General features: G+C 44.9%; 6 protein-coding genes and 3 long non-coding RNA genes across 24 annotated transcripts; 1 reads left to right on the top strand and 8 right to left on the bottom strand.

Annotated features, from left to right (window-relative positions):
- Nucleotides 1-72,320: 72,320 nt before the first annotated feature.
- LOC131502962 (uncharacterized) lies at nucleotides 72,321-192,804 on the bottom strand. The gene is made up of 6 exons (XR_009257287.1): nucleotides 192,219-192,804; nucleotides 190,799-190,984; nucleotides 176,342-176,532; nucleotides 161,446-161,572; nucleotides 105,239-105,314; nucleotides 72,321-72,831 (listed from the first exon to the last, which is right to left on the bottom strand). It is a non-coding gene; the product is annotated as an uncharacterized LOC131502962 (long non-coding RNA).
- A 1,345-nt stretch (nucleotides 192,805-194,149) lies between these two features.
- Nucleotides 194,150-198,936, top strand: EOLA2 (endothelium and lymphocyte associated ASCH domain 2). 15 transcript variants are annotated; one of them, XM_058712336.1, is made up of 4 exons: nucleotides 194,150-194,280; nucleotides 196,689-196,836; nucleotides 196,955-197,237; nucleotides 198,032-198,936. In XM_058712336.1, the coding sequence occupies exons 3-4, from the start codon at nucleotides 196,985-196,987 to the stop codon at nucleotides 198,346-198,348; spliced, it is 570 nt and encodes a 189-aa protein (XP_058568319.1). In that variant the 5' UTR covers nucleotides 194,150-194,280; nucleotides 196,689-196,836; nucleotides 196,955-196,984; the 3' UTR covers nucleotides 198,349-198,936. The 15 variants fall into 15 exon arrangements, with proteins under 15 accessions (XP_058568319.1, XP_058568318.1, XP_058568320.1 ...); XM_058712337.1 differs by having other exon boundaries at nucleotides 194,153-194,284; XM_058712341.1 differs by having other exon boundaries at nucleotides 194,156-194,288.
- Nucleotides 198,937-199,531: 595 nt separating this feature from the next.
- On the bottom strand, nucleotides 199,532-201,496 carry HSFX4 (heat shock transcription factor family, X-linked member 4). The gene is made up of 2 exons (XM_058712331.1): nucleotides 200,905-201,496; nucleotides 199,532-200,236 (listed from the first exon to the last, which is right to left on the bottom strand). The coding sequence occupies exons 1-2, from the start codon at nucleotides 201,400-201,402 to the stop codon at nucleotides 199,646-199,648; spliced, it is 1,089 nt and encodes a 362-aa protein (XP_058568314.1). The 5' UTR covers nucleotides 201,403-201,496; the 3' UTR covers nucleotides 199,532-199,645.
- An 8,985-nt stretch (nucleotides 201,497-210,481) lies between these two features.
- Nucleotides 210,482-212,097, bottom strand: LOC131501886 (melanoma-associated antigen 9-like). The gene has a single exon (XM_058712330.1). The coding sequence runs from the start codon at nucleotides 211,958-211,960 to the stop codon at nucleotides 211,676-211,678; it is 285 nt and encodes a 94-aa protein (XP_058568313.1). The 5' UTR covers nucleotides 211,961-212,097; the 3' UTR covers nucleotides 210,482-211,675.
- Nucleotides 212,098-213,539: 1,442 nt separating this feature from the next.
- Nucleotides 213,540-215,345, bottom strand: LOC131501884 (melanoma-associated antigen 9-like). The gene is given in 3 exon segments (XM_058712329.1): nucleotides 213,540-214,089; nucleotides 214,091-214,966; nucleotides 215,003-215,345. Coding segments are annotated over 3 exon segments (1,107 nt in total). The 5' UTR covers nucleotides 215,177-215,345; the 3' UTR covers nucleotides 213,540-214,032.
- A 23-nt stretch (nucleotides 215,346-215,368) lies between these two features.
- On the bottom strand, nucleotides 215,369-216,589 carry LOC131501883 (uncharacterized). Its single transcript, XR_009256917.1, has 3 exons — nucleotides 216,333-216,589; nucleotides 215,633-215,735; nucleotides 215,369-215,476 (listed from the first exon to the last, which is right to left on the bottom strand). It is a non-coding gene; the product is annotated as an uncharacterized LOC131501883 (long non-coding RNA).
- Nucleotides 216,590-233,390: 16,801 nt separating this feature from the next.
- On the bottom strand, nucleotides 233,391-234,673 carry LOC131502405 (uncharacterized). The gene is made up of 3 exons (XR_009257040.1): nucleotides 234,629-234,673; nucleotides 233,658-233,760; nucleotides 233,391-233,501 (listed from the first exon to the last, which is right to left on the bottom strand). It is a non-coding gene; the product is annotated as an uncharacterized LOC131502405 (long non-coding RNA).
- Nucleotides 234,674-248,232: 13,559 nt separating this feature from the next.
- LOC131502164 (heat shock transcription factor, X-linked-like) lies at nucleotides 248,233-253,102 on the bottom strand. The gene is given in 6 exon segments (XM_058712745.1): nucleotides 248,233-248,388; nucleotides 248,480-248,821; nucleotides 249,732-249,836; nucleotides 249,901-250,024; nucleotides 250,026-250,396; nucleotides 253,067-253,102. Coding segments are annotated over 6 exon segments (1,134 nt in total).
- Nucleotides 251,906-288,156, bottom strand: TMEM185A (transmembrane protein 185A). 2 transcript variants are annotated; one of them, XM_058712403.1, is made up of 8 exons: nucleotides 287,992-288,130; nucleotides 286,563-286,653; nucleotides 266,048-266,224; nucleotides 263,629-263,836; nucleotides 258,814-258,897; nucleotides 255,470-255,646; nucleotides 254,791-254,914; nucleotides 251,906-253,576 (listed from the first exon to the last, which is right to left on the bottom strand). In XM_058712403.1, exons 3-8 carry the CDS (start codon nucleotides 266,104-266,106, stop codon nucleotides 253,332-253,334), a joined length of 897 nt encoding a protein of 298 aa, XP_058568386.1. In that variant the 5' UTR covers nucleotides 266,107-266,224; nucleotides 286,563-286,653; nucleotides 287,992-288,130; the 3' UTR covers nucleotides 251,906-253,331. The 2 variants fall into 2 exon arrangements, with proteins under 2 accessions (XP_058568386.1, XP_058568384.1); XM_058712401.1 differs by lacking the exon at nucleotides 286,563-286,653 and having other exon boundaries at nucleotides 287,992-288,156.
- Nucleotides 288,157-288,358: the final 202 nt, after the last annotated feature.

Genomic DNA, 288,358 nt, shown 5'->3' with positions numbered 1-288,358 from the left:
TTCATCACAAACAGAAACTCTGTACTCAGCCTTTTAAAAATTAAAATTAGTTTACATGTAGGGGCGCCTGGGTGGCTGTCGGTTCAGCGTCCGACTTCAGTTCAGGTCATGATCTCACAGTTCATGGGTTTGAGCCCCGTGTTGGCCTCTGAGCTGACAGCTCAGAATCTGGAGCCTGCTTCAGACTGTGTCTCCCTCTCTCTTTCTCTCTCTCAAAAATAAATAAATAAACATTTAAAAAATTAAAATTAGTTTACATTCAAATGGTAATACGTGGCTAGTAGACACCACATTGGACAAATTAAGTCTAGAAGCCAATGACCGCCAAATTGACACCCCAGCCCAACACCCTGAGTCAGAAACCTGTGAATCATCTAAGATATCTCCCATTTACTTTTCTTCCACAGTCAATTATTTCTGAGCTCTGCCAATTCTGCTTCCTTAAAGTATTTTATCTGGGTTCCATCTTCTCCCTCTTGGTTGCCATTCCTCAGGGCTGGCTCCCTCCTCCAAACTGTCTGACCATGACTCTCCACCTCCCAGCCCTTCACTACCACACCCCTGTCCCACCCGGCTTCCTGAGTCCTGCTGCCAGGCTCCCAGACCCTGCCTCCAGCATTAGAGGTTCATTAGAGCTGCAAGGCCTCACTATTCAGAGGATGCTGAGATCCACCCCACCCCCAGCGTGCAGAGCCCAGAGGGATGCTGTCGGTGAAGACCAAGACCTTGGCAAGCTTGAGAATATCAGGCTTCTGGGATAGCCTCCCAGGCTAACCAAGAGGTGATGGGAGAAAGCTTCCTACTTGGGGACCCCCATAGACTGGGACTCAAAGCCTGGCACCGCTGCTGAATAGTTGCCTCAGTTTCTCATCTGTAGGACAGGGATAATTATCTTTCATCCTTCACTGTGCTGTGAGGATGAAGCCAAGCAATGCACGGGAAGAGGTGTGCCATGTTGTAGGAGCAGAGGTTATTGGTCCCAGCTCACAGGAGACATGTGTGGATTCAAAATGCTGTGGAAGCATCTTGGAGATTATTCCAAGAGAATATAGACTTCCAACTGGGGTTCAGAAAGAGACAAATGCCCTCCAGTAAAAGGGGCTAGGTGAGGTCACATACAACTCCGTTTCCAGAAATGCCTTGCCAAGCCCCAGGTGTTCCCTGGGGGATGTCAGCTTGGCTAAATGGGCAAGCCCGTCCTTCCAAGCAGGGAGGTTTCTGTTTATGGCACTTTGTCACTGTCTATCCTGGGGAGTTTAAAGTGGAAATGTGTGCCTGCTGACTGCATGCTGCCTGCTGGGCCCTAGGTGGTGGCTACTGAGGGACTTCTTTCTCTCAGAGCCTGGCTGGTGGTCATAAAGTCATTAAGAAGGAGTGAAGCTTTTACTTAGAAAGTAATAAAGAAATTTTGCACTTAAGAAACTGAGTCATCAGCATTAAATGTCTAGCTGAACCTTCTGGTAGCAGAGACAGCTTTTTTTCTGTAGGTTCATTCTGCAGGCAGTCAGCAAAAGAGCATCACTTCTGCCATGTTTTGTGAAAATGGAGCTCTTCTCACAACCAGCTCCCCAGGGGACTGCCTTTCCCTTCAGTGATCTCTGCACAAGACACACAATAGGATCCCAGAGAGTGGTACCAGGCCCCCCATACTGGAGCTAGGTGGACCAGGCTACAAGGACCTCTGTTTTGAAGACCCTGTTTTCAAACCTGGGCTAAAGTGAGTAGTGTTCAAAAGCCATGCCTTTGGCTCAGGCTCCTGTTTTGTTCTTACCCCCCAGGATCACAGCTGAGACTCTCCCTTAGAGAAGGCCTGGGGCCTGACAAAGTATTTCTGGATGTGGAGTTTTATGTAGCCTCATTTGGCCATTTTCATGGGGGACACACAGCCCAGGGGACAGGGGAGAGATGACTAATAAGCAAGTCCTAAATATGGACTCCCAGATTGGATTGGCTGTGAGGCATTAGACATCACTTGTCCTCCCTTATTTTATGGCTGAAGAAACTGAGGCTCTGAGGACAGAAGCAAATTGCTGAGTGTCCCTGCACACTATAGCAGCCACAGCATTTACCATGCTGAACAGGGCTCCTTTCCTTGAGAGCTGGAGAGGGCCATTCTCCAAGCCAGTGCCTAATTCCCACACGAAAACCCACTCTCCATATAACTTCATAATCTATAGAGTTTTAGCCTCTCCATCCCATGAGTGCAGTGAGCTTGGGCCCTGTGGGAACGGGGCACATGCACACACACACAGACACACACGGATGCATGTGTATGCATGCATGCACAAGGACCCTGTGCACACAATTTTAAGCAGAATGCCTAACTCTGAACAGAATGCTGGATCTTTCCAAACACCTGCCCATTCCTCCTGCGTGGGTTATTGGTCCACACGGCTGCCCTGTGACTCAGGTATTTGGATGCAGCATTCTCACTCTCCTTCTAAATGGAGGAGGAAGCCATTCTAAAAAGTGTTTGCTACACGGTCATGAAAAGAGGATGCTCCATTGTCAATAGTAACTCCAAGGCCTGGGCCTCAGGACTTCAGGCCTGGCAACTGGACCGTTAATTACTTGACCTGTGAAAAGATCCTCCTAGATAAGCGCATGCCCTTTGGAAACATGACTCTAGTGATAGATCACCAGAGGTTTAGAAACCATCAAACCTCACCATCCCTCCACCCCTATTCTACCAATGGACCTACTAAGGCTGAATCAATTCAGTTGGACACACGTTTTCTGACTATCCAGGCTGATTGATAGCCTGAACTGAGTGCTCCTTCTCCAACAGAAACATGAAGGCTTCACTGTACTGGGCCCTTGGTGCCTTCCTGAGTAGTCAAGTAACGGCCTCTACTGGGAGTTTTCTGCTTCCTTCTAATTGCATGTACACCCAAGATGAGCACTCCAAGCATGTGGGACTTGTTTCCAGGGTCAAGTTGTTCTATTTGGTCTGCCCCTCCTGACCACACATCCATGAAACTTTCACATCCATGAAACTGAGGGGAGCCAGCTCTCCAGATTGTGCGCTCATTTCAAAGACCATCCGGGGCCCCACCTCACACTTGGGAAAGCAGACACTTGGCAAAGTTAAGACTGGGGGTGCCACACCCAAAGGCCTCAACAAACATCAGGCTGTTGGGCAAATTAGGGAGACTATGCCTAGCAGGCAGAGGCCAGATTGTACCTCTCAGTCCCTTCAGCCTGGCAGGAATAGGAAAGTATTGGTGACTGTGTTTGCCCTCATTCTAAATGCAGGTCGAGTCATGTTGTGGGGTCTGGTGATCTGTTTGCCTCAAAGTGTTGGAAAAGATGGCTCTTGAGCCAGGGCTGGCAATTTCTTCTTCCTTAATTGTCAGTTCTACTATAGTCAGTGGATTCTAATCACATATGTACATCTAGGAAAATCAAGGGATATGGCGGAGAGAGGAAACAAGAGAAAGAAACTCATCATTCCCTTAGATGGTGGTCAGGGCAGAGCATGCAACTGACCTCACGGTATGACTGAAGAAGCTCCCACTCACTTGCCCAGCCACACGCCTGTCCCAAGCCCCTGAGGCCTCCTCTGGATTGGCCCCCTCCCTGTTTGCCTCACTGCTTAGCTCAGAAAATGTGTGCATGTTTGGCAGGTGGGGAGGGGCAGAGGGCAGGCACGGAATCTGCCTTCAGACAGCCAAAGGCCTTTTATGTGCAGGAAGAGGGAGTAGGTTTCCCCTGAGTGATTTGGGGGCCCCTTGCTGGTTGATGGACGCTGGAGTCAGAAAGGCCTGTTTCTAATCACACATTCAGAGAGGAGAATTTCTCATAATGGGAGGAGGGTTCAAGGAAAGACTGGACCACCATGTGTCAAGGAATGCTGGTTCAGAGCCAGGAGGCTAAAGGCATTATGCTCCAGGGCCACTTTCCCTAGGATGCTGGGATTGCTCAGCTACCAGGGCTAGAGCCCGCCCTGTGGCCAACTGCCATTTTTTGGCTCTACAGCCCCTAGTATGAGGCTGGGCTTCCATGTATCTCTACAGGTTGTCCTGTGGCCTCTCAGAGCTCTCTGTGTGGGTGACAGCTCTACCTGATCCAGTCCAGGGATGGGGGTGGTAGGCTCTAGTCCAGGCCCCTAGGCAAGGTGGTCTGAGCCTACCTTGTGACATGTAATAAGAACTGGGACAGGCTCCAAAGGACTCCACAAGCCTGGGGCAGCCTGGGGGTTCCCAGCCATGGTGCAAGCTCTGGACACCACAGCCTTACAGATGTCAGTCTTGTCTGGAGGCATTTGCTAAATTATGGGGGTGGGAGCCCTTGGTATTCCACTCTCTCCAGTGTCCTGCCTCTCCAGCTGTGGCTCCTGTTGCTCTCCCCACCAGGGGTATTGACTGCATGGCGGAAATCCACTTTCTTGCTTGCTTTCTCACCTTCTTTTCAGTTAACATGTTTTGGCTTCAGTCCTTTCTTCACAAGGAGCTTCTGTCATCGGCAGCCGCAAAACACATCGCTTCTTCTCTTGCCAGCCTGTGCTACCGGGGGTTGTACCTGTGCCTCAATAGCCAGCTGGAACCACGTATGAGATGCCCTGTTTTCTCTGACATGTTCCTCCTCAGCCTTGAGTTCATGTATAGCTTGGGTAGGCTGGATAATGCACCCTCCCCCAGATGTCCTCATCCTAATCCCCAGAACCCATAGATGTTACCTTATGTGGCAAATGTAAATCTACAGATATGATTAAGTTAAGGGTCTTAAAAGATAGAGGTGATTGTCTATCTTCCACCTGGCAAGAGGTGGAAGGTTTTGCAGATGAAGGAAGGGGCCACAAGCCAATAAGTGCAATGGTCTCCAGAAGCTGGAAAGAGCAAGGAAGTGATGCTCGATAAGGCCTCCAACAGGGGCATATTCCCACCCACACCTTGACTTTAGCCCAGTGCAGCTGATTTTGGACCTCTGACTCCTAAAACGGTAAGATAATAAATGTGTGCTGTCTTCAGCCACTAAATGTGTGGTAATTTGTTACAGTAGCACTGTACAGTGCTAACTGATACACTGGCTAATGGTGTTTAAACACCACACACACAGCAGCGGTCACTGTTTAAAACGAGGTGCTATAGTGCACAGAGTAGGCAGGCAACCCCGAGTCTGACCCCCAGCAACTCCACTTCCTGGGAGTGGAGCCTTGGGTAATGCCACTTCACTTCTCTGAGCCTCAGTTTACTCATCTGAAAATGGCAAAATAAAATCACAAGCCGGAGGTCTGCAGCCTAGTTAATTGTCTTGTACCAGTATTGATCACCTGCTTTTGATAACCACACCAAGGTTATGTAAGATGTGAACATTAGGGTACCTTCTCTACAGTAATGTCTAATTTGAATATATTTATTTCTTTGAATTAATTTTAAATTATTTTTTAAAATCTCCTCCTTACTCTTAGGGATATTGCCACGAGCATAGGTGAGTTGTTGGCATGCTGGAGGTGCTCAATGGACAAACAGCACCAGTTGCCACTAGTGCCTGCCATAGCCATTGAGATGGTACACTACCTTCAGAAATGTTCCTGACAAAGCCCCAAAAATGCACTTTCATCATGGGTGATCTCATCAGAAACACTGAATGTGTGGGGAGGAAACCATACAGTAGTATTCAAGATCCTTGCCAGGTTTGGGTGCTCATGGGGTATCTTCTTCTGGGGAGCCATACTGGAGTGGTCTGCATTCATCAGCCTCTCAGGCATCTTGAGACTTGCTGGCACAGCCCCTGGATATCAGGGGCTCCCAGGGTTTCAGAGTTCAGAAAGCACAGGCCTAAGGCAGTCCTCCTGCCATGTTCGTTCAGTGCTGTCATTTATGCCCTCCTAGAGATACTGCAGAATGTGAGGGGGGCTCCCGGAGGAGGGCCCTATCACCACACCAAGTCAAAGCTCCAGACACACTAACCTTGCTCTTCCCTACCCTCCCAGTCATAGTTGGCCCTCACTGAACCCTACCCAGCCACCCTCCTAGGTCACCTGCCTCAAGCTGAGTGAGCCAGCCTTCCTTGGGGCCCCCGTCTCACTCTGCCCCTCCTCAGCATGGTAGACCAGAGATGGTGTGCTCCTCAAGGACAGAACCCAAACCTTGGCTCCTCAGCTCCTGAGCCAGGGACTAAGGGAGTGCTGAGCCCCGACCACTGAAGGAGCCCTCTCCAGGGCTATCTTTCGTTGGTTGCATTAATAGTGAGGTTTTGGGAGTGAAATGAGACAGATTTCTAGGCATGGCATGACTAATGCAGGGGCTTTTTATTGCTGATTGCAAAAAATAGCCCAAATGTGTGGAGGCCCCCTAGGGATGGATGAAATCATGCTGGCCTCTATGGAGTCTCCTGAGTTTTGGGGAGAAGTCACATTGTTATTAGCTATTTTGACTATGCAGAGGAAAGAGTCCTTGGTGAATGGTGAGCCTGCATCTTGCCCCCTTCCCAGGTCCCAGAGGTTGCAGGCTCCACTAGCAAAGAATGAGCACCCAGTCACATGCTATCTGCCCCAGTCCTGGGGCCTCTGAGAGCAGTAGGGTGGCTTCTGCTTCCTAGGAGCCATTGCCATGGCCATCCTGATACTGATGGGGCTCCCCATCCATCTACTCTCTCAGGGAAGAAAGGAAGATGCTCTCCTTGGGGGCCCTGTGAGCAGCCTGGTGCTCAGGGACCCTCCCAGAACGCATCTCCTAGCCACCATGCCCACCACCTCAAAGACCATCTCAGAGAGCCCTGCCAAATGCCAGCTCCAGCTCCACCGCACAATTGATAGGTGCACCATGGGGGTCTCTGCTCTAAAAGAAACTTGGTGGTGATAGGGGGCATGAGGCTATTTTCCTCCTTCAAGAAAGGGCTTAAAATGCACATGCTTTGCCACTTCCAATAGACTTGGCCCAGTTAAACATATTTTCCCAGAGAAATCAATCCCCGGCAGCCATCCCCCAAGATGAAAGGGAGGCACCAGACTAAACAATCTTTGTAGGAAAGACAGGAAGTGAGTTTGCTGCCCCAGAGCTGCTGGCAGCATGCATACACAGAGGGACCAGGGAGCGTGTCCCTGAGGTGAAGCTCCGGCTCCCAGCGCGGCCAAAGCATGGCTCTGGTGCTAGATAACACTATCCCACCTTTCCGTGTGTCCACCCTGCTCACCTCCCACCTTTCTGGGCTGCCTTGTGTCACCAAGGATGAAGCAGAGGACAACCTCTAGGACAAAACACTTGCACTGTGACTCTCCCCATCTGTGCATTGTAACTACCATTGCTGTTTGGATGGGACTTCACGTGGGGGTGAAGATTACCGACTCAGAGCGACGGACCTAACTTCTAGACTCAGCCCCTCACCAGCAGGCTGGGTGACCCCGAGCGGCCATACTGCCTCTTCTGGACTCCTCTTCCTCTGTCGAGCAGAGATGCAGCCCCTGGTGAGGCCACCTCGCAGGCGCCCCCAGAAGAGCTATTGCCCAGGGCCCTGCTATGTCCTCACTGGCCAGTATTCTGGCACTGCAGGCCTGCAAGGGCCCTCAGAGATCAGCTACTCCAACAGTCCCATTTTACAAAGAAGGAAACTGAGGCCCAGAGAAGGAAGGGATTGGCCTGAGGTGTCTCCAGCAAGGAAACTACTTCCTTTCATTTCTCTCTTTTTTAAGTTACATGTTTTATTTGAAGTGGAGTCATATGCAGTTCTAAGAAATAATACAGAGATATATGCATACCTTTTACCCTCAGGAAGACACACCTCATTTTTGCAAGTGAGTCTGAGATGGGGGAGGGGTGTGGATGCATGCTAGTATAGGGCAGGAGGGACCTGGGAAAATAGAAAAGGCTATTGTTCATTCAAAGCCAGATCTGATGTGTTTTATCTCAAGCTGAAACTACAAAAAGAATCTTCCTTCTTTCTCTTTGAAGCATCCAAGACTATTGGGAAAGGGAGTTTTGAGTAGCCTGTTTTGCCCATTTACCCAGTTGGTTCCTCCCAGACCTTCTCCCATCTCCCATGCACCCCCCTCCCAGCTCCTGTCCCCACTTCCCTCCATTGTGAAGAATGGGAGGGCCCCCACATGAAAGCTACTGCAGAGCTCTGCATCCATTCTGCATTGGGGACCTCCCAGCAGCCCCCAAATGGGCAGCTGTTCACCCCTCAGAACCAGAGAGGTCCACTTGGCTGAAAACCACCAGTTTTCCACAGAAACATCACTTCTCTCCTGTACCCCCTCCCTCCCAAGTCCCCACAGACACCAATGATTTCTACTGCCTGTCATTTATTAAAAAGACCCGCGCTTGCCTGTCGGGCCTCGTTGGTCAAATCTGATCTTTATTTTCTCTCAAATTCCTATGTGCCAGCAAGTGACTGGAGTTCATCTTGACAGACAACAGCATTTAAGAATTATTTTTGGCTAAAACAAACAAACAAACAACTGTGTCCTCTTTTCCTTCGGATGGACAGGGGGAGTTAGCCTCTTGACTACATTTCAATCTGGTTTTCAGAGCTATGGGCAGTTTGCTTCACCCAACTTTTGTATAATCACTGTCAGTATCTAGCTCCCAAAAAAGCCCCAGCTAGCTCACCTAATTTTGTGAAGTGCTCCTCAGGTAAAGCTTTTTCCTTCCCAGTTCCAGTGAGAGCTGAAAGTATGCTCCAGGGCAAAACAAGATAAGTAAGGCAACTGGACCACTCGAGTGGGTGAGTATGGGGTGCTGTTAGTCACACATACATACAGCACCTGAGAGAGAAGAGTAACCCGTGCAGAGGTGGAAGGTACAGGCCTGTCTTGTGTGGGATAGGTGGGGAAGAGGCAGAGAAGTATTTAGAGGAGAACCCCAGCCATATTCATTCCTCTTGGCCTAAACAGTCTAGGACAGTGCTGTCCAATGGAACTTTGTGTAGTGATGGAAATGTTCTAGATCTGTGTGGTCTAAAACGGTAGGTACTAGCCATATGTGGCTAAGGAACACTTGAAATAGGGCTGGTGCAACGGAGGAACTGGATGTTTAGTTATATTTACTTTTAATTTAAGGCAAAATAGCCACATGTAGCTAGTGGTTAACAGAGCAGAAGAGTGCAGGTCTGAAGTCCATGCAAACCCAGAGCAAACCCCTTGACATCTTCCCACCCTTCCCCTACTCCATGCTGCCCCATCCACTACAGTGGGCACTTCCTTTCTAAAATGCTGCTAGGTTGCTTTTTCTTGTCAAGGATTTGGTCAAACCCTAAACACAGCTTCCTTTTCATAGACTGAGTGAAAGGTGCAGCCCAGCTTGGCTAAGTATCTCTTTCTAGGCACTAGGAGCTCACGGAGCATGGTGCACCCTCAGAACTTATAGTGGGCACGAGGCCCAGCCCCATGGTTGGGGGGTGTGGCCTCATTCTCAGATTCAGTCTGACCCTTAGCTACAATCCCTGTGACTTCTCTCAGTGTGGCTGGGGAAGCCTTGTTCATGGCCTAGGGAAGGGGTAGAGTGTACAGAGTTGAGGGGAGTGGGAAGAAGGAGAGAGGCTTTAGGCCCAGCCCTAGGTCCTGAGGAGGAGGCTGAGGATGCCAATTGCCTTGGGCCAAGCTGAATGGAGATATCAGACAACAGGGTCACCAAGAAGTTCCCTGGATCTCTGAAATTGCAGGAGCTCCTGCTGTGGCCTTATCTACAGGATTTATTGAGTGCTTACATATAACACACAGAAGGGGTGAAATGGCTACCCACAGGAGCATTGTGTCTGCAGCCCAGACCACTGGTATCAAAGCAGACACTTCTGTCCTCACTCAGGAAGGGAAGGGAGGTTGACCAAGGCAGGGCCTGCCTGTTTCCATCCCATGGCTTCCCACACCCCATGCCAGCCAAGGTGGACCCCTAACTCCTACCAGGTTGCCTAACTCTAGCCTAGACCATGCAAACCTGGACTAGGTGCTGGAGGAATGCATGAGGGAGAGAGACCAGAAACGGTGGCATCCAAGGACCCTGACCTAGCACAGTGGGCAGGAGGATAGGTTTGGAGGTGGGCAGTGGTTCAGAGGAAGGGTTGGAGGTAGACCAGAAGGAAGAGGAATCAGATCTAAGTACAAATCCCAGGTTGGCCATGTACTAGTAGTGGGTGTGCAGTAAACCTTTCTGTGCCTCAGTTTCCTCATCTGTAAAACAGAAGTATAATAACTGTGCTTATGTAGTAGGGCTGACATGGGGAACTAGCTAAGTGAAAAGTTATATATAAAGCACCTACTCCATGCCTAGATATACCAGGGTCGCACTACAAAGTAGAGTTTCATATAACCATAAAAGAAGGGCAGGCTACCTCAGATCTGGGAAGAGAAGGGCAATCCGTACCAGGGCAGGACAGAGAGAAGTAGGGGCTGCTACTAGGGAGTCTCAAGTAGGCCAGAGGGAATAGATTAGGCCATGAGAGAAGAGGCTGGGCACACAGGCTGCACACAGACCACAGAGGCCTTTGAAGGTCACATCTGCTTTGGACTGAGCCCCTAGGGTGCGGGGGCCATGGAAAGCTTTGAGCAGGGAGCAACATGGTCTGAGCTGTGCTGGAGCAGTACAGACAGTGGAAAATCAGGAAGAGGTTTGAATGGCTCATTCTGCCAGGCCACTTGGGGAGAAGCCCCGGGAATCCATAGCCCTGCAAACCCCCCCAGGGAAGAAAAGCCAAGTGGAGCCCGCTTTTGTGGCTGTGTGGTCAGCCAAGGAGGACGCTGGCACAGCCAAGCAGCCATTGGCAGAAAAGTGGCACCAGTGCGCTGTTAGCCCCCACTGCCCGTACCTCCTGAACACTGAAGCAAAGGGCACTGTGGCTTCCAGTTCTACTGCAGGCTTTCTCTTTTGAAATTCAGGGCCTAGCAAAGTCTTTCCAAGCACCCCAAGCCAAGGGGACCACAGGCGTCTGGCTCCCGCACTTGAGTTGGGTCACTACTCTGGAGGTAAACTGAGTACGCTCTATAGTCCTATCTCCTGTGGGGACAAGATTATGAGAACACCCCATGGGAGGAGATAACTGCAGGGCCACATTTCTTGGGAAGCACAAGGATAGGTGGAGGCAGAGGTGGGGATCGCAAGAGACCAGGCCCTGGCACTGAGAAGACATACAGATGGACTGCAGCAGGAGCCCCATGACAGGCAGTCGGGCGGGCTACAAGCAAGCTCAAGAATTGGGTCCCAGGCTTGGGGTCTGCCTCCCTTCCTGCCCCATCTCCCCCTAGAGTCGCTCTGCTTAGCACACAAACTTTTGCCTACTGTGTTTCAACTGCCCAAGTGGCAGGCTGCTAGGCTGCCTCAGGGCCTCATGACTGGGAGCCCCACCTGACAACATGCCGAGTCCTGTGTGCAAGTGACTTAGGATGCTTTGAGGGTCTGGATAAGTGTGCAGGGAAAAGCCTGTGGGAGGGGCTGAAAAGGTCTCGGGTTATGTGGCAGGAAATGCTGGGGGCCAGGAAGCCTGGCAGTGCTGGAGGCTCTAGAAGATACTGAGGATGAAATCAAAGGGACTTTAACCTTATCCCTTCCCTAAAAAGGCCAAGGTTTAGAAATTAGCACTCCTCCCAGTCACTCCCATTGGGCAGCTAAAGACAGGCGCTTCTGGGTAACTGTCTTCCAATGCATACCCTCTCAGTGTACAGGGGCTTTGCAGGGAAGCCTGCAGGAGCTGGTATCCTCAATAGGCTTCGCATGGTGCTGAGATGGCATAAGCTCTTATTCTCTGGTAGCAACACATGCTTTTATGGTCTGGGAGAGCCAAGACTTTTGATAGGTCGCTGGGGAATGGGCCTCACACACATCTAGAATGTTTGGGTTGGTGCCAAGCTATTTTGTGATTTTTGTTTCAAAATAAAATCATGCAGCCAAAAATACAGTGTGCCAACTTCTAACATGAGTATCACTTTACCCTGGTAACTAATATGGTCACTTAAGAAGTACAATAAATAACACATTTGTGTACCTGTTTTTTGCATATTCCATAAGACACACACACAGACTGAGAGCTTGTCAGAGAGGGAGAAGACCTAAGGGACTTTAGGGCCAACCTCTACACTTTGGGGAGGGGGAAGCTGAGTCCTAGAATAAATGAAAATACAGGTACTTCCTCTGAATTTGGATTGTACCTTATCATTGACAAAACCTTCATACCATCTCTTGAACTTTCATTTGTGCTGTGAAAGGCAGGATATGCAGTGGATAAGAGCAAGCAATCAGGAGCCAGACCCCATGACTTAGAAACTTACTCATTGTGTGAGCTGGGGCAAGTTCTTAATCTCCCTGAGCCTCAGTTCCCTCTTCTGCAAAATGGGGACAATAACAGAACCTATCTCTTCAGGTGGTTGTGAGCATTCAATGAAATAATACATATAATGTGTTTAGGACAGTATCTGGCACACAATATGGACTAAAACAGTGTTGATTATTATTCATTTGATCTTATTAGTACCCACAAGAGCCTCTTGAAGTGGGAAGAAAAAGATCACGAGCCCATTTGACAGGTCAGAAAATTGAAGCTTGTGGAGATACAGTGGTTTGCTTGATTTTATACAGCTTGTTAGAGGTAGAGCAGGAAATCAACCCCAGATCTTTACACTATGTCTAGGGCCCTTTCTGCCAGACTGGCCATATCCTATGAAGACACCGCCTGCTTGCTCACCACCTCATTTATAAATAAAGTCAAGGAAACACCTCTCTTTTTTCAGCCCATTCGCAGTAAGAAAAACACCATTAATATTCATATTTCTCTAAGGATCTGAGGTGGCTTCCAATGCAAACATAGATTAAAGACAGTGGTGGAACTTTTAAGTGACAAGCAGAAACGTGCAGAGAAGGGAGAGGTCATTTAACTGAGCCCTGGGCAAGACCACTGGCACCAAAATATGCTTGGCTCTGAGCTTCCTGGCAGCAAGAGCACAGGAACAATGGGGCCAGATTCTGACCAGCACTGTCAGTAGGAAAGTTTCTGGATCAAGAAGTGACCAGGGATGGCAGGGGTGGCAAGATAGTGTTATGTCATTCTGAAGTCTGACACATGGCTGGGCTGCACAGGCAGAGGAAAGGGAAGCGCGTACATGCCCAAAGTTTCCACCATGGTCATGCAGACCCAGGCCTGCCCTGGGGACCTCAGAGGCAGCTGGCTCACACCAGCTGTCCCCAGCAGGAATATTTTTAAGGTAGCCATGTGAAAGGCCAGGCCCAGCAGGGCTGCAGAGGTCAAGGAGCTAGAAAGTGCTCCTTCAGGAGATGGTCAGGCCAGAGTAGCCCAGAGAAGGGGGCGCTTGGCATCAGCAGGGAACAGAATGGAGTTTGTTCAGAGAATGGCGGGAGCTCTGTCCTGGTCTGAGCAGGCAGGTGTGCAGGGCTACAAGTCTCAGCAGTTCTCTGCCCCACCACACGCCTCTTTCCTCAGCCACCTGGCCCCTGGATGACCATTTTGCTTATGTCATCACTGGGGATGAGAAGACACTGAAGAGATGGGGGAGTAGAGGGACGCCAACGGCTTGGAAGGCAGGGGCTTGGGTGCCCTTTAAAAGTGGTGCTTCATCAAAACACACAAATGCTGTTCTGGGTTGAATCATTTCCCTCCCCAAACTCAGATGATGAAGTTCTGAACTTTAGTACCTCAGAGTGTGGAAATAGGGTTGTTGCAGGTATAATTAGCTAAGTTAAGATGTGGTCATACTGGAGTAAAGTGGGCCCCTAATCCAATATGACTGGTGTCCTTATAAGAAGTGGAGAAAGACACACACAGTGAGAATGTCATGTGAAAATGAAGGTTGAGATGGGGGTGAAGTCAAGGAGCACCAAAGATTGCAGGTAAACCACCAGAAGCTAGAGGAGAAGTAGGAAACAGAATCTCCTCATAGCCCTCAGAGGAAACCAAACCTGCTGACCCCTTGATCTGACTCTGGCCACTGGAACTGGGAGACAGTACATTTCTGTTGTTGAAGACTTCTAGTTCATGGTACTTTATTATGACAGCCCTAAACCCTCTTGCACTGTTGGTGGGAATGCAAACCGGTGCAGCCACTCTGCAAAACAGTGTGGAGGTTCCATAGAAAATTAAAAATAGAACTACCCTATGACCCAGCAATAGCACTACTAGGAATTTATCCAAAGGATACAGGAATGCTGATTCATAGGGGCACATGTACCCCAATGTTTACAGCAGCACTTTCAACAATAGCCAAATTATGGAAAGAGCCTAAATGTCCATCAACAGATGAATGGATAAAGAAGATGTGGTTTATATATACAATGGAATACTACTTGGCAATGAGAAAGAATGGAATCTGGCCATTTGTAGCAACATGGATAGAACTTGAGGGTATTATGCTGAATGAAAAAGTCAGGCAGAGAAAGACAGATACCATATGTTTTCACTCATATGTGGATCCTGAGAAACTTAACAGAAGACCATAGGGGAAGGGAAGGGGAAAAAAGATAGTTAGAAACAGAGAGGGAGGGAGGCAAACCATAAGAGACTCTTAAATACAGAGAACAATCTGAGGTTTGATGGCGGGGGGTGTGGGGAGAGGGGAAAATGGGTGATGGGCATTGAGGAGGGCACTTGGGATGAGCACTGGGTGTTGTATACAAGTGATGAACCATGGGAATCTACCCCAAAAACCAAGAGCTCACTTTACACACTGTATGTTAGCCAATTCGACAATAAATTATATTTTAAAAATATTATGGAAGCCCTAGAAAACTAATACACATGTGCGCGCGTGCGTGCACACACACACACACACACACACACACACACACACACACACCACCCCCTCCCTACAGGTACAAATTCCCTTTTCCAGGCCTGAAACACAGAAGAGACACATTCCTGAAGAAGCAGGGCACAACAGGGGTTGAGCATGTGCAAAATATTAGCTGGGTTGAAATCAACTTTCTGTTTTAAAAAAAATCAACTTTCCATTTATATTTTTCGTTGATGCAGATGCATAATAAAAACAACCTTCTACCTTTCTATAATGCGCTATAGACTCAAAGGCATGTTCACATTCGTAATACTGCTTAAGCCCCTGTCAACGCAGGGTGGTGGGTACTATTGAGTCTTGAGTTTGCAGGTGAAGAAAGGACAACCCAGAAAGGTGGGAAGTTATGTGACTAGGAAGTGAGGGCAGAGTACAGTCTCCTCTCTGCCAGCTCAGCATGTGAGTATTCCCGTGCTCTAATGTAGGGGTAGGGTGGGAGATGGTAAGGCACATTGTTTAAGAAAAATCCACTTGACTTCTCAGCACTTCTCCTTTAGAGTCCTCCAAGCCAGCATGATGGCATTCTGCCTACTTCAGTTTGGATTATTTTTGCCACCTTGGAAGATTATGACTGCATCTTCCTTTCCACTTGTTCCAATTGTCTTCCTAACTTCATCCTGGGACAATCCTCTCTCCCATGGGGGCAGCACTTGACAGGAATCAAAGCCCTTTCATGTTCTTTTTCTCGTTTTCAACCCTCTGAGCTTTAAGGAGGCAGGCAGGGCACGTGCTGTTTCTCCTTACCCTTGTGGCAAAGAAAGTGGGGGAGGAGTTTCCCATCATTACTGAAGTAATTGGTGCTCAAATTCCCGTCTTCAGATTCAGTGTTATTTTATAACAATGAATTTTTATTATTAAGCACCTACTATGAGCCAGGCACTGCCCTACGTGCTTGGTGGACACTCTCATTGAACCCTTCCATCTTCCAGATGAGGAGATAAGACTGAGATACAGAGACAACTTGTCCAAAGTCAGAAGGTGAGTACATGGTGAAGCCAGGATGCAACTGTAGGTCTGGATACTCTGTAGCCTGGCTGGACACAATCACCCAATGCTATTCCTTCTGGGTCACCTCCAGAGATGAGGACTTGAACAAGTGGCCAGGCTGACAACTTGTTCCCAGCCCTGCAATAGATACTTGTAAGAAATGGCGCTAAATGTCCATTACCAGCCGGTAGGCCAGTAATCCATGCAGGAAGTCCCCTGGCTCAGGGCCCGCCTCCTGAGGGCTATTTAGAGATAGTCTCAGTCCCTCCCTGTAACTCCTGAAACCTGAGGGCCAGCTCTCTTATGGCCTGGTAAATGACAAATACCCAGGAATGCTCCAGTGACATCTTCCCTCTTGCCCACAGCTGGCCTGGGGCCCAGCTGGTGACAGGAACCCTCACAAGTGAGTCACCCTTAGAACTCTTCTGGGATTGACATGAAAGGATCCTTACAAGCAGCAGTCATTCTGGCCTGGGATACCTCCCTCTGCTGAGAGGGCCTAATGGAGCTGGTAACTAGGGTTGGTGGGAGTGGGCGGAGGTGGTACTCGGGAGCCCTACCTGCTGAAGTTGGTGGCACAGCTCACCACTTGTGATGTAAGAGCTTAAATAAAGCCTTAAAGAATAGTCCAGGGGGAGAGAAAAATCTTCCTAGAGAAAAAGAAACCATTTTCTCTAAGAATTGTAAGCTCTAGAGATTTGCAAGGGAACAGCACAGATGCTAAACTAACATGCTGAGACAGAAGGCAGGTGCCAGGCTAAATAAAGAAATGTGAGTACATACACAGAGAACACCCTCCTTTATTTCCACAGGGAGGCACAAATGTATATTAATGAGGATTTTGAATGCCAAGAAATCAAATAATGACATAAACATCACAGTAAACACCAAAGCTTCAGAGTTGGCTGCAATCACTTACTATGGAAAGGGCAGAGGACTTCGACTGTCCCCTGCTCTGCACCCCTCCAAAGTTTCAAAACAGACAATTGTTCTGCTTGTAGAATTAGAACTTGATGCTCTATAAGTAAGAGAAACTCTTGGCTTTGACCCGTGACACTGGGGAGAAGCCCTAGAAAAGCATTCCATGTGCTAAAGGCACAAAAGCAAAGATGTGGGCTGGGATTCATGTTCTGGGCAAGGAGTTCTGTATTAAGTGTTGAGGCAAGTTGGCTTCCTAATCCGGGGGGTGGGGGGCGGGAAGCACATATCTTCTGATGTAGTAGGAAATGTGGTGGAGAAAGGGAACCTAGAAAGGCCAGTGTATACACATGATCCACACACACAAGAGAAAGGATCCTTAGTGCATGACCTCGAAGAGCGTGGGAGTGAGTGGCCAGATTGGCACAGATAGGCCAACTGCATCAATGCCACACAATTCTGATTTGGGCCTGTGGTGGATATCTATTTGTTTCTGGCTGCCCTGCATCTTAACTCCCCTTCCTGGGTTTTAGGAAGCTGAAAGCACCAGTTACTTGGCTAGCTTCCTTCTGAAGCTGGGGCACAGTATATCAATTAGATTTTGAGTCAGTGTTAATGAAGACAAGCAGAGCCAGCAGAGACTCTGCCACAGCATCCCATTTCCTGGAGCAAATATACCTGTGGTGCCAGAGGCCATCAATGATGATGTTAGTGGACAAATTACAAGGTCTACAACTCAGTGGTGCCAATAGAGATGTTTTCACTGGGCTCATTCTGGACCATGATTTTGTGTGTGGATTTGGCCCTATGGCCAACAAGCCTGATTCTCTAACCTTCCCAGCAATTCTGTGAGCTACCCAATATCCTTCTTTCCTATAAATTCCTTTATCTACAGGCCCTAACTGTTGCATTTATCTTTCTGATTCTGTGTTCTTTCAGATCTTGGCCCCATAATCCTCATTATATTATTAGACTTTTAATATTTAAAATTTTTTTCAACGTTTTTTATTTATTTTTGGGACAGAGAGAGACAGAGCATGAACGGGGGACGGGCAGAGAGAGGGGGAGACACAGAATCGGAAACAGGCTCCAGGCTCCGAGCCATCAGCCCAGAGCCTGACGCGGGGCTCGAACTCACGGACCGCGAGATCGTGACCTGGCTGAAGTCGGACGCTTAACCGACTGCGCCACACAGGCGCCCCATTAGACTTTTAATATTTTAGAAGAACTATTCTTTAATGTTTTAAAGTAGCAGTTTTATTTCTCTTTAGTGGGAAGGATAATCCTCCATTATCAAAAGTGGAAGTCTCAACTTTTTTACTCTGATTTCCCCGTCATGGATGGGTAGCCATGAGCCAGGGATTCACCTAGCCTCTACTACAGTTCTTATCAATTTCTTTTTAATTGTCCATTTATCATTGTAATGGGAACTTTTGGGGTAAATGAACAGGGTCTAATTTATTAATTTATCTCTACATCCTCAACACTTATCACAGTGCCTGGCTCACAACAAATACTTAGGAAATACTATTAGAATGAGTGGAATACTTACGCTGTGGTTCTTAGAAGAGAGGAGCCTTGTGTTGGAGCCCAAAGGATGATTGGGTTTTAGAGAGAATAAGGAAGAATATATTCCAGGTTCTCAACAAGGGCTTGTAGGTCCTCTGTTATTCAGAGTTTTTAGTTGTAAGCAACAGAAACTAGCTCTAGATGATTTTCTGACGAAAGAATTAGGTAACTGGAAAATAGGTTAGAATAAAATAGAATATGCACAGAGAAACAATTGAACAGAAAGGGACACAGAGGACAGAATGAGAGGTCCTAACCTATGTGTAATTGGCATCCAAGGAGGACACTGAAAAGGAAAGAGAAAATGGGAACATAGGAAATATTTGAAGAGCTAGTGGTTAAGGACATTCTAAAACTGATAAAACTGCAGATTCAAGAGGCCTACAAACCTCAACAAGGACGAATTCAGAGAAAACCACACTAAGGTACATGACAGTAAGACTGCTGAAATAAAAGAGAAAAAGAAAATATCACCACATCCAGAATTAAAATTACATGAAGTTTTGGGTTTACTTTGAAATGATATAATAATACTGGAATAAGTTGGTGGGGTTAGATGAAAAAATATAGGGAACTTCCACTTCCAGAAGTAATGGAATAACTGGTACCAGAGTAGCACTCCCATAGTAAACAACCATAAAACTGGACAAAAGATATGAAACAATTGCCTTCAGGCATTAGAAACTAGACATTAGACTTTAGGCAACAGGTAGCACAAGACTTCAGTCCCTGAGAGCAAGGGAAGAGATCCACAATTGCTCTGGTTCTCTGTGTGGGGAAAATTTCCTAACTGCAGGCAAGAAAGCTGGAATCCAAATGGAGAATGGTGGTCATACTGAGGTTGGGAGGCAGAGATCAGAGTTGGGGGAAGATAAAATGGCTGTGATCTGTGGGATAGGGTACTGGACAGGAGACAGCTACAAGTTGGAGGAAGCACAAAAAGTCCATTTATTGGTGTGCTAGAGTTGTCATAATAAATTTACTATCACAAATTAGGTGGCTTAAAAAATATTGTTTCCTAGTTATGGAGGCTAGAAGTCCAAAGTTGAGGTGTTGGCAGGTTTTTTCTGAGGGCAGTAAGGGAAGGATCTGTTCTAGCCCTCTCTCCTTGGTTTGTGGATGGCTCTCTTCTTATATATCTTCAAGTCACCTTCCATCTACAGGCATCTCTGTGTCCCAATTTCCTCTTCATGTAAGGATACCTGTCATATTGGATTAGTGCCCACCTTAATGACCTCACTTTAATTTGATTACTTCCATAAAGACCCTATCTCCAAATAAGGTCACACTCTGAGGTACTGAGGGTTGGGACTTTAACCTATGAATTTGGAGGAAACACAATTCAATGGGTAAGAGTCCATGTGGGGTCCCCTGAAAGTCTCTGGCTAAGCATGGGCTATAAATAGGGTAAGGTACCATCTGTAATGTCAAGTATATAATAAAAAATTACTAAACACACAAGGAACCTTGCAATTGTGAAACAAGCAGTCAGTTGAAATCATTCCTGAGACGGTCAAGATGTTAGATTAGCAAAGACTTTAAAGCAACTATGAGGGGTGCCTGGGTGGCTCAGTTGGTTAAGCATCTGACTTCAGCTCAGGTCATGATCTCATGGTTTATGACTTCAAGCCCCACACCAGGCTCCATGTGGACAGTGCGAAGCCTGCTTGGGATTTGCTCTTTCTCCCTCTCTCTCTGCCCCTCACCCACTCACACACTCTCTCTCTGAAAGTAAATAAACTTTATAAAAAAATAAAGCAACTATGAAAAAAATATTCTAAGAATAAAAGGCAAATATGGTAATGATGAGCAAACAGACAGATAATCTAAGCAGAGAAATGGAAACTGTCTAGATAATCAAATGAAACTCTAGGATTTAAAAGGATAAAAACTGAAATGAATAATTCACTGCATGTGCTTAATAGTAGTTTGAAGAAAGCAGAAGACAGATCCAGTAACTTTGAAGACAAATTAACAGAATTTATCCAATACGAAGAATAGAGAAAACAAATTCGAAAAAAATGGACAGAACCTCAGGGACCTGTGGGACATCAAATACAATAATATGCTTGCAATTGTAGTCTCAGACAGAGAAGAGAGTAAGAATTGGAAGAAATAATATGTTAAGAAATAATGGCCACAATTCTCCTAAAGTTTGAGGAAAATTATGACTTATAGAATCATGGGACTCAGTGAACCTCAAGCAGAATAAATACAAAGAAAATCATGATGAACTACATTATAGTCAAACCATTAAAAACCAAAGATAAGAGAAAATCTCAAAAGAAGTCAGAAGGAAAAATATACATAATATACATGGGAACCATGATACAAATAGTGCTGGAGCAATTGAATATCCATAACCACCCCCTCCAATTTCCACATGGATCCCTCATGTTGCCCTTTTACAGCTACTTCACTTCCTTCTTTCCCCCACTGTTTATTAACCCTTGTAATCACCAATATGTTCTCCATTTCTATAATTTTGTTATTTCTAGAATGTTATACACATTGAATCATACCCATTTTAAAAGGCCAATCATAAATGAGATTAGCAGTTTCACTTGGGATAATTTATTCTTGTTGCATGCATTGATAATTCTTGCCATTTATTACTAAACAGTATTTCATGGTATGGATGTATCACAGTTTGTTTAACCATTCACTTGTTGAAGGACATCTGGATCATTTCCAATTTGGGGCTATTATGAATAAAGCTGCTGTAACATTCATATACAGGTTTTATATGGACATACATCTTTATTTCTCTGGGATACATGCCAAGAGGGCAATTGCTAGGTTGTATGGAAGTTGTATGTTCAGTTTTTTAGGAAACTGCCAAACTATTTTTCCAGAATGTTTGCACCATTTTATGTTCCCACCAACAATGTATGAGTGATTCAGTTTCTCTGTATCCTCCCAGCATTGATGTTGTCCTCATTTTTTTATTTTAGCTATTTGGACAGGTTTATAGCAATATCTTGGCTTTTAATTTGTGTTTCCTTGATGGCTAATGATACTGAACATCCATTTTGATTCACCTGTACTATCTGAGTGTATCTTTTTGTATAGCTTTTTCAGTGGTTGCTCTAGGTGTAATTATATATTAATGCAATTTAATTTAAATATGCAAATTATATCTACATATATATAAAATTTATCAGAGTCTGCAGGTGTCAATATTTAACAGTTTGACTGAAGCGTAGAAACCTTACTTCCCTCTACAACCCTTTACCCTCTCCTATTTACAATGTCTTGAATATTTCTTCCACATACATTTAGAACCCTATCAGACTGTTATAATTGTTGCTTTAACTATCAAATAATTTAACTATCAAATAATTTAGAAAACTCAAGAAAAGGAAAATATATATCCATACTTTTGCTCTTTCCATTGTTCTTTCTTTCTTGGTGATGTCTAGGATTCCTTCTTTTATCATTTCCTTTCTGTTTGGAAAACTTCCTTTAGCCACTCACTTAGGATAAGTCTGTTGGTGAAAAAAATCTCTTCAGTTTTCCTTCATTTGAGAATGTCTTGATATTCCCCTTCATTCCTCAAAGGTAATTTTGCTAGACATGGGATTTGGGGTTGGCTGTTGAGCAACCTCCTTCGACCTCTATGGCTTCTTGTGAGAAATCTGCTGTCATTCAAATCGTCTTTTCCTTATAGTTAACGTGTCATTTCTCTCTTGCTGCTTTCAAGGTGTTTTCTTTGTCTACAAAGAAGTTTAATTATGATATGTCTTGGCATGGATTTCTTTGGGTTTATACTGTTTGGGTTTTGTGTAGCTTCTTGGTAGGTTTATGCCTTTTGCAAAATTTGGTGAGTTTTCAGCCATTATTTCTTTGAGTACTTTTTCAGTCCACCCCCTTTCTCTGTCCTTCCAGCATTCCTAAGACACAAATGTTATATCTTTTGTTATAGTCCCACAAGTCTCTGAGGCTCTGCTAATTTTTTTCAGTCTATTTTTTTTTATCTGTTGCTCAGATTGAATATCTACTGTATCTTCAAGTTCACTGATTCTTTCCTCTGTCCCCTCCATTCTCCTGTTGGATCCATCCATTGAGTTCTTTATTTTGGTTATTGTATTTTTTCACTTTTAAAATAACTATTTGCTTCTTCTTTTTTAAAATTTTTTTAATGTTTATTTTTGAGAGAGAGAGAGAGACAGAGCATGAGCAGGGGAAGGGCAGACGGAGAGGGAGACACAGAATCCGAAGAAGGCTCCAGGCTCTGAGCTGTCAGCACAGAGTCTGATGTGGGGCTTGAACCCACAAACCACGAAATCATTACCTGAGCCAAAGTCAGATGTTTAACTGACTAAGCCACCCAGGTGCCCCTCTATTTGGTTCTTCTTGATATCTTTAAATTTTTTTAAATTTTATTCATTTTTGAGAGAGAGAGAGAGAGACAGAGTGCGAGCAGGGTAGGGGCAGAGAGAGAGAGACACACACACACAGACTCTGAAGCAGGCTCCAGGCTCTGAGCTGTCAGCACAGAGCCTGACATAGGGCTCAAACCCATCAACTGCAAGATCATGACCTGAGCCGAAGTTGCACACTTAACTAACTGAGCCACCCAGGTGCCCCTGGTTCTCCTTGATATCTTTTACTGTTGGCATCAATTGACTGTCTTTTTCATTCAGTTTAAGATCCTTCTAGTTCTTGGTAAGATGAGTGGTTTTGAACTGAAACCTGGATATTTTGGGTTCTATGTTATGAGACTCTAGATCTGATTTACACCTCCTGTTTTATCTGGCTTATTCTGATACCAATGCAGCAGGGGAAGAGGGAATTTACACCATCTCTTTATTGCCAGAAGGGAAAAGTTCAGGCTCCCTATTCAATCTCTATTGGTGTCGAAGGTTGGGGGCTCCTTGTTATTGCTGACCAGGGGTGGGAGTTCCAGCTCCCAGCCAGGCTTCCACCAATACCTCCATGGCTAGAAGGTGCTTTGTTACTGCTCTCCATGTGGTTTCCACTCACTCCACAGAGTGGAGCAGTGGCCTTGTTACTTCTGGGTGGTGATGAATGTCCTGAATCTCCACTAGACTTCCTAGGCCACAGCAGGGAGCCTATGGGGGCCCTTATTACTTTCTCAAGAGGCTGGAAGTTCAGGCTCCCCAGGTGGTTTCCACTGACACTACAGTGGGAGGAAGTAGTTTACTACTGGCTGAAGTGAATGTAAATCCTAGCTACCCACTCAGCCTTCTCTGAGCCTCATTAGAGCCTGGAAAGTGTGGAAATCTAGGTTCCCCATTCAATCTATCGATGATGGTGTGAGTATGGGTGGCGTCATAGTTTTTTCCTGTGATATTTGGCTAAAGTAGAAACGTCATTGTCTAAAAGTTTTCTATCTTGCTGGGCTACCCCTATATGGGATTATTTTGTATTTTGATTGTGGGGTTAGTTATACCAATTTATACTTGTGTTAAAATTCACAGAACTATATACAAAAATGTTAATTTACAAATAAAATGTTTAAAAATGAAGAGCAAAATTGAAGGACTTATGCTAACAGACCTTAAAGACTTAGTGAAGATTGAATCATCAGGAAATTGTGGTATTGTTGTAAGGATAGACAAACAGATCAATGGAAAAGAATAGAAAGTCCATAAATAGCTTCTCACACATTGGCCAATTGATTTTCAACAAGGGAGCCAAGGTAATTCAATAGATGATGGCACAGACTTTTAAAAAATGGTGTGATTACAACTGAATATTCATATAGGAAAAAATGAACCTCAACCTTCATCATACACCATCTACAAAAATTACTTGAAATGGACCATAAATCTAAACATAAAAGCTAAAACTATAAACATTTCAAGGGAAAAACAGGAAAAATATTTCCAAGTTTGGGACAGGCAAACATTCTCTCTATAGGACACAAAAAGGATGAACCATATAAGAAAAAATGATACATTGGAATAACTGGATCTCTTCAACTTTGCATTGTGGGAATACAAAATGGTATGATCAAATGGAAAACTCTGGCAGTTTCTTTAAGAGTTTAACATAATATCTGGGGCATCTGAGTAGTTCAGTTGGTTAAGCATCCAACTTTGGCTCAGGTCATGATCTCGTGGTCTGTGAGTTCAAGCCCCACGTCGGACTCTGTGCTGACAGCTCAGAGACTGGAGCCTGCTTCGGATTCTGTGTCTCCCTCTCTCTCTGTTCCTCCCCCACTCACTCTCTCTCTCTCTCTCTCAAAAATAAATAAAGATTAAAAAAAATTTTTTTAAAGTTTAACGTATACTAACCATACAGCCCAACAGTTCCATTACTAAATATTACCCAAGAGAAATGAAAATATATGTTCATACAGATATTTGTACACAAATGTTCATAGCAGGCTCTTTTGTAATAATCAAAAACTGGAAATAACCCAAATGTCATAAATAGGCAAATGGATAAACAAGTGTTCCATGATATGGAATACTACACAGCAAAAAACCCTGCTTATTCATGCAACAACGTGAATGGGCTCAAAAAATTGTAGTAAGCGAAAAGAAAGAAAGAAAGAAAGAAAGAAAGAAAGAAAGAAAGAAAGAAAGAGAAAAAGAAAGAAAAAAAGCTTGAGACAAAAGAGTACATATTCCATTTATATGAAATTATGAAATTCTACAAAAGGCAAGACTTATCTATAGTGACAAAAAGGAGATCAGTACTTGCCTGGGGCTGGGGTGGAGGGGTTTGAGTGCAAAAGAGCATGAGGGAGCTTTTGAGGTAATGGAAATGTTCTATATCAATAACATGGATCAATCTTGCAAACAATAGAAGGAAGCCATGCACAAAAGAATACATATTGCATGATTTCATTTATATTTGGTTAAAAAAAAATAAGCAAAGCTAAAGCACTATGCTCAAGGATCCACATGTAAGTAGTAAAACTAAGAAGATAAGCGAGGAAGTGATTGTTGGAAAAGCCATGCTAGTTGTCTCCTATAGTAGGAAGTGAGGGCATAGTGCTTGGGAAGGGACATGTGCCAGGTGTCTGGGGTGCCAGCAATGTTATCTTTCTGATGTGGATGGTGGTTATGTGAGTGTTTGCTTTATGGAAATTTGTTTATATGCAATGTTTTGGCTATGTACATCTTTGTTATATTTTACAACTAAAGACATTAAAATAAAAAGAAGAGCAAAAATAGTAACTAATAGTCAAGCTGAGACTGGTACAAGGGAATGAGGCCAGAAGAGGTAGCTGCACAAAGCAAACAGCAAGGGCTGTGAGAATGGTCCTGTGAAGTACTTTTAGGGAAACCCTTGAACTTGGTGGGGGCAGGTGCATGCCAGGCTGGACAGTGCATCTCCTTTAACTGCTGCCCCATCGTATACCCAGAAAAGGGAATGGGCATACAGTATACTTACCCAAGACTTGTGGATACACTGGTGGTATTAGGGTATGCCACTACAACATGTCCATATCGGACCACATTCTCCAGAGGCCACCTACTAAAAAGCATCAGACTTGAAGGCATGAGTCCTGGGTTAAGGTGCCAGCCATGTCACTTCTAGCTACATGACCTTGAATAGGTCATTTCACCTCTCAGTATCAGTTTCTTTATACCGGCCCTGGCTATGAGGAGCAATGAGAGATAGAATGGATATATCTATATATCTATATCCTTCCGCATCCCAACCTAGCCTTTAACAAGGGCCAGTGCAGTAAAGTTTTGAAGCAAGAACACCAAAGGCCTCAACTTAAGGCAGCCAATTGGTTCCCCTCACCAATATGGTCATCCATGGGTTTAACTGCCTCTGGGTGTGAATTAGCATGGTAATGCAAGGGGATATTTCCAGCTATTTCAAGCTGAGTATCTGAAAAGGTGCCAATTATGAAGGGGGTAGCAGGAATGGTGGGTGTGGGGAGATATGAAAGCCAAATGCTTTGAACCTCTGCTAATTTCACTGTACACAGTACCAAGGTGTAATTATCCATGTGTCTGGCTTGAAGATGGGAAGAAGAGGCACAAGGTTGATATTTGTCAGGCCAAGCAGAACATCAATACCAAAGGTGCTGCATGAGATGGGAGTCACCAGTGCTGCTTCCAAAAACTGTTCTGTCACATACTCTGTTACTCCTGGGCTAAAGGGGACCCTGTCTGATGGTGGGGGTTGGGAAGCTCTCTGCCTACAAGGGCCCTGACAATACCAATGGACATTCAAGCTTGGAACTTGGGACAAGCTTTTTTCTCTTGTTTGGGGAAGAGTGTCCCCTTCCTTTTTTTTTTTTTTCCATCTGAGAGAAAGGTTCTGGATTCATCCTTGTTCACTGATAGGCAAGAACCATTTGCAAATTAAAGACTCAAGATAAGGGCTGGCTGGCAATATAGGAATGGCAACAATGGACCAGATGCTACAGCCTTATCCATTTCAAAGGTTCATGAATAGCCAGCTGTATCATGGAAGGATCCAGGCTTCTTTTTAATAACATGTCATGGTCCTGATCATGCATCAAATGGCACCAGCACCTGTTTGCTTCTTGTTCCTGTTCCTCATATGTATACTTTTACTCTCAAGTAGATATAGGAATCTACTGCAAATAGAATTAGTTTTGGGGAGAAATTATGTGTAGATTCCTCCAAAACACACACACACACACACACACACACACACACACACACACACTATTCCATTTGGAAATGTGAAAACAATATAACAATTGTAAAGACATTTTAAAAAAAGATATCACCCAGATCCTGTCACTCTTAATACAGCTCTTTATATTTGGGCATTTAAGTGCAGAAAGTGTTTGTAAGTTTCAGGATCACAATATAAATACAATGGTACTTCTTCTTCACAAAACCTTCTGTTCCATGTATTCCTCAGGCTGCTGCATGTTTCAGAAAGAACATATTAAATGGCCTCATAATATGCAATGGAATGGATATGCCATAATTTAATTAACCACCCCTTATTGCTGGGCAATTCATTTGTTCCCAGTGTTATATTACTACTGCCGATCTCATAATGAACATCTCCATGCATGTATCTTCTTAATTCTGCTGAAATGTTTTCTGAGGAATAAAATCTCAGGAGAGGGAATTATTGGGTTAAAGGGTGGGAACAACCCCAGGGCTCCTGCTTCAACTGACTGGGCTGCCTTCTGAAGGGGTGGGCTCCTTCCTGAAATGTGCATGCTTTCAGCACTAGCCAGCCTTCTCCTTTAGCCCTGCAAAGCTGTCCCACGCACTCTTGGTGCCTTAGTTACTGCCTGTTGTGTGGGGATCAACTTCTATTTGCTCTCTGGGTGTCCTGCACCATGGTTTCAAAACAATGCAAACTTGTTTTGGGAAACAGACCGAGCCGATGTGGAACAGTCTTTGAGCTTCAACAGCTGAGAGTCCACAGTAATTATCTTTGGGGGATGCCAGTCTTGGGAAGTAAGGAGCAGATGCGCTTGTTTCCCTAAGGCTACATGGCAGAGAACTTTCCCCCACACCCTAGACAAGTGAACATAATGCTCTGACACAGGCAGCCTTGCACTGACTACCAGACTCCCCTCAGCACCTACTATATGCCAAGTCTGGCCACGAACCAGACATGGGCCTTGCCTTCAAAGATCCCAATACCTCTGATAGAGCCAAAGGAGTAAACAACTAACAGAGATGCAATGTGGTGTCATGGTCAAGAGCAGGTGCATTGCAAAACAGGCTGACTTGGGCTGGGATCCTAGCTTTGCCATCTCTTTGCTGCATGGCCTGGAGCAAGTTAATTTATACTTTTTTTTAGCCTTGGTTTCACCATCTACAAAATAGGGATAATATTAGTACTGACCCTCGTTGGGTCGTTATGAGGAGTTAATGAGCCAGTGCATGGAAAGCACGCAGCACAGTGCCTGCAGTGTAGTAGATAGAGTAAGCGTTCAATACATGGCAACAACTAGTAATGGCATTGCATTACAAAAACAAGGTAGAAAGTGAAATATTTCCTAAGAGGGACTCTGATAAAGTACATAAAACCTCAGTCTTCCTGCCTGGGCGAACAGGAAATGCTTTTTGCTCCCCCTTTCCCCTAGTAGCACGAGGGGCTAGGAGACACCAGTAGGCAAGAGGATCTAGTCTCTCTCCCATCAGACCCAGGATAGGAAGGTGTGTTGGTGAACTCCGGTGGGAAGCCTTGAGGGCCTGGGGAGGAGAGGGCCTCAATGGCTTGGGGCTGCCTAAAAAACCATTCACAGAAGCTTCCGCTGTTTCTGCCTATATTATTTCTACCAGGAGGGGAAAGTAATGTGGCCCAGCTGACTAGTCTTTCCCAAGCGCTAAATTGACCTTCTTGATTAGAAAAACACAGCCCTGGGCTGACAGCCTTGCCAGCAATCAGTGCTAATGCAAGGCCCAGCTGAGGAATACAGCAGGCCAGGCCCCACGCCCAGTGCCACGAAGCCTTCTGCCTTGTCCAGGACATGGTCCAAAGATATAAAAGAGCTGCTTTAATAGTAGAACTACTTAGAGTCAACATTTACAAGTGCCAGTGATGCCTTATGTGCAATGAAAGGAACATGAGCGGGGTAGCTTCTCCTCTTGCCACCCAGGAGTCCCTGAGGTTAACTTTCCCAAAGGAAAAATCCATTGAGAATGGCCTTGAACTATCATGACCAGCAGCACAGGCATATAGGTCACATACCTGTCACACTGTGGCTGACATGCTCTCTCTATCAAAACTTTGTACTCATTTCTTTCTGGGAACAATCTGGTTTCCTCTCATGGCTGGTATTTATTGTCTGCATCCAAACTAGCTGTACTTTCTATCCAATTTACCCATTTCTTATTGAACGTCCTGTTTAATGCTCTCTGGGCACCTACTGTGGCAGATGTAGACCTGAAACAAATGTCATCCTCTTCCCTCAAAAGTAACTTCAGCAGAATCATCATCTAGTAGAGCAATGCAGTTCCTAGGTAATCATCCACTACAGCATTACTCAAAGTATATTCTACAAATGTTGGTTCCACAAGATTCTAATAGATGCTCAGCTCCAAAACGGTTGTGTGATGACAAAAGTTTGAGTAAAGCGAAGTGAAGGTAAGTTAACAGATTTTCTTGACTGCCACAGAGCCTGTGACATGCCAGAATGCATTATGACTCTCCAATATGGGCTATTGAATGCAACATTCCCCAAACACAGTGAACTCCAGATTCATGTGGAAAAAGCATTTCATGAGACTAGCAGTCCAGACACCTGTTGGGAAGCACAGAACTTTTCCAATCTCCTTATTTTTTTAGATGAAGGGACTGAGGCTCATAGAAGGAAAGGGACTTACTTGAGCTTACCCAGGGAGTCTGGCAGGGCCACACTAATGCTGCTTGTAGTGCCTTCAAAAAGGCCATCTCTAAAACCCTCAGTTTTTCAGATTGGGGAACCATTAGAAGGTTTTAAGCATGGGGGTAATGTGGTTGAATTAGCATTTTAGGTAAATTGCTCTAGTCCATGTGTAGAGGAGGATCTAGGGGAGCCAATGAAGGGACAATTAGAGTAATACAGGCAAAATATGATAAAGACCTATGACGGGAGTGTTTTTGAGGAGGATATAAGTTCTAGAAATAATTAGGAGATAGATTGTCAGAACTTGGTGTGTGATTAGACAGGGGAGATGGACATTAAGGGTGATGCTGAGAAGTGTGGCCTGGGTGACCAGGTAGGTATTGGTGCCATGCGCTGGAGAAAAAGCTAGTTGGATAGGGTTAGAGGGTGTTGAAGATTTCCATCCCAGTGGCTGTGGGATGTTCAGTGTAGATATCCAACAATCATTTGGCTTCATGGGGACAGGTTCAGGCTGGAGACTAAAATTGGGAAGATTACTGCGTATAGATGGAAGTTAAAGCACAAGAATGGAAGAAATGGCCCAGAGAGAACCTGTAGAGGGAGTAAAAGCGATGGGCCAAGGAACTCAATTCCAGCCTCCAGAGAACTAACCACTTAAACCTTACCCTTCCTTTGAAGTTCCCCTCAAACATCACCTACTTCAGCTAGACTCACCAAGAAAAAAAAAAAGAGAGGGCTCAAAGAAATGAAATCAGAAATGAAAGAGAAGTTATAACTGATACCACAGAAATACAAAGGATAATAAGAAACTACTACAAACAAATATATGCCAACAAATAGGACAAACTAGAAAAAATGCATAAACTTCTAGAAACACACCATCTCCAGGACTAAATCATGAAGAAATAGAAAATCTGAATAGACCATTTTCTAGTAAGGAGGTTGAATCAGTAATCAAAAACCTTCCAACAAACAAAAGCCCAGGACCAGATGGTTTCACTGATGAATTCTACCAAACATTTAAAGAAGATTTAATACCTAACCTTTTCAAACTCTTCTAAAAAACTTAAGAGGAGGGAATGCTTCCAAACTCATTTTAAGAGGCCAGCATTACCTTGATACCAAAACGAGACAAGGACACCACACCACAAAAAAAGAAAGTAACAGGCAAATATCCTTGATGAAAATAGATTCAAAAATCCTCAACAAAATATTAGAAAAAACAAATTCAACAATGCATTGAAAGAATCATACACCATGATTAAGTTGGATTTATTCTAGGGAGTCAAGGATGGTTCAACATCTGCAAATCAATCAACATGATGTATGACAAAGGAGCCAAGAACATACGATAAAGGACTGTCTCTTCAATAAATGGTGCTGGGAGAACTGAACAGCCACATGCAAAAGAATGAAAATAGACCACTATCTTACACCATACATAAAAATTAACTCAAAATGGTTTAAAGACTTGAATGTAAGACTGAAACTACAAACTTTCTAGAAGAAAACATAAGTGGTAAGCTCCTTGACATTGATCTTAGCAATGTGTTTGTTGACCTGACTCTAAAGGCAAGGGAAACAAATGAAAAAATAAACAAATGAGACTGTATCAATCTAAAAAGCTTCTACACAGCAAAGGAAACCATCATCAAAATGAAAAGGCACCCTACAGAATGGAAGGAGATATTTGCAAACCATATATCTGATAAGGGGCTAATATCCAAAGTATATACAGAGCTCATACAACTCAACAATAAAAAACAAAACACAACAAACAACCCAATGAAAACTTGGGTACAGGATCTGAATAGATATTTTCCAAAGAAGACATACAGATGGCCAACAGGTACATGAAAAGATGTTCAACATCACTTACCATCATGGACATGCAAATCAAAACTGCAATGAGATGTCACCTCATACCAGTCAGAATGGCTAAAATCAGCAATACAAGAAAAATCAGGTGTTGGCAAGGATGTGGAGAAAAAGTAACCCTTCTGTACTGTCGGTGGGAATGCAAACTGGTGCAGCCACTGTGGAAAATAGTACGGAGGTTCCTCAAAAAGTTAAACTTGGAATACCCAATGATCCAGCAATCACACTACTGGGCATTTACCCAAAGAATAAAAAAACACTAATTCAAAAGGACACACGCACCCTTTTGTTTATAGCAGCCAAGATATGGAAGCAGCTCAAGTGTCCATCGACTGATGAATGGATAAAGAAGATGTGATATTATATGTATTTATATATATGTAGCAATTTGCAACAACATGGATGGAGCTAGAGGGTATAATGCTAAGCAAAATAAGCCAGAGAAAGACAAGTACTATATGATTTAACTCATATGTGGAATTTAAGAAACAAAAAAAGCAAGAAGGGAAAGAGAGAGAGAGAGAGAGAGAGAAATTAAGAAACAGACCCTTAATTATAGAGAACAAACTGATGGTTACCAGAAGGGAAGGGGATGGAGGGATGGGTTCAATAGGTGATAGGGATTAAGGAGGGCATTTGTCATGATGAGCACCAGGTGATGTATGGAAGTGTTGAATCACTATATTGTATACCTGGAAAAATTATAACGCTATATTAGCTAACTGGAATAAAAAACTTTTAAAAAGACAAGAAATAATTAGCGTTGGAGAGAATGTGGAGAAAAGGGAACCCTTGTACACTGTTGGTGGGAATGTAAATTGATGCAGCTACTATGGAAAAACAGTATGGAGAGTTCTTTAAAAACTAAGAATAGATCTACCATATGATCCAACTATTCCACTTCTGGGTATTTATCCAAAGAATATGAAATCACTAATTTAAAGAGATATATGCATATCTATGTTCACTGCAGCATTATTTACAATAGTCAAGATAAACAACCTAAGTGTCCATCAATGGGTGAATGGATAAAGAGGATGTGGTATGTGTGTGTGTGTGTGTGTGTATGACAGAGAGAGAGAGAATACTATTCAGTAATAAAGAAGAATGAAATCTTGCCATTTGCACTGACATTGGTGGACCTTGAGGGTATCATGTGATGTGAAATAAGTCAGATGGAGAAAGACAAATACCATATGATTTCATTATATGTGGAATCTAAAATGAAACAAAACAAGTGAACAAACCAAACAATAAAAAACAAATGCATAGATACGGAGAACAGATTGATGGTTACCAGAGGGGAAGGGGATTGGGAGGTGGTCAAAATAGGTGAAGGGGGTCAACTGTATAGTGATGGATGGTAACTGGAGTTGTCATGGTGACCATTGTGTAGTGTATACAGATTTGAATTATAATGCTGCACACCTGAAACTTACATAATGTTCTATACATACCAATTTTACTTCAATAAAAAATCTACATATAAAAAAAGAACCAGAAAAATGTAAGAAAAACTCAAGAGAAAAGGCAATTAACTGAGCTGACCCAGATGTTGAGATTAACAGACAAAGGTTTTAAAAGAAGCTATTACAGCTATGCTGAAGGACATAAAGTGTAATATGCTTGTAATGAATGAAAAGACAGAAAATGTCAGAAAAGAAATAAAAACTATAATAAAGAACAAAATGGAAATTTTAGAACTGAAACATACAATATCTATAATGAAAATTTGCTGCATAGGCTTAACAACAGAATGGAAATGACAGAAGAGTCAGAAAAAATTAAGGTAGATTAATAAAAATTATGCATTCTGAAGAACAGAGAGACAAAATAAAGAAAAAAACCCCACCCCAGAGCCTCAAGAACTTATGAGACATTGTGAAAATATCCAAAATATATATAGCTAGAGTCCTAGAAGGAAAGGAGGGGGGATAAACTAGAAAAGGAATATTTATTTGAAAAAAAGAATGGAAGTAAATCTCCCAAATTTTATGAAGGGCATAAAATCATAGATTCAAGAATCCCAGTGAATCTCAAGCAAGATAAACACAAAGAAAATCCTACCTACCACATCACAACCAAGCCACTAAATATCAAAGGTCAAGATAGAATCTGAAATCAGACAGAGGAAAATGACATACAGAGGTATCAAACTCAGTACACATAAAATATAATAAAGACTCAAAGACAGGGAATAATATCTTCACAGTAATGAAAGAACACAATCAAGAATTTTATATGCAGCAAAAATCAAGAATGAAGATGAAATAAAGTCCAAGGCTTTTTTTTTTTAAGATAAAACATAATGAACGGAACTAATCACCAGCAGATTTGCATTACAAGAAATGTTGAAAGAAATTCTTTGGGCTTAAGGGAAATTATACTAGATGAAAACTTGGATTGATAGAAGAAATGAAGAGCAGAAGAGCATTGGAAATGGTAAATATAATTTTCCTCTTAGCTTCTTTAAAAACATATGATCATTTAAAGCAAAAATTCTACCATTGTATTATGGAGTAAATAATGTCAGTAATATGTAATACACATATGAAAATTATAGCAAAAGAATTGGAAGAGGGTAGACATACAGAATTGCAAATTCTCCATGTTTGACATAAAGTGGTACAATATTATTTAAGTACATTGTGGAAAGTTATGAAGGTAAAGAGGTATGGCTAAAATGAATGAATGAAATGAAATGAAAATCTATAATACAGCCAAATAATCCAAGAGAAGGCAGAAAAAGAAGAACACAGCAGCAAACAGAAGGGGAAAATAGAAAACAAATACTAAAAACAGAAGACCTAAATATAAATTTATCAATAATTCTGTTTAAAGTTGTTATGAGCTCAACTGTGTTCCAGCCACCTCCAAACTCATTTGATGAGGTCCTAACCTGTATACCTCAAAATGTGACTGTATTAAGTTAGAATGAGATTGGGAGGATGGGCCCTGATGCAATCTGACTGTTGTCCTTGTAAGGAGAGGAAATCTGGACACTCAGAGACACCAGGGATGTGCATACAAAAAGGAAAGACCATGTGAGGATACACCAATAAGATGACCATCTGTAAGCCAAGAGAGAGGCCTCAGGAGAAACCAAACCTGCCCACACCTCGATCTTGGACTTCCAGCCTTCAGAACTGTAAAGAAATAAACTTCTGTTGTTTAAGCCACCCAATCGTGGTATTTTGTTATGGCAGCCCAGGCACACAAATAACAAGTGTTAATGGTCTAAAAGGCGGACTGTCTTGCATTTTAACCATAAAGATACAGACAGACTGAAAGTAAATGGATGGAAAAGGACATATACCATGAAAATAGTAAGTACAATAAGGCTGCAATGCCTGTATTCATATTAGATAAAATAGACTTCAAGTCAAAGATTACTATCAGAGACAAAGAGAGACATTTAATAATGAAGAGAGGACTAATTTATCAGGAAGACATGGCATTCGTAAATGTACATGTGCCGAATAACAGAATTTCAAAGTGAAAATGGGCAGAATTATAGAGACAAACCAGAGCTAGATTTTGACAAACTGTTCTCAACAAAAGATAAAATAACTAAACCAAAATTAGTAAAGACATAGATGATCTGAATAACATTATCAACCATATTGACATAAATAATATTTATAAAGCACTACACCCCCCAAAAAGAAGAATACATATTTTTTTTTCAAGTATACCTGGTGCATTCAACAAGACAGATTGTATGCTGGGCCATAAGCCATGTCTAAGTAAATCTGACAGGAATGAAATCATATAGTGGGTTTTCTCATTCCACAATGGAATTAAGTAAGAAGTTAATAAAAGTAAGATAGCCAAACCACCCTAAAATATTTGGAAATTTAGCAATACACATCTAAATAGCATAAGGTTCAAAGAATAAATCATAAGGGAAATTAGAATATATTTTCAAGTGCATAACAATAAAATCATGATATATTAACATTTGTGGGAAGTAGGTGAAGCAGTGTTTAAAGAAAAGCTTGTAATTTCAAATGTTTATATTAGAAAAGAAAAATGGTTTAAAATTAATGACCAAGTTTCAACACCAAGAAGGTAGAGAAAGGTAAGCAAAGTAAACCCAAAATAAATAAGAATAACTTTATAGTGGAGAAACCTGGCAAACACTACCTCAGCCAGGGATCAAGGTCAATATCAATAGTGATAAGCCATGTTGGTATAATGTGATGAAAATGGCCCTCTACCTCTGTGGTCTTACATAAACCCACAAACCCAGTCCAATCATGGGAAAAACATGAGACGAATCCCAGTAGGAGGACATCCTATAAAATACCTGACCAGTACTTCTTAAAACTATCAAGATCATAAAAAATAAGAAAAGTGAGAAATTATGTCATCCAGGAGGAGTCGAATGAGACAGGATAATTAAACGTAATATGATACCCTTCATAGGATTCATAACAGAAAAAAGACATTAGGAAAAGGACAAAAGGAAATATGAATAAAGTATAGATTTTATGTATCAATCTAGGTCTATTAATGGTCACAAAAGTACCATACTAATATAAAGTATTCATAACAGAGGAAACTGGGTAAGAGGTATATAAAAATTCTCTGTATTATCTTCTCAATTTTTCTATAAATCCAAAATTGTTCTAAATAATAAAGTCTTTTTTTTAAGACATTGTTAAGAAAATGTAGAGATGAGTCACTGACTAGGAGAAAGTACTTGTAAAATATATATCTGACAACGGACTGGTATCCAGGATATTTAAAAGAAAGACTCCTGAAAGTCAATAATAAAAAGACAAACAACTCAGTAAAAATGGACACGATATTTATATGGGCAGTTCATTAAAGAAGATACACAAGTGACCAATAAGTATGTGAAAAGACACTCAACATCATTAGTCACTAGGGAAATGCAAATCAAAACCACAATAAGATATCATTATGCCCACTTGAATGGCTAAAATTAAAAATAATAGGGTGCCTGGGCAGCTCAGTTTGTTGAGCATTCGACTTTTGGTTTTGGCTTGGGTCATGATCTCACGGTTTGTGAGTTTGAGCCCCCTGTCAGGCTCCACGGTCACAGTGCCGAGCCTGCTTGGGATTCTCTCCCTCTCTCTCTGCCCCTCTCCCACTTGCATTCTCTATAAATAAATACATACATACATACATACATACATACATACATACATACTTAAAAAAAGAACAAAGACACCAAGCATTGGCAAGGATATGGAGCAACTAGAATTCTTACACATTGTTGAGGTGAATATTAAATAGTACAACCACTTTGGAAAATGGTCTAGTCTAGTTTCCAATAAATCTAAACATACATCTACCCTAGGATCAAGCAAATTCCTAGGTATTTACAAAGAGAAATGAGAACATATGTCCACAATAAGTTTTATGAAAGAATATTCACAGCAGCTTTGTTCACAAAAGCCAAAACCTGTTAACAGCCCAGGTATCCATCAATAGGAGAATGGGCAAACAAATTGCGATAAATTCTTACAATGGGAAAAGGTCTGCAATAAAAAAGAAGCAAATAACTGATATATGCAACAACATGGTTGAATTTCAAAATGATGTTGAAGGAAAGATGACGTTTTAAGAAGTACATACTGTATGAATCCATTTATATGAAATTCTAGAACAGACCAGTCTAGTTTATGGTAGGAAAGAATCAGAACATTGGTTGTCTATGAAATATGGGAGCAGGGATCAACTGGGAAAGAGCATGAGGGAACTTGCCAGGATAATGCTGATGTTCTAATTCTCGATAGAGATTTCGTTACGCAGGTGTATGTATTTTTCCAAACTTGTCAAATGAAACACTTCTGATTTATGCATTTCATTATATGCAAATTTTATCTCAGAAAAGAAAAAGAACTGTAAACGCATATTAATGGTATTCATACTGAATGCAACTTCAAAATGCATCAACAATAAGATGGGCTGATAGGCTAATACAGTAAAATGTTAGTTTGTAGAACTTAGGAGGTGTACATGAGTGCTGACTGTATAAGCCTTTAGGCTTTTCTGTATGTTTGTAAATTTCCATGACACATATTTCAAAAATAAAAGCCAATACAGTTTGGGAGAACATATAAAAGGAATGAAGGAGTAGTATCCTAGAATATGCAATGGCTCCTATAGATCAATGAGAAAAAGGCAAACCAGCTCACTATAAAAAGTAGCACTTGGTTGGTGGTGAGGTAAGGGAGTGGTTTTTGAAGCACTGCTCTGGAGCCCTCAGCAGCATTTGGATAGGGCTGAGAACCTCATACTGGACTTATAGACCAGCAGGTCCTTGGATAAGTCACTTAAACTCCCTAAAGCTCACCTTTCTCATTTGGAAAACAGTGAGTGCCTGCCTCCCCAAACTCTTGTGAGGGCAAATACCACATTGAAAGCTCCACTTCGCATGGAAAGCACTATCCACACATAAGTTATGTGCAGTCAGGAACAGTCAATGGCAGAATGGGACTCCAACCCAGGACTCTACCATCTTCCTCACACCACTGTCCTCAGAGTGGATCTCTCTGCCTTATGCCCCAGTGGCTGCTCACATGGAATGCCACTGACCTAGAGAAGCTGTCATGATGACAAAACCTAAGGTAACTCCATCTGCTTTCTTCCCAATGGAAATTATACCATCAACAAACACTGTCACCAGCTCCTCACACCCCCAGGTGATGATGCACTGTGATGGACCAAGAGTGAAAAAAAGTTGTAGCTAATGAGGGATTGATAAGCTGCAAGTCCTCAGATGGTTTTATGGATGGGTGATTCTAGAATGGCTCAATACATACATATACAAATGGCTTCATATACACAAAGCTCCTGACCATATGAAGGCACCTGTAATAGCCTACTAGTTAGTTGTTGAACTCTCCAAATTGTGCAATTCTGTTCTGACCAGGGTTGGGAGAGTCCACCCCAGGAAGGGCCCACTATGCTTATGACACTCATTAACCCTGATAGTAACAGCTGGCACAGCCAGATTTGTGTCATCTCTGAGTGTGGGACATGTTGCCATAATCAGACTGACACAACACTTCACCTATGGCCTAGTCCAGGACTATACTTGGTTATGTACAACTAATATGTAGGAATCAATCCTCAAAAATATCCCTGAGAGGCAGGTCTCATCATTCTCACTCATCAAATGAGGAAAAGGAGGCTTGGGGCTGGTGAAGGGAATTGCTCAAGGTCACAGAGCCAGCCAGTGTTGGGACCAGGACTTGAAGTTGCAAGCCCGTCTTGGTTTCTTTCTTGAGAGTATGAGCCAGTGCTTCTTCTACACTGTGTAGCCTGCATGAATATATTCTAGGGAAGTCCAAATATGATGAATTTGGCCTCACAGCTTATGACCAAAAGGGCCCAAATGCTATTCACTCACTCATTGACCCCATCTTTAAGTAAACTAGATACACAGTGTTCTCCTGCCCATCCCAGGGCTGCCAGCAGGAAGTATGCAAAAGATGTTTGTCAAGCCTTCCCTAGGCTCATGCACATCTAGAAGTTTAATTAGTTATTGGTGGAGGCTGTGCTAGTCTGAATGGAGGACAGCAGCAAGTCATAAGCCCACACAGCACTCATTAACAGGATCTCCACTCAGGAGTGTTTGCCTAATGCCAGCCAGCCAGTCCAAGGAAAGCTATTCTGAAGCCAGGAATGCCACCTGGCTGAGACAATGGCCTGAGAGCTGGTGCCCAGACATGCTGAGTGTGAAGCAGAACATCAAATGGCTCTTTTCTTTGTTACAGACCCCATTTCTACTCCACACAAGCTGAAGCCACAAGGACCCTCAAATTGATCAGAGCTTTTGAGAATGGTTAATGCACAGTACAGATGCAAAGTCCAATGGAGGACTCCCAGCTAAGTAAAGGCAGGAGAGTGAGTCAGCAAAGTTAAATGTCATTACCTCCTTCCTCTGCCTTCCTGATTCCTACTTCTGCCTGTTGTTCTCCCAGCCAATGGAATCTTCTCCTGAGAGACCAGGCAGCAGTTGGACTAGGGACGGGCACATGCAGAGAAGTCCATGTGACCCAGAAGCCTGGTACCAGCTTTGAGGTGGGCATAGGCCAATAGTTTTTGGAGGCAAGGGCAGGCAATGACAAATTTCTCATGGGAAAATGCCCTAAGGACAGTTAACTTCCATGGTGGCTCAAGAAAGTTAGGATTATCCCAGGTCCCCAACTGAGGCAGGGAGAGAGATTCTAGAATTAAAGATGTCACAACTAGGAAGAAGCCCTTGGAGATAGGTTATTATTGGCCAGATAGAGGCCTGCAGCCCAGTCACAGAAAGGGACAACCAAAAGTCACCCAACAAGCTAGGGACAGAGCCTGACCCAGACCTCATGCCTTTGACCTTGTGTGACCCTGCACCCTGTCTAGTCCTCTGATCTTCAATCTGGCCAAGCTGACTCCAGCAGTGCCAGAGCCAACAAGAGCCCTAGTAGACAGCACTGACACCATGCCCTGGCAGTGTGTGCTTGGTGTAGGGCTAGAAGTTGAGGTGAGCTCTTTCCCAGTGAGGCCTCAGCTTCCGCCCTGGCTTTAGGCCCTCCCCCTGACCTTGCAGGCACCTCAGGAAATCCCATTCTGGCCACTATCTGCTTCCTCCCAGCATCCGGGCCCCTCTGCTCTGACAGGCTTTCCACCAACCCATCCCCCAATTGCTCTACCCTTGGGCCAAAGCTGGTTCAGGGTCCCCAGTGCCCTGGCCAGCAATTAGACTTGTTTCCCAGATTCTTCCCCAGGGTTCTGAGGAGATAGTGGGGTCACTGCTGTCTTATTGTAGCCAATTCCTCCTCTGCAGGGCCCACGCCTATAGCTTCTCACTTATGAGATGAAGACTGGAGAAAGCCAGAATTTTAGACACTAGAGGGCCAGGCTGCCAGTGCTCACCACCTCTTTACCCACTGTGTGACTTAAGGCAGGCTGCATAAAGTCTGCTCCCCATGGGGCTGAGGGAACTCAATGAGACAATGCATTCAAAAGGCCCTGGCAACATGACTGGTACTCACAAGCGGCCAGTTTTCCTTCCATGTGGAGGGCTTCTTAACCAGGGCTCCCAGGTGGGCTCCAGAGTGCCAGGAAGCCCCCTAGATTGTCTACATTGTGTGCACATGAGTGTTGTCCTGGGTAGAAGCTCCATGGCTTTCATGGGAACCTCAAAGAGGTTCTAAGACCCACCAAAAGTTAAGAACCTGTGATCTAGAGGGTTCCCTCCCAATATAGAAGTGTGTGGAACCTAGTCCCATGGCTTTCATGGGAACCTCAAAGAGGTTCTAAGACCCACCAAAAGTTAAGAACCTGTGATCTAGAGGGTTCCCTCCCAATATAGAAGTGTGTGGAACCTAGTCAAGAACCAGCTACTCTTTTCAGGTGGGGGGTGGGGGGCACCTGCACTGAGCCAGCACAGCAGGTCATAGGGTTCTGAGCTATAAGAACACAACCATTCATAGAGCTCCTGGGCTGGATCCCAGAGACCCAGATGTGGGAACAGCCGACACTGCAGTGCAGAATGACCCAAAGGTACTCTTACTGTGGAGACTAGAGGAAAGAATAGTCAGGGTGCGGGAGGCAGTGTGGCAAGGGTAAGTCAAGGCATAAGTGGACCTTAAGAGAGAAATTGACTTCCCCAAGGTCAGAGCAGCAAGGACAAAGATGCAGACGGCATAAGACAGAGAAGTACAGGATATTTTGAGAAGTGATCTAATACAATGGTTAAAGCCATGGCTCTGAAGCTAAGAGCCTACATTTGAATGCTGGCTCTGCTCACCACTAACTCATCAGTGACTTGGGTAAGGTACTGCACTGCTCCAAGCCTGCTTCCTTACGTGTAAAATGGAGGTAATTATGATGCCTACCTATAGGTTTGTTGTGAGGATTAAATGAGTGCATATAGGTAAAGTCCTTAGAACAGGCCCTGGAACTTGGCAATTACTCTGTATGTACTTGCTGCTAGTATTCCTACCCAGTCCAGTGAGGCTAGAGGGCAGGCCTTGTGGATGGGTCCAGTGAGGGGTGAAGCTGTGCCTGCAAGCTGGTTCAGATAGCCTGGGTTGAGTCTGGGATCAAATCTGTTAATTCAGGGGTGCCACCATCTCTGAAGAGAGAACTGACATGAGCTGATGGGTGTTGTATGAAGGTCATATGAATAAGATGGACACAGAAGCAGGCCAGTCAATCAGCCAGTGAGACAGTCATTCTTTCACTAAATTCTTGCCTGCACCAGGCCCATAATAAACTCAAAAAAAGAGTTTTGGAGAATTAGATGCTTCAAATACCACATGTGGGGCTGATTCTGTGCCCTGGAGCTGCTTGTACTTTACCCCCTTCCCCTAGTGGCCTAGCACCCCTCTGCAATGGGAGGCTGGGGCCTGGGTAGTAACAAGGTAGTCACAGATGAATCTATTCATGGTCAACAAAGCTCATCCTGTTAACACTATGGCCTTGTAGGCAGAAGGAGTCTGTGGGAGACAGATAATAGTCTCCAAAGATGTCCACATCGAAATCCCTGGAACCTGTAAATATGTTACCTTACATGGAAAAAGGTGCTTCACAGATGTGATTAAATTAAAGATTTGGGGATGGGGAGATTATTCTGGATTATGTGGGTGACTCCAATGTAATCACAAGGGTCTTAGTAAATGAAAGATGGAGGCAAAAGAGTGGGTCAGTTTGTGATGGAAGCAGACAAACAGAGAGGGGTGGAGGCATTGAAAATGAACAGTCTACATCACTGGCCTTGAAGATGGAGGAAGGGGCCATGAGCCAAGAAATGGAGGTGGCTTCTAGAACCTGGAAAAGGCAAGGAAGCAAACTCTCCCCTAGAGCCCTCTGAAGGAATGTAGCCTGCCATAGCTTAATTTTAGCCCAGTGAGGCTCACTTTGGACTTCTGGCCTCTGAAACTCTCAGATAATAAACATATGTTGTTTTAAGCCACTAAGTTTGTGGCATTTTGTTATGGCAGCAGTAGGAAACTAATATGGAGTCTGAGGTCAAAAAAAGGAAAAGTAAAGCCTGTATAAAGATGTATTTTAGAAATAGTATCAAACCAGGTGAAAAAAAACTTCACGGGAATTAAAGCTTATTTAGCAAGTGCCCTGGGGGAACCTGGATATGAACACAAAGGAAAATCCACCTAAATCTTTACCTCTCCTTGAATAATTCAATTTGTTCCAGATGGGTTAAAGAATGAGATATTTGGGGAGAAACTAGAAGGGAGAACAGGATGGTGAAGAGTGTGTGTGTGTGTGTGTGTGTGTGTGTGTGTGTGTGTGTGTGTAAGCCCATGGTTGTCGCTTCCACCTACATCCAGAGCTGTCATGGGAAAGAGTCACAGAACACAGGACAAAGACTGGTAGGTAGACATTTTAGAGAGAGAAATTCCAGCTCAGAGTAGGAAAACATCATAAACAATTGGCATTGTCTGAACCTGGAAGACTGCCTTAGGAAGTAGGGGGAAGCCTGTCTTTAGAGGTATTCTAGGACAGACCTAATTCTGGACAGGGGGGTTCCTGTACCCAGCAGAGGGTTTTAGAAATGATAGGCCCCTTCCAGATTCTAGGTTGTGCCAGACACTTTCTGAGCTTCGTGAGGATTGGGTCAATTGGTGCTCATCTCCATCTGGACTTGAGATAAAGAAAGAAACTAGTGTCAGTCCGGGGACCAATTCCTCTCAGCTTCCTGATACAGGCAACACCAGAACACCCAGAATCCAGGAAGCCTGAAGTGAGTCCATGGACATCACCTCTCAAAGAATTCCTCAGTATTCCTGGGAATTAAAAGTAAAGGTTAACAGATGCGCCTAGATAGGTTGTGGCACCATGACAAATGGATTCATCTCTGCAGCGCTGCATCCTGGGAGTCCAGGCAAGTGCCAAGAGCAGAGAGGCTTCACTGTGGTAGGATGGGGGACAAGAGAACTTCAAGGTTGGCGCTATGGTGGGACAGGCCAGACGCCTGCCCTGACCCAGCTTCCCTCTCATTTCAACATGTTTGGGTGACCTACCTTCTGCCCTACTAATTAACTTCACAGCCAAGCAGGGTCATCCTGAGGCCAGGGCCTTCCTTATGTTCCTCTACTTCTGTGGAGATGCCAAAAACAACCTAAATAAGAACCGTAAGCACTTGACATAGACTACTTTGCAGATGAGGACACTGATGCAGGGAGGTTACAGAACATACCAGAGTCAGGAAGAGGACATGACGTTGCTCAGACTGTGACTTACGGCAGCTTGCTAAACAGCCCACAAAATCATGCCACATGAAAGTAAAAGGGGCCTGAAAGGAGCTATCCCTTCCCCTCCGTTTGCATAGGAAGAGGCTAAGTCTCTCACTGGACTTAGGGCATGGCCTCCCTCCTGCTAGGCCTTCCTTCCCCATTTTCACCCCGCCCTGATTTATCTCCCCAAAAGAATCCCACCTTAAATACCAGACAAACTCTGGCTCAGTTCTGAAAGATGTGTACATAACCTCACTGAGATTTGGAAGTCACAAAAACTTGATTCCCCTTACCCAGGGGTTGCATGCCTCCCCTCCCTTTACTGGATCCCCCTTCCTGGTTTCTTCTGGCCTGGAAAATGCTTCTAAATCCCATTCCCCAGGAAGGCCACTGTGGGGGAAGAACGTGGTAAGCAAGCTGCTTGGCTGGCTTAAGTCAGTCTGACAGTGAAGGTCTGTGAGGTATAATTTTTCCCTTCTTCATGCAAACACAATTTGCAGTCCCCACTATGACACCTTGCTGGCTGATAGTCCACATAGTTCATTGACAGCCTGTGGAACATCCCTTCTTAGGAAAACTTTCTCTCAAGCCCTGGTGATATTCAAGATCAGCTGAATAGTAGGCTGGAGGTAAGGCCTGTCTTCAGTTCTGCTCTTGTAAATGGCCCAGAAAAGGCAGAAACAGGTAAGGAAGTATTGGAGACCTGGCTTTTGTGGCTTTTGTTACTTCACTGGACCCTCAAGATGGCCCTGGGAGGTCACCCAGGATGACCAATGGCAGGATGCTACTGCATCCAATTTACAGAAGAGGGAACTGAGGCTCAGAGACATTAAGTGACTTGCCTGGGATATCTCAGCTAGGAAATGTGGGAGTCCAGGGCCCACCCTCTTAACTGCTTCTGTTGTGCTGCTCCCCACTACTGCCTCTTGAATGGCACATTTGGCTGTGAAAACTGCTTTACGGATGACCATGGTAATGCAGGAAGCCCAGGTAAGAGCCCCGGGGCTGCCAGGGCCAGGAGTCCAAATCTGCGCTGGGCCCCACTCACCCCGTGCTCATCAGAGCTGGGCAGGCACATGCACCCATGAGGCTGGTGAGTTTGTACCACTTAATACATTTCACTTTTCAAATATGATAAAAGGGTGTACTAATCACACTATGCCAAAGCAAAGAATAAAGAAGAAAAAGAATGTTGGGAGTTAATTTTATGGATTTGTGTAAGAGGCTTGAAATGATAGAAAATGCCTTTCAGAGCACGCACAGTATCACAGCAACAAAAGCGAAGGAGAGCAAAACAGAACGACAACACTAGGTTATTGTTTCTCCTTCACATCTTTGGGGGTTAGCCACCACTGAGGAATGAGAGTGCATGAATTTGTAATTTTTTCTCTGCTAACACCCGAAGTGCTAACGTAATTTGATATAAAAATGAGCCCATTCTAATTCACTCTCAGTATGTGCTTTAACACAAAAGACTTTTTACTGTTACCATAAACATTTTCTTTCCGTCATTCATTTACCTATTCATCATTCATCCAATAAACATGTGCTGAACTCCTATTCCATGCCAGGCCCTGGCTGGGCCCTGGAATTAGGGGGAGAATACCAACGTGCATCAGGCTTAGGACCTGACCTTAAGCCTTTTGGGGTAGTGGAGGAGACAAGGCAGGGACCTAAATAATCAAGTGGAACGTGGTCACAGTGCCCCTATGAACCACAGGGCACTAGGCGGGAAGTTCTAAGGAAGGACAGAGGACTTGCTGCTAGAAAAAGAATGTAGGAGGCCTGCCCAACCCCTGGCTTCTCACGATGACCAGGAAAAGGATCTAAGCCTGCCTGGCAACATGGGCCGGAAAGAGTCCTGCTTGCCAGGCCCGGCTTGGCAGCAAGCTAAGTGTGCAGCCTGGGGCAAGTCCCTGCTTCCCTCTGGGCCTGTTTTCTCAAGTGTGAGCTAAGAGCTTTGGACCTCACAAACCTGACAGGCACTTCCAGGTGAGTGAGAAGAGCCTGAGCTGAGTCCCAGACGTCGGCGTTTCAAATCCCCAGCCTTTCAGCCATCCTTCTGTTTTTTCCAACCACACAGCAACCGCCATCAGCTCAACCTCTGAGTGGGAACTACAGAGCCTGGGAAAGAGGGATGAACTTAGTAGGTGGCCGAACTACTTTCTGTTGCCCTCAAGTCTTGAGGACATCAGTCGAAGACCCTTGTTCCCAATGTGTCTCCTCCACACATGAGCGACGCCAATGCCAATAATGTCAAAATGTCCATCAAACAAAGACCGCTCTCTCCTGCCACTCCCCCCATCCCCTTTATCTGGTAGGTATGAAACAAAATACACCAGAAGGGATAAAATACAGCTCAAGTGAACCAAGAGGTAAATTAACTGGAATGCAGGAGCCCTCTAGAGGGTCATTATGACTGGCCACTCTCGGGGTTTCCAGGATACCACTGGGAACCAAGGCCCCTCTTGAGCGGCTTAGCAGGCAGATGGCTCTGCCATTCATCATGGCCTCTGAGCACTGGGCTAGAAGCCTCTGCATGGAGAGGGCTGTGGGCCTGAAGGAGCCACTCCTTCTCCTCTCCTGGACACTTCCAGAGGGTCAGTGGTATTGATACCCACCCCATGCTGACCTCGACCCTCAAATGCCTTTGAGGAGCTATGGTACATCAAGACCACTGGGGGCTTGGTCTGTATATTCATTTCCTAGGGCTGCCATACAAATTGCCACAAACTGGGTGGCTTAAAGCAACAGAAATGTGTTCTCTCATATTGCGGAGGCTAAAAAAGTCCAAAATTAAGGTGTCAGCAGGGCCACACTCCTTTAAAAGTCTCTGGGGTAGAATCTGTTCCATGGCTATCTCCCAGCTTTGAGTAACTGTCAACAATCTTCGGCAGTCCCTGGCCTGCGGGCACACTGCTCCAATGTTTGCCTCCATTTTCACATGGTCTTCTTTTCTTCTTCCTCTCATGACACTTGTCATTGGATGTAGGACCCATCCTAAATGCAGGATGATCTCACCTAGAGATCCCTAACTTAATTACATTTACAAAGACTATTTTCCCAAATAAGATCACATTCACAGATTCTGGGTGGACATATCTTTGGCAGAGGGCACCACTCAATGCATTATACCTCCTTCAAAGCCACTGTGCCTTTTGATAGCCAGTTGGCAGCATTCAGGCAAAGAGAGATCCTGGCCTGGGCGCTCAGTGCTCTCATCACTTCTATTGGACAAGAGCATTCTGAAAGATTCAGCTTACAAGACCCCTTGTAATAGAGCAAAGCATGAACTCTGTAGCCAGGCTCCCTGGGTTTGCATCCTGGTTTTGTTGCTTCCTAGATGCTGTGTGACCCTAGGTAAATCACTTCACCTCTCTGTTCCTCAGTTTCCTCATCTGTAAAATAGGAATGATAGCAGTGCCTACCTTGCAGGAGGTGTAAGGCTCTGTAAGTGTTTGCTTTTGTTCCCAGTAGCATGTTGTGATCACCTCTGAGGCAAGCTCATACCATCCAGAAGCAGAATTGTAACTGGAACACAACAGAACCGGAAGCAACCATAGAGGCTACTGACTCCCCAACAGCCTCAGTCAATAGAAAAATGGGGACTGACAGGGTGCAATGGACTAGACATTTACATGGGTGCCTTTCATACAGAAGGTGGTGTGAGAATGAGACTGCTTTCAGGCAAAGGGACCAGAATCTACACCAAGGAAATGTCTCCCTTCAGTCATTCCCTTGCGAGGCCTTATGCATTTTCTCAGAACTACTGTTGGTCCAACACCAGGGGGCTGTGGAGGTGGTCCTCAGAGACAATTTATGAATCACACCAGCCTTTGTAGCCAGATCCAGTCTTCCCAGATCCACCATCTCCGCATTCTCTCAGAAAGACTTTTGGGTTACTGAGCCGTTCTGGGAATGGCTAGCCAGCTCTGAAGGCATACCCCTAAGACAAGGCCCACAAACACTACAGGCACCGAGCTCCCACTTAAAACCCTACGGCAGGGTGGGGGGGTAATGACAGTGAGCCTGCCACCATATCCCAGTACTGCCACATCCCTGATCTCACTTTGTCTCAATAACCTTGTGGCTAAATGCTCTCCCGTCCCTTTACTAATGAGGTAACTGAGGGCCAGAGAGGCTGATCAGCTTTTCCAAGGTCAAACTAGTCTGTGGCAAAAAGGAGAGTTGAACTTAGACTTCTTGCCTCCAAATTGATCAATCTTTCTGCCACCCCAGGATGAACACAATTGAGTCCCATTACTTCAGAGGCATCTCTTACATGTGTAAAATAATTTTCTGGTTGTCTACTTTGTCCTTATTCCCAGTCTGAACTTGGGGAAAATAGGGATTGGTTAGGCTCTGGCTGAGCCTGGTGCTTTGCTTTGCAATCAACAACTGTGTATGCAAATACTAAGCAATACCAGCACAGTCTAGCACCATTGGCATTTCCTAGTTTTTACAGTCCTAGCTTACCCTTTGTCCATCTGTAAAATGGGCATAGTGATAACAGAAAAGAGACACTTGGCTTCAGAGAGATTTTGTGAATCCTGGGCTTTCCTAAGACTAGCAATTGGAAGTGTTCTCCAGTGGGGGTAACAGGGACACCTTTGAACTGTCCTACCAAGAACAGCATTGACCCTGGAAGGAGGTGGCACTCAGTCCTGGCAGCTAAGTAAATTGTCTTGGATGGGTCACCAGCAGGAGACGCTAGAGAGCAGACCGCCACCGAGGTGTGCACGTGATCCCTGAGGCAGAACCAAAGCTGCTCCTCAGGATGGTTTTATGAAACTGGAACAGAGTGAGAGAGGGAGGGAAGCAAGGGGGTGGGGGACAAGTACATTTTCTTATTCTATGCAGAAAAATAGGACATTTTAGGATGGAAAGAGGCCAGAAAGCCCACAGAGAGCTGCCTCCTCTTTTCCAAGCCCTGAGTTCTGGCACAGTATAATTTCCCTCCTAATACTTGTCGAACCATTTTTAAAAGCAAAAACAATCGTTCCCACTAGTGGCTTCTATTATTGCCTTTGGTGAATTTTCCTGCCATTCTCCATCCCATTTCAGAATAAAACCCTAGTCCCTGGATCATTAGAAGGAACATCTTTTCTCCTAAGAGGACTAAGGACCTTCACATAGCCATCTCCACAGGAAAACTATCCCTCACCCCAGAGGGAAAAGATGTCTAGGCCTCTCTGGGAGTTTCATTTTCCCACGAGTCTTTGCTGCCAACTTGGAGAAAATTCCTGGGCCCCCAAGTGAAGTTGTCTATTTCTGCTTTCCCCTGCCTGAGGCCCTTTCCCACCCTGCTGGCTTCTGGCCTGTGTCAGAGCCAGTCCATACAGACAGTTCTGTTCTGAGTGCTTGGGCTTAGTCCTTGGTCCCAGCTGTGAGAATGAAATCAAACCAGCCCTCGTGAGGAGCTAGAATTTCCTATGCTTTGCCTTGATGTGCCCTCCACCCACCAAATGAAGTTCTGTGTGTGAGAAGAAGACTACACCTACTGAAGGAGGTCAAGAGAAGAGGTAAGCATCAACCTCCCTACTGCATCCTGGCCAGAAGTGCTTGTGGGCTGCCCTTCCCCCAGGAAGGGGCCTCTGCTGGGTTGGGCGCCCTCCACTGGGCTCTGGTGCTGCTCTGCACACACTTGGCCTTCGTCCTTGCCATGCTGCGCTCCACTTGTTTACTCATCTGCCCACCCCAGTAGACAGACAGAAGTCTTTGAGGAGACAGTCACGGTTTCAGTGTCACTAGTCTGCTTGGAATAGAGCACAGGGCCTGACTGGAGCAGGTGCCTAGTAAATAAATACTGGTTGAATGAATGAGGGAAATGTATGCAAATAATCTTTAATATGGTGCCTAAATGAAAATTAACAAAGAACTAAGAGAGAATTGGGTCAGCCAGTTTGTTGGTCCCTGTTGATGCCTGTCCCTCACAGCCAGACTCAAGGCCTTTTCCCACAGTCCCAGACCTGATCTTACCCTAGCCCCAGCAGGGTCCATTCAGCAGCTTATGTTGCTGCCCTACAGCAGGCAGTTGGGGGCAGGGGGCGCTAGGGGAGCCCCATTGCCCTGTGCCTACGCTGTAGAGTCACTGCCTTTCCCCACCCCGGCCACATTGGCCAAGTCCATATGGATGGGCTCTGCTTCAGTTTCTCTGCTTAGTACTCCAGCTCCTTCCTGGAGCCCTGCCCTAAGCCCCAGTGTGTTTGAATCACGTCCTGCCTCCCTTCCCAGCTTTTGTTTGGCCCCTTCACCAGAGGTGACAGACAGTCCCCCTCTTCCCAGTAGCTGCTTGGCAGGCTTTTGCTGCAAACAGTTCAGCAGCTGGCAATGCACCTCCAAGCCCCGGACTTGCAGTGTCCCCAAGCTCCCATGCTGACCCACAAGATGAGCCCACCTCAGATACTAATATCTGCACAAATCATACCCACATTTCATCACAACTTTTGACAATGTCTGGGCCCTTTCAACACCTTTCAAATGGAACTATCTCTACAGCCTTGGCTGCCTCCTTGTCTCCATCAGTCCAGCTTTCTAAAGGTGCAGCCCAGCCCAAAACCGAGCGCATGCAGGACACTGCCAGGGGACAGGAAACTGGTCCCCAAAACCCACAGAGGAAAAAGCACTAAATGTTAAACAGAAGCCCTGCCAAGTTCATCCTTATGTCATATTTAATGGGTCACCTGTCACCATGCCCTCCTCATTGTCTCCCACAACCACCAAATCACATCGGTCAAAAGCAGCTCTTCCTGGAAGATACACACTCTCCCTTACACACCAATGAGATCCGAGTGGACAGCTTTCACCAGAGTACTAAATGAGATCATTGCAGACTGACCTCACATCAACACATTCTCAGTAATAGCTACTGCTTTCCAGCAAATGGGGCTTCTGTGAACTACTCTCCTCAGGACCCATGTCTTGGGGTAGCCTCACGGGCAAAGCTTCATTGTGAAAAAGTCCTTTGGCACTTCAGCATGTAAGTTCCCCTGAATGGAGCCCAAGAAAAGCCCATGTATGCTGTAGTATCCTCTATGTTGGCAGGACAAATAACAATAATGGCCTTTTGTTGAGTACCAACATGCACCCCCCTGTGCCTGGCCCTTCCCATTTACTCCTCAGAAACACTTTACAGAGGGTGAAGTAACTTCCCCAAGGACACACAGCTAGTAAGTGGGGCAGGGTGGGGAAGAATCAAATTTCCAACCCCAAAATCTTAGCTCTCATTGCCACACAGATTATTTCCATGTCCTTGGGCTAGCTCGAGCGGTCTGAATCAGAAGCTTCTAAGCAACACAGAGAGATGGAGTCCTTGATGATTCAAGATGTTGGAATATGGGGAGAGGACACCCCTGATAGCTACCTGCTCCCCCAAACACAGTAGCCTGTGGGCCTGTCTGTGGGTAAGCAAGCATGAGGCAGCTACTTATGATCGGGACAGATACTCTGCTAGCAGTGGCCCAATTTCTCTGGTTGCTCAACAGACTAAATATCTTGAAGGTAGGTCTGATTCACTCAGGACATACTGTAGCACTGAGTACAAGGCTTGACAAAGAGCAGTGGTTTTGGCAGGATTCATGGTGAGCACAAGGGAGGGATGAAGGGCTACAGGGACTCAGACGAAAAACCATCACATCAGGCTGGGGGTTCAGATGGACACTCTTGGTACTGGGTCTTGAAGGTTAGGTCTGATCTTACACTGGTGAACATGATGTGGAAAGATGTTCCAGGGAAAGGGATGAGCATAAGCAAAGGCTCAGAGAGTGGTAGGGTAATAGCAGGACTAAATCTGGCTGGAGCACAGGGCATGCTGAGGAGAAGATGAAAGTCTGGAGGGAAGTTGGGGCCAGACTCTGCAGACGGAACTGCAGTGCTCATAGCCGAGCAGCCACAATGGCTCAAGCACTGGGCCAGATGTTCTGCATTTATTATCCTCTCTTCAACCCTCACAACAGCTCCATGAGGCATTATCATCTCCCTTTGACAGATGAAAAAAGAGGCTCGGAAAGAGACGTATAGTAACTGTCCAAGGCCACGTATGAGATAGAGCTGGCATCTAAAGTCAGATCTGCTTGCATCTAAAACCAACCATCCTCCCTACTATTTCATACTGAAAAGATGAGGTAGGGAAGGCTCTGAATGTCGGGTGAAGGACAGCCTGTTCTTGGGAGGCAGGAGGGGACACGTACAAAACCTGAGGGCAGGAAGGCGCCAGCTTTCTGCACCAGCAGCAATTCCAACCACACTATCAAAATGGCTGCAACATGGGCTCTATCAGGACACAGGGGTGTGAGGAGGAGAAGCCTTCTAGAAGGCCAAACCCCACAGCAAGGCTAAGAGGAGTCCCAGGGTAAAGTTTCTGCAGAACTGTTTCTAGCATGGTCTGGGAGCTGCTAAATGGAGGAAAAGCATAAGCCCTTCAGATATGATTCACGATGATCAACAAGAAGTTTCCTGTGTATTTAAACCAGTCCAATCAGAAATATGTCAATTTTCAGCTAAATGCCTTGGTCCTTCTGATTCTGACAGTTTCCTTTGGGAAACTGTCCTGAGTCTGTAGCCTTGTGTCTATTTTATCCCAGGGCTGGTTTGGCCTGGGAGATGGCCTCTAGAATTGTCCCAGGCAGAGGTCCTGTGTGATGGCACTTCTTTGTGCCTCTCCGGGTCAGCCCGGCTGATCTCATGCTATTTGTCCACAACATTGACCTGCTCTGTGGCAAATGCCAGGCTTGAACAACGAGAACTGCAAATAAACCTGATGGCCAAAAGGCTGGGCCTATATAAACCGGGAAGTTTCTCCCTGCAAAGGCCCAGTAAAATGTGAAATCTCTGGAAAGTGTGATCAATGTGTACCATAGAACAGGCTGCCCTATGAAGTCAGAAGAGCAGGGACTTTTAAGCCCATTTTTGCCAAGGAGAATCCTGAGGCTCCAAGAAGCTAAGAAACTCACCCAAGGTCAAGTGGAAGAACTCAAACTTGAGCTGAGTAATTCTATTCCAAGTCCAGTGTTCTTTCTACTCCCCACAGCCTTCTCTGTGAGAGGTACCAGTGAAATGGGTTTCTGCAAGACTGGACTGTGGTATTTTCCAAGCTGCTCTTGGCTGAGATAAGGCATTTGCATGTAACTTTATCCCTTCAGAAGCTTCCTAGAGATGGCACCTCCAGCTATCTGGGACCCAGCATAACTGCTCTAAGTTCCAGCTAATGCTGCACTCTGCTCCAAGATCACTTTGGGACTTGAACTGGCTCTTCCACCCCACCCTCTGTTGAATAACAGACTCACATGCAAATGAGTGGGACATTTGTATTTGCATTTGGGGCAATGCAGCCAAATCAAATATGATGACCACATCAACTAAATATTATAGGCATTTCCTTTCCAGTTTTCCTGTCTGTCACCCACTCAATCTGGTATAGAAGGGCCATGCAAGAATGTGATAAATAGCTTTTCCTTCCTAAACTGGGATTTAGCATGAATAGAGAAAGATCAGAGAGAGAGAATTAACTGTTGAAATATATGTGGGAAGGAGTTAGGGTCATTCAGGACCAAGCTATCGCTAGGGAGAAATCTATGGTCACTGATAACAGTGTGCCCAGCAAAGAGGCACTAGGAGAGGATCTAGGACCTGTTTGCAATAAAAATAAAAGAAGGACCACCTCGTGAGAAGCCCTTTCCATTGTACTAGTCCTTCCTTCTCAGATATGCTGCATTCAAGGTTCACCAAGTCTGCACTTCACTCCTGGAGTCTGGCTCAACCAGGCCTTACTGTGGATCTGATGGGCCCACATTTCACTCCAGGCAGCAGCCTTCTAAAGGAGTAAACAGGTGGCACTAGGAATATGGTTTTTGAGTAAGTGACTGACAGATTGGGCCTATTTGCCTGGTGTGTGTGTGTGTGTGTGTGTGTGTGTGTGTGTGAGAGAGAGAGAGAGAGAGAGAGAGAGAGAGAGAGAGAGAGAGAGAGAGAGAAACAGAGGGAGGGAGGCAGAATATGAATGAGGTGGTAGTAGATGCTGATAACCCAAAGGGAGGTTTTGAAGGGAAAGCCTGATGAAAGTTCTGAGAGGGAAGGTGTTCTCAGGATTTGCAGTGTGAAGTAACTTAAAATGAGGGTGGGACTCTCAAGAAGGAAGGGAGGGGACACCTAAAGGTTGGCTTCTGTATCATGTAGGACACCAGGGCCGTGGGTTAACTTGGAGAATGTACACTCTACAAAGCACTTCCTGACAGACTCCCTGGTTTATCTTTCCCAGTGACCCTGAATGGATGTGTATGTGTGTTTGTGGAGGGGGTGTGTATTGCCCCCATTTAACTGATAATGAAACCAAGGCTCAGAGAGTTTAAGTAACTTCCCATGGTCGCATAGGCAGCATGTGGCAGACCAGGACACAAAGCCAGGTCTTCATCATCCCTTATCCTACTCTCTTTTCATTAGAGACAGTTAGCCTAGGGGATAGGAAGCAGGTTCTATCTCAGAGAGAGATCTGGGCTCAAATCCCAGTTCCACTACTTCCTGGAGTACTTACTTACCTGATATGGTATCTGTCACCATTAAATGAAACAGTATATGATGACAGTTTATATTTAACAGAAGTCCCAAAGACCCTTCTTGCTCTTCAGAAGTGAAGTCAGAGGGAAGCCTGACTGCCAACATTGCCTTCAGTCTCCCAGCACCAGCACTCTGGCGACTCCAGTCAAGGCAGGGGGACACGGACAGGAGAGACAGCTCTTGTTGTCTTTCTTTCTCCCTATACACTCATGCCTGCTGCTTGCCTTTCCCCCACACCACACTCTGGATTTCAGGCTCCTGGACTCACCCCTCTGCTCCCACACCTCCCAGCCCTGGCCAAGTGCTCACCTCTGCAGCCTGCTTGGGCCACTCCACATGGACGCTGATGAGAAGTAGGTCAATGATGTTTCCTGAGCCTCTGTTCACCTTCCACACCCCACATTTTGTTTTTTCTTTTATGTCCCTTTCATAAGGGAAGGAAATCCTTTTCCCTTCAGCCTGGGATGTGGAAGGAACTCCCAGACCCTCCCTCTGAAGTCACAGGCACAGCTGGCAGAAGGACTTGCCATGGAAGAATACCACTTCCCTTGCCATTGATTCAGTCATTTGTGTGTCACTCAGTGGACCCTCACTGAATTAGTGCAGTTCCAGACCAGCTCCCATGCCAGGATCTGCAAGGACAGAGATCAAGACACTCCAGCCTTGGCTGGTTCCACAGCCTTTCTCTGCATATTCTCATTTAAGCTTCATAATCACACCTGCAAGTGTTACCATCCCATATTATGAAATAAGGAACCAGAGCTAATGCAGAGATGGGCCTTACGTGTCCATAAACACAAAGCCAGTAAGTAGCCCAGCTGATATTTCAATTTAGGTCTCTCTGTGCCCTAAGCCTATGTTCCTTTGACTCACCAGACTGAAGAGGGAAGGAGAGAGACAGTAAAAGGTTTATGGGAATCTCTCCCTTTCCCAAAGAGGATCTGGGCCAGATTGGAGGAAGCAAGGGGCATGGGCTTCTCAAACTAGAAGATGTCATGGCCAGGCTGACAAAGAATCATATGGGACCACATGGCTGTGGGTTTAAATCCATGTCTGCTTCTTACTAGTAGTCTGCTCAATTAAAGACAGGTCTTGGTCATGGTTGTCCTGACTGGCAATGTGCAGTGTTGGTCAAGAGAGCAAGAGAACATGGGCCAGCATGTGTAGCCCTGTTCTGTGTCCCAATAGCATTCTGTGAAGAATTTCCATCCCTTTAGAGCCATTGCTCTAAACTGCCATTACCCATTGTTATAGGCTGAATTGTGTCCCCCCCCACCCCCCTCCCCCCGCCGCACCAAATTCACATATTGAAGTCCAAGTGCCTCAGAATGTGACTGTATTTGGATATATGGTCTTTAAAAAGGCAACTAAGTTAAAGTGAGCTCATTAGGGTGGGCTCTAACCCAATATGACTGGTGTCCTTTTAAAAAGAAGAGATTAAGACACGGACATGCACAGACGGAAGGCCATGTGAAGATGGGAGCCACAGAGACAGGGCTGGAACAGACCATTCCCTCTCAGCCTTCAGAAGGAACCAACCTTGCCAACACCTTGAGTTTGGTCTCCCAGCCTCTAGAACTGGGAGGCAATAAATTCCTGTTTTTCAAGCACCAAGTCTATGGTACCTTATTACAGCAATCACAGCAAATAAATATACCTATGTAGAGAGATCTATCTTCCTTGCTTGACTGTGAGCTCCTTGAGTGCAGAAGCCCAGCAACAGTCCAGTGCCTGGTGCCCAGTGAATGGTCAGTGACCATTGCCTGGGGTGAGCAGAGAGGATATTAGCCTGGGAGGCTGGCTGTCCCATTCCTCTCAGGACAGGTCTGGAAGGCCTGCCTACCGGCCCCCTCCCTAGATCTTCTGCCAGGCCAAGAAGGCACCTTTGCTCATGGAAGAGGGTATGAGCATCATCCTGATGACCAAGCAGCCAGCAGAGCCTGGGTAGTCCATGTTTCTGAAGACTCCAAGGCATTCTGGATAATACTCAGTGCCAGTTCTCTTCACCAAACAGCATGGAGTAAGGGTTTTGAGGATTCGGTTCTGGTCTCACTCTTCCCTGACCTGAGAACAAACAAACTCTCTGGGGATTAGAGAAAACTTCATAAACTTGGTGATGTCATAGCCATAGCTTGAAAAATTCATTGGAAATAACTTCAAGGAAGAGGAGGAGAATTCTAGACAATAGGAATTGCATGAACAAAGTAAAGCAATGTGCATATACATGGGATGCTGGGATGGCTGAAGCATGAATATTGTGGAAAGAGAGTGGCCAAGATCTTGGAGAGCTTAGTGGGAAGTAGAATACTGGGGTGGAGAGGGGCCTGAAAACCAGCCCTGGGCTGGGACTTCATCCTTAAGCCAGTGAAGATCCAGCCCTTCTGAGTGAGAGGCAAGACTTTGCAGTGGGAAAGAAGTCCTTTACACTGGAGGCAGTGTAGGGGATAGCTTGGAGCAACAGTGACAAGTGAGGGGGCTTCTGCCAGCACCCCTGTGAGATGTAAGTAGTCTGAACCCCAGATGTCAAATGGTGAGTGGCAGTGAATGGAGAGTGAGGAGTTTATAAATGGGCAGCTGGGGACATGGTGGGCCTCTTGGCCAAGACCTAAAACCATCTAGACCGGCCTGCATGCTTCCCAAGGTCAGAGGAACTTCCATTCTCTCCACAGAGCCCACTGCTAAGCTCAGCTCAAGGGCCCAGCAGAAAGTGAAGAGTCTCTCAGAAAAAGTTTGTGGACCAAATTAACATGCAGAAGAAGGAACAAATGCTAAGCTTCTATTTGAACACCACAGAAAAATGCTCTGCCCCACAAAAGACACAGGGAATGAAAAATGAGAAGACTTCACTGTGAAAAGCAGCCAATATTTAAATCCCAAACTTCAGAAGCACCCATAGAAGTCAGTGTCTGATAGTAAGGAGGAGTTTAAACTTAGGAAGTGCAATAGTTCATTGTGATTTACATGGTCATGCAGAAGGGGAAGAGAGTTCATCTAAAGTGAACCAGCTCCATCTAGCAACATTAATCATCAATGGCTTGGCATCTATTTTGGCCTAATAATACAGGAATAAAAGGCCTTCTCAGGGCCAAGGAAAAGTCTGCTTTCAGAAATAGCCCTTTACTTATCTCCAAAAAATCCCCAGGATGAGTATGTCCCAGGATCCCCTTTCTCTGGAAGTTCTGCAAAGCCCTGAGGGGCATGCAGCATGAACCCCATACCCTGGAAAGATGTTAAGTCTCTGCAAGATGTGCAGAAGACAAAGGGTGTGTGTGTGTGTGTGTGTGTGTGTGTGTGTGTGTGTGTGTGTGAGTTCCTGGTTCTCTTACCCTAATATATACACTCTGGCATATAAATGACATCATATGCCACAGAAGATTAGTGAGAGAAAAGTTGTAGCTCTTCTGGAATTTGTGCTCAGCAGAGAAGGCAAAGCTTTCAAAGACTGGGGTCCACAGAAGCGAGGTTGGTGGTAAAGCTGTGAGTACAACCCAGAGCTCTGGACTCCTGGGCCAGTGAAAACTGGACCATACTGCCTGCCTCTCAGATTAGACCCACAAATCCAATTGGTTTGACTATCTTGCGTTAATGATAATGTATCAATACTGGTTCATCAATTGTAACAAATACATCACATCAACACAAGATGTTAATATTAGGGAAAACTTTTACATGAATGATTATAGTAGCATTATTCATTACAGCCAAAAGATGGAAACAATTCACATAACCATCAATGGATGAATGGATTAATAAAATGTGGTATATCTACATAATAAATATTATTTGGCCATAAAAAATGAACAAAGTACTAACATACTGCAGTACAGATGAACGTTGAAAACATTATTCTAAGTGAAAGAAGTCAGTTGCAAAAGAGTATATACTACTATATGATTCCATTCATATGAAAGTCCAGAATAGTGAAATCTATAGAAACAGCAAATAGATCAGTGGTTGCTTAGGTCTAGGTGCAGTGGGGAGATAGAAGGGTTGACAGCTAAAGCAAACAGTTTCTTCTTGAGGTAATGAAAATGTCCTAAAATTCACTGCAATGATGGTTGCACATACCTGTGAATATATTAACAACTATTGAATTGTATACTTTCAACTATTGAATTCAACTATTGAATTGTATGGTATGTGAATTATATCCTTAAAAAGCTGATAGGGATACAGGAGTGCTAATGTATAGGGTCAGTTGTACCCCAATGTTTATAGCAGCACTCTCAACAATAGCCAAATTATGGAAAGAGCCTAAATGTCCATCAACTGACGAATGGATAAAGAAGATGTGGTTTATATATACAATGGAATACTACTTGGCAATGAGAAAGAATGAAATCTGGCCTTTTGTAGCAATGTGGATGGAACTGGAGAGTGTTAGGCTAAGTGAAATAAGTCAGGCAGAGAAAGACAGATACCATATGTTTTCACTCTTATGTGGATCCTGAGAAAGTTAACAGAAGACCATGGGGAAGGGGAAGGAAAAAAAAAAGTCAGAGAGGGAGGGAGCCAAACCATAAGAGACTCTTAAAAACTGAGAATAAACTGAGGGTTGATGGGGAGTGGGAGGGAGGGGAAGGTGGTTGATGGGCATTGAGGAGGGCACCTGTTGGGAGGAGCACTGGGTGCTGTATGGAAACCAATTTGACAATAAATTTCATATTTTTAAAAAAGCTGTTAAAAACCTGTATGTTGGAAAATTTCCAGATATCTGTTATTGATTTCTTGTTTGATTGCTTGGCAGTCAGAGAACATCCTTTGCATGATTTAAATTCTCAATTTTGTGAGAATTTTTTATGGTCCAAAATATGGTCTTTCTTGGTGAACATTCTGTGTGTACTTGAAAATGATGTATATTCTGATCTCGTTGGATAGAATGTTGTATAAAAGTCAATTAGATCAATTCAGCTGATAATGTAATTCGAATTTTCTATATCCTTACTAATATTCTTTCTGTCTATTCTATCAGTGACTGAGGGAGGAATATTGAAATCCCCAACTATAATTATGGACTTGACGATTTCTCCTTACAGTTCTTTCAGCTTTTACTTCACATATTTGAAACTCCCCCATCAGTTGCATACACATCTTGGACTGTTATGCCTCTTGATGCATTGACCTCTTTATTATTATGAACTATTCCTCTTTAACCCTGATAATATTCCTTATACCCAGATCTACATTGCCTAATATTAATGTAGCCACTCCAACTTTTTGTTAGTGCTTGCTTGTTATGTATTTTTCTTTTAAGCCATATGTTCCCTTATATTTATTTATTTTTTATTTTAGTTTTCAGTAACCAGAATCATGCTATACGTAGTGTTCCAAGCCTAGCACACTCCTTTTATCCATTACATATTCTACATATTTAGTGCCCCCATTGGGATTGCTTCATTCTGCTGTTATAATTATGCCCACGTTTGCACACAAACTTGAGTACAGGGGCTGGAATTTGAGGGGGAGAGTGTCATTTTGAGTCCCTATCTGAGGTGAAGGTGTGCTTACTTGTCATGTTGACTTGTGAGCAGGTGGCAGGCAGTACATGCTGAGATGGGCAGGAGGGTGGCTGGAAGGTTGATGGCATCATGTGTGATGGGGAAGTAGCTGGTTTTGCTCTGACTCATGAATTCCTTTAACTTTTGTTCATCTGGCAAACTCTATCTATCCTTCTTTTCTGAATGATAGCCTTGCTGGATAGAATAGTCTTGGCTGCAGGTTTTTCCCTTTTAGCACTTTGAATATATCATGCTGCTCCCTTCTAGCCTACAGAATTTCTGCTGAAGAGCCCACTGATAGTCTTATATGGTTTCTCTTGTATGTAACTGCTTTCTTTTCTCTTGCTGCTTTTAAAATTCTCTCTTTATCCCTAGGTTTTGCCATTTTATTTACTGGGTGGCTTGGTGTAGATCTCTTTGGGTTGGCTTCATTGGGGGCTCTTTATGCCTCCTGAATCTGGATTTCTGTTTCCTTCCCCAGATTCAGGAAGTTTTCAGGTGTTATTTCTTCAAATAAATTTTCTGCCCCCCTTTCTCTCTCTTCTCCTTCTGGGATCCCTATAATGCAACTGTTACACTTGATGGTGTTGTTGAGTTGCTGAGGTCTATTCTCATTTTCCATAATGTTTTCTGGCTCACCTGCTCAGCTTGCTTACTTTCCATTACTCTGGCCCCTGTCTGGGCTGCCTGCACACTGCTAGGCTTGTGGTGCCGCTTCAATGGGATCTGGCCAAGAGCTTACTGGAAGGGGTGGATCCACAACGTGCACAGAGGCCAGAGGGGCAGTCTTAGCAAGGTTTGGTCTCCTGTGGGAGGGGCCCTGAAGCCCTGGGACTAAGGCAGGCCAGTCAGAGGGGTGGATCCACATAAGCAGAGAGCTGGGGGGTTGGGTGGTGCAAGCAAGTTAGGTGGCAGGTGCTGGTTCCTGCCAGTATCTAGGCTAGGGGGCAGGGGAGAGAAGTGGTACCTGCCAGCATCTTTGTTCCTGGAGGAGTCCCCCACCAATCACTGTCCTTCTGGGACACAGGTTGAGGTGAGTCAACAACTCTCCCTCCTGTAGGCCCCAGGCATTTTTCAAACTGCTGGTCTGCCTAGTACCTCCTTGGGCTCTTTGTCCTGCAGTCTCTTCGGAGCAAGATTGGGTCTCTCTTCGGAAACTCAGCTTCCTCTCATCCTCCCTGTTCTCTGAGAGTAGAGCTGATGACTTTTAAAATTCCAGGTCTTAAGTCCTACTGGTTGTGAGAACTCACGAAATTTGGCCCCTCTGTTTTTGCAAGCTAAATGTAATGGGGATCTGTCTTCCCGATGTGGGCTTCCCTGGAGTGAGGGCCTGCCCCTCTCCCCTCTCCATAGCTCACCAGTCTGTTTAGCACCCACCATCTCTCTGCCCTTCTTACCCTCTTGGTTGTGGCCTCTTGTCTATGTTTGGCTGCAGAGAGTCTGGTCTGGCAGTCTTTGGGTAATTTTCTGGGTTATTTATGCTAAAGTGGATGTAATCTAGGTGGCCTCAGGCCACAAGGTGAGCCCAGTATCCTCCTACTCCACCACATTCCCAGCAGTCTGTGTGCCCTTATATTTAAAGTGGGATTCTTGTAGACAGTATAAACTTAGGTCATACTTTTTTACCCAAACTGACAATCTTTGTCTTTTAATTAGAGTGTTTAGAGCACTCATATTTAATGAAGTTATTGATTTTGTTGGGTTGAAATCTACAACCTTGCTATCTAATTTTTGTCCTATCTGGTTTTCTTCCTTGTTTTTTTTAGTCCTGCTTTATTTTTGATTAATTATCTTTATGATTCATTTTTATCTCCAGTATTGGTGTTATTAGTGAACCTCTGTCTCATTTTTTATTGATTATTCTAGGGTTTATAATAAAATCTTAAACTTAGCACAATCTACCTTCAAGCAATATTATACCACTTCATATATACATCTCTTTCCCCTTCTTGTCCTTTGTGCTACTGTTGTCATATATTTAATTTCTACATATTATAAACACCACAACACACCGTTATCATGTTTTATTTAAACAGTTAATTTTCTGTGAATGGTGTAAGAAAGTGGTCTAGTTTCATTCTTCTGCATGTTGCTGTCCAGTTCTCCCAGCACCATTTGTTAAAGAGACTGTCTTTTTTCCACTGGATATTCTTTCCTGCTTTGTCAAAGATGAGTTGGACATACTTTTGTGGGTCTAGTTCTGGGGTTTCTATTCTATTCCATTGGTCTATGTGTCTGTTTTTATGTCAATACCATGCTGTCTTGATGATTACAGCTTTGTAGTAGAGGCTAAAGTCTGGGATTGTGATGCCTCCTGCTTTGGTCTTCTTCAAAATTACTTTGGCTATTCGGGGCCTTTTGTGGTTCCATATGAATTTTAGGATTGCTTGTTCTAGTTTCGAGAAGAATGCTGGTGCAATTTTGATTGGGATTGCATTGAATGTGTAGATAGCTTTGGGTAGTATTGACATTTTGACAATATTTATTCTTCCAACCCATGAGCAGGGAATGTTTTTCCATTTCTTTATATCTTCTTCAATTTCCTTCATAAGCTTTCTATAGTTTTCAGCATACAGATCTTTTACATCTTTGGTTAGATTTATTCCTAGGTATTTTATGCTTCTTGGTGCAATTGTGAATGGGGTCAGTTTCTTTATTTGTCTTTCTGTTGCTTCATTATTAGTGTATAAGAATGCAACTGATTTCTGTACATTGATTTTGTATCCTGCAACTTTGCTGAATTCATGTATCAGTTCTAGCAGACTTTTGGTGGAGTCTCTTGGATTTTCCATGTATAATATCAAGTCATCTGAAAAAAGTGAAAGCTTGACTTCATCTTTGCCAATTTTGATGTCTTTGATTTCCTTTTGTTGTCTGATTGCTGATGCTAGCACTTCCAACACTATGGTAAACAACAGCGGTGAGAGTGGACATCCCTGTTGTGTTCCTGATCTCAGGGGGAAAGCTCTCAGTTTTTCCCCATTGAGGATGATATTAGCTGTGGGCTTTTCATAAATGGCTATTATGATGTTTAAGTATGTTCCTTCTATCCCGACTTTCTCGAGGGTTTTTATTAAGAAAGGATGCTGAATTTCGTCAAATGCTTTTTCTGCATCGATTGACAGGATCATATTGTTCTTATCTTTTCTTTTATTAATGTGATGTATCATGTTGATTTGCGAATGTTGAACCAGCCCTGCATCCCAGGAATGAATCCCACTTGATCATGGTGAATAATTCTTTTTATATGCCGTTGAATTCGATTTGCTAGTATCTTATTGAGAATTTTTGCATCCATATTCATCAGGGATATTGGCCTGTAGTTCTCTTCTTTTACTGGGTCTCTGTCTGGTTTAGGAATCAAAGTAATACTGACTTCATAGAATGAGTCTGGAAGTTTTCCTTCCCTTTCTATTTTTTGGAATAGCTTGAGAAGGATAGGTATTATCTCTGCTTTAAATGTCTGGTAGAATTCCCCAGGGAAGCCATCTGGTCCTGGACTCTTATTTGTTGGGAGATTTTTGATAACTGATTCAATTTCTTCGCTGGTTATGGGTCTGTTCAAGCTTTCTATTTCCTCCTGATTGAGTTTTGGAAGAGTGTGGGTGTTTAGGAATTTGTCTATTTCTTCCAGGTTGTCCAATTTGTTGGCATATAATTTTTCATAGTATTCCCCGATAATTGTTTGTATCTCTGAGGGATTGGTTGTAATAATTCCATTTTCATTCATGATTTTATCTATTTGGGTCATCTCCCTTTTCTTTTTGAGAAGCCTGGCTAGAGGTTTGTCAATTTTGTTTATTTTTTCAAAAAACCAACTCTTGGTTTCGTTGATCTACTCTACCATTTTTTTAGATTCTATATTGTTTATTTCTGCTCTGATCTTTATTATTTCTCTTCTTCTGCTGGGTTTAGGCTGCCTTTGCTGTTCTGCTTCTACTTCCTTTAGGTGTGCTGTTAGATTTTGTATTTGGGATTTTTCTTGTTTCTTGAGATAGGCCTGGATTGCAAAGTATTTTCCTCTCAGGACTGCCTTCGCTGCGTCGCAAAGCGTTTGGATTGTTGTATTTTCATTTTCGTTTGTTTCCATATATTTTTTAATTTCTTCTCTAATTGCCTGATTGACCCATTCATTCTTTAGTAGGGTGTTCTTTAACCTCCATGCTTTTGGAGGTTTTCCACACTTTTTCCTGTGGTTGATTTCAAGCTTCATAGCATTGTGGTCTGAAAGTATGCATGGTATAATTTCAATTCTTGTAAACTTATGAAGGGCTGTTTTGTGACCCAGTATATGATCTATCTTGGAGAATGTTCCATGTGCACTTGAGAAGAAAGTATATTCTGTTGCTTTGGGATGCAGAGTTCTAAATATATCTGTCAAGTCCATCTGATCCAATGTATCATTCAGGGCCCTTGTTTCTTTATTGACTATGTGTCTAGATGATCTATCCATTGTTGTAAGTGGGGTATTAAAGTCCCCTGCAATTACCACATTCTTGTCAATAAGGTTGCTTATGTTTGTGAGTAATTGATTTATATATTTGGGGGCTCCTGTATTTGTTGCATTGACATTTATAATTGTTAGCTCTTCCTGATGGATAGACCCTGTAATTATTATATAATGCCCTTCTTCATCTCTTGTTACAGCCTTTAATTTAAAGTCTAGTTTGTCTGATATAAGTATGGCTACTCCAGCTTTCTTTTGACTTCCAGTAGCATGATAAATAGTTCTCCATCCTGTCACTCTCAATCTGAAGGTGTCCTCAGGTCTAAAATGAGTCTTTTGTAGACAGCAAATAGATGGGTCTTGTTTTTTTATCCATTCTGATACCCTATGTCTTTTGGTTGGCACATTTAATCCATTTACATTCAGTGTTATTATAGAAAGATACGGGTTTAGAGTCATTGTGATATCTGTATGTTTTATGCTTGTAGCAATGTCTCTGGTACTTTGTCTCACAGGATCCCCCTTAGGATCTCTTGTAGGGCAGGTTTAGTGGTGACAAATTCCTTCAGTTTTTGTTTGTTTGGGAAGACCTTTATCTCTCCTTCTATTCTAAATGACAGATTTGCTGGATAGAGGATTCTCGGCTGTATATTTTTTTCCGTTCATCACATTGAAGATTTCCTGCCATTCCTTTCTGGCCTGCCAAGTTTCAGTAGAGAGATCTGTCACTAGTCTTATTGGTCTCCCTTTATATGTTAGAGCACGTTTATCCCTAGCTGCTTTCAGAATTTTCTCTATCCATGTATTTTGCCAGTTTCACTATGATATGTTGTACAGAAGATCAATTCAAGTTCCGTCTGAAGGGAGTTCTCTGTGCCTCTTGGATTTCAATGCCTTTTTCTTTCCCCAGATCAGGGAAGTTCTCAGCTATTATTTCTTCAAGTACACCTTCAGCACCTTTCCCTCTCTCTTCCTCCTCTGGAATACCAATTGTGCATAGATTATTTCTCTTTAGTGCATCACTTAGTTCTCTAATTTTCCCCTCACACTCCTGGATTTTTTTTTTATCTTTTTCTCAGCTTCTTCTTTTTCCATAATTTTATCTTCTAGTTCACCTATTCTCTCCTCTGCCTCTTCAATCCGAGCTGTGGTCACTTCCATTTTATTTTGCAGCTCATTAATAGCATTTTTTAGCTCCTCCTGGCTGTTCCTTAGTCCCTTGATCTCTGTAGCAACAGATTCTCTGCTGTTCTTTATACTGTTTTCAAGCCTAGCGATTAATTTTATGACTATTATTCTAAATTCACCTTCTGTTATATTGTTTAAATCATTTTTGATCAGTTCGTTAGCCGTCGTTATTTCCTGGAGGTTTTTTTGTGGGGAATTCTTCCGTTTCATCATTTTGGATAGTCCCTGGTGTGGTGCGGAACTGCAGGGCACTTCCCCTGTGCTGTCTTGAATAGCTTGCGTTGGTGGGCGGGGCCGCAGTCAGACCTGATGTCTGCCCCCAGCCCACTGCTGGGGCCACAGTCAGACTGGTGTGTACCTTCTCTTCCCCTCTCCCAGGGGCAGGATTCACTGTAGGGTGGCGTGGCCCATCTGGGCTACTTGCACACTGCCAGGCTTGTGGTGCTGGGGATCTGGCATATTAGCTGGGGTGGATCAGCAAGGTACACAGGGGCGGGAGGGGCAGGCTCCGCTCGCTTTTCCTTTGGAGATCCGCTTCGGGAGGGGCCCTGTGGCACCAGGAGGGAGTCAAACCCGCCGGAGGGATGGATCCGCAGAAGCACAGGTTGGGTGTTTGTGCAGTGCAAGCAAGTTCCCTGATAGGAACTGGTTCCCTTTGGGATTTTGGCTGGGGGATGGGCGAGGGAGATGGCGCTGGCGAGCGAGTTTGTTCCCCGCCAAGCTGTGCTCTGTCATCCGGGGCTCGACAACTCTCCCTCCCGTTGTCCTCCAGCCCTCCCGTTCTCCGAGCAGAGCTGTTAACTTATAACCTTCCCGATATTAAGTCCCGCTTGCTGTCCGAACACACTCCGTCGGCCCCTCCGTTTTTGCCAGCCAGACTCGGGGGCTCTGCTTGGCCGGCGGGCGCTCCTCCACCCCGGCTCCCTCCTGCCAGTCCGTGTAGCACGCACCGCCTCTCTGCCCTTCCTACCCTCTTCTGTGGACCTCTTGTCTATGCTTGGCTCCAGAGAATCTGTTCTGCTAGTCTTCTGGCGATTTTCTGGGTTATTTAGGCAGGTGTGGGTGGAATCTGAGTGATCCGCAGGACGCGGTGAGCCCAGCGTCCTCCTACGCTGCCATCTTCCCAGAAGCCTCAACAGTTAATTTTCACTTAAGGAGAATATAAAAATGATTTTTGAAGTGTCTGTCATATATATTCACATGTCTACAAATTCAGTGATCTTTGTACCTTTGTTTGATCCAAATTTTCATTTGGTATAATTTTGCTTTTGTCTGAAAACCCCCCTTTAAAATTTATTGTAGTGCATGCCTATTTTCTATAACTTGTCTCAGCTTTTGTCTCAAAAGTCTTTATCATAGCATCACAAAAGAAGACAAGAGAGGAAGAAAGGAAAAAAGGAACTACAAAATAATCAGAAAACAATTAACAAATGGCAATAGTAAGTCCTTACCTATCAATAATTACTTTAAATGTAAATAAATTAAATTCACCAATCAAAAGACATAATGTGACTGAATGGATTAAAAAACAAGATCCAACTATATGCTGCCTCCAAGAGACTCACTTTACCTTTAAGAACACACAGGATGAAAGAGATGGAAAAAGACATTCCATGCCAATGGTAGCCAAAAGACAGAAGAAGTGGCTATATTTATCCCAGGAAAAAAAAAAGATTTTAAGTAAAAAATTGTCACAAGAGACAAAGAAGGCCATTACATAATAATAAAAGGGTCAATTCATCAAAAGGGTATAGCAATGATGGATATACATGCACCCAACACTGGGGTCCTAAATATGTTAAGAAAAATACTAACAGATATGAAGGGGAAAAAAGACAGCAATACAATAATAGTAGGAACCCTCAATACCCCACTTTTAACAATGGATAGATCAAGCAGACAGAAAATCAATACGGAAAAAATAGATTTGATTAACACCAGAGACCAAATATACTTAACAGACATATAAAGAACCTTCTGTCCAACAGCAGCAGAATACACATTCTTCTCAAGCACACACAGAATATTCTCCAGGATAGGTCATATGTTAGGCCACAAAACAAGAAGACTGAAATCATATCAAGTGTCTTTTCTGATTACAATGGTATGAAACTAGAGGTATTAAGAGAAAAATTGGAAAATTCACAAATATGTGGAAATTAAACAACACACTCCTAAATAGCCAATAGGTCAAAGAAGAAATCAAAAGGGAAATAAAAAATATCTTTGAGACAAATAAAAATGGCAACAAAACATACCAAAACTTACAGAATGCAGCAAAGGTAGTTATAAGAGGGAAGTTCATAGCAATGAAATACATTAAGAAAAAAGAATGATCTCAGTAACCTAAATTTACATCTCAAGGAACTAGAAAAAGAACAAACTAAACCCAAAATAATCAGAAGGAAATAATAAAGATTAGAGCAGAAATAAATGAAACAAAGACTAGAAAAACAATAATAAAACTCATCTTCATTTCTGAAAGATTTATTTGCACTGGGTTTGGATTTGTAGGATGACGTCAGTACATTTAAGATGCCACTCCATTGTCTTCTAGCCTTCATGCTTAGTGACAAGAAGTCTGATGTAATTATTATCTCTGCTCCTCATGTAATATGTCTCTTCTCCTATGGTTGTTTTTAATATTTCTCTTTTTCAATGTTTTTCAGCAATTTGATTCTGATGTGCCATGATATAGTTTCCTTTATATTTATTTTGTTGGAGTCTGTTGGTATTCTTGGATCACTGGATACTTAGTTTTCATAAAGTTTAAATATTGGGGCACCTGTGTGGCTCAATCAGTTAAGCGTCTGACTCTTGATTTCAGCTCACGTCATGATCTCACAGTTTGTGAGATTGACTCCCACTTCAGACCTCTCTTCTCTCTCTCTGCACCCCACCCCCACTCATGTGTGCTCACTCTTTCTCTCTCTCTCAAAATAAATAAACACTAAAAAAAAATAAAGTTTAAAAATTATCCAGCCTTATTTTTTCAAATATTTTTTCTGCCCTCCCACTGTCCCAACACTCCAGTTGGGCATATGTCTGATCACTTTATGTTATCCAGGTCACTGATGCTATATTCATTTTTCTCTTCAGTCTTTTCTCTCTGTACTTCATTTTGAATAGTTTCTATCACTATGACTTTAAGTTATCTAATTTACTGTTGTTTGTATTCTGTTAATCCCATCCAGTGCATTTTTCATTTCATATATTTTTCATCTCTACCAGTTTGATTTGAACCTTTTTATATCTCCCATTGCTTTATCACATCCAGGTTCCCTGCACCTTTATAATCATATAGAGTGTATTTATAATAGCTATTTTAATGTTTTTGTCTACTAATTCCATTATCTCTGTCATTTCTAAGAGTCTATACCTTTTGATTAGTATTTCTCTTGGGTATGAATCACATTTTCCTGCTTCTTTGTATTGTGAATACTATTTGATGGGATACTGAATATTGTGTGTTTTACATTGTTGGGTGCTGGATTTTGTTTTATTCTTTTAAATATTGTTGGGTTTTGTTGTGGAAGGCAGCCAAGTTACTTAAAATCAGTTTGATTCTTTCAAGCCTTGCTTATAAGCTTTGTTAGGCCATGTGTATAGCAGCCTTTAGCCCAAGGATAATTTAGGTCTACTACTTTTTAGGACTCTACCTGATATTCTAAGTATTACACAGGTCTTTCCACACTGGTTAGTGGGAACATGAACTATTCCTAGCCTTGTGTGAGCTCTGATAATTATTCAGTCTACTGCTTTCTGGTGTCCTTTCAATAACCAAACATAGTTTTTCTTTCGCATGTGTAGATCAGAATTCAGTCAGAGACTCAAGGAGACTTTCTGTATATCTTTGAAGTTGTCTCTTCATGTACAGATTCTGGTTCCTTAGCATTGATCCTTGCAATTTCCAACCTTCTTGGCTTCCACGAACTCTATTTTTGTCTCTCCTATTTAACAAGGTCTCTAGGATTGTTTTGGGTTCCCCCTTTCTCTGCTGAAGCCTGTGACTCCAGGCAATAAGCTATGACACTCCTGGGGCTCACCTTGTTTTCCCTTTGTCAGGAATCACCATTTTACATTTTTGTACTGTCTGCTTTCCAATCTCTAAAAGCTATTATTTCATATATTCTGTTTGGTTTCCTGGTTAAGATAGAAGGTAATAAGTCCCTGTTACTCCATCATGGCTGGAAGAGGACTTCCAACTTTATATTAATTTTTGCATTTTTACAAGCACAAAATGTTTAAAAATTTAAAAAATACATTTTAAGAAAACAATTCTTTTGTCCCTGACAGTATTTTGTGCATGTGTGTGCCACACATCTAGCCACCAAGAAAAGAATGATCCAAACCAGTTTCTCAACCTCAGAACTACTGACATTTTGGACTAGAAAATTCTTGAACATGGGGAGCTGTGTCATGAACTGTAGGATGTTTGGGAGTTGTAACAACCAAAAATGTCTCCAGTCATTGCTAAGTATCACTGGGGGTGGGGGAAGCAAAACTGTCCCTGATTGAGAACCAAACTTTCAATATCATAGCAACCCAGAGACCATCCCCTTTTATATAAAAGTTGGGAAGGCTAAAAAATTTAACAGGGGCATACTTAACAGGCACAGAAGCCAACCTGAAAGACTTCTCAATGTCCAAAGTTGAAACAATCTGAGCTATAAGCAAAAAATAACCAAACCACGAAATAAAATCCATGAATTCATACTGACACAAATAAACGTGGAAGAAAGTACACACTTCCTAATAGAAAAATTCTAATCAATACACATAGAAGGAATGAGGGAAATAGAAAATCACCATTCGAGCACAACAGTGATAAATACTGAAGGTGGGATCTACCAGTGGTGCTGTAGTAAGTCTTATGGACAAAAGTTTAAGCAGAAACAGTATGTCTGCTTAATCTCAACGTATTTCCCCCATAATATTTAGTAATTACAGAGGCAAGGAAGGAAATAATAACTTTATGAGAGAGAATCTTGGCAGAAACCACTTTAGCCAGGGATCAGGATTAGTCATATATATCCTCAGTAATACATATCAATACCATGCATCCCCTGATATTATTGACTTGTAAATGCACATCACTTCAGGGGTAGCCTTCCCCCAAATGCACAATGTCAATGTAATCATGAAAAAATTCAGATTAAACTAAACTGAGGGACATTCTACAACATAACTGATTGGTGTTCTTCAAATTGTCAAGGTCATAAAAGACTGACGAACTGTCATAGATTGGAGGAAACTAAGGGATATGATGACTAAATGCCATGTGGTATCCATGACTGGATCCTGGAGCAGAAAAGACACATTAGTGGAAAAACTGGTAAAATCCAAATAAAGTCTGTTTATTTAATAATAGTTTTGTTTATGTAAATATAATAGTTTAAATAATAGTATTGTACCAAGGTTAATTTCTTAGTTTTGATGAGTGTGCAATGGTTATGTGACATTTTAACATGGAGAAAGCTGGCTGGAGGGAGGACAGCAGTTCTCTGTAGCATTTGTATACATTTTCTATAAACCTAAAATTATCTCAAAATATGAAGGTTTTAAAAATTGGAGCATCCTGTAATCTCAAAGTAGATATGTATCTGTGTATTATAAAGATCTTATTAAACTAAACACTGGAACCACAGAATGTCAGAGTTGGAAGGGCCCCTATACATCACCTGGTTCAATTCTTTCATTTTACCTTTGAGGCAAACTTGGTATGGGAAAGAAATGGGATCTGCCCAAACTGATTGAAATAGTGACAAAGCAGGGTCTGGAAACCCTTTTCTGCTCCTAGGTGAGAGGTCTTAGGATATTTTCCTCATAGTCTTTTGTTCTCATTTTTAAAACATGTGCAAACACACCTAAGATGCTTTGGGTACGTGTTATGGTGGACATCTGTTCTTTAGAGCAGGGGGTGGCAAACATTTCCTGAAGGGCCACAGTAAATATTTCAGTTTGGGGGAGATATCTGGTCTCTGGCAACTACTCAGCTCTGCTGTTGTATCATGAAAGCAGTCATGGACAATATGTAAACACATGGGTGTGTCTGTGTGCCAATAAAACTTTACAAAAGCAGGAGGTGGGGTGTATTTGACCTATGGGCCATAGTTTGTCAACCCCTGCTCTAGATCTTTGCTAAAGAAGATCAGGGGCAAGCACCTAAGATGCATCTCATGTAGTATGGTGAGTGGAAGATATATGCACATGTCCCCAGCTGGGCAACAGCATTGAAGAGGAGGTCATGAAGGTGAGATCTCCTAAAATGATGAAAGAACGGCAATAAAGGTCTCTTTTTCCTTTGTGTTAGTTGGCCCAAGCAGAGGATGATCAAGTGGTATAAAGGATGTCAAAGACAATAAACCCATAAATGGAAAGATGAACAACCATCCCTCTGACATTTCATTATGCCCTTCTGGCTAGGTGGGGGACTTTCTACACAAATAACCAGAGGTGTGGAGCTTTCAAGTTTCAAAGATAATGAATTAAATCTAATTTCAAAATAGTGGGTCTTTAAGCTAAAACACACACACCCAAACACACACACACACACACACACACACACACACACACACACACACACAGGAGCAAAGTATTGTGATCTAAAGTGGTTAGAAAAAAAATGACAGAATCAAAAGAATAATTCTATTAAGAGGGCAAGATTTATTATAACTCTGTTTAGTATTGATGGAAAGCAGGCAAGAGTGAGCAGCCTGAAAATGGGATAAAGAGTATTTTTAAAATACAATGTTTAATCTTATTTCCAAAGAAATGTTTTCTAACTTGACTCTTCTTTCAAAATGTTTTTTCTGGGGCACCTGGGTGGCTCAGTCAGTTAAGCATCTGACTTCAGCTCAGGTCAGGATCTCACCATTCGTGGGTTTGAGCCCCGTGTTGGTCTCTGTGCTGACAGCTCAGAGCCTGGAGCCTGCTTTGGATTATGTGTCTCCCTCTCTTTCTGCTCCTCGTCCACTCTCTCTCTCTCTCTCTCTTTCTCTCTCTCTCTCTCTGTCTCTCTCTCTCCCCTGCCTTTCACACACACACACACACACACACACACACACACACACACACACACACAAATAAACGTCAAAATTTTTTTTGTAATTTTTTTTCTACTTAACAATGGTTACTACCTATTTTAAAGAAGTCCTGTGATGAAAATAACCTTTTGAGATGAGGTAAAACCTCAGTAATATATTTCCTTTTCATTTTTTTTCACCTATCTGCGACCTTTAACCACAAAGTAAAATAAACAAGAAAAATGCTAACGATATTGAGCATGCATTTAAATAATTTCTACTCCTTACAGTTACTCGATATCGACATAATGCTTCCATGGGTCTGATTAACTTGTTGCTTCTCAGGTTAAATATTTCATACCCAGATTTTGTTTCCTTCTCTATTGGACTACAACCTTACATGGAGACACACCTTTTTGTTCCATCATCAATCCCTGAAGTACTGTGGCTCAGTTGGTTAGAACAATGTAGACAGCAGTTTCAGTCTGTCTCAGGTTCAGCTAGCATACTGTATCCATGAATCCTGCGGGTCACCTTGGAGGTGGGAGGCTACTGGAATAAATGACAAGAGGGCAGTAAATCAGGGACAAGAGTCAGTAAGGACTCAAAACTATGTTATCCAAGAATACCAGATTTCCTGGGACAGATCCACTTCCAATAGTAGGCCTCATCGATCATGCCCTAAATATATTTGTTGTTGTCAGATTACAGATTTAGAATTTTAGAATTTAGAATTTAAGTTCAGGGCTAGGAGACTTCAGATCCACAAGAAGAGGTGCAATAGGGATTAAATGAAACAAAAGCTGTGTGAGGCTGCCAAAACCTTGGGCACCTTTCCCTATTTGGGATGGTTGCTCTCCCCTTCCTACTTCCCATTAGGGACTGACTGGCAATGAAGTCCCTAAAATTAAAGAAATGTTAACCTGGAAGTGGAAGCTGAGGTAACAGCAGCCAGGGCAAAGCAGGGAAGACAAGTATCTGTGTGAAAGGTCACTGAGTCTCTCTGAACATTCAATTCTTCATCTATCAAATTTGTATCTAATACCCATGCTGCCACAGTGGTTATGAGAATGTAAGACCAGAATACATGGAAAGAGCCCCTAAAAACTCTGACACAAAAAAAGCCCATATGTTTATTAGGAGTCCATCCCTGGGGCTTATGGGAAAAGGGATCCTGGGTAGCCAGCCCAAGACAAGACATAGCCCCAGAGCTTATCTCTTAGGAAACACGGGTGGGCTTTCCAGCCACCTCAGTCAGCTGCCTCTGCCCTACCATAAGACGAAGAGCTTGGAGAACGGGACCTTTGGGGAGGTGGTCAAACAGCTTTCCCTATTCAAAAGCCAATGCCTTCTAAGTGAATAGTGTCATGTAATGAATAATGAATAATGCCTGTTCACTGGGTACATTGGGGGAAGCAGACATTAGGTAAAAGAATTCTCCAGCATGGTCTCTCAAAATCCAATTCACCCTAGAATAGATAGATGCTGAGCTGAAGACCATCCCAGGATACTACTTAATTGAGGAGGCTCTCCCTCATCACTCTTTCTAACTTCATCCAATATCTTTTAGTTTCATTGTTAAAAGGTTGCACTCTTTGCAGGCGCTGCTCCTCCCCTGTGGCTGCCAGGGCTGGAACACTGAGACTGCCTGACCATTTCATAACTCTTGATCCTAAGTTGAGGGAAGCACCATAGCAACACGTGAGTATCAGGGCAGAATATCTACCATAAACACCTCATCCCAAGTTGCTTCTGTAGCTTGTTCAGAGATACTTGCTGTGACCTTGAGGAATGAAAAGCCATTTTAATATTAGTGGAAGTAAAGCTAATTTAAGAAAGGAAATCTGCTATATATATCAGATAATGTCTTTTAAACTGAAATGTGTGACTTTGGAGTAACTCATGAACTTGGATTATCCTTTTGAATTACCTATGCTTCTATTCTTTCTTTTTTTTTTTTTTTATTTATTTTTGGGACAGAGAGAGACAGAGCATGAACGGGGGAGGGGCAGAGAGAGAGGGAGACACAGAATCGGAAATAGGCTCCAGGCTCCGAGCCATCAGCCCAGAGCCTGACGCGGGGCTCGAACTCACAGACCGCGAGATCGTGACCTGGCTGAAGTCGGACGCTTAACCGACTGCACCACCCAGGCGCCCCACTCTATTCTTTCTTTAACACAACTGAAAGCTGGCATCACCATAACACCTCAGTTCTCGGGGGTAGGGCAGAGATGGTGAGAAGGGATCTATTTACTAATATTTGGACACTAATGAATGGACACTGAAAAACAAAGAAAAAATACTTTTTGAAAACAATGTCATTAAGACAATGCCTACTTTCACAGAGTTTAACATGTGTTGGCATCAATTATTTGATGACATCTATCCTCAAAGTCAATTTGCAAGTATGTACTGAGTATCTACCATATGTGAAAGAAAACACTCCATGCTGTAACTATAGAAGCCTAAGTAATTCTAGAGGATGTGATGTTGTCACTTGAAAAAGAAGAGAACAGGAAATGGAGAAGGAACATGAATTTCTGAGTACCTACTATGCGTTTGTGTGTACTTGTGTGTGTGTGTGTGTGTGTGTGTGTGTGTGTATCCTTCTTAAGAACCATGGAAGATAGGTGCCATTAGTTCAGCATTAGTTCATTATAAAAATGAAGAAACTTAAGTGGGCAGGTATTAAGATTGTCTATGGCCATACACGCAGTGTGACGTAGGGCCAGGATTCCAAAAGGACTCCAAAGACTGTGCCCTTTTCACTATACTGTGTTGACATCTATAAATATGGTTCTTCATATCTGGAGTAGGACATGTACATGATGATCCTGGACTATCTTATACACAGCAAGAAAATTTTCAAAGACTACTAGAGTCATGTAAAAAGGACTAAGGAACCAACTTAAAGAGTTTCTCAATGGCCAATGCAAGCCTCAATATGAATAAGAACAATGTATTACAGGTGCCTTGGTGGTTCAGTTGGTTAAGCATCCAGCTCTTGATTTTGGCTCAGGTCATGATCTTCTGGTTTGTGGGATCAAGCCCCACATCAGGCTCTGAGCTTACAGAGCAGAGTCTGCTTGGGATTCTCTCTCTCCCTCTCTCTCTCTCTCCCCCTGCCTCTCAATTAAAAAAATAACAATAGAGGCACCTGGGTGGCTCAGTCAGTTAAGCGTCTGACTTCAGCTTAGATCATGATCTCACGGTTCGTGGGTTCGAGTCCCACATCAGGCTCTGTGCTGACAGCTCAGAGCCTGGAGCCTTCTTCGGATTCTGTGTCTCCCTCTCTCTCTGCCCCTCCCCTGCTCATGCTCTGTCTCTCTCTCTCAAAAATAAATAAACATTTAAAAAAAGAAAGGCTTTGGGGCGCCTGGGTGGCGCAGTCGGTTAAGCGGCCGACTTCAGCCAGGTCACGATCTCGCGGTCCGTGAGTTCGAGCCCCGCGTCAGGCTCTGGGCTGATGGCTCGGAGCCTGGAGCCTGTTTCCGATACTGTGTCTCCCTCTCTCTCTGCCCCTCCCCCGTTCATGCTCTGTCTCTCTCTGTCCCAAAAATAAATAAATAAAAAACGTTGAAAAATAAATAAATAAATAAATAAAAAAAGAAAGGCTTTAAAAAATAACAATGGATTAAAACACCATTAATTCATCATAAAGTCCATTCATTCATCATTATATTTTAAAAAATAATCACTCATTGGTTTTATTAGTGAATGCTGGCAAACTAGCTCATTATTATGAATCAGGCCTTTATCTTGCCTCCTTATACAAACTGTACCCTGGATAAACAAGTAGTTGATGTATAGATATATTCCAGTTAATAAATAAAGAATGAATAAAAAACGAAAAACATCACCATGTTGCACTCCTTAATGAATAAATGAATCTAGACTTATATCATCAAAGGCTGATAACATAAAAATAGAGAAAGCCAGATAGTATGTGTCACTTAATGGAGAGCACAAAAGCATACATGAAGTAATCTCACCAAAAACAAAACAAAAGGGGCACCTGGGTGGCTCAATTGGTTAAGTGTCGGACTCTTGATCTCAGCTCAGGTCTTGATCTCAAGGTTGTGAGTTCAAGCCTCACGTTGGGCTCTATGCTGGGCATGAAGCCTACTTAAAAAAACAACAAAAATAAAATAAAACGCTAAAAAAACCCCTTTAACCTGAATCTAATTAAGCCTCTAAAATCAATTACTAATTTAGAGAAAACACAGAAGTCTGGGGATACGTAGACTACTTAAGTACGAAACTTAACAATGGGAATACAATCAGCAAAATCAAGAGTGTGGGAAATGCTAGCTACAGCCTACTTAAAAAAACAACAAAGGCATTGTCTCAATTATGTTGTCTTAAAAAAGCATTTTTCCTTTATTTTTCAGAGTGTCCATTCAAAAATAGTAATAAATAGATCCCTTCTCACCATGTCTGCCCTACTCCACAGAACTGAGGTGTGATGATGCCAGCTTTCAGCTGTGTTAAAGAAAAAAGAGATGAATGGATAATTCAAAATGGAAAAAAACAACCTATTTTCTTCCAAAAATCAATTGCAAGAAGAAAAAGGATTGAAGGGGAGCCTATAGATTAAAAGAGACCAAAAGGCTATTATCAATCAATTATAGTATCTAGCTCTTACTTAGAGCTTTAGTCAAACAAATAAGAATCCATTTATCCCAGCTGTAAGATAATTGGAAACTAGAACACTGACTGGATATTTGTTTATTTTAATGAAGTTCTGTTCATTTTGAGGTGTGATAATTGCATTGTGGATGTTTTTTATAGAGTCCCAATCCTTTAGAAGTACATACTGAACCACTTACAGATAAAATGTTATGATGTCTATGACTTGCTCCAAGATATTACAAAAAGAGGAAAAATGGGTGTGGTATAGATGTGAGTGGCCATGGGTTGATCATTTTTGAGGCTGGGTGATGGGTACAGGAGTCTTATTATAGAATTCTATCTGCTTTTGTATATGCTTGAAATTTTCATAATAAAAAGATGTATCTATAGAAAGCACACACATATGATTTGAAAATACATGCACATATATATGTGCCCAAATACCAACTCAGGGAATTGATGATATGGATATACAGTGGAATCACAGCATATGCACATATGAGTTATAACAATTTAAACATAGGCACTCAGCATACAGACAGGGAGAGGGAGAACAAAGGAGAGAGAAAAAGAGACAGAGAGACCAAGATATAAACAGAAAGATAGAAGAGAGAGAGTTGACAGAGAAAAGACAACAACTAAAATATGCCTCTCAGAGAGTGAGCATCTCACTGCGAATCTGGTGTTTAAAGATGTATATATGTCACTCAATTTGGCTCATAACTACAAGTTCATCTCTTCATCAGGTGCTGAACCAGACTCAACGATCTACTTCAATACTGGAGGACAAACAGGCAAACAGGGATGATAAAGATATGGTATGCCAGCATTCTCAAGGGAATTTTAAGGATGTTTTTGACTCTATGGGATTTTCACCTACAATTAGACAATTTATAAAAAGATGCAAAAGTCCACTATACCTCATACATGTGTGCAAGGGCATGTGTAAAAAGATGTTTAATGTATCATTGTAATTTTTTAAAAACTGGAAAATCTTAAATGCTCACTAACAGAGGATTGGTTAAACATGGTGCATCCTCATAATGAAATTCTTTATGGAGCCATTAAAAAGACGGTAGGTGGCACAAAAACAGACACTCAGATCAATGGAACAGAATACAGAACTCAGAAATGGACCCACAAATGTATGGCCAACTAATCTTTGACAAAGCAGGAACGAATATTCAATGGAATAAAGACAGTCTCTTCAGCAAGTGGTGCTGGGAAAACTGGACAGCGATGTGCAGAAGAATGAACCTGGACCACGTTCTTACACCATACACAAAAATAAACTCAAAATGGATGAAAGACCTAAATGTAAGACAGGAAGCCATCAAAATCCTTGAGGAGAAAGCAGGCAAAAACCTCTTTGACCTTGGCCGCAGCAACTTCTTACTCAACACATCTCCGAAGGCAAGGGAAACAAAAGCAAAAATGAACTATTGGGACCTCATCAAGATAAAAAGCTTCTGTACAGTGAAGGAAACAATCAGCAAAACTAAAAGACAACCGACAGAATGGGAGAAGATATTTGCAAATGACATATCAGATAAAGAGTTAGTATCCAAAATCTATAAAGAACTTATTAAACTCAACACCCCAAAAAACAAATAATCCAGTGAAGAAATGGGTGAAAAACATGAATAGACACTTCTCCAAAGAAGACATCCAGATGGCCAACCGACACATGAAAAAATGCTCAACATCACTCATCATCAGGGAAATACAAATCAAAACCACAATGAGATACCACTTCACACCTGTCCGAATGGCTAACATTAACAACTCAGGCAACAACAGACGTTGGTGAGGATGTGGAGACAGAGGATCTCTTTTGCACTGCTGGTGGGAATGCAAACTGGTGCAGTCACTCTGGAAAACAGTATGGAGGTTCCACAAAAAATTAAAAATAGAACTACTCTACAACCCAGCAATTGCACTACTAGGTATTTATCCAATGGATATAGGTATGCTGTTTCAAAGGGGCACATGCACCCCAATGTTTATAGCAATGCTATCAACAATAGCCAAGGTATGAAAAGAGCCCAAATGTCCATTTATGGATGAATGTATAAAGAAGATGTGGTATATATATACAATGGTGTATTACTCAGCAATCAAAAAGAATGAAATCTTGCCATTTGCAGCTATGTGGATGGAACTAGAGGGTATTATGCTAAGCGAAATTAGAGAAATAAAAATATATGACTTCATTCATATGAGGACTTTAAGACAAAAAACAGATGAACATAAGGGAAGGGAAACAAAAATAATATAAAAACAGGGAGGGAGACAAAACATAGGAGACTCTTAAATATGGAGAACAAAAAGAGGGTTGCTGGAGGGGTTATGGGAGATGGGATGGGCTAAATGGGTAAGGGGCATTAAGGAATCTATTCCTGAAATCATTGTTGTACTATATGCTAAATAACTTGGATGTAAATTTAAATAGATAGATAGATAGATAGATAGATAGATAGATAGATAGATAGATAGAAGGTAGGTATTTTCCATGCACTGATCGAAACAGATGCCCAAGACATAGTGTTACATGAAAAAAGCATGTGTCAGAATAATGTATATAGTGTGTTTCCATTTTTGTAAATAAGAAAAAGAACAGAGATATATCCATAGATACATACACACCACTATGTTTTTACTAGAAGACTTGTTTCTAGAAGAATAATGAGGTATTACAAGAAACTGGCAATAGTTATAGCCTCTGATGAGAGGGAAAAGGATTTAAAGTAGAAGAGTGACTTCATTTTCATTATATACTTTTCTACATACTTTGAAATCTTATTATGTACATGTAGTCGCATTTAAAATTTTGCTGAAGTATAACACACATGAAGAAAAGTGTACAGCTCACACCTGTATAGCTTAATAAATTAACATACCATGAACACGCTCCAGGCACCAACACAGAACATTACCAACACAGAACAAGTCTCTAAAAGTCCCATCATGCCCCCATAATTTTCCTGTCCTCCATTTTGAAAGTTAACCATTATCCTATTCTAATATCATGGTTTAGCTTTGTCTGTTTTTTTGAACTTTATAGAAGCTGAAATAGCATGTATTTTTTAGGGTCTGATTTATTTCAATAAATATGATGTTTGTAAGAGTCTTCCATGTTCTTGTATCTAGCTCTAATTTTTCTCAACTGTATTGAATTGTATAAATGTACGACAATTTATTCATGTATTCACTATTGGTAGATATTTGGGTTGTTCCCATTATTTGACTGGTACTAAATAAATAATGCTCTAATGGACATTCTTGTATATATATTTCAGTGAACACATGCAGTGGAATTGCTGGGCCATTGGGTAGGTTTGTTTAGCTTTAGTAGATACTGCCAAACAGCTTCCCCAAGTGGTGGTCAGCTAGCAGTGTATGAAAGTTGAATTAATTTTCAAACAAATAATAAGAAGAAAAACAAAACCCCTAACTCAATTAATATAAACAGTGATGATTTGAGTTGTATTTCTGTGTTATATTCTGTGTTGAATTTTTACAAATTAAAGTTAAAAACATAAGTCACTATGTTACCTAATGTGCTTATACAAGGTTTCTATGACAAATCCCAATTTGAATTTCATGTCAGGGAGAAGCTGATCTTTAAAGAGGAATATATCTGCTATCTAGTTCTCAGGTAATATATACTAGTGTAACCCTTACCCTTGACTGCCAAAAACTCAGAGTCATCGTCAGTGCTCAACAAGGATAGCATTCCACTCATGCAAGGTATCTGGTAATATCTACTCCTTAAAATAGACAATTCTGTTCTATGTCTTACTTTGCATTATGTTTAAACTTGCAAGCTTCTTAAAATCCTTTTGCAAGGAAAGGAAAGAGGATAAATCGTAAATAAATAAACCAAAAATAGTTCTAGCCCCAGATGGTGAAGTTTTAAAAGGAACTTTAAGAAATTAAGGTTAATGCAACCCAAACAACAAAAGTACAGAAAGGAAGCAGATAAAATGCAGTGTTCTATAATGTAAGATTAGCCAACCAACCTGTCACATGGCTGGTGGCCAAGATAATGTCAGGTTTATATGAGTTCTAGGTCTCCAAGAAACAAAATGACATGCTTTATCCTAATGGGGAAGGTGGAAAAAGCAATGCTCTCCCAGGATTTGAGACCTTTTGGCTAAATACTATTAAATAAGTCCTTTCCCCCAGAATCAAGTCTGATTTCTTCTCCTTAAAGTGGAATTAAATCCATCTTTGGAAGGGACACACAGTCTGCACAGTCTACGACTGTATCTCTCAGTCAAGTATTGCTACCTGGAACATATTCCTAGTTGTTCCTTCAGACAGATAGAATCCCACATCCTTGTTGGTCACTATCAAAAAAGAACTCAAACCAATCCAAAGGTCCTTCACCTTTGGATGCTATTCTGGTGTTCAGTTAATGCTTGATAAATGTATCAATGAATTTCTTAGATCTCATGGTAATGACCTCATTCAACAAGATCTTTCCATTTGGTGAAAGGCTAAGTCTGCTCAGTTTCAAATGGATATCACAAAGAACAGGAGCTCAAGGGAGGGAGACAGCTTGGGCTAAGGTTTCCAGTAAGGTTTCCAAAGATCTGGAATTTGAGTGTAACTTTGAAGAGGAGGTAAGGTATAAAGGTAATAATTAATGTGACGTTTGGGAAATCAAATATGCAGATCAATGTATCCATAGACCAAAGCAGAGGGAATGAATATCAGGAAAGATTTGGCTCAGTTAATGGAGGCCCTTGAATGCCAAACTAGGGAATTTTGATTGTATGCTACTATTGAAGATTTTTTAGTGAGAATAGATTATGATGAAAGCGATGTTTCAGGAGATGATTCTAACCATGGTGTGTAGCACAGACTGGACTGGGGAGAAAAATAAGTAGGGAGTCCCCTGCTATTGCTATATCCCAGGCAAAGACAACTAGTGTCTAAAACTGGGTGACAACATAAGGGATAGAAAGGCAGAAACAGAGAAGAGTACAAAGGAAGAATCACCAGGGTTCAGAAGTGATAAGGTGTACAAAAGGAGGCCGAAGGAAGAGTTAAGAATGCCACTGAGGCTTGGACTGAGGACAATCATGAAACAAATACCTCCACTACTTATGGTAGCTTTTTTTGTAATAGAAAAAGACTAGAGTCAATACAAGTATCTGTCAACAGGGACTGACAAGCTGAACAAATGACAGTTCCTCTTTTGGAGAGCATACTATCCAGTCATAAAAAAGGAACAACGAAGATCTCCATACATTGATATAGAATGATCTCTAGAGCAAAATGTTAAGTGAAAAAACGGAGCAAAAAGGTTTTTATGGTATGTGCTACATTTTTGTAACATATGGGGGTGAAATACAATTACTTATTCTCTTTTGTTTAATATTCAAATACATAACGGATGGATAAGCCAAAACCTAATTAAACATAGAGGGAAGGAGAAAAAAGAATGAGGGCAGGATGGAAGCAAGGCATTTAGAATATCTCCTGTTATATGGTTTTGACTTTGGAACTCTGTAAATGTTTTACATAAATTAAATGTAAAATTAAATTTCAAAAAAGAAAGAAAACAATCTGTAAAACTGAGAAAAAAATGAAGCAAATGAATCAAACTATGTATCAAGTTGGTAACATAACCACACAGAAAAAGAAATTACTTTTTAAGTGACTGAAACACAACACTTTGACTACCTCCTTAGTAGGATTTATTCTAACGGCAAAAGGAAGAGCAAAGGAATCTTAAACTGCATTCAGTAATCTTAGTAGTAACATTGGAATTGCTCCCTTGAAACTGTTACAGATATAATATAGGGTAATTCAAGTAATGACAATGTCATTAGGAACCAAGACTTTCAGAATGAGAGAAATGAGATACAGTTACAAAATAAAAAATATTAAGTAAAACCCCTATACTCTTAAATTCAGCTTCGAAATATCAGTAGGAATTCATCATGTTTCCTTTTTTAAAAAATAGGCATTTTCCAGCTTTTTCACTAAAAAGATAAAACCTGACAACCCAGCCACAGTGAGGAAACTCAGTCCTCAGATTGGGCTTTCTTAATACCATTTCCTATAAAAAGGAACAAGAGAGCTCCTTGGCAAAATGGTTAACTCCAGGACTGGGTTTGAAATTGTATAAGATGAGCCTGAAACCAAACCAAAAATCAAGAAATCTATCAGGACAAAAGGAAACAGAAGCCAACCTGAAAAGACCCCCACTGGCCTAAGATGAAATAATTTTAGCAACAAAATGAGTAATGACTACACTACGTCAAAACATACTAAATATATAAAAATCTATGAGTTTATAACAATATGTAATAGACTTGATTGGTCACCATTGGAGGCTGCTAGGATACCAACTCATTCTGAAAATTGATGTTTTTATAAGGGAAGATATCAAATGTTTATCTTGCCCTTTTTTTTGGTACACTACTTCAAGGTAACTAACTGGTTGGAGAATAAAATTATACAAAAATCTCAAGTAATGAATGTAGAAGCATAGCAGAATTAGAAAAATGCCATTTTGCAACTCTTAATGAAATAATAGACCAAAACAGTAATCATCAATGGCTGTTAAAACCATCAGGTGAAGGGTTCATGGGGACCTTTATAATGGAGGCCTCCAGGTGATACCATTTAAACCCACTGTCAATCTTAGTAACACTAAAAATGAGGCACCTAGATATGATTTGCCTCATGAGGTGATATAATAGAAAGTACACAGCACTGGCTGTGAAGTATTCTTACCCAAAAACCTCAACCTGAACTTAATCAAAGCCTCTAGACATAACTACCAGTTCAGAGGAAATATAAGGGATAGAGAAACAAGTTCAATGACAACATGAGAAAACAAACAAATTGGGAATATGAGACATTCTTCAGGGCAAATGACCTGGTTTCACCAACAACTCAAAAAACAATAAAAGACTTATAAAACATAGCCAAATGCAGTGTGTGGGCCCTATTTGGATTCTAATTTTAAAAAACTAATTTAAAAAACTAAATTACATCTTTGAGAAAATCAGGGAAATCTGAATATGGATTGGGTATGAAATGATACCAATAATTATCGTTAATTTTGTTAAATGTGATAAAAGCATAGTAATTAGTGTGTGTGTGTGGGGGGGTTGTGTGTGTGTATTAATGTATGTATTCCTTATATATGTATATATGTATATATACAAGGAAGGGGTCAGAAAAGCATGAGGAAGTCCAAAGTCGTTTGGTCTTAAAGAGGCTAAAGAAGTAAAACATTTCAAGGTAAAGGTGGTCAACAGTGTTAAATTCTGGAACAAGACTGATTTAGGCCTCAGAAAATGGAGCTACCTGTTATCCCACATTCCTACTATGTTTCCAAATTAATTCCAAGCTGACTATGACCTCAATAATAGCAAGCCTGTAAGAAAGTGTCTCAGTCCTCAGTCTTCCCCTGTTCCCCATTCATTTCTTCCCTAACTCCCCTACTCACTTAACCATCATTCCCTGAGTCTCTACTCCAAGCCACACCTATTACATCCTGACAGACTTGCTATGTTCTGCACATACTGAGACAAAGATCTGTCCTCTGGAAGCTCACAGCTTAATGAAGAAGACAGATCTGGAAAAATAATCACCACACAGTGTTAACATTTCAGCAACAGCTTATATACCCTGGGCCAGGCACTATGGGAGGCACTAGAGATACAAACATAAACAAGTAGTTCCTGCCCACCAGAGTTCAGAATATAGCTTGGAAGGCAACAGAATCACAATATATTAAGATATGAACTAAAAATAAATGTACAAATTATATGAAAGTACAGAGCAGGAAATGGGGCTAGTAAGGAAGCCCTGCAAGATGGGGACTATTTAATATGCCCATTTTACATATGAGAAAATGGAGTACAGGGAGGTGAGTTGACTGGCCCAAGGCCATGCAACTGTGTGTGGCACAGCCAAACTTTAAGGGCCCGTTTGTGAGACTCAGGAGTTTGGGTTTTATCCACTCTGTCACATTGCCTGAATGCCTCTTCCAAGACTCTCCATTCTCTTACCACTGTGATTCCCTGGTTGTACCCCTAGAGGCACAGAGCAGGTGCTCAATGAGCATTTGCTGAGTGAATAAATGAGTTATGCAACCTCATAGGGTTGTTGGAAAGGTTCACTGCGATAAGTACTAGGCTCATTAGAGGTCACTATGTAGAATCACTGTGGCAGGTGGCAGCTAAGGATCGCTCCTGTGTGGGCCATTATTACCCAAAAGAAAAGACACATCCAACAAGTGTGTCGGGATTAGTAATGATTGGCATCAGGGAGCTCTGAAGTCAGTGGACAGGGCTTCAGTCACTAGGGCTGGGAGGGTGAGTGGCAAGGGCCAGGCAAAGTCCCAACCCTAGAGGGCTCATGCTCTGAATACAGGGGTTCAGGGACTCAGATGTAGTTATTTAAACTGGGTCACCAGCTCAGAGCCAACCAAGCCATTAGCCTGAGGTTCTAGAAAGTCCTCCAAAGATGAAGGTGGATGAAACACAGAAGAAGAAAACACAGGAGGAGGAGAAGGAAGGAGGAAGGCAGGAGAGGAAGGGAGAATAGTGGCAGCTAACATTTACCAAATGCTGCCTGTGGGCCAGGTGCTGGGCTGAGTGCTTTCTAGGCAGTGAGATAACCCTCACAACCATCCTATGAAGCAGATATACTAATATGAACTTCTCCACTTTGTAGATGTTCCCCATAGACATTTAGTAACTTACTTGCAGCCACAGAACCAGAATCTGAACTCAGGCAGCCTGACACCCAAGGCACGGCTCTAATGCACTATATACCTCACAGGGTCTCGGGGTCTTACTGAGATGGGTCTTACTCGTAGGGGCAAGGGGCTCTACACTCCTCTTCCCGCACTCATCTGAACCCTGCCTTCAGGTAGCAGTGACCCTGGCTGATGGCTGTATGGGAGACTAGTAAACACAGAAGAGAACTAAGAATCTGTTCCAAAGGACTCTTTTGGGTTGCAGAGAGAAGGAGCTGGGGTGGGGAGGGGCAATGTTTCTATCTCCTGTGAGCTGCTGAGGTTGCCTGTCCCATGATCTGTAACAATGAAGATGTTAATAAGGCCTTGTGCAGGGGTCCTGCCCTATAGTTACAAAGCCTTGTATATATATATTACTTGATTAATATGTCACTTTGGAAAAAAACAATTAAAAAAGGAGCTGGTTCTTGATATTGGAGATCTTCCCCAGAAGACTTAAGTATTTCTCTCCACTTCAATCCACATATATTTCTCAGATGTCCTCTGGTCTTCCTGGAATTTCTACTAAGAATTTCAGCTATCCCAACAAGAATGTTCAGACATCACAGTTTCTACCAACATATGGAGCCCAGATCCCCTGGCTCCAAATTCATTTCCCTTTCAATCACAGCTGGGCCCAATGCTTCCAAAGGAATGGTAGAAGGAAAACAGGCTCCACAGGAGCTGGGGTGTCATTCCTGGGCTTTGTTCCATTAACCCCCAGTTCAATTCCCCTACCCTACTCAGACCACCATAGCTGGACCTCACTGATCCTTTCAGCTAAAGGCTCAGGCCCAGTGAATTTCGCAGACCAAGTCATCCACAGGCACAGGGTCAATGCTCAGCCTCAGCCCTAGGGCTGGGGGATTAAGAATAGGTTGCCCTCCCAGATTTGGTACCCCTAGAATAGCTGCCTGAGAGACTGTGATGCTTTCAGACTAGAACTTTTCCCAAAACCACCTCTTAGACTGATCCAGTTTTAACAGCTGGCCTTCTGCCTTGATTACCATCCCTAAGTTCTATGTGTTGTCCTGCTTACAACTTCAGCCCCCTTTGAAACTAAGCCTTGGCCTGAATGAGATACTATCTTACTTGTGTCTTCTCCCAACACCTGGCACAGAGGATGGTCCTCACTGCATGCCTGTTGGGTGGATAAGCCCCTCTGCCCTGACTTGTTCTTGGCCACCCTTGTCTCTTGAACTGGCACCTTGGCCCAGGAATGGGGTTTTGACTCTACAGAGAGGTCTTCTAGATTATGATTGCCAATTGGCTGACTATCCAAGTAATATCCATATACCCACCCCTTAGCTGTGTGATCTTGAACAGGTTGCTTAACCCCTTGGTCTCTCAGTTACCTCATAAAGTAGGAAATGGCACTGCTACCTCACAGGATTTCTGTGAAGGTTAAAAGAGCGAATCTATTTTAAGTGCTTAGCATAGTGCCCATGTAAGTATTTGCTTTTGCCATTGTTGTTGAGCTAGTTACCGTGGACTCCTCAATGTTAGCCATTTCCCAGAATGTCATTGTAGCACCAATCTCCTTACCTACTAGCCTGTCTCTGTCTGTAACAAGGCCATTAACTCAAGCATGTGTCCTGGTTAGTGGCCGTATCTAGTACCAGGGCTTAATACGCACAAGTGCTACATTAGGAGGGACACCCATTTCTAACAACCTAAGTTTGAATAATCAGGCTGTTCTCTCTTGGGCTGGGCAGTCCCTAGAGTGAGCAGAGGTGGGAGGAAGCACCAGTATGGTTCAGGGAATCAGCAGGCCTGGAGGAGTAAAGCAGAGGCAGAACTAGGCCATGTCTCTGGGAACTAGGTGTGGTTGGCCAACCTTCCAAAGACTGGAAAGACCACTTCCTCTGATGGCAGAGCCACTCTGGGAAGAGTTTGCAAAGGTAGCAGGAAGGCAGCTGAGCTATGCAATTCTTAGGAGACAGGGGTTCTTCCAATGCAGCTCCTGACATAATCAAAACTAAATCCTAGCATCTGAGAGATTCAGGGGCACATTCTAAGAGAGAACAAAATCCTAGAAAAAGCATTGTTGGCATCTCAGAGCCCCAGAGGAGCTGGTACTGCAGACTGCTAATCCCAGGGGATGTCTGACACAAGGGCACCCACAGAGCTCATTTAGTCCACTGCCTTTCTTCTACGTGTGAGCAAACTGAAGACTTGTTCTGCCTTTTGCCTGACTCTTTCGATGGAGTTGGCCCATACACACCCCAGGCCACGAGCAGTACATCAAAACTAGCTTCAAAGAATACCTGGTCTTGGGGTGTCTGAGTGGCTCAGTAAGTTAAGTGTCTGACTCTTGGTTTCAGCTCGGGTCATGATCTCATGGTTTGTGAGATAGAGCCCTGCATTGGGCTCTGTGCTGGCAGCGCGGAGCCTTCTTAGGATTCTCTCTTTCTCTGCCCCTCCCCTGTTCTCTCTCTTTCAAAATACATACATACATACATACATACATACATACATACATACATACATACATAAATAACAAGCAAAAAAAAAAAAAGAATACCTGGTCTCAGCAACAGGCCCCAAGCACTTCACTGCTCCATTTCACAACTACACTCCTCACCCCCATCTGCCACCTGAATGCCTGCTACATTTGGTCCCTCAGTCCAGGCAATGCACTTGGACTTCCTCTGGCTTGTGCACTTGGGCTGCCCCCTAGGTCCTTTCACTGACTGTGCTGCCTCAGGCAGTGTCTGCAAAAAGAACCATTCCTTCTGCCCCAGCCCAGCCAGTCTCCTATCTTGCCTCCCCCCATATGCACACAGCTTCCAGGTCATGGGATTCAGGCACTGTGGCCCAGAAAAGGAATAATAATAGTAACACAAGCTCCTTGGCAGAAGGTGAGATGTTTTTAACTTTTAAAATAAAGAACAGAACCCTGGTACAAATTTCAGCTTCAGCTCTGCCTAGCTTCATGATCCTGAGAAAGTGATTCACCTTCCTTTAACTTTAGTTTCCTCATCCATAAAATGTAGAGTAAATGGGATATTGGACCTAATTGCCTGGCAATAGAAAGAGCTCACTAAATTGTAGCTAATATTAGTAGTAGTAACAGATAATCTAATAACCTCTACATCTTTGCCATCTATCAAACTTGTGCCCCAGAGCAGTTACTCAGTTAAGTGCTCAGTAAAAAACATGTTTCTTTACCTTATTGTCACAACTACCAGGGGAGGCAGGTAGGGGAGATCCTGGTCTCCCTAGAGATGGAGACCTTAGGCTGAGTGGCTAAGTGACTTGTCCCAAATCACAGGTACTGAGTAGCAGAGCCTGTACTGGAAACTTCTGTTTCCTGACTCTCTGTTTCGTATTTACTGTTTTAGGTCACCTGATCAAATTTAGGGCCAGAAAGGAGTTTAGAAATAATCTAGTATAACCCCATCATTTCAAAAACTGAAAACTGAGGCCAGAGAGACCAAGGACATTTCACAAGGTCAAGAGTTAGTCAGCTGGGCAGTAGAACCCAGGTCTCCTGACTCTCAGCTTAATGCTCTATCAATAACCCAAAAGCTTATCTTGAAAAAAATCATCTCACTGTTCCTAGTTCAGTAAGCACGGTCATCCTAGGCTCAAAGCTACCATAGATTTCTAGAAAAATGCCCAAGCAGTAATAGCAAAGGCTTCCTGCAATGACAGGCCCACCTTTAGAGTACCAGGTTCATTCTTCATGGAGGGTGCATTTCCCATGTGATTTAAAAGAATGTGTCAATGTGACACCCAGTGACCATCAAGAGTACACCAACAGTCCCAAATTTCATGTGTGGAGTACCATCTTTGAAGTGGACCCTATAGTATTTCTGGAATGTCAAGCATGAACTCTGAGAAACACCCCACTTGGCAGTTCCTTCTAAAGCAACAAAGACAGTTAAATGAGGCCCAAGTAGCACAGGATATTATTGTTTACATGCGACCCTTATCCCATGGCTGTGGGAAATGGAGCCAAGTTCCACAAGCTCTTTTCTTGCAAAAGACACTTTGCAAAACAGAGAAGGACAGCGCTGTTGCTTGGTTTCCTGTTCTTTCTTGATGTCAGCTTCATTTGAAAATGAAAAATGATGTTTTCAGAATTTAAGCTCCAACACTGGGGGGATGTATTATGTTGTCCCACTTGTAGTTAATCTGAGGATGCAAAAGTTAAATGAGCATCGTGTTTGCCTCAAATGAAGAACATAATGGGGAGGGGACAGAGGTGAGTAACTCATTTGTCATTGTAACTAAAAAGGGATCTCCAATACCTCTAATTTAAAAGGTTTTAAAATTCGAAGGGTTTCTGATGAAACCGGAGGGGGATGTTTTCTATAGAAGAAAATCAACACCTTGGATTCTAATAGCACTCTTTTTCCCCCCCTTGAAAATATCACCAAAACACATTTGTTATCCACCCCTGTGCTGTTGGGCAATGGCAGCTATAGAAGCATGTGATTGATGGAAGAGGCCTGTCTCTGTGCCCACAGCATGCCCTGGCCAAGCACACAAATCAGGAGTACCTTCCCTACTCCCCCAAGCACAGGCAAGCTAATGCCAGCATCCACGGGCTCAATAAATGCCATGCTTCTTGGTTCCCTCTGCTCCCAATATAAATAAATAGCCACAGCAAGTCTTAGACAAGTGGTCTTAGCATGCTTGCCTGGGTCTTGGGAATAAAGGAGAAAGGGCTTTTTGAAAGCATCATCTTTGTGGCCAATCTCCAAAAATGATAACATTTCACAGTTGGTTTTACTCTTACTGCATTCACCTAACATTTACTACAAGTTAGGTTCAGAGCTAGGTGTTAGACACAGAAAGAAGAATAAAGAAGGAAGCAATCAATTCTGTTTTGCGGAGGAGGCACTGGGCTCCTACTATTTGAGCTGGTCTGAGAGGACATGAATAGTGCTTCAACAGGAATGGGGGTGGGGATGGTGTACTAATGAGAGAGAAGATATAAGAAGGAAAGAAGCCGGCTAATGGCTCATGCACTCATTTGCTTAAACAGTTGGAATCAGTGGATTGCAAATGGTTGGGGCTGTTTTCTCAAAGTGAATGAGTATATTCACGGAACACACACTTGTTATTAAAATGATGTGATGCCTTTTACAAAAGACTTTATGGAGTAGAAAGCAATGGACTCCCATAACTATGTTAGCACTCATTTGTAAGACTCCTGAAGCTTCTAATAAACAAGAATTTAGTCTTTGTCTAATTAGGTTTTAATAGCTCAGACAAAATTAAGAACTAGAGGAATTTGATATCTTTTTTTCATTCAAACTTTCTATCAGCCTAATCTCCTTAGAAGCTATAAATTATAACTTACCCTCATAAGACTATATGCAAAGCTCATAAGCAAAGGAAAAAATAATTAATCAGATATTGTTACTTTTATTAGATAACAATAACATATTGCAATCACAGCCTTATGTCTGGTCAATAATGCCACAGGAAAAGTCTTCATTACTCTTCTGCCTATTGATGAGATGGTTTATGAAAATCAAAGTTGCCTCCTATACTGTTAGAACATATGTTTGCAAAGGTGCACTTTATATCTATACCACAGATGGTGATCTCATGTCTATGTCATTAACTGGGGAAGCACCCAAATCTGATGATCAATTATTCTTCATTGTTTGAAATTCTCAAAGGTCTTCTAGGGTTCAGAAGGAATTTCTTGTTAAGTTCCAATGTCCTGAAATATATATCTAAAAATTTTTAGGTATTTTCATTTTTTAATGAAAAGAGATAGCTATTCCAGTTCTTATTAAAATTGCAAAATTGTGAACTGGCCCTCTCTCCAGAACACAACCCTGGACATGTCACAGAATTCAGAGATAGATGATTCTATCAAAATAGCATAAAAACAGTGAGGAAACCTCTAAGAAAACAAAAGGCGGATGAGTAAGATAGGATTGGGGAGAAAGTAAGATATCTTATTGAGTAAGATAGGACTAGGGAGAAAGAGCCCAAAAAATTAAAGGACAAGAAAAATGTACAGGAGTTAAGGTGATAATTTTTTCAAATGTGCTCCTTTTTCTCTCCTTATCATTGTCCTGAGATGACCAATTTTCTCTCCCTTTGCCATTGGGAGATATTAAGCGATAGACTAGTGTCTACCATGGGTGGCACGGTAACTTTGGGATGCAACTCGGGGCTGGCCAGTATGATGGTGCTAGGTAATAAGTGCATATATATTGGCTGGTCCGTAAGAGTTTCCCTCTGCCTGCATCCACACACCAGTACCCTAAAAGCTAGAGGACTGCAACTGGGAGAGGCTTCTCTTGAAAGAAAGCAACATGAAGGCTGAGTTACCATTTGTAACACTAGAGGTTTTCTCTCTGGAGGCATATCTTCTCCCATCAAACTCATTGGGGGGGGGCACTAGCCAAGACTTAAGGTTTAGTTTCTCTCCATAGTTATACATTACAACCGAAGATAGCCAATAACCCAAGCAGAATAGGAACTCACAAGGAAAAACAGCCAATGGGTATTCACTGGAAAGCATGGTGGTACAACTGAGAATTAGCAGCTGAAAGTAAGTGAGGCTCTACACTTTCCAATACCAAGTGAGTGAAAAGGGCCTGTAGCAAGAAGGACTGAAGGCACTGGAGGAATCTAGCCCCTATGAACTCTCAACACTGACCTGCCAACGCTCCCTTCTGGGACAGAATCCCACGTTAAGGACAAATTGGCAGTAGTGAAATAAAAATTAAGCAAGATAGTTTCTTCTGCTTCTGATATGGCTGAGTAAACTCCTATTGATCCTGATCTTCCTGTTGACAGCAACTATAAACTCAGGGGAAAATGTTAAAAACAACAATATGAAGACTAGAGAGTGAAAAGAAGCAGGCATGTTCTGAAGGGAAGCTGGCACAAGGTGAGTTACCCACTTTTTAAATAGCTTTTGGAATGAGGGCAAACTAAAGCTTACAGGTAGTTTAGACACCAAGAGTAATTAATACACCAATAGCAAACCCACAATCTATCTGGTATGAAGAACTACAGGCACACCTCAGAACAACAACAGCCATTGGAAACTAAGGGGGAATCCTGGAAAGGAGAGAGCCAGATCCAGGGAACCCCAATTTCTGTCTACAGACTCTATCCCAATCTTAGCTGACTCCTGAACCACACATATGTGGGACAGACTTCCGTTAAAGATCAAAGCCCTGAACTAAGATTTCAACTACCACCTAAGAGGAAAAGTTCAGAGTTTGAATGTAACCATATTAAAGTATCCACCAAAACAATGGAATCAATATTTTTCAGAGGAATACATTAGAATCCAAAATCTCGATTCAAAATATATAGGATATAATCCAAAGTTACTCAACTTATGATGAACTAGGAATTTTTGATCCATTTACAAGAGCAAATCAACAGAGAACAAACCTGAGATGACCCAAATGCCAGAATTAGCAGACAAGAATTTAAAAGTGATTATTATAATCACTCAAGAGAGTAAAGGAAGATATGCTTACAATGAATGAAAAAATATAAAATCACAGCAAAGAAATAGGAGCCATTAAAAAAAAGAACAAAATAAAAATTTCAGAAATGAAAAATAAAGTATCTTAAATTTAAAAAATATCACTGGATAGGCTCAAACAGCAGGATGGAAATGAGAGAGGAAAAGCTTTAGCAAACTTAAGATGGAACAACATAAATATCCAATGTGAAGAACAGAGAGAAAAATATATTAGGAAACAAAAACACAAACAGAGCTTCAGGGACATATGGGACAATATTCAAAGGTCTAATATACATGAAATTAGAGTTCTAGAGGAGAGGTGGCAGAGAATGGGGTAGAAAAAAATATTTAATGTGCAATGGCTTAAACTTATCTAAATTTGGAAAAAGATATAAATTTAAAATTCAAGAAGCTTAGTAAACCCCATGAGGATAGAAAACAAAACTCTGAAAATACCACAAACTTCTGAAAAAACAAATATAATTAGAAAATCAAAAGCATCCAGAGAAAAACAGCACTTTATACACAGAGGGGAAAAGTTTCAAATATGGCTGGCATCAGAAACAATGGAGGCCAAAGAGAAAAGACCAACATCTTTAAAGTGATTTAAAGAAAAAAAGCCAACCCAGAATTCTATACTCAGCAAATATATTCTTCAAGAATGAAGGCAAAACAAAGACATTTTCAGATAAAACATAAGTAAAAATAACTTATTTGCCAGCAGACCAGAACTACAAGAAACACTAAAGGTATAGAAGAATAGCTGTACCACACAGTGCCCCAATAGTATTTCTGTCACCATACACACCACTTAGTCAGGGTTTGACCACAATCTGACCTGTGCCTTTGGAGAACACCTTGCAACTCTTCCTGGAGAAGGGAAATAAGCAACCTGGTAAGGAACTATCATAAGACTGTTCTCTCCATCTCCTGAATATCAGTTGATCACCTTGCCCCCCTTCCCTTAGGGTACAGCTGCATGCTATAAAAATATCTGCTGTAGTTTAGAATTGAGTCCTCAATAGCAGAGTAGCCCATTGTGCCACCTATCATCTGGATCCTCTGGTTCAGTGTCATCCTGTGAGACTAGACATGTGGAATGTTAATGCCATGCTGATCTTACTATTGTTGTATAATCAACTGAATCCATTTGGGCTTACTGCCTCCTTACCAGATGAATCTATGTAAGTGTGACAAGCCAACCTCATAGTTGTATTAGTGACCCTACTGGCTTCATTAGACATAGCAATACTGCCTAGATACTACTTGACCTCGGTTTTTTTTTTTAATGTTTATTTACTTCCGAGAAGGGGGAGGGGCAAAGAGAGAGGGGGACAGAGGATCCAAGGCAGGCTGATGGCAGAGAGCCTGATGTGGGGCTCGAACTCATGAACAGTAAGATCATGACCTGAGCCGAAGTTGGATGCTTAACTGACTGAGCCACCCAGGAGCCCCACTACTTGACCTCTTGACCAAAGAAAATTCTTCATCAGGGTGAGAGGAAATGAACCAAATGAAAATGAGATACCCATTTTAAAAATAAAGGTTGGTGCACCTGGCTGGCTCAGTCAGTAGAGCATGCAACTCTTGATCTCAGCATTGTAAATTTGAGTCGCATGTTGGGTGTCAAGATTACTTAAAAATAAAAGAAAAAAAAGAAAAAAATTAAAAAATAAAAGCAGACATAATAAATATCTTGGTAAATATAAAAAAACTAATGTTGTTCCTCTTAATTTCTTAAAATACGTGGCACTTTTTAAAGCAAAACTGATGTTCTCATCTTGTAGGCTTTATATATAGATATAATACATATGACAAGTTATGAAAAATGGAGAGGGGTTAAACTACCTCTAATTTTTCAGTTTCTACATTTCATATAAAGTGCTGTAATATTATCTTTACTTAGACTGTGAAAAGTTAGAATATATGTAGTAATCTAGAGAACACATACTAAAAACTACATACTAAAAAAGGAACATCCAAGAAGCCAATAACTCATGTCATGCAGAAAATCTGGAGTAAAATGCTTAAAAGTAAAGTAAGTTTGTTTGCCCTAAACTTGATATAGGCAAACATTAAACTCCCATGTGTTATCTTTGTTGATAAAAGCAATAAATGACAAACATTTTTTCAAGGCAATAAATACATGAACATGAGAAGACAACATTGTAAAGGTGTCAATGACTACCAAACTAATTCAATGTGTAATTCAATGCTATTCCAATTAAAACTCTAGCATTGCTTTTTAAATTTTTTTCCTCTGAAATAAATTACAGACTTACGGGAGGTTGCAAAATAGTTCATAGAGTCCACTGACTGGTCTCCCCAGCCTCCCCATAGTGACTTCTTACATGACTATAGTAAAATACAGCTAACTAGACTACAGCTTATTCAGTTGTTACCAGTTTTTATATGTACTCACATGTGTGAGAGAGGTATAGTTCTATGCGATTTTATCACGTGTAGATTCATGCAATCACAATCAAGATAAAAGACTGCTGCATTACTACAAAGGCACTCCCAGATACTACTTCTTTATAGTCACTCTCACCCATCACTCCTGCCCCTGTCTCCTGGCAACCACTAATCTATCTTCCATCTTTACATTTTGTCATTTCAAGAAGCTTACATAATTAGAATCATACACTTTTGATCCTTTGAGATTGACATTTTTTCACTAAGCATCAAGTCTTTAGTATCCATCCAGGATTTTGTATGTATCAGAAATTCATTCTTTACATTGTTGAGTAATATTCAATGGTATGGATATACCAGAGTTTGTTTATCTATCACCCACTGAAAGACATTTGGGTTGTTTCTAGTTGGGGTTATTATGAAAAAGCTACTATGAACATTTGTGTACACATTTTCATGTGGCATCAGTTTTCATTTATCTGGGATAAATGCCCAAGAGTACAATAGCTCTTATATAGTGATTGCATGTTTCATTTTATAAGAAATTGTCATACTTCTTTCCAGAGTGACTATACCATCTTATATTCTCACAAGCAATGTATGCAAGTTGTAGTTTCTCCATATCCTCACCAGAATTTGATGTTACCACTATTTTTTTTTTTATCTTGGCCATTCTAAAAGGTAAATAGTGATATCTCATTGTAGTTTTAACTGGCATTCCCTAAAACCTGATGATGTTGAATATATTTTTCATGTGTTTATTTGCCATCTGCGGATCCTATTCAGTGAAAATCTCTTCATATATTTTGCCCATTTTCTAATTGGATTATTTGGGTTTTTTTCCTGTTGAGTTTTCAGAGTTCTTTATATACCATAGATACTAGTCCTTTGTTGGATATGTAGTTTGCAAGTTATTTTCTCCCAGTCTATAGACTGTCTGTTATTCTCTTAGCATGGTATTTCACAGAGCAAAAGTTTTGCATTTTTTTTTAATTTTTAAAAAAGTTTTAATTCTGATGAGTTACAATTTATAAATATTTTCTTTTGTGGATAATGCTTTTGGTATCAAGTCTAAGAATTTTTTTTTAATTTTATTTTTTTAATTTACATCCAAATTAGTTAGCATATAGTGCAACAATGATTTCAGGAGTAGATTCCTTAATGCCCCTTACCCATTTAGCCAATCCCCCCTCCCACAACCCCTCCAGTAACTCTCAGCTTGTTCTCCATATTTAAGAGTCTCTTATGTTTTGTCCCCCTCCCTGTTTTTATATTATTTTTGTTTCCCTTCCCTTATGTTCATCTGTTTTGTCTCTTAAAGTCTTCATATGAGTGAAGTCATATGATATTTTTCTTTCTCTGACTAATTTCACTTAGCATATACCTTCCAGTCAAGTCTAAGAATTTTTCACCAAGCCCCAGATCTGGACATTTCTTTCCTATGCTTTCCTTCAAAAGTTTTATATCTTACATTTTATAATTATATCTGTGAATCATTTTGATCAAGTTTGTTTTAAAACACATTCTAACTAAAATGGTCAAAGGACAAGAATACACAATTCACTTCTTCACAGGAAAAAACACAACTACTAAATCAGTAAGGAAAATTCAGTCACACTAGTAATCAAAGAATGCAAAATTTCAACAGTAATGAAAGCTATATTTTTAACCAATTAAATTAGTAAAAATAAAGCAATTTGTCCTGTAAATTTTCCTACACTCTAGGTTTGGTTGATTGCATTCTTATGGTGTTTTAAAATGTAGGTTTTATTATTATTCAGGTATAGTGAGACCAGGAGACAACTGCCATTGAAAACATATTTTGGGGGCGCCTGGGTGGCTCAGTCAGGTGAGAAACTGACTCTTGGTTTTGGCATAGGTCATGATCTCACATTTTATGGGTTCAAGCCCTACATCAGTCTGCACTGACAGAGCCTGCTTGGGATTCTCTCTTTCTCCCTCTCTCTCTGACCCTTGCCCTCTCCCTCCCTCCCTCCCTCCCTCTCTCTCTCTCTTTCAATTCTAAGCAGGCTCTACACTATCAGTGCTGACATGGGGCTCAAACCCATGAAATGGTAGATCATGACCCGAGCCAAAACCAAGAGTTGGTTGCTCAACTGACTGAGCCACCCAGGCACCCCATCAAAATAAATAAACTTAAAAAAATATTTTGTGACAGTTTCCAAGAAAGGGACATGCCACATCATGAAGAGCCATATGGGGAAGCACCAGGGTCAGTCAGAAGGCAAAAGGAGTAAAAGGAAAGCATAGGCAAAAGCCTTTATTATGGTTTTCTGAGAGAAGAAGCTAAAGGAACAGGGCAAGCAAGCAGCACAGTAGGTTTAAGAATAGGTTTAGGATCAGATAGTTTGAATAACTTTGACAGGCTCTAGGCTATTGGGCTGGTCCCTAGCTGTCTAGTACCTAGCCCTAGGGTGATTTAGTGCAGAGGGATATGGTCCTGGGCTCTAGAAGCCTGATAAAAGAAGGGTGGGATATGGACTCAGGATTAGTTGGTTTGCATTAAAAGATGTGCTGCAGGCAAGTTATCTCTAAAATTAGCTAACTCTGGGAGAAGCAGTCCCTCTCTGGGTCCATAAGGGTCCAAAATGTCAAAGTATCATAAATACAGAAAACAAAAACCATCATTAAACACAGGTGTTGTGGGAGTGAGAGTTTTGGTACTGGAGTGATTAGTGTGTCTTTGCAGTTACTGCATCATGAGTTTGCCAAAGGTAATAAATACAGAACTGAATCTCCTCCCATAATGGTGGGATATTTCCTCTCTAGGCAGTCCATTTGCAGAATCTGCTGGTCCCAATGAAGCCAAAGACAGTGTTTTAAAAAGAAAGCCAACCAACAACAGTACCTGGGCGAACTACAGGAATGCAAGTCCAAGTGTACTGAAAGTGAGCTTTCCATAATCTTCCAAAAGTCTCCTAAGTACTGTCTGCTTCTGGCCTACCATGCATAGGCATCTCCTGACTGGGAAGATTCTGGATTAAATCCTGAACTGCATGGGATTGCAGTTACCACCACTGGACTGTCAGATTAGCAATGACTATACCTTCCCTTTATTCTGGCTTTCCAGTTATTGCACATTCTGCAATAGGATTTTCCACTAGGAATTGTGGAAATTCCTAGTTGCAGGGAACTTGCTGGATGCCAGGTAATGAGAGAGAATGGGTATAAACATCCTCTTATTTAAAGATATTGAGAAATGGACTCAAGCATATATGGAAATTTAGTATAAAAGTGGCATCTCAAACCATTGATGAAGACGCATTTCAAGTCATTTTTAAATAAAATGTTTGGGGATGGGGCGCCTGGGTGGCTCAGTTGGTTAAGTGTCTGACTTTGGCTCAGGTCATGATCTCACAGTTCATGGGTTTGAGCCCCGCATCGGGCTCTGTGCCGACAGCTCAGAGCCTGGAGCCCGCTTCAGATTGTGTCTCTTTCTCTCTCTACCCCTCTCCCGCTCATGCTCTGTGTCCCTGTCTTTCTCAAAAAAAAATAAAACATTTAAAATAAATAAATAAATCATTCAGGGACCATTGGAAAACCATAAGATCCATACTTCATACCATACATGAGAATAAACTAAAAAAAAAGGGGGGGGTGATCTAAATGTAAAAACTGAAATCATACAAGTACTAGAAGAAAACATATACAAATTCCTCTTTATCATGCTGCAGGGAAAGGCTTTATAACTACAATGAACTCAATATCCAGTGAAAACTGGAGCGCCTAGGTGGCTCAGTCAGTTAAGCGTCCAACTTCAGCTCAGGTCACGATCTTGTGGTTTGTGAGATTGAGCCCCACATCAGGCTCTCTGCTGACAGCTCAGAGCCTGGAGCCTGCTTCGGATTCTGTGTTTTCCTCTCTCTCTGCCCCTCCCCTGCTCGTTGTCTGTCTGTCTGTCTCTCTCTCTCTCTCTCTCTCTCTCTCTCTCTCTCCCTCTCTCCCTCTCTCCTTCTCCCTCTCTCTCAAATAAATAAACATTAAAAAAAATCACGGGCACCTGGATGGCTCAGTCGGTTGAGCATCTGATTCAGCTCAGGTCATGATCTCACAGTTTGTGGGTTCGAGCCCCGCATCAGGCTCTGTGCTGACAGCTCAGAGCCTGGAGCCTGCTTCAGATTCTGTGTCTCCCTCTCTTTCTGCTCTTCCCCCTCTCATGCTCTGTCTCTCAAAAATAAACATTAAAAAAAAGAAAAAATCCAATATCCAGTGAAAACTAAAGACTAACAAATTGATCAATATAAAAGCAAATCTCCACACAGAAAAAAAAAAGATGAAAAATAAAGTGAAAGAACAATTGATAAACTGGGAGAAAATATTTGCAGCATATATCACAAAAGGCTAGTTTCCTAAAATATGAAGAACACTCAAATATTGAGGGGAAAAGGATCAAAAATTGATTGAAAAGGGGGTAGAGGCATGAACAGATAATTCACAAATTATCTATCTATCTAGATATCCTTTAACATGTGAAAAGATGCTCCAATGTACTCCAAATTAGAGAAATACAAATTAAAACAACACCAAGGTACTATTTCTTACCTATAGATTGATGAAAATGTAAAAGAATGAAAATATATTTTATTTGTGAGACTGCAGAGAAACAGGCACTCTTAAACATTGCTGGTGGGAATGTACATTGGTACAATTCGCATGGAGGAGAATTTGCCATTGGCCAACAAAACTAACATGCACTTACCTTTCAACTCAGCAATTCTAAGAATTAACCATGAAGATACACCTTTGACAATAAAAAATACATATGTACCAGGTTTTTAATTGCAGCATTGTTTGTTATTTCAAAATATTGAAAAAACCCTAATGCCAATAACATAGAAGAATGTTTAAATAAACTATGAAATATACACAATGCAGTTCTAAGACATAAAAGAATAAGTAAGATCTCTATGAACTGACATGGAGTGATTTCTAGGATATACTGTTAAGTGAGAAAAAGCAAATTACAGAAGAGTTTCTATATTACTCTATCCTTCATGTAGGAAACAATGGTATATAAAAAAGTGTACATGCATCTGCTCATTGGTGCAAAAACACAGAAATGATCAAGCAGAAATGAATGAGCTTGCTTACTTAAAGGGGATGGGCAGGAACAGGGTGAAAAGAAGGGAGGTAAGAGCACTATACACTAGGGTTGATAAAATTTGTGAATATACTGTACATAATGAATGTTGGCTTTCTCACTGTTGGAGAGAAGAGGTAAAAATTAAGGAAAGGAGAAAGGTCAGAAATGAGGCCTGTGCTGTTAGGTTGGAATTTGAGGTATCAGTATGAACTCATGGTGTTTAAGATAGATGGAGAGATGCAAAAATTAGTGGGAAAAAGTATAATGACAAATAGAATATTTGCATCATCTCAAAGTATCTCTCCACAAGATTCTTTTTTTATTTTTTTAAGTAAAATATATGCCCAACATGGGACTTGAACTCCCAACTCTGAGATCAAGACTTTCATGCTACACTAATTGAGCCACAGGAGCCCCTCCGCAAGATTCTTATCAATTATAAAGAGGAAAATAGTAACTTTATGATGCAGAAACCTGGAAGACACCTCCTTAACCAAATAATCACAGTTAATGTAACCATTAATGAGACGCATAGATATCATGAACCCCCAGATATGACACACTGAGGGCAGACATACTTCTGTGGTGCTCTTGCCAGAAAAGCATAAACTCAATATAATCATATGAAAACATCAGATAAATCCAAATTGAAGGACAATTTACAAAATAACTGATGAATACTTTTAAGAAGTGTCAAGGGCATGAAAGACAAACAAAGACTGAAGAACTATCCCAGATGGAGTGAGATGGTGGATTAGATCCCTAAACAGAAAAAGGACATTAGTGGGAAAACTGGCAAAATTGGAATAAGGTCTGTAAGTTAGTTAATCATATTGTATCAATGATAATTTCCTTGTTTTTAAGTTCTACTATGATTATGTAAGGTGTTAACATTTGGTGAAGCTGGATGAAGTGAATTCTATGTACTATTTTTGCAACTTTTTTGCAAGTCTAAAATTATTTCAAAATAAAATCTTTTTTAAAGTTTCTGCCTGAACCAATATCAAATTCATTAAGGGATCCTCAGGTTATCTTTTATGTGGAAGGTCAAAAACTGGATTGCATGTTAGAGGTTCTAAAGATCCTAATATGCTGCTCCTTCTGGATCCCAAACCAAGGTTGTTAAAAGAGGTAGCTAACTATCAAGTGAGGGCAAGAGGGCCTTCCAGTTTCTGTATAAGACTGAGAAGGAAGATTACACCCATAAGCAATTAATGAATCCTCTTTTTATGCCAGAAGAGAAGCTACATAAAAGACCAAAACCAGGGGCACCTGGGTGGCTCAGTCAGTTAAGTCAGACTCTTGACTTTGGCTCAGGTGATGATCTCACGGTTTGTAGGCTCGAGCCCCGCACTGGGCTCTGCGCTGACAGTGCAGAGCCAGCTTGGGATTCTTTATCTCCCTCCCTCTCTATGCCTCCCCCACTGGTGTGCTCTCCCTCTCAAAATAAATAAACTTAAAAAAAAGATCGGAAAAAAAAGAAGACCCAAACTAAAGAATTAGTCAAAAAGATAACAGGGGTTTTAGCTATCCAAGGTAACACAATGGAAACTGAAATTTAAGCAATCCAATTTTACAGTTAGACAAAGTTTAGATTCTGAACTTCCCTCCTCAGAGGTAAGACAATGTGCAGTGGTAAGAAATCGGACAAAACAAAAAGGATCCCCCAAAGTGGAAATTCTATACAAGAGTCCTAAGAGAAACAGAGAGGTCTCTTTCCTACTCAGCCCATTCTCCAAACAAGAAGGGACAGAACAAATGAGGAAAGAAGAAAAGTTTTGGAGCTGTTCATTGGTCTCTAATTTGCCGATCCCTTACTGACCATTTACTTCCTGTTACAGGGAAAACCCTTTCCCCTTAACTTTACAATCTGCCACTTTAAGTTTAGCATTCTTCACTTAACATGTTAGGCTCTCCATAGCATGGTCTGAACCTTGCTTTCTAGTCACGTTTATTTCTGAGGCATAGAGCGTAATGGTAAATTGATGGATGTTAACCAAAGTTATTGTGGTAACTGCTTCACAATATTTACATATATCAAATCGCCATGCTGTATAACTTAAACTAATACAGTGTTATATGTCAATTATATCTCAATAAAATGGGAGGGAGGGAGAGAGAGAGGAAGAGAGAGAGAGAGAAAGAGAGACAGAGAGAGATGGAGGGAGGGAGGAAGGAAGGAAGGGAGGGAGGGAGGGAGGAAGGAAGGAAGGAAGGAAGGAAGGAAGGAAGGAAGGAAGGAAGGAAGGAAGGAAGGAAGACTGGCTGGATTTGGAGCCCAACAGAGCTGGGCTTTGCAGGTGACCAAGTTACTTAATTGCTTTAAACTTTAGTCTCCTGATTTGTATAGTAGAGATGATACTGCCTATAACTAATGAGATTGCTGTGAGTGGCAACAAAACAAGAGAATGCATGCAAAGTACCTAACACTATGCATGGCACAGAATAATGACTCAATACATGACGACTATTAGTAGCCCTAAATGGATCCTAAGATTTCTCACTTTTGTTACTTTTACTCAAGCTGTTCTTGCCTCCTAGAATGACTCTGCCTGTAGAAATTCTCTGTCATTTAATGCCAGTCCCCAAGGTCACCTTCTCAAGAATTCTTTGTTCCACAAGGATATATTCTATCCCTTATTTAAAATTCCTGTTCATTTGTACCCCTCCCCTGGTACCTCCTTTACACTGATAAGTGTACCTGGGCACTGCCCAGAGCTGAGCCTTCACTGAGCAGGTGCTCCATGACTACTTATTGAATTAAATCCACATCGTGCCCAAATGTTACATGATTTCCTAGAGTTTTTAAAACTCCAAGTACCTGAGCAACAACTCAATTAATTCCAGATGCCAGAGTTTCTGCTAACAACCTCAACTCAATGTTAAAAACACATGACCAAGAGCTGAAACATGAAAGCATAGAGCAGAGGATGGTGGGCTGGGGATCTGCTGGCATTTGCTGCCAATGATAATGTTGGCCTCCAAAATGCACATGGTCAATACATGTATTTTCAGGGCCTGCTACTGTAATTTTATGTTCTGGCCAGCAACTTATCTTTGAGATTTGCAACAAAATAATTAGTATGGAAAGTTTGAAAACTCTTCACAGGCAAGTATCTTAAATATACACAAATGCTTTTTAAAATGGGTGGTAAAGATGACATTTGCCTACAAGAAGGGTATAAGGGAATAACTCTAATGCCCTTCTCAGCCCTGGTGCCTCTTGTTCTGTTTGCCTCCAAACACCAACAAACAGTATCAAGGGAAGGAGAAGTGTGTATTACTACCCACCCACCCAACTCTTCCCTGAAAGGCAAAGGTCCCTGATTCAAAACTAAACTTTTAGGGTTTGGATGCCAACAGGTGTACATTACCCATACTGTCTCAGTGGGCAATTGTTGTACAGTCACAGAAGAGCAAAAAGAACTGCCTCACTGAAGGGAGATTTTCACCAACTCTGTGGAGATGTATTGACAAATTCTAGACAAAACAAAACCCTTGTGGATTACTTTCCCTTCTTATTCCTGACTTGGGAATATTTACTGGCATGCAAGAATATCACTTTCCGTTGTTAATGACTCAGAGGGAGTTTGAGGGTCATGGAAAATCAAGTAAATGATCAAATGGAGTCAAAATAAGCAAGTTGCCTTTAATATTTTGATAGTGAAATGAATAATGCTCAACTATCTTTGAATCACTTAGAGTCAAACTTAACATTGGAAACATGGTCCACTGAAGTGAAAAACACTGACACACATTAGGAGGTCACAAAAACAGGATAGAGCAGCTATTCTCTTGAATGGGAAAAATCATAGCTTCATGTTCCAGCCTTAACCCCCCTTCTCCCTGTCTCATTCTCTTCCTTCCTGGAATAGACATCTAATGAATACCTACCATGTAAAGGACCCTGTGACAAGTACTCCTGGGAATAGAGAAATAAATATTGTGCTCTCAGGTAGTTTGTAAGCTTAACAGAAAAGACAAGACTGTAACAAAAGCAGAAATACACCCTCAAGGTTTCTACAAAATAGCATACAGACTCCAGAGTGGCTCCCTTCAAAGAACTCCATCCTGGAGATGCCACCAAAGAGGAGTGTTGATGCATCTGGTAAATTAAAGAAATACTTGTGAGAGTCATCTGGGGAAGTCCACCTATTTATACCTATTGTATGTATTATTTTATTGGACTTATTAAAAAAGGTCTTTGGTAAACTTTTTGAGGACTTTAATGCCTGAGAATATTTCAAACTTACATTAAATGATATTTAGCTGGGTATAAAATTCTAGGTTCCAAGTTTTTCCCCCTCCATACTTTGAAACTTAGCACTCCACTGTCTTCCTGTATTTTGTGTATTGAGACTTCAATAGGATTTTGTTCCTTTGTAGATGATATGCTCTTTCTTGCTGAGAAGTCTTCTATTTGTCTTTTATTTTTTAAAAATTTAATACAATGTGTCTGGATATGGGGTTTATCTTATATACCCTGTTTGGCAAACTCTGAATTCTTTTAAACTGAGGTCATCCATGTTTTACTAAGAGTGGGGAATTCTTGGTCTTTATTTCTTCAAATACTTACCTTTCTTCCACTTACTTTATTTTCCTCTCCTTGGGTTCTTGCTGTACTGACATGACACTTTCCATCCTCTATATCCCTAAAATTAAAAAAAAATTCCAACTATTTCTCTCTTTCTGATTTCTTCTGAGAAAATTATTCAATCTGGTCATTCAGATCATTAATTCATTTTTCATCTGTATCCATCTTATTATTAACCTCACTCCCAGTCAAGTTCTTTACTTCAACTAATATTTTTCATATCTTGTATTTATGAATGCTTCTTGGTAACTGTTTATTCCTACTTCATGTTACCAATATGTTCCTTAGTTCTTCAACGATATTCTAGTTTATTTTCAATTATTGTTTTGACTAGTTCATTAATTCTGCTTTGTCTAATAGGATTTGTTAAGTTGTCTTTCTTTTGTAATAGTTACACTCCTTATAAGACATGTTATTTAAGAGGACCAATGCTCAGTAATTTCTAAGGTTACAACAGCAGTTTTCTGATTGAGCAGACCACCTGGGTTGTCACTTTCTCAGATGAATAATAGAAGCTCCATTATTATTCTACTTGGTGTATGTTGTACATTCACCCTTCCAAAGGTTTATTCACCTATCAAAGAAAAAGCTTGCAATTAAGGTATCACCAACTGGTAGCAACTGCCATAATTGCACAGCTTGAAGTATCAGTTGTGTGTGTGGCTGCTTTAAACAGATAACATAACTACGTACTGCCAGATATTGCTATTTAAACTTGATAATATAATATTTCAAAAACTGCTAAACAGAGCAACATCATTATGTTTAAGGATGGCACATAGAAAAAAGATGTAATAAAATAAATGCCATCTTGGCATTCTGTTTTTCATTGTGACCTTTTCACATCATGCCTGATACGTTAAGGATTCTGAGAAAATTCTGTGCAGTTTGGTTCATTCCAGATGGTCTGCTTTTTACTTGTGACAGCCACTGGCAGTCACTAGTGGTAATATATGGACAGAAGTTTGGACTCTCTTTGGGCATGCCTAAACTAAGTAAAATCGATGTGGGGTGAAAACAGCACTTGCCTGGGAATTGGTAGACCTAAGTTCCAACTATAACTCTGTCACATAATAGCTGTGTGATCTTGACATGACATAACTCTCTAGACTTCAATTTCTTCATGGGTAAAAGTAGGGTTGAACTACATCATCTCTAATGTCTCTTCAAGCTGTACAAGTTTGTCATTCAGTTTCATAAAGATATACCACTCCAAACAAACATCAGTATTTTATGTAGAGGAATCAATTTCTCTAGAACAAAAAAGTAAATAAATATACTTTTACATATACACCATGCAATCTCATATAGAACAATCGAAAAAGAAGAAAGTCTTTATGCAAAGGGTCCAATTTGTAACTTACTCTGTAATAAAGCTCAGTCTAACCATTTCCTTTGTTAACTTTACTCTTAACTATAGGCTGCCTCAGGGCATTTTCACAGCTTTTACCAATATGTCCTTGTTTAGCTTTAGCTGTTATGTCTATAGACTCCTAAAGCTAAATACTACATTAATAGGTCCCTACTCAGCGTTCCAATATCTCAGCTACTTCTTGTGCTCCCAGCTTAATCTTCTCCGTTGTCTTCCCCAGTAATCAGCCTTTGCATAGTTCCCAAGTCTCAGCCCCTTTCTCCAATTCTCATTATTTTTCTCTCCTTTTTGAATCGGAGTTTCTGAGCTGCCTTTTATGCTAGAGGCATATGATGTCATTGTGTCTACCCCCAGCTGTTCTTAATTTTCTCTCAGATCAGCTCTCTTGAAGGACTCTCAGCAGGCCCAAAGACACAGCCCTCCCTTCTAGGGTGCAGATGAAAAGCTGGGGTGGAGGGGGAAAAAGGGCAGTTCACCAACCCATAATGACTAATCCTAGCAAAATAAAGGGCAGGGCCCTCTTAATAAACACAGCACTCCAGGAAGAGGGTGGAGCCAACTGAATAAGCCCCAGGCTCTGATGAACTGAGTGTGCTCTTAGAAGCTGTCATAGCAACAGGAGTTTGCTATCCAAGATGTTGACTATCACTTCCTAAGGCAGTTGTCTAAGACTGAAGCATCACCCTCTATGGTCGTCCTTCCTTTTCAAGGTCTTGAAGCACCTGACTCTAACCACACACAATGTCAGCCTCCTGCCTCCAACCAAGGGCCAACCTTCTCTGTTTAGATAGTGAAAACGGATTGTGGGGGACTCTAGACAAATTTATCTTTCTCGTCCATGGATGCCCAGTGTTTTGTGGTGTTACAGGAAAAGTCCTGAAACACCAATTCACATGACTCATAATTCTTATTGAATTCATGTTCCAACATCCATAAGTGCTGCTTGAAAAATGATGTAATGATGCTTTACGCAAAGGAATGAACCTCTGAGATAGAAATTCTTACTATATAATGGCACCAGGCTGGAGGAGATAGGCTAGTGCCCATGCTAGTAATTTTGGAGTGAATTTCCTACTAGGATAGTGGTAGAAAGATTTTTCTTGCCTCATCCTGTTTAGGTTGGTAGCCAGTTGAGAATAAATCCCTCCAGAGCAGGGCAACTTTGATGGCGGAAGGGAAGGGAAGAGTAGGAGAATACAGTGTAGACCCATGAGGCAAGGCCTAATGGATGAATTAGCAGCAATATTCAGCCCAGGCTACACATTAGAATCTCTGGGGGGGGGGGGGGTTGTATTTTTTTTAGTTTATTTTTAAATAATTCTAAAATTACATAAAAGCTGAAAAAACAGAAGAGACAGCTGTTGCACATCCAGCATTCCCCATGCCAAAATCTTATATAACCACAGTACAGTTATCAAAACTAAGAAATTAACCTTTGTACAACACTATTAACAAAACTACAGATTTTATTTGGATTTCATTAGTTTTCCACTAATGTCCATTTTCTGTTCCAGGATCCAATTCAGGATACCACGTTGCATTTAGTCGTCATGTCTCTTTAGTCCAATCTAGTTGCCTTCAATCTATTGCAATTTTTCAGTTTCCTTATTTTTCATGGCCTTGACAATTTTAAAGATTACTTTGTAAAATGTCCTCCAATTTGGGTTTGCCTGATTATTTTCTATGATTAAATTGGGATTATGTATTTTCAGGAAGAATAGCACAGTGGTGAAGTGCCTTTCTCATCACATGGTATCAGGGGGTTCATAATATCAACATGACATCCTGGTGATGTCAGCCTTGATCACTTGGTTAAAGAGTCATCTTTCAGGTCGCTCCACTATAAAGCTACTATTTAAAAAAATGTTGTGTTGATATAATTGGTAGATGCACATGAAGTTGACAATATAATACAGAGGGGCGCCTGGGTGGCTCAGTCGGTTGAGCGGCTGACTTCGGCTCAGGTCATGATCTCACGGTCCATGAGTTCGAGCCCTGCATCAGGCTTTGTGCTGACAGCTCAGAGCCTGGAGCCTGTTTCAGATTCTGTGTCTCCCTCTCTCTGACCCTCCCCCGTTCATACTCTGTCTCTCTCTGTGTCAAAAATAAATAAACGTTAAAAAAAAAAAAGAAAATATAATACAGTGAGGTCTTGTGTATTCTTCACCCAGTTTCCCCTAATGGTACATGAGTATATTTTTGTAACCACCATCATAATCCAGAAACAGAATAATTTCACCACCACAATGATCTTCCTCATGCTACCTCTTTATAGTCACAATCCTTCTCCCAACATCCCTAACCCCTGGACACCATGCATCCGTTCTCCAGCTCTTTAATTTTATCATTTTTGAGATTTAATCAATCAGTATGTGACCTTTTGAGATTGGCTTTTTTTCACTCAGCATAATGCCCATAATATCCATCCAATTGTTGCGTGTGTCTAGTTCATTCTTTTCATTGCTGAGGAGTATTCCATGGTATGGATGTACCAGTTTGTTTAATCATTCACCTATTACTCACCAAAAGAACATTTGGGTTCTTTCCAGTTTTTTTTAATGTTTTTTTTTTAAATTTTTTAGAGAGAGAGAGTGCAAGTGGGAGAGGGGTAGAGGGAGAGAGAGGGAGAGAGACAGAATCTTTTTTTTTTGAGAGAGAGAGAAAGGGGGAGAGAGAGAGAGAGAGAGAGAGAGAGAGAGAGAGAGAGAGAGACCATGTGGGGCTTGATCCCACAACCATGAGATCATGACCTAAGCTGAAATCAAGAGTCAGACCCTCAACCAACTAAGCTAACCAGGTGCTTATTGCAAATTGCTCTGTTATGAATATTCATGTACAGGTTTTTGTATGGATAGAAGTTTTCATTTCTCTGGGATACATGCCCAGGAGCATGATCGCTGAGTTGTATGGTAAGTTTATGGTTAGTTTTGTAAGAAACCGCGAAACCATTTTCCACAGTGGCTGTACCATTTTACTTTCCCACCAGAAATGTATGAGAAATCCAGTTTTTCCATATCCTTGCAAGCATTTGGTATTATCACTATTTTCATTTTATCTATTTGAATAGATGTATACTGGGGCACCTGGCTGGCTCAGTCAGTGCAGCATGTGACTCTTGATCTTGGGTTGTGAGTTTGAGCCCCACACTAAGTGTAGAGATTACTTTAAAAAATCAAATCTTAATTTAAAATTAAAAAAAGATGATAGATGTACAGTGACATCACATCATGATATTAATTTGCATTTCTGTAATGGCCAGTGATGTTGAACATCTTTTCATGTATCTATCTGCCATTTACATATGCTCTTCAGTGAAATGTCTGTTGCTATTTTTCTTATTTTCTAACTGGATTGCTTTTTATTCTATTGAGTTTTGACAGCTCTTTATTCTTTATCATATATGTTATTTGCAAATATTTTCCCCAGTTTTTCACTTGTATTTTCATCCTCTTCAACAGCATATTTTACAGAGCAAAAGTTTTTAACTTTGATGAGTTCCAATTTATCAACTGTTTTCCTTTTATGGATCAAGTCTAAAAAATCTTTGCCTAGTCCTAGATCCAAAGGATTTTCTCCTGTGTTTGTTTCCTGAAGGATTTACAGTTTTACATTTTGCAAACTTACATGATTCATTTGGGGATTATGTCAGCATAGGATATGAGGTTTAGGTCAAGATGGTTTTTTTTTGTTTTTGTTTTTGTTTTTGTTTTTTTGCCTATGCATGTTCAATTACTCCCACTTATTGAAAAGACTATCCTTCCTTCATTGAATTGCTTTTGCAACTTTGTTAAAAATCAGTTGGGTATATGGGAATTTTAGTTTTTTGAGGAACCTCCATACTGTTTGTAACAGAGTGGCTGCACCAGCTTGCATTCCCATATGCAAGCTGGTGCAGCCACTCTGTTACAAACAGTATGGAGGTTCCTCAAAAAACTAAAAATAGAACTACCCTACCACCCAGCAATTGCACTACTAGGCATTTATCCACGGGATAGAGGTGTGCTGTTTTGAAGGGACACATGCACCCCCATGTTTATAGCAGCATTATTAACAATAGCCAAAGTATGGAAAGAGCCCAAATGTCCATCGATGGATGAATGGATAAAGAAAATGTGGTATATATACACAATGGAGTATTACTCAGCGATCAAAAAGAATGAAATCTTGCCATTTGCAACGACGTGGATGGAACTGGAGGGTACTATGCTAAGTGAAATTAATCAGAGAAAGACGAAAATCATATGACTTCACTCATATGAGGACTTTAAGAGACAAAACAGATGAACATAAGGGAAGGGAAAAAAGTAATATAAAAACAGGGAGGAGAACAAAACAGAAGAGACTCATAAATATGGAAAACAAACTGAGGGTTACTGGAGGGGCTGTGGGAGGGGGGATGGGCTAAATGGGTAAGGGACACTAAGGAATCTACTCCTGAAATCATTGTTGCACTACATGCTAACTAATTTGGATGTAAATTTTAAAAAATTAAAAAAATTAAATTAAAAAAAGACAGAAAAAAATCAGTTGGGCATATTTGTGTGGGTCTCCTTCTAAGTTCTTTGTTTAGTCCACTGATCTATGTGTCTAGCCGTCTGCTAAATCACACTGTCTTGGTTAATATAGTATAATAAGTCTTGAAACTGGGTAGACTGATTCTTCCTACTTTACTCTTCTTTTTCAAAATTGTTTAGCTATTCTAGGACCTGGGCCTTTTCATATAAATTTTGAAACAGTCTTTTAATTTAATCTCTGATAAGAACTTGGAGGTCAACACTCCCATTTTTACAAAAAAAACTGAACAAACTGAAAATTCAGTGACATCTTAGACCCATCAAAGAAATTAGGTTGCAGGGAAAACTACCACCCCCAAATCTGGAGAGTCAGGAACATCCAGCTGCAATTTACTTACCTAGAAAAGAAGCTTTTGGAATCATAAGCTAGCAGCAACACCAAAAACGGTCATTTCGAAAAATTACTGAAGGCTGAGTGTGCACCAATGTGAGAGTGGGAAACTTCTGAGGATAGCAGGCACAGGGGAACCCCAAAATTCCAAGAAATCCACTAAGTTCCCACAGTAAAGATCTGAATAGGATCCTCTTGTGGATCTTGGGAGGGAGAGGGGAAGAGGAATCATTGTGAAATATGCTTAAAGCATCTCCATAACTCTACAGGGAAAGAGACTGCCAGCACCTTATCCCATCTGGGGGAGGGCACTGCTCTCACTGCAGCCCTTCTCTAGCCAACTGCAGAAAGACAAAGACAAAGAAAACATCTTTCAAGAAGACAGAGTGGGGAGGGATGACACTTACAAAGGAACAAGCATAAGAACTGCATCAGACTTCTTGTCAGAAACCATGCAAACAAGAAGAGAGTGCAGTGAAATATTTATTCAAAGAAAAAACCATCAACCCAGATTCTATATCCAGCAAAATTTCCCTTAAGAAGTGAAAGAGAAACAAAATCTTTCTCAGAAAAATAAAAACTGAGGGAAATGAAAACAGACTTGCCCTGCACAAAATGTAAAAAGAAGTTCTTCAGGGGGAAGGAAAATAATACAGGTCAGAAACTCAGATTTACATTTAAAAAAGGAAGAGTGTGTCAGAGAAGGGATAAATGAAGGTAAATTAAAATCTTTTATTTTTCTAATTTTCAATTGATCTAAAAGATAACTGTTTAAGTAATAGTATAAATATATTGGTTGATTATAGCATATGGATAAGTGAAATAAATTACAATCCCACAAGGAATGGGAGAGAAGATCCCATAGCACTCTGTTATAAGGCACCTGCACTACAAGTAAAGTGGTGTAGTGTTATTTGAAGATGGATTCTTCGTTTAAAATGTATATTGAGGGGCACCTGGGTGGCTCAGTTGGTTAAGCGTCCGACTTCGGCTCAGGTCATGATCTCACAGTCTGTGGGTTTGAGCCCCACATCGGGCTCTGTGCTAACAGCTCAGAGCCTGGAGCCTGTTTCAGATTCTGTGTCTCCCTCTTTCTCTGACCCTCCCTGTTCATGCTCTCTCTCTCTCTCTGTCTCAAAAATAAACAAATGTTAAAAAAAAATTTTTTTTTTAAATAAAATGTATATTGAAAACTCTAGGGCAACCACCAAATATTTTAAAAGAAATGTAACTGATAATCTAAGAGAGAAGATAAAATGGAATTACATAAATTCCCAATTAAAACCAGAGAAGGCAGGACAAAAAGCATGGGAGTCATTTTCTTTGTTCTGAAGTCTATCTGATAACAGCCGGGGCATCTGGGTACCTCAGTTGGTTAAGTGTCTGACTTTGGCTCAGGTCATGGTCTCATAGTTCTTGGGTTTGAGCCCCACATTGGGCTCTGTGCTGGCAGCTCAGAGCCTTGAGCCTGCTTCGGATTCTGTGCCTTCCTCTCTCTCTCTGTTCCTCCCCCACTCATACTCTGTCTCTCAAAAATAAATAAAAGATTTTAAAAATTTTATCTGATAATCACCATTCCCACTTTCTTTTTGATAATATTTGCATGGCACACTTAAATTTTTTTTTTTACTTTCAACTTACTTATATGTTAACTAGAAAATATAAACAGTAAATGGTAAAACTATTATATTTCCCTTCCTATACTTTGTTAGTACTAAGTCCAGCCCACACTCAATTGAGGGGAATTAATCGCCACCTCCAGAAGGGAGGAGTATAAAAAATTTTGTGGACACATGTTAAAACCACCATAGTAATTGACAAATATTTGTGGGGTAATACTTTGAAGCTCTGCTAGTATCTTGCCCCTCCCCCCCAATTATTACTAGGCTTGGTTCTTTTTATTTGGGAATGGCATTTAGAAAACAAAATGTGATACTAGGTGAGCTGATTTCTATTTGAATGTTGCTGTTTCTAGGCCCTGTCAGTGGACAGAGCTAGGAAACACATGTAAGTAAAATAATCCCTGTATATACACACATCAATGTTCACTTATGTATCTATCTTTACACATATATATATATTTCTATGTATAGATATAGCTACATACTTTTTTTTAAATGGATATCTCTGACTTTAATCTAGTACCACAGGGTTTATTCTAGGTTTCCTTCTTTGCTTACTTGTAATTTGTTTCTATGGCAGACTCTCTGAGGTGTCTTTAAAAATACAGACACTTAGAGCTCTATCCAATATCAATTAAATTGGATGCAACCATATGTTTTAAATATACACCCAGGCACTACTGGACACATAACTTATAGAGCCCAATACAAAATGAAAACGTGGAACTCCTTGTTCATAAAGCAGGGGCAAAAAAGTCATTAAAGGTACTAAAATATAAAGATTTTTCCTTTTTTTTCCTGTGGTCTCTCATTTAATTCGTCATACTGTTTTCTATTTACAATTCAATGTCACTCTAAGTCAAGAGAAAGTATAATTTTTAATTAACATACATTTTACTGTTCATCTTTTTATTGTGCAATGCCAGTTTTAAGTAAAAATATCAGACCATTTAGCTCATGCAGAATCACCAAAATTACACAATTTGTATTTCATGCCTTATCCCCAGAAGGTGCCTTGAGCTGACCAGAAGAGAGGCACAAATCATATTCAGGAAAGCTGGAAAGAGGAAGAGAGGGTCACCCAGATGTGTAATAAGCCCAAAGGACACTCTCTAGGGCACAAAGATGCTCATGGGGCAAGCATAGTACTTCAAAGGCACCTGGGAACCCCACCCCATGACTTATGCCATGTGTGTGCTTAGGTCTAACAACTGTTAGGTTCCCTCTTCCACCAGGTGCTGGACTGACATGCTGTGCTTTATCAGAGGGCAGGGAAATTGAGACAGGCATCTCCCTTCCCATGAGCCTGCTACCCCAACTAACAGCATATAAGCACTTCTCAAGGGTATGATAACCTCTTCACAAGGATGCACTAGGGACTTGGATAAGGGATGGGTAGGAGGCTTACCACCATTGAGTTGCCCACTGAACATGCCTGGTACCGTGAACCAGATGCAAAGATGGTTATTGTCATGCCCCACCCTGAGGGGCTTTAGAATACATACATGGACTCTCCCCACCTCTAGGCTCCTGCTGGGTAATGGATGGACTTGGATGAGGAAAGGTAAGGGGGGCCCAGAGTACCAAGAGTCAAGGAAGTGACAATCAAGAACCCATCTTGAAGATATGGGGCAGTAGGGGGAGGTGAAACCATATGTAAACCAATGTTCCAAGCCCCCAGTGCACTCTCTGTTGTCCCGCTGGCTTTCACTTACAAAACACAGGTTCAAAGATAAAATTATTAAGATTTTTAAATGGTGGGTGCTGTTGGGGGGATGGGATAAATGGGTGATGGGCATTAAGGAGGGCACTTGGGATGAGCACTGGGTGTCATATGTAAGAGATGAATCACTAGGTTCTACTCCTGAAGCCAAGACTACACTATATGTTAACTAACTTGAGAATAACTTTTTAAAAAAAGAATAAAAAAGAAAAGAACTTAAATTGATAATCACGGAGCATTAAACCGCCAGCATAGGGTCCCTTTCTGAGCATAGGATCCTGTGCATCACACTGGTCACTTGCCTATGAAGTTGTGATTGCCCCCTGTTGATTCTAATGTTCAGCCAGGGAGAATTACTGAGCTAGATATTGTAAGAAGTGGTGGTCAAGGTGGTCTTTCTTGCTCAAACCAGATCCTAGGCCACCAGAGACTGCACAGAAAACCATGGATGGAGAGACCAATCCAACAGAAGCTAAGAGGAGGAGACCAGACTGGATGTCACTGTCTGAGGCTATCATCATAGAAATCGTAGTAAAGAAGCAGGGAGATCAAGCCCTCAGTTTTGCAGAGTTTGTCATTCCCCTCTCTCTCTTGGAGCCCCCAGCTCTACCTCAGTGCCTGCTGGTTGCATGTTGCCCTGCCTTGCCCAATGTGAGGAGCTTTAAGATACAAGTTATATACATCTAAGCAAATTGTAGGTGCTGGCTAAGTCATGAGGGTCACCTCTCAGCTCCTTCTCTTCTTACCTACTTTACCCACCAGCAGGCCAGGTTCTTAGCAAAGACCATGGAGGCTGCTCAACAGCCACCTAGGTCTGGGTCCAGTGCTTATCAGCTGAATTACAGAGTCAGAATGCACAAATCCTTTTACCTCCAGTCCCACAGCATGACACAAGCTCCTTGAGGAACTACTTTCCATCTTACTCAACCTTGGCTCCTTTTAGAACCTTTTACCCTCTGTCAACTTTTGTACTTGGCACACAGCAAACACTCACTTAATATTTTGATCCTGACTAGTTTGCTTAAGGCCTGCTTGTAGTTCAATTCTTACATTCTCACCCTTAACTTCTATCAACTTTCTTGGCTCCTTACACAGACAGAACTCTTTTCACTTCCCAGCATTCTTTTTTTTTAATGTTTATTTTTGAGAGAGAGAGAGAGAGAGAGAGAGAGAGAGAGAGAGAGAGAGAGAGAGAAAGCACGTGTGTGCACATGTGCACACACAGGGGAGGGGCAGAAAGAGGGGGACAGAGGATCCAAAGAGGGCTCTGCACTGACAGCAGAGATCCTGCCCCACTCAGGGCTCGAACTCAGGAACTGCAAGATCATGATCTGAGCCCAAGTCCGCTAAGCCACCCACATGTCCCTAGCATTCTCTTTCTAACCTTTCTCCAATACCTTAATGCTGCTTTATTATACCACAGTGACTACATTTACAGGGCAGGACAAGGAAAAGTAAAATGAGATCATATACATCTTGGGGGATTTATCACAGGCCCTTTCTGACACTTTGACCCTAAAAGGCAGTCTCCTGGAGCATGATAGACAAGTGTAGTGTCAAGAACTGGATCTCTGGAATTTGAATCCTAAACCCGCCTCTTACCAGGCTGCCATGTGACCTTGGATAAGTTACTGTACATCTTTGTCCCCTAGATTCACTCTATCCTGCTTTCCTCACCAGGAAAATGTCTGGTGTGGATTATGTCAATAGGCTTTGCTGGCTGCTGGCTTCTGATTGGGTTTGGCCAGAAAGAACTCTGGACTGTGATCAAAGATTAGGAGAAAAGTGTAGCTTCCTTCTAGCTTCCTCCCTGTGGGGACTTCGCTATTTACTTTGACCAAAGACCACTTCTCATTTCAGTGCTACCTGCTCTAGAGATCTCTCCTTCAAGACACCTTTCCTTCATCCTTTGGAGCCTGGGTGGGGGTGGGGAGTAACAGCCCCACTGTACTAGCCCCAGGGTTTCGCTAGCCCTTGTGGTTACCCTACACACTGCCCATACTTTGTAAATAGCTTCCTCAAACTATCCTAATTTGAATGTATCATATCTTTCCTATTAGGACCCTAATACACAGCCTTACTTCCCTCAACTTTAAAATGGAGACTGTAACTCCTATATTACAGGATAACTGTCAGAATTTAAATGAGACAAATTATATGAAAGCATCCAGCAGTGTCTGGAAGGAAATAGATGCCGAATTAGCTCCCTTCTCACTTTACCTTCTTCTTCTTTAGTTTTTAGGTTTGAGTCCTAGCATTGTCACTTATGAACTAAATAATTTTCAACAAGTTGTTTCACCACTCTGAACCTTAGTTTCCATATTTGAAGTGGAGTTCATCCTACCAACATTCATCCTACCAATACTAACTTACATTTTCTATGTACTATGAACTGCTCTGAGAAGTGAGTTAAGCGAAACTGTTTTGCCTACTTCATAGCGTTATTGTAAAAGACAAAAAGGCAATGAGCCCTTAAACACCCTAAACTACCAAAACTCATCCGAGATGAAATAGGTGAACTGAACAATCCTATCTATAATCATTAAAGAAATTTAATTTGTGGTTGAAGGCTTCTGAAAAAGAAATCTTCAGATGATTTTACTAGCAAATTCTATACAGCATTTGAAGCAGAAATAATACCAGCTCTATACAATCTCTTCCAAAAAAAAAAAAAAAAAAAGGAGATGTTTGGCAACTTATTTAAAGTGGCAAACCTGGGGTGCCTGGGTGGCTCAGTCACTCAAGTGTCCAACTCTTGATTTCAGCTCAGGTCATTATCTCACTGTGTGAGTTCATGAGTTCGAGCACTGCAGTGCTCTCTCTCCCTCTTGGGATTCTCTCTCTCCCTCTCTCTCTGCCCCTTCCCTGCTCTCTCTTCTCAAAATAAATAAATAAACTTTTAAAAAGTGGTGAACCAACACTGATACCAAAATCAGACAAAAACAATTCCAAAAAAGTAAACTGGAGACCAATAGCATTCATGAATATGGACATAGAAATCCTCAACAAATTTATTTAAATTCCAGCAATATATAAAGAAATAATACAGTATAATCAAGTGGGGTTTATCAGGGATTACAAGGTTGGTTCAATAATAGAAAAATCAATCAATGGAATCCACAGTATTAACAGTCTAAAGAAGAAAAACTATGTGATTATATTACTTGATGCAGGAAAAGCATTTGAGAAAAGTCAACATAAATTAATGATAAAAATTCTCAGCGAGTAGGAATAGAAGTAAATTTCCTCAACCTGATAAAGAGTGTTTCCAAAAAAACCTACAGGTAACAGCATACTTAATGGTAAAAGACTAAATGTTTTCTCCCTAAGACTGGGAAAAATTCAAAATATCCTCTCTCACCACCAATTCAACATCATATTGGAAGTGTTAGCCAATACAATAAGGCAAGAAAAATAAACAAAAGGCATAAACATTGGAAAGAGAGAAATAAAATTCTATTTGCAAGCGACATAACTTCCTACACAGAAAATCCCAGGAAATCTACCAAAACAAAACAAAACAAAATAAAAACTTCCAACAAACAATAAGTGAGTTTACTAAGATCAACACAAAAAGATCAATCATATTTCTATATACTCCTAACATATCACTGGAAACCAAATACACACACACACACACACACACACACACACATGTAAATATATACATACACACATCATGACAGTAGCTCAAACAAAATGAAATACTAAAATACTTAGGTGTAAATCTAACAAAATACTATACAGATTTTGTATGCTGAAAACCATAAAACAATGGTGAAATAAAACAGATCTAAAAATATCTAAATATATAGATATACTGTGTTCATGTACTGAAAGAAACAACACAGTAAAAATGCCAATTCTCCCCAAAATGATCTACAGATTTAATGCAATCAATATCCCAACACAACTTTTTTTTTGTATGTTTAGGTAAATGGATTGTAAAATTTATTTGAAAAGCAAAGGAACTAAAAGAGCTATACAATGTTTTAAAAAAGAATATAGTTGGAGGAATAATACCATCTGATTTTAAGACTTACTATAAATCTAAAATACTACTAGGACTTTGTCAAAATAAAAAGCTTCTGCACAGTGAGGGAAACAATCAACAAAACTAAAAGGCAACCTATGGAATGGGAGAATATATTTGCAAATGACATATTGGATAAAAGGTTAGTATCCAAAATCTATAAAGAACTTATCAAACTCAACACCCAAAAAACAAATAATCCAATTTAAAAATGGGTAGAACACATAAATAGACATTTTTCCCAGGAATCTATACAGATGGCCAACAGACACATGAAAAAATGCTCAACATCACTTACCATCAGGGAAATACAAATCAAAACTACAATGAGATATCCCCTCACACTTGTCAGAATTGCTAAACTCAACAGCACAAGCAACAACAGGTGTTGGAGAGGGTGTGAAGAAAGGGGAACCCTCTTTCACTGTAGGTGGGAATGCAAATTGGTACAGCCACTCTGGACAACAGTATGGAGGTTCCTCAAAAAGTTAAAAATAGAATTACCCTATGATCCAGAATTGCACGACTAGGTATTTACCCAAATAATACAAAAATACTAACTCAAAAGGATACATGCACCCTGATGTTTATAGCAGCATTATCTACAATTATGGAAATAGCCCAATTGTCCTTTGAATGATGAATGGATAAAGAAGATATGGTATATACATATACAATGGAATATTATTCAGCCATAAAAAGAATAAAATCTTGCCATTTGCAATGATGTGGATGGAGCTAGATAGTATTATGCTAAGAGAAATAAGTCAGAGAAAGACAAATACCATGATCTCACTCATATGTAGAATTTAAGAAACAAAAACAAATGAGCAAAGGGGAAAAAAAGGCAAACCAAGAAACAGACTCTTAACTATAGAGAACAAACTGATGGTTACCAGAGGAGAGGTGGGTGGGGGGTTGGGTGAAATCGGTAATGGGGATTAAGGAGTGCACTTGGCTGTGATGAGCACTGGGTGTTGCATGGAAGTATTGTACACCTGAATAGTACACTGTATGTTAACTAACTTGAATTTAAATAAAAACTTAAGTAAAATTTACTGTAAATCTAAACTAATTCAGACAGTATGGTACTAGCAAAGGGAAGGGACCACAGATCAGTGAAACAGAACAGAGTCCATAAATAGACTCACATAAATATGCACAACTGATTTTTGACACAGGTACAACAGCAATTCAACGGAGAAAAGATATCACTTTGAACAAATGGTGCTAAAACAATTTTATACCCATAGGCAAAAAATTTAACCCTGACCTAAACCTCACACCTTATACAAAAATTAACTGAAGGTGGATTACTGATCCAAACATAAAATATAAAACTATATAAAATATTTTAGGGAAAAAAACACAGGAGAAAATCTTTAAGACCTTAGGTTAGGTAGAGCTATTACATATGATACCAAAAGCATGATTTATAGAAAAAGAAGTTTATAAAATTGGACTTCATAAAAATTTACATTTTACTCTGTTAAAGCATTGTGGAGATAATAAAAAGACAAGGTACAGACTGGGAGAAAATATTTTCAAACCACATATCAGACATAGGACTTGTATAAGGAACTCTCAAAAGTCAACCCGTTATCTTCTAACTATAAAGTCATTCTGATTCAACTTGTTCTCATCAAGAATGTGTTCTTGGCCACTAAATACTTTCATATCCAATGTCTCATTAAATCCTTATACCAACCCTTAGAGGTAGGTAGTGATTATTATCCCCATTTTAGGATGAGAAAACTGAGGTACCAATAATAAACAGAGAACAAATACTAAATTAGACGGGAAACTGGATACTAAAACACTTCAGTCTTAATCCCAGATCACACCATTTTGATTTCCCATTACAAAGCCATGTTATGATTCATGGAGTTACTAAGGGTTTTTAGAAAGAAAAAACAGTTTTTGCTGGAATAAGTAGCATTCTAGGTAACGGAAACCTGTTCATCTGAACTGAGACCAAATTAGGGGCATTTGTTCAAGCTGGTGGCTTCCATGCCTGCAAAATACAGCAGGAGAGACATCAAGTGATTGAAGGAAAGACTTCCTGGGGGACCAAGGGCCTCCATGTTCTAATGTATGGATGTAGGAGCTCATGGATTCTTTGAAGGACAAGGCATATTCTCAAGTTTCCTTTAAGATTCAGGGATAAGAGAAAATCGGGAAAGTAAAATAGAGAAGTGGAAGAAAGAAAAGATATCCAAAATGCCATTTCTTCTGCCTTAGCAAGGTGCGTTTAACACATTATCATATTTTCCCCCTTGCATCCTTTCTAATCCCACTCTTTAGATTACAGATAAAGTATTTAACTTTATTACCTTCATTAAGACATGACCATTAGTGTGAATCACAGGGTCAAAAAGCCCAAGTACCTTTTGGGAAATCTAACTTAACCAGGTTTTTTCTTCCTCAGCCTCAAAGTATAAACAGTGATGTAGTGATGGATAATTTGTCTATCCAAGATCATCAATCCCATTGCAATTGTTAAATACCTATCAAAAATGGTGTTGATAAGTGGACATACTGTCTCTAATTTTATTTTTTTAATGTTTTTATTTATTTTTGAGACAGAGAGAGACAGATCATGAGCAGGGGAGGGGCAGAGAGAGGGAGACACAGAATCTGAGGCAGGCTCCAGGCTCTGAGCGGTCCGCACAGAGCCCAACGCAGGGCTCGAACTCACCGTGAGATCATGACCTGAGTTGAAGTGGGACGCTTAACTGACTGAGCCACCCAGGCACCCCTACTGTCTCCAATTTTAAACAGACCTTATAGCATAAATAATCCAACATCAGACATCATTCTAGTAGCCACTGACCAAGCCAAAACTCTATGCAAGGTAAAGGAGGCCCCTGTGTTAGGGAGAGTTTGAACCACATCACATTCAGCATAAAGGTTGGTTTTCCATTTGGCAGGGGCAGATTTAACATAGTCCATTTAAAACAGGCTCTTTGCAATTCACTGGGGGCTTTAAGAAAGATGGAAAACCTTAAACAGGTATACTTTATTCTAGAAACCCTTTGTTGGACACCTGTACACATACAAAGATGACAATCAATAGCAAGAATAAAGTTTTTTTGTTTTTTGTTTTTAAATCTCATTTCCACAATACATTTTCCTTAATATGCCTCCAATCAGCAGTATTCTACCTCTGGAATTCCAAGCTCAACTTGTATCTAAGCACTGTCAAATGAAAAGGAGATAATAAAATTACTAGTGTGTTGCAAGGTGATTAAATTTACATAATGACTCTGGATTTGATTAAATGCCAAATCCCCCCTCCAAAAAAATTACCTGTAGAAGCATTAAATCTTACAGCCACACACACTTCACTGCATTTACGCTGCATCCACAGAAGCTCCAGTTTATCTTAGCAGAGATTACTGCCATCCCTCCACAGGAACACAGCATGCAGGTAATGCCTGGAAGCTTATTCAGGGAAGTGGCAGGGGCTCATGAAGCTGATTTGCAGAATAAATATCAGAAAAATGTGAGACAGTCATTGTGTTCATCCAGAGAAAAGATCATACCACAGGCTCAGAGGCAGATTTTCTACTCTGTCGAAAATGAAAAGGCTTCTTAACATGCCATCCAAATACTTTCTCCTGAAACCCAAGGCTTCCTCCCACTAACAAACTCTAAGGAGCTCACCATGCGCTTGTTGTTCCAGGAGTATACTGGTGAGGAGCGAGACCATGGTGTGCCAGATTTGGAATCCATTCCTGTCAAATTGGTACGTAACTTATGCATGTTCTCTCATCCTCAGATTGGATTTACACAGTGGGGTATTTTCTCATTGTTCAGTTGCTGCACGGCCCTGGACAGCAGTCTTTGGAATAAAAATGTTCACAAAAACAAGTAAAAAACCTGTGCATTATGGTCATGACAGGCACCAAAGCAAAAGGCACCATGATATAGCTTTCAGATTATCCACCATACCTAATGAAAAAGATTATACAACAAAAGCATTTTTAAATATCATTTGCCTCTAGACCAAGCCATTGGAAGGGGGTTGGTACTGGCTCAGAAAGGAAAAGAGGTCTTACCACTTTCCAACGGAGCATTAAGAAGAGGAACTGTAGCATCAGCTTGTTGCTCATTCCCTGGATCAAAACTGCTTCAGCCAGAGAAGACCGATTACTTCTCTGCTATGAATGATGTAACCTAGTCCTTCCATGTACCCGTAGCTTCAGTAGCAGGTAGAGTCTTGGCTGGGCAACCATAGATATCTACACTCCACCAAAGCTCTTGGTATTGTTCAATGTTCTATACCTCCATCCTTTTTAAGGCATCCAACTGCTTGCTATCAAATGTGCATCAATCCCTTGCCAGTCATTCACAGAGATTCAGGGGTAGCTATAGTCCACCTACAGCCTTCCTACAGTGCACCTGCACTACATTCAGGAAAGGTAAGACTCAGGTCAGTGCACTATTGCTAAGTTGTAAATAGTTAACCACAACTGCAGCAAGCAGGTTGCCTCAGCAACCTGAAACAGTACTTTAGCATATGTCCAACAAACAGTACTTACAAAATAACCTTTTAAAAATTGCTGTTATTGGGCTATTTTTCAAGTGTGCAACAATTTGAATATAAAAAGACCAAATTTACAGTTGCCAACACAAAGTGAGGACTATAAACTATTGGATTAACATTTTCTACACATCTGCTATAGTCTTTAAAAATATGTGTGAGTGCAACAAATAAATAGTTTTAAAGGACACAGGATGCCTTTTACTATTTCAGAAAAATCATATTATTTGTTAATTTTTATAATAATCATTTGGGAGGCTAAAACTGAAATTTGTTTCCCTGCAAAATGTTTTTCTTTATCACACTGGTTTATTATGTTAGAGTTGCTGTGAGTCATGAAACTGCCTTGATCCATTTTTCTTTTTTAAAAAAATCCCCAGGGAATTCAGGGAATTAAACTCATAAATTTAATTTCAATATCTGGTAAGCTGTGAGGACAATTATTAAGGCAGTCATTTATGAGTACCTAGGGGAAACCCAAGTGATAAACAGTAGTCAATATGGATTCTTCAAACACAAATCACGCCAAACGAAGCTAACTGCTGTTTGTGATAGGATGCCAAGCTGAATGGTGAGAGACGATGGAGCAAAGTTAACCTATCTTAGAGAGAGAAGCATCTGATATAATTTAATATGACATTCTTATAGGAATACCAGAGAAAGACAATAAATAGAGCTAGTAAAAGAAAAACCTGATGGAATAACTAGAACTAGTTTCGTATAAGCACAAAGTAAGTGGAGCCAATGACAGAGGAGGATAAATTTCAAATACAACACCACCCAGATCAAGAATAACCATTCTCGGGTTAAATCAACATGGATTGTAATCTTAGTCAATATAATCAAAGTACATGTAGTTACATACACTACTGGGGAGAAAAATAAATTCAATGCATTATTGATATATTGGAGCTGTTTAAATCAATCCCATGTGGTGTGTTTTCTAAAGTCAAGTATTTCTCATGTAGAGAAGCTTCATCAAATAAATATGACTATAACTGGAAGGTATCTGTACAAAGAGAACCAGAGTCTGTGATAACACGGAAAAGATTCCTTTATGATTGAGGGAGAGGGTGGTAATCCAAGACTTTTTTGGTCTAAAGAACAAGTCCAAACCCTTAGCTTAGCATCAAGGCTCTTCATAAACTGGGTCAGACTCACCTCTCCAGTTTTATTTCATACTGCTCTCCACCCTACCAGACCAATCATCATTCCCTGGGCTTTTTCACACCTGCAGGGTATATGGTTCCTCAGCCTAAACTATCTTTCACCTCAATGACTTCCTATTATAATCTCATCCATCCTTTAAGACCAAGCTCAAAAGCTGCTTCTTCTGGGGCGCCTGGGTGGCTAGGTCGGTTGAGTGTCTGACTTCGGCTCAGGTCATGATCTCACAGTTCGAGCTCTGCATCGGGCTCTGCATTGACAGCTCAGAGCCTGGGGCCTGCTTCGGATTCTGTGTCTCCCTCTCTCTCTGCCCCTCCCCCATTCATGCTCTGTCTCTCTCTCTCTGTCAAAAATAAACATTAAAAAAGCTGCTTTTTCCAAATATAATCTTTCCAGATTCCCTACTTAAACTTTTCATTCCTCCAATATTCCCATAGCACCTTGTTTAAACTTCTACATATACATTTATTATCTTCCGTGGATGACAATTAATAGTATACATGTTGATTTCCCTGTTAGACTGTGAACTCCTATAGAGTGAGAGTCATGTCTTATTCATTTTTTATCTTTTTCACAGCAGGCGTTCAACAAATATTTGTTGAACTGAATTGGACTGGAACTGAAACAAACACGCCACCTAGACATGTATTATTGACAAAGTCCCACAATTCCAGGGCAATTGCTATTGGTTCGGCCTTTCCCTTTCAGGATTTTCAGGTTTATTTCCCAATGCTGGGAATAAAATAAAGCTAAAAACCTGAAATTAAGTATAAACACTCTTCCTACCATTTAAATTGTACCCAATAGTGAAGAAATAAAATGCATTTACCTGACATCTGGAATGACCTTTCTTTTGGACTCTTGGCAATGTAGAAATGCTCAATTCAGTGCCTGGGCCACGACCACACCCAGATCCTAAATCCCCAAAGCATGAAGGGAAGACAGTGGGAGAATGAGGATTGGAGACCACCAAAAGGAGGAGTCTAGGACAGCAATCTTCTCCTAGATACCATGTGCGTTCTCTTATGTGCCTCATTCAGATAAATATGAATTCAAAGAGGTAATACCCAAGGTAGGCAGCATTGATACAGAAAGTGGAGAACTCTGATCTGGAAAGTAAAATAAAAGACTGTTTCTCTCTTGTATATTGATGGATGGGGTCAAAAGTAAGAGTTGCAAGCTTGTATCTGTAACTGAAGTGGAGCAGGAGGACATTAAACAAAAATTCCCAGCAGCTGCTGATTCTTATAACAGTACTGCACAGGAAGGATTGTGAGGCTTCATGATATGGGAATCCCTTTTCAGCTTGAATTATAAGCAGGAAGTGCTTCTTCCAACACAAGATCCCTCCCATGATTTAGCTTGTAAGAAGATGCTATTCCAGTGTACGAGAACTCAGCACCACCCTCCTGCACAGAGCCTGCATGCAGAACATACTTAGGGAGTGGGAGTTGTGGCTTGCCCTTAGAGAATTACAGGCTTACAGAAAGGCTAATTTCTGTAATTTCTTTCTTTTTTTTTTCAACGTTTTTTATTTATTTTTGGGACAGAGAGAGACAGAGCATGAACGGGGGAGGGGCAGAGAGAGAGGGAGACACAGAATCGGAAACAGGCTCCAGGCTCCGAGCCATCAGCCCAGAGCCCGACGCGGGGCTCGAACTCATGGACCGCGAGATCGTGACCTGGCTGAAGTCGGACGCTTAACCGACTGCGCCACCCAGGCGCCCCATGTAATTTCTTACAGAAAGAAACACTTGCTGACTTGAGGGAAGAAGTACATGTACTGAGTAAAAGCATAGCTTTTAGGGTGCGATAAGCCTAGGTTCAAATTCCAGCTCTTCCACCTACTAGTTGTGTGACCTTGGACAATGTCCTTAGCCTTCCTGTGCCTCATCTATCGGTTAAGGATAATTACTGCATGTCCCTCACAAGTTTGTTGAAGGGATTAGAGGAAATTGGGTATACATGTTTGATGTACAATAAATGCTCAAATAAGAGTGAGCTGGAATTAGCAGCTCTTTGAGGGAGGAGTCACATTGCATATGGGCAAATGAGAACTAGTGACGACAGAACATGTGCAAATAAGCAAAAATTTTATAGTCAATAAGGCCAGATCAGAAAATGTAGGCTGAAGTTGAAGGAGAAAACTCTTTCAAAAAGGAGAAAAACTGTTATCAAGTGTTGGGATAAGCTCTGGGGACTGGTTTGGGAGCTACCTTGAGTGTGGCCCAAGGCCAAAGTAGATATATAGTGTGTGGGGAGGGAAACTGATTGAGCTAATTTTGATTTTCTGAAAACATCTGCAAGCCACTGAAATCCTTCAAGTGTCAGAATGCATAACTGGGTAATGCTCCAGTATAGAAAAAGTAAGAGAAATCTGAGAGCAGTGAATGAAAACTGAGTTTATACATTCAAAATTGGCCATCCTTAGTGCACTCTATAGAAAATTCATCAGAACCTCAGGGCTTTCCTAAAGTTATGTTTTAACCACGCAGCCTTAAAGGGAATCAGCAGGACTGCATATGCTGATATGGAAGTAGACTTAAAAAACTGGTTTTCAAATGCTCCAATCAGTGTTTCCTGAAAAAACATATATGTGTGTGTATATATGTATACATATGTATGTATATATGTACACACATACATATGTATATATACACACACAAACATACGCATATATATATGAATGTATACATCACACATATTTTTATATGTATAGAAAAGTTCTGGAAGGATGAATAAATCACTGCTGATGATTATGCCTAAGGAGTGACAGACTAGGGCCTTGAAGGAGCTCTTTGTTTCTTTTATATCCCTTTACAGTGTCTGTATTTTTACTATGAACATGTATTATGTTTATAATTTAAAAAGGAACAACATTACCAGAAAAGAGTAACTTGGAAAACTCAGAACACTGCACAGTGTTTTGCACAAAGTAGGATTTGGTGAATGTTTGAATGAATGGATGAAAGTCAGTCAATCACCCTATCAGTTGGTTTATGAGAAGGGAGAAAAGGATATAAAAAGAAGAGAAAAGGAATATAAGGGGAAAATACAGAGATCACCGAAGCAACGTACAGCAGGTTTCACTATGTCAGAGGAGTAAAATAGAAGGAAAGCCACCAAAGGAAAGAGTTGATGAGTACCGTCCCCACCCCAGTGGCTCCTGTTGGCCAAGATTCCAATGTGCTTTGTAAATACTGTCTGCAGATCTGAGAGGGTGTAAACAAACAGCTCTTTAAGGAGCTGTTTGATACTCCAAACAGGGAAGGGACAGAACAGGGGTTAATGTCCTCCTCCTGGCCGCAAAACATGCTTTGCCATGAGGATGCACTTCAATGAGGAGCCAAGGGACTCCACAGAAAGTGCAGTAAGGCATCCTATATCAGTAATATATGCCATTACAACAGTGCTTTCCCAAATGTGAAAGTTTATTATGAAATGTATTTCTACAAAGAACAGTAGAAATTAAAGGTAGAAAACCCTACTAGGTCATCCACTCTCTTAGACAACCTAATGCAGACTATATTCCGCCATATAAATCCTAACACTTCCCATGATGTATAAGGGGGATTTACACTAATAAATCCTAAATGGAAAACACAGGCACAAAGGAGCAATACTGAATGCAAAGGAAAGAGAGTCACCTTTACTGATTCATCTTGACACATTCCAAAGTGATTATGAATTGCCAGCATGTTTTTTATTTTTAAAATAAATTACAATTTCATTTAAAGTTTAACAGATGAAGCCATCGAGTCAAATTAGAACAAATGAATACATATGTCATTTTCATTGATCAATTCAATTTAGTATGCTCATGGAAGATAAACAAATTCCTGAGCAAATGTGGGGAGAAACAGGGAGCTCTAATCCTGCAGCAATCAAACGTGTACCTTTAACAGGGGAAAACATTCTTTGGGCCAAAAGAATAAGGTAGTTGGACTGAGTGCAGTGGCTTTTTTGCTACTAGAGAAGCCCATGGGAAAGCTAATTTGGTCTTCGATGAAACCCATTTATACTGATCATCTTCAATTTTGTGATTTAGCAGTGAAGGCCCTTATAAATATGTTTTCTATTTTCTTTCACTTTACTTTTCAGACTCTTCTATTTTCCTTTCTTTCTATTCAGCTGTGAAAAATAGGATGCTGCCTAACTTTGGGACAATTACTCACCAAATGGCCCATAGAAAAAGCACAATGGGAATCCAGACTTCTCTTTATCAAACAGCCTTTCTTTCCTTCTCCTTTCTTTTCTTCCTTAGTTATTGTCTGGAGATCTAAATGCTAGGCCTGGCTGCACCACCAACTTGCTATGTGGCCTGGGGAAATGGCTCCTCCTCTCTTAGGCTCACTCTCCCCATCTGTACAATGAGAAGCTAGACCAAATAACTGCTAATTTTATATGGCATTGACTCTATTAATTCTGAATGAGATGACCCCTCAGAAGTCCATCGTAACCCCATTATCAACCTAACAGAGCTAGAGGCCCTCTCTAGTCAGATCCCCACCCCCTGGTGCAGCCTTCAGTGCTCTCCTCAGGCAAAGAAATCTTCTTTGACATAAAAGTGAGGGCGTTCCACTCAGGTTCTGAGTTGACCTCTCAGGGATCTGAGGTGACAGACATTGTACCAACCAACCTCTATGGCACAATAGATACTCACTTAGTAGACCCAGGAGAGACTCAATTAATACTGTGTGACTGGCAACTTCAGAAAAAGAACTCATGATGACAACTCACTCAAGGCCCTCCATGATCCTGCAATTGTCTCTGCTCTAAGCTACGCTGCCATCTTCATGGTGTCTGTCTCAGTCAGGGTCCTCCAGAGAAACAGAACCAAAAGGATAGATATAGATATAGATGTAGATGCAGATTCAGACAGAGATGTGTATACACACATACATATAGAATATACATATACATATGTGTGTGTGTGTGTGTGTGTGTATATATATATATATATATATATATATATATAAAGAGAGAGAGAAAGAGAGGGAGGGAGAGATGGTGGAGGGAGAGATGGGGGAAGGGAGAAAGATTTATTTTTTAAATAATTGGTTCATGTAATTGTGGGGGCTGACAAGTCTGAATTTTGTAGCAAAGGCTGATATGCTAGAAATTCAGGTAAAAATTGATGTTGTGGCCTTAAGTCAAAAATCTGCAGGGCAGACCAGGCAGGCTGTAAACTCAGAAAGGGTTTCTATGTAATAGTTTTGAGACCAAATTCCTTCTTCTTTGGGAAACCTTGGTCTTTGATCTTAAGGTTTCTCAACTGATTAGATGAGGCCCACCCACATTATGGAGGGCAATTTGTTTTACTCAAAGTCAACTGATTTAAATGTTAATCACATCTGGGTCACCTGGATGGCTTAGTCAGTTAAACATCTGACTTCAGCTCATGTCATGATCCCATGGTTTGTGGGTTCAAGCCCTGCATCAGGCTCTGTGTTGACAGCTCAGAGCCTGGAGCCTGCTTCAGATTCTGTGCCTCCCTTTCTCTCTGCCCCTCCCTATCTCGTGCTCTCTCTCTCTCTGTCTCTCAAAAATGAATAAATGTAAAAAAATATGTTACATGTTAATCACATCTAAGACAATACCTTCATAGTAATATCCAAGTAGTGTTTGACCAAACAACTAGACACCATAACCTCATCGTCACAGTGTCCAACTATGACTCAAGCTCATCTAGGCTAATCTTACTACTCTCCTTTAAACAGGGTTTGCCTTGGGGTGCCTGGGTGGCTCAGTCGGTTGGGTGTCTGACTTCGGCTCAGGTCATGATCTCATGGTTTGTGAGTTCAAGTCCCGTGTTGGGCTCTGTGCTGATGGCTCGGAGCCTGGAGCCTGCTTTGGATTCTGTCTCCTTCTCTCTCTGCCCCTCCCTACTTGTGCTCTCTCTGTCTCTCAAAAATAAATAAATGTAAAAACAAATAAATAAACAAACAGACAAACAAACAAACAGGGTTTGCCTTGGGCTAGCTGATACTGGCCTTGTACCCTTTTTGCTGGCCCCTAAATCCTGCCAGTACTTATAAGAATAGTCCCTCACATTTGGTCTCCTCTTCCTCTACCCTATTAACTTCTTCCAAAGGAGCTTCAGTCTAAGCTGCTAGACCAGCAACAGCAGGCACCAAACAAAAAGAAGTCAGTAGCCCTTGTGCTCTAGCTCAGGAAATTCCTCTCTGCTCAGGAAATTCCTCTCCTTCAAACTTCCCCATGTATCGTCTCTGCTGGCTCCCCAAAGCACTTGGCTTTGTGTACTGTCTCCCTAGCCTCATCTGGCTCCATGTCAGGCCGTTTGCCTCATTTCTGATCTTTTATTCCCTAAGGGCGCTGATCCCAATCTTTGCTGTCTACCAACACTAGGCAAGAGGTTCCATGTCCGTGGCTAACATCCACCTGGGAAAAAAAAAAAAAGACCAGATAATCTGTATGATGCACTACAGTTCTTAAAACACTTTTACATCCACTATCCACTAACTGATATTCTTAATACCACCTTGAGAGTTTATAAATGAGCAGAGATACTATCTCCACAAAGCCTCATTTGGCAGATGATGAACTTGAGGTTCAGAAAGAGTAAGTCCTCAGCACAAGGGCACATAGCTAACCAGTACACATGCCCCTGCTATTGGGGCCAGGACTCTGGGTGATTTCATTAGGCCAGAAACACCTTTGCAAGGAATTGAATTGAATACAGCTAGGCTATTTATTAACAATAACAATGTCACCTTAGATTCACATGCAACTTTACTTCCAAAAAGATCATAGTGCACCTTTAGTGAAGGTCAGCAGTAAGGAACAAGGGGCTGTGCCAGACAGTAGGCTAGGGGGCATCGTGGATTCTCAGGCACAAGTATTGACAGAGATCTCTGCAGATAGGCTCATGGGCAAATCCAGACAGTTCTGGCAGTAGCCAAGCTCAGACCTGAAGAAGACTGAAAACAGCAACAGAATTCCAGGTTCAAAGGGCAAGGACACCAAGGCAGGGACCCAGGCTCTCTGGTAAAAGAGAATAGGTAATAGACAAGGAATGAGCTCCCAGATGCGGAGGAGAAGGCAAGGGGTTGGTCACAGGCAAGTATCAAGAATTTATTTATTAGGATCAAGGCACAGAATCTATGAAGAACATACAGCCACACTGCCTCAGTGACCCTGGACCCTTTAAATCACCCTTGATTATGGACAGGATGGGGTTCAGGGCCTTGCTGAATGGGATGGAGTGGGATGATGACCTACGTCTGGGGGTCACCTAGGCCCATCTGGAGGTAAAGGAGGACTGAGGAACCACGAAGCCAATAATCAGTCCCCTTAGAGGGACTGTGGAGTGGAGAGAGCACCTCCCTAACCAGAGGAAAACCTGTAAGGAAACCCCAGTTGTACATGTCACCACCTCTCTGATCCATATTCTGGGATGTGGGTCTCCCTTTTCTCATTCCACAAGATGTTAGTAAGTATTCTGCAGAGCCAAAGCATGGAGTAACATAACCCTAAATATTCCAGAATCCTAGAATGGGAGAGCTGGAAGAGTTCAGCTCACAAGCACTTAAAAAAAAAAAAAGAGAGAGAGAGAACCTGAGACCCAGAGTCCCTTTAGAGACATGCCCAAGATCACATAATGATCTAGTAATAGAGGCTGGGACTTAGGTTTCCTTACTGTCAACCAAGGTTCTTTCCCCTAAACCCAAAGATAAATATTCCAACACCTATGTGAATCTGAAGATAGCTTTTGTATAGCCCAATTTCCAGCCATGCCTTGGACAATCAAGCTGATTTATCTCATTTGGTTTCAAAACACACATTTATAGATGTAGATCAAGGAGGTAGGGAGACTTCAGCAGCCATCATATATAATAAATTAACTTTCCTTCCAAAGCCTGACTTATTTGATATTTGAAAAATAAAGGAAATACCTGCAATATGCACCCCGCCACAAAGTGTGCTATATTTAGTAAATTTCACTAGCATGCTAAACTCAAAATTCCAATATTTCCCCGTTGCTATAGTTATGGCATCTGGTTAAATCAGAGTTCAGCAGCTGTGAGCAACGCTAACACCAACCCTGGCCAACTTTGTGCTTTGTTTCTAATGCAGGACAAGGAAAATGGGAGCAAAACAGCCACTCTCCCTCCCATCCCCTCCCAGGAGCAAGTCCCTTAGCTAGTCTGGGTTATACTACAGATTGACTCTCAGCTAGCACCAATACAACTGTAGCTGTGAGTCCCAGGGCACTGACTTGATGATGCAGGCAGCTCCAGGTCTATGACTGTGGGTTACATGTTCAGGATGTGTTAATATGCCAAAGCTGTAATCTGCTCAACCAGGATTTTGATGCCTAGTATAGCTGGATGCTTGCGTGTCGATTCCTTTTACAAATATACCATTTAAGGATTCTTGAACAGGACAAAATAAGGGCTTTCAAATGGAGTTGCCACTTTAGCTCCACACTTTACCAGTTTTGAATTTTCATTTTGAACTCCTATTATTTGAGGGCTTCTTTTGCTTGCTTTTCAAGAGAAGCTGTCTTAGGCAGGTTTCTTAGATCAACACACTGAGCCCATTATTGGGCTCTAACCCCTCTATTTCCTTGACTCTGAATAGTGACTTGTTCTCCAAATGTTATTTTGAACATTTATGGACCATCATAAATATACATGACAGAGCATTTCCAAAGTTGTGACAATAAAATCAATATCATATAAATTATGCCATAGATTTGTAATGGCAGGCTATCTTATAGGACTGGAATGTACAGCTAGGCCCATTTTTAAAAAGGGCATTTAGCAGGTTTTCTATAATCCTTTCTAATGCTAATATTCTCTTCAAATTGGTATGTCTTATGGGTACACATTTTCTGGAAAATACGATCTATATCTGAGTTTAAATGGGCTTTCCAAAAAATCATTTTTACATTGTTCCATTGATATCTAAGCAAATTTATAATGGATACTTACTCGTAAATAAGTTCTGACAGCAGACTATAGATAGCATATCCCCGACAGAAGCATGTTCTCAAAATGACCCCTCCTTTCTCTGACCGCTTTAGACTGGGATGCACGCCTTTTGGGACCAACATGTGCTGGTTTCTGGTAAAATGACTACAGAGCTCATGCAATGTGCTACATTCATCTAGCCTGGGCTGGTAGACAATGATGATAAAGTGAATCTGCCTTTAAGCTGGAAAACTTTGATCTGGCCACACTGCTAAGTGCTCACAAGGCTCTGGAAGTCCTTCATGAGACAGAACCAGGCCTGGGTCATCTTCACACAAGGTCAATGGCTCACCTCAGTTGCTGTAGTTTCCACCTGGAAGCCCTCACAGCTAGAGAGGGATCTACAGTCATGGGAGATCCACTAATGTGACTTTTTGGGGCACTACATAAATGTGAAATCTGAAGACTGGCAGAGATTGGCTTTTTTCTCCAAATAAAAAGTATCCAGAGTGCCTTCAGAGTGTGTGCCATGTGTCCAATACCCCAGAATCTTAGCAACAGCTCCCATTTCCAACACTTGATAACTCATGTACACTGCTCACATGTCAGGAGGAATTTTACCATTCTGAATTTCTATTAATACTGATATTACAATTATATGATTACATGGCATCAGTGTTTCATCACACAGTAATATGCATTATTGGCTAACAGTTCCATTTCAATTTCTAAATGTCTTATCAACATTCCCATATTATTTAGACATTCAGTACACAAATTCCTTGCAATACTGGGGACTTATCCAGTGTTCACGTCAATTCAATGTTCACGTCAATTCAAAACTCCAAATAACATGAACTGCTAAGTCTTTGGTGAATGTGGCAGGAGTGCTTTGGAGAGAAATTCAAGAATCTTTAATACTTTCTCATATAATTCCATACCATTTGAAATATATTTCAGAGTGAAACAGAATTTGTTGATAGTGATCAGAGATAAGGTAGTAAAAGGGTATCCTTTTTAGACAGGACTCTTGCTCATGTCCCAAGTTAAGGAAACACATAGTGTAGAAGAAAAGTATTGAATTGGGAATCAGAAGACCTAGGTTAGTTTTTGCTCTGCTACTTACTAGTTGTGGGACATTTGGCATGTCCCTTGCTTCTTCAGACCTCAATCTTCCCATCTGTAAAATGATGAATTTAGACCAGCTGATCTCCAAAAGCCTCTCTTACCCCAGAGCTTATGGTTTCCTAACACTTTCATTCTGCAAATCACCTCCAGTTTTCTGACATCCATGTTAATGGCATAGCACTACCAGTCCTAACCGATTGATTCAAAGGTCTAAGCTTCTGAAATTGTGTTATCAGACTGGCCTTTATTATCTCATTCTCAAATACTTCCATATGACTCCTTTCCAAGTTGCTTTTAATTTGAGGTTCCTTTCATATATATCATTGAGTTTATCTAAACCAACAAAAAGTCACAAGAAAAGGAAGTGACACATTTTACTCCATAGGAAGCCTTTTGTGCCCTCACAGATGATAGATGGGTGGGAAACAATGTCATCTGATGATCAGCTGAAGGAACTTTAAATATTTACTTAGACATGAGAAGACAGAGCTGCATATGAAATGTGCTTTTAAGCATGTGCAGATCTTACACACTGATAAAGGATTTCCCTGGGTCTGTGTGGCCTCAAGGAGTTTTAATCTAGGACCAAGTTAGTAGAAGATACCAGTTGATAGATTTTGGTGCAGCCTAAAGAAGAGCTTTCTAATAGAGCAACCTCAAGATGAAGTAGGCTGCCTTGACATGTAATGAGTGCTCTGACACTGGACATACTCAAAGAAGAGGCTAGACTACCATTTGCAGGGATGCAACCAAAGGTGCTTAGCCTAGGCTAGCTGATCTTTGAGGTCCCTTCCAACTCTGAAATTCTATGGCTCATTTCCAGCCTCACTCCTCCTCTTCCATCTTCTCATTTTCCTCCACTTGCCCTCCCCACCCACTCCAAATACTCATCAGTCAGACAGGTCATCTAAATGTACCCCTTCTCTCTATCCCCACTGTTCTTGCCGTAGTTCAAACCCCCATCCTTTCTCATTTGGGACTAACGAAACAGCTGATAACTGGTATCCCAGCTTCCAGTGTCTCTCCCTCCATCCAATTTCCACACTGCTAACAGAATAAGCTAAAATAAACATTTGGTAACATCACTTCCATACTTAGAACTGTCCAGTGCTCTCCTATTATTTTACAGGGAAAAGAAAAATAAAAATCTCTTAGTAGGGAACAGAAGTCTTTCAAAGCCTGTCTTTAGCCTATCTTTCCAGCCACACACTCCATGCCTTTATCAAAATGGACCATCCTCCCATTACCAGAACAGCCCAGGGAACTTCTTCAATTCTGCACTCTTCTCATATGTTCCTTCTGCTCAGAATGCTCTTCCCCGCTCCTGTATGGCCAAAAAGCCCCCGTTCAGCCTTCAAAGTCTAGCCCACTGTTCTGTAGGTGTTTATCACCTCCCCATATAGAATCAGTCACACCTTTATCTGTGTGATGTTACCATTTTGTAAATACCTCGACATATCTTATTCTTTGGAGATGCATTTGGTGAACTGTATATGTGGTCATGTCTGGAAACATGGGATGCAAATGTACCCTAAATGAATTCCCAATCTACTGGATTTAATCTTCAATGTGGCATTGCTGAGTTTGTAAACTATTTAGCTTCTTTAATGATACTTCTCTGTGATTTGGTCTCAATTCAATTTTTAGATGCTTAGGATGGGAAGGTTTTATCATTATGACTTTTTGTGAGAATTTTAAAACATTAGTTGCCACAGCATCCTGAAGAGAAAGATGTTGTTGTGAAGAAAAATGCAAATGGCTTTCTCACAGAATACAGCGAGTCAAGAGCAGATGAACAGGCGTAATTTAATTTTGCAGGGTTAGACAATATAGAATGGAAATAGAAACTAGAAATGTTTTTGTCTTTCTAAATGATGAATTCTACTTCTTCCTGTTCCAGATTAGGGTATTAGCAGATTAGGGCAGCAGGGGAAGAACAGGTGAAAAGTAGAGAATGAAACCACAACAGGGTAGCAGAGAAAGCTTGTTCCAGGGAAATGACCAGAAAGCAAAAGGACCCACATATAGGTGGGCAGAGCCAGACGGGAAGCCCCAAGACCATGCAAGTATCTGTATTTATGCTTATGAGTATACAGTCTCACTCTGGAGGGAGCCACAAGAAGGTGGTTGTGGCAGCTTCCTCTGGAGGAGGGAACCAGGGGACACATGATCATCTAGAAGAGGAAGGCTTACATTTCACTGAATACACTTATTTTATTTGCATTTTTATTATATGTGTCTTATTTTACTAGGAAAAAAGGATACATATAAAAAGGAGACAAGTCAGCAACTGTGAGTAGTGAAAATGTTGAACGGATAGCACAAGATACTCAAAGGCCAGAAAACCAGCAAAGCTATCCTGACCAAAGAAAACAAGGCAGGCTAGAGAACAAGGCAATGCCCCTGCCCTTGACCCTGACCTTGAGGGCAGTGCTGCCCAAATTGCAGGTACCTATATTTATTTCCTTCCTATCTTACTGGAAATTAATTCTAAGCAAGCCTGATCTGAATGCCTACAAGTGTAACTGAAAGTATACCTTTGGCTGTGCAAAAGGTGAGGCAGGGAGCATGAAGTTTTCTGACAGTGTGATGGTTAATTTTATGTGTCAGATTGACTGGGTCATTGGATAACCAGATATCTGATTAAACATTATTTCTGGGTGTGTCTGTAAGGGGGTTTCTGAAAGAGATTAACATTTGAATTGGTAGACTGAGTAAAGCAGATGGTCTCCCCCAAAGTGGGTGGGCATTATCCAGTCCATTGAGGGTCTGAATAGAACAAAAAGGCAGAGGAAGCTTGAATTTGATCTCTGTATGACTGACTGAACCGGGACATCAATCTTCTGCTTTTGATACTCCTGGTTCTTAGGCCTGTAGACTTGGACTGGAATCTATACCACTGGCTTTCTGGTTCTGAGGCCTTCAAACTACACTACTGACTTGACCAGTCGTCTGGCTTGCAGATGGCAGATCATGGAATTTCTATTACTTCTGTTTCTCTGGAGAACCCTAATACAGACGGCTTTGATATTTGGGCTCCTTAGTGTACATTAAGCATATGTTCTTGCAAAAGATCTGATATTCTAAAAACCAAATGCAACAATGGGCATTTAAAAGGTACTGGCCACTTATGTCCTACATGATGACTCAATCCCATCTTAGTGACAGATACAATGCATGCCATATGAGCAGAGTCCAGAAGCTCTGGTAATGGTGTGGTCAAGGCTAGCCCTAGAAGCAAATCACTATCACCATCTAGGAAAATATCCTAAAGTAAATGTCATTCTGAAGGGAAAAGGCATCAATGATCTCTGCTTTGAATACAAAAGTCCATACACCATGACGGAACATGGGAGGGAACTACCATTTTCTCAGCAATTACATGGCACACTACACTTAAAACAACTCTATCAGATTGTGATTATTATCCCCATTTTTACAGATGAGAAAATTTGGCTCAGAGGGGTAAAACAAACAAGTACAAGAGTCCCTTCATAGCTAATTATGTTTGATTACAAAAACTATGCCTTTTTTGTTCTAAGAACCTGGATCTAGAAATCATATTCTATGCAGGAAAAGCCAGTTTTGGAAGGAAAGCCTACCAGAAAGGATCATCAGAGCTTCATATAAGTCCACCAGAAGGTGGTAGAGGGCAAAGTGTGTCTGTCCAGAACAGGTTTAGGTCATATAGTTCCCAGTCAAGGGCTGCCACAAATTATTCCAAAGGATAAGACACAGGCAACAGGAAACGAAGGTTCATCCATCAACATGGTTGTGATAGCTTAAGTCAAAAGTTAACAAGGGAGAAAACCAAACCTTGATGCTGGGGGTACCACATTGCAGCCCTCGACATCAGACTGAGCCAGGGTTGAGCAGAGGCAAGCATAATCTGGCTGGCAGGAAAGGGGCTGGACTAGGCCCAGATGCTGGCTCTGCCCCCACTGTTCCTTAAAGAAAGGAATCGTGACCCAGCCTGGGAAAATCTTGGTGGGGGGGCTCTAACAATAAGAGAAAAGACACCGCTGACATGACTATATCCACATGTTCAACTAATGTACCAGCAACACTCACTTATGTCCTTAATAAACATTTACTAAGGTACTATTTTATGCCAGGCATCGTGGTAACAACAGGAACAATGGCACAGTCCCTGTCACTACCTCTGTGACTCAGAGTTGGGCATTTTGGGGAACACTCAATTCATTTGTGATGATTCCTTCAACATCTGCCTTCATCTGGTTAATCCATGTATGCGGCAACCATATCAGTCTGAATCACCCTAGTATATGTAGCTCCCTAAGAGAGGGCCTGATATTTAGCTGACATTTCCATTGTAAACATGTCTGATGCATTAACAATACATCTCTGTGAGGGGAGGCAGTTGGAAAGTCAATAATCAAGGATCACAAGAAGATATGTTAAGTAATGATGGAGATAAGCTGGGGGTGGGGGTGGCTAAGGGAGTCTAAAGGAAGGCATCTGAGTCCAATTGGGATGAGGGTGGTCAAGAAAAGTTTCCCAGGAAGAGGGGATCCTTACAATGAACTCTAAAGAATAAGTAAAAATTGCCAAAATAAAGTAGAGGGGGGAACTGTCCAGTAGATGGAACAACAATGCCAACACTCTGAGTGGACAAGCCTAAATAATTAGTAATTATTAGCGAACCCTCATTTCAAACAATTGGATTTTAACCAATCAAAATGATGGAGGTAGCTATGTGTGGACACATGGCTGGGCACTGTCCCCAATGATTGTGTACCAGCCAACAGAGGCGGTTGTTTGCTGGTGTGATGGAATACTGAGCAAGAGATTGGGGGTTCAGTCATAGGAACCCCCCAGGAGAAGACAAGGGAACAACTCCAGACCCTCCGCTGCTTGGTGATAAAAGGGTACTCACGATACAACTCAATAGACTTTCTAGTCATTTCCTCAAAGTAGTCTGGGCCCCTGGATTATTTGTTGACCAGTCTGCTTCCAACTGCAAAGGTATATAAATCTCCTCAAGGAGAGCAGTTCTGTCTGTCTGTGATGTTAAAGATGGCTGCCAAGTCCTTGCTATTTCTTTCACTAAGAGGTGAAATCTAATCACCCTTGCCTTGAATCTGGATTGGCCCTTACTGTCTTGCTTGACCAAGAGAATGCAGTGAAAGTGACATTCTGGGACATAAAGGGCCATGCATCTTCCACCTGGGTCACTAGGATACTAGTTCTTAGAGCCCTGAGCTGTCACCTAATGACTCCAATCACCCTGACACCACTATGTTGGTAAGGCCACATGTAGGCACCCTGGTTCATAGGACCAGCTGAATCTATCCCTCCAGCCATCCCTGCCAAGGCAGCAAACATATGAGTAAAGCTGTGGTGGGCTCACCAGATGAGCTGAATACTGCTGAGTGATCTCTGTCGATGACAAAAGTCTCTCAGCTGAGCCCTGTCCAAATTCCTGAATTATGGAATATGGTAGAATGTTTGTTGCATCAAGCCACTAAAGCCTGAGGGTGGTTTATCGCAGAGTGATGCATAAGAGGAACACTGTCTTAGGGCACCTGGGTGGCTCAGTCAGTTAAGCGTCTGACTTCGGCTCAGGTCATGATCTCAAGGTTCGTGAGTTCGAGCCCCCTGTCAGGCTCTGTTTTGACAGCTCAGAGCCTGAAGCCTGCTTCCGATTCTGTGTCTCCCTCTCTCTCTCTGCCCCTTCTCCAGTCACACTCTGTCTGTCTGTCTCTCTCTCTCTCTCTCTCACACAAATAAATAAACGTTAAAAAAAAAAAAGAGGAATAGTGTCTTAGTTACCATTATACACATGGTGCTGGCACTGTGTGTGGCACACAGCTGACCTCCAGCACATAATCGTTGACCAAAGGAACAAGTGTGGGAGAGAAGGACAGGAGAAAGGGCCAGCAGAGAAAGACAAAGATGACTTACAGGTGACAGTGTTATATACGGACAGAACCTCTGATAAATGAGTCTACTTTCCTAAACAATAAGGTACCTACTCTGGGAAGTTAAGCAGGATAGACAAAGCTTAACTTCTCCTGTGGGGTGGGAAGCAGGGATCAGAATGGAACAACTGAGTCTTTATCCCATGTTCCCTGCCATAAAATCCAGCTGTCCACTGGCTTTCCCTTTAGCCCAAGACCTCAGGTTTTTCCAGCTCTCATGATATGGACCCTGTCCAGTTATACTTAATATGCTTTTCTTTTCCTTCACTGTAAGACTTTTGCACTTTTCTAGAAGTTATTGGCTCCAAAAAGACCAGCTAGAGCTTTAAGCGAGAGAATAATTACCAAAACAAATGCATTTCCAAGTTTGGCTTCAGAACCAGACCCACCTTGCAAAGTATATACAAAGATTATGCCTCCCAATGGAGATATATGGACTTTGATTGTAAATGTAACTAGGTTTTACTTCCCTCACCTTTAATTGCCTAGAGTTTAGACTGAAATTCAATCAGTAGACTATTGTTTTCTGCTTCCTGGGAAGCAAGTCGCAGCTGAAAGGAGAGCTCAGGGAGAACTGGGTGGGGTTGGAAATCTGAATCTTGGCGTGACTCTTATGAATTTTCTTTTCCATTTTACTCACCTCCTTCTGGCTCTGATGTTATCAGTAATTTCCCGAGACAGAGAAAATCCAGACTTCCTTAAAGAGTTCAACTACCTGCCTCAGCAAAATCCAAAATGGGGGGAGACTAGCTGCCCTATAGAAACTCCCCTCCTGTGTTTGTGTCCAAGGAAACGCACACAAAGGAAACACACTGACAAGCCTCTTTCATTTCTGCCGTCCTCTAGTTGGCTAAGAAGCAAAGCCTGTGGTGATTCTAGGCAGGCCACGTAAAAGCCAGAGTGGACAGGACACTCTTGCAGCCAGTGAACAGACAGCAAAGGAGAGAGAAATTCAAGCCACTTCTGATGTATTCAAAGGTATGAGCTAACCCGCACCAACAAAACAGATGATAAGCTGGGCAAAGGGCAGAGTAGAAAGCACACTTACTTTAATTTTCTCAGCAAGTCCAATATTAGTTTCCAAACGGCACAAATGTTCAAAGACCAAACCTGGCTTTTTCTACCTAGTAGTGCACTTGGAGTCAAGAAACCTGAGCTCTAGTACTGCCTATGCTATTAACTGACTGTGTTATCCTGGACCAGCTCCCTCCACTATCTAGGATCAGTTCCATCATCTGCAAAATAAAGAACATGGACAGACAGTGTTTAAGGACTCTAAACGACAAACACAGTCATATATTCATTATCCAAGCACAGATTCTCATGAGCCTAACTCCTCTGTGCATAACTTTGCCTTCAAACTTACAGATAGCACCCCTTCTGATTAGTACCTTTCCTGCTTAATTAAGGCATTGTCATTTCAATGTCTTCTTTACTTTGTATTCAGAAGCATCCTTTGAAATCCATACACTTAACTACCCACTATGTTGTAAAGGAAGTCTTAGAGAGCAATGTTTATGTCCATTCTAAGAGAAGCAAGAGATAAGGGGCCTATATCCAGGGATCAGTACAAAAGCACAATCACCAAATAATAGGGACCTCATATTAAATGCCTACTATGTGCCAAGACTTTACATGGGTCAGTCTAATCCTTACAAGAGAAATAAAGGTAGCAGCAACAGTTGTTAGTGAGAGCTACACACTGTGTTAGACACTCCAAAATACACGCTCTCCAATAGCAAACACTGCATAGCACTTACCACCTGCTGGCCCTGTTCTAAGTGCTTCATGCATATTAATTTCTTCAGTATTCACACAGATTCCGTGAGGGAGGAGGAATTGTTAATCAAATCCAGAAAGCCCAACCCCTACGACCCTTCAAGGAAGATGATGTCCAATGCATAGGGATGCCTTCAGCTGTGCATTTACTGAAAAATTAACCTCAAAATGCCACTGACTTAACACTACAACAGTTTACTTCTCACTCAGACTGCATGCTTGCTGTAAGATGAGGAGTGTCTGTGTTCCACACAGTCACCGAGGGACCCTGACTGATGGAGGCTCCACCGTGAAGACTCCTGCCAGCTACCACAGGGAGAAGACAGACAGGTGACTGCACATTTGCTCTTCTCTGCTCCAGCCATGAAGTGACACAGGTCATTTTCCCTCCCGGCCCATTGGCCAGACTTCGTCACCACTGCCCCATCTAACTACAAGAGGGTGTGGAAGTTAGTCTCTCATGCTCTCAGAGGGACAGAAGCAGACGTTAGTAAACACTAGTGACATCTACCACAAGCTACGAGTATCAAACACCCAACTAAAAGTTCAGCTCTTAGGGGGTGTCCGGGTGGCTCAGTCAGTTGAGCATCCGACTTCAGCTCAGGTCATGATCTCAGGGTTCAGGAGTTCGGTTCTAGAGATGGGCCCTGTGCTGACAGCTAGGAGCCTGGAGCCTGCTTTGGATTCTGTGTGTCTCTCTCTCTCTGCCCGATCCCCACTCATGCTCTGTCTCTCTCTGTCTTAAAAATAAATAAAACATTAAAAATTTTTTTTAAAAAGTTCAGTTCTACATCTAATGGCAATCAGAATTCTCTTAACAAAGGAGGAGATGGCTACTGGATAGATAACAAACAATGCCCATCACATACCCACATCTTAAGATGAAGAACCTGAGACTTAGGTTTACTAATGTACTTAAGGTCACTTAGTAAGAAAGTGGCGAAGCCGGAATTTGAACCCTGGTCTGACTCTAAAGTCTATACTCTTTCACTCCAGCAAACTGCCCTCCCAAAGGAAGAAAGCGATTGTTTTGTGATCACCCACCAGTCAGGATTACCCACAGTGGCCCACAGAGCCAGGAGAACTGGAGCTACAGCTGGCTACTGACCACTGCTGTGACATACACAAGCACAGATGGCAGAACTAGAAGGGCTTTCAGACCAGAAACCAGACTACCCTTTGCCATCTCAGCACTTTTCAGACAGAAAAAATGTGGCTCATCAAGTGGAGTACTTTGTCCAAAAGTACCTAGTTGATGATGAGATAGCTCTGCTAGAGCGCTTGTGTCATCCAGGGTACTGGAGGGAAACGGAGAGCACATAAAAAACAGTGTAACTGAAGGTGTGGGCAGAGTAAAGGGGGCCAACAAGGGATTATACAGCAGGCCTGGACCAGCAGTAAGAGGCTGTTACCATCCTTAGGCCTGAAGTAGGAAGAAGAGCAGAACCCGATAAAAGCTGAGGCTGTCAGCAAGGGAAAACCCGACAGAAGATGCGTCACAAGTAAAGGAACACAATCACTGCCAAATGTGACCTGGCAGGGAGGGACCTAGAGAAATAAATGCCTAGACGTCTCTTTTTCCCAACTCTCTGATCCTCCTCCCTCTGCCATTGGTCAAACCCACTGAAAGCTAGAGGACAAGGGAGCCTGGGCAATGCAGTCCATGGAAGCCAGTCTCCAGGGGCCTAGAGCAGGGCAGAGAAGGGTAAAGAGGAGATCTTAAGTATTAAACCAAGACTATCGATTACTATCTTTCCTTTCTTTTTCACTGATTCATTCATTTATTCATTTACCATGCTCAGTGTGAGACACATTTTAATTGCCATCAACAGTCAAGTTTTCTCTTTAAATTCTGGTAGTGAAAACATGTCACCTATCCAACTGTAATGCTATTTTTATTTAGAAGATCAAGGGTATATTTTAAGGTCATGTTTAGTTCATCATGAGCTAAAGAAAACTACATTTTAAAATTCTTCCACAGCTTGACTTCTGATTAAACATGGCAGATTAACCACATGTGATATATTCATTCATTTATATTCACTCTCCCCCTCTCCTGAAGGCCCATTAAAACAACAATAAAGGAATTAAAACAAAACAAATGAAAACAATGAAAGGAGAGAGGAGAGCAAGAGGTACAAATTCACACAGATGAAGAGAATAAGAAAGGAGACCATTGTGGATGAGAACTGTCCACAAATTTTTTGAGAACGGGAAGTAAATGAAGGAATGTATATGAATTTAGAAGAATGGAGAAGGCTTTACCCTAAGTGCCTGTAGAAGGAGATGCCAATAAAAAGTGAGCCAAAGAGCCCTCAAAGAATCCTGGGAAGGCTTAGTACTTAGAAATACCAGGTACCACAGCAGTTAGGAATAAGATACAGGAAAACAGGAATTGGAAGTCTGTATGGAGGAGTGAGCTTCTACATTTCCTTCATCCCATGCAACTAGCCAAGGAACCTCCATCTACCCCTTTTGTCTCCAGGAGGCAAGAGATGTGTTCTCTGAAAACATCGGATTAGACTCACCCAGAGCACTAGGAACATCAAGGACAGTAGAGGGTGGTGTGAGGCACATAACAGAAAATAGAGGAATTAAGGGAATGGCAGGAATATATGGAATGGCAGGAATCCAACCAGCCTACCTCCAATCCCAAAATACCCAAAAGCACACTAAACGATTCTATCTGTAAGTGAAGGTCAGTAGAGGAAATTGCTGTATATACTGGCATTTGGATGTCCTCCAATAAAGTCAGTTGCTGCCAATCACTCGGCAGTGAACCCCACCGCTTGACAAGCTCTGCTTTTCCATCTAACACTTCCAATTAGCTTTTGAGGGCTCTACTCTTAAATATGAATAGACTGCCAAGTATCACAAAACATTTGAGGACAGCCTCTAACATGAGAGAGGCTTCAAACAAACTGGAAAAGGGAACCCAAAGAAAACAGAAATGATGCCAAGAACAGAAGAAAACTTCACATGTGTTATAGTATATATTACACACACACACACACACACACACACACACACACACATTCTTCAAAGAGATAAGAGAAAAAATCCTATCTATAAGCATGAACAGGACACTATGAAAAAGGGAGACAGAAAACAAGGAAATTGATGGACATTGAAAATATGATAATCAAAATACAAGAAAAGGGGAAGGAGGAAGATTAAAATACTTGTCTCATCAAAAGAAGAACATAAAGACCAAGAAAGAAAACGATAAGGAACATAGAGTAGCAATCAAGGAGGTCTAACATCCAAATAACTGAAACTTCAGGGGCGCCTGGGTGGCTCAGTCGGTAAGTATCCGACTTCAGCTCAGGTCATGATCTCGCGGTTCGTGGGTTTGAGCCCATGTCTGGCTTGGTGCTGACAGTTCAGAGCCTGCAGCCTGCTATGGATTCCGTCTCCCTCTCTCTCTGCCCTCCCCCACTCATGCTCTGTCTCTCTCTTTCAAAAATAAATAAACGTTAAAAAATGTTTAAACAAATAACTGAAACTGCAGAAAGAAAAAAACAGAGGAAAACTATTAAAGTAATAAGAGAATTTCTCAGAAACTAAGGATATAAATTTCCACGTTGATAGGACCCAAGGAAGGATCAGCAAAATAAATGCACAAAGATCTACACAAACTCACATCATCATTAAAATTCTGAACAGTAGGAGTTAAAAGAATATCCTTAAAAAAAAAACTCCTAAAAGCTTTCAGAGTAAAGGAAGAAAAGTCTTCTACAGAATAATAGAAATCAGATGGGCATCAGGCTGTTAAATTACACTGAAAACTAGGAAATGATGGAGCAGTGTCTTCAAAATTCCAGGTGGGGGAGAATCAACCTATAATTGTATATGCAGCCAAACTATTTCCTATAGTGAATTGTATAATTTTGTATTTTTTTAAGTTTATTTATTTTTGGGGAGAGAGCTGGGGAGGGGCAAAGAGAGAGGGAGAGAGAGAATCCCAAGCAGGTTCTGGGCTATCAGTGCAGAGCCCGACTCAAGGCCTGATCCCATGACCCGTGAGATGAACGACCCAAGCTGAAGTCAAGGGTCAGATGCTTAACCGACTGAGCCACCCAGGCACCCCATAATTTGGCATTACACTTCATACTTATGAACATCAGACCTGGCCATAACATTTGCTCTGGCCAAAGAAAGATGAACAAAAGTGAGGTGTGCCCCTTCTAAGCAGAAGCTTTGAGAGTCATCCCTGGTTCTGTAGGTGCTCGTTTTCCTCTGCCATGAGAAATGCTTTTCCCAAAAAGGGGCTTCTTACTCAGATAGGGTCCCAGATTGAAAAAGACCTAGGTAGAGCTGTAGCTGATCCATGAAGGACACAGGACACGAGTAAGAAAAAAACCTTGTTGTATAAGCCAGTGAGATTTTAGAATCTTTTACAACCACAGCATAACCTACTAAAAAAGCTGACTAGTACACTTCCCATACACCTTTCCTTACAAATCTATTAGAGCTTGTGCTCCAACAAAACAAGTGAGTAAACCAAAAAAGAGGGAAACATGGGCCCCAGAAACCTAAGACTCTAACACAGGAAACTGGCAACAGAAGTCCCAGAATGAGACTTGCTCAGCAAGCCTAGAGAGCAACTATCCCAGACTGAAGTAGGAGGTTAGAAGACTGCAGGAAAAAAACAAAATTCATAGGTTATCTCACAGTTTTTAGCATTTAAAAAATAACATGGGGGACTATTTGACATATATGATGAATGTTATGGAAAAAATAAGGAATAAATACAAATAACAGTAGACAAAAAATTAGGCAATTATTAGCTCTGGTGAAATAAAATATTTTTTTTAAAAAAATGGCATGTAAGCATAATGCATTGGCTTGACAGTGCATGATATTTACAAAGCTATAATAATATAAACATTGAACATTGATTTTGAAAAAAAATATGATTTACTTATATTAGGGCAATAGGGAACATGGGAACATGGAGCAAGCTATGTGGCAGTCATTAGGGCTGGTCAAAAATTATCCAGGGCATCTCCTACCACATCCAAAGCAGGACGCACTTTCTGGCCTCCTTTCAGATTAAGTGTGGCCATGTGATTTGCTTTGATCAATAAAACAGGAGTGAAACTGACTTGTATCATAACTGGGCAGAAGCTCTGAGAGCCGGTATGCAATCCCCCTATCATCTGCCCATTCTGCAGAGATCACGGAATCAGGTGTTGTGATGGAGCCTCCACCAGTCTAGAGGACCAACATGAGCCAGAGGCTCCCTACCTACTTAGGCTGAACATGCAGCATGAGCAAGAAATAAACTTTTGTTGGGTGCCTGGGTGGCTCAGTTGGTTAAGCATCCGACTTTGGCTCAGGTCATGATCTCCCAGTTCATGGGCTCAAGCTCTACATCGGGGTCTGTGCTGACAGCTCAGAGCCTGAAGCCTGCTTCAGATTCTGTGTCTCCCTCTCTCTCTCTCTGTCCCTCCCCTGCCTGCTCACACTCTGTCTCTTTCTCTCAAAGATAAATAAACATTTTTTTTAAATTGAAAAAAGAAATAAACTTTTGTTCTGTGAAGCCACTGGCGATCAGGAGTGGTTTCTTTGCAGCATAAACTAGCCAAGCCTGACCAATAATAGCCAGACTCTCATCCGCCATCACAGGAAGTTAACAAATAATACCTAAAATAATGAATCAAGTAATAGCAGTATGAACATATTATATAAAATATACAGGTAAATACAAAAGCAATAGCTAGAACAGTTAACAAGCGGTTGCTCTAAAGGAACAGCCTTGAGAAGGAGCAGTGCTGGCCTGATTGTTTTTGTTGTTGCTGTTGTTATAAGCCTGAGTTTAAAAAATTTTTGTACTATTACATTGATAAAAATAATTTTAAGACACTATATATATGTATAATATATGTATATATATTATACATATATATACATATATATACATATATATATATATATATATTCTAGTGGGGATCCAGTATAAGGAACCATATACAGGCAGCAGCAAGGCTGTAATAGGAATTTTCTCCCCAGTGCTCAGGACTCCTGGTGGAGAAAACATTATTTTTAATAGAGAAAATTATCACCTGACCCTTCAGACAGGTTGTTCCAGATTAAACACTAACTCTAAATATTTTGTAGGACTTTCACCTCCAGGATCATAATTCCAAAAGCAGCAGTGATTAAAACAATAGAAATTGATGAATGAAGAGGGTTTTCTTTTTAAGACTTTTTATACTGAGGGACCAGGGATACTTAGTCTGTCAGAAAGACTTGGAAATTGTGTTATAAAACCATCACGCTAAATTCCAGAAAGTATTCGTTTCTCCAAGGGCTGAGTAGAAAGGCGCTCATCAGGGACAGCTCTATGACAACAGGACACCTGCCCAAGTAGACCTTGATGCTGCCTTGCAGAGATTTTTCTTCCTAGACAGTTTCTCTGCTCATGTCTGGAGGAATGTGTGCTGGGCTTTTTAAAAAGAGCACTAATACCCTTTCTGCCCCAATAATTAGTGAGAGAGAGCAGCCCAGGAAGGGCCTGTCCATCTCACAGCAAAGTAATATAGAGATGAAGCCACTCTGGTGCAGCCACTCTGGGAAACAGTATGGAGGTTCCTCAAAAAGCTAAAAATAGAACTATGCTATGACCCAGCAATTGCACTACTAGGTATTTATCCAAGGGATACAGGTGTGCTGTTTCGAAGGGGCACACGCACCCCCATGTTTATAGCAGCACCATCAACAATAGCCAAACTATGGAAAAAGCCCAAATGTCCATCGATGGATGAATGGATAAAAAAGATTTGGTATATATGTACAATGGAGTATTACTCGGCAATCAAAAAGAAGGAAATCTTGCCATTTGCAACTATGTGGATGGAACTAGAGGGTATTATGCTAAGTGAAATTAGTCAGAGAAGGACAAAAAAGCATATGACTTCACTCATATGAGGACGTTAAGAGAAAACAGATGAACAGAAGGGAAGGGAAACAAAAATAATATAAAAACAGGGAGGAGAACAAAACAGAAGAGACTAATAAATATGGAGAACAAACTGAGGGTTACTGGAGGGGTTGTGGGAGGGGGGATGAGCTAAACGGGTAAGGGGCACTAAGGAATCTACTCCTGAAATCATTGTTGCACTAGATGCTCACTAATTTAGATGTAAATTTTAAAAAATAAAAAAAGAAAATAAAAAAAAACACTGGGAGAGAGAATCTTAGTGAGAGCTGTGGTTCCATGTGTATCACAGCATCCATCCAACCATGCTCCCTGTAACAGCATGGAACCCATCTGAAAGATGGTATGCTAGGAATAAGACCAGTGCTTGTGGCTTTGGACCAGAGGGTAGTGCTACATATACCTGGAGCAGGGTGTACTGTGAACAATAGCTCCAGGCTATCATGCCCCATGCATTCTTAAGTGGCCTGATCTTTGGCTGCTCTTGCAAGCCTACTCATTTGATCCTGGCTGCTTATGAAGTAGAACCAGATGAATGAGCCAAACTGGTCCTTTATATCTGAATTGGATGTGAGTTGTTCACACGTACTTTTAAAAAAAAAAAAACTTTAAATTTTTTTTAATTTTCATTTATTTTTTCTTTATATACTTTTATGTAACATAACCAACAATGCACAGGATTGAGTGGTTTTTATTCAGTTGGGTCTTTTTCTTTAAATATAATTTATTGTCAAGTTAGCTGGCATACAGTGTATACAGTGTGCTCTTGGCTTCTGGAGTAAATTCCCACGATTATTCGCTTACATACAACACCCAGTGCTCATCCCAATAAGTGCCCTCCTCAATGTCCATCACCCATTTTCCCCTCTCCCTCGCCCCCTCCATCAACCCTCAGTTTGTTCTCTGTATTTAAGTCTCTTATGGTTTGCCTCCCTCCCTCTCTGTTTGAAACTATTTTTTTCCCCTTCCCATCCTCAATGATCTTCTGTTAAGTTTCTCAAATTCCACCTATGAGTGAAAACAGATGATATCTGCCTTTCTCTGATTTATCTCACTTAGCATAATACCCTCCACTCTCATCCACATTGTTGCAAATGGCAGGATTTCATTCTTTCTCATTGCCAAGTAGTATTCCATTGTATATATAAACTACACCTTTTTTTGAAACTGTAATTTTATTTTATTTTATTTTAATATGAAATTTATTGTCAAATTGGTTTCCACACAACACCCAGTGCTCATCCCAACAGGTGCCCTCCTCCATGCCCATCACCCACCCTCCCCTCCCTCCCACTCCCCATCAACCCTCAGTTTATTCTCAGTTTTTAAGAGTCTCTTATGGTTTGGCTCTCTCCCTCTCTAACTTTTTTTCTTCCTTCCCCTCCCCCATGGTCTTCTGTTAAGCTTCTCAGATAAGAGTGAAACCATATGGTATCTGTCTTTCTCTCTATGACTTATCTCACTTAGCATAACACTCTCCAGTTCCATCCACATTGCTACAAAGGGCCATATTTCATTCTTTCTCATTGCCATGTAGTATTCCATTGTGTATATAAACCACAATTTCTTTATCCATTCATCAGTTGATGGACATTTAGGCTCTTTCCATAACTTGGCTATTGTTGAAAGTGCTGCTATAACCATTGGGGTTCAAGTGCCCCTATGCATCAGCACTCCTATATCCCTTGGGTAAATTCCTAGCAGTAGTATTGCTGGGTCATAGGGTAGATCTGTTTTTAATTTTTTGAGGAACCTCCACACTGTTTTCCAGAGCGGCTGCACCAGTTTGCATTCCCACCAACAGTGCAAGAGGGTTCCCATTTCTCCACATCCTCACCAGCATCTATAGTCTCCTGATTTGTTCATTTTGGCCACTCTGACTGGTGTGAGGTGGTATCTGAGTGTGGTTTTGATTTGTATTTCCCTGATGAGGAGCGACGTTGAGCATCTTTTCATGTGCCTGTTGACCATCTGGATGTCTTCTTTAGAGAAATGTCTATTCATGTCTTCTGCCCATTTCTTCACTGGATTATTTGTTTTTCGGGTGTGGAGTTTGGTGAGCTCTTTATAGATTTTGGATACTAGCCCTTTGTCCGATATGTCATTTGCAAGTATCTTTTCCCATTCTGTCGGTTGCCTTTTAGTTTTGTTGATTGTTTCCTTTGCAGTGCAGAAGATTTTTATCTTCATGAGGTCCTAATAGTTCATTTTTGCTTTTAATTCTCTTGCCTTTGGAGATGTGTCAAGTAAGAAATTGCTGCGGCTGAGGTCAGAGAGGTTTTTTCCTGCTTTCTCCTCTAGAGTTTTGATGGTTTCCTGTCTCACATTCAGGTCCTTCATCCATTTTGAGTTTATTTTTGTAAATGGTGTAAGAAAGTAAGCCGCATCTTCTTTATCCCTTCATCAGTCTCCATCCATTCCATCAGTTGATGGACATTTAGGGGTATTTCCATAATTTGGCTATTGTTAATAGTGCTGCTATAAACATTGCAGTATACATGTCCCTATGAATCAGCACTACTGTATCCTTTGGATAAATCCATAGTAGTGCTATTGCTGGGTCGTAGAGTAATTCTTTTTAATTTTTTGAGGAACCTCCACACTGTTTTCCAGAGTGGCTGTACCACCTTGCATTCCCACCAGCAGTGCAAGAAGGTTCCCCTTTCTCCACATCCTTGCCAACATCTGTTGTTTCCTGAGGTGTTAATTTTAGGCACTCTGAACAGTGTGATACGGTATCTCAATGTGGTTTTAATTTGTATTTCCCTGATGATGAGCGATGTTGAGCATCTTTTCATGTGTCTGTTGGCCATCTGGATGTCTTCTTTGGAAAAATGTCTATTCGTGTCTTCTGTGCAGAAGCTTTTTATCTGATGAGGTCCTAATAGTCACTTTTGTTTTTATGTCCCTTGCCTTTGGAGATGTGTCGAGTAAGAAGTTGCTGCAGTTAAGGCCAAAGAGGTTGTTACTGTTTTCTCCTTTAGGGTTTTGATGGTTTCCTGTCTCACATTTAGGTCTTTCATCCATTTGAGTTGATTTTTCATATATGGTGTAAGAAAGTGGTCCAGTTTCATTCTTGTGCATATTGCTGTCCAGTTCTCCCAACACCATTTGCTAAAGAGACTGTCTTTTTTCCATTGGCTACTCTTTCCTGCTTTGGCAAAGATTAGTTGGCCATACATTTGTGGGTCATATTCTGGGTTCTCTATTCTATTCCGTTAGTCTGTGTGTCTGCTTTTGTGCCAATACCATACTGTCTTGATGATTACAGCTTTGTAGTAGAGGCTAAAGTCTGGGATTGTGATAACCTCTCACTTTGGTTTTCTTTTTCAACATTACTTTGGCTATTCAGGGTCTTTTGTGGTTCCATACAAATTTTGGGATTGTTTTTTTCTAGCTCTGAGAAGAATGCTGGTGCAATTTTGACTGGGATTGTATTAAATGTGTAGATTGCTTTGGGTAGTATTAACATTTTAATAATATTTGTTCTACCAATCCAAGAGCATGGAATGTTTTTCTGTTTCTTTGTGTCTTCTTCAATTTCTTTCATAAGTTTTCTATAGTTTTCAGCATACAGATCTTTTACATCTTTGGTTAGGTTTATTCCTAGGTATTTTATGGTTCTTGCTGCAATTGTAAATGGGATCAATTTCTTGATTTCTCTTTCTTTTGCTTAATTATTGGGGTATAGAAATGCAACTGATTTCTGTACATTGATTTTATATCCTGCGACTTTGCTGAATTCATGTATCAGTTCTAGCAGCTTTCTGGTGGAGTCTTTCGGGTTTTCCATGTAGAGTATCATGTCATTTGAGAAAAATGAAAGTTTGACTTCTTTGCCAATCTGGATGCCTTTTACATCATTTTGTCTGATTGCTAAGGCTAGGATTTCCAGCACTATGTTAAACTATAGTGGTGGGGCGCCTGGGTAGCTCAGTCAGTAAAGCGCCTGATTGGCTCAGGTCATGATCTTGTGATTTGGGAGTTCGAGCCCTACATTGGGCTCTGTGCTGACAGCTCAGAGCCTGGAGCCTGCTCTGGATTCTGTGCCTCCCTCTCTCTCTGTCTCTCCCCTGCTCATGATCTGTCTCTCTCTCTCTCTCTCTCTCTCTCTCTCTCTCTCTCTCTCTCTCAAAACTCAATAAACATTTAAAAATTAAAAAAAAAAAAACAGTGGTGAGCGTGCACATACCTGTTGTGTTCCTGATCTCAGGGGGAAAGCTCTCAGTTTTTCCCCACTGAGGATGAAATTAGCTGTGGGCTTTTCATATATGGTTATTTGAGAGAGAGAGAGAGAGAGAGAGAGAGAGAGAGAGAGAGAGAGAGAGAAGGGAGGGGCAGAGGGAGGGAGAGACAGAATCCAAGCAGTCTTCATGCTCAGCACAGAGACTGACATGGGGCTTGATCCTACAAGCCTGGAATCACGACCTGATCCAGAATCAAGAGTTGGATGCTCAACAGACTGAGCCACCCAGATGCCCCCACACTTACTGTTAAATATGGATCTCTGTATGTTCTGGGACATGACAATATTTCAAGACAGTAATGAAATCAAACTATAAATTTCTGACTGGGGAGTAGGTACAAAACTATCCAGCTTTGCTATCCTTCCTTCCCAACCTTTCTTCCAAAGCAAATCTTCTCTCCCTTCCTTAAGCCAATGATATATCACATGCATCTCAAACTAGCATGCTCTAGCTCCAAGCCATATAAGATGCTCTAATTTCTGACTCACCAGGTCCCTAGAGCTGAGGATCACTGTTTCAGTTTTAATAGCTTCTCTTTCACCTCCTGCTAAACTAAACAAAGGTTCTAGGAATGTCGACAGAATTGTTACTGTGGATCCAATATCCTGAATTCAAGGGATACCCAAATCATCTTCAGAAAGCTAAAAATCTGAACTCTTGAAAATATGACCCACATCTATGTCCCAGTCTTTTCTCCAGTAGCTTCCTGCCAACATCCACACCACACTCCACTATGCTACATTGCTTGTGATTCTCCAAGCAAATTGTGTATTCCTCCTGCCCTCAACCTCTGCTCATGCCGGTGCCCTGACCTGGAATTTTCTACCCAGCTGTTAGTGTTACAGTTATTTGTTGATGTGTCTGTCTTTCTCTTACTAGACTGTGAGACAACCCAAGAGCAGGGACTGTACCTTTCTCATCTGTGAATTCCCAGCACTCAGCACAGCTCCTCACCCATAAAACATACTCAATAAATATGTGCTACATAAATCTTAGAAGGTACCACAAACCATTTGCTGATTTCTTGAAGTAACAAATATTCCAACTGAAGTATACTAGTCCACAAAGGCTTCAAAATGGTCAAAATCAAGGCTTGTATACCCCATATATGAGCTAAAGAACCTAAACAACCAAACATATTGGGATGCTCACAGATCTTTTTTTAAAAAAGGGGAAAACTTACTTCTCAAAATACTACTTCAGTGTGGCCAGAAGGTATGAGGAGCTCACGGAAGCCTTCTGACCCCAAAACAAAGGTACAATGTAAGTTTCTGGGCCCTCCATGTGCCCTGAGCCTGGAGCCAATGACTCTACTCTAGATTGGCCTCTCTTTCTCAACTGGGCATTGGGAAATCATCAATGTGGCAGGAGAACATACTCATAGTTCTTTTATTATTATTATTAAAGTATTTATTTTGAGGGCCACCTGGGCAGCTCAGTCAGTTGAGCATCGGCCTTCAGCTCAGGTTATGATCTTGCGGTCTGTGGGTTCAAGCCCCACGTTGGGCCCTGTGCTGACAGCTCGGAGCCTGGAGCCTGCTTCAGATTCTGTCTGTCTCTCTCTCTCTGCCCCTCTCCTGCTTGTGCTCTGTTTCTCTCTCTCTCTCTCTCAAAAATAAATAAACATTAAAGAAATTTAAAAAAAGAACTTTAGATTAGATATGTTGTGGCTAATGTACAAGTGGCACAGTGCTGGTTACTGCATAGATCAAATGCCACCCTATTTTAGATGTCGCCAAAGCCTGTTGATATGTACCTTTAGACATAATTTTTACCCAAAAGTCTGTTGTCCTGAAAGAAAAATGACACCTCCAAACCTATATGGAAAGCAGTGGGAGGCAGGGGTAGAGAAAGAAGTGTGGGAGGGAGGGCCAGTGGGCTGATGGCAGTCAACAGTGATTTGTGTAATGGCACTTGTCTGGCCCTCTGAAGGACCTTGAAGTAAACCCAGCTGCTAGCTGACAGAAGCAGGAGCGATTCAAGTCCATTTACCAGAAGGGCAAGGACAAATTCTGTGGGTAAAGAAAGAAACAACACCTTTGGGTCCTAAAGAGGGACCTGGGCACAGTGACTATTGAGAAAACAAAAAGATGTCAATAATCCTAAAAAGATACATGACAGTGCCTCTTTAATAATCACAATATCCTGTGCTGAAGGTAGAAGGTATTTAGAAAATAATCAAAAACCTTCCCTAACAGCTTTGGGGGAAATGGTGGTAACCCTTTCATTGGCTTCTCCTCAGCCATGTGCCAATGACACAAGGCAGCTCTGAATTTCTCCCAATGACAATTCACTCTGTGGAGTCTATTTCACACTGGACTGCAGAAGAAAGAGAAAACTGTCAAAAAGCTACAGCAGCCATATTTTGCTAAAAAATCTGGACAGTTTGTTTGTCACTACATAGCATTTTATTTCATAGGAGGCTGGCAAATTTCCCATGGCTTCTTTGGTTAATGCTTCCTCGAGAGAGGAGGCTGGAACTGTGAGTGGGTCCAAACCTTAGTGAAGTATAAGATGTCCACAGCTTTCCATGGATGTGAAACTGGAGTATGGGATAAAGCAGACTATTTCCCATATTTTGCAGCGAAACTTTTATAGTGATAGTGAGGACTCCAAAGGCTGCAATGCCAGGAGAGCAGGAAAAGGAGAATGAGCACAGATTGAGCAGACTCAGAACTACGAGGACCAAAGAGTTGTCCCCAGTAGGGCTTACTGGCCAACTTACAAAGATTTAAGAAAAAAAAAAAAAAAAGGCAAACAAAAGCTAGCTATTTCAGAACACAATCTGGTTAGGAGAGACCCTGCAGCGGCAGTGACACTAATCATCAAGCAGGTGGCAGCACCATGTTTCCACAAGGTTTTATTTGGATTGGACCCTAGCTGGCAGCCAGCCAGCCAGAGCCCAGCACCTCAGGGAAAGGCCTAGCAAAGCCTAGGCTGAATGTCAGAGCCCCAGCAGAGCAGGATAGCCGTCAGTGGGTTCCTGGAGCACATCCCAGCTTCACTCACACTATAATGTCAAGAGGAAGGCTGCGGATTAGCAAACCCCCATGGGATTCAGGGGCTCTTCCCAGGGGCACTTAATACTTGAGGTATCAGATTAATCCCAGATATCATCTACCACTTGGGGGGTGGGGTGCTTCTATCCTGCCAACCCTTAGTTCTGGATGCTTCAGGTACTGGGAGTCACTGAGTCTTCTGGCTGCTGACATTTAGTACCTACCCCAATAGGGGCGGGGGCAACCACAGGCTGACTACCAGGTGGCAGGACTGGAATCAGGGCAAGGTATTACCATTGCGCTCTGCAAAGAAAGTCATCAATCCACTGCGTGGGGCGTCCAGTGCCATGTAAGGGAATGGAAATCAGCCTTTGATTCAATGACCTAGGGCATTAGCTCACATTATATCAATATCCAAATGATACCAGCAGATAAAAATCTAGCATTAACATTTCAGTGTCAGTGGCCTCAGAAAGAGCTTCAACATATGTACCAGATGGATTCACTCTTTTAGATTTAGTTCCCTTCTCTCAGCAAACTCCTGCAACACCAAAGGAATAATTACCGCTCCATGGAATACTGCAGAGTGCTAGCCAAAAAATAAAGTCACATCAATTTAAACCAGCAAATATGAATTTTTGGAAGAGAAGAGCATTCTCTTTCCAGAGGCAATTACTTGTCTCTTCAGAAATGTTTGCCAATATAAAACCCCCTCCCCCACTGTGGAACTCAAAAAATGAGAATCACAGCAGTGTATCTGCTTGGAAGGGGCTGGAAGTTGCTGGGCAAAGGGGCAGAGATGGCTTTGCATGGAGCCTTGTGCATTGCTAAAGGGTGGATAAGCTAAATCTAAAACTCAGGTGCAGGTGAAGGCATACTCCCAAAGGAAAGACAGCAAATGGTAGCATGATTCTCATTTCTTCATGTGTGCCCCCACCTGACAATTACAAAGGACTTTTCTATCCATTCCCTTACAGAGCTACCCAACATCTCTGTAAATTAGGCAAGGCAAGGAGCACTAGATCCATTTTACAGATGAGGAAGCTGAGGTGTGATTGCTGGAACAGCAATCTAATGGGCTTCACTTCAGACCTGCTTGTCTCACAACCACGGCATCATCCAGGTGGCAGTGGACACACATTTCCCCCCATGTACCAGCCACCTCACCTCAACCACACCAGACACTGCTCTTAATTCTTTAAGGGAAACTGACTGTATCTTAGGTTTGGAGGAAGCTGTTCAAAGCCCTCCACACCCACATCCAACTGCATCCTGGTGCAGGCTGCCAGCTGGTCTAGTAGAATTGTTATTAGGCACTAAAGGAGCCACCTTCACTATGTACCTTCTATATATAAGTCCATGAATGTGCCTCCCTAGCTACTAAAAAGTTTGCTTAAAACAGTTCACTTTGATTCCCTCTTAAAGCAGTAATGGCCCCATCACTACTACTTCCCCACACCCCAAAGAGTCACCAAGACACTGACAGCCACCAAGTACCTCAAAGAGCCATGAATCACCCCCACCCAACCCCCATCCACATGGACATTGTGAACACCTGTCAACAGCATCACTCTTAGACTGAGGCAACCAGGTCCCTGCCCTAGGCGTCACACTTTATAGGGCCTTGCTCTGGCCCTGCTCTAGACACACCGCTCCTCATACAGCAAGGAGTCTATGGGGCCAAGGAACTTGTCTACTCAAACTCTATGCTTCCCTCTTCTAGGCTACTCTCAGAATATCCAAGACCTTAAAATTCCCTGGTCATATGCCCCAAGCCTGTGCCTGTGGCCTGTGCCATCCCCTTCCCTAGCTCTGTCTTCCTAAGGATGAACCAAGCCATAGGTGGGAACAACCCTAGGCCTACTAAGGTGTTATGAGGGGTGGCCATGGGGCAGTTGTTGCCCTTCAACCCAGTAATGCTGGAGCTTGAACATGTGGGCTATAATGATCCTTCCCAAACCTGAATGTGACTGTGAATCACCTAGAATCCTATTAAAATCCAGAGCCTGGTGAAGTAGGCTTACAGCAGGCCCTGAGAGTCTGCAGTTCTAATAAGCTCTCAAGTACTGCCAATGCTCTGGACTGGGGTCAATACTCTGTGGAGCAAGGCTTGTATCTACGGCACGTGCAGAAGGCCCCTCAGGGTAAGGGACGGAGCCAAGAGGTTAGAGAGAAGGGGGAGCTGGAAGTGAGCCTACAGTTTGCATCCTTGCCACAGGCCCACCAAAGTTAGGAGTAGCCTTGCTTTGCATCGTGTCAAGAAGTATAAAGAGTATGTCAACCATCTCTGGACACACCAAAGGAAAATGGTCAAGTCAGAAATACCATTTGTCCCTCCTCCCAAGCCCCGACATCCCTGCCATCATCACCTCCCAAGCCAGAAACTGGAAAACCATCCCTGGGGACCCTACACCATGACACATGTCAGTTTTCAACATCAATTTCCCCTTTCCATGGATATTCATTCATACAGTGTTTTACTATGGTGCCACAACACTGGGCTCTCAGAAATCATACATTCCACCTTCCTCACCACTGGTCAGTATCAAAGACTAAAGACCAGGAATTCAAGTAAGCTACAGAAGACATACTAGATTCTTATGACAACATACCTTCTACCTAGTAATCTCACGTACACCCAGGCCTGAGAGGGAAAGTAGGACACTAGGTAGAACTGACCCGTTCATACTAACACATAGCTGAGAGGCCATAAAGTCCCAGCTTCAGGCACTGCTCCACTAGCCAGTTTGGGACAATCGACATTCAAGTTACCACACCCACATGAGCAGGCCTGGAGTTTTTCTTCCTTTTATCATTGTAAAGAGAAGGGTAAAAATAAAAATAAACACAAAATCACAGAAATATTGTTTAATTGGAATATTCAACTGGGGGAGTAAACTAGTAAGTGCATTCCCTCAGGCAGTTTTCAAAACTTTTTCAACATGAAATCACTTAAATCCAGTGGCAGTGTGAGCCCATATAAAACAAATGAAAACAAAACTTCCCATACAGTATGAAGTGGGGGTTGGCATCCCAGAGCCCTGTTTTCCTGGGACCCCACTGACTGGTGGTATACACAGAAGCCCAAGGGCAGCTCCAAGAAACCTCTAGTGCTCCAAAGTCCCCTTTTGGAAATCACCAAGGCAGCACATGTGACTTATAAAGGTCATAATTTCTTCCTAATCTCACTGATTAGCACTCAGGCACAAGAGAAGCAAAAAAAGAAAGAGAAGTCAGATGAAGGAAGGAAGTCATGCCACAGTGGTCTGGGGAGTGGGCCACAGAGCTGCCAAATGTTTAAATAATACATCCAAGTGAAGCCTCGTGATGACTTGAGAAATACAGAGAACTGAGTCTGAGTCCTAATTCTACAGCTAACTCAGTTTGTGACCTTAAATAAGGTCCTTCCCTTCTCTGAGCCTCAGACAAAAGATCCAGATGGCCTCTGTCCAGCTCTGACACTGAGGATTTTATGATTTTTCAGGATTCCATATTTAAGTGAAGATTCATGGTCATATCATCCATCACAGATAGATGCTAGAGGAAAATAAATAAAGGAAACCTTTATGTTGTTCTGCTGGCACAGTTCTGTGCTTTCGTTCAGAAGCTCAAAGCATTTTAATAGCTTATTCCATTGGATCCGTAGCAGAAAAACAAAAAGGAAATTAATCTTGAAGAAATCATAGGTCTGCAATCTTTGAATATCTCTTACTCAGTAGCATTCCAGCTACTTCTGTGCATTGCCAGTCCTTACTGCCTTCTAGACAGAAGGAGAGAAAATAGAGTTTGACTTTTGGTGGAGAGGGAGGTGGTCTTTAGGGTATAAAACTGAGGAGACAGAGAGACCATCAGAAAGTATTTGCAGTAATGTAAATAAGAGAAGATGTGAACCTGAACCAGAGTCATGTCAATGGAGAGAACAGATTCAAGCGGTATTCAGGAAGACACACTGACAGGACTGAGTGCTGGAGTTGAGGAGGACAGAGGGCAAAACGAAGGCGAAGTGTCTTACCTGGATGATGACAGGCATGACAGTGCCATTATTCAAGCTATGACTAAGAAGGGAAAAGATCTGGGAGGCAGGCTGATGAATTAAATCTTGGAATGTTGACCAGGAAGGGCCTGTGGACCATCAGGTGGAAATGTCCAGCCTATATGTGGGCATACTGTGATAGGTCCTACAGGCCTAGGCAGGACCACATGCGGTCATGAGATTAATCTGGAAGTTCTCAGCACATTGGGCTCCTGCCTCCCTGTATTTCTGCTACATTGCCTCCTTTATTCATTAAAATATTTAGAGCCCCTACTTACTTTGCTAGGCAAGGAGATCTAGGGATGAATATAAATAGACAAGGTCTCTGTCCTTGTATAGCTTATAGACTAGCAGGGGAGACAATTAACAAGAAAAAAGATACAAGTATCATTTTCATTTGTGACAAATACTATGAAGGAAACACATGGGTACGGTGATCAAGAATACCAGAGGAAGGAAGGGGGACCTCTTGAAAAGGCCTTTAAACCAAGACTTGAACAGCATTCCTGGACAAGAAACAGAATATGCAAAGATCTAGAAGCAGGAAGAATCTTGTCACCAAGCTGGGATACCCACTAACGTGGGTTCTGTGGTATGCCTAGAGTATTTGCTGCTGCTGTTACTGATATTTAAATGATAGTAGAACACTTGATGCCTATGACACGGTATTTAACAACTGTATGTTGTCACTGATGGGACTGGACAGTGATGGTTACATGAGTCAGGTAGAACATTAACTTGCACAACACTTAAACAAAATTGCCACAGAGCTCTGTACTCCATTACTAATAGCTCCGATTGCCTTCAAACTCACCAGCTCACTGAAGTCACACTCTGGGCAAAGTCACCATTCTGTAGGATTTCAGTCGAACACTGTTACTGAGGTAGTTGATACTTAAAATAACAGTCCTTTTAATGATTAAATAGAGGGTTGGCACAAACTGAAAAACAGAAAAAAAAATTCTATGTAGCCATTGGGGAAAAGAGAAGTAGGTTGTGTTTTGCAATTCCTTCCTGGTGGGTTTGCAATTATTCCACAGCATGACAGCTAAAATGCCTAAGAAATCACTTACCTGAATCTCAATAATAATTAGTTCTCTATCCTTTGTATGTTCACTGTGAGTTCTGTTGACCTCACCACATGGAAAGACTGAGTTTACCCATTTACAGTTCTGAGTATTTATTCCTTGCAGTGTGCTGGGGGTTGAACAATTTCTGGCCAGAAGTGTGTATTTTAACTGGAATGTTTAAGATGCATCAGTTGAATAATTACTGTATAAATCTTAGCCGGCTGGGTAAGAAAAATGAAAACAAGCTTTACTTGTTATAGACATAGATTTAGCTATGTTAAAGTCTTTCTCCTTTTAAGACGAGCCTCTATGTCAAAAAAGGCAAATGACAGAAACGCTACTCTTTGTAAGGCAATTAAAGAGGAAATTAACAAATTGTGCTAATTTGTCATGCTGGTAATTTGTCTGCAAATTGTGGTGTTGCAGTATTACAATTTGGGTGTGGGACAGCATGCAAATGAGAACTCACTAGCACTTACCAAACTATTGGCTTCTTCCCTTGTTTGTAAAACTACTCAGAAATGCACGGCCTGCCTGTGGTAAGCTGTAATTAAGGCTATTTTTTTTTATAATTAAGGACAATTTTTTAAATTCACATTTTAAAGTCCACTAGCAGCCCCTTACATCTTTGTCTTACCCTGGCAGGACTGACAGGATGGTGCCCATCTATCGCCATTCAGAAAGGGCAGCTCATCTTACCACAGTCCTCAGCCAATGAGCCATGTGTGATTTGGGCAAAGGACTAAAGCTCTCCCGTGTGCTGGTGCTGTGTGCATCACTAGGGGCTATCAGCCCCGTAAGAGTACCTGCAGTGCAGCGGGCCTCTGGTCTAATACCACTATGTAAGCTATCGTATATGCAGAGGCCAAGAAGAACAACTGCTCAACCCTAGTCACTTTGCTTCATGCCATTCCCACAAACGCTAAATGGCCCAACGAAACAGACTATCTTCAACACCCCTGGCTCTGGCAAGCAAGCAAGGGAAAGGATTTGACTATTGATAGTTTGATTTTGACTTTGGGGCTTTCCATAGGTTCAGGTCAAATGTAGTGCTGCGGGTGTATTTCTTTCCAAGTAAAACAAGCCAAATGTCAAAGGCCACAGAATTCTTTTCTATGCTTTAGAACTCACAACTGAAAGATGAATCATATGTCTTTACCTCCTCAATCCCCATTTTATATACAGGGAAACTGAGGCTCTCAAAGATTAGATGACTTGTCTAAGATTTCATGGGCAATCAGTGGCAGAGTACTGACTAAAAACCCAGAGTACTGGTGCCTCCCGGCAATGCTCTTTCCAACACACTACATCACCTCCTCAAGTCGGTCTGTCAAAAAATAAATGTCTAAGCAGTGAGCTGTGTGGAGTAATTAACTGGTATAAAGACATATCTATGAAGCTATAGATGAACATGAACTCCAAGGCTTCTATAGAGCAGCCTGATTATCAATCTGCTCAGCTTCCCTCCATGGTCAGACCAAAGCTTAACAACCTGCTGGAATACCATGGCCCAACTTTAGGCTTGGACTTTACCCCATTGCTCCTTGTGTCTGTTACCCCCGATTCTGACCCATCTTCCTGTGGTCTAGCTCATGACCTAACACTCCATGGCTTTCCACTTGGGCTTGTTCATAGATTCTCTTTCTCCCTTCTTCCCAACATCCATCTCAACCATATTCCCTGCGAATCTTCCACCTCTACTGTTACCCCTCCGAGACCTGTCATCTCAGAAGATTTGGTACAGGTTACCACAGGCCTTCTTCCTTGATCCACCAGGTCCTGTAGATGAGGACCAGGGGCAGGGAGTGAGGTGGGGAAGGTAAGCATAATTAAACATTTACTGTTTCAAAATATCAAGAAGCTTCACTCAACCAACCCTTGGCATCGCTACATGCAATGAAAATGGGTAATCAAAAGCTAACCCAGGACCTTCCAAGACTGTGAAGTGCCTGCTGAATGAAAAAGATGAAAGTAAGCTGCTCCCACAATTAGGGCTGAGTGCATTTTCTCATATTCTTGCTTTTCAAAGCTGTTCACCTCTATATGGCTTACAGTAACTTTTTCCCAGCTAGAATATTTGCTAGATATGAAATTACTATCATTTGGGAACAAGTGTTTTGGTGATGTTCTTAAAAGAGCCAGGAAGCAGGGTACCTGGCTGGCTCAGTCAGTAGAGCATGAGATTCTTGATCTCAGGGTCATGAGTTCAGACCCCACATTGAGCACAGACCTTACTGAAAAACGAACAAACGAACAAATAAATAATAAATAACAAAAATAAAAGAGCCTGGAAGTCATCTAAACTATCAGTCATAAAGATAAGTCCTCATCAAATGGCATGGGTGGACATCTACCATTTAGAAAAATAATCTCTGTGTGTAGAAAGTTAGCAAGAAAACTAGGCCTCCTTTTAGCAAATGTGTGTTACACTAGTAACTGGCAATAAAATAAATACATAAAAATATAATTCTTTTCAAACTATTGCTGAATTAGTGATAATTCAATCATGGGCTGGCATATTTTACCTTTCTTCTATTTAAAAAACACCAACAACAGGTTTCTGAGCAAATTAAGAGTATAAACATGAGCTCTTAGGGGATGTTTAACCCAGTTCAGAGAACAACCTGTTTCTAAGCTCTCTGACAACATTCATTTGCATAGAAATAATTAGTGTGCTAATTTCAAATGATCTTTACCTACTCATTGTAGCATACTCTAGCAAGACCTCTGCTTGGCAATGTTGTTAGCTGTTTATAATATCATTTCTGCTTGCAAATAATAAAAATCAATCACTTTAAAGTAACCTATAACTCAGAATTGTCAAGACGTTAGAATGCCCACACCCCACCCTCGTACTGCTGGTCTGTATGAGAGAGGCCTTAACTGCACCACACAGACACATTTTAGCATCCACCAAATCCTCATTAAAGAGAATTTAAAACAAAATGTCTATAAATGCTCCATGCAGTAAGATCTGAAGCAGGCTGCCTAGTTATTAAGGGTATATAAACCAAGACTCCACCTAGGAACCAAAATGCCCAGAGCTTTAAGAGATTTTCAAGAAAAAGAAATAATCATGCACCTATATTGCTTTTACAATTCAAAAAAAAATCTAAGTAGTGTAAAAATGTTCAGAAATAAGGGTTGAGAAGTATTCTAGTAACTCAAACACTATCTGAGCCACAAGAGAGCTCAGAGGTCATCCAGGGCGACCCCACCCTTGGCAACAAAACTCTCAGCAGAAGCTCAGAAACCTAGCTCTGCTTAAAGACCTCAAGAGTCTCAGACCTTCCCCTCTCCCAAAACTCTTCCCATCATCCAACAGCTCCAGGCTTAGACAGTCTTTTCTTACACTAAGTCAAAGTCTGCCTCCCTATAATTCCCACATATTGGTCCAAGTTTCTTGGGGGAGGGAAACCAATGTTTTTCTGGTTCTTTACGTGGTATTTTTTGCATGCATGTTCTCACTGGATCTTCCCAATAACTCTGTGAGGCAGATATTCCTACAACCCTTGCTTTATAGATGAAGACCTGGAGGCTGAGAGGCTCGGTGACTGCTCAGGGTTGCAGAACAGTGAAGTAGCAGAGGCAGGGCTTCAACTCACATTCCCTAACTCCACCTTCTATGCCATTTTCGTTCTCCCACTTTGCCTTACTGACACTTTGAAAACAAACAAAAAGGTTCTGATTTTTCATAAGAACCACCCCTGAAGACAAAAAGGGAAAGAATAATTGAAGGTGCACTCTGCACACACTCTCTGAGAGATCTCTGCCACTCACGACTTCAAATCCGCCATACAGAGCAGCTCAGGTCTATTATCTCCAGCCCAGGCAATCATCCTGAGCTCTGAAACTAAATTGCCACCCTCCCATCTGGAAGTCCTACAGTATCTCAAATATAGCAGATTCCATGCTGAATTTATCAATTATTCCCCCATTCTCTCTCCACACTCCATTTATGGTCTTGGTCAGAAATACCACCCTCTACCCAAGAAGCCATGCCAGAAACCTGGAGAATTAGCCTAGACACCTCTCTTCCACAACGTTATAAGGATTCCACCACTTTGAAATCTCTTTTGATCTGCCTCTTCCTCTCCATCCCCACTGCTACTGCCTTATTCCATCCACCATGAGCTCTCAATTCAACATGCTGCTGGAGTCTCTGTGCCTCCAGGAGCATTCCTCTCAAATCGACCTGCCTCCATGTACATCATCACCAAAGTGATCCAATATGACAATCTATGTTCCTCCCCTGCTACCAACCTTCCAATAGCTTCCTGTTGCCTCCAGAAGTAATTGTTAGGGGCACCTGGGTGGCGAAGTTGGTTGAGTGTCTGATTCTTGATTTTGGCTCAGGTCACGATCTCACAGTTTGTGAGTTTAAGCCCCGCATCAGGCTCTTCGTTGACGGTGAGAAGGCTGCTTGGGATTCTCTCTCTCCCTCTCTCTGTTCCACCCCCACTTGTGCTCCCTCTCTCTCCAAATAAATAAATAAACTTTAAAAATATTTTTTTAAAGAAGTGATTGTTAAACGCAGCTCATCGAGAAATCACTGGACATGTGGGTAAGACATCTTTATATTTTTTAAGTGCCCTGGGCGATTTGAATGAGTCAGCAGTGTTTGGGAACTAATGGTGTACCAGGCAAAGTTTACACCTTCAATGACCTGGTTCCTGCCTACCTGTCTAGTCACCATTCCTGCCACTTCCCCCTTGGCAATGAACACTCCAGCAGTCCCAGAATATACCATGTTGGGTCACACCTCTGTGTCCCCACTGATGCTGACCTTTCAGCCTAGAATGTTCTTTCTACCTTTGGCCAACCTCTACTGAACCTTCAAATTTTAACTGAGGTGTCACTTCTTCAACAAGCCTTTCATGACCTCATTAGACTGGATTAGGCACCCTTCCTCTGTGACCCCATAGCATTGCACGGAGTTCTCTATTCTAGCACTTAGCACATTGTGTTGAGATTATTTCCTCATGTGTCTGGCTTCTTGACAAACCTGTAAGCTCCTTGAAAGCAAGAAATATGTTTATTTATCACTGTCAAGCACATAATAAGTGCTTGTCAAGCACATAATAAGTGCGCATAATAAGTGCTTAGTGAATGTCGACCTGCAATAGGTCTGATTTTAAGTTGAGGCTCTACACTGACTAACTAGATTTGGATTTTAGGAAGTTCAATTCATCTGCTTGGGTCTCAGTTCCCATATCTGTATAACAGCATAATAAATCCCCATGCTCATTCATATGCCAAACATGTGAATGTCTACTAAGTGCCAGGTACTGGTTTGTGTGAAGATCGAATGAATAAATTAATATATGTGAAGTTTTTCTGTAAACTGTTACACAGTATTGCAAAGACATTTCTGCAATTGTAGTTTTTCCTTAGTCTCTCTGAACCAGAAATAACAATCTCATTCCATGAGACCAAAGTCTACTGAATGATAATCTCCAGTAGGCTCACCAAGGTATCAGGGTAAGAAAGCCACTTAGTCCATAAGGAAGTGCACTGGCCTAACTAGGACTGGAGGTCCACTCTGGGAAAGCATAAGATAGTGAGAACCCGCTGTAGCAGGGGCAGTGCTAATATCCCAAGGACACAGGCTTCACAGCTGAGCATTACTGAAAAAAGTTCACTAAGCCACAATCCTCCCCAGTGACTTCTACCTGTGCTCAGGTTTCCATGATAAAGGGTGTAAAGCCCAATGCAGCATGCTAGACAGGCTCAACAACCCGACTTCCTAAGACTCTTCCAGGTCTTCCTGAAGCCTGTCTACTCAGGTGAGTAATAGGTCCCCTGAGATTTTCCTGGGGATGTCACTCCCAGGGGTAGCAGTCTTAAAGTTCAGTCCCACAGAGCCCAGGGAAACCAAATTGATTTGCTGACCCTGAGGAATCTGAGCCCAGATGAGCTCTGGGCTATTCTCTAACAAACTGCACTGTTGTCCCTGAGGGCTTATGTCTTACAGGTCCAGAAGGGACCATAAACTCCCCCAAAGCCCTTGGACTAGATGTTCTTTGGCATGTTATAAGCTACTACTCTCTCCTATGGAGCTGTTCATCCTCTAGGAGGAGGTCCCAGCCCACAGATTACTTCTTAGAATCCCAAACCCTACAGATATCGGGCAATGACACCATGTGGCATAATGTCCACCCCCCTAAAGGAACCTGATCTCTCATTGCCCAAGAAGTAACTCTTAGAGTGGGGGAGCTATCAGAAGTTATGCCAAGAGTTAAGCAAAGAGGGGATGGAGATTTCTTTCATGTACAGAGCCCTTAGAAAGCATCAAGTCCACATTCACTGAAATAGGTTCTTATCAGTCATCCCCTCTAATACCAGCCAGGTGATCATGTCTACCTCCAAGAAAACGAAAGGTTTGAGCTTGTCGACTAGGAGAGAAAATAAAAGACATGAAATCTGTGGTATCATATTATTTCACACTCAGTGCCACATAGAGTTAGACTTCAGGGACCACAATTCAGTCCATGGAACATCTTAATCATTCATTCAATAAATATTTACTGAGCACTTATTATATTGCTGGAAAAACAGCCACAATCTGTCCTTGGAGAGCTCACAGCCTAGGAGGGAAGACAGACACATAAACAAAAGAATTATGATATGACATTATGTGAAGTACAGAAGAATCTCAGAGCTGGATGTAGTTCATTGTTCTGGAAAAAGGGTTTTCCAAGTAGGGGACACCCAGACAGGGTTTTTGAAGAACAAAGGCAGACAAGGCAGGCAAAGGAGTCTGAACACAGGGAATATGTTAAACGTCCCGGAATATTGCTGGAGCCTAAGATAAGATGGGGGTGGGAGAATAAGGTGAAATGAAAGTAAAGAAGTAAGTAAGAAGCACATGGATATGCCAGGCTAAAGAGCTTGAACTATACACCTTTAGGAAAGTGAGGCACCACCAGGGAAATTCGAAATTTTTCCTGTTTTTATTTTGTTGTTTATTGTTTTTGTTTTTGTTTGTTCTTTGCAGTGAAATGCCATGACTAAATGTTCAGTTTGGAAAACCACTTTGTGTCAGCGGACAGAGTAAAGGGGGTTGCGGGGGCACGGCGAGAAACTAGAAACAGGTGCAGCACCTGGCTGGCTCAGTCGGTTGAGCATGTGACTCTTAATCTCGGGGTTGTGAGTGCAAGCTGCATGGTGGGTGTAGAATTACTTAGAAACAAAATTAAAAAAAATTTTTTAATTGTGCTTTGTAAAGAACATTGTTAAGAGAATGAAAAAAGAAACGAGAAATATTTGCAAATACGTATCTGATAAAGGACCTATATCTAAAATATACAAAGAACGCTGAACACAACAATAAGCAAAAAACCCAATTTAAAAATAGGCAAAGGATCTGAACAAAAACTTCACAAAGAAGATATATAGATGGTAAGATGCTCCATATTATGTGTCATCAGTGAATTGCGAATTAAAACAATGAGATACTACTACACACCTATTGGAATGGATAAAATCCAAACGACTGACACACCAAATGCTAGCAAGGATGCCAAGCAACAGGAACTCTCATTCCTTACTAGAGAAAATGTGAAATGCTTTAGCCACTGTGGAAGACAGTTTGGCAGTTTCTTACGAGACAAAGCATACTCTTACCATATGATCTAACAATTGTGCTCCTTGATATTTACCCAAAAGTGTTGAAAACTTAGGTCCATACAAAAACCTGCACACAGATGTTTACAGCAACTTTATTCAGAGTTGCCAAAACCTGGCAGCAAGCAAGATCTCCTTCAGTACGGGAATGGATAAAATAAACTATGGTCTATCCAGACAATGGCATATCATTCAGCCCGAAAAAGGAATGAACCCTCAAGCCATGAAAAACACTATGGAGGAACCTTAAATGCATACCACCAAGTGAAAGAAACCAATGTGAAAAGGCTCCATACTGTATGATTCCAACTACATGACATTCTGGGAAAGGCAAAACCATGGAGACAGTAAACAGAGCAGTGTGGCTAGAGGTTCTGGCAGAGGAGGGAAGGACTGCACTATAAATCCCCTGTACTCCAACTATTCATCAAACTACTCTATAGGATACTTGCCATGGATGATACGTGACATTTTGCTCTTGTCAAAACTCACAGAACTACAACACAAAGCGTGGACCCTAATGTAAACTGTGAACTTTAGTTAATAATATCAACATTGACTCATTAATTATAACAAATGTATCACACCAATGAAAGATGTTAGTGGGGAAGACTATGGTCAGGAGAGCATATGGGAGAGGAAAGTATATGGGAACACTATACTATCTGCTCAATTCTCTGCAAACCCAAAAGTGCTCTAAAACAATAAAGGTCTATTAAAAAAAAACAAAGAGAAAATGAAGTACTAGTACACGTTACAACTGGGTGAATCTTAGAAGCTTGATGCTAAGTGAGAGAAGGCAGTCACAAAAGACCACATATTGTGTGATTCCATTTATATGAAAGGTCTAGAGTAGGCACATGTAGAGAGACAGAAAACAAATTAGAGGCTGTCTAGGGCTGGTAGGACTAACAGGAAATGGAGAGTGAGTGCTAATGGCTATGGAGTTTCTTTGTTGTTTTTTTTAATGTTTTAAAATTTACGGTGGCAATTGTGGTGATGGTCGTAGAACTCTGAATATACTAGAAACTACTTTAAACGGATGAAGTGTATGGCATGGGGATTATATCTCCCTGAAGCTTGAAAAATGCTAATAAATTTGAAAATCTTAATAAAATGGATGTTTTTATAGGAAACAGCAAATTGGAATCACAAAGAAGTAGAGAACATGGGGCAAACCATGTTGTTAGAAGTCATTTCCTCCAATGGTTACTACAGCACCTAGATAGTTTTATGGGCAAGTTCTTTCTAATTTACAAGGAACCAATAATTTCCATGCTCTGAAAGTAGTTCCCGGTATACAGAAATAGAAGGAAAAAAGTCCCATATGTTTTATAAAACTAAGTTATCCTGTCCATAAAATTTGGTGAATACACATACAAACACGCAGAGAGAGAAAACTGAAAGCTAACAGTTACAAATAGAGATGCAAAAATCCTAAATAAAATGCCAGCAAACCAAACCTGGTAAGACAAGAGTATCACACCATAAGCAAAAGGGGATTTCCAGGACTGCAATTTAAAGTAAGACCTTGGATTAAGAGTAACTTATTCTGTGAGTGTTCTTCAAGGCAGGCAAAATTTTGTAATAAATTTTACCTTGATAAACGAGTGATGTCTTACAATACAAGTAGTATGTGATGCCAAACGTCACATGATCACAACTGAGCCAATGGTTCTTCTCTCTCTCTCTCTCTCTCTCTCTCTCTCTTGCTGTGGGATTGTGGGTGATCATCTCTCATGCTCGGATGCTCAGTCTCAGGCCACAGTGTTTGGCAGAAATCAGTAATTTTTCAGAACTCTGGAAGGTGTCCACAACTGGCACTAGTGTATTTTTTGTCACTTCAAAGCACCTATGGACAGTCCTTTGCTTTTGCACACAAGAGTAAGCTTAGGAATGCTTTGCTTCCTTCTAGGTCAGGCTGCCTGCAGATAGAGACCCTTTCCTCTGCTGCCTTATTGTCCGTTACATTAAATACAGTATGTGACAAGAGTTTATTAATACTGCACTGTAGTCAACATCCGTGCAAGCATATACAATGGCCTCATGCAGGAAAAGGCTCCATTGAGCCAATAGATAGTGATTCCATTACTGATAGTGAAAGTCGTCCTACACAATAACCCTCCTCTCTCTCATCTCCCTCACACCAGCCACGAAGGTTTTCAAAGATAAGTGCAGGTTAATTTGTTTATTTTTCTTTATAGTTTTTATTTTCTTTATTATTTTGTACTATGTTATAGTATTGTAATCACTTTTATATCAATATTTTTGGGTTGTGGAACAAATCGTCTAAGTTTCCATTATTTCTTATGGGGAAATTCGCTTTGATCTACAGTGCTTTGGATTACAATAATATTTCTGGAACGAATTATGCTTGCAAACTAAGGTTTTACTTGTATTGGGAAATCATCACAACAAATAGCCAAAAGAGAAAACTAGCATGGATGACAAAGAATTGATATTTTAAATTTATTTTAAAAATCTCTTCAGTAGGGGTGCCTGGGTGGCTCAGTTGGTTAAGCATCAAACTCTTAATTTTGGCTCAGGTCCTGATGTCACCATCATGAGATCGAGCCCTACATTGGGCTCTGTGCTGACAGCGTGGAGCCTACTTGGTGTTCTCTCTCTCCCTCTCTCTCTCTCTCTGCCCCTTCCCTGCTCATGCATATGCCCTCTCTCAAAAATAAATAAACTTTAGAAAAAATCTCTTTGTAAATAAGAAAAATATCTATACCAGAACAGAAAAGTGGGCAAAGGATAAAGAAAAGAAAAAAAAGTTTAGCTTCACTAGTGATCAAGTAAACGTAAATTTTAAAATAAGGCACTAATTCTTTGCAATCATATTATCAAAAAACTCAGTGACAATCAAGAATTCAGACAAATGGGGCAAAGGGGTATGCCCACACTCTGCCTCTAAGATGAGAATTATTTACAGAGCCAGTTAGCAATACCAATCACAAGCTTAAAAATGTGCATACATGTAGGAACCAACAACTGCACATCTAGAATTTATTCAAAGGAAACAACCAAAGATTTTTGCACAGACTTGGCCACAGAAAGCTCATCTCTGCATTGTTTCCAGCATGGAAAACAGAAATAACCTAAATGCCCAACAGTAGCGAGTTGGTCAAATAAATTACGGTATTTCTATACAACAAAATGCTATGTAACCGCTGAATGCGTAGGAGAATAAGGAACCTAAAAGATTCTTCAGAATATGTTAACTAAAAAAAACGAACAGAAGAGTATGAAGAAAATAGAGAAAAGAAGACTGAACAGTTGTGATAAAAGGTTAATAGTGGTTACCTCTGAGTGGTAAGAATATGAGTGACTTTTATATTCTCCTTCTTGTGTATCTGTGCTTTCTCCATGGTCTATAATAAACATGTGACTTTGCTAAAGAAAGATACAATGAAAGAGTGCCTTCTAATGTTCACACTGGTTAACTCAGAAGTTGCAGTTCTAGAAATTTACCCTGATGATCACACATTCATGTACAGATTTATATTTGAGAACATACATTATTATAATCACAAAAGAAAAGGAGGCCAACTAAATATCTAGCAATAGTAATTATCAAGCATGTTATAGCTATAGGATGCAATACTGGGCAACTACTAAAAATCATGAGGTAGAAGAATATCTAAATATATAAACAATTCACTGAAAAGGCAAATTATAAAATATTAAATATGATAAAAAGCTAATATTCTAAAAAAAAAAACTTCGTTGAAAAAAGGTTGGAAGAAAATGTACCAAAATGAACATCAACTACGATTCTCTCCAAGTGGTAGAACCACAGGTGGTTTGTTTATTTTCATCTATCTGCATTTTACACATTTTCTAAATTGTAATTTTAAACTCCAGAAAAAAATTTCAGTTTGCATTTGAGGGGGAAGGAGAGAGAAAAGGTAGAACAACATAAAAATTCTCTTTGCTGCCATCATGCTGAGAGGCGTTTATGTCAGGGCACATTGGCACCCTAAAACTGAATCCCAGAATAGGCCCTGTAAGAATGGGAGGAACACAGGTTAAGACAAATGAGAAAAGGGGCAATATATTAATATGTTGTCTGCATAATAGTTAAAAAATAAACATAGAAAATTTTGGAAATCGATATATCAAGATGTTAAGATGGTTTAATTCTTGTTGATAGGAATATGGGTAATGGCTACTTTTATGGGTGTGATTTTCTATTTTTTTTTACTTTCCAAAAATAAAAAAATTACATAATAAAACCAAATGAGAGAGCCATACATGTTTGCACTCAGTGGTCCCAGAGCAATGGAATACATTTGATCATCTGTCTCTGAGACTGGAGAAAAGCCCAGTCTATTCCTGGGATGGGAGGGAGCATTCATGGCTACTGCTTTCCTGCCTTGGCCTCTGGGGCTGAACAGGGTCACTACCAGTGAAATAATGCAACAGTGCCCGTCTCTCCCTTCCAGTATATGGCAGGGAACTCCTCATCCTATGCCAACAGTCCCACAAACCAGGGTCATGGACCACTAGGCCTTCAGAGCCTCCAGTCTGAAGCATTCACTCCCCTGCCATGGCCCTCTACTGTAGCTCTAGGCCATCTGTCCCCTGCCACTAGACTGTGAGCTCCTGGAGGGCCTGGACAGCTGTTTGACTCAAATCTTGCCTCTGTGCCTACCATAGCACCTTGAATAGAGTAGGTACTAAATCAACACTTAGGAGACTTTGAAAAGCAGGCAGGTATGAAACAGCATCTTGCTGCTGATGGGAATAGAGGGACAAGGCAACCCACAAATGTTTCATCCGAACAGGAAAGCAACACCCAGCCTACTGCTTGGCCGTTTTTTGCTGTGCGCACGGCTGCAGCAGTCTCATGTGTAAGATCGCCACCTAGTGGAATGGGATAGGCATGGGCAGTGATGAAAGCAGGTCAACATAGAAATAAAATGGTTCAGATCTTCTTTGAAATAAAAATATACACATCATCACAGTATGTGGAACAGTGGGGACCAGACGAACAGTCTGTGGAAGGGCATGACAGCAACAAAGTCAATATCACATTAATATACCAACTTACCTGTGATGCAACAGGTTTCCTTTGTTTCAAAGCAAGGAAATATGTCCCATCTCACTGCCAAGGGCTTACGTATTAACTTTAAGTGCCAAGGTTCCTGTGGATGCTACAGTACTCCTATAACTTTAAAATTATTCTACCATTTTTCAGCCACTATTTCTCTTGGTGGGAAGAAGATAGAATTGTTTTATCGTAAGAAATATGTAAAGAGAGAAGTCTCCTTTGCTACAAGTTCACATAACAAAAGGTATGGAAAAATACCTTTTTTTCATTAAGACAAATTTTCCTTTAAACATTTGCTAGGCATCCAAAGCCACCAACTCCTGTTCTTAGAAAACAGCTTTCAGGGGCAGAAAAACTCAGGTCTGGTATTGCACAACCCTTATATTTTCCCCTTGAAACATAAGCCAAATAGTGGCTGTCAAACCGAGTGCAGGGAAATCCCTCCATCTCCTCTAACATCAGAATGAAATGAAGCCCCACCATTCAAGCTCACACGTGACAAGTCTGAGAGCACATGTGGGTCAAACACCTCACACCTGGTCTATGTAACGTCCCCTCTTTCAACACAATAAGCTGCAGACAGTCAATCTGAACTTGGAGCTCCATGGAACCACATAAACTTCATGATGCCAAGAGTACGATACATGGCTTGAGAACCCCATTCTGAATGAGTACCTTCGAAAGGCAAGGCAAAGGGTCCTTTTGTTTTCATTTGAGCCAGGAGAAATCCTAGCCAGCATTAACTAGAAAGTCTATGGAATTCCAAGAGGTAGGTAACACTTCATCAGCTTTTACACACCAACACAATAACAGAGCTCACAATAAAATTGGAAAACCTCAATAACACCTTTCGTCCCAGACTGTTGAAAGTTTCTGGTTGATCTCTCTGTCTTCACTTGTCTCAATCTGGTGAAACCTACACATTCCAGCCTTATTAATATCCTTAGAGTCTAACTCTGGCCATTTCATATTTCTCCTTTAGTCCTTGTCCAAAGACCTGCAGTGCCTCCAAATTACCTATGGAAGAAAGTTGAATTCAAGGCCCTCAAAAATGGGGCCCCAGCCTACCTTTCAAAACATGTTTGCATAATTCTCCCATTATAAGCCTGTGCTCCAGAGACATTAAATTGCTCACTGTGAAAGTGTATCCATATATATTTTTTCACCTTTCAAAGGCAATGAAAAAAACCAGGTCACCCCAAAAGACCATTAGGATTGTCCCCAAGTGCTATAGAAAGCCTGCCCAGAAAAGTATCTTCAGACACGCCATCACACAAGACATGTATTTAAGTACAAATCCATGGAGGATGAGTCAAGAATTTATACCTCTCATTACCTGACCTGGGTTATTTTAATGCTTGTTCTGGTACTTACTGACTAGTCCACTGCTTCCTAAAAGTTTTTTGAGTTTTGACATTTTGTTGGCTTTACTTGGTTGGTGGGGGGGGGGGTGGCGGTTTTTGTATTACTATTTTTTTTTGTAAAACACACCCACCTCCACCCTAAAATGCTGTAACTCCAAAAAAATTGAAGTCAACTAAGATGAATCTGGCTTTGAGAATTTTCGAGTGGTTTTGTGAGGCATTTTGAGATCCTGTGAGACACCCTGAATGTCCCCCAAATGGAATTGAGAATTGGTGTCTTGGCAAGTACATTTGCCTCTCGGTGCTTTACTGCTACCACCTACAGAATGAGAGCCAGCTCCTACTCCCTCCCAAGTCTCTCAGCCTGGGTGTTGGGAAAACACATGCTGTATATGAAGAACTTGGTTTTCCCCAGAATTAAGGAGCCATATATAACCCAGATAAAACAAGGCAGTCATAACTCTAAAATCCCCTTATGATATAGAATTTTCTAAATAGCACCAGCAAAATATGAAACACTATCACATTAGTTGAAAACACAAAGATATAAAGTTCTTCCAGGCCACAGAAAGACATTTATGCCATTGAACTTACATTTGAAGAACACAATGCTTGGAAAGGTGTGCGTCCAACATCCAAACAGAATTTCCTTGGGAAAGAACTGGACTTCGGCCTAGCTTTAGCTGCTGTGAACAGAGGAGTTCCTTCTGAAGTAGGAATGGGAGTTCAGGACTTTGAGAAGATAACTTGTCTCAATTTCCACAGGGTTTTCTGTTGAAATGTTTCTTTCTGCAGAGAGATTAGAAGTGAAGCACTGGGAGGAGAGGCTGGAAAACAAACATAAGGCTCCCTTGTCAGGAGTACATTTTGTCCCCACACAGCTATTTTGTTTGCAATCACAATTCAGCAAATTCTTTTTGATAAAATTCTTTCATTGAAACCATCTCTAAGATGTTGAACTTCTCCAAGCAGCAGTCTATAGAGAATTCCAATACCAGACTATAACTGTAACTACAAATAAGAGTTCTACAAGTCACCAGAGGGTTTTAGACCAAAGAGAGGGTGACAGACCATGCAGGCTGTGTAAGAAGAAGGCTATCCCAAGTAGACTGGAAGAGTCCACGTCATTCTAAAAGGATTACAAGAAAGAATCCAAGAATGGTGGACCTATCTTAGAAACAGAAGAGACTTCTAGAGATCATTTGCTGTAGCCTTCTTGCAGAGAACAAAGGTTTATGCTAATTTTATATAGGTCTAATGTTAAGAAGGTATCTCTTGGTAACCTCTGATGAAAACAACTAATGTGAAATAAACAATACATGTGCATGATCTCAAATAATAAGATTAAATCACCTTTCCAGATTCTATGACTATTTTTTTTACATATTAAAAAAAGGTCAGCATAAATTAGTCCATTAGATAACCTGAAAGTGCTGAAGACTCCCTCATATTTCTCTAGTACTTCTTCTTCTCCATCCCATTGAGTACCGGCTTAGGTCACTAGGTGCCTCCAGCTCTTATCAGAATCACAGGTGATTTTGTCCTTTCAGAGGAAGAACCATTCCAAAGACCCAAAGAAAACCTCAAGGGATGGGCTAGCACTTGGTTTCCCCTAGGAATCCCCCTATGTTTAGAGAAGGTGGTCTGGATTAAACCAAACCTGCTTCCAGAACTGACTAGATATCCCAACAGGAGGCTACCACCTTCCCAAACTGGAAGCTACACAAAACAAAACACATAGCATGGCTCTGGGCTTCTGAAGTCTTTGCTGCCCTTCCCTCCCCAGTCACGGGAGATCAGAAGTTCCAGAACTCCCAGGACCCAACATATGGACTGGAAGACAAGCATAAGTGAAATCTATCCTACATCTGAAACATCTCTGCATGCAGACGCTAAAAGGCCATCTGTCTGGGACACTGAAGATTACTGCATTGGCTGAAATGTGGGATTAGACATCTTCCAGCCCTAGGACTCCAGCAGCACTAAAATGAGATAAGGCAACAGCAATCACACCAACCCCTAATTGGTATGTTGCACTTTGAAACTGATAAATAACTTCTGCCCCATTATTAAAGTTGGTCTTCACAACAGACTTATGAAGCCAAGGTTGTTAGGATGATTTCAGAGATGAGGAAATCTATGCACATAAAGGTGAGTCGGTGACCCAGAGTCATGCAGCTGGTGCAGAGGAGAGCTAAGTTCCAAATACTGCTTTCATGGCAATAAGGGGCCCATGAACAGAAAAACAGTTTTCTGTTTTTCTATGGCCCTACCATCCCTTCTGGAGAGTCTCCAGGATGAAGACCTTACAGAAGACGCAATCTAATCTTTGCCTGAAACACTCTGCACAGCTGTGGGATATACAGTCAAGGGAGGCTGTGGCATTGTGGCAGGAAGCATGATAATTAGCAGAGTAAATTCTACTCTCAAGGGAGTTCATCTTCTCTGGCAGATTCCACAGCATGGAGCTCTCTATATCCAAAGACGGGCATTGCGCCTATGATTTATTGTGAGCGCCTATGCCTGAGTCCTTGAAAAGTAGACAGAAGATTATTTGTGTTTTACGAGAACAATTAACATACCAAAAGGAAATAATTTTGCGTGGTAGCTGTGCTGCGGGTCTCATAATGACAGAAGGTAGCAGGGCCTCATTCATTCAGATCCTAAAAGTGTGTAAGTTAGGATTGGTATCATTTGCTGTGTTTGTGAAAAGTTAGTTTTCTAACCTAATCAACTCGTGCTAACTTAAATAATTCCTCACCTTTACCAGCCAAAAACAGAGGTCATGGAAACGATGCGATAATACAACAGTCTCCCTCAGTCTCGGCCATTTTTATTCATCTTTGAGAGTCTTTCCTCTTGAAAAGCAGTGATGGATTTATCTGAGAAGGAACCCCCTAAAACATCACCCTTCAGCAATTTCTTCAGTTCGTGAGGAGGAGATTTCATGTGAAACTACTTAGTGTGGGGGTGGACTTGTGTGAATGCCATGGAGTAGCCTGTAGCAAAGAATAACTAGAAAAGTCACATCAAAATGTAAAACATCTATTGGAAGGCATTACAGTAATGATTAGGCAACCAGGACTTTGGAAAAGAGAGGCAATGACACCCTGCAGCCACTTTTTCCTCAGAACGTTTGCTGATTCTGGGCATGAGGTAAATGAGTGGGGAAAGGAGTAAAGGCCTAGACTGAGAGCCTCTACCAAGACAAGACAAAGCAGCAGAGCTTTGGGTAGTCTCTGTGGGATGGAGAAAAATTATTCGAGGCTTGAAGAGCCAGATTCTGGTGAGAAGAAGAGGGCAAAATGGTGCAGTATTCCGCCAGGTTTTCCCTCAGGGTATTTACTGAGTTCTGAAACCGCATTCACCAATAGACTAAGAAAATGTCTGTCAAAGTAGAATTTTATGCCTAGCAAAAATATCTTTTGAAAAAGAAAGGCAAGACTTTAGGAGGAAAATGTTAGCAGTGGCATCATAGTTTCTGTCTCCCTGAATCACCCACTGAAAACAGATGGAGTGCTAGAATAATACAACAAAACCCCATAAACAACATCTACAACAAAACTAGATGAAAAGATATTCCAATGAAACCCAAAATAGGACCAGGCAGTATCTGCTAGGGGGAAGCAGAAGGAATAAATGGGGTATCTGAAATACCCCAAAATAGGAATACCACAAAATAGTCAACAGGCATTTACTGCAAAGCAGAGCAGAATATTTTGAGAGCAACAATCATAAGAAGGAAATGTTCTGCACATTACAATATATGAATAACAATAAGGGGTGTGAGGGGCTGACTGTCTGAGCTCAAAGAAATCTAAAATTGATCAGCCAGGAAATAGCTTCTACTCTGGGATGCAGTAGGCTGGAAGAAGTATCATTCCCATAGTTAAGACAAAAAACAAGCCAGACTAATTTTAAATTCATCAATGTTTTCAAATGCATTGGAGAACTGTGGCCACAGAGCAACAAACTTGCCCCAAACCTGAGGAGATATCATTTCTGCAGGAGAAAAGATGTAAGCACTCACTCATCTGGGCTTGGCTTACTGAAAACCAGGAAGAAGAGGTCAGCTGGAACCATAGATGACTTGGTGAATGCAGAATATAAACCTGCAGGGCAGAGGGAAGCCTCTGAGAGCCTCAGATACTGTGGGAGTCCCTACCCCAGAAACTCCACTGGGTGCTTTGCTCTCAGAAAAGATCAGAAAGAACACTAAGAAGGGACCATTGAAATGCAGACCTTGAAGAGAAGAACACTAGGGAGGGCTATGAATCCTCACCTCTGCATTTCCCTTATCTCCTCCAGGAAGAAAACGCCTTTCTCTGTGGAGGCAAAGAACACAGACTGCGCGGTAGCAACCCATGGCAACTGGGAGAAGAAAACAGGAAAACAAGTAAAACAACGAGTCCTGGGAGAAGGGCAGAAATGTGTGCTGGGCCCACAACAACCAAGGAGAGGGGCAAAAGACTTATGAAGGCCACACTCCTGAGACCAAGGGACCCAGGACCTAAGACTGAGGCTCAAGCAGAAGAACGGAAACTGCCCCCTCCCAGTCCCCCACACCACTAAGCAACTAAGTTCCAGTAACTGGTAACAGCAGAATAGTGCTGGGAAAGGGACAGAAGAGGAAGAGTATGCAAAGAGACCACCTGAAGCAGTGGGAAGGGAAGACCTAAAGCTCAGTGTTGACAAAACGTTCTGGAAAACCACCTCTCCCCCTAAGTACAAGGAATTGCTACAGGAATTTGAAACCTGTGGTGCACAGGTTTCTGCAAGGACAACCTCAAACTCAGTCCAATTCCTAATCAGGGTAAGTCAACTCCCTGTTCTAAAGATCTAGCAGAAGGAAATTCACGTTCACATCCAGGCATAAAAACTATATACCTCAGTCTCTATTGTCCCACACAAGATGTATGGCTTCAAACAAAAAAAATTAAGACACACAGAAAGGCAAGGAAAATCATACTCCCAAGAAACAAAGCAATCATCAGAGCCAGCATCTGCTATGACACAGACACTGCGGCGATCAGACAAGGAACTTCCATTATGATTAACACGTTAAAAGTTCTAATGGGAAAAGTGGATATCATGCAGGAGCAGAAGGTAATTGCAGCAGAGAAACACAAACTCTAAGAGAAAAACCAAATGGAAATGCTAGAAATGAAAAACATGGTAGTGGAGATAAATAATATGTTCAGTGGGCTCACCACCAGTGTCAACACAGCCAGGGAAAGAATCAGTGAACCTGAAGATCAGTCAATAGAAATTACCCCCATTGAAATCAAAGAGAAAAATTAGAAATAAAAACAGAAAAGAATACCCAAGATAATATATAAAACAGCCTAAGGTAAGTATAATCCCAGAAGGAAGGCAGGGGGATGGGAAATTATTTATTTTAAAAATTTTTATGAAGTCATAATGGGTGAGAATATCCTGAAATTAAATGACACCAAAGCACAAATATAAGTTCAAGGTCTCCAGTTAATCACCCCTTGGCATATCAGAGTCAGACTGCTGAAAACAAAAGTTAAAGAAAATCTTGAAAGTGGCCAGAGAAAAGAAACATTACATAGAATAAAAAGATAAGAATTACATGAAATTTTTTCATCAGAAACCATGCAACTCAGAATTCTATACCCAGAAAAAATTATCTTTAGAAATGAACTGGTGTCAATGTAAACTGGTACAGCCACTTTTGAAACCAGTTTGTCAATTCGTTCCTTAAAATGTAAAACATAATGTACTTTAGTTCTGATGTAAAAGGCATAATAATCTAATGACACAAGAGTAGCTTCACATTTTAAAAAGTATCACCTTGAACAAAATACAGAATAGCATTATTCAAGTATCTCTTAAATAGTGTATTCAATCTCTTCTAAAAATAGTTTAACTTACTAAAACAAAAAAAATGTTTTTTGAAAAAATTTTTAAATGTTAGACATAAATTTACCATGTGAACCAGCAATTATGTATGCTCTAGGTAAGAAGTAAAATGAAAACATATGCCCACACAAAGACCTGTAAGCAAATGTTCATAACAGCATTATTCATAGAACCAAAAAATGAAAACAATTCAAATGTTTACCAGTTAGTAAACAGATAAAATATACTACGTCCATACAACGGGATACTATTTAGCAACACAAAGGAACAAAATTCTGACACCTGCTACAACATGGATGAACCTCAAAAACATTATGGTAAGTGCAAGAACCCAGATGCAGAAGACTCAGTATTGTATAATTCAATTTATATGGAAATTCCAAAGAAGCAAATCTATAGGCATAGAAAGCAGATTTCTACAGCTTAAACGTATACAATGATGGGGGTGGCTGGGCGGCTTGGTTGAGCATCTGACTCTTGATTTCAACTCAAGTCATGGTCCCAGCGTCATGGGATCGAGCCCCACGTTAGGCTCTGTGCTGAGCGTGGGGCCTGCTTAGGATTTTCTCTTCCTCTCTCTCTGCCCCTCTCCCTGACTCATGTGTGTGCTCTCTCTCTCTCTCTCTAAAATAAAACAGAAAAAAAATGTAAACAATGATGTATGTCAGTTATATCTCAATAAAACTGGAAGGGGGAAGAAAGCAGATTAGTGGTTACCTGAAATGGGGGTGAGAAGATGATTGACATGGTATGAGGGGTCTCTGGGGGTGATAGCAATGCTCTAAAAGTGGATTTTGGTGAGAGTTCCCCAACTTTGCAAATTGATCAAATGTCACTGAAGTATACATGTGAGAGGGTGAATTTTACAGTATGTAAATTATATCTCCGTAAGGCTAATTTTCAAAATGACAGAGAAATAAAGACTTTCTCAGAAGACCACAAATAATGATGGAAATCATAGCCAGTAGTCCTACTCAACAAAAAATTTGAAGTAACTTTTCAAGCTGAAGTAATACATTAGTCTGAAACATGGATCTTCACAAACAAATCAAGAGTGCTAAAAAGAAAGAAATGAAGGTAAAACAGATTTTTCTTATATTTAATTTATCTAAAAGAGAAGTATAAAGCAACAATAGTAGCAAAATATTGTGGAGTAGCTAGAGTAACCTCAGACAAAAACCTCGGAATAAAGAATATTATCAGAAATGAAGAGGGACATTACACAAGAAAGAGGTCAACTCTCCAATAAGATAAAAATCATAAAAATGTGCTCACTTAACAGAGCTTAAAAATGCACTAAAAATGACACTACTATAAGGAGAAAAAAGACAAATATGCAATTACAGTTGGAGACTTCCACACTCCTCTCAGAAACTGACAGAAACACAGGCAAAAAATGAGTAAAGTTGCAGATTACCTGGACAGCACAGCAACCAATCTGACGAAACTGGTGTACAAAATCCCACCCAGCACATTCTTTTCTCACACATGGAACGTTCATAAAGATCAACTATTGTGTGGGCCATAGAAAAAAACCTCAATGAATTTTAAGTAACAGCAATCATTAAACGTATGGTCTCAGGCCATGCTAGAAATCAATAGAAAAAAAAAAAGGTAAAGAACATTGTTTAAGAGAATGAAAAGAATAATCACAGACTGGGAAAAATATTTGCAAATGACATAGCTGAAGAAGGTCTTATATCCAAAACATATGAACAACTCTCCAAATTCAACAATAACAATAATAAAGTCTTGTACTGGGGGAGGTAGAGACACATACATCAGCAGAAGACAATAGAGAATAGAGAATATACCTACACAAAGATGCCCAATGGATTGAAAGCATGACACGCAAAAGTAAAAATTGATAAACTGTACCTCATCAAATCTAAAAACCTCCAATCTATAGAAGACACTAAAGAGGAGATGAAAAGACAAATTACAGACTGGAAGAAAAGTGTGAAAATTCTATGTCCCACAAAGGACTTGTATCTGGAGTATATAAAGAATCTCAAAACTCAGCATCAAAAAACTCATTCTATTAGGAGATGGGCAAAAGACAGGAAGAGACATTTAACCGCAGAGGACACACAGAGGCAAAGAAGCACATGAAAAGATATTCAACATCATTAGCCTTTCAAGAAAATGCAAATTATAACCATAATGAGACATTACTACAAGCCTATCCAAGTGAATAAAATAATAAACTGTGACACCAAATTGCTAGTGAGGATGCCAAGAAAATGGATCTCCATACATTGATGGTCAGAATATAAAATGGTACAGCCACTCTGAAAATTAGTTTGGCAATTTATTTAAATACTAAAAATGTATTTACTCGATGACCCAGCAATCACATTCTTGGGCATTTATTGCAAAGAAATGAAAACTTACGTTAGTGCAGAAACCTGTAGATGAATGTTTATAGCAGCTTTATTCATTAAATGGCCAAAAAATGAAAACTACTGAAGTGTGTAAACGGTTAAATTGTGATACATCACTACTATTAAATGCTATCCAGCAATAAAAAGAAGTGGACCATTGATACATGGCAGCAACTTGAATGAACCTCCAGGGAATTATGCTGAGTGAAAAAAAAGCCATTATCAAAAGGTACATACTGTGCCATATGAGTCCATGTAAATAACATTCTTGGTATAGCACAGCGACAGAGATGCAGAATAAAATAGTAGTCGCCAGGGGTAAGGGATGTGGAGTAGGAAGTGAGTGAGGATATAAAGGGGTACCATGAGGTATGAGGATGATGTGGTGATGGTACAGTTCTATACCTTGCTGGTGGTGGAAGTTACAGCAATCCCCACCTCTGGATATTTACTCAGGAGAAATGAAAACTTATATCCACACAAAAACCTCTATATGAATATTTACAACAATAGACCAAAAACTGGAAACAAACCAAATGTCCTTCAACTGTTGAACAGATAAACAAAATGTGGTGCATCCGTACAATGGATGACTACCCACCAATAAAAAGCAGTGAGCTACTGATACACAACAACCACACAGATGAAACTCAAAGGCATTTTGCTTAGTAAAAGAAGCCAGATCCAAAAGACTATATACCATTTGATTCCATTTACTCGAGAATCTGGAAAAGGTAAAATTATAGGGATGGAGATTAGGGCAGTGGCTGCCAGGGTCTGAGAATGGGGGAGGAGTAGAACACAAAGAGGTGGTGCCAGGCCATTTGGGGGGGGAGGGTGAGGGAACTTTTCTGTATCTTGGTAGTAACGGATTCATGGCTCTGCACTTCTGTCCAAAGTCATGAAATTGTACACCACAGAAGTCTGATCTATGTAAACAAACAAACCAAAATAAGATCCCCCTGCAACCCACCTAAGTGACAACGTGTGCTATCAAGGATGGAGACTAACTGGAACTCACACCCTGCTGGTGGTAGTATAGAAGTTGCTACAACCACTTTGGAAAGCTATTTGGCAGTATCTGCTAAAGTTAAACTTGGTCACATCCTATAAATCATCAATTACACCTCTAGACATATATGCAACAGAAACATATATTTGCCAAAGAAAGTAAATACAAGGATATTCCTAGCAGCTTTATTTGTAACAACAAAAGGCTGGAAACCATGCCAATGTCCACAAACAGTGGAATAGATAAATCACAGTGTAGTCATAAACCAGTATACTGTATGGCAACGAGAATCAAGGAGATACTGTTCATGCAACAATACGGATGAATCTCACAAACAATATTAAGTGTTGAGAATCCAGACAATAATAACAGTACATAATGTAGGATTCCATAAGATGTAACAAGCCAAAGTGGTGGTTACCTTTGGGCAGAAGGAGTGACCTGGAGGAGATCACAAGGCAGTTCTAGCAGTGTTCTATTTCTTAATATAAATATGTGTTACTGGTATGTTAACTTTGTGAATATCCACTAATCTATTCACTTAATATTTGTGCTTTTTTTTCTGTTTGCAAATTACATTTCCATTTTTAAAAGTTTCAGAAGCAGAGTGTGTGTGTGTGTGTGTGTGTATTTCTTTTTTTAAAAAAATTTGGTGGGGCGCCTGGGTGGCTCAGTCGGTTAAGCGTCCGACTTCAGCTCAGGTCACGATCTCACGGTCCGTGAGTTCGAGCCCCGCGTCGGGCTCTGGGCTGATGGCCCAGAGCCTGGAGCCTGCTTCCGGTTCTGTGTCTCCCTCTCTCTCTGCCCCTCCCCCGTTCATGCTCTGTCTCTCTCTGTCTCAAAAATAAATAAACGTTAAAAAAAAAATTTTTTTTTAAAAAAAAAAATTTGGTTTGCTGATCAAAGATCCTCTGATTCCAAAGGGGAGGAGTGAGAATTATACACCACAACCTTTGTTCCTGACTGGACCAAAGGATGGAAGCAACTTTTGATCACCTGCTCTACCAGGAATGGTGCCAGGGGGCTGACAACAACTGAGAGACGTAGGTATTTTACTTCTGTTTTAGAGATAGAGAAGACCCAAGGACAAGAAGATAAATGGTTTCAACTATGATTGCGTGACTCCAGCATTTCTAGAATGACAGACTCATGGAACATCAAAGAGAGAAAGGCCTCTACTCTAAAGAGCATCTATTCCAGTGCCTTTGTTTTACAAAAGCAGAAAATATGTCCCAGGAAGGGAAGGACTCATAGAAGATGACCCATCTACTGAAAGAAGGGAGTAGAACTTCAGTCTTCCAAGTGCCACCCAGTCTATGTCCAATGCACCCTGACCATTGTTTACAGATAAATCATCAAAATGCTTTACTGAATGGAAGGATAAGAGTGTTAAATTGGGAGTTGGAAGACCTGGATCCTATCCCAGTTTTGCCACATATACTTGACTTCCCCCTTTCAGTTTTAATCTCCCACCTGTGAAATATGGGGTGACAATAACAAAATCAACAAGAAGTCACAAGTCTTGGATCCACAACAGAGGCAGATCCAGGTTCTGTGGAACCGGAAGCTTATAACACTTGGGGCCCTCTCCAAGGATAAGAATACAAAAATATCAATACATGATTGGTAACAGAAGTGAATATTTAAAATGAGAGAAGAAATACAATGAAACACACATTTGAAAAAGTCAACAAATGTGAGGCACATCTCAAAATTCAGAAAAAAATGACATAATAAATAAAAGTATATTTTATTAAATAATTGCCTGACATATTTCTGCAATACGTTATTCCTACTTTTCTTGTCTATCATAGTGGGAGACTCACAGGACTTAGAATACAGTTGTACTCACACCTAAAATGCATTACAGCAACATAGTAAGGACACACAGGCAGATCGCAAGAGGATAAGACACAAGGAAAGCCTGGAGGAATTCCTGTGCAGACTCCTTATCCTCTATCCCTCCCATGAGGGGCCACGCAGACCACATGATTCCTTCAGCAATGAACATACAGTGACAAGGATGTGACATTTCTGCCCAGGGAAGCCCAAACTCAGTGCCCCGGGGTTGTAGTCAGGGCTGGTCACATAGGAACTGTCTGCCTAGCTAGCATGCACCAAAATTTCAGACTCCCAGAAGGAAAGTAGGTGTTCAGCATAAACCATGTAGTTTGTATAAACAGTCTGCACACAGTGAGCCTTCTTACCAGTTTACTATTGCCTGGACACCCTCTGAAGGCCAAGTCCCCAGAAGCCAGCCTTGCAAGCAGAGCTTTTGAAAGGACAGCAGTCTCAGTCCAGCTACATGAACTCTTTTCAGCATGCCGCTCAACGTCTGTAGTTCTGATACAGGTGTGTGCCTCACAGTCACAAGAATTCTGGAAAACTTCACTTCATACAGGCCCGTCCAAATGTTAACATAAATGTGTGCTGTGTTTATGATTGCATACGCTGCACACTGAGAATTTTCCTGACAGGATGGAACTTGTGTTGGTCAATTTTACAGATCTGATTTGTGACTGGAAGAGTTTCCCACAGACTAGCTTCCGGCTCGGTCCACCGTGAACCTTGATTCTCCTCTACTGCCGACACACTTCCAGCACTGAGTTCTCCAAGACACGACACCCCAGTCCTCTACAACCTCATACCTTTTTTCCCGACACTGTGTGCAATGGTACAGAAAGCATAGGTGTTCCTGAAAGTTACTTCAATATAGGGCAGCTAGCAATAACCCAAACATGTATGGAATTGATTGTGAGCCCCTTAAATAGGACTCTCCAAATGCACACTAAGTATATCCCCATTTATCATCTCCTTAGTCAGATTCTCAATATGCCCACGGCCGCTGCATTGCCACCCAACACAACAGCAAGAATAATGGAGGCAACAGAATGGAAAGACAGGTGCCCTGAGAAGCTAAAATTTCGTTTTCTGTGGATTTTATAAGCCGTATGACTAGCATAAACCATAACGTTAGGGTCTCTCCCAGGCCTGTGCAAGCAAGTGACCCTGAAGCTGAGTCTTAAACTTGATTAGCTTCACTGTGCCTCTGTGTCTAGCCCAGGGAGTTACAGAAGAAAAATCAAACACAGAAAAGGCCTGGGACCCAGATAATGTGGCAGAAGGGAGGAGTGTATATAAGCAGAAGCAAGGACAAGGAAACCAGGATGAATTCCAGATAACCAGCATGCCAAAGTACTTGGGAATGAGTGGTTAGCATGTGACGTAGGAATGAGAAGACAGCCTGAGCTGGGCCCCAACACAAGTACGCAAATGACAGAGTGTCTTTTTCCCATGACCGACATGAACAGTCTAGCATGAGTGGGGGTAGACACCAAATGCAGTGGAAGAATTACTTCAGAAGAGTTGGGCTTCTTGAACCACAGGCGGAGAGCAACTGTGTTGGGCAGGTACAGAACCAAATTGAGCAGGCCAGGAACCAGAGAAGCAGCCAAGAAATAAGTCTGAATGGGTCAAGACTGAATTCCCAAACAGTACACTCACAGCATCAAATGTTGCTCAAGCTCGAAAGGGCCTTCTAGGTAGCATATTCAACCACAACCCTCCATGGGTAGGGGAAGCAGGTCACCATAGTTGGACTCAAGCAGTCCTGCCTCGGTCACTCACTGCGCATCTGGAGGTAAATCACTTCCTCTCTCTGAATCTCAGGTGCCTCATCTCTAAAGTGAAGAGAATGATAATGTCACTGCCAAAGCCCCAGGAGAATCCAATGTGGTACTAGGATGAGGAAAAGGACCCAGAGGGGCTTTCTTCCTAAGGACCCACGGGTAAGCAAGCTATGAACTGCAAAGCCTAGCGGGAATGCCAGCTTTGTTTTACCACAGTGGAAACGGCAGCACAGGAGCTGCGGCAAACTACCTCTCTGCATACAGTGTGAACTCTCAGAACACGCTGACTCTCACCGACTCTTCTCTCTCCCTCATGTACCAACAGTTTAAAATTTGTTAATGTTTATTTATATTTGAGAGAGAAAGAGAGAGACAGGGCATGAGCAGGGGAGGGGCAGAGAGAGAGAGGGAGACACAGAATCTCCCAGAGCAGGCTCCAGGCTCTGAGCTGTCAGCACAGAGCCTGATGCAGGGCTCGAACTCCAGAACGGTGAGATCATGACCTGAGTGGAAGTCTGACACTTAACCGACTGAGTCACCCAGGCACCCCCTCGTGTATCAACAGTTTAAAGCGGTGGTCTTGTTGGTATTTTAAAGGGAAATTGATGGTACTACTTTGGGATTAATTCGATATGAATAACAGTCATTTTACAAATAGGATGGACTCCAAAAAGTAGTTTCGCTAGGACTGGAGAAGGAAGGAGAAGAGGACACAGGCAAGCATTTCAAGGTCTGAAGAAGCAGAGGCACCTGGGGGGCTCAGTCAGTTAGGCATCTGACTTGGTTTCAGCTCAGGTCATGGTCTCATGGTTTGTGAGTTCGATCCCCGCATCAGGCTCTGCGCTGACCCACAGAACCTGCTTGGGATTCTCTCTCTCTCTCTCTCTCTCTCTCTCTCTCTCTCTCTTTCTCTCTCTCTCTGCACCTCCCCTCTAAATAAATAAGTACACATTAAAAAATAGAATAAAAAAATGTCTCAGAGGGCAGATTTGTAGGACTACAGATGACGCTTGTAGTCCCTCACCTCCATACCAGCCCTTGTCCAAGCCCTGCTCTATCCTAGTAGGAAGACGTATATGGTAAAGTCACCTGGCTCTGGACCACACAGATCCCCAGAAGCAAGCAATAGATTTGACAGAAACTCTGCTACCCTGAGTCATTCTGCAGAATCCGTCAGCAGGAAACTCAAGTGCAGAACTAAATGCATATGCCTGATTTGACACTTCTCAACTACACAAATGGGGATGAAAATCTAAGGACGGTGCCTTTGGGTGGCTGTGTCTCACAGCCAGCCATTAATCTTCCCTTTGGTTCGGTCTTTCCTTGCACTCCAGAGAGCACCAGCCACAGCTGAGTAAACGGAATTGACTCTTTCACAGCCACCATAAAGTACATTCTGTGAAACGCATACTGTCTTGATTCAAGTGCAATAGTCCCTCCTGTGATCTAAAAGGAGTAGACCAGCTCACAGGCAAGTGAAATAATTCAAAGTCCCTGAATCACACTGCACAAGAGCTGGAAGGAATAGGAGTGGTCAGAGGCTGAGCCCCTTGCCTTCCAGATGGGAAATAACACACACAAGGCCCGGGATCAGCCATATACTTCAGAAGCATAACTCAGGGTAGCAGGCTGATGGCCTTAGCACCAGGCTTAGAGTGTGCATCCTGTGTTCCCAACCTGTCTGGTAGCCACGTGGACTCTGGGTTGGCCGATCCTGAGTTTAAATCCCAGCTCTCCCCCACCCCCAGCCGAATGAGAGATCTTAGCCCAGTCCCTTGGCCTCTGTGCTCTTGGTTTCCTCATCCATCGAGTGGATCTATCAGCACCTAGCTTGCCAGGTTGATTCAAGCACCAGAGGAGACAGGATGCGAGAAGCACCTTTACCTGGGATATTCTTCCTTATTGCCTCTAATCTCCTGTTTTCCCAGTCTAAAGCTGACTTCCCAGGACTGGACTCCTGTATCAACACCTTCCAAACTCTGCCTATTCTTCAGTGCGCAGCTCAGAACCAGCCTGCTTCTGAAAACTTCCTGATCTCCCAGTGAGGTGCATTCTGGCCTCTCCTGAGGCCTTGTAGCACTTCACAGTTCTTTCTGTGGACAGTGTCTGGTCCTACCTCAAATGAGAGTTATTGACATACTTGCCTTTCTTATCCAACTAGCATGCACCGACTCCGGGTCAGGGCCTATGTCACTCATCTGCTGAAGCCCAGCGTGGTACAGTAGCTCATCATGGTAGAGAGTCGATGAATCCTGGATGATTCAAACTGGACAGTTCATCGCCATCATTTACATCTAGTGAGTGTCTCCTCTGGCAGAGGCAGGCTCTGGGGACAGCACAAAGGTGAAGTGGACAGAGTCCTTGTTTTCAGAGAGATTCCAGTCTAGCTGCAATAACTGGGCACACACATACACATGCAAAACAGAAAAAGCCAAAGTAACCTTGCACAAAAGGAGTACCATAGACAGGATTCTGGAAAGTTGTCAGGAAGAAGGAGCAGGCCCTGACACCCGGCTCAGACTGTTAGGGGAAGCTTCATGAGGCCACACACAGGAAGTGAGGGAGAGTATCTGCCATGAGAGAGCAGTGTGGAGGGCACAGTCACTGAGTGCTGGGAACTGGGGAAGGGTCCAGGCAGTGAGACTAGAGGGGCAGCTATGCCCAAGGAGACAGACGACTCCCTTGAACAAGGCCATGTTATATATGGCTGAGCTGGGCTCATTCAGTGCTCATAGTAATCCCACAACCTGAGGATTGTTTATATTATCCTCATTTGACACCTGGACAAACCGAGGCCAGAGAGGTTCAGGCACTTAAATGCCAAGAATTAGGAGCGAGGGCAACCTCTGGGCAAAGTTGTGTTTTAGGAAGCATGGTTAAGCTACAGGGTTGGCTGGGATCACACGAGGGCCAGAGAGGGGTTAAAAATCTGCCTGAGTTATATGAAAAAAGTCCCTAGCTATGAGAGAATTCAGGAAACACTAGAGATACAGGACACTCTTCCAGAAACTTTGTTTCCTTAAGGATTATATCTGTAGTCCCTCTACTTCTCCTTGCGGATTTTGTTCCATTGGCAGGGGTGGGTTACTGAGTGAGAGCAGGGTAGCTGAGGAAAAAGAGATTCTCGTGCTTTGAAAAAAGTGTTCAGGAAAAACTCACTTGCAGGCCACTCTGAAGTACCAGGAGTGACCTGAATGTTTTTGAAGTTACCCCTACAGAGGAAGAAAGACAGGAGGCATCCAGGCCGGTGTGGGGGCTCAGGTAAAAAGCCCCAGACCTCAGACCTGAACTCAGGAAGTAGCAGTGGGGACAAGAAGAGGAGCATCTATTCTAATCAGGCATCTGGGAGGCAGGGACACCGGATTTGGTCACCAAGCAAATGCGGAAGGAGGGTGAGGGTAAGGGAACCCCAGGAACAAAGCAGGGCGACAGGGAGTGTGTTGAGTCCCTGACTGAGAGGTAGAGGGCAGGAAACAGCTCTGACAGGGCGGTTGACTCTGTCTGGCACATGTCAGGTCTGAGGGGCAGCAGGAAACAGAGTAGGAATTTTTTCTTCTCACCTGCAAAATACGTTCATATAAAGTCCGTCCCCCAGGCCCCCACTGGCCATCCCAGGGTGCCTGGGCGTTCAGCCCGGAGGTGCGGGATTCAACCTGCAGGTACCACCCTCTTCCCGCCTCCGTGCTCTCCGGGGTCCATTTTAAGGGTCACCTCAGGTCGCTGAGGACCCTGGGGCTGCCACTTTGTTGCCTACGAGTGCGGCGCGGACTGGACGCTTATAAAGGGCACTGCCTGGTCTGCGCCACTGAGATACCTTTGCTCAGCCCCGCGCGGTCCCCAAGGTCCAATATTCCGGCCTTGCCAGCTCCGCCCCGCTCCACCGTAGCTCCGCCCAAGCCACGCCCACTATCCCCCAGCTCCTCCTCCCATCTGTCCCACCTGTCCCGCGCTACTCAGACCCAGCTGCCCCTGCCAGCTATCCTACCAGTCCTACCCTCCTCCGCCCAAGTATCCTAACACTCCCGCCTACCTCCTCTAAAGCCCAGCCACGCTCCTCCCCAGCTCCAGCTCCCAGCTTTTCCCTCCACCCACCCACACTGTTACACCCCAGCTCCTCCTCCCAGCTTTCGCCCGCCTCGCCCTACTCCTCCCCAGCCGCGCCACGCTCCTCTCAGCAACCCGCCAGCCCCAGCCCGCTCCTCCCAAGCTGCTACTCAGCGCTTCCACCCAGCCCCGCCCAGCTCCGCCAGAGCCACGCCAGGCCCCAGCTCCTCCTCCCAACTTTCCCCTCCCCCAAGCCCTGCCCCGCCCCTCTGCCTCGAGCTTCCCACGCCCACGTCGTTCTGCTCAACCCCACCCCAGCCTGGCACCTTCCCACCTTCTCCTCCCAGCTTTCACCCAGCCCGACACCGCCCCCCGGCACCAGATACTTCTCCAACCTTTCCCCAGACCGGCCTCTCTCATCCCCAGCTCTCCCACCTACCTTGCCACCAGCCTCGTCCTCCTACTCCCCCACTTCTGCATTTCGAGCGTCCCCCAGCACGGCCCTGCTACTCCCCAGGTCCTCATCCCCAGGAGGTTCCCCAGCTCTTCCCATGGCTCCACCACCATATCCACCTCCCCAAAAATCTTCCCACTCCTCCCCCAGCTCCGCCCCGCCCCTCTCCGCCTGCTCCTCCCAGTTCCACCCCAGCTCCTTCTCCCCAGGGGTCCCACCGCTCCCCAGCCCCAGCTCCCAACTTCCTCCCAGCTCTCCCCCTCCTGCCCCAGCTCCGGCTACCCAAACAACTCATTTCTACCCCGCCCCTCTCCAGCTCCCCTTCTCAGCTCCGCTCTGCTCCTCCCTACCCCCACACCCATGGGTTCCCTGGCTCCTCCCCTGAACCCCCCCCCAACACAGCTTTCTCTCAGCTCCGCCCCCTCCTGCCCCAGCTCCGCCTACCCAACCTCCTCAGTTCCACCCCGCCCCTCTCCAGCTCCGCTTCTCAACTCCGCTCAGCTCCTCCCAGGGCCCTCCCCCCAGGGGTCCCCAGCTCCTCTGACTCCATCCCTCACAGTTTCTCCCAGCTCCGCCTCCACTGCCCCAGCTCCATCCTGCCCCTGCTCCAGCTCCTCCTGTCAGCTCTGCCCTCCTCCCCAGTGGTCCCCCAGCTTCCCCTTTGGCTCCACCCCAAGCTCCCCCCTGCAACTCCCCCAGTTACACCTCTCCAGGCCCACCCTGCTCTTCCCACAGCTACTCCTCCGCAGCTTTCCCATCTCCGTCCTGCTCCTTCCCGCTCATTGCCCTAGGTCCTGCCCCAACTCTTTCCCACAACTGGCGCCAGCTTCTTCCACAGCCCTGTCTCACGGCTCCTCCTACCCCAGCTCCTAACCCACAGGTCCGCCCCCACCTACTCCTCCCCCAGCTCGGCCTCCCGCCGCCCCGCCCACAGCCCCACCCCCAGACCCGACTCGCCCCGCCCCTTCCCCCCACCGCCCCACCCCCATTTCTATCCTCCTTCCGGTTCCGCTCCAGCCGCCAGCCCCAGCTCCCTATCAAGCCTGATGGTCCCGCGCGCCTCCCGGCCCCTTGAGTCCAACGACGTCTCCTAGCGACCGGGGCCTGCGGGCCTATGTGCGTGTGTACGTAAGTGCGTGTCCACGTAACTGCTTGGCTGCGTGCCTACGGGCTTTCGCCCTGGCGTGCTGCGTACCTCCGTGTGCGTACGTAACTACGTGAGTACGAGCCGGCGTATGCCCCGCAAAAAAGGAGCGGCAGCGTCTGTGCGGGTGCGTCAGGTGAGGGGCTGCCGGCGCCCGGCACTTGTCAGCGGTCCCTGGTGTCGGGCCGCGGCGATGGCGGGACAGGCACGACGCGGACCGGGCGCTCTGTCCTCTCTCGGTGGGCCGCGTCGTCTCCTCGCCTGGGCGTGGGAGGCGGTCGTCCCGGCGCTGGTGGCCTCGCAGGGTCACGGGAAGCGGACGGTCCCGCCCGGTGGCCGCAGCCGAATCGGCTGAGCGCGCATGCGGTGGGCGGGGGCGGGGAGACCCGCCACGCACGAAGGGAGCCAGGAAGCCCGTGCGGCTGCGGCCTGCTCGACCCTCGGCGGGACGGTGCCTCTGGGCTGGGGGTTCCCGGACCAGAGGTCTGGAAGCAAGCGCAGAGCGGCCGCGGACACCCTTCCCTGTCCCCTCCTCCCGCCACCATCACATGCCCGCGACGTACGTGTGCGCGGAGAAACGCGACCATACCTTTGCACGGGCACCGGTCCGCAGTCATTCCCGCCCTCCCCGCCTCCCGCTGGGCCCTTAAGGGCCGCGACCTCACCGAGGCCGCCGGCTGTGCGGGGTTCAGCCTGTTGCCCCTGTCACTCCTCCCGGGGGGGGGGGGACTTCCAGGATTTGATTGAGGGGAACTGGACTGTAGGGCCCCAAAATCCTTCCCGTGTGACAGTGTGAGGGCCTGGTGTCCTCTTTCTCCTGTTGGATACGGGTCTGCTAGGCTGTGAGAACACGAGCCACTTACATGAAATGGTTTTCTCTGCTGCCGGCTGGGGCCTTATGTGGTTAGCAGAACCAACCCGTGAGTGAGGTGCAACGTGGAAGGCTGAGAAGTGAAGGAGGGGTGTCAGTCGCGTCAGGGCTGTCCGGCCGTGAGTTCCATGAAGATGGACAGGCACGGGGCAGGTCGCTGGTGCCTGCGGCAACCGGTGTGTTCATGGAGGAGGGCGGGCAGTGCGAGGGGAAGAAGTAGAGACTGTGAGTGTAGACCGCTGCTCCTGGGACCTCTGCTATGCAGAGGTTTAGACAAGTTGGCAGGTGCTGGAGACACGTGCGGGCTCAGGGGCTGGGTTGGGGGGGGGGGGGTCTTTGTCCCTGCAGTGAGGGGTGTGCAGGTGTGGCTTTCTGAAAGCGAGACCATCTACTCACAGGGGAGGGGAGTAGGGCTGCCTGAGCAAGAGCAGACGGAGTGAGGTTCTCCAGTGAAGGACTGTGCTTGGCCCAGAGCACAGCTGAGGGCAGGTGGCCGCGCAGCTCAGCCCCAGACAGAGGGAACGCAGGGGGTGTGGTGCCAGGGCGGCAGGACGGTGGGTTGGGAAAGGGGTGATCCCAGGGCCTTATCTTTGAGAGTAGATGTGTTCTCTTAAACGAGAGGAGGGGTTGAGGCCAGGTTTATGTCCTTCGAGAACTGGGAGGAGAGATGATCCAGATTCGGGGTGCTCCTGAGTGCAGCACAGTGCCCCAGGCCCTGTGATGAGGATGATAATGATGAGGGGCGGCCACTGTTTGTGGCTGTCCTGTTAGGTGCCACATGCCGGGCTAGGTGCCCCTGCACCTTGTCCCCGGTCCTTGCAGCCCCGATGGAGACTGGGGCTCCTTGAGGTGCCAGGACCCAGCTGAGGCTCGGGCCGGGGTCATGCTCCTCCCACTGCACAGCTCTGCCGTGCGCAAGGAGGAGGGACCCCCTCGTCCAGGTGCAAGGACAAGGGGTAGGTGCACTCAGGTCCCCTGCAATCATGGGCCGTCTCTCTATCCCTCGGCGCCTCCTTCTCAGCTATAGAGCAGGGTGACGAAGCGCTGCCTTACTGGGTTATGTGAGGATCGAATCCTGTGATGTGTTGATTGTGCCCACCCCAGTGCCTGGCATGGAGACGGTGTGTGCGCCCTGGTACCAGTTGTTCCTGCTCTGGTTCCTGGTTTCTCTAGGCCCGGGTCAGGGTCGGGGGGTGTCTGTTGATGGTGGAGAGCAGTGGGGCAGGAAGGGGTCAGAGGAGGGTGGTGCCCAAAGGGGTCGGGAGGAGACAGCTGCCAGGACCATGTGCGATCACAGGGCGCCCCCAGCGCTGAGCTGAGGTCGGATACCAAGGGTTTGCGCTCAGCAGCCCCAGGGTGGCGAAGCCCAGGATGTCCCTGTCTGTGCTGGGAGAGAGGTAGAGCCAGCTCACTGAGCCGTCCAACCGAGGGGCCCCTCGCCATCTGTGCTCTCCTGGGGCTCAGTGACCTCTGATGTAGAACTGACCACAGGCTGTCCTGGCCATGCCTTTCTCTAGCTATCCCCGCCCTCCTCTCTGAGGTCCCCAACGACTCCATGTGATGGACACATCATCCTGACCGCCGGTCCCTTCCTTTGTGCCTGTCAGCTGACCGTGTAGTGACAGAGGAGGAGGAGCCAAGGCTCTCTGTTCCCCCACCGTCCAGGTCAGTGGGGTGTCAGGGCACCCCCGGGGGACCCTGGGGAGAGGTCTTGCCCCCACGTCATGAGCTTGGAGCGCTGGGCACGATGCCTGTTGACCTTCGTGGTTCTGTGTCTCCGCAGGCCTGGTGAGGCCCAAGGCGCTCTGGGGAGATGAAGTTCGGCTGCCTCTCCTTCCGGCAGCCTTATGCAGGTTTTGTCTTAAACGGGGTCAAGACCCTGGAGACGCGTTGGCGTCCTCTGCTGAGCAGCCACCGGAACCGTACCATCGCCATCCACATTGCTCACAGGGACTGGGAAGACACCGCATGGAGGGAGCTGCTGGCGGAGAGGCTTGGAATGACCCCTGCTCAGATTCAGGCTTTGCTTCTGGAAGGGGAAAAGTATGGCCGTGGCGTGATCGCTGGCAAGTGATGAGAAGCCGCATGCTGCTGAGACACCCCCAAGGGCTACTCCCCAGGACCTTGCTCAGGAGTTTTGTGCCTTGTTCCCTTGTGTGAGCTGCTTGGTGTGGGGGCCGTGTTTTCTTTAAGCAGCACACCTTCGGCGGGGCAGCAGGGGGCCCTGGGACTGGGGATGGGGGGAGTTGCTGAGGTCCCAGGACTTCAGGTGAACCCTGCTTCCGCTCTGGGCCTCAGTGCCCGGTTCTGACCTGAGAGACAGGGACAGGTTCCAAGTGTGCATGTGACCTTCGCTCACGGTTGCGCATGTGTGCCCGCGTGTGTGCGTGCGACAGAGACCGTGGAGGCAGCACGGTGCACACAGTGGGTCGGGCAGACTCCAGACCCCGGGCTGTTGCCGGCCTTCCTGTGTGATGCCCCACCCCCACTGTCTCTGCATCCTGGGTGAGTCCCCTAAGCCCTCGGTGGGGGAGGTCCCACACGAGCACCTGCCACCTGCTGAAGTGCTCGGGGACCTGAGTGCCTGTTCCGCCCAGCATCTGGGGCCCTTCTGGTCTGACCTCTGCCTGTTGCCCTAAGCTCTCTGGCTGGGGCCAGCCCATTATTTGGGGGTGGTCGTTGAGGACGAGGCCCTCCGCTCTGTTTCGCTCCCTCCCTCGGCCTCACCCAGAACTCCCGAAGCAGACTTTGGCGTGTCGGGTATGCTCAGTCCGAGGGGCCCAGTGTACCCGGTGTCCCCTTGGGGAGACCCTCCTGGTCTCTGGTGGTTGTAACTTTGAATAATCATGTTCTCCAACAGGCGGGCCTTGGTTTCTGGAAGGAAAAACCATCGTGTGCTTCTCTTTGTGCTCAGGGCTTGTTGACATTGGGGAAACTGTACAGTGCCCAGAGGACTTAGCCCCTGATGAGGTTGTGGCGCTGGAGAATCAAGCTGTGCTGACCAGCCTGAAGCAGAAGTACCTCACCGTGCTTTCAAACCCCAGGTGGTTACTGGAGCCCATACCCAGGAAAGGCGGAAAGGATATCTTCCAGGTAGACATCCCAGAGCACCTGATGCCCTTGGGGCAGGACGCCTGGCGAGTGCGGAAGGTTACCGAGAAACCGGCTAAATCGTGACCCATCCACTGACCGTCATGCCGCAGACCTACAAGCCAGGTTCAGTCTGAATCGGCCCTGCCACTGTGTGCTGTTCGTGGAAACAGGTCTCTCCACTCAGATGCAGGGGACAGGGCGGCGGGACTTTCCTCGTGAGATGCCTATCTGGGCTCGCCGGCAGTCTCCAGGACTTCGACGTTCGGGATAAAGGGGAAGCGGCCAGTAAATGTCTTGGTGCCGCCACTACTTGAGTCCTTCTGATTTCCGGGTCGTACAAAGACATAGGTCTGAAGACGACCAGTTCGTGTTTCCTCCTCTCGTTGTTCTGCTCAGAACTCATAGGACGTTTGAACAGCATCCAGGGGACCTTGTGGGAAGGCTGGGAGCGGGCGCTAAAGGGGTGTGCAGGGGTGGCCAGCCACGGTGCCCCCGTTCACCATGACGACAGCATCAGACTGAGACACAGCATCCGTCTGTTCTTACAAATGACTCTTGCTCTGTTGTCAAAACGTCCCTTGGCCCATGAAGTATGCGTGTTCGACACATCCCACAGCTAGCTACTTCATGGCCAAAGGAAGGATCCTAAATACAGCACCGATGGGAAAATGATTAAGTCGTGTTGTGTATTCTGTGGGAAATCTTTTGTTGTCGTTGTGTGCTTTCTTAGCAAAGTTTCTGGTGGTCCTTACCGATGGGGAAGATGGGCTGTCCCTCCCCCACCCCCACCCCCAGGCATTGACTAGAATGGCCCGTCTCTTCTGAGCAACAAGAAAGTGGCCCCACGTCCCTTGGCAGATGGGGTGGCCCTGCTTTTAGGTGGGCCTCTTTGGCAGGCCCCTGGCTCTTGGGCTAGAAGCGCTCAGCTGCTGATCAGAAACTTCCCGGCATCACAGGGGCACCCGTGAGGAAAAGCCCTCCTGTTTCAAACACACGAATGATACGAGGTGACGCCCCCAAGGTCAGGAGTGAGGCGGTTCTGTCTCCTGACCCGCAGGCGAGGCTCAGGGGACCAGATCTTCCTGGGCTTGCCTCCTCCATGCTCCCTAGCCAGGTCCTTGGCCGAGGCTGCAAAAACGCTGCCGCTTCGAAGGACAGAGGACAGTAGGGGGCCAGAACCTGTCTCAGGCCAGGATTCCCAGCCTCCCCGGGCTTATCGCATAAGGTGTGTGTAGCATCATACGTGAGAAAGAACACAGATTCGCCGTTCTAGTCAGACTGTTTATTTACTCCCGCGGAGTTGTGTTTGTTTCCATTAAAGCCAAAAATAGATTGACGGTTACAGTGGTGAGTTTTTAGCTGTCGTCAGTGGCCTGTGAGCCTAGGGACCCGGATTTTCCTTGAAATGTTCACAGAGGGCACACTTGTAATCTGAGGAGCCCTCCTGCTCCTCGTTCTCACTGGGGGCCTCGTTTGGGGACATGACTGACAGGGCCGCCAGCAGGATGGAATAACAGGTGTTATACAGAGACATCACCGTACCATAGTCGGGGTAAACTGGGGGGCTGATGGGCAGTTCCCCTGCGTCATCCCTTCTGGCAGTAGCCAGGGGCGCAAACATCATGTTCCTGGAGGTGCCCTCCCCACTCAGGCCACCTGGCTCACTCGGGCCATGAGTTGCCATGGCGTACCCGGCTGCGCTGCTCAGAGACCAAATGCCAGAGAAGGCAAAGGACTGGCTGCCGCTGGGACCCTGAGCGTTTGGGGCTGCGCCGGGGACCGTCTTGTCGTCGTTGGCGGGTTCCTCGTGATGGATTCGTGGGGACTGTCTTGTTGCTGCCACCGGCTTCTTTCTCTTTGGAGTTGGTGCACTGGTGCCTAGCCAGGTGGTGGTGACTCTCAGGTCACTTTTCCTCTGAATGTTCCCGAGCAGGAGAGGCTTGTCTCTCTGAAAGTTGGCGTTGCGGTAAATCTGAAACGAGATGCGAGATTCATCATTTTAGTCATTCTGGGAGGGAAGATTTGTGTCTGCTGCCACCGAGACTGCCACCTCCTTTCCCTCTTCTCCCTCTCCCTCCCCCTTCCTCCTCCCCTTCTCCCCCATCCTCCCCCTTGCCTCCCTCTCCCTCCTCTTCCCCCCACAATCCCCTTCCACCTCTCTCCTTCCTCTTCTTCTCCCCCCCTCCGCCTCCTCCTCCCATTCCCCCTCCCCCCTTACCCCCCCACTCCCCGCCCCTGGATCCCCCCACCACCACTCCCTGCCTCTGGCCCCTCCCACAGCAGTCATAATGGTCTGGTTCTACTATGGAGAAAAGATCCTTTTAAGTTGTCTACAAGGCTCACTATGCCCTGGGACCTAACTAAACTCACTGAATAAAGACACATAAAGCCCAGTTGAAGGGATTCACATACCTATTTGACGTTACCTGGCCTCTGAATGTTTAGTCATACATGCACACTCCATCTAAGGGGGTTGTAGGTTAATAGGAAAGCCTAGACTTTCTCATCTCTCCATAATGTCTCTCGAGAAAGAAAGTTGTCCTCGGAAATTAAAACCTTTCAGTAGATCATTCATCTGGGATCCACTAGGAAGGTGCTGAAAAGACAGAAAACATGGGAAACCAAGGACTTTCTACTTACCAGCATTCTCTTATTCCTTGGGGACTGATTCCCCCAAGGGTTGGTTGTGCGTATTTTGCTGAAGCTGTACAGGTTCAGCAGGCGGATGAAAGTCTTCAAGCTGTCAGTTTCAAAGATTCTCTCCGCGCCTCTGCGGTGAAGAACCTCCCTCTGGAAAAGGTCTTTGTCGATGATCACGGTGTCCCCGGCATCGTTCCAGCGCACCGACGTGAAGGAGTTGTCCTCCAGGATCATCCAAAGCTTTCTTGGGAAGGAGAACCCAAGAATACTGTTGTTTTCTCCCACGTTGGCAGCGCCTTGGTTTGGGGCCTGTGGTTGTGGGTTGTCTTGGGGGCCTGGATCTTGGATCACTGCTTGGTCCCTATTCATCACCAAAATCTCCCCGGAATCCAAATTTGGATCCTGGGATGAACTAGATGGTAATTCTGGTGCTGGCTCTCCATCATCAGATGGGGCCAGCTTCCCTTTGGGTATCTCCTTAGCACTCTGACTAGCCATGGAGCTAGTCTAGACCAGGAGCACTTTTGCCATGAGAATGTCTCACTGACCTCTCAAGTCGCAAATGCCTTCGGTCAGTATGGGGATGCCCAATATATACCGTCCACAAAATTCTAGAATCTCGTAGTGAGGCAACCAGCTACCTAAGTCATCGCCTCTTTATTTGTCATGTGATGTCACAAAGGTGGCTCACAGCTGATCTGGCAAGGCAGCACTGGCCAAGTGTGGGGGAGGGGATGGGCACAGGGCCCCCAGCTTCTCTCTTTTCCAAAAGAATATGCAAACATCTGGTTTGAGTTCCCAGGAAGGGCTCCTGTCTGCAGCCAGGAACATTGTTTCATGGGACCAGGCCCTGGATGGGAAGAGAAACCATGATCCGAGGTCTACTCCCACTCCAGGGATGGGGGAGACCAGTTGCTGGTCTCTCAGATTTGATCAAGAGCCAGGCCCTGGTTAGTCCTGGCTTGGGCTGCCCCCAAGGCTGCCTGGGTCAGATGGACCCTTGGGGTCAGTACCTGTCAGAAGATGGCAATCCCTAGAGGACTTGGCCTAGTCTTACTTGGTAGCCCCCATTTATTCCTACCTGCCCTCCCCCCCCATACTTACTGCCTTGGTCTCTTCCAAAATTTCCTGCTGGTTACTTGGTACTGCTCAGAAAGGCCCCAACAAAAAGTCCTGCTTTCATGCCCCCTGTGTCAAGTGGTCCTCAGGGTAGGGTCTCAGTTAGGCCCCCTTTTATGCTGCCCCCACACAATTCCGTTTTTGGTCTCTTCCAACTGTTCCTGCTAGTTAGTTGGTCCTGCTCAGATAGGCCCCAACAAAGGGTCCTATTTTCTTGTCCCCTGGGTCAAGTTGTCCCCAGAGTAGGGTCTCATTTGTAGCGTCCTTTTCATTCCTGCCCCCCTCCAATTCCTGCTTTGATCTCTTCCAACTGTTCCTGCTGGTTAGTTGGTCCTGCTCAGATAGGCCCAAAGAATAAGTCATGTTTTCTTGCCCCCAGGTAAATTGTCCTCAGAGTTGGGTTTAAGTTCGTAGCCCACCTTGTTTCCTGCACCCCACACGCTTCCCTCCTTGGTCTCGTCCAACCACTCCTGTTGGTAAGTTTGTCCGGCTCATATAGGGCCCAACAAAGAGTCCTATTTTCTCTCCCCTAGGTCATGTTGTCCCCAGAGTAGGTTCTCATTTGTAGCCTCCCTTTGTATTCCTGCTCCCCCCATTCCTGCTTTGTTCTCTCCCAACACTTCCTGCTGTTTAGTTGGTCCTGCTCAGATAGGCCCCAAGAATAAGTCATGTTTTCTTGCCCCAAAGTAAGTTGTCCTCAGAGTTGGGTTTAAAGTGGTAGCACCCCTTTTATTCATGCACCACACACAATTCCCTCCTTGGTTTCTTCCAAAATTCTCCTTGTGGTTACTTGGTCCTGCTCAGATACGCCCAAAGAAAGAGTCTTGTTTTCTTGCCCCCTAGGTCAGGTTTTCCCCAGAGTAGGGTCTTACTTTGGCGCCCCCCCACCCCGCTTTACTCCTGCCCCCCCCCCACTTCCTGCTTTGGTCTCTTCCAACTGTTCCGGGTGGATAGTTTGTCCTGCTTAGATAGGCCCCAACAAAAAGTGCTGTTTTCCTGCCCTCAAATCAAGTTGTCCTCAGAGTATGATTTCAGTTGGGAGTCCCCCTTTTACTACTGCCACCCCCCGACACACACGTCCTGATTTGGTGTCTTTCAACTGTTCCTACTCGTTAGATGTTCCTTCTCAGGCCCCAGCAATACTCCTGTTTTCTTGCCCCGAGTTCAAGTTGTCCTCAGAGTTGAGTTTCAGTTTGTATCCCCCCCCCCATTATTCCTGTTCCCCACATACTTCCCTCTTTGATCTGTTTCAACTGTTCCTGCTGGTTAGTTGGTCTTGCTCAGAGAGGCCCCACCAAGATTCCTGTTTTGTTTTGTTTTGTTTTGTTTTGTTTTGTTTTGTTTTGCTCCCTAGGTCAAGTTGTCCCCAGGGTAGGGTCTCAGATGGTAGCCTCCCCTTTTATTCCTGCCCGCCCACACTTTCTGGTTTGGTCTCTTCCAACTGTTCCTGCTGGTTACTTGTTCTACCTAGATAGGCCTCAACAAAAAGTCCTATTTTCCTGCGGCCTAGATCAAGTTGTCACCAGAGGAGGGTCCTAGTTGGTAGCCTCCTCTTTGATTTCTGCCCCCCACCCACACACACACTTTCTGCTTGGGTCTCTTCCAAATGTTCCTGCTTGTTAGTTGGTCTTGCTCAGATAGGCCCCAACAAAAAATCCTGTTTTTTTGCGCCCAGCACAAGTTGTCCTCTGAGTTGGGGCTCAGTCGGTAGTACCCCTTTTCTTCCAGCCCCCCACATACTTTCTGCTTTGGTCTCTTCCATCTGTTCTTGCTGGTTACTTGGTCCTGCTTATATGGCCCTCAACAAAGAGTCCTGTTTTCTTGCCTCCAGGTCAAGTTGTCCTCAGACTAGGGTTTCAGTTGGTACCCCCTTTTATTCCTGCTTCTCCCCCCCCAACACACACACTTCCTGCTTTCGACTCTTCCTACTGTTCCTCCTGGTTAGTTGGTCCTGCTCAGATAGGCCCCAACAAAGAGTCATTTTCTTGCCACCAGCTCAAATTGTCCAGAGTTGCGTTTCAACTGTTAGCCCCACTTTTTTCCCTGACCCCAGCACTCTTCCAGGTTTGGTCTCTTCCAACTGTTACTGCGAGTTAGTTGGTCCTGCTCACATAGGTCCCACCAAGAGTATTGTTTGTTTTATTGCTCCCTAGGTCAAGCTGTCCCCAGAGTAGGGTCTCAGTTGTTAGCCCCCCTTTATTCCTACCCCACCCAATTCCCGCTTTGGTCTCTTCCAATGGTTCCTGCTGCTTAGTTGGTCCTGCTCAGGTAGGCCCCATCAAAGAGTCCTATTTTCTTGTCCCCTAAGTCAAGCTGTCCTCAGAGTAGGGTCTCAGATGATAGCCCCCCTTTTATTTCTGCCTCCTCCCACTTTCTGCTTTGGTCTCTTACAACTATTCCTGATGGTTCGTTGGTCCTACTCAGATGGGCCCCAGGAAAGAGTCCTCTTTTCTTGCCCCCGAGGCCCAGTTTCCCTCAGTGTAGGGTTTCCTTTGGGTGCCCCAGTTTTATTCCTCCTCCACCTAACACTTCCCTAGGTGGTCTCTTCAACTGCTCATGCTGGTTAGTTGATCCTTCTAAGATAGGCCCCAGGAAAGAGCCCTGTTTTCTTGCCCCCTAGGTCACATTGTCTTCAGAGAAGTATATCAGTAGGTAGCCCCCTTTTTATTCCTACCCCCTCCGCACACTTTCTGCTTAGCTGTCTAACACCTGTTCCTACTGGTGAGTTGGTCCTCCTCAGATAGTCCCTACAAAGTGTCCTAGTTTCTTGCCCCCAAGTCAAGTTGTCCTCGGAGTACGGTTTCAGTTGGTAGGCCCTCTTTTATTCCCTCTCCCACACTTCCCGCTTCTGTCCCTTCCACCTATCCCTGCTGCTTAGTTGGTCCTGCTCAGATACGCCCAACAAAGAGTCCTAATTACTTGCCCCCTAGGTCAAATTGTCCCCAGAGTAAGGTCTTAGTTGTTGGCGTCCCCTATTATTCCTGCACCCCCTACTTCCTGCTTTGGTCTCTTCCAACAGTTCCTGATGCTTACTTGGTCCTGCTCAGGTAGACCCCAATAAAGGCTCCTATTTTCTTGCCCCCTGGTCAATTTGTCCTCAAAGTAGGGTTTCAGTTGGCAGCCCCACTTTTATTCCTGCTGCCTCACCCACACAATTCCTGCTTTGGTCCCTTCCAACTGTTCCCTCTAGTTAGTTGGTCCTACTCAGACCCCCCCCCCAAATTCCTGTTTCCTTACCCCCAGGGCATGTTTTCCTCAGAGGTGTGTTTCCGTTGGTAGTCCCCCTTTTATTCCTGCCCCCCACACACTTCCCCCTTTGGTCTCTTCCAACTACTTTGGTAACTTGGTCCTGCTCAGATAGGCCCCAACAAAGAGTCCTGTTTTCTTGGCCCCAGGTTACATGGTCCTCAGAGTAGGGCCTTAGTTGGTAGCCCCACTTTAATGCTGCCACCCCACTTCAAGCTCTTGTCTTCTCCAACTGTTCCTGCTGATTAGTTGGGCCTTGTTAGATAGGCTGCAGCAAAGAGTCCGGTTTCCTTGCCCCCTAGGTCAAGTTGTCCTCAGAGTAGGGTCTCAGTTTGTAGGCCCCCTTTTATTCCTACCCCCTCTGCACACTTTCTGCTTAGCTGTCTAACAACTGTTCCTACTGGTGAGCTGGTCCTCCTCAGATAGTCCCAACAGAGTCCCGTTTTCTTGGCCCCAGGTTACATGGTCCTCAGAGTAGGGCCTTAGTTGGTAGCCCCACTTTAATGCTGCCACCCCGCTTCAAGCTCTTGTCTTCTCCAACTGTTCCTGCTGATTAGTTGGGCCTTGTTAGATAGGCTGCAGCAAAGAGTCCGGTTTCCTTGCCCCCTAGGTCAAGTTGTCCTCAGAGTAGGGTCTCAGTTTGTAGGCCCCTTTTTATTCCTACCCCCTCTGCACACTTTCTGCTTAGCTGTCTAACAACTGTTCCTACTGGTGAGCTGGTCCTCCTCAGATAGTCCCAACAAAGAGTCCCGTTTTCTTACCCCCATGTCAAGTTGTCTTCAGAGTAGCGTTTCAGTTCGTAGCCCCCCTTTTATTCTCTCTCCCCCACTTCCTGCTTTGGTCTCTTCCACCTATTCCTGCTGGTTAGTTGGTCTTGCTCAGATAGGGCCCAACAAAGAGTCCTCTTTACTTGCCCCCTAGGTCAAGTTGTCCCCAGAGTAAAGTCTTAGTTGTTAGCCCCCCCCCCCCTTTATTCCTGGGCCAACAGTTCTTGCTGGTTAGTTGGGCCTACTCAGGTAGGCCACAACAATCAGTCCTATTTTCATGTCCTTATGTCACGTTGTCCTCAAAGTAGGGTTTCTGTCGGTAGCCCCCTTTTTATTCCTGCCACCCCCTTACACACACTTCCTCATTTCTTCTCTCGTAATGGTTCCTGCTGGTGAGTTGGTCCTGCTCATGTAGACCCGAAACAAGAGTCCTGTTTTCTTGCCCCCTAGGTCAATTTGTCCTCAGAGTTGGGTCTCAGTTGGTTGCCTCCCTTTTTCTCCTGCCTCCCCACATCCTGCTTTGGTCTCTCACAACTGCTACTATTGGTTCATTGGTCCTGCTAAGATAGGCCCCAACAAAGAGTCCTGTTTTCATGCCCCCAGATCAAGTTATCCTCAGAGCAGGGTCTCAGTTGGTAGGCCCTCTTCTATACCTGCCCTCCCCACTTCCTGGTCTCTTCCAACTGCTCCTGCCGGTTAGTTGTTCCTGGTCATATAAGCCCCAACAAAGAGTTCTGTTTTCTTGCTCCAGGTCAAATGGTCCTCAGAGTAGGGTCTCAGTTGGTAGCCCCACTTTTATTGATGCCTCCCCTCACTTCCAGCTTTGATCTGCTCCAAAGGTTCCTGCTGGTTAGTTGGTCCTGTTCAGATAGACTCCAACAAAGAGTCTTGTTTTCTTGCCCCCATGTCAGTTTGTCCTCAGAGTAGGGTTTCAGCTGGTAGCCCCTTTTTATTCCTGCACCCCCTCACACACTTCCAGCTTTGGTCTCTTCCAACTGTTCCTGCTGGTTAGTTGGTCCTGCTCACATAGGCCCAAAAAAGAGTCCTGTTTTTTTCCCACTAGGTCAAGTTGATCTCACAGTAGGACCTCAGTTGGTAGACCCCCTTTTATTGCTTCCACCAAACACTTGCCGCATTGGTCTGTTCCAACTGTATCTGCTAGTTAGTTGGTTCTTCTCAGATGGGCCGCAACAAAGAGTCCATTTCTCAAGGCCCCTAGGTGAAGTTATCCTCAGAGTATGGTCTTAGTTGGTTGTACCCCTTCTATTCCTGCCTCCCCCCTCTGCCTGCTTTGGTATGTTCCAACTGTATCTGCTGGTTAGTTGGTTGTCTTCAGATAGGCCCCAAGAAAATGTCCTATTTTCTTGCCCTCTAGGTCAAGTTTTCTGCAGAGTAGGGTCTCAGTTTGTAGCTTCCCCATTTATTCCTGCCCCCCCCGCCCCCGCTTCCTCCTTTGGTTTAATCCAGTTTTTCCTGCTGCTTGGTTACTCCTGCTCAGATAGGCCCCCCAAAAGAGTCCTGTTTTCTTCTTGCCCCAGGTCAAGTTCCCCTCCGAGTAGGGTTTCAGTTTGTGGCCCCCCCCCTATTGTTTTCTCCCCCCACGCTTCCCGCTTTGGTCTCTTCCAGCTGGTCCTGCTGGTTAGTTGGTCCTGCTCAGGTAGGTCCCAACAAAGAGCCCTGTTTCTTGCCCCCAATGTCAACTTGTCTGAAGAACAGGTTCTCAGTTGGCAGCCTCCTTTTTTTCCTGCCCCCCAATCCTTCTTTGGTCTCTTCCAGCTGTTCCTGTTAGTTAGTTGGCCCTACTCAGATAGGCCGGAACCAATAGTCCTGTTTTCTTGTCCCCTATATCAAGTTGTCTTCAGAGTAGGGTCTCAGTCGGGGGCCCCCCTTTTATTCCTGCCCCTGCAATTCACACTTTGGCCTCTTCCAACTGTTCCTGTTAGTGAGTTGGTCCTGCTCAGATAGGCCCCAACAAAGAGCCCTGTTTTCTTGGCCCCAGGTTACATGGTCCTCAGAGTAGGGCCTTAGTTGGTAGCCCCACTTTAACGCTGCCACCCTGCTTCAAGCTTCTGTCTTCTCCAACTGTTCCTGCTGATTAGTTGGGCCTTGTTAGATAGGCCGCAGCAAAGAGTCCTGTTTCCTTGCCCCCTAGGTCTAGTTGTCCTCAGAGCATGGTCTCAGTTGGTAGCCTCCCCTTTTATTCCTAACCCTTCTGCACATGTTCTGCTTGGCTGTCTAACAACTGTTCCTACTGGTGAGCTGGCCCGCCTCAGATAGTCCCAACAAAGAGTCCTGTTTTCTTGATCAAGATCTGTTTTTCCAGATCAAGATGTCCTCAGAGTAGTGTTTCAGTTTGTAGCCCCCCTTTTATTCTCTCTCCCCCACTTCCCACTTTGATCTCTTCCAACTATTCCTGCTGGTTACTTGGTCTTGCTCAGATAGGGCCCAACAAAGAGTCCTCTTTACTTGCCCCCTAGGTCAAGTTGTCCCCAGAGTAAGGTCTTAGTTGTTAGCCCCCTTTTATTCCTGCGCCCCCTACTTCCTGCTTTGGTCTCTTCCAACAGTTCCTGCTGCTTAGTTGGTCCTGCTCAGATAGGCCCCAAAGAAGAGTCCTGTTTTCTTACTCCCTAGGTCGAGTTGTCCTCAGAGTAGGGTCTCAGTTGGTAGCCCTACTTTTATTCCCGCACCCCCCACATTTCCTGCATGGGTCTCTTCCAAATGTTCCTGCTGTTTAGGTGGTCCTGCTCACATAGGCCCCAACTTAGAGTCCTGATTTCTTGTCCCATAGGTCAAGTTGTCCTCAGAGTCGGGTCTCAGCTTTTAGCCCCCCTGTTATAACTGCCCCACCCCCACTTCCCGCTTGCTCTCTTCCAACTGTTCCTGCTGGTTAGCTGGTCCTGCTTAGATAGGCCCCAACCAAGAGTCCTGTTTTCTTGCCCCAGGACAAGTTGTCCTCAGAGTAAGTTCTCAGTTGGTAGTCCCCCTTTTATTCCTGCCCCTCCCTCACTTCTCGCTTTGGTCTCTTCCAACTGCTCCTGTTGGTTAGTTGTTCCTGGTCAGGTAGGCCCCCAACAAAGGGTCCTGTTTCCTTGCCTCCTGAGTCAAGTTGTCCTCAGAGTCGGGTCTCAGTTGGTTGCTCCCCTTTTATTCCCACCCCCCACACACTTCCCTATTTGGTCTCTTCTAACTGTTCCTTCTAGTTAGTTGGTCCTGCTCACCTATGTCCCAACACGGAGTCCTGTTTTCTTGCCCCCTAGGTTAAGTTGCCCTCAGAGTAGGGTCTCAGTTGGTAGCCCCCCCACCCATTCCTGCCCCCCGCCCCGCACTTCCTGCTTTGGTCTCGTCCAATTGTTCCTGCTGATGAGTACATCCTGCTCAGATAGGCCCCAACACAGAGTCCTGGTTTTTTGCCCCCAAGTCAAGTTGTCCTCAGAGTAGAGTTGCAGGCAGTAGCCCTGCCTTTATTCCTGCACATCCCAACTTCCCGCTTATGTCTGCTCCAAATGTCCCTGCTGGATCCTTGCTCTGCTTAGGCCCCAATGAAAAGTCCTGTTTTCTTGCTGCCTAGATGAAGCTGTCCCCAAGGTAGGGTCTCAGTTGGTAGCCCCCCCTTTATACTCGCAGCCTCACCCCACACATTTTGCTTTGGTCTTTTCCAAGTATTCCTGCTTGTTAGTTGGTTCTGCTCAGATAGGCCCCAACAAAAAGTCCTATATTCTTGCTCCCTGGTCAAGGAGTCCTCAGAGTAGGGTTTCAGAGGGTACCCCTCTTTTATTCCTGCCTCCTCACTTCCCACTTTGGTCTCTTCCAAATGTCCCTGCCGGTTAATTGTTCCTGCTCAGATAGGGCAAACAAAGAGTTATGTTTTCATGCCCCCTAGGTCAAGTTATCCTCAGAGTAGTGTCTGAGTTTGTACCCTCCTTTTATTCTTGTCCTCCCCCAATTCCCACTTTGATCTCTTCCAACAGTTCCTTCTGGTTAAGTGGACCTGCTCTGATAGGCCCCGACAAAGACTGATTTTCTTCCCCCAGGTCAATTTGTCCTCAGAGTTGGTTTTCAGTTTGTAGCCCCCCTTTCATTCCTGCCACCTCCACACACACACACACACACACACACACACACACACACACACACTCACTTCCTGCTTTGGTCTCCTCCAAATGTTCCTGATGAGTTGGTTCTGCTCAGATAGGCACCACCAAGAGTCCTGTTTCCCTGCCCCCTATGTCAAATTGTCCTCAGAGTAGTGTCTCACTTGGTAGCACCCCTTTTATTCCTGCCCCTCCCCACTTCCCGCTTTGGTCTCTTGCAACTGTTCCTGCTGGTTAGTTGGTCCTGCTCAGATAGGCCCCAGCAAAGAGTCCTGTTGACTTGCCCCCAGGTCAAGCTGTTCCCAGAGTAGGGTCTCAGTTGTTAGCCCCCCTTTATTCCTACCCCACCCAATTCCCGCTTTGGTCTCTTCCAACTGTTCCTTTTGGTTAGATGGTCCGGCTCAGATAGCCCCCAAGAAAGAGTCCTATTTTCTTGCCCCAGGTCAAGGTGTCTTCAAAGTAGGGTTTCAGTGTTTAGTCCCCCTTTGTTCCCTTCCCCCTCTTCCCGCTGTGGTCTCCTCCAACTGTTCCTACTTCTTAGTTGGTCCTGCTCAGATAGACACGCACCAGTAGTCCTGGTTTCTTGCCACCGGGTCAAATTGTGTTCAGGATAGGGTCTCAGATGGTTGCCTTCCCTTTTATTCGTTTCCCCCACTTCCTGCATTGGTCTCTTCAAAATGTTAATGCTGGTTAGTTGCTCCGGCACAGATAGGCCCCAACAAAGAGTCCTTTTTTCTTGCCCCCAGGTTAAGTTCTACTCAGAGAATGGTTTCAGGTGGTTGCCCCCCTTTTATTCCTGCTGCCCCCCTCACAGTTCCTGCTTTGGTCTCTTCCTACTGGTCCTGCTGATTAGGTGTTCCTGCTCAGATAGGCCCCAACAAAGAGTCCTGTTCTCTTGCCCCCAGTTCAAGTTGCCCTCAGAGTAGTTTCTCAGTTGGTAGCCCCCCGTTTATTCCTACCCCCAACAAAGTTCCGCCTCGGTCTCTTCCACCTGCTCCTGCCGGCTAGTTGGTCCTCTTCAAATAGGCCACAACAATGAGTCCTTTTATCTTTCCCCCAGGTCAAGTTGTCCTCAGAGTAGGGTTCCAGTTGGTAGCCCCCGTTTTACTCCAGCCACCCCTCCCCAGCACACACTCCCATCTTTGGTCTCCACCAAATATTCCTGCTGGTTAGTTGGTCCTGCGCATTGAGGCCCGAGCAAAGAGTCCTGTTTTCTTGTCCTCTAGATCAAGTGGTCCTCAGAGTAGGATCCCAGTTGGTAGCCCCCCCCCACCCACTTTCTGCTTTGGTCTTTTCCAACTGTTCCATCTGGTTAGTTGGTCCTGCTCAGATAAGCCCCAAAACAAAGTCCTGTTTTCTTGCCCCCAAGTCACGTTGTCCTCAGAGTTGGTTTTCAGTTGTTAGCTCCCCTTTTATTCATGGTGGCCACACACTTCCCACTTTGGTCTCTTCCAACTGATCCTGCTGGTTAGTTGGTGCTGCTCACGTATGCCCTGATAACGCGTCCTGATTTCTTGCCCCTAGGTCACGTTGTCATCAGAGTAGGTCTCAGTTGGTAGCCCGCACGTTCCACACCTCCTCCTCAGGGGCACAGTTGTTCTCCAGGAGGACCACCCCCAAGACCAGCACCAGGAGGCTGGCCGTGGGTATGCCCTGCCTACTGCTTAGCATCCCATCACATATCAGGCCAAGGATGGTGACCAGGAAGAAGGAGTGGTCTCTGGGGTCCACTTCCTTCACGTCAACACCAAAGACTAGCTGCAGATACTCGCAGGCTTGGCGGAAGATCACGGAGACGTGGTCCTGGTCATCTTGGCTGACCGCCGCCAGCATCTCCGCCTGTGTGGTCGGTCGGCTGCTGAGTGCGATACCTGAGGAGCAGGAATGCCACCGGGTCAGCCAGCCTCAGGCTGAATGCGTCTGGGAGCGAGGGCTGGGCTCCTCCTGGGTCCCCTCTGCTGCTGGACCCCTCCTCATCGGGGCTGCTGGGGTCCTCATCGGACTGGCTCCACGGAGCACCTGCCATGTCAGCGGGGGAGGGGCAGGCACTCGGAAGGCTCAGACTGACTCTGTTGAGGGGCCCAGGCTCCCTCTGTCCTCCTTCTGCATCCTCGCCAAGAATGGCCACAGGACCCAGGCCCTGCCCTCTGCCCACTTGAGGTGTCCCAGCCGCCTCCCCCCGCCCACACACACACACACCCCGTGTCTGTGAGACTCCGCTGTGGAAGTCTGGCCCGACTTGTCCACCCAAATGCCCATCCTGCCCATGGCCCTTCACAGAAGGACGCGGGTGCCCAAACTCTGGCAGGTTCCTTCTGTGTGTCCTAGGGACCTGAGTCCTTCGGTCCTCCCCCCATGTCCCCACCTGGACTCCCTAGCCCGGCCCGTGCCCCTGCCCTTTCTGACCTGGGATCCTGTCCCTCACCCCAAGGTCCTCAGCTCCCTCAAACCCCCGAGGTACAGTTGAGTGGACGCAGCCTGCGGCTGCCCTCTCCAGAAACCCCGGGGCCTCAGCGGGGCCTGAGCGCCTCTACCCGGGGTGGGTGGGTGTAGTAGGCCCTACCGCTCTCCCTCAGGTCCAGACACCAGCTCCAGGAAGAGCCTGGGCCCGTCCCTCTGGGGCCCCGAGTCTACCACCCTTAGCCCCGCTGGGAGAAGGGCTCCGCCTGACCACCCTGCCGGGGTCTCTCGGGCTGCCGGCTGGACTGACCTGGATTCCGGGATGGGGGGCCGGCCGTGCTCCCTCACATGTCGACGTGCACGCCTTGCTGCCCGGCCGGGCCCCTTCTCTCTGCCGGCCCGAACCAGGCATCCCAGACCGAGGCCCCCACCTCTGTCACCATCCTTTCCGGGATCCTCACCTTGACTCTGACCGGCTCGGGCCGTGCCCCCGCCCTCTGCACAGCTGAGTCTGTGCGCCTCAGATCCAGGCTCTCACTCCCCGACTTCCTGGAGACAGAGGCAGGGAGCCCACCGCAGCCACTGTCCCCTCCCCGCTACATTGTGATCAGCTGCCCGGAAGGCATCGCACTGAACCGAGATCCCAGGCCAGCCTGGCTCGGGCAGGGCATCTCCACTGCAGGGCTCCCCCCCCTGGAGCCCCACCGCCTCAGCCTTCTTTCATTTCTTCTGCTCCTCTTAGGGGACCTTTCCCTGCCTTCCCATGGGGACCGCAGCTGCTAGATAGTCACCTATGGGCGAGACGTGTCCTGCCTCTCCTAGTGTCCTCACTGCCAACACAGGGCCCTTCCGAGAGTGAGCAGAGCTCGGCGAATGTCCGGCCACAAATGTCCCAGTGAGCTGGGGACCTCTGCTCAGATCGAGTGTCTCCTCCTTTCTTGGAGACCCAACCAAAGGCAGGCACACATCTCTATGTCCCTTGTCCAGAATGACAGACGACAAGGGACGAGAAGCAAGAACGAACATCTTTTACTTCTCCATGTCCTGAAACCATCCGTTTACTGCCAAGGTCTTCACGTTTGCAAGACATCCCTGTCTGTGCCCAGCCCAGGCACCGCGATTCCCTTCTGGATCCCGAGCGAGGACGGAAGGGTTCCCAGCTCGTTGCACCAAACGGCAAAACTCTGACTCTCGAACACCTGTGGCGTGGGTGCCACTCCCACGCTGAGCCCGAAGCTCACGAAACCTTCTATGACAAGGAACAACATCTGAAAACTTCCTCGAGGAAACAAAGATCGATTTCCGAGGCCACGTAGACAGAGAACAAGAACCCACCCAAACGTGCTCTTGGCCCCGCTTTCCCCCAAGCCGCCCTGGCCCTCCACTACTCACAACGCCCAGCGCCCGCTCTGCTCGCACTCGCAGGGGAGAAGTGGCCTGGCTTCGTGCCCCGCAGGAGAAGCTGCTCGACCCCAGGCGGGAACGGGCCCGGCTGCCCCTCGGGCTCAGGCCCGCTCTTCCTCATGGCTCACAGCCTCTTCGGACAGACACGGAGACCCCGGGCTGCCTGCTGTTGACCGCGAGGATGTGCTGCAGCACTTGCACGCCGCTGGTTTCTGCGTGGGCCCTGGGACCCCACAGGAACTCGTAGCGTGCGGGCTCGCTGCCGGGCACCTGCCGGTACTCCAGGTACCCTTCCTGCACCCAGACTTCGGTCAGCAGCTCCCTGGGCTCCCCATAGAATACGTGCTCCCTGCCGGCATACACCCCCATGACCCCCAGCGCTTCCCACACCGCCTCCTCAGGGGCACGGTCGTCCTCCAGGAGGATCACCCACAGGACCAGCACCAGGAGGCTGGTCTTGGGCATGCCGTCCCTACCACTCGGCGTCCCATCGCAGCTGAGGCCCAGGATGCTGACCAGGACGTAGGAGTGCTCGCGGGGGTCCACTTCCTTCACGTCGACTCCAAAGACCAGCTGCAGATACTCGCAGGCTCGGCGGAAGATCACGGGGAAGCGGTCCCGGTCATCTTGGCTGACCGCCGCCAGCATCTCCGCCCGTGTGGTCGGCTGCTTGGTGCGATACTTGAGGAGCAGAAGCAGCACCAGGCCGGCCACCTTCACGCGGAGCGCATCTGGGAGCGAGGCCTGGGCCCCTGCCGGGGCCCCCCAGGTGCTCGACCCCTCCTCATCGGGGCTGCTGGAGCCCTGGTGGGACTGGCTCCCCGGAGCGCCTGCCATGGCACTGGGGGAGGGGCAGGTGCTCCGAGGGCTCTGGGGAGGACTCGGGGACCGGGCAGCAGCAGATCCCTCCTCCAGGGGGACCAGAATGAGGACAGAGCAGGAGGAGGACAGGGAGGAAGAGGAGGAGGAGGAGGAGGAGGAGGGAGATGGGCCCCCCTCCTCCTCCTCCTCTGCTTTCTCCTCCTCCAACTCCACCTCCTCCCCTAACTCCACCTCCTCCCCTAACTCCACCTCCTCCTCCAACTCCTCTTCCTCCGACTCCACGTCCTCCACCTCAACCTCCACCTCCAACTCCTCCTCCTCCAACTCCTCTTCCTCCGACTCTACCTCCTCCACCTCCAACTCCACCTCCAACTCCTCCTCCTCCAACTCCTCTTCCTCCGACTCCACGTCCTCCACCTCCATCTCCACCTCCAACTCCTCCTCCTCCAACTCCTCTTCCTCCGACTCCACGTCCTCCACCTCCAACTCCACCTCCAACTCCTCCTCCTCCAACTCCTCTTCCTCCGACTCCACGTCCTCCACCTCAACCTCCACCTCCAACTCCACCTCCTCCACCTCCACCACCTCCACCTCCACCACCTCCACCTCCTCGTCCTCCGCCTCCCACAGCGGTACATCCCATGGCAGCGGGGCCTGTCTGGGCTCCTCCTCGGCCTTGCAGAGCTCACTCATCTGACACAGGGGCATGATGGTCGCCAGACCCTGAAGACAGAAGAGGGGTGGCTCCTCAGGGGGAGGCCCAGCCCACAGAGCCCGAGCTCCCAGGCCTGAGAGCGGGGCCGCGTGGGGGTTGGGGGCCGACGGGTCCCCTCTGGGGTGGGATGGGCGAGCCCCCGGCCCCACGCGCGGAGCACGCACCTCGCCTGGACAACCGACTGGCACGCGGCCGCGCCTCCTCTGCTCTGTGACCTCGGGACTCCTGCCTCAGACCAAGGCCTCAACTCCAGAGCTCTCCGAGCCCCTGGAAGACGGAGGGAGGGAGGGAGGGAGGGAGGGACGGAGGGAGCGAGGGAGGGAGGGGGCACCTCAGGGTCTCAGGGTGGGGACAGACCGCGTGCACCGCCCCGGGCCCCCACCCCCCACTGCGGCCAGGAGATTCTGGCCAGGACTCTGGCCGCCACCCCACCCCGGGAGCCCCCACCCCATCCAGCCTGGACCTGCCCCTTCTGGGCCTCCGCTGACAGCCAGAGCGGACCCGAGCGGCAGGGCAGGCCTCCTGGGCCCTACGTGGGTGTCCTGGGCTGGGAGGCAGCGCCTCCTCTCTCCCCTGCACCCCGGCCAGGGCCCGGGATCCTGCCTCGGCTGACCGGGGTCCAGCCCCGCACACCCAGGCCCTCCCCTCACCCGGCCCCACCGCGGGGGCGGCTTTCCGACGGCGGCCCCGGGGCTGGGGTCCAAGGGGCCTCCGGCCGTCCTCCCGCAGGGCTCTCCCGGGGAGCCCCGGGCCCGCTGCCTCCCACCAGAGCCCTCCCGGCCCGGCGAGGTCCGGGCCAAGGCGGCTGGCGTCGCACGAGGCGACCAAGTCCGGGGAGGCCCGGGGCCGATGGCAGGGGCTCACATGGGTTCCTTGGGGTCCCTCAGCCCTGTCCTCTCGTCCCCATCCGGACTCCCTGGGCGGCCTGGGCCTCGGGCTCTGCCGCCTGACGCCGGCTCCTCGCGCGCAACCAGCTCTCAGTCGGGCTGGGACCCAGAGCCCGAGGCCGCCCACGCCTCACGCCCTGGTCACAGTCGTCGTGGTCGCGCCACCCTGCGGCCTCCACCGCCGCCCCCACCGCCGGACTCATTCCCCTCTGGGTCCCGGCTCCCTCGCTCCTCCCTCTGGGCCTCACCTCGAAGCCCACGAGGCTCGGCGCCCTTCCCGCGCCTGAAGGGATGCCTGACGGGATTCCAGGCGCGGCCGGAAGACGCCGACGACGCCGAGGCCCCCTCGCCCCGCCCCGCCCCGCCCCGCCCCACCCCGCCCCGCCAGTCTCCTGAGACCCGGATGCGGAAGTCCAGACACCCCGCGGGCCCTTATTCCCACTAGGGGCTTCCCTAGGCTGCCGCTAGGGGTCGCCTTCCGGGCCGGGGCCACCGTTCTGGGGGTCGGAGTCCCTCCCTTGGTGTTCCCTCCGTGGCCTCCTGCACCCCGGGGATGGCCTGGGCGCGTGGCCGCTGACGAAGGGAACTCGTGCCCCTCAGATCGGGGTCCGAAGGTCTCTGGGACGCACCGCCCAGGCTCAGTGACGGGGCGCCCGCCACCTCTGGCCACCCGATGCAGGGGCTCCCCGGGCCTGCGGCACGGACTGACTTCGTAGCTCTGGGCTGGGGTGGACCTGGTCTCCTGACAGCACCTGGGCCCTCCTCCCCTCTGCCCGCCGGAGCGGCTGCTCCCGACCGACCGACAGCGGGTCCTCGGTTCTCCCCAGCTCACCCATCCGACCCCCACTCCCGGTCCGGGTGATCCGAGACCCGGATGCCCAAGTCCAGCCTCGCCCAGTGTCCCCATCCCTCCCGGGGGCCTGCGTGGACTGACTCTGTTGTGGGGTCCTGGCTCCTTTGCCTGCAGATCCCTCTGCTCCTCATTAGGAATCGCCCCAGGACACGGGCCCTGCCCTCTTCAGAACTGAGGTGTCCCAGTGCTCCCCCCGCCCCCTGCGCCTCCTCCGGTGTCTCTGAGACCCGGCTGCGGAAGTCTGGCCCGACTCTCCTCCGCGAGTCCCCATGCCTCCCAAGGGCCCTTCTCAGAAGGCGTGAGGTCTTGAACTTTGGGACGTCCCCTCTGCCCTGGGGACCTGAGTCACTCAGTCCTCCCTCTGACCCCCACCTGGACACCGTGGCCCCGTCCTGCGTCCCTGCCCTTTCCTGACCTAGGATCCTGTCCCTCACCCCAAGGTCCTCAGCTTCCTCAGATCCCCGAGGCACAGTTGAGTGGACGGGGCCTGCGGCCACCCTCTACAGGTAGCCCGGCACCGCGGCCCAGGCTGATCTCCTCTCCCCGGGGCGGGATGGGCCCTGCGGATCTCCATGAAGTCCCGACACCTGCTGCAGAAGAGCCTGGGCCCGTCCCCGCTATTATTCCTGCCACCCCGCCACACACACTTCCGACTTTTCTCTCTTCCAACCGTTCCTGCTGGTTACTTGGTCCTGCTCAGATAGGCCTGAACAAAGCCTCCTGTTTTCTTGCTCCTAGGACAAGTTGTCCTCAGAGGAGTGTCTCAGTTGGTAGCCCCCCTTCTATTCCTCCCCCCTCTCTTCTTGCTTTGGTCTCTTCTAGCTGTTCTTGCTGGTTGGTTGGTTCTGCTCCGACAGGGCCCCAACAAAGTGTTCTATTTTCTTGACCCCATGTCAAGTTGTCCTCAGAGTATTGTTGCAGTTGGTAGCCCCCCCCCCCCGTTTATTCCTGTCGCACCGCCCCCCCACACACACACACACAGTTCTTGCTTTGGTCTCTTCCAACTGTAATCACTGGTTTGTTGGTCATGCTCAGATATGTCACAACAAAGAGTTCTGTTGCCTTGTCCCCAACACAAGTTGTCCTCAGAGTAGGGACTCAGTTGGCAGCCCCCCTTTTACTCCTGCTCCCTCCCACTTACCGGTTTGGTCTCTTCCAACGATTCCTGATGTGTAGTTGGTCCTGCTCAACAGGCCCCTATAAAGAGTCCTGTTTTCTTGCCCCCTGGGTCAAGTTGTGTTCCGAGTAGGGTCTCAGTTACTAGGCCCCTTTCATTCCTACTCACCACACTTCCTGCTTTGGTCTCTTCCAACTCTTCCTGCTGGTTAGATGGTCCTACTCATACTGGCTCCAAAAGAGTCTTAATTTACTTGCCTGCTTTGTCATGTTGTTCTCAGAGTATGGTCTCAGCCGGTAGCCCCCCTTTTATTCCTGCCCCCCAATTCCTGCTTTGGCCTCTTCCAACTGTTCCCACTGGTTAGTTGGTCCTACTCAGATTGGCCCCCAAAGAGTCCCATTATCTTGCCGCCAGGTTAAGTTGTCCTCAGAATTGGGTCCCATTTGGCAGCCCCCCTCTTATCCCCCCCCCATTCCCGCTTGGCTCTCTTCCAAAGGCTCCTGCTGGTTATTTGCTCCTGCTCAGATAGGACCGAACAGTCTTGTTTTCTTACCATCTAGATCAAGTTGTCCCCAGAGTAGGGTCTTACTTGGTAGCCCCCCCTTTATTTTCCTGCCCTCCCACACTGTCTACTTTGGTCTCTTCCAACGGTTCCTGCTTGTTACTTGGTCCTGCTCAGATAGGGCCCAACAAAGAGTCCTATTTTCTTTCCCCCAGGTCAAGTGGTCATCAGAGTAGGGAGTCAGTTGGGGCCCCCCTCTTTTATTCCTATTGCCCACCCCACACTTCCTGCTTCGGTCTTTTCAACCTGTTCCTGCTGGTTAATTGGTCCTGCTCAGATAGGCCCCAACTACGAGTCCTATTTTTATTCCACTAGGTCAAGTTGACCTCAGAGTAGGATTTCAGGTGGTAGCCTAACCCCTTTTATTCCTGCCTCCCCCTTCCTGCTTTGGTCTCTTCCAACTGTTCCTATAGGTTAGTTTGTCCTGCTTGTATATGTCTCAACAAAGAATCCTATTTTCCTGCCCCTAGGACAAGTTGTCCTCATAGTTGTGTTTAATTTGGCACCCCCCTTTTGTACCTGCTGACCACCCCCCCCCCCACACACACACACACACTTCCTGGTTTGGTCTCTTTCAACCACTCCTGCTGGTTAGTTGGTCCTGTTCAGATAAGGCCCAACAAATATTCCTGTTTCCTTGGCCCAGGTCAAGTTGTCCTCAGAGTTGGGTTTAAGTTTGTAGCCCCCCTTTTATTGCTTCCCCCCCTCCACACTTCTCACTTTGGTCTCTTTCATCTCTTCCTGCTGGTTAGTTGGCCCTGCTCAGATAGGCTGCACCATGATTCCTGTTTTCTTTCCCCTTAGGTCAAGTTGTCTCCAGAGTGGGGTCTTAGTTGGTAGCCCCCTTTTATTCCTGATCCACCCAGTTCCTGCTTTGGTATCGTCCAAGTGTTCCTGCTGGTTAATTGTTCCTTCTCAAGTAGGCTGCAAGAAAGAGTCCTAATTTCATGCCCCTAGGTCACGTTGTTCTCAGCGTCTGGTTTAATTTGGTAGTCCCCTTTATATTCCTGCCACTCCTCCAAACACACTTCCTGATTTGGTCTCTTCCAACTGTTCCTGCTGGTTAGTTGGTCCAGCTCACATAGGCACGAACCAAGAGTTCTGTTTTCTTGCCCCCGAGGTCACGTTGTCCTCAGAGTAGGGTGTGTGTTGGTTGCCTCCCTTTTTTCCTGCCCCCCCCCCCACTTCCTGCTTTGGTCCATTCCAACTGCTCTATTGGTTACTTGGTCCTGCTCACATGGGCCACAAAAGGGAGTCCTGTTTTCTTGCCCCCAGGTCAAGTCATCCTCAGATTAGGGTCTCAGTTGGTAGCCCCCGTTTATACCTGCCCTGGCAAACTTCTTGCTTTGGTCTCTTCAACTACTCCTGGTGGCTAGTTGGTCCTGGTCAGATAGGCCCCAACAAAGAGCCCTGTTTACTTGCCCCAGTTCAAGTTGTCCTCAGAGTAGGGTCTTAGTTGGTAGCCCCCCTTTTACTCATGCCTCCCACACTTCCTGCTTTGGTGTCTTCCAGCTCTTCCTGCTGATTAGGTAGTACCGCTCAGATAGGCCAGAAGGAAGAGCCCTGGTTTCTTGCCCCCCAGGTCACGTTGGCCATAGAGTAGGATCTCAGTTGGTGTCCACTTTTATTCCTGCCTCCCCATTTCCTGCTTTGATCTCGTCCAACTGTTCCTGCTCGTCAGTTGGTCCGACTCAGATAGGCCCCAATAAGAGTCATGTTTTCTTGCCTCGTCTGTCAAGTTGTCCACAGGGTAGCATCTCAATTTGTAGCCCCCCATTTGTTCCTGCCCCCCCACCTTCCTGGTTTGGACCTTCCAAATTTTCCTGCTGGTTGGGTGGTCCTGCTCAGATAGGCCACAACAAAAAGTCTTATTTTCTTGCCACCAAGTCAACTTGTCCTCAGAGTAGGATTTCGGTTTGTAGTCCCCCTTTTATTCCCTCCCCACCCCACTTCCTGCTTTGCTCTCTTCCAACTGTTCCTGCTGGTTAGTTCGTCCTTATCAGATAGGTCCCAACAAAGAGCCCTGTTTTCTTGCCCCCTAGATCAAGTTGTCCTCAGAGTACGGTCTCAGTTACTAGCCCCCCCCTTTTATTCCTGCCCCCCACACTTCCTGCATTAGTCTCTTCCAAATGTTCCTGCTGGTTAGACATCAATCTCAGATAGGCCCCCCAAAAAATGTCCTGTTTTCTGGCCCCCAGAGTCAAGCTGTCCTCAGAGTACGGTCTCAGTTGGGAGCACCATTTTTATTGCTGCCCCCCCGACACTTCCCGCCTTGCACTGTTCCAACCCTTCCTGCTGGTTTAGTTGGTATTGCTCAGATAGGCCCCATCAAAGAAACCTATTTTCTGCCTCCTAGGTAAAGTTGTTTCCAGAGTAGGGTCTTAGTTGGTAGCACCCCTTTTATAGCCCCCCACCACCACTTCTCAATTTAGTCTCTTGCAACTGTTCCTTTATCCTGCTCAGATAGGCCCCAACAAAGAATCCTATTTTCATGCCCCTAGGTCAAGCTGTCCTCAAAGTAGGGTTTAATTGGTAGCCCCCTTTTTATTCCTGCCACTGCCCCCCCCCCACACACACACAGTTCCTGCTTTGTTCTCTTCCAACTCTTACTACTGGTTAGTCGGTACTGCTCAGATAGGCCCCAAAATAATCGTGTCTCCTTGCCCCCAGGTCAAGTTGTTCTCAGAGTTGGGTATAAGGTGGTAGCCCCCGCTTTTATTCCTGTACCTCACACACTTCCCTTCGTGGCCTCTTCCAACTTCTCCTGTTAGTTAGTTGCTCCTGCTCAGATAGGCCCCAAGAAAAAGTCCTGTTTTCTTACCCCCAGATTAACTTGCCGTCAGAGTACTGTCTCCATTGGTAGCCCCCTTTTTATTCCTGTCCCACAACGCTTCTTGCTCTGGTCTCTTCCAACTGTTCCCGCTGGTGAGTGCGTCTTCTCAGATAGCCCCGAAGAAAGAGTCCCGTTTCTTGCCCCCAAGGTCAAGTTGTCCTCGGAGTAGGGTCTGACTTGGTTGCCCTGTTTTATGTCTGAACCCCCACACTTCTCGCTTTGGTCTCTTCCAACTCTTCCTGCTGATTAGTTGATCCTGCTCAGAGAGGCCCAGACCAAGTTTCCTGTTTTGTTGCCCCCTAGGTCCAGTTGTCCTCAGAGTAGGGTCTCAGTTGGTTGCCACCATTTTATTTCTTCCCCCCCAATTCCCACTTTGGCCTCTTCCAACTGTTCTTGTGAGTTAGTCGGTCCTGCTCAGATAGGCCCCCCAAAGAATCCTGATTTATTGCCCCCTAGGTCAAGTTGTCCTCAGAGTAGGATCTTAGTTGGTAGACCCCCTTTTATTCCTGCCCCCCACACACACACTTCCCACATCGGTGTGCTCCAACTGTACCCGCTGGTTGGTTGGTCCTGCTCAGATAGGCCCCACCAAGAGTCCTGTTTTCTTGATCCCTAATTCAAATTGTCCCCAGGGTAGTGTCTCAGTTTGAAGCCCCCCTTTTATTCCCTCCCCCACCACTTCCCGCTTTGATCCCTACCAACTACTCCTGCTGCTTAGTTGGTACTTCTCAGATAGGCCCCAGTAAAGAGTCCTATTTTCCTGCTCCAGGTCACATTGTCCTCAGAGTAGGGTCTCAGTCCGTAGGCCCCTTTTAAGCCAACACCCCTCTTTGGTCTCTTCCAAATTCTCCTGCTGGTTAGTTGGTCCTGGTCAGATAGGCCCTAACAAAGAGTCCTGTTCTCTTGTTCCAGGTTGTCCTCAGAGTAGGGTGTAAATTGGTAGCCCCACTTTTATTGCTGTCCCCCCATTTCCCACTGTGGTCTGCTCCAACTGTTCCTGCTGGTTTGTCGGTCCTGCTTGGTCCTCAACAAAGAGTCCTGTTCTTGCCCTCGAGGTCAAGTTTTCCCCAGAGTATGGTCTCAGTTGGTAGCCTCCCGTTTTATTCCTTCCTCCCCACACTTTCTGCTTGGGTCTCTAACAACTGTTCCTGCTGGTTAGCTGGTCCTGCTTAGATAGGCCCTGCAAAAGAGTCCTGTTTACTTGCCCCCAAGGTCATGTTGTCCTCAGAGTAGTGTGTCAGTTGGGAGCCCTCCTTTTATTAATGCCCCTCCCAACTGACACTTCCCACTTTGGTCTGTTCCAAGTGTTCCTGGAGGTAAGTTGTTCCCTTTCAGATAGGTCCCAACAAAGAGTCCTATTTTCTTGTCCCCAGGTCAAGGGGTCCTTAGAGTTGGATTTAAGTTGGTAGCCCCCCTTTTATTCCTGCACCCCACACACTTCCCTCCTTGGTCTCTTCCAACCTCTTCTGTTGGTTAGTTTGTCCTACTCATATAGGGCCCAACAAAGTGTCCTATTTTCTTGCCCCCTAGAAAATGTTGTCCCCAGAGTAGGGTCTCATTTGTAGCGTCCTTTTCATTCCTGCCCCCCTCCAATTCCTGCTTTGATCTCTTCCAACTGTTCCTGCTGGTTAGTTGGTCCTGCTCAGATAGGCCCAAAGAATAAGTCATGTTTTCTTGCCCCCAGGTAAATTGTCCTCAGAGTTGGGTTTAAGTTCGTAGCCCACCTTGTTTCCTGCACCCCACACGCTTCCCTCCTTGGTCTCGTCCAACCACTCCTGTTGGTAAGTTTGTCCTGCTCATATAGGGCCCAACAAAGAGTCCTATTTTCTCTCCCCTAGGTCATGTTGTCCCCAGAGTAGGTTCTCATTTGTAGCCTCCCTTTGTATTCCTGCTCCCCCCATTCCTGCTTTGTTCTCTCCCAACACTTCCTGCTGTTTAGTTGGTCCTGCTCAGATAGGCCCCAAGAATAAGTCATGTTTTCTTGCCCCAAAGTAAGTTGTCCTCAGAGTTGGGTTTAAGGTGGTAGCACCCCTTTTATTCATGCACCACACACAATTCCCTCCTTGGTTTCTTCCAAAATTCTCCTTGTGGTTACTTGGTCCTGCTCAGATACGCCCAAAGAAAGAGTCTTGTTTTCTTGCCCCCTAGGTCAGGTTTTCCCCAGGGTAGGGTCTTACTTTGGCGCCCCCCCACCCCGCTTTACTCCTGCCCCCCCCCCCACTTCCTGCTTTGGTCTCTTCCAACTGTTCCGGGTGGATAGTTTGTCCTGCTTAGATAGGCCCCAACAAAAAGTGCTGTTTTCCTGCCCTCAAATCAAGTTGTCCTCAGAGTATGATTTCAGTTGGGAGTCCCCCTTTTACTACTGCCACCCCCCGACACACACGTCCTGATTTGGTGTCTTTCAACTGTTCCTACTCGTTAGATGTTCCTTCTCAGGCCCCAGCAATACTCCTGTTTTCTTGCCCCGAGTTCAAGTTGTCCTCAGAGTTGAGTTTCAGTTTGTATCCCCCCCCCCATTATTCCTGTTCCCCACATACTTCCCTTTGATCTGTTTCAACTGTTCCTGCTGGTTAGTTGGTCTTGCTCAGAGAGGCCCCACCAAGATTCCTGTTTTGTTTTGTTTTGTTTTGCTCCCTAGGTCAAGTTGTCCCCAGGGTAGGGTCTCAGATGGTAGCCTCCCCTTTTATTCCTGCCCGCCCACACTTTTTGGTTTGGTCTCTTCCAACTGTTCCTGCTGGTTACTTGTTCTACCTAGATAGGCCTCAACAAAAAGTCCTATTTTCCTGCGGCCTAGATCAAGTTGTCACCAGAGGAGGGTCCTAGTTGGTTGGTAGCCTCCTCTTTGATTTCTGCCCCCCACCCACACACACACTTTCTGCTTGGGTCTCTTCCAAATGTTCCTGCTTGTTAGTTGGTCTTGCTCAGATAGGCCCCAACAAAAAATCCTGTTTTTATTGCGCCCAGCACAAGTTGTCCTCTGAGTTGGGGCTCAGTCGGTAGTACCCCTTTTCTTCCAGCCCTCCACATACTTTCTGCTTTGGTCTCTTCCATCTGTTCCTGCTGGTTACTTGGTCCTGCTTATATGGCCCTCAACAAAGAGTCCTGTTTTCTTGCCTCCAGGTCAAGTTGTCCTCAGACTAGGGTTTCAGTTGGTACCCCCTTTTATTCCTGCTTCTCCCCACCCCAACACACACACTTCCTGCTTTCGACTCTTCCTACACTTCCTCCTGGTTAGTTGGTCCTGCTCAGATAGGCCCCAACAAAGAGTCATTTTCTTGCCACCAGCTCAGATTGTCCAGAGTTGGGTTTCAACTGTTAGCCCCACTTTTTTTCCTGACCCCAACACTCTTCCAGGTTTGGTCTCTTCCAACTGTTACTGCGTGTTAGTTGGTCCTGCTCACATAGGCCCCACCAAGAGTATTGTTTGTTTTAATGCTCCCTAGGTCAAGTTGTCTCCAGAGTAGGGTCTCAGTTGTTAGCCCCCCTTTATTCCTGTCCCCACCCAATTCCCACTTTGGTCTCTTCCAACAGTTCCTGCTGCTTAGTTGGTCCTGCTCAGATAGGCCCCATCAAAGAGTCCTATTTTCTTGTCCCCTAAGTCAAGTTGTCCTCAGAGTCGGGTCTCAGTCATAGCCCCCATCTTATTCCCCCTTCCCCCAACACACACTTCCCACTTTGGTCTCTTCTAACTGTTCCTCCCAGTTAGATGTCCTGCTCAGATAGACCCCAACAAAGAGTCCTGTTTTCTTGCCCTAGGTTTTCTTGCGTGCCCCACACTTCTGTCTTTGGTCTCTTCCCACTCTTCTTCCTGGTTAGTTAGTCCTGCTCAGATTGTGTGCAACCAAGACTCCTGTTTTCTTGCCCCCTACATCAAGTTGTCCTCAGAGTGGTGTCTCACTTGGTAGCCCATCATTACTGCCCCCACCTGCACTTCCCTTTTGGGTCTTCCAATTACTCTTGCTGGTTAGTAGGTCCTGCTGTGAGAGACCCCAACAAAATGTCCTGTTATCTTGCCCCACGGTCAAGTTCCCTCAGCGCAGTGTTCCAGTTGGTAGCCCCCTTTTATTCCTGCCCCCCTCACTTCCCACTTTGTTTTCTTCCAACTGTTCCTGATGGTTAGTTGGTCCTGCTCAGATAGGCTCAAAGAATCTTGTCTTCTTGCCCCCAGGTCAAGTTTCCTCAGAGTAGGGTTTGGTTGGTAACCCTCCCGTTTCTTCCTGCCACCTACCCCCCCCCCCCCGTTTCTTTCTTTGGTCTCTTCCAACTCCTCCTGCTGGTTAGTTGGGCCTGTTTTCAACAAAAAGTCCTGGTTTCTTGCCCCCGGGTCATGTTGTCCCCAGAGTAGGGCTGTGAGGGAGCACGGTGTGAGCATTCGTCTTGTTTCCCAACCACAGTTTTACCCACAACACCTCAGACACAGCGTTACCCAACGCGCCAGTGTTAGGCGTGAACAGCCGCATCCTCTGCTGTGCTTGAGAGTCTCTTGTTGTGCTTCTCCATGTTCCTCAGCTCATCCCTCTCCAGATCACAAGGGGATTGTCTTTAGTTTCCATTTGTTCCCTATAGAAAACCTTCTCATTGCCCAAGACCTGCTCACTTTGGGAGCACTTGAGTATGCCCTTTGCAGATCACCTCCTGCAGACACTTGGATTCAGGGTCCCTCAAGCCTACCTCTGAAGCCCTATTTCCTTTCTTCCATATGGTGGTTTCGCTTCCGCTCTCCCAGATTTCTGGCCTCCTGCTTGCAAATTGGATCTCCTTCGGTATTTCCCCCTTTAATTACTTGATTTGCAAGTTCAGAATATACTCCGTTCTGTTGACACAAAGCACTTCACAGGTCCACTGCCATGCCCACCCTGCTTCTCTTGTCCCGAGCCCACTCCCACCCCACCCCGTGTGTCCTCTCCTGCCATTACCTTGATAGGAGATACACTGAATAACGTTCTTTACTGTGGGGCTACTTTTCACAGGGCCTGCTTTACACAGACTCACTCCCAGGGACCATTCCTACTTGTTTAGCTAGACGTGACTAGACGGAACCAATATGAAGTATCTGAAAATAGAGGAGAGTCTGGGTATGGGGTGGCACAAAACCCAAATGAAAGTCATCTTCGCCATAGGTGAGAGGATGGGACAGTGGATTTGGGGATACGTGTTCTCTAGGCGTCTGGACAACTTTGTTCTTAATCTTCACTCTGGATAGGAGGAAAGGGCCCTGCCTGCAAGGATCTTAGCTCCTTGTGCCAGCTCCACCACTGAGGAGCATCATTGGCCCTCTCTGAGAGTCCATACTTTGTGTCTAAAAGGGGAACACCAAGAGGGTCTGAGAGAGGGTCTCCCAAGGTGCCTTTCAGTCCAATGGCTGGAACCCTCGATGGAGCCCCAGGTCTAGAGTCAGGCTTGATCCGTGGGCTGTGTGCTTCTAGACAGGTCTACCAAGCGTTCATTCCAGACGTCAGCGTGTCTTGTATGGCCGTGCCCTGAGAGGATAAGGATTTAAATGGGAGGCAAAAGTAAAACAAAGCCACCATTTCAAAATCATTGGTGCTTTCTCAGGAGGGGGCTCCTAGCATCTCTTCTTCCACAGCATCTCGGCTTCCTTTAGTTGCACACATAAGGATTTTCCCTTCAGTGAGCTCTTTAAGGAGTGGAAGCAGTATTTCACTGTGGCCCTTGAGAGCCCCTGAGCTCTGTTGGTTACTGACAGGGACAGGACCTATTGGTGGGAGGGATGTGGGAGAGAAGAAGATTCATGAAGACACAGTGTGGCACTCTACAGAGAGCAGGCAGAGATTTGATTGGATTTAGGCACTGTTAGGTCCGAAGTCTTCCGTAGGACTGTTGCCTTATGTTCTTTGTTTCAAGAGTCCCCGAATCTCTACTGGGGTTAACAGTCTAGGGCAGGAGGCTCAGCTCGTCCCCTGAAGAAGAAATAGCCACTGTGCCATTTTCAGTCTACATGAAGAAGGGCATGATGGAAATCCCAGTCTCTCTTGGCTAAACCTTCTCAGTCCCAGCATTACAACCCTGGGACCCATGACCACCGCTCAGACGAGTCTGTCTCAGGTAGCTTCCGTGCTCGGGACCCTCTGGGAGAAATGACTGGCCCTCAGGGCTTCAACGGCCCCGGAGATGACCCAGACGTGTCGCCGCGTTACAGGGACCAAACCCCAGGCCGGGTGACTCCAGCAGAGCACAGTTGACCAGGCCAGGAGGACAGCCACGCTGAAGGGAAAGCAATTTCAATCTTGACTCTCCGCGGCTCCCACACAGCCTGGTGCCCACTGGGAGGGCGCCGAGCTCCAGGTTACAGGGCCCGAGGCCCGGCATCTCCACCGGGCAAGCCTGGCTCTGTGGCCTTGCCCTCGGCCGCCCCCACCCCCACCCCCTGGACTCCATCCTTTAACATCCCCCTGTCCCCCCCCACACACCGTTGCTCCCAGTGTCCCGGGAGCCACCCCCTTCCTGGTCCCCATCCCCCGAAGGCACCACCCTTCCCCTGCTGTTGGGTCACCTCACACCCCGAGGGTCTATCTCAGCCACGGCCCAGAAGGAGCGCATCCGTTGTGGACACAAATCCTCGCCACATCCCAGGCCTGCCTTCTCCAGCCCTGCTGGCCACTGCATTCACCTCACCCTCGCCTGCAACCACCAGCCCTCCAGCCCTCCAGCCCTCCAGCCGCTTTTTCTGACCCCCTGCCGGGCACCGGCCCCTGGCCCGGCCAGCCGCTCGTCTGGCCAGCACTGTTGTCTGACACACCTGGAGCCCGTGTCAGGGTCAGACCCCATGCTACCCTCTCCTGTGGTCTGGCTTCGAGGTCGCTGTCTCGGGGAGTCCTAACTCCTGGCCCGGTCCCCCTCACGATTCCCTTCCCGGGGCTCCTGCATCCGGCCCAGCTCCCACGTGGAGTCCCAGTTGGGTGCTCCGTCTCCCCTTCCAGACTAAGGAAGTCCTTGGGGACAGTGGAGACCACGATGTGAACCCGGTCCCAGGGTGTACATTTTGGAAGGAAGAAAGTTGTGTGTGACCCACCAGGAGCTGGGCGGGGTTTAGCATCTTTGACGTTACAGCTCTGCAAGGTAACAGGACAGCAGGAGCAGGCACGGAGGGCCCCGCATCACAGCGGCTGTGCTGAGTGCTCCACGGGGTCTGGGCCATTTCCTCTGGGCCCCGGTCCCCTGGGAAGGTGTCAGAAAAGGCCCAACCTAGGCCGTGGAAGGTGGAGTCAGGGGCCCAGGTTCCACCTGACCAAGTAGAGCCCTGAAGCCACGAAGCCTCCCATGTACTGCAGAGACCAGCAGCAAAGGAGCCTTTCCTATCTGGTGGCGTTACATTCTGTAGTCGCCCAAGGCTCGGGGACACTGGGAAGGTTGCAAATGGCACGGGGCCATTGGGTGCTTTCTCGAGGAACCATGTGCAAGTGTTGTTAATAGCCGGTTTCCCTCCCATGCTGTAGACAGGGAGACCCGGGTCCTCGGGCTTTCCATCAGCGTTTCTTTTCTGCAGTATCAGACATGTCTCCTTCGGAGATGTTCTCCCATCGGGAACTGTGTCATTAGAGTCACTCTCCATCAGTGTCTCTCTCTGTTGTGAACTCTGAATCTTGGTAGCAGAAGGCGTCTCCTGGTGCTTTTTGCCTACTGGAGGCCCTGGGGAAAGGAGGACCACGTGGGAGAGAGAGGCAGCCCGCAGAGCCTTTTAGAGACTGGAAAAGCAGGGTTCAGGTCGTGTTCTACAAATGGGCCAAACGGGTCCTGCGCACAGGGGCCCCCGAGGCGGTGGACTTCTTCATGGCAGGCTGCTGCACCCTGTTGGCTCAAACACCCGCCAGCACCCGACTCACATTTTCCCTCACGTTTGTGATTGTTTCCAACGTAGCCCCAAGCAGCCGAGTTTGGGCCGTTTGGAGCCTGCGTGCTTGGCGTGCCTCGCCAAACCTCACCCTGCATCTGCGGAGAATACACAAGATAGAGCCTTATGCTTCTAAGACCCCGGGCCAGGGCCCTGAGCTGCTGAGTTGAGCCCCCTCCCTGAGGGAGGCCTCCCCCAGGGGCCCCTTCCCTTGCCTTCATCCCTTAGCCCATGGGGCTGCGGTAACACAACGCCGCACACCGAGCGGCTTATGAAGAAGGGACATTTATTCCTCATGGCGCTGAAGGCTGGAAGTGCAAGGTGCCGGCAAGGTGCCCGCGCACGGTGCAGCGAGGGCCTTCCTCCTGGGTCACAGCCGCCATCTTCTCGCTGTGTCCTTTCATGGTGGCAGGGACTGGGGAACTCCCTGCAGCCTCTTTCCCAAGGTGCTCCTCCCACCCATGAGGGTTCCACCTTCATGACTTAAGCACCTCCCAAAGGCCCCACCTCCAAATGCCATCATTCTTTGGCACTTAGGATTTCAACAGATGTATTGGGGGGGTGGGGGGGGGAGGACACAAACATTCAGACCATAGCACTCCCGTTCTGCATAGGCTCCCTGCCCATAAGCCCCTGGATGGTCTCATGCTGTGAGGGACTCCTGGGTAATGGGGCTATTCAGGCGCCACCCAGGAGAGCTTGTGTGCTGCTGTGTCTCCTGGTCACGTCTTCTTCCCGGAGGAGCCCCCGATCCCCGGAACCCCCTACAGTTTGCTAAGGAGCCCTGGGGAAATCACAGGTCTGACCCTTAGAGGATGACGACTATCTGGCCCAAGGTGCAGGTTTTGCAGCGGTCACGTGGCGAGACTCTAAGGACGGCGAGGCCGGAAAGGCTTAGGAAAGCATCTGCTTGCCATGGGGACTTGGGCAGCTGCTGTCTGGCCTGGCCGGGTCTTGGCTTTCCTGCGGGAAGCTGCTGCGGAAGCGCCACCGACTTTGTTAGACCCGAACCACAAAGCCTAACTGCCTGGCTTTAATGCCGAGCCAAACCTGAACATGGCCCCCGTGGGTGGGCCTTTTCAGCCTCAGCAGGTGCTGTGCTGGACCGAGAGCAGGCAAAGCCCGACCGCCAGGTCTTGGGCTCTGGGCGTGTTGTAGATTTGGGACACCCCTCCGTGGGGTCCAAGTCTGTCAAAATATCCTGGGTGCCGCCCCGCACCATCTGGGTCCCTTCCAGATGTGCGCAAGGAAGCACTCGCTCTCCCAGGAGACCAAGAGAAACGGAGCCGCCCAGGGGCATTTCTGACACAGATGAGGGAGTGTGTTCCGAGCTTGGGATGCCCGCTGAAGCTGCAGGTCCCGGGAAGGCCAACCGCAGGGACCCTGAGGCCTCCGTGCACTCAGGGCAGATCCGACTCGGAACCCCTCGAGGGGGCGGCCCTCTGCTCTCTGCCCGGCCTGGTTACCTGCGGTCTGCAACAAGCACTGGCCGCCTGTTCCCTCGCCTTCCTCCTGCAGCACCCACCAGGCCGTGTGCGTGTTCCCTCAGCTTTCCCAGGAAGGCAAGGCTCTTTTGTCCACCCCTCACCGGGTAAGCCATCAGGATGAAAAGGGTCACGTGCCCCCATTTCAAACACTGCTGAAAATTCAGGCTGTCACCCTGACTAGCCCCTGACCGTGACGAGTCTTCCTGGTTCACTTCTACGACAACGTTGCTCTGCCAAGATGCTTCAGTCCCTCTTGGGTAGGACCCCTCCAGACAAAAGGGTCTGGGGGAGAAGAGGGGCCGACGGAAACGACATAGTCTGATTACTGAAAGGACACAGTGATTCTGCGACTGTGGAGCAAAAGCCAGCCCTAGGCTTGGGGACCTGCCGGGCACGGACAGGGCTTTGTGATCTTGGTGTTCCAGAACTGCTCCTGGAAGCTTAGCCCTCCTCCTGAGGGAAGCCGGAGGCGCTGCCCTCCTAAGCTGCCACGACGCTGGTGATGCAAACTGACTGCCGGGCCTGGAGGCAGCCTGACAGCACTGTCACACAGCCAGGGGCGGGCCCGGCGGGGTGGCCCAGAGTTCATCCTGCTTCTGCCACTCTCCACCCAGAGACAGCATCGCAGTCCACAGGGCCGGCGCTCGGGCCTACAAGGTTGCCCACCCCTACTCCCGCCAGTCCCACACCCCGGGCCGTCACCCCTGCTTGCGACCGAGAGGCTCTAAATCAGAGGTTCCCACCACCCCGTCCTCAGGTTCCGTGAATTGGCTAGAGTGGCTCACGGAACTCAGGCAAACAAGCTACCCGGTAGCTCACCTCTCGATTGTGAAAGGATGGAGCTCAGGAAGAGCCAGACACAAGAGCTGCCTGCGTATGTGGGCAGAGGGGCGAGGCTGCCGTACCATCAGAGTGCGGCCCTCCCCCACACACCTGCAAGTTCAAACACCTGAAACCTCCCTCAACGCCTCCCTTCGGGGTTTTCTGGAGGCTTCCTCACTCACTCTGCAGCCCCTCGGCCCTCCCTGGCAGCGGAGGGAGGAGGAATGAAAGCGCCCATCCTCTAAGCACATGGTCCACTCACCTGGCAATCAGGCCCCGTGCTTGGGAGATGCCCGGACTCACCTCATTGACATAACAAGACACCTTCATCTTTTAGGGATTCCTTCCTCAAGCTTTGGGATTAGAAGCATTTGGGGAGGTCTGAGACAGACCCTGGAACAAGACCAGCTATGTATTTTGGTTTACTTTTTTATTATGTTTTTAATGTTTATTTATTCATTTCTGAGACACAAAAAGAGAACACTCACTCCCCCACAAAGGAGGAGGGGCAGAGAGAGAGACAGAGAGACACAGAATCCAAAGCGGCCTCCAGGATCTGAGCTGTCAGCACAGACCCTACGACGCAGGGCTCCAACAGACAAACCGTGAGATCACGACCTGAGCCAAAGTCGCACACTTAACCGAATGAGACGCCCAGATGCTCCACGTAGATATTTGAAAGAAATGTATTTTAGTCATCTCAATGACCACAAATATATTTTCTGCATATGCCATAATATCACACCAGCACTTCAACTATCGTGAACACTTGCACCTGTGAGCAAGGGAGCGACAGAAGCTTGGAACCCAACTTTCCACTCTTTGCGAAGACACCCAGAATTAATTAGGATTGTTGGACCACGCAGGGATTCCATTCTGAATCTTTCGATGGCACACCAAACCGTTTTCCACCACAACTGTATCCTGTCACGGTCCCGCCAAAAGTGTACAAGAATTCACATCTGACACAGGGACTGGGCCACTTCCAAGTGCCCCCAGGTACTCCACCCCATCTCCTCCGGGCTGCTGGGGCCAAGGTCCCACTGGCTCAATGGAGCACCTGCCATGGCATTTGGGGAAGGGCAGGGGCTGTGAGGGCTCTGGGGCTCTGGAAGCCAGCAGCAGATCCCTCCTCCAGGGGACCAGAAACTGGGCAGAGCAGGAGGAGGACAGGGAGGAAGAGGAGGATGGAGAGGGAGATGGTGCCTCCTCCTCCTCCACATCCGCCTCCTCCTCTTCGTCCTCCCCTCCCACAGCAGTGCATCCAACAGGAGCAGGATGCACTGCTCTTCCTCAAGCTTCCAGAGCTCACTCCTCTGACTCTCGGGCAGACAGTGCCTCGCCCTCCTCCTCCACCTCCTCCACCTCCTCCACCTCCTCCACCTCTACGTGCTCCACGTCCCCCTCCACATCCACCTCCTCTTCCGCATGCACCTGCTCCGCTTCCACAATATCCACCTCCTCCACCTCCACCACCTCCACCTCCACCTCCACCACCTCCACCTCCTCGTCCTCCGCCTCCCACAGCGGTACATCCCATGGCAGCGGGGCCTGTCTGGGCTCCTCCTCGGCCTTGCAGAGCTCACTCATCTGACACAGGGGCATGATGGTCGCCAGACCCTGAAGACAGAAGAGGGGTGGCTCCTCAGGGGGAGGCCCAGCCCACAGAGCCCGAGCTCCCAGGCCTGAGAGCGGGGCCGCGTGGGGGTTGGGGGCCGACGGGTCCCCTCTGGGGTGGGATGGGCGAGCCCCCGGCCCCACGCGCGGAGCACGCACCTCGCCTGGACAACCGACTGGCACGCGGCCGCGCCTCCTCTGCTCTGTGACCTCGGGACTCCTGCCTCAGACCAAGGCCTCAACTCCAGAGCTCTCCGAGCCCCTGGAAGACGGAGGGAGGGAGGGAGGGAGGGAGGGACGGAGGGAGCGAGGGAGGGAGGGGGCGCCTCAGGGTCTCAGGGTGGGGACAGACCGCGTGCACCGCCCCGGGCCCCCACCCCCCACTGCGGCCAGGAGATTCTGGCCAGGACTCTGGCCGCCACCCCACCCCGGGAGCCCCCACCCCATCCAGCCTGGACCTGCCCCTTCTGGGCCTCCGCTGACAGCCAGAGCGGACCCGAGCGGCAGGGCAGGCCTCCTGGGCCCTACGTGGGTGTCCTGGGCTGGGAGGCAGCGCCTCCTCTCTCCCCTGCACCCCGGCCAGGGCCCGGGATCCTGCCTCGGCTGACCGGGGTCCAGCCCCGCACACCCAGGCCCTCCCCTCGCCCGGCCCCACCGCGGGGGCGGCTTTCCGACGGCGGCCCCGGGGCTGGGGTCCAAGGGGCCTCCGGCCGTCCTCCCGCAGGGCTCTCCCGGGGAGCCCCGGGCCCGCTGCCTCCCACCAGAGCCCTCCCGGCCCGGCGAGGTCCGGGCCAAGGCGGCTGGCGTCGCACGAGGCGACCAAGTCCGGGGAGGCCCGGGGCCGATGGCAGGGGCTCACATGGGTTCCTTGGGGTCCCTCAGCCCTGTCCTCTCGTCCCCATCCGGACTCCCTGGGCGGCCTGGGCCTCGGGCTCTGCCGCCTGACGCCGGCTCCTCGCGCGCAACCAGCTCTCAGTCGGGCTGGGACCCAGAGCCCGAGGCCGCCCACGCCTCACGCCCTGGTCACAGTCGTCGTGGTCGCGCCACCCTGCGGCCTCCACCGCCGCCCCCACCGCCGGACTCATTCCCCTCTGGGTCCCGGCTCCCTCGCTCCTCCCTCTGGGCCTCACCTCGAAGCCCACGAGGCTCGGCGCCCTTCCCGCGCCTGAAGGGATGCCTGACGGGATTCCAGGCGCGGCCGGAAGACGCCGACGACGCCGAGGCCCCCTCGCCCCGCCTCGCCCCGCCCCGCCCCGCCAGTCTCCTGAGACCCGGATGCGGAAGTCCAGACACCCCGCGGGCCCTCATTCCCACTAGGGGCTTCCCTAGGCTGCCGCTAGGGGTCGCCTTCCGGGCCGGGGCCTCCGTTCTGGGGGCCAGAGTCCCTCCCTTCGTGTTCCCTAGGTGGCCTCCTGTGCACTTGGTGGGTCCCCCGTCCTCCCCAGCTCACCCGTCCGACCCCCGAGCCGCCCCCCACTCCCCGGTCCCCGCCCTCTGAGACCCAGATGCCGAAGCCCAGGCTCTAACAGTGTCCCCATCCCGTCTGGGGGCCTACTCGGACTGATTCTGTTGAGGGGTCCAGGCTCTTCCGTCCTCCCTCTGTGTCTTCACCAGGAATCGCCCCAAGATCCAGGCCCTGCTCTCTGGTGACCTGAGGTGTCCCAAACCCCTCTCCCCCCCCCCCCCCCCCCCCGCCCCGTGTCTCTGAGACCCGGCTGTGGAAATCCGGACAGACTTGCTGCCGCAAGTCCGTACAGGCCCAGGGCCCTTCCATGAAGGACGCAAGGTCGCGAACTCTGGGAGGTCCCCTCTGTGTTTTCTGGGGTCCTGGGTCCCTTGATCCTCCCTCAGGGTCTTTATTTACCTTCACATCGCAGGGTCTGGGAGTCCTCTCTGTGCTGACTTGAGGATTCACACCTCAGAGGAAGCCAAACTGCCTTCCCAGTCCCCAGGTGGAAGTGACAAATACTACATTTGCCCAGACTGTCATGGGGCTTCCCACAGCTGACAGCTAGGTTGGGTTTTTGTTGCTGGTGGAGGTCCCCTCTCTTCCGGAGTCCAGGGCCCCTTCAAGCCTCCCTCAGGACCCTCCCTTTGATTACCGACAGGACCTAGGCCCTCCCTTCTGCTGACCCAAGTGCAGCACCTTTCAGATCAAAGATTTCCTCTCCTTGAGATCTCCCCTCCCTCCAGGAGATCTCAAAGGCGGACACATAGGGCCTTGTATTCCTGGGGACTCCCAAGGCTAATAGCAGATGCGGGGTTGGGCTGAGGACCTTTCTTTTCTGTGATCGAGGGTCCCCTTACTCCTTCAACAGGATATTTTGATTCATGGAAGGTACTGGCACGCCTTTCTCTGCTGATCTGAAGACATACCCCTCATCCAAGTCTCACTTTCCTGAGACCTGCATCTCTCTTCCCCAGGAGGAAGTCAGGGGCCTCTACATCCTTCTGACATGGGGCCTCTAGTAGATGACCACAGGGACAGGGCTAATCCGGGATCGCTCTCTTAAGGTTTGGGATGTTCCTTCAATGCTCCTTAAAGATCCTCACCTTGGCTTCTGGCATGGCCTTAGGCTCCTCCCTCTGCTGACCTGAGCCCTTCCCCTTCTGGCCAAGGCTTTCATTGCTCTTACACCACTGAGGCAGAATGAAGAGGGGTAGGGGACCTCTCAGCCTGACAGTTCTGCCGGGGTCTCCCAAGCCTGTCATCAAGGTTGGGACTGGATTCTCTGGGCCCTCTGGAGAGGGTGGACCCCCTCAGTCCATAGTCGTGAGTGTCCTCAGCTTCTGGCTCCTTGATTAGATGCTGCCTTGGAAATGCCCCTTCCCTGTTAGATCCAAGTTTTTGCTTAGCTACAATCCTTGCAGAGAATGACTCAGGATCCCATAGTTGATGTTAGTGGCCAGCTGCAGCACCTAAGACTTGTGGTGGGAGGTCAGAGAAGAAGCATCCTTTTTCTATCATGTTTCTTCACCAGCCAGCCAGCCAGCCAGCCAGGCTTCGTTTTGTTCGAAAAGATTTATTTTCCACATGGAAGAAGGTGAGCAGCAGGATTTGGGGAGATCCTGCTGTTACCAGTTATCTAGCATTGTATCATTGAGTGCAGTGATTTTCACTTTCTTAACCCTCACCTCTAGTTAAAAAAACATGTATTTTATGTCTCTACCAAGCGTCTACTTAGAATATGGATAACATTTCATGAAAGAGTCTCTACACTTAGTGTGTGTGGATCACTCTGAAACTTCCTATTGTATTCCCAGATCATTGCTTTTTTTTCCTCATCTCTATCATGCTGTTTACTCAGCCAGAGACTTATGTCAGGGATGTATGACCCTTAGATGTGACATGCCCGATTCCTGTGCCTTTAAAGCCCCGGGCATGGCTAGAGGTATTCCACCACAGAGGCACCCCACAGGAAATGGGTTGGAGGAACTCATTCATGCCACCTGCACCCTCAGGTCCCTGAGCTACTGCCATCAGTCTGCTCAGGGCTGTGATGTGTCTGTCTCTTTTGGGAAACCAGCAGCCAGCTGCACATTGGCCATGTTGGGATTGGGGGTGTCCTCCCCTGGGGCCCAGCCAGCAGGCCCCATGTCCGTTGCTACCCACACTACCCGGTCCATCCCGACCCTGGCCTCAGTCTGCATACTTTGGGGTTTTGTCCTCCTGTCTCCCCACGCCCCCCCACCTCACTCCCCAGTGCCGATATTCACTTGCCCTCCTCTTCCCTTGGGAGTCCCCAGACAAGAATCCTCTTTCAGCCTGCTTGTTCTTCCTGTAGAGCTGACTAGACAAACCTGGTGGTCAGTCTCCCAGGGCTTGGTGAATAACAATCATAGCCATGTGACTGTGCGAGAATGCACCTGAGAAGCAGTTATTTGCAAAGAGCTGCTGTGAGGGGTCTCAGCCATGGTCCTGCTCCTCTGAGAAGCCCTCATTCCCCAGCAAAGCCTGCTCTGAACTCCAGCCTCCTTGGCAGGGGTCTGACCTGCAGTCTGGCTGCCACCCATCTGCCCTCCTCTGTGGCAGTTATCGCTGGCAGCTGCCCTAGGTGCTTCATGAGCAAGTAATTGACCTCGCTGCCTGTCCTCAGTCACCGAGCCGAGCCACCCTTGCCAGGTGCCCAGAGGATCTGTCCAAAGTTTCCCCGCGACGCTCCCCACCCCTGTGGGGATGCAGCGAGAGTCCACAGGCCCAGTGGGTGTGTGCTCTGAACTGCTGGCCCGTTGAGTGCCTGACGTCCAGCCTGCCCAGGGAGTGAGCCTGCAGGAGAACGCTGGGCCACCCAGCCAGCTGGGATAGAAGGGGACCTGGCTGGGCAGGAGAATGGGATAGCAGGGGCCAAGCATGAACACCAGAGCAGCCTTCAGTTGGCCAAGCTCCTACAGCCACGCGCGAGAGTGATCTTCTCCATCTTTACACCTTCCATCCTAGCCCCCACTTGGCGTCCAGAGCCATGGAATCCATTTAGGACAGATGGTGACCCAAAGGGGCTAGGAGAGGCCGTGTTGGCAAGGTGCAGTGTCTGGCATCTTGATGGCATCGTTTTTCCTGGGGTCCCTTCATAAAGGGACATGAAGCATCATGCTTGACATCCTCACAGAGGACAGCTAGAACCCTGCTGGTTGTGGGGAGAACACCTCTGGCCAGTGTAGGACCACAGCTTTGCACCTGTAGCAGGCTCAATTTGAATGGGAATGCTGCCACTCATAAGCTGAACACCGCATGTCAACTGTCTCTGGCTCTATTTCTGGATGGGCAAATGGATACAGACAGTATCAGTACACATTCAACGTGTAGCTTCGAGTTGTACACGACGTGACCTGTGCGTAAAACGCCTGGCCCAAATTAGGTGTCAGTAGCCTCACCTATTGTTCTTGTGCGTCTAAGCTGTACCTTTCCCCCTTATTGTGAGGATGGATGCTGAACCAGTCAGTGCATGTCTTGTGATCCCTGTGAGCATCACATGATGGAGTTTTTCTTTCCCGCTGCAAACCTGTTACCTAGCTAATTCCCCTCACATGTCAGAACTGGGCAAACACGGTATAAGTTGTTCTAGAGTCGGCCAGGGCGAACGTCAGGGCTCCTAGAGTGGGCATAGAGAGGACATGGGGCTGGGGCAGGCATCTAACCTCCCCCAGGCTGCCTCTCCTGCTCTGAGCGCCTCAACCTGGAGCTTTGGAGCACCTCGTGGTGCCTGGTTTGAGGCTGTGTGAAGGAGAACCGCTTGTTGTACACCCCTAGGGATGGTCTGACCACCACCGCCTCCCTCCCCCCCGTTATTTTGTGGGCACTTCCTGAGCATCTACTTTATACCAGGTTGCAGGGATGCAGGTGGGTAGCAGGTTGCTCATGGGGGCCTGAGCTGAGGCCTGGGAGAGCACCCACGAACTGTAAGTAGCTCAAGGCAGGGGGCAGCGTGCTGTGCATGGGGCTGATCCCACGAGGCCTTAGAGGCTAGTCCCAGGCCTGGGGGTACTTCTTCAATGGTGTATGATGCCGAAATGCTTGGTGCAGAAGCAGGGTGCCATCGCACTCGTGTTCTGGGAAGGCCACTCAGGAGAGTGATGTGGGGGCTGCGGGTGGAGCTGGGCCTTTGGGGGGCTCCCGCCATTGTCCAGAGAGGATGAATGTGAGGCTGCTTTAGGCCTGGCCGGGGGCTAGAGAGGAGGGACGGGCTCCTGAGATGAAAGCGAGGTAGAGGAGGCCAGAGTGGTGTAGGAAGGAATCAGGCTTGGGGGCTCAGAGAGGGCAAAGCGCTGAGGTCATCATCAGGAAGGCTACTGCACCTGCCTGCTACTGGGTGTGTGTGCTCGCTTGATTTCTTGCGTTTTAACACATATTCATGGGGCGCCTGGGTGGCGCAGTCGGTTAAGCGTCCGACTTCAGCCAGGTCACGATCTCGCGGTCCGTGAGTTCAAGCCCCGCGTCAGGCTCTGGGCTGATGGCTCGGAGCCTGGAGCCTGTTTCCGATTCTGTGTCTCCCTCTCTCTCTGCCCCTCCCCCGTTCATGCTCTGTCTCTCTCTGTCCCAAAAATAAATTAAAAACGTTGAAAAAAAAATTAACACATGTTCATCATCCATTTAGCTTTTTAAATTTCTGTAGACTGGATGTTGGAGAGTTTTATATTTATAGAAAGTCTGCACTCCTTGTACGGAGAGTCCCCATATACTGCACCCCCAGTTTCCCCTAATATTAACCTCTCAGATCAGTAGAGTTCATGAGGTACAACTCGTGAGCTAATGTGGATGCGATATGATTAACTAAAGTTCACCATGCCTTCAGATTTCCTCAGTTTTCTTCTTGATATTGACCTTGAGCATGTGGCTGAGGTAGAGGCTGTCAGGTGTCCCCTCTGTAAAGGCACTCTTTTATTTGCCGGTTCCACATTGGCCTGTTTGGAGGGAAGTCGCTCTGTACAGCCCCCACTTCACTGGGGTGAGGGATGATGCTCCCACTCTTTGCGGGAGGAGTATCTACTTCAGTCAATTGGAATTCTAATGCAGGGGAAATTTGTCTACTCTCAGGCATTTGTGTCTTTGCCATTTGGTCATGCATTGCTCTCACGATGGACTCAAGGATATTTGTTTTATACTTTGGGTTATATTCCAATATTACTTTCTTTGGTTGCTCAGACTGCTCCATCGTTGGTCATCAGAAGCTGAGTCAGTTACCTTCTGAGTCCTTTTGACATACAGTGTGGTTCGGTTTGTCTTGTTATTTGTTTTCGGTTTTGTTTTTGTTTTTTACCATGTCCCTACTTTCTGGCACTACAAGATGCCCAGGCTCATTGTTAAATGATAAGATATTGATCTCTGTATCTATGTCTCTGTGTCTCTGTGCCTCTCCTTTTCTTCCTCTGTATTTCTATTATACAGGTTTCTGTCCCTGTTCCTGGCACAGGGCTCCTAAACCCACTATAAATAGGGGTGCTAGGAGAATCTTTTGTTCTAATGTGTAGTCTTTGGCTCCCGGTTTGATGTAGGGCTCCTCAAACCCTCGTCAATTCTCCAATGATAAGAGCACTAGGAGCATCTTGTCTTCTAATGACGTGACCCTACGTGGGCTCCTGGATGGCTCCTGGGTGGCTCTTAGACCGCTCACCAGAAAGACCAAGCCATGATTAGAAACTTGGAGTGTTCAGCTCTGTTCCCTCATTCTCCAGATTGGTGAGAGGGGCCAGACATGGAATTAATAATCAATCATGCCAACGTGAGGAAGCGTCCATAAAATCCCAATAGTGTTAGGATTTTAGGAGCTTCTATGTGGGTGAATACATCCCCATCCCGGGAGGGTGGTGCACCCCAAGTCCATGGAGGCAGATGATCCTGTGCTCAGGACCCTCCCAGACTTCCCTTGATGTGTCTCTTCATGTGGCTGTTCCTGCCCCTTAATAAAGTGGCAATCACAAGTGGTTCCCTGAGTTCTGTGAGCTGCTCTAGCAAATAGTCGAATCCACGGTGGGTCAAGGGAACCTCCAATTTGTAGCCCACTCAGACGGAAGCTGTGGGTAACCTGGGGATCTACTATGTATGATTGGCGTCTAAAGTGGGAGGCAGCCTTGTGGGACCGAGCCCTTCTGCTGAGGGATCTGGCGTTGTCTCCAGGCAGAGAGTGTCAGTGGTGAGTCAATAATTGAATCAGAAAACCCAGCTGGTGTTACATAGAATTGGTTGCTGTGGGGGAAAAGCCCACAGAACGTTAGAAGTGTTGTGAGTATGGTAGCAGTGTGGGAGGAAAAGGCAAAAAGGAGGAAGAGTTACATTTTGTTAGTCATTTAATGCTGCATACTGCCTGCCCCAATCCTGGAATCATCCGTACATCTAAGGAGCCCTGCTTCCATTCCTTGACAAATGGTGTTAGGAAACAAGATGTGCGTGTTAGGTGTGCTCATTGCTACCGAGGTGTTGTTAGTTATAGGCCCTCTCTGCTGACAGAGCAAGGACACATATACAGAGGTACTCACCCCTGCGTGTATCTATGAACAGTTTTTGTGTAACCTTCTGTTTCTATGTGAAGCTAAACATGGCCTCATGCTGATGACTCCAACTGTAATCTACTATCCCCTGGATCTTCTAGCCTCCCATTATTTATAAGTCAACACCCCTCTCAATAGTGAGAAACCTGGCTCCCACTGTTGGCCATCCACTTACATAGTTGTTCAGTTTCAGGTATGCTTGCGTAGCAGCATCAGAATTGTTAACCTGTATGTGCCGTCTTGGGAAATAGTTGCATGAGTTGAATGAGAAACAGTGGTTATCTCATTCTCCGTGTCTTAAGTCTCACAGACTCACTTGCTTCCCTAGTTACTTAGGTAAGAACCTTCTCCCAACCCCCTCCAGTGAAGTTATTTCGTATATTTGTGATATGTTTGCCAGAGTTGGATTTCTGAGACAGGCTGCATTCCTTCCTGGGATTCCACTGACCTCCTATGTGATTTTGTGCATGTGTATAATGGGCATAAACGAAGGTACACTCTTGTGCTGCAAAGGTCAATGGGCTTTGACAAGTGCGTAATACCATATAGCCACCATTACAGTATTATACACAGTGGCCTCACTGTTCCAAAATATCCCCCATCTCTACCTATTCATTTAGGCCTTCTTCCCTTCTCCCAAACCAGTGGCGATCGCTGAACTTTTAAAATAATTCTCTAATTTTGACTTTTCCAGATGCCAGAAACCTGGAATCATACAGTACACAGCCTTTAAGAATGATTTTTAGGAATTTGAGTCTTCTCTGTTTCTCTCGGTAAGTCTAGCTAAAAGTCCGTCACTTCCATATCTTTTCAAAGAACAGACTTTTCTTTGCATCTATTTCCTCTTTTGTTTTTTTGTTTCTTTTAAATGTTTTATTTGTAAGTAACCACTACACCTAGCATGGGGCTCGAACCCCAAACCCCAAGATCAAACCTCCACCAACTCAGCCAGCCAGGTGCCCCTGTTGTTTCAACATTCTCTATTTCATCTACTTCCACACTAATCTCTCTTATGTCCTTCCTTGTGCTTGCTCTGGGTGTGCTTTGCACTTTTTTTTTTAGTGTTTAGTTGTTTTTGTGCTGTGCTGTGCTGACAGCAGAGAGCCCAATGTGGGGCTCACACCCATGAACTGAGCCGAAGTCAGTTGGACACTCAACTGACTGAGCCACCCAGGCACCCCGGGTGTGCTTTGCTCTTTAGTTTGCCAGTGTTGATGGTTAGGCTTTTTGTTTTGTATAAAGTGGGTGTTTACAGCTCTAAATTTCTGAGGACTGCTTTCACCCCATCTCCTAAGCTTTGGCATGGTTGCTGTAGATTTTGTTCACTTCAAAGCATTTTCTAGTTTCCCTTTGATTCTGGTGTGACCCATTGGTTATTGTCACGGACTGAATTGCAGTGCCCCACAAATTCATATGTTGCAACCATACCCCCAGAACCTCAGAATGTGACTGTTGCTGGAGATAGGGCCTTTCAAGTGGTGTCTGAGTTAAAAGGTAGCCAGGTAAAATGAGCTCTAATATGATATTGCTGGTGTCCTCAGGAGAAGGGTAGATTAAGACATATAAAAGGAGACACTAGGGGTGGGGTGCATGCATGCAGGGCGACCATGTGGAGAGGCAGCAAGAGGGCGGCCACCTGCAAGCCAAGGAGAAAGGCTTCCAGAAGAACTCAACCCTGCCAGCACCTTGATGTTGGACTCAAGTCTTGAGAACTTGGAGGGAATAAATATCTTTTGTTCAAGCCAGGCAGTCTGGTCTTTTGTTCTGGCAGCCGTGGCAGACGAACACGGTTATTTGGGAACGCGCTGCTTGATTTCCATGTATTTGTAAATTTCCCACATTTCCTTCTGTTACTGATGTGTGCTTTCACTCCATTGTGACCTGAGAACGTACCTCGTACGGTGGGAAGTTTCTGGAGGGATGTCTCGTAGTCGGGCACGTGGATTTTTCCTGGGGAAAGTGCCCTTGAGAAGCGCATTTATCCTGTTGCTGGGGGGGAGTCGTCCACAGGTGTGGTTAGATCCAGTTGTTCCACAGTGCTGTTCGAGTCTTTGATTCCCTTACTGTGTCTCCATCTAGTCCTTCTCTCCTTTACTGAAAGCGGGGTGTGTTCTCCAGCTAGGGCTGCTTAACAAAATGCCACTCACCGGGCAGTTTACACAGCACGCATTTATTTTCTCGCAGTTCTGGAGGCTAGAAAAGTACAAGCCAAGTGTTGGAAAATTTGGTTTCTGGTGAGGGAAAACCTCTCTTCCTGGCTTGTAGAAGGTGGTCATCTCACTGTGTCCTTCACATGGCCTCCTTTCTGTTCACGGGGAGAGAGAGATCTCTGCTGTGTCTTCCTCTTCTCACAAGGACACTAGTACCATCAGCCTTGGGGCTTATGACCCCGATGGCCTCATTCACCCTTAGTTACCTCCCTAACGGCCCTCTCTCCAGATCCAGTCACGTCAGGGGTTAGGGCTGCAGCATATGAATCTGGTAGAGGACATGTAGTTCAGTCCATCACACGGGGTAGCAAAGTGTCCAACTTGTATGGGAGAAGTGTGTGTTTCTTCCTTCAGTTCCGTTTGTGTTTGCATTGTTCACTTTGGGGCTCTGTCGTTAGCTTTCTCAGGAGATCCCCCCGACCTGCACTAGCGGTTGGATTGTCACCAGCAGGGGTGGGAGATGCGACCAGAGGAGACTCAGGGTTCCTCTGGCTCGTGGTGGTCATGGCCTCCCTTGTACCCAGGCTCAGCTCTCCTCCCACCCCCACCCCAGCAGTGTTTATGAACGGGCCCTCGCTGTTACCCTGCCCCTGGGAGACTCAAGGAGTCCTGCCCAGGTCTTCCCTTCCCCACTGTGCACCCCTGAGGCAGCATGTGGTTCACTCTCAGTGTGCCCTCTCCTCCAGTGCTCTTGAAACTTCCCCTGTGCAGTGATTCCACTGCTCAGTGTCCTCACGGAGCAGGCAGGCTCAGGACTGTCCAGCTCAGCTGGGACCCAGCACCTTTCTAGAACACATGCCATTGAACAGTGAGAGTTCGGACAGTTGAGGCTGTGTAGACATTGTGCTGGGTGCTCAGGGTCACCGTCCCTTCTTGTATGAGAACCGTAGCCACCAAGGAAGTGTGACAGCACCTGACAGAAAGTCCTGGCACCCTGGGCGACCATCGGGGCAACATGTAGACCTGTCTCGTCAGGTGGCTGTTGAGGGGGACCCCGAACCATCATCGCCCCAAACAAACTGAGCATCTGTTGTGAGTGAGGGTCCCATGCCATCAAGGAGCGAGCGTGTGGCAGACCGTCACTCCTACATAAGACAGCAAGAAGTTGTGCAAACAGTTCAGAAAAGTGCCTGCACAGCCTCGGTGGGCTCTCCCACGTGTCGCTTCATAACGTACTCCGTGTTCCTGTCCCTGGTGTGTGACAAGGTGTTCAGTAAGATGGGTGTAAGACCAGGTTCACATCGGCCTGAGTCAGCAAAAATATGCCAGCAAGGCCTGTGCCTTGAGTGCTGCGAGGGGCCCGTGACTCTGATGCTGCACTTGGGAAGAAGAAAGGGTGAGTCCTCTGAGTGCATCCTTCCCTAATGGTCTGAGAGACTATTTTCCTGGCCCCTCTTGTACATAATGACCTGAGGTGGCCTCAGGTGTAGAGGAGGGATACAAGAACACGTGAGCGGCCCAGTTCCAAGTCCCCATTCGTCCCGTTCTCCGCCTGACATGGTTTTACTGCAAATTCGGCTCTTAAACTGAGCTGAAGCACCGAGAACGTCAGTTTAAGAACTTTTAGCTAAGAACAAAGAAACCCATGTTTCCCTGCTACCTGCACCTTAGCTGTTTCCTGAGAGCTGCTGGGTCACTCAGACTTTCAAATACCACCCTCCTGTATTTTTAGGAGCCCCAGTATGTCTCTGAAATGACATTCCTAACAGTGACGTTGATTCTGTCATCATAGTGACAGAACTGTCACCTGAACGGTCATCATGTTCAGCTGACCTTTTCAGTTGGGTTTTATATTTGGGAAGGGGAGGGTGAATTCCTTCTTCCGGATCCTGCCTTGAGGCCTCGTGAGCAGTATCTAGTGGAAGCAGGAGGAAATCGGTTGAGAGGGGAGGGTGTGCGAGTCACCATCTGGGCCAGGGTCTGTGCACAGTGCCACTGTTGGTATTGGGGGCTGGGTCATCCTGTGTGCAGGGGATGTGCTGGGTGCTGCAGGCTGTTTAGCAGCATGCCTGGTCTCTGCCCTCTGGATGGCAGTAGCATCCCATGCCTGCCCCACTCCCCAGGTGGGACAACCGAAATGGCTCCAGACCTGGTGGTCACATGTAGCCCAAGAGGGAGACTGCCCTGGTGTGAGGGGTTGTCTTAGATGAGAACCCTCTTCTTGGGGACTTGAGGCTATTTTTTTTTTACATGTTTATTTTGAGAGAGAGAGGGTGTGAGCGTGAGTGGGGGAGGGGCAGAGAGAGAGGGAGAGAGAACCCCAAGCAGACTCCACGGTGAGACCTGCTCTTTTGGAGACCTACACAGGACTCAATCTCCTGACCTTGAGATCATAACCTGAGCTGAAATCAAGGGTCGGACACTCAACCGACTCAGCCACCCAGGCATCCCTATTTGGTGATTTCAAAGGCTTGGCTGGGGAACAAGTTCTCAACTCTTGGTGCCCCTCTAAGAAAGCTGTCTTGGGGTGGATGCTTTATATTCTGTTACATAACCATGTGACACCTGATATCCATCTTTAGGGCAATGGCCCAAAGCACCCGGTCAGCCTCTGAGGCACTGGTGTGTCCCTGTTTCATATGGCGACTCTCGTGATGAGTGTGAACCACAATCATCCCCGAGCCCTAAAGGATACCCAGCCAGAAAATGGTGTGCATTCTTCCACAGAACATGCAGCCCAGCACCGACAATGACAGTGCTTCTTTTTCCTGGGATTGGCCATTCAGTGGGTGAAAGGCTCTGACTCTTCCATTGTCCCTCCCATCACCGTTTGGCACCTTCCCCTAAGAAGGGACCGAGAGAAATGGAGCCTAGAGGAGATGTTGGGGGCTCACTGAAGAACAGAGCTGACCCCAGCCCAGGCCAAAGGAGGCTTGGGCAATGCTTTGTGGGGAGTGAGTCCACGCTCACCCAAGTCGCCTGGCTCTACACCGCATCTCACATACTTTGGAGCACCCTTCATGCAGCCCTCCCTATGCAACCCTTGCTGGTTGAATCGCATTTTCACTTTCCTAGACACACTCACCTCTGATGGTGTCCTGGGAAGGAAAGTAAAATCCAGTCTTCTGGGCCAGCATGGTCTCTCCTCTGGACCCCCAAGCACGAGTTCTTTCTAAGACTATCTGGCCATCCCGGCCCAGCCCATAGAAAACTTTCTTGCTCAGTCCACCCTCGGGTGAGCTCGGACCGCTGCCCACTGCCCAGCCCAGGAGGGATTGACATGTCAGCAAGTTTCACATGGGTTTAAGTTTACAGGAAAGTGGTTTTCAAAACAGCGTGGAATTTAGGATCAAGAGGCATACGGAAGTCCAAAATAAAGATGAAAAAACCATCCCTTTTAAGAGCTAAGGAGTTCACAGGCTACTGAATCTTAGAAAGGGCACGAGAACCCATTTGGCAGCATCAGTTTATAAGGGAGCAGGTGGGGACAGGACAGATGCGCTGCAGTCAGATTAGTGCTAAACTTGGGATGACAGGGGCTGCATCATCCACTGCCATGTGTCCATCCTTTATGGGCTCTTCCTCCTCAGGGGGACTCTCACCTGCTGTCCGGTGGAAAATAAAGGAGAGGGGTTGGTGTCTTTGGGTTCTGGCTGATGGCTGCTTGTGCAGACGTTCCCCCTCCACCTGACTTTGGAGCCTGTCTGGTGTCTATGCCCAATTATTGCCATGGTGAGAGCGTGGACGCTTGCTTCCTACGCCCCTTAAGACCAACACTCTTTAAAGTGGTCCTCGAGAAGAGCATGCGTTATTTACAAGCTGGATGGCCCAGCAACCAGAGGTTTCTTCCCACGTGGAACCATGATGCCTTGAAATATTTAGTTCAAAAGGGAAAGAAAAGAAAAGAAAGAAAAGGAAAAATTCACAAGAAACTGTACCTGCAGTGAAAGCCAAACATAAATCCTGTCTTCCAGGCACCAGGGAGCAGCCTCTCAGACTGGAAAACTGTGGGACTCTGGCAGCGACTGTCCACACCCACATCTGGGTGCTGGAGAACAGTGAGGGCACATTTTAGCCCTCTTATGAGGTGAGACTTGATCTCTTCTCGTGTATAAACTGAAGATCCTGCTATCTACGGGCACCAAGAGGACAGGGAAATGTGCCTGGATGGCCAGGAAAACATTGCCACTGTTATCCTTAGGCCACTGATGCTAGGTTTTTGGACCTGTCCAGTGCCTTAAAGAGCCTCTTTAACGAGTGGATGGTGAACATCGGAGGGGCTTAACTGACTATCTACTCGGTGCTGCATTATGCCAGGAGCGGTATTCCACTGAATTCTCTAGCACACAAGCGAAAGAGGGCTACCCCACTGCTAAGAAAGAAACATCACAGGGGCCAGGAGCGCTTGGGTTCAGCAGAAAATGGCTCCTTTTCTGATACATTTTATTGACCTGCCTGTTTTCTGACAAAATGATCACCTGCAGGGGTTGTAGTGTGCGTAGACGGGGTACCCTGGTAGCCATCAGTAGGTGGCAGGTATTCTGGGAAACAATGGCAGTCCAAACCACCGTGGAATGGACCTGGGGGACAAGGAATCACAGTCATGGAGGCGGCAGGTCTGGAAGCCACGACAGGCATCCAGCGATGGCACGAGGGCAGCAGCCCAGCCACGGGGAGGGGCGCAGATGGCACATGTCCCCGGGCTGGTCTGGGGGTGCCAGGAGCATGGGAGGCATGGCAGCAAAGCTACCAGCAGCCTGTAGGAATGCACATGGGCAGAAGGCAGGGTGAGACAGACCATGGGGAAGGCCCCAGGCATGGCCATGGCAGCCATGAGAGTGTCAAGACCTGGGTGCCCTCAGGCTGGCCGCTGGTCGGCCGGCCTCCTGCAGCATCCAGATCCAAGTTGGGCCTGGCTGCCATCCTTGGAACGGCTGGAGGGGCAGACTCACTCCTGACTGGGGTAGTAGGACTGTCAAGCTCTTGGCTATTCACCGGCTCCCGCTTGTCCTCATTAGAGGTGGGGAGTTCCTCTGGTTGTTCAGTGGCTGCAGGTGCTGGGGGAATTCCCAGGGCTTCGGGCTTGCTCTCCACCTGCCTTAACCCAGATTTAATGCCCACTCTCCTCTTCATCCTCACGAGGAGGTGAGAGCAGGCTCCCTTAAACAAGGGACTGATGTAGAACTGTAACTGAGGTGCAAAATCGAAAGAGGAAAAGAAATCCCAAGTCACAACAGAGTTGATCACAACCAGCACCAACATTCTAGGCCCCTGTGTGACCTAAGCCAGTGGTCCAGAGACCTCTTTGGAGGAGATCGCAGTCCCAACAGGAAGCTGTGTGCTAGCTTGCCCATCATCCCCATTCACTGACTTATGACCCGCACGTCACCTGGGACAAGGAATACAAGGGGCCAAGCGGGGTAAGCGTATAAGTCCGACAAAGGGGGACGTGGAGTCTGCAGATGGGGAGAGATCTGGCAGCTCTATGAGCAAGTGTCAGCTGGCAACAGAATCACCCCGTTGCTGGGAGTTGCTCTTGGCCCTCAGGGGCCCGCTGAACTTGGCAAGCACACCCATTTGGCCAGTCTTCAGCAGGCTTCAAAAAGTGCTTGGGGGCTGGCACGCCCAGACCAGCCTGGGGACACAGCTCTTTCACCAAAAGGGACCCCTACACCCACCTCAGTTACAGTTTAGAGCTATGGGCACCATGCGTGCACACGTCCCCGGTGACACTTGTCACTTGTCCCCAAGCAGGAGGGCATGAAGATACAGTGTCTCCCAAGTTTTATTAAGATGGGATTGTCAGGCAGCACTCTGTTTAGGGTGCACAGAGCAATGCCTTCACCTACGTTTGCTGTGGAGTGATGGCCACAGCACACTCAGGGCATGCCCATCACCTCACATAGACACCAAACCAAAAGAAAAAATTAAGAAACGGGGAAAGAGAAAAAAGCAGGTGGCAACAAGGAAAAAGTTTTCCCCGTGCGACGAGAACTCTTAGGATCTACTCTCTTAACCACGTGCCAGCATCCCACCCTGCAGCGTGCGCTCTCATCATCACATGCTGGGCCTTTGAAGAAAGCGCTCAGGACACCCCCACCATCCGGAGCACCTTCCCCATTTTTGGTCTCTGCTGCCGTTGCCACTGCCCATAGTGGGACACGGGCACCCGATCACCATCGGGGCTGCTGGGATTTCCAGCCCCCTGGACCCCACCACCCGAGTCTGCGGGTTCAGCCCCTGGCGGGGGTGGGGTCACCCACCCTTACTTTGCTCAGCATGGGGTCTCCGGGGAAGAAGCTGGCCAGGCACATGGATGGGAGGACATCCTGAAGAATTTTGTTGAATCCATAGAGGATTCCATCGAGCTGGTGGATGAAACTTCATACAGTCTGTTTCAAACACTTTGTTCAGGCCATGCCTCTCCAAAAACTCCTTCTGGAACAGTTTCTCGTCGATGCCTACGCAAGTCCCATCGTCATCCCACCAAATGGATGCAAACTGATTGCTGTTGACAATGTTCCGCAGCTTCTTGGGGAAGGGCAGGCAGAGGAAATTGCCTGCTCCCAAGGACAGGGCGTCACAGGTGGTGCGTGGCCTTTTGAACAAAGGCTCCTCAGTCAAAGCTTGCGAAGTATTTTCTTCAAGCAGCAGCCTGAAGCCAGGGTGTGGGGAGGGTCTGCTGGGGGAGCATAGCTCTGCAAGCCAATTGCAGGAACCCCTATTTCTGGAGGAAATGGCCCATCCTGAAGCCGGGTCCCTGGCCTGTCAGATGACTTTTCTTGTGGTTAGCCATCCTCGGTGGTGGTGCGTCCTTCCTTCCTGTAAACATGAGAGTGTATCGTGGCCAGCGGCACCCCTTGCTAACAGTGCAGCTTGGGACACCACAAAGGGGCTCGGGTCACTTGGGGGTGACATCACAACACAGCTAGCTGGTAACCTAATAAAAGGCCAGCCATGCAAGTGACCTGTCAGTGTGCCAACATTCTGGTCACACAAGGTAGTTCACCCAGAAAGCCGACACTCATCTACAGGTTTAAAGTAACCATGCCAAACATGGGGGCAAGCCACCAACTGTCTTTGTGTCCTCGATCTCCCAGGACCTGGCTGACCCACACTGATGTGCTGCCCAAAGGTCAGAGCTCATTTTCTGAGGCCGTGGCCTTGAGAGCCCTGCACCAGATGTATACTTTCAAACAGGCAGCAGAAGCCAGGACGGGTGTCCAGGGTCAAGGGAGTGGCCACACGGTCCTTTCAGCATTGTCACAGCCAGGACGGCGAGGTCCTCCACAGAGACCCTCCTAATTCACCCATGCCTGGGTCACCCCAAGGCACATGGAGACTGCTGCTTAGGTGAATGGGTTAGCCAAGGGACCCACCGCCACCTTGCACAATGACGAGGGGGAGGAGGCCTTCTCTTTGCCTCTCCTCAGCCTGCACGTTGCCCCTCTCCGCACCCCACCAATGCCTCCCGGGCAGATTCCTGTGCCCGCAGGGACAAGGCACGAGCCACGGACCTCACGCTGGCTTACTTTCCTTGACTGACGTCTGTAGGGACAGCCGGTTCGTGCCCAGGGTTTGAGCTCTGCAATCCTTGTCTGGGGGGGGCGGGGCTGGGAGAATCAGTAAGAGGCGGCCGTGCAGAGAAGCCTCTCTCGCACATTCTCCCCACATGCAGGGCCACCTACCCTGAAGACCCACCACACACACTCAATTCTAGGCAGGAAGTCAATGATCTTCCAGACATTTCCATGAAGCAGAAATGCCTCCACACTCCAGGGCATTCTGTCTAACAGCAAGTCTGAAATACGCTCTGTGGCCTTTGGCTACCTGCAGGCAAACCATGGGCTGAAAAGCCATCTGACTCAAATGCCTGGTAAAATGCAGAGACAGCTAGGCAAGCTAGGCAGAAATCACAGGGGATTTTAAATGTAAGTAGCACTCTGCCGCTGGTGTCACCGAGCAAGGCCTCAGGATCACTAAAAAGCCCATTTCAGTTTTAGACTGTCTTGGGTCTCAGGAATACTCTCGTAAGGCTCCTAAGCTATCCCAATGACGGCACGGGGTTCCCCGGCCAACGGTCGAGTCTCCATGATGTCCGTGTCTGTCTACACTCTCTAGGTTCAGGCTGTACCTGAAGACTCATCAGAAATGTTCACCCACCCCCACACGCCTTGGCCGCCTGTGGCAGCTACAAGGTGTTTCATGCCGGCCGAGAAGAACCCAAGCATCCTGGACCGACCGTATCTCACGGAAGATGCACGCAGTACCATGGAAAAGGAGGAACCAGTTTATTGAACAACTGCAGGGAGCAAAAATAGTGGATTGAGCTACATTTGTCACAGAGCAAGCAAGAAAGGCTATGCCATTCCCAACGTTCCCCCTCCCCCCCAGAGACAACAGGCTTGCTGGGCGTCGCTTCCAGGCGGTCTCGTGTGCTGGATGTCGGCTGAGCCTGACGGAGAGACATCAGCAGCTGCCCCCGTTAAACCCTTCCCTCTCCTGCGTGACAATGCCAGTGCTCCTTTTCCCTCCTTTCACAAACGGCTACTTGTTCTCAGGCCGAAGGCTCTTATCCTGGAGGATCTGCTTTCTTCTGCTTCGCCCAGGGCTCTACCAGCAGCTCTTGGAGCAAGTGTACTCCTAGTTGAAAGCATGCGGCTGGCCGACCGGAAGGACTTTTGTTGGGGGCCCGACAAAGGGCCTCAGACCCTAACAAACACGTGATTCCAGTGGCTGTTTCCAGTTTCAGCAACTTCTTCCAGTTTCTTTAGTTTCAGCTCACGCACATATTCCCAGAATGTAGGAAAAGCACAAACCATTTCTTGCTTATTGTGGCTGTTCTGGCAGTAGCAGCCACTGTGTGTGTGGAGGATTTCAAGGGGGGTGATGATGATGGCCCGTTAAGGGGTGACACCCCCTGGGCAGGACAGGTGCGCCAGCAGCTTCTGCTTCTGCAACAGAACACACGTCTCCCATACAAGCTCATAAAAAAATACTTTAACAGAATATACTGTACAGAACTAGGATTTAACACGGTATATTACAATGCTAAAATATTTGTATAAATACTATACAGGCACGGAGTCACTCCATTGGAAAGGGCTCACCGATGGGGCCGTTAAAAACTGCTGTCAGCATTGCCCAAAGAGAAACGACTTCCACAGCAGGAACACAAACAGTAATGACGGTGTAGGTACACTTGTGGTGCCGCAGAGGCGTATTTACAGTTCCTACTGACTACGCTGCGACAGGAGAATCTAAGCTACATGGTGTGGCCGGCCTGGTCTAAAAAACCATTTTCAAGGAACACTTTCAATAGGAATTTTAGCACTTTGAAAACCAGTTCCTTCTCTGGCCTAAGCAGCCATCCCTAACAGATCCAAGTCAGCTCCTGAGGCGCCTGCCCAGAGGTGATGGCTTTCCCCTTCTCACACACGCTCCCTCCTTCACGCCCACGTCCACTGACATGCGCCCTAGCCCAGCCCGCACCGCGGGTACCAGTCACCTGCCATGTGTGCGTCCCGTCAGGGTGAGCCACTGGTAGGCACTGAGTGCAAACAAGGCATGAGATGGAAGTTCCCGGAGCCCTGGCCTCGGCTCCAGTTCTGGGTGGGGTCAACAAAGAGGCAGAGGAGGGTAGGAGACAGCGTGCGTGTGTCCCAGTGGTCCGCTTGCATTCTGTCCAAGGAAGTGGTGTCTAATCTGGCATTTCAATATTCAGTTTGGGAGGTGGGAGGACATACTTCCCAGGGCTCTGGGTGATAACGACCCTGGTCTTCTTCCGAAACATTGGAGCAATTTTAGGAGGTTCTGGAACTGGGGTTTCTTCGGTTTCCTCAGTATCTTCATGATGGAGGTCGTAGGAAATGTTTCCATATTCTCTCAAAAATGGGAAGATTTCAAGCAGAAACTGACAGAAATCCTTGCGAATACCAAACCACCCTGAAAAAGAAGTATGAAAAAACTTTTTCAAACACTAGCCTCCACTGAATTTCGTGTGACTTTTCTTTCCTGAATGTGATGTTTTACACGTACCGTTTAATGCTTTATCCTGATGTCTCAGAAATAAAGATAGAGCAAGGCCTGAATAGCCACTAAGGGCAAGGGGAAAGGCCTGTGGCTCCGTGGCTCTCCAAGTGGGGCCCCCAGGCTGGCAGTGACCACATGAACCCCTGCGACCTTGTTAGGGATGGGAAACTGTGGGTGAGGTGGGGCGGCCCACAGGCACAGGCCTTCCGGGACTCGGATGGCTGCTCCAATGAGAAGGACCACTCTAGCAATGTCAAGTCCTTGCGGCATCAAGACTTTGTCAACATCCTCCCATCTGCCCCGCCTGGGATACGCTCACATGTGACAAAGAATGTCAAGGATGTCATCCCAGAAAGGGACTTCAGTCAGTATCTGGCAGGCACATTGGTCCAGGCAGGCAGGCAGCCTGAGCTACTTCTCAAAGTTACTTCTCTGAGGCCTGCTCTTGCTGTCTGTACCATGGGACCATCGGCTCAGTGCTGGCTCTCCCAGGGCACAATGTGCCCTGCCCCCAATCCCCTGGCTCCTAGAATGGTGTGCTCTGGGGCTACCCGCAGAGGAGTTCACAGTCTAGTGAGGAGGGAACCTCTGTCAAGGATCACTTCAAAACCGAATGTGCCATCGTGTGGGTGGAGAGAGAAGAGAGAGCAAGCAGAGCACCGCTGACAAGACACAGTGATGTCAGGAATGTCACTGGGGAGAATGAGGAGGACACAGAACCTAAAAGGACTCTCAGGATTTGGTTGGCGACATGGATCTTCGTCTGATCAATCCTTGGGAGCCCCTGGAAAGCAGGTATCTTGATCCCCATGTTGCAGCAGAGGGGACGGGGCTGAGAGGCTACCTACCATGGTCAGTCCTACCTCAAATGGCAGAGCGTACACTAGGAAGGCCATGGTGTGGGGCAGGGAAAGCAAGGTTGAAAGCTCACCCTTTCCTTGGAAAATTCCAGGCCTTCCTCAGGTCCAGATTTCCCATGCGACCTCCCTGAGCGCAGACCCTCAGGCTCATCTTTTCAAAGAGTGGGGCCACGTGCATGCACACGCACATACACACATGCACGCACACACGCACACACACACACACACACACACAGGTCAAGGGCTTCTGAAGTGCTGAGTACATACAGTGGTTTCCTCCCTTCTGTCCAAATGTGGTTGCCATCAGAGTGATCAAGGAGAGCCAAAGGGGGACAAATATTGGGATACAAGAGAATGCGTTGTGGCCATCCAGTTTGTGAACCAACAGGATCTAAGGAAAGAGAAACAGTTCAGGTTCTATTGATAAAGCATCTGAGGGTGGACGATGTCTGAAGCCAGTCCACCCTTCCCTTGTCAGGTGTCATAAGGGGAAAAGTCAGCTCCACAGGAGACTACGAAACCCTCTATTCTGTGGGACAGAATGAGATAAGCTTTTGTATCCCTCTTCAGGACTAAGCAAAATCTGTCCATTTGGGAAGTTTCCAACACCAACATTGTTACAGGAGGCTCCTCTGGTGTTTGTTCTAAAGAGTCAACAGTGCCCATTCTATAATCCTGCACAGAACTCAAAATACCAAAAACACCCAACGTTCTCTTTCTACATGTAAACAAATCAGTACACACCCATGCATCATGGCTAGAGAGACTTCTCACTGCCTGCCCCCCAAAAGAAAGGTCACTCTAATTTTACCATCATCCTCTCCATGTGCTTTTCAGGGGCCAGCTCATTTCCAGGCAGAGCAGGCTGCCTTGACAGGCACGCAGGGTGCTGTCACAGGGAAGGGTAGGACTCGGGGCCTGAAGAGTTCTCCTGTCGAAAACTTACCTCAAAAGTAAGGAGAGGAACGACAATGGTCATCCAGCTCAGTGCCATTGTTATGTGTGTCCTTCGCTGTTCCGCAATCACATCCATGGAACGCAGGAACAAAACAGACCACACGATGTAATAGAGGACCACCAGGCACAGAAAGGACATAAGAATCCACAGGGGAACACACACGACCTGAGGGAAGGAGGAGAGAAAAAAACCTTTATAGTTTGTGCCCAGCACCTGAAGGGAGGCATAGCCAAGCCCCCGATGGATCTCTGTGGCTAAGACAGTGTGCGCCCAAACAAGGACAGCCGCCCCGCACCCCAGGGGTGCCGTGAAGGACAGCGTGGGGCCTGCCGCCGGCACTGGGACATGCTCTGCTGTGGGCCACTCCTGGGGGAGGAGCCCAACAGCCGCCCTTCCTAAGATATGATCTCACTCAGCCGGCCCCTGGCTCTGCCCTGCAGGGAACAGGGCAGCCCGCCACCCTGCGCACTCACCTCACCTGCCCCTGACATCCCCTCTCCACAGGCTGCTTCCCCATCCCACCAGAGGCACTTTGGCCAGAGACTCTGGGGGACGTGCTCCTGGGAACTTTCGCTGCCCGGGTTGTAGAAGCCCTCTGCTCACATGCACGCTGTCACTGACAGGGTTCTGCCACCTGGTCCCTGCCACCTTGCCCAGGTGGGTTACACGTCTGCTGCCGTTGCACCGGAAAGACCTGGCTTCACCCCTGCATGAGCCCAGAGAAGAGGCACTCGGGGCCCCACCAGTCTCCCCTGCGTGATCCTTCTCTTTCCTCCTCTGCCCCTTGGATCCGTCTGTCATCCTTCCGTCCCATGTTATCGAACGGTAAACTGACTGTGTCCTTTTGGTATATACTTCTAGGACTTGTCACCCATGCACGTGCAGAACTGTGTATCCCCTGGCAGGACACAGGACAGCTCCTTGACCCCACAGGACTCCTCCATGCTGTCCCTGCAGTGTCATACCCTCACCCCACCCCTACCCCAGGCAACCACTGATCCGTCCTCTATCACTAGCACTTTTATCTTTCCCAGAGCGTGATGTGCATGGCACCACAGAGCATGGGACGTTCTGAGACTACCCTCTCTCAATCTGCAGAATGTCTGGGAGGTTCTTCCAGTCTGTTGTGTGTAACGACAGGTCGTTTTTAGTGCCGAGTGGTATTCCGCCAGACGGATGCACCACTGCCTGTTTATTGAGCCACCCGTGGAAGTTGATCTGGCTGCTTTCTCGTGTCTGGCTATCACAAATAAAGCTGCTGTGAACACTTGCGCGTGGCTTTTGTGTAGCTGTACGTACTCATTTCTCTAGGACAAATACCCAGGATTGGCGCTGCGGCGTCGTAGGGTGACTGCACGTTTAACTGGATACGAAATTGCCTGTTTCTCAGAGTGCCTATGCAGTTCGGTACTCCCCCTGGCGGTGCACAAGTGTCCCGGCCCCTCCGCGCCCTCCCCTGCGCTTGGCATTGCTTTCTTTCTCCTTGCCATTCTGGTGAGTGTGCTGAAGGGCCTCGTCCTGATTTTCCTTTGCCTTTCCCTGATGGGGATGACATCCTGTCCATGTGCGTATTTGTTGTGTGTCTATCCTCTTTGTGAACGGTCTTTCCAAGTCTTCTGTCAGTTTTAAAATTGGGTGGTTTTTTGAGTTTTGAGAGTTCTTTCAGATGTTTTGGATACAAGTCCTTGTTCGGACATGTGCTTTCCAAATATTTTCTGCTGCTCTGTGGCCTGTCTTTTCATTAATTCCATTTCAATTCTGAGCTTCTTTTATGGACCTTGTTGTTAGTGTCACTTGTAGGGACTCCTCATCTAACCCCAGGCCTCAACGATTTTCTCCTACGTTTTCTTCAAATAGTACTTTGGTTTTCCATTTTGTTTTTAGACCTATGACTTGAATTGGTGTGTGATTTTTAATCCTCTTGAATCGCTTGGAGTTGCTGATGGTAGGTCTGGCCGAAAAGTCTCTGGAGAGCCTCTTTCTTCCCTGTGTTCCCTCCTCATGCAGCTGCTCTCACTTGGGGCCCCCGTGGGTGGAATGTCCGTGATCATAGCAGCCTCACTCAGTCTCTCTTGATCACTGTGGGAAGTGTGCAATCAGACTGCTCCACCTGCTGGGACCTGCGCAGGACTGGGGCCGGAAAAATCCCTCCACTCACCTACAGAAGACATTCTTCATTCCTCATCTTTTTTTTTTCTCTGAAGGCACCTTATACTAAAATTTCGGTCTTGCTCACATTTGTTTCCTCCATGTCACAACACAAAATTCTGAACCCAATTACGATTCCCCAGAGATGGCACCCTAAAAGTGTAGGACAGGTAGCCGAACGTTGTTTTATTACGACTGTTTTATCAAAGACTTGGGCAGAGGTGAAGAGTCTTGTCTGTATTCACTATGGAGGTGACTTGTGTTCCCTCATTTTCTTCCCTGTCACCAAATGAATATTTTCTTTTTTTACTCTATTTGTTACTTTTCCTTAAAGTAAAACACGTTCACGTGTAAAAGTACACATGAAACAGCAGAGGGAAAAAACAGAAGAAAACACTGGCATGACCTCATCTCCCAGAGGCAACGCACCTCTTCTACCTCTGTTCTCTGCATCAGTAGTGGGAAGTCTTACCGTATTCTCTAATTTGTAGCTTGCCATGAGTACATAATTACATATATATGTAGCCCGATCGATCCATCCACCCACCCTTCTATCCATCTATGTAGGCAATTTTAACCACACACCCAGTAACTGAGGCCACAGGTTATACGCATGGCTTTACACCTCATCCCTGGAAGGAGTGTGAACTGACACAACTCTTTTGAGAAGCAAGCTGGTAGTGCAGCTTGTATTTCAAAATTTCAGAAAGCTCCCACCCAGTAATACTGTTTCCAGAGTCTTTCCTATGAAAACAATCAGGCAAAGATTTTTATGTACAAAAATATATGTTACATCATGGTTTAGAATCACACTCGTCTCAACTTCAATATTCGGAAATAAGGGGATGGTTTGGTAAATGCACTGGAAGAATACTGCATCAATTAAACCTTAGGTTATATTTATCAAGGCCTTTTCCACACAGGAAAATGCTTACGATGCATTAGAATGAGAAAGCAGTGCACAAAATGACATACACAGTACGCTCTCAGCCATCTGTATGAGACAATAACCTCCAGCACAGGAAACACAAACCACTAACCGGAGAATCTTCCAGGGGATTACAGGGGATTATCATTCTATTACCTAAGCTCCTCTGTCTTTTCCAAGTTTTCTACAATGAACACAAATTACGTTTATAATTAAAAAAAGAAAAGTTTATTTTAGGATTTTAAAAGTTACATACAAGCCAGGGCCAGTGGATGATCTTGTCCAGTCTTAAGGCAATGAATATAAACTGCAGGATGTTGACAGAACACAGTATTTCTAGCTAAAAATGAAAAGAAGAGTCAATTAAACAAAGTAAAAGTTGTATTCAATACTGCAATTATTTGGTTGACACACTAAAAGGCAATGCGAATTACAATATGGTAAAAGTTTTAGCAAGTTATAGTGGGACCTCCAGGGGTGCCTGGGTGGCTCACCCAGGTTAAGCACTGACTTTGGCTCAGGTCACGATCTCACGGTTCATGACTTCAAGCCCCACATCGGGCTCTGTGCTGACAGTGCAGAACCCGCTTGGGATTCTCCTCTCTCCCTCTCTCTCCGCCTCTCCCTGACTTGCACACACTTTCTCTATTTTGAGAGACAGTTTATTTATTACTTTATAAATAAATAAACTTAAAAAATTATACTGGGACCTCCTGATTTTCAGCACCACAGGAACAAAGCAATGCAGCGGCAAAAAGAAACCTGCCCCCGGTCTCCTGCCTCAGGCCCTCTACTTAGTGGCTGCTCTGTCCTTTACACTCTTACCAAACGATAACTTTGTTTCCAGACTCGCTGAGTAGAGGCAATCCGTGGCAGACACCCCAAGCATCCTTCTTGCCCCTACCCACAAACTTCTTGATTTCTAACCATACCTGTATCTCCTTCTTCTTGTACTCAGGACTCAGATCTACACCCCACCCCTTCCTTTCTGGTTCCTTGAGGACCTTGTCACATCAAGACATCAGTTACAGATTCCTTACTGCATCTTTTTTTTTAATGTTTATTTTTGAGAGAGAGACAGAGACAGAGTGTGAGTCGGGGAGGGGCAGAGAGAGAGGGAGACACAGCATCCAAAGCAGGCTCCAGACTCAGCTGTCAGCACAGAGCCAACGTGGGGCTTGGACCCACGAACAGTGAGATCATGACTTGAGCCTTAGATGTTCAAATAACTGAGCCACCAGGCGCCCTTCCTTACTGCATCTTTAGCCCTGCCTATTCCACTGATCCCTCCCAGAAGCACAGAAAAAAGTTCAAGTCATTCTCATCAAACACGAAACAACCCCAAGAGCAAATGACCCCATCCGTCCCTGGAGTCAGCATCCCCTCCAGCCACAGTGCTTTCTGTTTCCATCAAGCTATATAAGACCTCCTGGATGAGCAAGCCCCCCTGGCCTCCCCTGCCATTCTGAGCTCTCAGCACTGTGATCCGACCCCCAGCCCTGAACACTGGCGACTGCTTCTATCAACATCGCCAGTCACCTTTACAGCATCAGACCCCCTATGTCAGATCATCCTACGGGGCATCTATGTGGCATGTCTTTCCAGGAGCCCACTGTAGTCTTACCCTCCTCCTCGTGCTCTTACAGCTCCTTTTCAGTCTCCTCCTCTCCTTAAACCCTGATTTCCTCCCAGAGCCTTCAACTCAGTCTTCTGTCCCCACTAGAGAGGCACAGATGCAAACACACATGCTTACACTTGCTTGCCCTGCCGTCCAGAGCCTTGTCTTGTATGACCTCCTGTTGGTTGCTTCTTCCACTCCTGTCTCTGACCTAGCCTTCCTGCTGTGGTCCAGACCCAGCCCTCCCAGAGGTGCCTTGGCTGGAGCCGGCCCTGGACTGAGTCCATTATCCCCTTGCACCTTTACAACTTTATCCCATCCCACTCCCTTCCGTAGCCTCCCGCCTTGAAGGTTGGGTGGTAAGGCACCACAGTGGCCCAATTACCCAAGCCACACTGCCAGCAAGCACCCTATATTCTTTTTCCCACTCTTGCATGCTAAGTCACCATGTCCTGTCCTCTCTACCACCCTGAGGACCACTGCCTAGTCAGGACCTTCCCCTCACCAGCCCCCCAAATGCCTCCAACAGGCCCCTAACTAGCTTCCCAGCCTCCAGTCTGGAAGGCTCTCTGCTCCCAAGTATCTGGGCTGTCTTACTTCTGGCCGTGGCACTCGCTGCTCTTCAGTGGCTTGCCACTGTCTACAAAATGAAACTCACAGGAAGCCATCTGATCTGGCCCAGAGCTTCCCCAAAGTTCTCAGCTCACAGGGCATTTAGTGAGGTAGTAATTCTTTCATAGGCCTCTGGGCTGAAAGAAATCCCTAGCAGTTCCACTGGGTTAAGTATTTAGATCTAAACTTAGTAAGTATTTATGTCCTGAGTAGCCATCTAAAAAAAAAAAAAAACAAAACTTCATATAAATTGAAAGAAAGATATGATTTTTATCTCCTTCTTAAAGAACCACAACTGTTCCCTAAGAGGATGTGTGTGCCTATTGGGTACTGCATCATTTCTTAAGACAGTGCCACCCTCATTACCTGTTCTCCAGGTAGATTTTTGCACAGGACTACCTTTGCATCATGGCAACTGGCAACAACCTTGCTTCTTATACGGTATCATCAAAACCAATGTAGTGTGACCAAAAAATAAAATGGTAAACTACTTGGAGGTAGTAGTTCGTATCATGTCCCCAAGGCCGGTTGGTGTCATTGCTTCTCCCTCAAAAATGTCCAATATCCCACGGTGCCCTGTGAGTTCACTATGGTGCCCTGGGACGGCTCAGCGCACGCTCTGAGGACTGAGGATCTGGCCCCTACTCAGCTCTTCTCTATGGCCTTCCTTCCCCCAACTCCCGCCACTGTCTCCTTTCCACTTCGTGTTCTAGGCAACCTTTTTTTTTCTTTTCTCTTTTTTTACCATGGTAAAATGCACACACTGGAAAACTTACCGTCTTAACCATCTCTAGTTGCATAACTTGGTGGCATTACGTACACCCGTACTGTTGTGCAGCTGTCATCAACATCTACCTCTAGAAGCCTCGCAACTCGCCAAACTGTGCTCCAGTCATACTGGAGTCACCATAGTTCGCTCAGCATGAGGACAGATTTTCTCCTGCCTCTGTGCCTTTGTGTGTTATTCCCTCTGCCCGGAAAACACCATCCCCTGCCCCACCTGCATAGGCAGCCTGGCAAACCCTGCTCTTCCTCCACATCTCTGTGTAAGAAGCGGTGATGGAGCCAAAGCAGAGGTGACCAGACTAGTCAAAGCCCAGGAGTGTCAGGAGCTACAGAAAAGATGGACTGAGAGAGACCACTGGATCTGGCCAGTTTCTGGGGAGTGTAGGGCTGAACAGGGAGCACGGGGTCAGAACAGCAGTCAGAACAGCGCTGAGGCAGGGAGCCTTTCTGTGAACTCAGGAGCAAACGCTCAGAGGAACCAGCAGGGGAGAAGGTCTCCTTCCCCCTGGGAAGGAGTGCCATGCAGAGGCAGACGGGCGGTAGGCTGCACGGGGGGCAAGGAGGGTCTCGGTGTTTCCCAGCCTTGCTCCCATTACTGTCCCCCAAGGAGTCTTTTTCCTAACTGCACTCCCTCATGAAGTCTTCATACCCTGGCAAGCAGCCAGGGGGCTGTGCAGCGAAGCAGCTGGGTTGGTGAAGGCTGGGGGGACTGCAGGGAGGGGAAAGTGGGTCCTCAGATCCCGCGGCCGCTCCAGCCTACTAGCCACACTGCCCCGTGCCCTTGTCCCCAGTGCCAGGACGAAGGATGCGCTCCCTGTTCCAGACCAAGCCCTTCCTAGTGCTCAGGGTCCTGTGCCCATGGGGTCCCTCAGGGTCTTATTCTTTCCCCCTCCCTCTCTATGGGTGCCTTCTCAAGTTCACATACCCTGAGCCTTCCAGCTCAAGTGCCATCCCCCTTCCTCTACTTTTTACTCAGCCAGCTCAAAACAGAGCATCCCTAGCCATCTCGTTCTCCCCTCGACTCATCTGTATCGGGCTCTGGGCCTTCAGCCTCCGTGTGGTTCAGTGCGGGCTCTGGAGTCAGGCTGACTGACATGGGATCCTGGCCCCAGCCCTGCCCCTTAACCAACAGCCAGGAACACATTCCTTCCACTCTCTGGAAGACAGGGGTGGTGACTGCATCTACTTCGCAGGGTTGTTGTGAATCTTTAAGAAGATACTACCACATGGGAAGGGACTAGCCCAGTGCCCAGCACACAGTAAGTGCTCAACAAATGTGAGCTGCCATCATTTTTGATACTAGTATTAGTTTTGCTAGTATTACTTTTTTAATTGATCTGTGTATCCTCTGTGTCTAGGCAAAAACAGGGCTTGAAGCTAACTGGAGAGCAGATGAAGTGCTAGATCATGGGGTCTGAGGTGGCAAGGTGGTTAGTTTTATGTGTCTATTTGGCTGGGCTACATGGCACCCGGTTATTTAATCAAGCACAAGTCTAGGTATTGCTGTGAAAAGTATTGCCTTTCGGTAAAGAAGGTGGTCCTCGATACTGTGGGTGGCTTTTGCCAATTAGGTAGAAGGCCTGAGGCTCCCTGGAGAGGAAGAAATGCTGTCTCAAGGCCGTAGCACCAAGGCAGCCTGCATATTCAGCCTACTGGCACAACCTTTGAACACCAGGCTCGCCAGCACCCAACACATGAGCCAGCTCCTTACAACTGATCTCTCTCTCTGTCTGTCTATCTCTGTCTCCCTCCTTTGCTCTCTTCCTTCTCCCCTTCCCCACTTCTCTTATTGGTTCTGTTTCTCAGGAGAAGCCTGACTACCACGGGTGGCTGGGGCGAGCTGTGACGCTGGATGAAGCCTGATGGCCTGGGTGAAGAGCCAGCGCTCTAAGCCAAGAAACAGAACCATGATTACTTCCATCGTCCTTTTGCTTCCTTACATACCATCACCTGGAGTTAATGATTCATCTCTTCCTAACAAAGGGCAAGAGATCTTCATTACAGTAAGTGACCAGATTTCCTGTTTAAAACATTCTCAAATAAACGAAATCTTACCTCCAGGGACCGGTCGTGTCGAAAGCCCCAAACACAAGCTGCCACAGACACCGGGGAAACAAAGAACAGCGGCATGAAGACCAGAAGCCAAAAATGGCTTCCTCTTTCAATCCTGTCACAGACCAGAACTTCGAACATCAACAGGAGCAAGTGGATGCCCACTGCAATTAACATGGCTTTAAACTCCACACATGTTTCTCCTTCTGCTCTAAAAAGGGACACAAGAAGAGGAAGAAGAAAAAATAGTCTCAGTTCAGAATCTTCAAACCAAGCAAGGAGTCCAGGCCAAATACCAACTTATGTTGATACCATGAACTGTAGTGATAAGTCTGACAAAAAGCAAAGGAAGTTAGGTAGAAAACTAACTTAAACTTCATCTTTAATATGTAATCTTCCAAACACCAAAGAACTACTACATGGCAAGAAATGAACACTGCAGGCAAACCAAAGTTTTAACTGGGTAAGGATGTTCTCAGAAGTAATGGTCAGTTATTTCTCTGACCGTGTACACAAATGGTTTTGTTCACAACTTTGAATTCAGCTGCTTCCAAGATTATTCAAGCGGATTGCTTCTACCACTAACAACTGACAACTATCCCCTAAATCTCATGATCCTTATCCCTCAATGAATTAAAAACCATGTAAATCACATTTCATGCAACACTATAAAAATAACTAGCTTTATGAATCAGCGTGGGTGATAGTTCAAGAAAATATAGCAATTATTGTTAGGTGCTATTTTAAAATGCAAATAAAATTATGAATGCCTTTTTGTTTTCCTTTCTCTTCCACTGGGATGAATTAACACCTGCAGATGAAAGAGAAATAAGAACAGTGAAAACTGTTTTTAAACAAAATCAGTTTACCTAGCTGTTTACGTATCATAGAGGAAATGCTCTGATTGAAAACTGAAAAAGAGTAAGGCTGCTAATCAAGAAAATGCTTACAAAAGCATCTGCAAAGCCGAGAACATTTCATTCAAAATACAGGTAAACATTTATGATGTATCTTCTTGGTGAAAATATACCTGGAAAGGAAGCCAGTGGTTACTTCTATGGGAACCAAGAACTTTCCACTGGATAATGTTAACACCAGAATGACCATGCCCCAACATTCATGACACTCAACCACACGCATATAATTCCTTTCCTTGCTCTAAACCACCTGTTGGGATGAGCCCTGGGTGTTCTATGGAAACCAATTTGACAATATAAAAAATAAATAATATTTAATATTATGATTATGATTAATATGATAATATAAAAAATAAATAAAAAATTAAAAAAATAAACATTGTAAATTAAACCACTAGGGCAAAGCTCAAATAGCTTCTAAATATCAATCAATGGAATCTAAAATGTTTAGTTATTTAACTTTTCAATCTTTGAGTCGTAAACATTAGACATCTGAAAATATCTCATAAAAAAGAAAAGATTTGCCAGCTGCACAGGTAATCTTCAAAAATAAAGAAAGTCTAAGGACTTTAAAACAACTGCACACAAATGTCTCCCATCTGCCAAGGCTCTTTGTAGGACTGTTTTAAAGTTCTTAGATGCATATGTGCTAATGGGCTAAATCTTATTTTTAAAGTTGATCAAGACTGAAACACCTCCTGCACTTTTCTCACGAGCAGCTGAATGTGCCCTGCCTGTCTGCTGGGCACTCCTGCCCTCTCCCTCTGCCTGGCGAAGGCTGAGAACAGCCTCCCCAGTCTCCCTTTTTCCTTTCTGAAGTGCCGGTCTCTGTGAGGGAGAAGAGACTCTCCAGGCCCCAGCAACCTAGGCTGCACAGCAGAGGGAGCCGACTCCAGGAACCTGGACTAGCTGAGGCAGCCAAGAAAGGCTCAGGGGAGTTGAGAGTAAAGGCGACCCCTCTTCCTGGCTCCCAAAGGCTCTGCTCTCCTTCATGGCATCTGGGCCTCAACTTTCCCTGTCTCAGGGACTCACTGTTTCCCAGCCAAACCACCTCACCCACACCACTAACAGCCCTAAAACCCCAGGACCAGGGGATTGGGACAAGGCGAACCCCAGCTCTGGGACTGAATTGGAGACTGATAGATCCCTGGTGACCAGAGCCAGGACTTTGTTTTGTAGAACTGTTCTTGCAAACATGATAGTCTTATACTTCCTAGTTTAGCATGGTGTAACAGTTCGATATTTTGGATGCATTTTAGTTTACATTGCCTATTGTGGGCCAGCTAGGACCTTAAGCACCCCAAAAAACACTGCTTATATGTAAAAAATGCATATCCAACAACTAATTTAGAAAAGTACTTAGGCTAGAACCCAGTTTGCCTATATTATGGTTCTTATAAAACCCTAGATAGGTAGAAAAAAATAGTGCTTATTTAATTAAGAGTGAAAAACAAGATCTTGCTCCCTCAGGGTAGAGACCAATCAGTTTTATAAAGCAGTATTACCGATATTGGGGATTTCGTGCCCAGACTCCAGTTCCAACTGAGGCTCCAACAATGACCATCAACTTCCACAGCCATATTGGAGCAAAAACAGCCCAGTAACTCCACTGAATGATGCCATCCAGACGAAGGGCCAGCAGCACAGAGAACAGCAGGAGACAGGCATAGATGAGGAATTTACTAGGAGAAAAGTAAAATGATTAAAGAGGGCTCACTTTTACAAATATGTGATACTGAAAGGGAGAGTAAGAACAGTATTTTTGAGCATGTGTAGAGTCACTAATTCAACAATTGTTTATTGAAAGGTTCTATGCAGTAGACATACACTGTGTGTTAGGGGATAAGGGACACATAAAGAAGACTCAAATAAGTTCCCTGCTTTCCAGGGCTTCCTGGTAGGAGAGAGTCCACACAGAAACACGTCACTGTATGGGGTGCCTGGGTGGCTCAGACGGTTAAGCATCTGACTTTGGCTAAGGTCATGATCTCACGGTTCGTGGGTTCGAGCCCCGTGTCGGGCTCTGTGCCGACAGCTCAGAGCCTGGACCCTGCTTCGGATTTTGTGTCTCCCTCTCTCTCTCTCTGCCCCTACCCTGCTGGTGCTATGTCTCTTTCTCTCTCTCAAAAATAAATAAAAGCATTAAAATTTTTCTTAAAAGAAACACACAATTATAATACAGCATGATATGTGCTGGAATGGTGCTAGGGTAGACAGTGATGGAAACCCAGAAGAAGAAATATGGATTCTGTCTGGGGGTACTAAGAAGGAGAGAAACTTCCAGAAGATATATGGAAAGCTGCCAGGCAAGAAATATTGTGAAATGAAGAAGCATTCCAAGCAGAAAGAACTAGACGTACCAAGACATGGAGACTGAAAAAGGTTGACATGTTTACAATATGGTCAAGTTTTGTCACTAATTATTTGATTCTATTTTTAAAAAGGCATGACATTTTTAATCTTCAATGTTCAGATACAGTAACATTTTAGTACACGTATTATAATTTCTGTGACTGAATAGATTTCTCTCTCTCGCACTCACTCTCATGCGCTCTCTCTCTCTCTCTCTCTCTCTCTCACACACACACACACACACACACACACACACACACATTTCCCATAAAAGGGATTTCCTGAAGATGATGTCCTTAAAATAGTTAGAAATTACATTGTTGAGGTCTTCTATTTCCACCTTTGATGAAGTAAGAGGAAAGGGGTTTTTCTTCCAACCTTAAACAACAGACTGGACAAAATATATGAAACAACAGTTATCAGATACTGGACAACGGACAACAAAGGACTGTGATGACAGGGAGGGAGGGAGGAAGGAAGGAAGAAAATAAACTTTATTAATGTTCCAGCTTACTGCCTAGAGGCAGTTCCCAGGGTTCAGCAAGAGGTAGTTAAAACCCAACCCTACTGACAATCACAGTAAGTGTAAATGGTCTACCAGATAAAAGGTAAAGATGGTCACATTGGATTAAAAAGCAGGACAACTATATGCTATCTATAAGAAACCTATGTCATAAATCGATAAAATCACAGATTAAAACTAAAAGGACAAAGAAAATTTATACCAAGCAAATACTGACCAAAAGAAAGCTGCAGTGGTATAGTAATATCTGTTTTCATTTTCTATTGTTGCTGTAACACATTATCACAAACTTAGCAGGTTAAAACAATATAAGTTTATTATCTCACAGTTGTGTATGTCAGAAGTCCAGACAGGCTTGGTTGGTTTCACTGCTCAGATGTTCATAAGGCTGAAGTCAACATGTTGGTTGGCTGGACTCTTATCAAGGGATTCTGGGAAGAATCGCTTCCAAGATCATTCAGGTGGCTGGCAATTTGCTTTCTTGTGGTTGTAGGACTGAGATCCCAGTTTCTCCACTGACTGCCAGCAAGGGGCTGCCCTTAAGATCCTAGATGTCTCTCTCTGATCCCGGCACATAAGCTTTTAAAACTCAAAGCCAGCAACAGCACAGTGAATCTTTCTCATGCTTAGAATTCTTCTGACTTCCCCTTCTGCCATATTGCTCCTGCTTCATTGGAGGTTCTTTGCTTAAGAGCTCATGTGATTAGATTGGGTCCACCTGGATAATCAGGATACTATTCCTGTCATCAAGTCCATAACTTTGGTAGGCAGAATTATAAACATGCCCCCCCAAGATTCCTGTCCTCTGTTTATTCAATCAAATACTAATCTAGGTACTGCCATGAAAGGACTTTGTAGATGGAATTATTAATCAGGTGACCTTAAAATACTGGGGATTATCCAGGTGAGCCCAATGTGATTATATGAATCCTTAAAAGCAGAAAAGGAGGCATAAGAGTGATTCAGAGAGAGACAGCAGAAGAGGAGAGATGAGGCCGAAGGGGAAGTCAGAATGATTCTAAACATGAGAAGGACTCGACCTGTCTTTGCTGGCTTTGAAGATGGAGGAAGGGAGCCATGAGCCAAGGAATGCAGGCAGATTCTAGAAGTTGAAAATGACCCCTGCTGACAGCCAGCAAGAACACTGGAGTCTTCTGTTAAGTTTCTCAGGATCCACATAAGAGTGAAAACATATGGTATCTGTCTTTCTCTGTATGACTTATTTCACTTAGCATAACCCTCTCCAGTTCCATCCACATTGCTACAAAAGGCCATATTTCATTCTTTCTCATGGCCACATAGTATTCCATTGTGTATATAAACCACAATTTCTTTATCCATTCATCAGTTGATGGACATTTAGGCTCTTTCCATAATTTGGCTATTGATGTTGGGATGAGCACTGGGTGTTGTATGGAAACCAATTTGACAATAAATTTCATATTTAAAAAAATGATAAAAAATAAAATAAAATAAAAATAAAAATAAATAAAGTGCTGTTGAATTCATAAAAAAAAAAAAAAAAAAGAACATTGGAGTCTTCAGCCCTACAACTGCAAGGAACTAAATTCTGACAACAACCCAAATGAGTCTGGAAGCAGATTAATCCCCAGAGCCCTAGAAAGGAATGTGGCCCTGCCAACACCTTGATTTTGGCCTTGTGAGACTCTAAGCAGAAAATCCAACTTAGCCCTGCTGTACCTGTACTTCTGACCCACAGAAATGTAAGATAATGAGTTCTGTGTGGTTTTGAGACACTAAACCTGTGGCAATTTGTCATGGAAACAACAGAAACTAATACTGTCACCTTAGATACTTCTGCAAAGTCTCCCTTACCATGTAACATAACAGTCCCAGGTTCCATGGTTTAGGGCCTGGATATCTTTGGGGAGCCACTTTGCCTACCACAATATAAGACAAGGTATATTTTTGAACAAGGAATATTACCAGCGACAAATAGGGGCAGTTAATAACAATAAAGAGGTCAATTTGTCAGAGGATCTAACAACTGTAAATATGTACCTAGTAATGCTTCAAAATACATGCAGAAAATAAAGGAAAAATAGAAAAATCCACAATTATTATTGGAAATTAACATTTCTCTCTAAACAACTGATAGAACACATAGAAATTACTAATTTACACAAGAGTGCAATAATGCTATTAACAAACATGACCTAATTGATACTGATAAAGCATTCCTCCCATAACAGCAGAACAGAAATTCCTTTCAAATGCACATGGAATATTCACCAAGACAGGCTGAAATCTGGGTCATAAAACAAGACTCAAGAAATTCAAAAGAATCAAAATCATACAAAGTAAATCTCTAGGGGCGCCTGGGTGGGTGGCTCGGTTGGTTAAGTGTCCAACACTTGGTTTCAGCTCAGGTTATGATCTCACAGTTCATGAGTTTGAGCCCTGCATCGGGTTCTGTGCTGACAGCGTGGAGCCTGCTTGGGATTCTCTCTCTCCCTCTCTCCCTGCCCTTCCCCTGCTTGCACTCTCTCTCTCTCTCTCTCAAAATAAATAAACTTAAAAAATTAAAAAAAAAAAAAACAATTCTCTATACACAATGAAATTAAACCAAAAATCAACAACAGAAAGATACCTTGAAAATTCTCAAAATGCTTGCAAATTAAACAACATGGTTCTAAATAATCCATAAGTAAAGTAAAAAACCACAAGGAGAATTTGAAAATTCCAGAATAAATGAAAAGTGGAAACACAACTTACTAAAATCTGTGAGATACGGCTAAAGCAGTACTTAAGGGCAATTTATAGCATCAAATGCTTTCGTTAGAAAAAACATAGAGTCAACGTTCTAAGGTGCACCTTAAGAAACTAGGAAGAGAAGGAAACTTTAAAAAGTAAGCAGAAGGAAGGAAATGATAAATATAAGTTCAGAAAAATCAATGAAACTAAATCCTGGTTCCTTGAAAAGATCAAGAAAAAGAGTAAACCTATAGTCAGAGTGATCAGAAAAAAATAGTGGGCAAAATCACCAATATCAGAAATGAAAGCAGGGACATTACTACAAATCCTACAAACATTACAGGGATTAGAAGGGAATATTATGAACATCTTTATGCAAGTAAATTTCTTGAGACATTATCAAAGTTCACACCAGATGAAAGATCACGTCTGTATCTATTGAATACACTAAAACTGTAGTTAAAATCCTTCTCACATAAGAATGAAATATGGCCCTTTGTAGCAACATGGATGGAACTGGAGAGTGTTATGCTAAGTGAAATAAGCCATACAGAGAAAGACAGATACCATATGGTTTCACTCTTATGTGGATCCTGAAAAACTTAACAGAAACCCATGGGGGAGGGGAAGGAAAAAAAAAAGAGGTTAGAGTGGAAGAGAGCAAAAGCATAAGAGACTTAAGAGCTGAGAACAAACTGAGGGTTGATGGGGGGTGGGAGGGAGGGTGATGGGTATTGAGGAGGGCACATTTTGGGATGAGCACTGGGTGTTGCATGGAAACCAATTTGACAATAAACTTCATATATTGGAAAAAAAAATCCTTCTCACAAAGAAAATGTTAGGCTCTGAAAAAAATCTATCAAATACATAAAGAATAAATAGTACCAATTTTTTGCAAATCCTTACAGAGAAAGATAGGAGGGGGTATTTCCAAATTTATTTTATGAGTCTAGCATTACCCTGATACCAAAACCTGACCAAAAAAGAAAACTATAAACCAATATCCTTCATGAACATAGATGCAAAATCCTTAAAAATTTATCAAATTGAATCCAGCACTATATAAAAAGGATATTACAGTATGACTAAGTGTGGTTTAGTCAAGATTGTAAGCTTGGCTTAACATTTGAAACCAATTAATGTAATTCATTGCATTAATAGAATAAAAAAGAAAAAACATATGATTATCTCAATAGTTTCAGAAAAAGAATTTGACATAAATTAGGAAGAGAAGGATATCTATGAAAATAACGTTTAATGCTGCAAGACTAAATACTTCCCCTAAGATTAGAAACAAGGCAAGTACATCTATTCAACCTTGTACTGGAGGTCCTTGCCATAACCATAATTCAAGAAAGAGAAATAAAAGGGGTAAAGAGTTGAAAGGAAGGAGTACATCTAATATTTGCAGACAACATGATTATGTTGAAAATCCTAGCTAATCTACCAAAAACAAAATAAAACAAAACAAAACACTTCCAAATCAAATAAGTGACTTTATCAAGGTTGCAGGATACAAGGCAATTTGTACAAAAAAATATTACTGCATTTATGTTTGCCAGCAATTAAAAAGTGGACCCTGAGATGTTTTTTAAACCTATCATTTACTACAACTTTCCTATAAATCTAAAACTATTCTAAAATTAAACGTTCATGAAAAAAACTGCCATTTACAAACATCATCAAAATATGAAATACTGAAATAAATGTAACAAAATATGTGCAAGACTTGTATGCTGAAACCTACCAAACACTACCAAGAAAAATTAAAGATACCATATGTTTTCACTCATATGTGGATCTTGAGAAACTTAACAGAAGACCACAGGGGAGGGGAACGGGGAAAATAAAGTTACAGAGAGGGAGGGAGGCAAACCACAAGAAACTCAAGGACTGAGAACAAACTGAGGGTTGATGGGGGGGTGAGGGAGAGAGAAAAGTAGGTGATGGGCAGGGAGGAGGGCACCTGTTGGGATGAGCACTGGGTGTTGTATGGAAACCAATTTGACAATAAATTTTATTTAAAAAAAAACAATCTAAGTAAATGGAGAGAGATCCCATGCTCATAGATTAGAAAATTCGATATTGTTAAAGTTTGCACGCACTGTGTATTAATTTCCTATGGTTGCTATAGCAAATTACCACCAACTCGGTGGCTTAAAACAACACACATTTATTCTCTTATAGTTGTGGATGGAGGCCAGAGGTCCAAAATGGGTTTCGCTGGGTTAAAACTAAGGTGTCACAGGGCCCGCTCCCTCTGGAGACTAGGGGAGAATCCATTTCTTGCCTTTCCCTGTTTCTATAACTGTATTCCTTTCACTCCTTAGGCCCCCTTCCTCCATCATTAAAACCAGCAGCACAGCGTCTTCAAATCTTTTTCTCTGCTCACATCACATTGCTTTCATGGAAACCCATGATTGCATTTAGGATCCACCTAGATAATCCAGGATACTCTCCCCATCTCAAGATCTTTAACCGAGTCACATCTTTTGGGACATGAGCTAATATTCACCTTTTTGCCTTAGAAGGTAATATTCACAGGTTCCATGGATTAGGAAAGTGGTTATCTTTGGCAATCATTATTTAGCCTACCATGCTCATCAAATTATTCTACAGATTCAATAAAATTTCAATGAAAATCCCTCTGTAGAAACTGATACACTGATTCTAAAAGTTATATGAAAACAAAAGGACTCATAAAGGGGAAAACAATGGTGAGAAAGAATAAAGTTGGAGAACGTATACTACATGCTTTTAAGGCTTATTGTAAAACTACAATAATCAAGACAATGTGGTATTAGCATTAGGAGAGACACAGAGAACAGAAAAGAATACGAAAACAGACTCATACATATATGGTCAGTTAATTTTTGACAAAGCTGCCAAGGCAATTCAATGGAGTGAGGACTGTGTTCCAACAAATGGTGCTGAAACAACTGGAAAGATGAAGAAAATGCACCTAGACTCTTACCCTCACAGCATATACAAGCATTGTGTGAAATGGATCAGACATCCATGTTATAGCCAAAACTATAAAACATCTAGAAAACACAGAAGGCAAAACTACTTGTCACCTAGAGTTAGGAAAAGATTTCTTAGATGGAATACAAAACTGGACTTCTTCCAAATTAAAAACTTTTAATCTCCAAAAGAGACAATTAAAGGGGTGCTTGTGTGGCTCAGACAGTTAAGTGTCCAACTTCGGCTCAGGTCATGATCTCATGGTCTGTGAGTTTGAGCCCCGTGTTGGGCTCTGTGCTGACAGCCTAGAGCCTGGAGCCTGCTTTGGATTCTGTGTCTCCCTCTCTCTTTGCCCCTCCCCTGCGTGCTCTGTCTCTCTCAAAATTAAAATAAACAATAAAAAAAATTAAGTCAATTAAAAAAATGAAAACCCAAGCCACAAACTGGGAGAACACATTCTGAAAACATGTATCTGACAAAGTACCTGAATCCAGTACATATAAAGAACTTTTACAACTATAAAATGAGAAAACAATCTGATTAAAACCGGCAAAAAAAAATAATAATAATAAGGACACTCCATCAGAGAAGTTATACAAAAGGCAAATAAGCACATGAAAAGATATTCAATATTTTCAGGCACTAAAGAAATACAATATCAATGCAATACAACAAAATAAAACAACACACTCCCCACCATGGCTAAAATTAAGACGATCAACTTTGACAACTGTTGCTAAGGATATAGAACAACTGAGACCCTCAAATATTGCTGGTGGGAATGCGAAACAGCACAGCCACTTTAGAAAACACTTGGGCAGTTTCTTATAAAGTTAAGTACACACTTACTCTATGGCCTTGCAATCCCATGCCTAGGTATTTACTCAAGAAAATGAAAAGCATATGTACACACAAAAACTTGTATTCGAATTCTCAAAGCAGCTTTATTTATAATAGCCACTGGCACCAACCCAAATGTCCATCAGCTGGTGAATGGTTAAACCAACTGTCGTATATCTGTTCACTGGAGTACTTACTAATCAGCAGTAAAAGGAAATGAAGCAAGGATGCATGCCTCAAGTGCACTCTGTTGAGTAAAACAACTCAAACTGAAAACACAACATACTGCACGACTCCATTTAGTTGATGTTCTGGAAAAGGCAAAAGTATAGATACAGAAAATACATCAGTGTGGTTGCCAGTGGCTGTGTTGGCAGGGAAATCTGACTATAAAGGGACATGAGGGAATTTTTTGCAGTGATGGACCTGTTCTATATCTTTGGGTTATCCACATATCCACAAATACATGGATTAAAATGCACAGGACTGTGCACTAAAAAAGGGTAAATTTTACCGCATGTAAAATATATTTCAATAAAGCCGGTATATCTATCAATCTATCTGGGCATGCACAGCAACATCAATAGCTGACATTTACTGGACGCTTATGACACATCAATACTATGCTGCTTTTCACGCATTGTCTCACTTAAGCCTCACAGCAACTCTGCAAAGGAGGAGTTTTCACTACTCCCATTTTGCAGATGAGGAATGAAGGCTTAGATGTTAAATAACTTGTCCAAGCAGCTCACAATGCACAGGGCTGGATTCAAACTAAGATCTATTTGCTATTTGACCCCAGAGTCCTTTTACTACTGACATTATACTGATAATTCAACATTCTTGGAAAAGCATCTGGATAGATACACACTGAGAATTAAGAATGATCTCCAGCAGGGAGGATTAAGGATAGTCTTTACATTCTTGTTTATGATTCCTGACTTTTTTCAAGGTACATGTACTGTACCTGCATTATGAAAAACAACATAAGAAACTTCAACTGGAAAAAAAGGGGGAGGCTATAAGGATTGGGACCTATAAAACTCGGCTCAGAAGACCTCCAAGAATGTAAACTACAGTGGGAGGACTATCAGATTTGGAAAGGTTGCTAACTAGAATATGTATACAGCCTTTTTGTGTCACAGTATTCTTGTCTATAAAATCAGTAAGGTGGTTGTGAATACAAGATAATGAATCAAAAAAGTGCTTTATGTAAAGCAGTACATTCGTGGCTCTCAAAATCTTTTTTTAATTAAAAAAAATTTTAACATTTATTCAGTTTTGAGAGACAGAGAGAGACAGAGGACAAATGGGGGACAGGCAGGGAAAGAGAGAGGGGTAACACAGAATCCGAAGCAGGCTCCAGGCTCTGAGCTGTCAGCATAGAGCAATGCAGGGCTTGAACTCATGAACCATGAGATCATGACCTGAGCCAAAGTCAGCTGCTTAACCAACCGAGCCACCCAGGTGCCCCTCTCAAAATCTTTTGTATCAGGATTCCTTTACATTCTGAAAAATTACTGAGGAACCCAATGAGCTTTGTTTCTATCGTTTACCTATTGTTATTTACTGTATCAGATTTTGAAATGGCTATTTTTGAAATATTAATTCATTTAAAAATTACAATAAACTCATTATATATTAACATACATAACATAATTTTAATGAAAAAACACTATTTTTCAAAATTCGTACAGTTTTGAAAATGTTTTAAATGTCTGGCATCATAAAGGACACCGAGATTTTCATACCCACATCTGTATTCATTCTGTTACAATATGCTGTTTTGGCGCAAGCATATGAAGAAAAGCTGGCCTCACAGAGATCTGTAGTTAGAAAAGAACAGAATATTTTAACAGCTCTTTCAGATAATGGTGGATATTCTTTGACAGGATGCTGAAAGTCAAACAGTGGTAGTTTCCTGAAGGTTAACTGTGATGTGGAATCTGAAACCCTGTCAGTGAACTTCTTGTAGGCTGCTACATTAAAATCCATTGGTCTCTCTTGCACTTTGGATGAATGTTTTATCCCTGCAAAATCATGATACCATGTAGGCTGACTGAAAAATAGTAGTTCACTAAGTAATAAGGATCTTTCAAATGTTGACACATTTCACTATACCAAGGCAAGTTCACAGTAGTTATTGTCACAACTCATTTCATCAGAAATATGTCGGTATTGGTTAGGGCGCCTGGGTGGCTCAGTCAGTTAAGCAGCCGACTTCGGCTCAGGTCATGATCTCACGCTTTGTGAGTCTGAGCCCTGTGTTGGGCTCTGTGCTGATAGCTCAGAACCTGGAGCCTGCTTCGGATTCTGTGTTTCCCCTCCTCTCTGCCCCTCCCATTCTCATGCTCTGTCTCTGTTTCTCAATAATAAATAAATGTTAAAAAATTAAAAAAAAAAGAAATATGTAAGTATTGGGAGGCTGTCAAGTTCACGGGGATAGATAAAACTTTTCAAAAATTCTGATTTTCCCTTGAAAGCTCAAATTTTACTATTTGCAAAAATATCATCAGTTGTTTTCCTTGTTGAAAACGCTGAAGGCACTCCAACAGTTTTTTTACATTTTAAATTAGATTTGTGTTTTTTGTGTTATCAGTGCTGTTTCCAAGTTACAGGTTCACTTGTATTTTCAAGAAAAATGTCTGCCAAATGCCCTAATACAAATAGCCGTAGTCTTGTGTGTTAGCTGTCCTTCCAGGTAAAAATGGTGTTCCATGAAAAAAGGCAGCTTGCAGCCCATGCACATAAGTGCTGTTCCTTGAGTCAAGCACTGTACAGCAGACAGCCTTTCTGCATTCCTCCTATTTTGTCACACAGAATATTAAAATGGACGTGTACTCAAGGGTCACTATTTAGTGAGACTGGTATTTTTGTATGCTTTATTGAGGACATCCTTACATGAAGCTGGCTGTTTGAACTGTAAGCGTACTGCAGTGAAGACTCCAATGACTACTAATACAGTTTCGTGTCACCAGCTTGATTTGTGCTCAGGTTCCAACAGTCTACCCACCACTGCTTTTGTACCATCGGTGCAAATGTCAACCCAGAGAGAGGCAAAGAACATCTTAGTGTTATGAAAATAGTTGTGACCTCACAGACCCCTAAAAGGTTCTCAAGGACCCCCCCCCCCGCCAAGGTGTCTGTGGAAAATGGTTTGATAACCACTGCACTAAATACATGTTAGTTATGATCAATGCTCAAAACCAAAGGATGTTTTTCAAGCTGTCACAAAGACAAGAGAGCTACCACTGAAAGATGCCAAGGCAAGAATGACTTCACCACTAGACTCTGGAGAAGGAAAGGGGTTGATGGGGACTCATGAGCTCACAGAAATGGAGTCATCACCACAGAGACAGGAACCAGCAGAGGCAACTTTTTCCCTCTAACGTGCAGGGGGATAGTGCAAAATCTAGAAAACCAGAACCAATTTTTCAACCCAAACCTGTGGCTATACCTATCATTACCAGAAACAATGGATTTGAAAACAGAATATTTTTTTTTATTTTTTATTTTTAACGTTTATTTATTTTTGAGACAGAGAGAGACAGAGCATGAACGGGGGAGGGTCAGAGAGAGGGAGACACAGAATCTGAAACAGGCTCCAGGCTCTGAGCTGTCAGCACAGAGACCGACGCGGGGCTCGAACTCACGGACCGTGAGATCATGACCTGAGCCGAAGTCGGCCGCTTAACCGACTGAGCCACCCAGGCGCCCCAAAAAAACAGAATATTTTTTAAAAAAATAAGTGAATTCAAGCATCAGCAAATGCAAGGACAATGATAAACACAGGATTCACAGGTAAATTAAATAATATGTAGAGGTAAAATTTTTCTAGAGTTTCAAACTATAAACAAAAAATAAATGAGGTGGGGGGAGAGTAAACCCTCTAAGCTAAATTCATGATCTTCTCTAAAGGAGAGGATTTTTTTTTATTTAATTAAAGAAAAAAGTAGAAGTAATGGAAACAGAAGTACCAAAATGTTTAAAATGTTGGGAAAGTGATTATTTTATAATTTTTGATGTAATTTAAAAGGAAATTAAGAGTTCTAGGTCTCTTACATGAAAAATGAAAAACAGAAGCAAGAAACTTACAAGAGGACAAATAATAATACAAAAATATAATTCCTAATTCAAATACTGGGGTTGAAAAAATATAAGTAGGAAGAAATGTTCTTGTATTACTCTTCTATTGTTGTCATGCAAAGTTATCACCAATCTAGTGGCTTAAAATGCATAAATTTATTATCTTTACTGTTCCAGACATCAGAAGTCTGAAGTGGTTCTCACTGGGCTAAAATCAAGGTGCCACCAGAGCTGTGATCTTTCTGGAGGCTCTAGGAGAGACTGCTGCTCTGCCTTACCAGCTTCTAGAGGCTGTTGTGCAGACCCTTGGCTCATGGCCCCTTGCTCCAGTTTCAAAGCCAGCAGTGGAGAGCCCAGTCCTCCTTACATTGACTCACTCTGACCTCCTCTTCTGCCTCTCTCTTCCACATTTAAGACCTGTAATAATGGGTCCAGGCAGAGAATCCAGAATAATCTCCTTATTGTTAGGTCAGCTGATTGGCAACCTTAATTCCATCTGCGACATTAATTCCTCTTTGTCATATAATGGAATATATTTCCAGGTTCCTAGAATTAGGATGTGGGCATATTTGGGGGGATCATTATTCTGCCTACCACAGACCTGCAATATGAAAGTTCACTTAGTGGATTAAAAAATAAAACCTAAATCTGTTGCATTCAAGAGTCACATTTGCAACCAGTATCAAAAGTCAAACCAACTACAGGAAAGGAGATAACAAAGGTTTATCATGTCTGGGTGGGGACAAGAGAAGCAGTTTACTAGTACAGTAATTTGGTGGATTTTAAAGATAAAGCATTAAAATACTAAAATGATTAACAATGAAAGCATAAACAATGAAAACTTAGCAACATGGCCATAGAATATGGCAATAACGTGACAATTTTTCTTTTAAGAATATACAGAGATATTTTCACTGTCAGCTTCTACACGCTACTGTTAAATCATCACAGATAAAGTAGATAAAGTTCCTAAGGAAACTAGAAATTATGGAAATGAACATGAGAGTAGATAAAAATAGCACGGTTCTATACAGAGAATCAAGTAGCAGGACAAAAATAATGCTTTCTTTACATACATACAGATTTTTCCAGAGGGAGAGAAAAAAGATCACAGGGCACTGACACACAAAAACCATGAATCTAATTTAAAATTTAACTGTTTGAGTGCCTTCAATGTATGGAATGTATAAAAATGAGAAAGTGGGGTGCCTGGGTGGCCCAGTTGGTTAAGTGTCCAACTCTGGCTCAGTCATGACCTCAGGGTTTGTGAGTTCGAGCCCCACATCAGGCTCACTACTGTCAGCACAGAGCCTGCTTCGGATCCTCTGGCGCCCTCTCTCTGCCCCTCCCCCGCTTGCATGCTCTCAAAAATACATAAAACATTTTTTAAAAGAAAAAAAATGAGAAAGCAAGTCTCTGCCCTGAAGTTGTTCAAGACTAATGGGAACAGGGGCGCCTGGGTGGCTCAGTCAGTTGGGCAGCCGACTACAGCTCAGGTCATGATCTCGTGGTCTGTGAGTTTGAGCCCTGCATCAGGCTCTGTGCTGACAGCTCAGAGCTTAGAGCCTGCTTCTGATTTTGTGTCTCCCTGTCTCTCTGCCCCTTCCGTGCTCGCTCTCTGTCTCCCTCTCTCTCTCAAAAATAATAAACATTAAAAAAAATAAAAAAAAAAGACTAATGGGAACAGAGGGAGGTGATCTACAACAAGTAACTACATATCATTGTAAACTGGTACATGGAACATTGGTTTCCCTGGGAGAGTTGGGAAGGGAGGTAGGAGCTGGGCAACAGGGTGGGGACAGGGAATTCCAGACAAAGGGATAAGATTCTTTAAAGTATGAAACAGTTTTTTGTATCCCAGGAGACTGAACACCCAGAATAAATTCTGTAAGTCTTTGGGGGTGGGGTAGGGAGACAGGAGAAAAGGCACCAGAGGAAATCAGGGAAAAGTAAGCTGGGGTTAGAAGGTAGTGGGATTCGAATAATAAGGTAAAGTCCTTGGAATTTATTAATAGGCAATGGGGAGCCACTGGAGATTTTCTGAGCAAAAGAAAGGTATAGAAGGCATAGAAAAATGTGTAAGGTAGATTGCAATTGGCAGAGACTGGAGGCAGAAATTCTACACAATTCATAATAAACTGACAACAATGGACTGAACATTGCCTAACCATATGGATCTTTTTCAATGCTCACTTGTTAAGCAGAACAGCAGAGCTGAAGAGATTATTTGTGCAACTCTATTTGAACCTTTGCTTCTTCATAGCAAAATGCAGATAATACTACCTCTACCAGGCAGTGCTGAGATCAGAATTAAATAACTTATCAGAAAGCACCTATTGCAGGGCTTGGCGCCAAGCAAGTAACTTGTTAGTTTCCTTCTTTAAATAATGACTAAATCCAGGATGAAACAGAACACTATTGGAGAATATTCAAAATCCTGCTAAAGCATGACTGAAACATCAAAACACCCGGGCTGTTGCCAAAGCAAAACTTGGAGAAAACGTATCCACTCCAAAAGTGGAACTAAAATCAAAAAAGAAAAGAAAGAAAAAAGAGGCAAAGCGAAAACTAGTGAACTAAGTTTGTGCCTAAGAAATTTAGGGGTGAAAAAACCCCAAGGGAACCAAAATATGGAAATAATAAAACTAAAAGTAGTAATATAGACACCAAAGTGGAGTTAATCGATAAGTAACACCAACAGCTGGTTCTTTGAAAAAAAAAATGAACTACAAAGTTGACTGAATAAGTTAATGCACTCAGAAATTTTAGAAGATGTAATTGGTACACACATTTGTAACTGGGGGAAGAAGGAACAGTATGTCAACTATACCAATACATTTGAGAACCAAGTAAAAAAGATGACTGCATATCAAATAGGAAATCTTCAACCTGACTGGCAATAAGAGAATATGATGCAGCAATAACATAGTGACAAGAAAATTTATTAAAAAAAAAAAAAAGTTGGCACGCCTGGGTGGCTGAGTAGGTTAAGTGTCAGACTCTTGATTTTGGCTCAGGCCGTGATCTCACAGTCATGGGATCGAGCTCCGTGTCAGGCTCTGTGTATGGGATTCTCTCTCTCTCAAAATAAACATTCAAAAAAAGTCACAATCAAAGCCTAAACTACTTTGAATCACTTTTCAAGAAACATTTAGACTAGAGTCCAAGTATAAAAATAGACTTTGCTTAATTCTCCACAAACCAGCAAATGGAGGTTCCACTGGATATTGTGGCATCAACCACTACTTCCTAAATTTCACTTTTGCAATTACACGTTTAAAATGGGTGTATTCCACTCTATGAATCTGTAACGCTAGTACATGATCACTGAGTAGTGTTACATAGGTCTAACTACAAAGCTAGTGTCCTCTCTGAAATGTATATGGAGCTTTCTGCTAGAGGCTCAAATTCCCTCTCTCCACTTTGAGGGACAAGGGAAAAGGACGGGGAGGGAGGAGGGAGGAGAGAACACACCTAGTGAAGAGACAACTATGGGTGTAAAAGTTCTAACATCTGTTATCTGCAAATCAAAAGAATGCAACTGGACTCGTGTTAGACCCATCGGTCTTCTCCAGTTAAATGCAGCAGGTGCACATGCAAACACACGCGTGCACACACACGCTCTGCGTGACACATCCCTGTAGGTGCCTCTTGTCTACAACTTCCGAGAATGGCTCCAACTGACAAACTGCTAACTGACACTCTCCCAAACTGTTAAAGGGACTGTATTTCTTTTTTTTTTTTTTTTTTAAAGTGAGAATCTTTTTTTTTTAATTTTTTTTTTTCAATGTTTTTTATTTATTTTTTGGGACAGAGAGAGACAGAGCATGAACGGGGGAGGGGCAGAGAGAGAGGGAGACACAGAATCGGAAACAGGCTCCAGGCTCCGAGCCATCAGCCCAGAGCCTGACGCGGGGCTCGAACTCACGGACCGCGAGATCGTGACCTGGCTGAAGTCGGACGCTTAACCGACTGCGCCACCCAGGCGCCCCAAAGGGACTGTATTTCTGACATTGAGCAGAACCTTACCAACAAAATTTAAATTCTTTTAGTGGTGATTTTAACTGGCTTTATTAAGATGAAAAGTGTTTAACATCAGCTAGCCAGTAGATGTAAGAAAGCAAAAAAGCCCAATAAAAACAAATCACTCTTAAGGAGGTCTAGAAGGGGGTCAGGCTGGAAGTTTATCAGCTGTGCAATTGTCGAGGGTTACTCTTTCCCTAAGCCTGTCTCTTCCTGGGGTTACTCACATATTAATTCACTAAGATTAGGGGATGTGAAAGCCCTGTGTAAACAATCAATTTTATCTATTTTTGCTGCTACTACTATTATAAAAGAGAAAAGTTGTAACAATCTCACTTAGCAATCCTTTTTCTCACTATTAGACCATAGCTGACAAAGTATGAATCATTAGTTACAAAGAACCTATCTTGAGTTCAATTCAACGCTTTCATCTTAAATTCTAGTTCAGGTACAACCTGTGATCAGGCAAGGCAATTAGAAACCCCAAGCTCAATATTGGGAAGCTTAACTCCTAGAGTCCTAAGAAATCATCAAAAACTCCTCCAACCTACTGTCTCTCCCCTACAGCAGAGTCTCCAATGGTACATGTCTATTTGTACTCCACATCCGCTCATTCAGCACATTTATTGAATGCCTCAACATCCTGGACTTCAAAGAGCTCACAGCCAAGAAAAATATGTATGTAATTATCAAGTAATGGGAATGATATTTTTAAAACCAGAAATTATGCATTCAAATGAGACTTGTTTCCTTTAAACAGTCCCCCTGGGAGGCAAAAGGCTAATTCCACTTCATCGCTCAAACCACCTTTGGAGTTTTCCTCCTAGAATCGCCTTGAGAGCTGCAGTCTGTTCTTCTGAATATCCTCAATGGTGCCAACTCTTCACTGAAAGTGAATTTGATTTTTGGAAATGGGCAAAAGTCAGTCAAAGCCAAGTTTCGTGAACAAGATGTATGATCAAACTAGGTGGCACTATTTTGGTTCAAAAATGATACATGATTATAAAGCAATGAGATGCAGTTCCTTATATGATTTGTAATCTGACTCCAAAGGAAATTTCAGATGAGTAACAAGGTGTATGAGCAGTAGAATAGGGGTGTGTGTGTGTGTGTGTGTGTATTTCTCTTTCCTAAGTAACTTCTTGGAGGCAGAACACTCATTTGGATGTGTAAGCTCAGATAGAAGGTTTACTTTGTTTAATCACAACTCATAAGGTTAGAGTGGGAGAGAGCCAAAGCATAAGAGACTCTTAAGAGCTGAGAACAAACTGAGGGCTGATGGGGGGTGGGAGTGAGGGGAGGGTGGGTAATGGGTATTGAAGAGGGCATCTTTTGGGATGATCACTGGGTGTTGTATGGAAACCAATTTGACAATAAATTTCATATATTAAAAAAAAATAATCACAACTCATAAATAGAAGGCTCCTTAGGATGTTGGACCCATTGTGGTATGGTGGACTGTCACTAAATTAGAGAGGTGGCATGGCATGCAGGAAAGAGCACAGGCTTCAGAAGGAGACTGACTCACATTAGAATCCTGACTTGGCCCCCTGCCGCCTGTGCAACTTTAGGGAAGTCACAAGCTCTCTAAGACTCTGCAAAGCAATGCTTATAATCTAACTTGCTGGTTGTTGCACAGATGGGAGATAATGATCCCCATTGTGCCTAACATATGGTAGGGGCCCCATAAGTCACACATATTATTAATAATAACCTCAGTATAGTCAAGAGGTTTTTCTTACTCTAGGTGGCTTGAGATGACAGAACGAAAGATAAACCAACATTTGGGTGGTGGGTGAGTAGTTCATTAACAGTACCAGCATACACTCACTACCAATGGATCTGAAGCCTGCTTTAAAAAAAAACAGTAATACATAAAACTATTTGCAATAATTAATAACACTACATGTAGTAGTTTTCAATCCTATGACATGTGCCACCTGCAGCGCTCCTACCACGCTGACCTTTCACCACTGTCTGAGCATACCAGGTCCTCTCATGAACCCGATGCCTTTGCATCCTCTGTCCCTCCTAATTTGCCTTTCCTGACCTCTGGTCTGACAAAAGCCTACAATTACATTCTTCAAGATTGAGCTGTGGAACCATCCCTGCCCACTCTGACAGAATTGATGGCTCTGCCCCTTGTGCTCCCACAGCGTTTGGTTCCTGTCTCTGGAATGCCTCTTCTTGTCTTGAATTTTAATTTCTCTTCCCATTTCTGCTTCTCCTGCCAGGCTTGAGCATGGAGAAGAATTATATCTCATTTATTTTTGTACTTAGAGCACGTAGCACATCTCTTGGCACACAGCAGGAACTCAGGAGATGTTTGACCAACGAATGCTTTAAAGAGAAATCTTTTACAAATGATTGGTAAAGACCAGGTAGCTGCCTTTGGTTAACAATTACCAGAAATCACATCCATTTTTCCTAAATTCAAAGAGACAAGATAGCTTACATAGACCCCAGAATAGCTTTAGAAGTTGCAGCATATGGAACTTTCTAAACGCTACCGGCGGCCTCCTTAGTACTCCATGCTCACGTGACAGAACCCCCAGAGCAGCATCCCTCAGCCTTCGCCCCAGTCTGGCTTACCTGCGGGACTCACTGCATGGCCAGGTGCTTACAACAGATGACTCAGAGGGCCTAGCACGGCTCTCACAGCCTTCCAACACTGTCTGACTACCAGGGCCAAAGAGCCTTCTTCAAGCCAGCAACTCCAGCAAGTTCAAGTTAGCAGAAAATCCCGAGGCTCCATGGTGCGAGTGGGGTGTTGGCTCAGTGCCACTATTCCCAGATCCCCACCTCCCACAGGCACCTCAGAATCAGTCTTCCAATTCTGTATACTGCTAATAGCTGCCTCTTCAATGAATGAGGCTCCCTCACTGCTAAGTTAGGAAGCCTTAGGCACTCAGGGAAGGACTTGGTGGGTCCAGTGTGTGTGTGTTTCAGCAAGTCTTAACCTGTGTATCTAAAAAGAGGTTCATGAGCAACCAGTTATGGGTCAGAAGGAAATAGGCAGAGGGTCAGCTGGCAGCCCTGTGTATCCGAGTGCTGACACTTGTGAATCATTCTGTTACTGCAGTTTCCCAGGGCCTTGGCAATACAGTGGTGGGTTCAGACTCACCAAGATCAAAAGGTTGGAAAGGAGATCTGGAGCCATGGCCCATGCCTTGGGACCCACAAAACCATGGCAGGGACTATTTTTGTGACACACATAACCCGCAAAGTAAAGACAGCCATATTCTGCCTTAGCATCACCATCTTCCCTGTCTCTCCAATGGAATGGCTGCATTCTGAGGGAGGGAAGAAGATAAGAAAGAGAACCAAGCCAAAGACCACCAGGAAAACAGTGACTGGAAGAAGCCATTTCAGATTTCTCCTATAGGCTCTGGAGAGTATTGTATTCATTCATTCATTCATCCATTCATTCATTCCACAAATATTGAGTCAGGTACTATTCCAGGTATGCAGGATACTATAATGAACAGAGTCATGGCCCTGGCCCCATGGAGCTTATAGTTTAGTAGGGGAGACAGGCATTAATCAAATAAGCACACAAATATAAGGGTACAAGTAAGTGCTCTGATGGAAGAGTTCAGCATGCTACAGGGATTGTATAAACAGGTATCAGCAGACTTAGGGAAGTCAGAAAAGCTTTCCTCAGCAAGTAACAAGTGAGCTGAAACCTCAGGGATAAGTAAGAGTTAACTAGGTCAGGAGAAGAGAGGCAAACATTCTTGGCAAAGAGAACAGTATGTGCCAAGGTCCTGGGGTAGGAGGGAGATGTTGAACTGGCTCTGAATTAGAGGCAGGGAGAAAGGCAGTAGCACCAAGGTTAGAGGCCCTGGCACAAGGTATCTTCCTGTCTACACTCCTTGGCTTGTGCTTCAGCTGTCTAGAAGGCCCGCCCCAGCATGGAACAAGACTAAAGAACAATGTTCAAAACTAGGTGTGCCCACGGGACATGACACATCACTAGCTAAAAAATTGGACTTGCCAATATTACCTGGCCACTCTAATATCAATCACCACTGTGAGGTAACACTGCTCACTCCCACTGAGTCAACACTGCATCAGGAAAATGGCACCCTATAAAAGGTCTTTAAACTTAAGAGATGCCTTTCAATCCCAGAAGTAAAATGTTGATAAATATGTTGACGATTACTATACATCTGTTTAGATACCTAATATTTCATTGTGATTTTCATATCACAATTTTTGCTGGAGGGGAGGGGAAGGGAAGAAGCTACAGGAAAAAAATGGTTAAGGATCTTATGTGCAAAGCACTGCTGTGCTTTGGCAACTCTGTTCACCAGTTAGAACACTCGAGGCAGTTCTTGGGTTCTGAATTATCTGTCACCCTGCAAAATGGTCCTGGAACTTTCTATTTGTAAAGCACTTTGCAATCAATCATTAATTTAGCCTCCCATCCTGCTGAGATTATACTCAAATCTACAGATAAAACAGAAAGATAAGTGAGTGGCCCAAGACTACAAAACAAGTCAGGTTTTACTTACCTTTCTTATCACTCTTGCCAAACAAGGTAGACACACAAAGCCTGTCCAACTCCAGGACCAACGCTGCTAGGCTGTGGACCAATCCTAACCCCTAGGAGAGGCAGTGGAAGTCACTTTTCCCTTACCTACTCAACAAGCTCCTCTACCCAGACTGCCTCCAAGGCCAACAATGGTAATGACTGCACTGTGATTGGAACATTGGCACTCCAGACTAGAATATGAACTCTGGTAGTGCCCAAAGAATAAGAGTACCTAGGAAGTCACGATGGCTCGTAGCTTAAAGTGTCACTGTCCCTAGGGAGACTGCGCTCCCAACACTCTCTCAATCTCTCTCTCCCAAGACTTCTCTTCATCTCCCACAAGCAGCCCAGGCAGTGGCCTCCACTGGGCTCCCTCCATACAATACTGAAAAGTGTTGTCAATCATATATTTACATGCCTCTTCTCCATCCCTAAGTTGGGACCTCCCAGCATCTGAGGGACCTAGAATACAAAAGGTCGATTGAGGGCATGGCTTCCCACCAGCAAATAAGGGAAACAGGTACTCCCTTCACAGACTAGTGGACTTAAAAGATCAATTAGGTCAACTCGTTGTCAGATGAGCAGGGAATATGTAACCCAGTTACATGAGGCCTGGTCCTCAATCCAGGTCTTTTGGCTCAGTCTAGTTCCACACACATTTTATAAGGGCCTGCTAAGTTTCAGACGCGGTGGTAGGTGCTGGGGATAGTGAGAAGAGGAGAAGATGGGTCTCTGCTTCAGGAAGCTCAAGGCCCGGGGCGGGGGGAGGGGGGGGGTGATGGACAGAGTTACAGAACACTTGGGCAAGTGCAAGGACAGGCACTTGATTCCTTAGTCAGTGTTCTCTCCACACTGTCCAGAGGATATTCCCCAGCTAGGAAGCAGGACGGTAATATCTACTTCCTGCAAATAAACTTACAGTGAAGACCGATGAGAAACCGCATATGGAAAATCGTCAGGTTCACCCCCAGAGGCATTATGTAAGGTATTGCCATACCCTGACACCGACTCCGAGGATTCAACGTCGTTTCAGATATCACTCGACAAAGCAGCAAACAAGCGAGGGGTGGGCATATATCCAAGGAAAACCTCAAGGGCTCAGAGGAACTGGAGGAAACAGCTGGGTGGTGGTGAGGGGGTGGTTAGGGGTGTCGGGTCAAGCGAAATGGCCCTGGTGCGGGGAACGGAGGCCAGGCAGCAGGGCGCGAGCAGAGGGGACGAGAGGGGGCGTTGGGCCAGCAGCGAGGGTGGGCCGGCCGAGAGGAACGCGGCTCCCGCGGAGCCGGGGCCCGGGGCTCGAGGCACCGGGCGCGGGAGCGGGAAGCGCTGCCCAGAGAGCCGCTCGCAGGGAGCTGCCCTGCCGCCCGCCGCAGCCTCACGCCCGCCGCGCCTCCCCGGCGGAGCCTCACCTCGGGTTGAAGTCCTGGAAGAGGCCCCTCAGGTTCATGGCGGAGAACTTCGCCGCGGCGGCCTCCTCCACCCCCCTCCCCCCGCGCCGCGCAGCCTGTGCGTTACAGCGGGTTCATGGTGCCGCCGCGAGCCGCGTCCCCGCCGCCGCCGCCGCCGCCGCCCGCCGCCCGCCGCCCGCAGAAACCTGAACCGCCGACCCCCGCCCCTCCTTCCGGGCTTCCGTACGACGGCGGCGCATGCGCCCGAGCCCCGCCCCGTCGGCCGGGGAAGCGCAGCTTGCCACGTGCGACGTCCCTCTCCCGGCTGGCCGCGGCCCTGGGTGCTCGCGCGACTGCCCCAGGAGACGGCTAGGGGCGTGGAGGCTGG

The sequence above is a fragment of the Neofelis nebulosa genome, chromosome X, assembly GCF_028018385.1.
Source record: "Neofelis nebulosa isolate mNeoNeb1 chromosome X, mNeoNeb1.pri, whole genome shotgun sequence".
Lineage (NCBI taxonomy): Eukaryota > Metazoa > Chordata > Mammalia > Carnivora > Felidae > Neofelis > Neofelis nebulosa.
This window is presented reverse-complemented; position numbering and strand designations above follow the sequence as displayed.

Coding starts and splice junctions, on each gene's coding strand:
- HSFX4 (XM_058712331.1), bottom strand. CDS start 201,402: ATGGCTAGTCAGAGTGCTAAGGAGATACCCAAAGGGAAGCTGGCCCCA. Junction 200,237..200,904: donor CAAGGAATAAGAGAATGCTG/GTAAGTAGAAAG, acceptor ATCTCGTTTCAG/ATTTACCGCAACGCCAACTT.
- EOLA2 (XM_058712335.1), top strand. CDS start 196,985: ATGAAGTTCGGCTGCCTCTCCTTCCGGCAGCCTTATGCAGGTTTTGTC. Junction 197,238..198,031: donor TGGCCGTGGCGTGATCGCTG/GCAAGTGATGAG, acceptor GTTCTCCAACAG/GCGGGCCTTGGTTTCTGGAA.
- LOC131501886 (XM_058712330.1), bottom strand. CDS start 211,960: ATGCTGGCGGCGGTCAGCCAAGATGACCAGGACCACGTCTCCGTGATC.
- TMEM185A (XM_058712401.1), bottom strand. CDS start 288,029: ATGAACCTGAGGGGCCTCTTCCAGGACTTCAACCCGAG. Junction 258,898..263,628: donor GACACGACCGGTCCCTGGAG/GTAAGATTTCGT, acceptor TTTCATTTTTAG/CTAGAAATACTGTGTTCTGT. Junction 253,577..254,790: donor ACAGAAGGGAGGAAACCACT/GTATGTACTCAG, acceptor CTTCTTTTTCAG/GGTGGTTTGGTATTCGCAAG.